Raw genomic sequence first — 238,047 nt, 5'->3', positions numbered from 1 at the left:
GGTGCACATCAACATGTGACAAGAGGAAGCTGGAATCAAAACAACAACCTTTTGATTGCAAGATGAGGCCCCTCCAATAATACCTAAACTGAATTATTTAGGTAAATATTCAGTCGACTGATGAGACAAAAGTGAAACATCAGGGAAGACGTGTGTCTGGTTGCATATAGATTTAGCTTTTAAAAACTACAATTACACCTATAGTGAGGCATGATGGTGGTAATGTAATGTTGTGAGGATGAATTGGATCTTCGTAACCTGGACGACTCACTGTAATGCAGTGTTTCTCAATTCCAGTCCTCAGGCCCCCCTGCCCTGCATGTTTTAGGTGTTTCCCTTCTGCTACACACCTGGATTGAATCTATGGGTGATCAACAGGTTTCTGCAGCACTTGATGGTCATGCAATCATTTGAATCAGCTGTTCTGGAATAGAGGCACATCTAAAACATGCAGAGCAAGGGGGCCTGATGACTGGAATTGAGAAGCACTGCTGTAATGGATGGATAACAAATTCAGCTCTCTAGCAGAAAACTCAGAAGAAGATAGTCTGGGCCTCAGTCTGTGACCTTAGATTTTGTATGAGAGCAAAACCAGTTATTAGGATTAGGGGTCAGTTACTTTGAGACCTTCTCCCCAATGACTAAAATCCAAATTTAGAAACTGCTTTTTGTATTAACTAAAGTTATCACCATCAGAAGAAATCTGTAAAGGTACAAAAATAATGTAAAATGTCTCAAAAGTTAAACATGTTCATGTATCACTTCTTTGTTATTTAATTGCTGTTGTACAGTATGCATGTTCTCAGTAAAATGACCTGTTAACTCAGGTTAACAGGTCATCTAACCAACCGGACCTGAACTGGTCCTAACATTGGCCAGCTTGCTGCACAAACATCAAGGGCAGTGTGTGTCGCAGAAGTGGCAACAGGTGTAAAATCAGTAAAATGACCTGTTAACTCAGGTCATTTTCCTGGAACAAGATGACAGTGCAAAGTAGCAAACAAAGCATTCCTCTGGCAGCATGTAGCTGACTGACCGAGGTCACAGCACAAAGACTAAAACAATTAATGGCACTGGGAGGACAAACACAAACACAGAGTGGCACAAAATATAAAACTGGATGTATTTAACAAAGGAGGGAGACTAAAACAGAGATTCGCACTGAAATAAAGTGAATTTGCCTTTCATTCATCTGCTCAGTTGCAGTTTTGAATCTTTAATTAGTAAACCTTTTACCCTAATGAATCACCAGGCAAGAATGTGGTTATTTTTAAAGTCACACTGGGAGGTGTTTTGTTTAATGGTTGAATTATCTTGTGGAATGACAATCCTCCACATACACAATATCCTCAAAACCGCAGCACACCCAAACCTCAGGGCTGCGTGTTGAGATGTGTCCCACAAACAAAGGAGACATGAGGCTGCATCCGACCATTTTCAGACACATTGATCCAGAGATTAGACACCAGACTGTTTTGGGAATCCAACTTTATGTGCATCCAAGTCCGGGATTGAAAATATAATGGGGGACTCGAACTGGTTATGTCAGTATTATGTCTGCCTTTCTGGTTGAAAGCAAAATTGTAGAGTGTAAAAGTTTGACTTGAAGGATTTTCCAAAAAAATCAGAAGCTGTTACTCAACCCATGTAAAAATAAATACATGGGTTTTTTCCAGTGCAAGGCTTCGTCTCTACCTCAGCAGAGAAGCTTACATTTAAGTGTCTTGTTCAAAAGTGATGATAGGCAGGAGCAGCAGATGGATAGGCGGGTTGGTGTGGTAATGTAGATCGATCTATCGGCTGAAAATGATAATCAGATCAGAATCAGTTGATTTGCCAATATTGTCCACACAAACAAGAAATTTGACTTTTCATTCTGACTTTTCTCTCAATAAAGATATTTATATATGTAGAATGTTTTCACAAAAGTGAACAACCAGGTTGAATTAGTGCAAATATATGTGGTATTGATCCGAGTGCTGTTAAAAGCCTAGATATGGATCTTGACTGAAAAAAAGAGATCTGCTCTACAAGCAGCTCAAATGAGCTCGACCTGCAGGGTGGCTGGACTCAACGGCCTTGGAGACGAGGTGAGGAGCTCAGAGTAGAGTCACCGCTCCTCTGAATAGAAAGATGTATCCTGTCACCTGCTTTAGTAAGACGACTTCCTGTCAGGTTTGGTATATTTGCTTGGCCTTTCAAAAGCTTAAATCTTTTTCTCCTATGAAGTCATTCTTTCATTGAAATGTGTGTAAGTTGGACTATTAATCTTCAAGTTTTCAGCTGTTACCTGAAGGTTTTGGGTCGTGTTTATAACTTCATTCACCTTGACAAAAACTTAATTTACAATTGAAGAAACATAATCCAAGTGCATAATGCTGCCACCACCATATTGAACTGTGGGTTTGGTGTTCTTTCCATGATGTGATTCTGTGCCAAATACAATTATGGCCAAACACCTTATCTGGAAAAATGTTCCCAGACTTATTTTCTTTTGAAGAAAAGGCAGCTATTGTCCAAAAACATGATGAATACAGTCATATTTAGTTTATTGAATGTGGCTAAAATAAATAATACGCATTCTCATTATGCCCATTTGTCAGATTAAACATGCTATTTGAAAACAACAGCATTTACGCCTTTAATAAAAATGTTTTCTTTTTTTTTGGTAAGATTCAAACCTTAAAAGCTGTGTTTTTATTAGATTGAGGTGGAAAATCCACGTAGTTAACAAAAGTAAAAGGCTTTAAGACATCAGTCTGTGTGTAACTAATCTAGAAAACATACTTCACAAAATGGGCCAATATAAATATACTGTATATACAGGAATGACCTGGATCAAAAAGTGTTTTAATAAAATATTAGTTTAAGGGTGTGCACTTTTATGCAACAGGCACCTTGTTATGTTTCACATTTTCCACTCCACTGCCGTTTGTTTGTGTTTAGTTCAGTTGTACAAGCTAGATGCCACACATTTGTGGGAAAGGTTTGAAGTCAAAATTCTTGACATCACAAAATTCTGTCTTTTTAACGATGGTGTGATGTGAGTGAATGTTTACGTCACATGTTAAACAGAGATTAAATACAGATCAGAGTTACAAAACTGTGGGTTGAAATGCCGAGGTGGATGCCTCACCTGGATTATGAAAGGTTAGAATCACTACTTCAGCAGCTAGAGAATTATGAGAATAAATACTTTAGATGTCAAATGGACGATGTGGGAGTGGTTCTAAACTACATGAGTTTCCATGAGTCGGGCCACAACAGTGATGAAATTTAAAAGAAAAAATAATTATGACAGATGCTTTAACTGATGTCATTTGTTCTTTGTCAGAAAGGTGAGTCTGGTGAAAAACAAAGTGTTTTCTCATCATTTTCACTCCTTTTTCATCACCAGGGCTGTGGCTACTTTTCAAATTTTGACCTCTGTATTTTTTCAGTGAACTCAGAAAATTTCTGTTTCTTCTATTATATAACAGGACTAAAGTAAGCCTGACTGCGACGGTTTGTTAATTTTTCCACCAAAACATTACTTCACCTTTTCTCTGTCTGTTTTCGTCACTACATGTTGTTCACAAGGATCGGTATTTATAGCACTGACGTGTTGGAATGATGACAGAGTTGCTCTCCACTCCTCAGCTATACGAGTTTCTCAAAGGGCAGGTGGCAACACGCCATTTTGTCCAGGCCTGAAAGACTTGTGTTTCTTTATGTGGAAGCCCTGGAGGCAGGTGGAAACACTTCACACTTAGATGACAAAGGCAGCCATTTGTAAGAGCAAACCCAGAACAGTTTCAAAACTGGACACACGCCCAGTTCTTGGCCAATAAGCTCTCAGGTACAACAGTTGTGTCTCGAAAGCTGCAATATGGAAACCCAGTCCTGCCCATGGAAAGTATGTACCAGTTTAGTCTATAGTCTTACAAAACAGGTCATGTACACAACATGTTGACGCTGTGCAGGTTTGGTCACTCCAGCGTAGTGAGAGCTGGATCTGGTCTCATAGTAAATACTGAAGGTGTGACTGTATGCCAATAAATTATTATTGAACAAAACCTTTGAAGGTCAACTCCTCCTAAGCAGGACCAAGGGTTTCCCTTGTGTCTCTTTTGAACATCAATCACACAATAAAACCACAGGTTATGAAAGTACACTAACTTTGTTCATTTTCAATGAGCAGATGCAGCGATAAACTGCACAAACAGTCCAAAACAGACTGTTCTGTGAACCAAGGTGCCAGACAGGATGTAAACACTTCTGTCACCCGAGTAGAAGCTGGAGCTGAAGCTTCAGGGTGCCGACTTTCATCGCTTTTCAAACAAATTCCTCACCTAATGAAAATGTTTTGTGTTTAAGAATAAGACTACAAACTTCAAAAAGATTTTTCTGATGTTACACAACATTTATTACAGAAAATCCGATCTGGTTTCACAAAAACATCTTACAGTTGCGAAAAAAAAAAAAATTCCTCTGAAGGTGTTTTCATGCTGACTCTGCACATTCCAGGCACGCTTTGGCCAACAGAGCAACATACGACCCATCTGTCATCTACTGTACCAACTTCTCTCTGTCACACAACCCCTCTAATATTTGGACTAAAAGTCTCTGAGCAAGTTGCCTCATGGAATCGGTAGCTTGTTTACGTTGTTTGGTATCAGACGCAGTGGCAGCTTAAGCATGGTCTACAAATATTTAATGGGGTTGAGATCAAATAAGTTTGTTTAATTCTGTTTTATCTACTTTTATGGGTATTTTGGGATCATTATCCTGGTAGAAGATGGAGTTTAACATTGACTTAGGAATAGCCCTAGAGCATGATGCTGCCACCACCATGTTTGACTGTTAATATTGTTTCACAGTCTGACCTTGACTGTATTAAAAATACTCTTAACTTTAGGCAAAAATAGCCACATTATTGTCTGTGAATTTATTTTCCAGATGTTTTCTTTCTTATCCATGGGAATAATGCCTAACATTTGCTGAAGGTAAATTATGTGGTTGCAAAGGAACAATTAATCTAAAACTGGAGGGGAAGTACATGTACATTTCAGCCTAAATGTTTTGAACCAGTTTGGATTGTAGAAAATCTCGCAACAAATTCAAACTTTCAGCCAGTTCTTTATGTCCTCACCAACATTTAGAACTCAGACAACAAAGAAAACTGAGGTTTTCAGGGAACTATTCACTGACATAGGTATGTAAGATCTGTCTTCCTGCCCTGCATGGTGAACAATACAAATTTTGCAACAATAGATAAGACAAAAAACAACAACAATGTGATATTTGTTGCTTCTGCAGCGATGCCAGTCTAGTCTGGATTTTACATCTCTCCGTGAAGCTACTATTTAGTTACAATTCAAATATTTTTTCCCCATTATCTTGTAGCTTCAGTAAACCTACTCCATCCAGTTGCTCAGAGGTATTTCTCAACTGCTTTTGGATAAAAAAAAAAATTGCGCCTTGCCGTTAGTGTCCGTAAAATACCCTCACAGCATTCAGTTGTGTTCTAGTCACCCAACATTCCTGGGAACTTCATAGTTTTCAGTTTATTGCCTGCTTTACCGGCAGTTTTGTTTGTGATGCCCTCAAGCAGGAATATTCCTTTCTCGTCAAGCGTCTCATATCTTCAGGTCACTTCTTTGTCTCCAGCTTTAGCTTGTATAACAGAGCAAGTTTTCCACATCACTGCTGTTTACGCTCTGCCAGTTTAAAAATGTTTGTTTTTCTCCAGTGGAAGAGTCATTCTTTTACTGTCTCACCTCATCAGGAAAAGAAGGTTGTATTGACAAAGACGTTGTTGTTGCCATGATGAAACCACAACAATTCAGTAGCTTTTAATGTCAAGACAGAAAAATAACCTAGAGAGGTCACACATCACAGATACAGTATATGTTTATTATATATGATAGGATGCCTGCGGAGACTTTCCTCCTTGCTATGATATCTTCTAGTCTTCATTCCTTCTGTTTTTACCCATTTAGTTATTGCAGACTTCATGCACATCTGCCTCAATTGGAGTGTATTTTCTCTTGTTTTTCCTCTTTAGAAGACTGGCTGTGAGAAAAGGGCCTCTGCCTCAAATCATATTTATATTCTATGGAAGTCATTAATAATAATAATAAAATGTGTTTATACCCTTAACCATCCTTGAAATTTGAAGTACTTATGACTACAGAAATGCATCAGTATTAAATGTATCAGGTTCGGCTTGAGAAAGTCCAGTTTCAATCTCACTTCCCTGAACAGTCTGAGGTTTAATAACAATTGTTTCTTTATTTTGTTCAGTAAATGATGGGACTAACTTCCAGTAAGCGGTATCATTTTAGGAGAACTGCTGCTGTTCTGAATAAAACTCAAACTGTGTCATTTGGATTTAAAACTTACATTTTTACTTTTTTTTAACAATTTGTATCTGCGTGAAGACATGGTGATCACATTATGATGTTCACATGGTAATTTCTGAATAAATATCCAATTTAAAACTGTTACTCTTCCATAAAAGGATAATCACTTCTATTAACTAAACATTAACTGTGGAAGATAACTGAACTCCCTCACTCCCTTAGGTATAGGTGCTGAACAAGAACAATACCCATCTTAAATATCTTATCAATATAGTCTTGTATTTATATTATCAATTTTGTTAATAATTATAATTTCTCTACTATTTGCTGTTGGATTCTGAAGGATGTTAGTTTATTGCTCATTGAGATTCATTTAATTGTGTGATTTTGAATCTTATTGACAAATGAATGCTCTTGTTTGCAGCCCTGGGTTTGTGTGCAACAGAATCATTTATGAACGTTGTGCTTAAAACAACAAAAAATGCTGTCAAAACACAAACATGATCTGTTTCATTATCTGTGTCCTCTAAAAAGAGAGCAGATCTCTTTCCAGTGTCGTCATGCTTCACTTCAATCCCCTAAAGGCTTAATGTTTCCTTTATGTTTTTATCATATCATAAGTTGCTGCAGTAGTTTTTGGCTTTTGCACAAAGCAATGTGACAAACTGAAGTAGTCCTGACAAGTCTTTCTGGAGGCTTTTGTTGACACTCCGGCTATAATCTCTTCCGCAGAAGTCATCCGTCTTCCTGAGAAGTTTGCTGAAACATGAAGCTAAACTTTCCAAAGGTCAATCGTATTGTAGCTGGCAGCGAGTTATTGTTTGAAAAAAAAAAAAAAAAAAAGAGAAAAGGTCTGAATGTTTGTGTGTGTGCTCTGAAACAAAAGAGAATGTGTTAATTTAACATAACATATTTATTGTAGCTAAACAGATAAAAGAAAACTAAAATATCTATTTTGTGAAGTACAGTAAGTGGAAAAATGTTTACAGCTAATTACAGTACAAACTAGAATTGTTTAATTCTTCTGCACAGAACAAATCATTCAGTACCGTTTTCCACATGAACCGAAAATGCAAATATAAACATTACATTTTATTTTATTTATGTAAAGCCAATCACTTAAAAGTGTAAACAAAATAATAATAATAATAATAAAAAAACCCATAAACATTGATTTATTTTTTTTTATAATTGAAAGGCATTGTAATAAATTGACAGTAAATACAAGTTTCACTGACTTAATACAAAGAAATGCATAGTAATTAGGCCATCTTTATAAATACCTGGCAGAAGAATGTTTTGGCCTTTATTTTCTATTGCAAGAGAAAAAAATACTTTAATTAGATTTCACTCCAATGAAAGTCGCTTCCAACAGCGTATCAACCTGCTGCACTTTGAGCTGCAAACCGTCTCAAGGGCAGCAAGCAAAGACGCACCAGGTGGGTTCAAACTAAACGACTGCAGGGCAATTCTTACACATTTACACGATTATACAACAGTACAATATAACACCAGGCAGTATTTTTGTTGCTCCACAAAATTCTGCTAGGGATTAGGTTATCAATATTTTGTGCAGATTAAAATAGAAATGTGGAGTAAATTCTTATTCCTAACTACTCTAAAATAACAGGCATTGTTCATTGCAAAGCATTTATACGAACAATATGTTACTTGTCTCAGTGAACAAAATGCAGCAGCTCATTCAAATGTGATTTTATAAATTTATTATATTTGATTAGGTTAATAGGAAAGAAGTGTACATAAACTCCTTTGCTGTCGCCTCGTGCGTCACAATCACAAGTATTACTGACGAATCCCTACAAAGTGACCGAATGATTATAGCTGTTTGAGTGGAAAGTCATTCAGCTCTTCGACTGGTACCACCTCGTTTATGATGCCGAGTGAACTACTATGAAGAAAAGCTGAGAAAACAAGACAGGCAAGGTGCAGTTACAGGTATCAGCAAACTCAGGTTTTAAAAAAATTACGACTTTAAAACGGCAACAATTCCCGATCATGTCGTTCCTATGGTGTAACAAAGAACCTATGTTTGGCTTTGTCAAAATATTTCTAAAGAGGAAGTGGAAACTGACGGACAGTCCACAGGCACACAGTTTTAAAGCTCCTTTACAAGTCACAAATGCCATGTCTGTAAAGCAGCTGACTGGCTGGCCAGATCATACAGGTGTGTTATACCCAGTCTTTCTTCTTAAAGAGCAGAACAGCGAAAAAAAAAAAAAAAAAAAAGATGTGATAAAAATTCCATAGACTCAAATTTCTGGTTTGTTTTTTTTTGGCCCAGAGCTTTATGACATTCTGGACATTTGAGAACAAATCATGAAACAAAAATCTTCATAGTGTGTTACAGGCCGACTTCACTGCCTTCTAAGGCATCTTAACTACAATAAATCCACTTGTAAAAAAAGGACTGAAGTACGCTACACTAAATGCAGATTATCCAAACGTGATGAAAGTGAGCTTTGGCCCCTTTATTCTGCTTGTATAAAAAAAATGTAGTCTATCGCTTTGTTTTAAGACCCAGTTTAAAAAGTATAAGTCCAGCTCAGTCTGATCCTAAAATGTTGGTTTTTATGGATCCTGAAGTCATTCAATCAGCAAATTAAACACTGAAAGACTCACAGACAAAACTGTAAACCCAAAATGTGATGTGAAAAATCAAATTTGAATCAATGAAAAATCTACTAACTCATTAGGTGTTTGACCTTCAGAAAATAGAAGAAGGATTTAAGTCTGGAAAACTAAGCATTTTCATACTCAAAAAACACATGAAAACTATTCATTTAATGGGTCTTTATTCCATACTCTTTGTTCAAGTTTTACCATCAAACTCAAAATAATAAACTAATAATCAACATTAGTAAGACACATTTGGTCCTTTTCTGCTTTATTATATTATATTGTTTTGTTCAAATAATCTGTTGTGGTTTTTCTTTAGGTGATCACAGCACAGGAATCTCATGACTTCATCATGGACAACAATCTCTGCAGCTGCTGAAAGCTTTTGCAAGCTGTTGTGAAGCTTCAGACGAACAATCTTTACAGTCTGACGGTCGGCCTCTTTTTCCAAATGTAAACTATGACAGCTTATGGTTGTTTGATCCACTGCTGCTGTGGTAACGTCTATATAATTTAGCCAGGTTTGACCTGATGACATCTGCACTGGAAACTGTTACAGAAAAACCTTTTAGTGGTAGTAAAGAAAGAAAAACAAAAAATAGCTGAGCTACTCAAAGTGAAGCAGCTCTGAAATGATCCGACACATTAAATTTGTTCCAAAAAGTGCAGCAAAGTCTGCTTCAGCAGTACTTTGTCGGGTCATGTATTGTGTGCATGAGACGGAGGGGGAAATTCCTTTAAATGGTGGGAATGTTTTGTTTCCTTACATTCATGCTGGTGTGGAAAAATTAGTCCCCATGTTCAGCTCTACAATGAGTCGTTAAGGTCCTTGCTGCCCGCCCTCATTGTCTGCTGTGTTTACCATTACCTTCTAGCTTTTCCTTCAGTCTACACAAGCCTCCCCTTTATTTATAGTTCTCAGCAGAACCTCTTGTTCTGTTCTAACCCAGAAGTTGATCCTTAGCAGGAGCTGGTCTGGAGGTTGCTCTCGGTGAGGAACGAGGTGATGGTGGACGGGTCGTACAGGCTGTCGTCGTCGTCTGAGCTGAGGGCGGACGAATCCAGAGCCGGCCTCATCGATGCTTGAGTTTTCCTCCTGTCAGACACAGACAGCAATGGCTGATTTTTAAATGTTCAGCTTAAAACATTATGAAGGGTTCTTTTACTTGGTCAAAGGCATTCTGGAGAGCAGAGCTCCCTCCACTGGCTGGTTAAAGTAACAACATGTCACTCTGTTTTTTCGCCAGCATGTTTGTGAAGTAACTTTGCCTGTAGTAAATGAGTAATGTACAACTTTAGCCTAATACAGAAAATATGGCATTCCAAGGAGGTTGTGTAAGCCTCCTCCTCAGTCTACACGTCACAGCTGAGCGATCTGCTTTCACTAATCATGGTGTCATCTTTACGAGCGGTTTTATTCGTCTCGTGACGTAAAGAGAAGGAGGAGACACTGTTCTTCTGTTAGTGACTCAGAAAAACGGTTATGATGATCTCAGCTGTACAAAGTGTGTAACAAACCCAAAAAGAAAAACTTACTTGAGTTCCGTTTCCAGAGCAGTGACTCTGGCCTGCAGAGCGTCCTTCAGCTCCGTTTGCTCCTCCATGTCTCTCTGGGCTTTCCTCCTCAGAGTCTCAATCCTCTCCAGCTCCGTCTCTCCCTCGTCCACCTGCCGCTTCAGGGCCTTCACCCTCAGGGTAAGCTGCAACACGCGTTAAGTCTTAAATCTGATGCAGTGTGCTCCAGTGTGTCAAACACCGATTTCATCACCGTGATTATACCTGATCTCTCTGTTCGGTGTGCATTTGTCTCTCCTCATCCAGCGTCATGTTGAGCTCTTTCAGCTTCCTCTCCAGGCGACGTTGTGACGACAACATGGTGTTCTTCTCTCTTTATGGTAGAGAAAAAAACCACTGTAAATAAAAACTAACCAACTTCTCACACTTGCCTTTCTCTTGGATTAGTGTCTGTTGCTTGTTTCTTAAACAAGAATAAGGCACATTTTTCTCTGCATGTTGTGCTTACCTCTCCTCAGCTCGCAGGCAGTCCTCCAGCTCCTGGATCTTGTTTTCCAGCTGAGAAACTCCCGCTGACGAGCGAGACTGACCCTCCATCTCGGCCACACGGTTCCTCAGCTCCTTCAGCTGCAGACACACAAAAATCACATGCATTTATTTCCTACTCTCTTTCTTGCTTATTTGAATGGGACAAGTATTATGTATAAACAAATACTGAACACTATAACTTTTATAACCTTAGCTAGTTTGCAATGCTTGCCCTGGTGGACTTTAACAATTACTGAGTTTGTTGCCAAGTCCAAACTAGACAAGTGTTGTCTTTCTTCTTGCTACTCTTCCATAAAAAACAGATTTTTGAAAGGATCTCTGCAGCTCCTCCAGAGTCATCTCTTGGCCTTCTATCTGATTAATGCCCAGTTTGTCATAGTAGGGTTACAACAATATCTTTGCAGGTTTGCAGTGGTACTATACTCTAATTTTAAATCAAGGATTGAACTGAGTTCTGTGTGACGTTCAAAGCTTGAGATATTATTTTATAATCTAGCCCTGCTTTAAGCTTCTCCACAGCTTTCTCCCTGGTCCTTGGTCTTCATGAAGATGTTTGCTCACTAAACAGTTAGATTCATACTTGATTAAAATCACACAGAGATGGATTGTGTTTACTAATTCCTTTGGTGACAAAGATTTTATTTAGGCGTCTCAGATTAAAGGTGGCTGAACACGAATGCACATCCACCATTTCAGACTTTTAATGCTTAAACTATGCATCATTTTTCTTCCGTTTGTGCTGGTATGTCTCATAACATACACTGAAGTTTGTAACAAATGTGAAAATGTTCAAGTGGCATGACTACTATCTCAATGTACTGTATTACTCTTCATTGCTAAAGCAGGTAGACATACGTGTCTCTCCATGGCGTTCTTGTCCAGCTCCAGGTCCTGTTTAGAGGATCTCTCCTGCATGAGCTCAGAGCGGAGCTGGTCGATCTGGTCTCTGCTCCTGGACACTCGGTCCGTCAGCATCTCCACTGAGCTTTTCTCCTCCTCCAGCTCCAACTCCACACGCTTCAGCTTGTCCTGGTGGACAGAAGAAGACATCAACAAGCTCTCTACAAAACATTGTCACCCAACAGTATCCAGTTTCTGTATTATTGTTCTAGAACAGACACTAAAAGTGAGCATCATACCTCGAGGATGCGAATCTCGCGCGTTTTCTCATTAAGGCTGTTTTTGCTGGTCTCTACCTCTCCCTCTAGGTGGCGCAGTCTGTTGGTGAGGAGCTCCTTGTCCAGCTGGTGGTTGTCCCTCTCTTCGCATGCAAGTTGAAGCTCCTTCTTCTGTCGCAACATCTAGTTAAACAGATAAAATACCCGTGTGTTATACTGTGTTTTCTTATGAATTAGTTACTGCATAAATTCACTTGTTTGAAAAATGCAGTTTAAAAAGTGCAACTCATAGATTCACAGCAAGTGCCACACTGCATTTCTCCTTCCACTCAACTGTCCAGTATACCAATGATGCGCTTGACCCCTGGAACAACACCACTCTGTGCAATGAATCTTTATGATGCATTTTATTTTTTTGAACAAAATTACTGAAATAACTTAATATTTAAATGATATTCTAAATTACACAAATGTTACTGTATGTAAGCCATTCATCCCCAACAAAGAAAACTTGATCATTAAAACGTTTATAAATGAAAATAATTTGAACAGCTTCATACTTCTTCCTCCAGTCTCCTTAAGCTTTGTTGGTTTCGATCCAGCTCGGATTTTGTATCGTTTCCATGACGCTGTGCGTCCTGCACCTCCTTCCGTGTTCGCTCTCTCTGCTCCTCCAGCTGAGCCTTCAGAGCCTGGATCCCTTCTTTTGAGGTCACATTCAGAGACTCGTACTGAGAGAGAGAGAGAAAGCGAAGTGTGAGAAATACATATAAATGGACTGAACTTATTGAACCATTTCCTTCTAAGAAGCGAGGATGAACTGTGAAATCAGCTTCTCTTACTTCTTTGTTGAGTTTCTCCATGGTTTTCTCCTGCTGCCGTTTGCTGTCCTCCAGCTGGGTGATTGTCTGCTTGAGCATCTCTCTGTCCCTCTCTGTGTCCTCCAGACGCAGGCTGAGTTCACGGTGTTCCTGGCTCAGTCTGGAAGCTTTTCTCTTCCCCTCATCCAGCTCAGATCGGAGGCTTCTGACCTCGGAGTGCAGGGCGAGCTCCACCTCAGAGCTCTCGCTGGCGTTGCTCTGCAGCTGAGCCTGAGTAAATCACAAAGCAGATCAGTTATTCTTTTATGTCTGATGGTTTTAGAGCGTCTCTGAATAGGATAATGTTTCAGCTTCACCTCTAATCGAGAGAGTTTCTCTTTGAGGCGAGTGTTAGCCGCCTCCTGATCCTTCTGAGCATCTCGGAGGGAGTTAACGTCCATCTCAGCTTTACTGAGACCTGTTCTAGCAGTTTCCAGTTCTTCCTCGGTTGTAGAGAGTTTCACTTTAAGCTGGCTGGCTTCTCTTTGAGCCTCACTGAGCTTCTGCTCCAGCTCCGAAATGGTTACTGGACTTGGGAGCTATTTGGAGGAGGGGAAAAAAAAAGAAAATGAGATGTTTTTCAAGTGCAAATCTTAATATCGTAGTATAATTTTATGATGAGAGTGAACTGGCCTGTTTATTTTTCTCTTGTGCCTTTACACAGTCATCTTTGGTCCTCTGTAACTGGTCCTTCAGCCTGTCGATCTCATACTTTAGCTCTGCCTCCTGGTTCTGGTGAGACTTTTTCAGGGAAATGGTTTCCATGACCTTCTTGTCATACTCAGTCCTCTGCTTCTCCAGCTCTAACCTGGTCTTGTGTAGATCAGCGCTGCACCGCTGGAGCTCCTGGAAACATTCAGTTTATACAGTCTGATGATTACACTTCCTGTACAGGTCATCATAAGACCGATGACTTACATATACCAAACATAGGCAGGAGTGTCAGTTTAATTTTGTGTTTTGATGATGCATTTGAACTGTTCTTTCTTTTTTAGGGTTGAATGATAATACAGCCAACAGCAATGATTGTTTAAGAAGAAAGAATGAAGAACTTTGAATTTTATGTGGAATTAGAGTTCTCTGTTTCGTTTAGGTCCATTTGAAAATTAAAACGTAAACATTCACTATGAATTTGCATGAAGCATTTCTAAACTTCTGATGCTTTAAATATGGAATCTGTAAAAACAGAGACTGCAGTGGTGAAAGGAAAAAAGGACATAAATAAAGTCAAGTACAAGGGAAAGTGGGACACAAGAACAGGAGGTAAGACTTTTATAGAAAGATCTGAAGGAGGGAAAAACAGAAGAACAAAGTGATGGAAGAAAGACCTGAGAAAAGAAGGACTAGGCAAGGAAGGAAGTGATGGGGGGAAGGATGAAAAGACAGAAAGAAGACCGTCAAGAAAGAAGCTACACAAATAAGGAGACAAAAAATGGAGAAAAGAAGGGAAGGAAGAAAATACATACTCAAATCAAACAACATAGTTTTCAAGTTTTCCAGACTTCATAAGGACCCTGTTTTAAAATTGGGCTTTGTTTGGACCCTGTCTTCTAAAATTGAAAATTTTAAACAGAAAAAGCTCTTTAAGAGCTCCCAGGAACCCTGGAGTAATGCCAGTAAATTTACTGCACCTGGGTGAGAGCTTCTGACTGGCTGGAGTCTGCTGCCTGCTGCTTCACTGTGCTCATTCTCTCCTTAAGCTCCTTCAGCTCATCCTCAGATTCCTCTTTCTCCAGACGGATTTGCAGAAGCCTGAAAAATGTTCAAAAGCAACCAATCACAAAACATCGCACCGTGTTCTGCTATTTTAAGAACCATTTAATCACCTCATCAGAAGCTGCTGGATTGAATGGGTGAAAATCATGAATTCGATTTGGTTTAGTTAATGAGCAAATAAATGCTGCAGCTTGAGTTATTGCATCACAGAGATATATTCACAGGAACACATTATGTTTTCACTAAACACAGACTATCCACACCACTCCTGTGTTTTAATGTTTCTGCTAACACAGCAAGTCACAGATTTTAATAAATAACTTTAGGAAATAATCATAACCCCACTTGTACTAGAATAATTATGATCCATAATTTGTATTTGGTCATCTTGGACCCTGTGGTTAAGGCAAAGCATCATGAATGAATGACCTGTGTGTGGATAGTCTTAACACAATGGTGAGAAAGCTGTTAGCACAGTTAGCCAAATCTAAACTTCCACATGTCAACACATAAACGCTGTGAAATATGTGACCCTCACTGTGTTTCAGGGTTGCTGGGCGGCTCTCTGACAAAGAGAGGAAGAAGCAGTGACCAGGAAGAATGAGAAAGGAAAAAAAAAACCAGAAACACATTAATAGAAACAGAAGCGAAAAGAAGCATGGAAAATCCATGTGCAGGTGAAGAGTCCCGTAGAGAAACCTTGCGAACCATCTGTACTCTTGGCATGACTCACTCTTGTTTGGTGCTTCGAAGCTCGTCCCTGGTGGAGTGAAACTGCTCCATCCAGTGGTTGCTCTCGTCTCTGCAATCCTCCAGCTGCTGCTGCAAGGTGCGGACGGACGAGTTCACGCGCAGCCGCTCGGCCTCGATCCCAGCGTGAGACTTTAGCAGAGGGCAGAAGAAGCAAGAACAGATTGAATGTGATGCTCAACATTTTTCTGTTTAAACTCAGATGAACAGCAGATTTACATAAAACCAAACTAACCACTTTTTGAACCATATCAAATAATGTCAGTATTGACATAGTTAAGTGAGTCCTTGGCCTTAACGATAGTGAAGCTCAGTCTAGTTTAATATGTTACATCACTCAGATGCAAAAAAACATAAATATAAATGTATGCCACGTCAATCACTTTTTCAGGCTCAAATTATTTGATGATTTAATGCATGTTCTAAAAAAACACTTAGACCATGGTCAGGCAGCTGTTATCTCCATCCTTCATTAACCTTAAAATCTAATAAAGTTGTTGTTAAATGGCTACTAGCTCTAGACTATCCGTAGATGTTCTAGCTAAAAATGACATTTGCTCAGAGGTTAAAGAACAGACACAGTGCCTTGTAAAAGATCACATACACCCAAAACTTCAGATTTTGTCATAAATAATAATGATAAACCAGGAAGTGAATGATTGTGAAGTGCACTGAAAATACAGCATGGTTTTAAAATTCTCTTACAAATATAAATAAATAGGAAGTGTATTCACATTTAACCCCAAGGAGTCAATACTTAGTAGGACAATCTTCCAGACGTGTCCATCTGTTCTTTGGTCTTCATCAAGCCGTTTGTTCAATAATGTTCTCTAACAAACCTCTGAGGTTTGAGAATACAAATTATATAACTTTTAGACACAACTTGTTACAGGGTACATTTATGTGCATGACAACAAAGAGGGGCACACTTTTCCAACTTTTACTGGCAAAACAAATTTCATGTAAAACTTTCCTTCCACTGAAAAACGATGTCCTACTTTCTGCCCCTAATAAAGTCCAAATAAAATCCACTGAAGTTTTGTATTTTAACAGGACAAAATGTAGGAAACTTCCAGGTGGTGAATCCTTTTGCAAAGCACTTGTGCATACACACTATTGTTGACCTCAAGACCCTTGTGGTCATTTAGCCAGTTTGTCGCTACTCAGGGTTACTCTCAACATTTTGACTTCATGTCTAAGTGGCTGCTATCTGCTCTGCACACCTGGGACACCTGCTCCATGCTGCTGCGCAGTTTCTCCATGTCAGCGCTGTACTGTTCTCGCAGCACCTCGATCTCTCTGTCGTGTGATGCCACCTCTTCCTTCAGAGCGCCTTTCAGAGCAGTGAGCTCCCTCTCTCGTTGTCTGAGTGTCTCCTCTAGCTTGTGCTTCAGCTGGGAGAGCTCCATCAGCTGTGCTTGACTAGACATCAAGTCCTATAAACAGTAAAAGTACAGTGAGTACAGACAGGGCTTTTAGTAAAAGAATCCCCCTGAAGGACAATGTTGTACCGTCTTGCTGCCGTTTTCTCTTCGTAGCTCATCTTGAAGCTCCGCCAGGTGGTCCTCCATCTCTCTCACCCGACTTTCTGCTTTCTCTCTTTCCATGCGCAGCTGAGTCAGCCTGCAACAAAAACGAAACCCGATTTATATCTGCGAATGATTCTTTTAATAGAAAGAACAAACTGTTTTGTATGTGGTGCAAATAAGCAACAATAACGCCTTGTTTCATTAAACTGTTTGAGTCATGACCCAACCAGTGGCATTAAGCCCTCATGTGAGTCTGTGTGTGGGCGTGGGAGTGTGTGTGTGTGTTTCTGTATCCTCACTCTGATTGTGTTTCATTCAGCTCCTTCGTCTTCCGGTCCAGAATCTCCTGGAGCTGCAGATTTTCATCCAGACACGACTCGAGCTCGGCTTTCAGAACGGGGTCAGAATTGCTGGCCGAGTCCTTCACACAAGCAGACGCGATAAATAAATAAGAGCGCTGAAACACGAGGCGTCAGGCGGTGCCGGCTGAATAAACAACTCGCTTTTAGGAAACGCTTCAGCAGGTTTGCTTTTACCCAATAATCAATATGCATAAGAGCTCAAGTTCTTAACAGCTATTTGAACTTAGGATTTGTAAGCTACTTTAAACCAATGTATAATGAGTCATTATAGAAGATGGATTTTTTTGTGAGTATTTGTGTACATCTCTGACAAAGCCTGAAGGCTTTAAGGATTAATCTAAGGATTAATCTGAAACACCCTCCCACAGAACCCCATTAGCCCTTCTGGTTAGATTAGTTAAACAGCTGAAGAAAACCGGAAACTCTTTCCTCTTCTCAGGCAAACTAAATATTAGGCGAACCCGCTTCTCATGACCAGGCAGCTTAAAACGAGTGTTAGACTGGAAGTGAGCCATATAATTACAGCCAAGTTGCTCTATGAATGCCAAACCCTTAATGAAAAACTCTTTATGTAATCCAAAATGCAAAAACTACTGTAAATCCTCACGAAGTCCAGCACGCCTTTACGGAACCATAAGAAAATTGGTCCAGATCTGATCAGACGTTTACATTCATCAAAAACTATTTTTCAAGGAAGGTGATACAAAGAGCTCAATCTCTCTCTTGTCTGACTGAAACTTTTCAACAGAGGACATGTAGCTTGTTCATGTGGACAGCTATAAAATTCAGTCATGACTTAAATGTGGCTCTTTTCTTGAATTCGGTTCATGTTGATGTTAAACTGACTTCAGCAGTGGCATTTCTTGACATTCATAACCAATTTCCACTTGTCTGATGGTGGCATTTTAGACAAACTATCAACAGATAGTTGAACGTTTGTCTGACCCTGAACTCAATTATATGTTGGACATGTGAACTTAAAAGCCAAGTTTTTGCAAAAATACCAAGCAGTTTAATAGAACTGAACCGCTCTGTCAAGAACTGTCATCAAACATTCCGCCTAAATAAAGCCAAAAAATGTGCAATTTCTCTGCAAGTATAAATATATACACTTATTTGTATGCTTTCCTGTCAGTACATATGAGTGGTGTAAAGTAAATCATCAATAAATCCTAAAAAATACCTATTGTTGTATGTTGTATCATAGATCCACCCTAAATGCAGAGTGTATCAAATACAGAATTAAATACATCAAATTAATGAACAACCTAACATGCCTGATGTATGCAAACATCAGACTGAAATTGTATTGCACTGAGAATATCCCAACTTGGGTTTTGTTGAAAGAAAACAGGAAGAACCAGGACAAGTCTTACCTTGTGCCTGAAGGTCACAAGAAACCTCCAAAACCTTTTCACATTTTTCTCTCTGTTCCACTTACCCTCCTTTCTTCGCGCAGGGCAGTCTGCAGTTGAGCCACCTTTGTCTCCAACTCCCTTTTTTCTCTTATCCACTCCTCCCGAGGGCTTTCCTTAGGCTGCCCAGAGAAAGAGTAAAGGAGACAGAACTGTAAGTGTTCTCTGCATTGAACACTAGGAGGGATAATTCCTAAAAAAATAGTGTTGCTTCAGGAAGAACAAACCATTATGCTCTGAAAATTCAGAAAAATACTCCTGACTTTGTGTCTGATGACATCATCATTCTCAGAAGAACTAAGGAACGTAAAAAGGGACAAGTTAACTTCAACACTCTGATCAGCTCAGTCTAATGTAATCTAAAGGTATGCGGAGGTCTGTACCCCTGTCTCAGGATGTTGTACACAGTCTTCATCACCTGGTCCTCCTCAAAACTTATCTCAGCACTCTGAACCTGGTCCAGCAAAAGGTCAGGGGTCACCTTAAGACATAGACCAGAAAACTACTCTTGCAATGTTTCATGCTTTGTTTTGTTTATAGCTCACAGAAGAGCCTGCTGTGATGCCCAACCAGAACACAGCTGGGTTCTTACCTGCAACTCGGTCCGATCCACATGTCGGGGCTCCTCTGAGGTCCATTGATTAGCTGAGAGTCCAGCGACTCTGGAGCCCGAAGCCTGGCCGTGTCCCAAGCTGCTGTGAGCTGAGGATGGAGTCGAGGTGTAAGGTTTGGGGTGGAGGAGAGGAGACGTAGCTCTGGGATGCTGTTGAGAAGGGGAAAGTCCTCTCTGTTGGTTTCCAGGTGCTGCACCATCATATCTGGTAACCAGTCTGTTGACAGGGGTCTGTCTCTGATAGGGGGGAGGCCCGTTAGCCTGTTGGCGAGAGTCAGGGTACGAATCATTGTTCCTAACTGATTCCAATGACCTGTTAGACCCTATCTGGTGAGAACGATCCGACAAAGTGCTTTCTGCAACCCTTCCTCTGCCACTGGTACCCCACACCTCCTCTCTGCCTCTCCTTACTCCAATCCCTCCATCCAAATTCCCATAACTCCCAGACTTCCCATCCCCAGGGGGTCTAGACAGCTGAAAATCCTCACTACTGCCACCTCCATCCTTGTCTAGCAGTGAGCCGTGAGACTGAACCCGGCGGAGCAGTCCCAGCTGGCCTCCCACTCCCCCAACATCACTCCTCTCTGCTTGAACCTCTGCCTTCTCTTTCCTCCGGGGAAGGCTGCCGTAGCTAGAGGAGTAGTCGGTCCTGAGCTGGACCCCGTACGAGTCTCCCCTCTGTCCATCCTTCAGGACCACATACGGCTGCCCGGCGATGCCCTGCACTCTGACCGCTACGCCATATTTGGAGGTGCTCTGAGGTTTGGGCCTCAGCTTGGGTAGCTCTTCTCCAGAGTCACCGAGGTTGTTGACGCGGACCTGGGCGTCGTAGTCCGCCGGGTGCCTTCTGCCAAAGGACCGTGTGGTCATACTACAACAAAGAAAAGGAAGAAAAATCAGATTCGTTTGCAAAAAAAAAAAATGTAAGAGGCTGGAAATGGATAAGAAATCCTCTACTGACAATAATTTAGCTTGATCTGCCCACAAACAGCTGCTCTGTTTCATCCATTCATATTTCCAACTTTGTTGTGGAAAATTTGATTCTGCATTTTAGAATATAAAAGGGAACAGAGGTCTTCATAATGCTATTTGCTAATACAGGATGCTAAGGACAATTTTAAAATTTGAATTCTAATCACTTTATCATTATTAATAGAAAAAAACATGTCACATCAACCCCTCTCAGATATCATCTCTAAATAATTCATAACTGTTTATTGAAGGAATAATATGAGAAAAGTATTCAGAATTATGTTGTGATATTTTATACAGTGATTGAAGAGAAAATCAGCCTTAGCAGGTCAAAGCTCTACAAAAGAAAGAGATATCAGAAATGTGTGACACATTTCTGATCAATGCTTCTTCACATAAAGCATATTTTTCAACTGCTGACTATAAAGCAGTAACATTCGCGTTGCTAAAATTATTTAAGGGCAATCTCCACCAGATGTCTTAACCTGAACTAATGATAACAAAGTGCATGTTTACTGGTAAACAATAGTGCTTTGTAAACACTGAGGCTGATGTCATACTGTAGTTAGGCCCAGAAAATACTGCAGATGACCTTCTACTGTAGGAAAGCACAAAAAGCGGAAACGCAAACCACGCAAACTAGACGAATGGAGGTTGTTGGGTAAAATTCAACAGAGACAAGTTTTTTATAAGGAACCATCAGCTACAGTCTATGGAAGACCATGTTTATTTTTTTATGTAATCCCAAGTTAAATAATCCTTGTAATTATGAAAAAGCATGTGAGGAAATAATTTTATAATTTCAGCCAATCATTTAAAATACATAGTTTAGATAATAAAAGGGAACCAGTTTTCTTCCACAGCTCAAACAGAAAGTCAGAAACAAAGCAACATAAACTTAAAGCACTTGATTTGACTTTTTTGTTTTCTTACATTAAAACAAAATTATACAAATTATGAAAAGAGCTTGTTTTTTGAAGACAATATTTAAACCCAATGAGAAAAGTGATGGGATATCAGATATGTTCAAACTGGCTTACAGCTTTTATTATTGTTATTTTAAAAAATATTCTAAACATGACCCCAACCAGAAATTCAACATCTGATGAGATGATGATGATGCACATATTTTTCTCCACAAAGGAAAAAAATGTGCACACACATCTTAAATAAGCAGGAGGAGCATTTAGCAGGATGAATGAGCAAAAATGTTCCAAAGAAACATAAAAGAACAGAGAAATGATACAAGGTTGTTGAAGGTCAAACTTTTTTAAACTAAAAGAAAAGAAAAAACAAATAAGACAATTAAAGTACTTTTTGTTTCGTAGTATATATTTTTTGTTTGTTTTATAGTAGAAAAACTGCAATTAAAAGCTGTATTGTTTGAAATTGTAATGACAGCATTTCTATGCACTCTAGAGCCTTGTAAAAGTATTAATACCCCATGAACATTTTGACAACTCGTCACATAAGTTTCAGTGCATTGAATTACAATTTTATATGACAGACCAACACAAAGTAGCACATAACCGTGAAGGAGAAGCAGAAAGATAGATGGTTTTCACATAAGGCTGAACATTTTAGTGAGTGTAGGAAGACCAATAATGCACAACAAAGTAAAGACAGTATCTTCACAGTGACACATGCAGGAGGCAGCATCATGCTCCAGAGTTGCTCGCCTTTGACAGGGATATGGAAGCTAATCAGAGTTGATGAATGGAGGTAAATATGGACCAATAATGACAACAAAAAAACTGTTAAAAGGCTTGAGAATATTTGAGCCTGGGGTGAAGGTTCACATTCCAGCAGGACAGCAACACTAAAACAGCCAAAGCTACAATAGAGTGGTATAAATCAAATGACATTTATGTGTTAGAATGGCACAGTCAAAGCTTAGACCTAAATTGAATTCAAATTCTGTGGTAAAACTAGAGAACACACTGCATCCAATCTGGCTGAGCTTGAGCTACATCTGATTGAGAAAAATCCCAAAATACCTCCAAATGAAACCGTTCAGGTTTAAGTATATAAGGAACTCTGAATCCTTATGTGTCTTAGTTTGATAAAGTCTGTCACATAAAAATATGATAGTTTGTGGCTGTAGAGTTCAAGGAGTTCTAATACTTTTTTAAGTTACTGTAACTGGTTTAGTAAAGTAACCAATTTGACAATGGGTAAGCTTTATCTTTCAGAAACATGTTTGTCTTTGAGAGGCAGAGACAGACTTCTAGCCAAGTAGACTGAGCTGAAGCCGTGACCCTCCTACAGACTCTCCACCTCAACATCTTAACACAAAATGGCATGATAAAGTTTTACTTTCATATCGCTGATTTCATTCTGAATACTTTCAGCTGCTTAAGAACTCCAGAAACAATTTAAAATCCCAGGACTCTTAACTACAAAATAAAACTTTTTATAAAATGAACACATATTTACTTCTCCTGGTATAAAGCAGGTACGAATGAGTGGGAGAGATTTACAGACAGTTTCTGATCCTTGACTGTCTGTGTGAACTTTGTTCCTGTTGCTCCCTATTAGTCATTAACCTGAAAGCACACACCCAGACATGACGCTCCCTTCGAGAGGAGCAACACAAAAACTTTAGGAAGTTTCTGTGGCTCATATCAGAGTGAATTCCTTTTCTAACCCTGAACAGCCAGAAGGCAGACAGGTGTCGTATTTGACTGGTTCAACTCAACACACTAATAATGCCTGGCAATGCTTTTCAGTTCTACTCACTAAAAGTAGTGAATTAAGCATTCCAAGTATTGTCTCATAATAATGCCCTGTGTTATGTAACAATACAAGATACAACATTACAAAGCTACGGTTAATAATTGTGACTACGAAACCAAAACACTCCCTCCTAACCTCGCTGCCATGCTCCTTCCATCGCACTTCATATCTCAGGGGCTGAGAAACAGAAAGTGGGCAGAGAAAAAGAGAGGGAGGGTGAGTTGAAAGACAGAAAACAGCCAACTTTTCTTCTCTTATCAGCGCTTCATGCAATAAAATCCAGCCAAGCTGATACAGTGAGTGAGCAACCCTCCCTTCTATTCACACAGAGGGACTGACTGTAAAAGCAAGCATCAAAAAAGCAACCCTGCTTCGCACTGAAACATCAATTCAACCACTAAACAAAGGATATTCTGTTTAGGAGACCCTTTGGTTTTTTTTTCCTTACAAAGAATGCTTTAATCCACTTCAAGAAAATGTAAAAGCTAGCCAATACGGAGACCTCCTGCTTTTTGCGCAATACCAACAAATAAAAGAGGAAGAACGTGAAGATAGCACTTGTGCTGTCATTAAAGATGACACAAACAGGTTAGAGATGCATGGGAATTATCTGTAGGTGGATACAATTGTCAGGATGGTGCAGTTTGTGCAGTTTTCCCAGCGTCCAAACCGGAGGAAGCGTTGTGTCAAAAGAAATATGTGAAGTCATGCATGAAGTCTGTGACCTAGTGAGACTTGCACATAACCCAGGCATACCTGTTTGACATCGTTTCACACACGAATTATGTAAAACGTAAAGAATAGCGTATGTTCACGGAAGTAGTATTGACTTACAGGAATGTGGAAAATGGTAAATGGCCTTTATTTGTGTAGCGCTTTATGAAGTCCATAGAAGTCCAAAGCGCTTCATGCGACATTCAGTCGTACGCTGATGGTGACAAGCCATCCGCAAGTGAGGAACGTGGAGTTGGAGCTGAAGTTGTTTTTACTGTCTAAATATTTGATTCATTGTGCCTTTTCCATGAGTTTCACTTTTTATGTGTCAGAGGAAAAATGAAATTCAGTTCATGGGGATGGGGATGATGCCAGGGCAACTCATGCCATTGTCTGTCTGATGTAGGGCGGAAAACAAGGACAGCGATTTTGAGAATGCAAAGAACTGCCCCCCTTCAGACCCTTCCCTCTCTGGTCTAATTTCAAAATGCTGCCTTCAATAAGTTCTCTATCCCCAAACTCCACTTTGAAAGTTTTATTTAGTTTTAAAAGAAATTTAGGAAACAATTGATCACTGCTTGCTGAATAATCATCAACCTTTTAATCCAGCCTCTTAGCTTTAAATATTACGACAAGATGACTTCTGGAGAAACACCATTAATTATTTCATAAAGCGTCTGAACCAAACATAATGGTTAGTTATGGACCAATCAACTGAGGGGTAACTGAAGTCAACTATACATTTCCTTGATCGGCTCTGACCACTGACCTGCAGGTCAAACACAAAGGTTTTTTTCCTTTGTGGGTATCATCATATCTTACAAAGGTTTTTTCACCTGCTCACTGAACAAAACAAAAAAAGTCCTTTAATTGTCGTATTTGTTTTTGTCCTGTTCAAAGTTTTAAAAAGTTTGACCTCATTAGACAACCTCGTATCATTTCTCTGTTCTTTTGTTTTTTTGGAACATTTTTGCTAATTCATCCTGCTAAATGCTCCTCCTGCTTATTCAAGATTTTAAGATATGTGCATCATCATATCATCAGAGGTGATATGATGGTATCATCATATCTTACAAAGGTTCTTACAAAGGTTTTTTCACCTGCTCACTGAACAAAACAAAAAAGTCCTTTAATTGTCGTATTTTTTTTCTTTAGTTTTAGAAAGTTTAACCTTCCTAGACAGCCTCGTATCATTTCTCTGTTCTTTTACGTTTCTTTGGAACATTTTTGCCAATTCGTCCTGCTAAATGCTCCTCCTGCTTATTTAAGATGTGTGCGCACATTTTTTTTCCTTTGTGGGAAAAATATGTGCATCATCATATCATCAGTGGTGATATGATGATATCATCATATCTTACAAAGGTTTTTTCGCCTGCTCACTGAATGCATCAAAACCAGGAAGTCAAGTCATGTTCTTTGATACACTTTGTTCTGAGAAAATAAGATTTAGATGAAGAATGTACATCTTGATGAATAAAGGAAGATAATCTTCGTTGTTTCTTACTACCCTTATTATAGAATCTGCAGCATTTTTCCTTCTATTGTCAATGTTTGTTACATTCATTTGTAGAAATTAATCATTTTTATGTGTGTTACAGACAGAATGAAGATTTAACATTTAAAATCTTCTTAAATGTTAAATGGGCCGTTCAGACTTGAAAGAAATAGAAATATACAGTACAGACCAAAAGTTTGGATACACCTTTCTAAGTCAATGGGTTTTCTTTATTTTCATGACTATTTATAAGGCAAGAAATCCCACTTATTAACCTGACAGGGCAACACCTATGAAGTGAAAACCATTTCAGGTGACGACCTCTTGAAGCTCATCAAGAAAATGCAGAGTATGTGCAAAGCAGTAATCATAGCAAAAGGTTGCTACTTTGAAGAAACTAGAATATAAGGGGTATTTTCAGTTGTTTTACACTTTTTTGTTTAGTGCATATTTCCACATGTGTTATTCATAGTTTTGATGCCTTCAGTGTGAATCTACAATGTCAATAGTCATGAAAATAAAGGAAACTCATTGAATTAAAAGGTGTGTCCAAACTTTTGGTCTGTACTGTATATTGGCCAATAAAAGGCTGGTTGATGCTTTAATATTTCCATTCATTTTATTTTTTTATAAGTTTAATGATGTACTTCTTTTTGGTAATTCACATTTTAAAGCAAGATCAGAACAAAAGTAAACATAGTACCATTTAGTAGAAATATAAATTTATGTCCATTCTTGCAGAGATTCCAGGTCTGTTTTGCTATTACTGAAAAACTTAACTTTAATGCAATAAGATATAAACATCAGTCTGTTTCTATTTCCATTTATCCTCCATCACTGACCAATAACACTAAAGATCCCATAAAACACAGGTATACGTTTTAGGTCAGCTTGCTCAGCTCTTACAAGTCATTATCCTGCAGTTATGCTGACATGATCTCTGCCTCTGATCGCTAATTTAATTCTCATACAGTAAATTGAATTGGAGCCACCCTGCTATTAGGAGGGAAAGGAAAATAGAATAAGGGGAAGACTGTCAACAAGAGGAGAGACCCAGAGTGTTGAATGATGCTGAAACATATAGTCAAAGCATCACATTTTTCTCTTATCAGTCTGTCATATTTTTGTACTTGTTAATTGTGCCAAAGTTTTATTATCAAGGTGATTTGTCGACATCCAACAATATTTGGAGCAGAAAAAAATCTATGAACTACCATATTGAAGTGTTAATTTGTACCATGTAAAAGGTCATAGAGGCAAACATATGCGACTGAACCCCCACCAATTTCATTGATTATTTTTTAATAATCAGAGCAGAGTGGGGATTACTCCTGTCTGATCAGGATATTTTTTGTCCCGATGCCAAGTTGAGTTATTACGGATTAGGTATTTCATCAACATGTAAGATCAGTCTGATTTATCAAAGATAACTAAATGAATGCCACGATAACGCTGGTCAACTGAGTAGCTTTAAAGTGCAGTAAATTAACACTCTTAATTCCAACAGCTTTAAACGTAAAAACACTTTTTATTGTGCTGCAGTCACTGGTTTTCTAACAGCAATATATTTAGTCTTGATCCAAAATTTTATCTGGAAATCTTAAACGGGTTGATCCACCACAAACTAGGAAAAAAACTACTACAATGTTCTGATTAAAACTAAAACAGATATTAATGAACACATGTTTTGTTCTGAATGCTTATGTTTTTATGTTGAGAAATGTCTCAATAACTTAAGATTGTGTTTGCTAAGGCTGAGAAACTGAGAAAATCCTGTGATCTCAATTATATTGGTAAATATTGCAATGGCAATATCATTTGCAATTCACCTTCTGCCTTCTTTCCTCACTTTCTGTGATTTCATCGCTCCATTACCAGGACTTCGAGAAATGTGTATGGGGAATGAGCAAAGCAGGTCACATACCATAAAAATAGAGGTGCAAGACAGACAATACAGTCTTTCACTGTAACCAGTGAAAAACTACCAAAATAAAAGATAAACTTTCTCTAAGTGATTTTCCTTTTTCTTCTGAGCGAAATATTAATGACTTGAAACGTCAATGACTGGTTAAAAGTAACAGAACTCCCTCTCTTACGGTTATCCACTTACTGTAGAGGAATATTCTTCTTCTCAATTACACCCTTGACATAAAACCAAACCCTTCTCCTCTCTCCAAACTAGTTACTACTCCTCTTTCACACACACACACACACACACACAAATGTCCATTTATTCCTCTTTTCACATCCAAAGTAGTTCATTGGCATGACAAAGCCTGACTTCAGTGTTGCCACACGGTACACAAATGACACCATATTAGAAGCTCATAAGTATGGCCCTCCCTTCCCTCACATTCCTGACACTTGTGCCTCTGTACCAAGAGGCTGATTTGTGGGATTTTTAGACGCATCTACTGCTTGTCATGTTAGACCAGTTTGATTTGTGCCAACATAGGTGTGGGTTAAAAGATGTGTCAGGATCTTGCCAGGATCAGAAGCTTTTTCAGTGAAATGTGTGACACCATTTTGTGAGCCCTTCCGTACTTCAAAAGTATAATCTGCTGAGATTTACTGCATCAGTTTCATCTGAGCTCTCTTTTCTATTACAGAGGAGCAGACAGTGACTGGTGTTTTAATTAATGACTGTAAAACCAGATAAACTGCAACTGCACACTAACAGCTCATATCGGTAAGCATTTCACCTTGTGGAAAACTCAGACTACCTAACTTTTAAAACTGTCAGTCCACAAAATACCAGAGAAATACTAGCTGGGAATATAAGCCTTCCTGCTAAATCAGTTTAACACCTGCACTCATGACTGGCTAAAACGTGACCGGGCTTCTTCACAGGTTCATACGCCCATGGGCGACATTTATCAGCACTATACTCAAGTATAACTTGTAGACAAGATTTATGTAAATTAAATTAAATGTAAAGCAATAAAGTCCAAATGCCATTAGTAAATGTCAATGTCTTTTTCACATCCTCCAAAACGTCTACTAAATTACACTACTTATATGACTTTTTATGCGATTTTAGTAATATTTTGGTTTCATTTAGGGATAAAATGACAATAAATCACCATTCCATTATACACTCGCCATTCATTCTTTCATTCAAGCTGTATTAAAGACACAGAAGCCAATTGAATGAAAATACAAAATATTGAAGTCATTTGTTTTCTGACCATCTAATTCAGTATCCTAAGGAAAATCTCTGACTGTTTTCAGGTGGTTTTACTATAGTATTTTTACTTTAATGTAATAAAATGGGATTAAAAGCAACTACTTTTAAAAATGAATTAAAAAAAAAACAATCATCAAAAAAAAAACCAATCTTTTAAAAATACTATAGAATAATAAAATCAAACATTTTGATTAGCCCAATTTGGATTTACCCATCTTGAATGTCCAAATTCAATTCAGATTTGCTTTTATAACCTAGCTTCATTTAATGATATAAAATATAAAATACAGCAGTCAGTACTGTTAAATAAAACCAATATAGAACCGTAAAGCCACTTGAACTTTGTCACAGATGTTCTTTAGGATAGAATAAAAATAAGTTGAAAACTTTTTTCTGACAGGATTTTGATTTTATTATTTTATAGTGTTGTAAAAGTTGGCCATTGTAAAACTGACTGTGTGAAACTGTCTTTTAATTTTTTTTAACTGTCCTTTAACCCATACACAACATTGTACGGGTTCCACTGAATGATATATTGACATATATAATGATATATTGTCACATAAATCATTGGCTGAATAAGTATGCAATGTAGTTTCCCAGTAACTATGATATTTTATTTTTTTTATTGCTTTTTCAGAACATAGGTAGTTTAGTGTAATTAAAGGCACCTTTAACTAATTGCAGTTTTTACCATGTCGACCATAAAATGGAGAGCAGAAACACAATCTATTGTTTAAATAGGTAGAAGTAGCTGTGTGAACATTTTATTAAACAGCAGTATAACAAACCTACATGCAGCATAAAGAGCCAATTCATTGTTTTTACTCATGTTGTTTATTTCACAATTTATTTTAGCATTTCTAGATTTACTTGCCACTTTCTGAAATTCTTAGGGCCCCACACTTGTTGAGTTGTGACCCCCCGGTGTGACCCCGACCCTAACTTTTAGAACCGCTCATCTAAAAGCACAGGTGTGCAGGTGTGTGTTTGTTTTTTCCACACTCCTCGTATGTGTACAAATACAGTGAATATTTACACTCCTTTCATTTTAAAAAACGGACTCTTTTACATTTATACGGTTATAATCACTCGTCCAGCTTCAACTTAACCGTTCGAGGTTGATTGTTTCCCTTCACAGAATTAATAGTTATCAAAAGGCTACTTCAGTTTACTTTTTTTTTCCAATAGCTAACAAGTTGAACTTGTAAATAAGTAAAAACGTAGCATCGTTGTAAATCTACTGTCTTCGTCTAAAGAAGGAACAAGCCAGATAAAATCCGTGCTAAAGCGCATAACTGTCGGGAAGTCACACTGACTGGTTGAGCCGTCTGGCGCTTCGAGAAGATCCAGTTCCAACCGAAACTTACCTTTTTTTTCTTTAAAGTATCTCCTCTGTTTCTCTTCTTATGCTTTGTTTCGGCTCGTCGCCGAAGATTCCTTAGATATCTTCCCAGACATCCATCAAAGGCCACACAAAAGGCGTGTGGAAAAGCAACTCCTTCGCAAACGACTGCAGAAACAAGTTCATTACGTTGCTGTTGGAACTGCAACCTGTTACCTTTTTTCTCGGGAAAAAGACGCACCGCCCACTCCCGTCGAATCCAGTTCTCTGATTGGCCCGATCCTCTGGAATAGGCGGGGCTTGGCATCTTAGCCATCTCTTCATTCGCAAACCTTTACGTCAGTCATCCAGCTCGTTCTAATCAATTTTTTTGGACATTTACTTTGAAAGCTTGAAAAATGACCACAAGTGAACTAAAATGGACAATATCTGTTGCAGGATGAACTGCAACATCGATGATTTTTAAGGTGGACAGGACACAATTTAACTTTAGAATGACTGCTTCTTCAATTTGTCCGCTAGGTGGCGCAAATATTCTCATATACGCTCCACTGTCCCAATACATCACACAGATTAGATTTACAATAAAGTGAACAGCAGTTAAAACAAATTTGAAGCCTAAAAGATTTTTTTTGGACAGCAAAAATACATAAACACAGAACCTGTCCCATCACACAATTATATATTTGAAAACACAACAGAGGGAATTTCAATAAATGGGCAGTGTATAAAATATTATTCCAACTACTACTACACATGTAATCTTCTTCTTAAGAGTTTCACATCTACAGGTTTTGTTGCCATGACCTAATGCTAAAGAACATGGGATAGACAAACTTTCAGGTGCCTCAAGATAAATTAATATACTATCATGTAAAAGGTAATGTATTTCATCAATTAATTCAAAACGTGAAGCTCATTCAGAATAAAGTCTCTTAGAATGATACATTTAACAAACATTGAGTGTCCACAGAAATGCTATTACTATACTTAGTGGAAGGAAATTATGCCGAAGAAGTTGCTTCCTGGGCAGCGAGTCATTTCTGAAGAAAGACAATTTCAGAAGAGTCTTCTCTGGGTGACAAGAGGCCGGGAAAGGATTGCTGCAGAATCCCATAGTAAATTCTCATAGGCCTTCAGCAGTCTGATTGGTTATTATTATCTTAATTGGTTATTATTGCACTTTTTTTTTTTTTTTTTTTTTTTTTTTTTTACAATATCAATATCAATACACAGCCTGACTGGATTCTATCCCACATCCTTTGAAGACTTTCACTCCCACACCGCCCCTTCCACATAGCTCCTCCCCACGACTCTAGCTTTCTCCGTTCACAGCAGCTTGTCTCTCCATCTCATCACTTCTTTTGACTGGCTGACTGAACGCACTCGCATCTCACGGTCTGGGAATGGGATCTTTACTGAGTTCAAAGAAAAACTTCCAGTTCTTTCGGGTGTTCGCTCTGCAAAAGCTGCTTTTCAAACTACAGGGATAGTTGTCGCTGCAGGTGCAGAGTGACCACAGAACAGCCTCTGACGAGAAAACCTGTCCAAGACGCACCAGAGCCTCAGGAAGTGTCCAGCGCAAGAAACCGTCACACTATCAAAAACCTCGCTTGGTACAGTTGGATTCGCTAGATATAACTGCATACCAAAGTCATCTCGACGTCAAAGTAGGCGAAATAAGTGTGCGTAAAAGTTGGAGCTGTTACGCACGGGCAAAGCTTAGCCTAATGCAAGAAAAAGTTGAAGAACACGGATCTATTGGCGTTTAAAACCTAGGAAAAGTGCAATCATGGCAAAATGGTTCCGAGATTTCCCCATCAACCTGAAAAATGGAACTGAGAGAGTCCGTTCTGCCTCTGAGTCTGGTTCACAAACTAGACACAAGCCTACATTTTCACGGGACAGTTTGAAGGGAAATCAACGCAAAGATGGAGGAGTTGGGAGTTTGTTAGCTGGGAGAAACAGGAAAAACTCTGCCACAGAGCTGGGTAGCAAAAACGCAGGTTATGGAGGAACTGTCTGGGACAGCCTGACCACTGGGAAAGGTCGAAAAAACTCCAAAACTGAGAATGGGGCACCAGATGAAAACCGTCCGGTGAGGAGCTCCAGTCTGGCACAGGCGTACATCAGCAGGATGATCAAAGTGGACAAGCAGGACAAGACCCCCAAACTCGATGGGATAAGTGAACAGAAGTTATCCGAGAACGAGAAGGGAAAGTCAGACATAAAAACTACGGTAAGTCACTTCAAACTGAACTAAAAGCTACTAGAATTGCAAGTGGAAATTAAAGATTTATTATTATAGGTTTGACTTTGAAATAAATCTGTAGCAGAGAAAAATGCACTATTTTTTCTCTTTCTTTAAAAAACTGAACCAAAACAGAAGGAAGTTGCATGAAATGTTGCTTTAAAAAAAACAACCTATAGACATTTTTAAAATTTCCTACGTTTTCTTTGCAAATAAAACGGAAACAATGAGAAGAAAGTGAACCAAATGTGATTTTAAATGTACCAAAAATAATTCCTATTGACTTTGCTTTGCAAATAGAACCAAAATGGATACACACGTCTTTTTTTATATAATTGTTTCTTCTTATCAGTATTTTTTTTTTAAATAATCAAAACAAACAAAAATCCAAGGTGTTTTTTTTCGTTTTACAATGTTCTTTATTTAAAGCAAAAAAAAAAAAAAAAAGAACATAAAGTTCTACCAAATACATTTCTTTTCATTTAAATTTTTGAAGTTAGTTAAGGGACATTTGTTCAAGTAAATTATTATTTGTCGTTGTTATTTTTAGATCTTAAAGTTAAAATAAAACGAAAGCAAACACAAAAAGAGATTGTTTTTTACAAATGGAAACAAAGGAGCATTAGATTGAAAGGCATCAGTTCATAAAGTTTTGAGTGTTTGTCTTTGTGTTTTCCCTCCTCACCTCAGTTCATATTCAATTTCCATCCCTTTCAAAAGAACACAATGTAGTCTCACTACATTGTGGCACATCAAACAGGCAAACACAATGCACTGACCTCTTTGCACAAACATTTCCGCTTGTCCCTCTATTACTTGTCACTCAGTTATGGACACCACACACAAATGCACACGCCTCTACACACACCTGCACACACACAATCACACACACTCATTGGGTCCTGGATTCCTAATGTCCTCTTCTGAAAAGCTTCATCAGAAAAATAGCAGGCCTTCATTTTGATTCTTCCTTTTCACAGTTGATAATACTGGAGGATTATGCAGATCCTTTTGATGCAGAGAAGACCAAAGAGCAGCGAGAGGCGGAAAGAGCAGGGGTGAATGATGGTTACATGGAGCCATATGACGCCCAGGTCATCATCACAGGTGAGTTCAAGTTAAGACATCTTTTAAAGCGATTATAACTTATCTCAGAGTATAAGGTAGCATCCTGACTAAATAAGTGTGCAACTCATTAATCATCATTAAATTTGTGAAAATGATTCAATACAATAAGTCAATACTCACATGAAAACAGTGCATTGTTTACATGTTCCTCTGTTCACCCTGTCTCACCGTCTTTTTAAATAATGACTTTAAAGGGACCTGGAGCCAAACTATACTCTCTGTCTGTGCAAAGACTTTCCTCCTGGCCGGCGGCTGCTATAGTAACACTGTTGTGCAGGGACAATGGGTGCAGCTTCCTCTTCCAGCTTCCTGTCTCCTGCCTCTGTTTCCTTTGCCCCATTCTCTTGATAGAGCATTGGCTCTAAATGTGCCCCTGCACTCCAACTACCCTGCACACATACAAACACACAGAAGCAGACACATCTAACACTTCACGGTCCCCTGTGTGTGTAACAACAATCCAAAGAGCCCCCCCACCCCCACTCCTCACATCCCACCACAACTTCTCTCCTGGTCCCGGTCCTAAACCCAATCACTTCCCAGCAGTCAGGAAGTGGTGCGGTCACCCAGCCAATCAGCAACGGCACTGACCTTTTCTTCCTGTAACTCCATTGTTTGGTCACACAATAGTGCAGACACACAGGCTACCTGTCAGGCTGCGAGGAAATATAAGTAAAATTCCCCCGAACAAGATGCATGCAAGCAATGCCCAATTAATACACTTTCGTAAAAGAAAGAAGATAATTGTCCTCAGATGAATATCAAAATAATCATATTGCTCTGCTTATGTAATTGAAAAAATGTAACAAGAAAGTCAGACATAAATTTATTCCTAATCAGGCACACTTTACCTTATTTTTTGTACCCCTTCAGGGGGTCTTTTGTGGGCTCTAGTGTCCCTTATATGAAAGTAGGCTGACAGGAAAGGGGGGGAAGACATGCGGCAAATATCGTCGGGTCCGGGAGTCGAACCCGCAACAGCCGCATCGAGGACTCAAGGCCTCCAAACATGGGTAGCACGATCCCCTACACCACCACAGCACACCACCACTTTACCTTATTTGATCTTATTTACAAATATATAGTGTTTTGGAAATTTTATAAGCACTTATCATGGACATGGATATATGGATTTTGGGTCTTTGATAATCTATTGGAACTGTTTCCTTATTTAACTGGAATGATCACAGTTAACAGGCAACACTGATACAGCTCCAAAACAAGAATTAAGTGATCAAATATGAATTTTGGAGGGTATTTTTTGGACTAATTCAGACATGACCTATGTTTTACATAAATGCTTAAAAATATACATGAATCTTCACTAATACTTGAACAGATATTCCTTAACTAACTTCAAAAACTTGAAACCTGCCTCTGACCGAAAACTACCATGACTGGAGCAGCAGTGCCATTCTCTGCTGAGATTTCTAAACCTTATTGCTTCTTAACACACTGCTGCAAAATGTACATTTGTAGGCCTAATTGAAATTTGCAACTCCCCACCTGGACAGTAAAGCTATTCTCTTTTGGAGAATAGCTTTACTGTCAAGCAAGACAATCATTGGTCTATTTGGCTATAATAACAAGAAGAATGTCTGGTGAAGTCAATGTGAGTTCAGTCATGATGTATCGTGCAAAAGCATTCCTGGTCAAATATTACTAGCGAATAGAGATGTTTATGATTGAGCACATACTTATAAGTTTGACTCACTTTGGAGAAGAGAAAATCTATCTTCCTATACCGATAACCATTTATCCTTGGAAGGTTTCAGGGATCTGCGACAGACTGGCGACCTGCTCAGGGTGAACCCCACCTCTCGCCTGAAACGTTCGCTGGAGATAGACACCAGCACCCCTACCGACCCAACTAGGGACAACAGTGTTAGAAAATGGATGGATGGATGGATGGATGGATGGATGGATGGAGATGCAACCTCTGGCCGTCAGCAGATGAATGGATGGATGGATGGAGGTTTCAGGGATGCTGGTGCCTATTTTCAGTCCGAAGATACCATGGACAAGTCACCAATCTTACTGAACAGGATTAGTGAAAATTAATGATTGTGATTGAAGTTATTTGTTGTACAAACATCCCACCACGCTGAAAGGACAGTTCAAACGCACCCTGATACTGAACAGAAACTTTAAGAATTAGTTTGCACATAACCCTATATTACAGCGTTGTTAAATACAAATTCTTGACTCTGTTCCATGACAGAGGTTCGTCGGCGGGGCTCCAAAGACCTCCTGAAAGTGTGCGTCCTGTTGGACCGAGGTCAGAAAGAGGAGAAGGGGGAGGACGGGACACCTTCGCCCCCTAACATCTACGACACGCCCTATGAAGGCGGACTGGAGGGCGACAGCGAGGGCGTGTGGATCCCTGTCACACGACCAGAGTCTGATGTCCGTCCGGCTGGGGAGTATGAACTGCCATGGGAGTGGAGAAAGGAGGACATTGTCAGAGCATTGTCAGGTAGAGAAAGGAGGCAGGGGATGATAGGAAGGGTGGAGGACCAGGGCGTGGGGGAAGAATGCCATTTATACAGCAGTTTTATACAACAGCTTTGTGTTTGCTTTAGAGAGGAAACAAAACTATGTTTCTGAATGGACTTCCAGGGAAATGTTTACTTAGTATTCCTGGCATGCTTTGATAGGACTTGTTATGAAATGTTGATATTATCTGTCCTGCTTCGTTTCAGCTCAGTTTGAGGGAGTGGAATGCTCTTCCAGTAAAGAGAATACTGCAACCTCTGGCCGTCAGCAGCAGCAGCAGCAGCAGACACTGAAGGCGAGGAATTGGAGCCACAAGACTCTTGTCTCAACTTCTGCATCAACTTCCTCCTCCACGTCTTTTCCATCTTCTCCAATTCTTAAACTCTCCCCTCTGACCTCACCATCTCCTTCTTACCCCACTCTCAAGTTGTCTCCCCTCTCACCCTCGTCCAGTCCAACTAAACTGTCCCCTCCATCACCTACTTTGCCCTGTTCCCCTCTGGATGGGGAGATGTCCAAAATGGACTGCAGTCTGCCCCTGGAGAAGCAGAGGTAAGACAATAACGTCCTCCATCTCCTTGCTAGACTTCTCTTGTCACAGCTTTGTCTCTCCAAATAAAAATATGAAAATCTTGCTTTAGAGCTGTCATTTTGCACCTGCAAGTAAATTTGACACGTTCTGCATAACAGGACTTCAGCATTCTCTGGTGCTCCTGAAACAAATGTAAAAAGCCCAAGAAGCCTAATTTTTATCAGTCTTTTTTGCCCAATATGGCAACATTCCTGGGTCGTCTTCTATGTTCTCATATCTTCAGCTTAGTCCAGGATTTTTTTTTTTTTGCAGTATTTGAGTCTGAGGTTTGAGATGGCCAAGGAGGAAGGCTAATTTTATATATTTTATAATTTTTGAGACTTTTCTCATTTTCATCATCCACATGAACACGTCATGTACTTTATGTAGGAAGCACATCGTGTCCATTACCAAAATGTTTCATCTTTCTCTTATCTGAACAAAACACATGGTTCCAGTTTAGGGCAAGATGTAAATCCTTATCACTAAAAAAGACTCAAAAACAATTTTTGTCTGGTAACGGGAGTTAATTTCTACATAAAGTCTTGCAGTGTTTCAGACTCTTTATGGTACTATTCCCTCTAACAAGGGCCTTCAGAAGAGAAGCAAACATCACAGATTCTTCACTTTTCTAAACAGTGGGCATGACATGTTTTTCCACATATTAATCTTTGGTTTTATACCAGAAACAGTTAAGGTGTTTGTGATATAAAATATTTTTTACCAAAGAACCCAGTTCCAGCAAAGGTTCAATTATTGGTACTTGTTTATGTTGTGATGGCTGGACAATGAAGGCTTTTTCCTGGCTTGTCTACCTGGTTGTTATAGATACTTAACAACCACAAGATGGCATTCTTTACTGCTGGTCTTCAACTGTGACTATATAACCATTAGTTTTACCTTTATTTACAGTCTGCTCACTGTGTGTTGTACTAACATAAACTTTGGTCACTTCCCAGGCCTGTTTGTAGTTATTTCTTTTTTAATTGTTATGGGCAAGTTTAAGGAAATGACTGTTTTCTTGTAGCCATGTCATAACTTATTAAGTAAACCTACATTTGCCATATGGATGTGGATACAGCAAATTTCCATTGTCATCTACCAAGGGAAGATGACAATGGAACTAACCCTATGTAGTTGAGGGAGAGTAAAAAGGCTAAATTCATGTTACCCTGCAAAAAGTTTGTGATTTTAGCTGTTTGTTACCAGAAGCAAAACTCTCTCTCATGGAATGGTGCTAAATGTAAATAAAGGATTCAGGGTGAAACCTTCAGGTGAACATTAATGAGGGCAGGCAGAAAAGTGTTATTTTACTTGTAAACCTGTCAAGCTGTCCTTATATGGTTAAGCGTGGCCTTTCTTTAAATGCTTTGAGCCTGTTTGAATTTATTTTTTTCATGCTATGTTTGAATATCTTTAGTGTTTATATAGGTCGCTTGCCTGCAGCTACTGTCAGCAACACTATGGATCTGAACACACTGCACAGCCATTTATGTTGTCACAGTCACTTTACCCTTTTATTACATCTACATTTATGATTATCACCTTTATCTGCCAAACTGTAAACAGTTAATCAAGCTGACAGTAAATTACAGCTGACTTTTGTCCTTCATTTCCCCCTGTTTCTGCCTTTTTTGTGTTTACATATACATTTGACAGATGACTGATGACTGCATGTCACTGTGCTATATGATAGTGATCTACTCTCTCTACTCTCGTCCCCTTCTCTTCCACCTCGTTCACCCACTTCTTCAAGCTGGTACCATGGCAGCGTGAGTCGACAGCAGGCTGAGGCTCAGCTGCAGCGCTGCAGGGAAGCCAGCTTCTTGGTCAGAGACAGCGAATCAGGGACTAGTAAATACTCCATCGCTCTAAAGTAAGTAAATGCATGTATGTAAGTGCAGTGCACGCAGAATGTTTAGTTTCTAAGTGATTATTTCCGATGATTTTAATCACTTTTAATCTTTTTGAAATATTTTAAAGAGATGAACTGATCAGAATTTTGTGGCCAACTTCCAATCTCCAGTTTTCCTAATCTGACCTTCTGATACAGATTTCAGCTGAGTTAGATGTTTCTTTATTACAAGATGAACAATATTCAAAATATGGTTTTCTTGTATATTTTCTGCTAGTGGGTATTATTTGTTTTAGAAAAAAGGGTAGCAGCAGTTGCAGTAGAACAGTTTTAATTGTTTTAAAATTATTTATCTTTTGCAGAGTTGACATTTTAAACTGTTTTCAGTATTTCTTTGATATGAAATTTCTTTTACATCCCAATTAGGAGTAATTAAAAAGCAGTCTTTGGGTGGATATCCTAGAAAAGAGCCAGTTTGTTGCTTTAACTTGAAGATACTAACATTTGCAAAAATATTGTGTTCAATGACAGACATTTTTTGTGACCTCAAAAGTATAAAATAGAGCAATGTTGCTGTATTGTATTCAGTTTTCCTGTTCACAGTTAATAGTTTGCAACATTTATGACACTGAAAACAGCAAACTTTGTATCCGTTTATTTCAGTAACTGTGTCTTCATTAAAGAGCGCAATAGTTAATAGATTTAGTTGTGCGCTCACTAATAGGAGAAAACATTGGATTGCTTTAGTTTTCCACCAGCTGGTCAATGATAAGGACTGATTAAACTGAAAATTGGCCGATTTAAGTAAAAAGTTGAGTTCTCAGTGTATATATAAAAAATATATTCAGAGTTTAACTTGGCTTTTTTAAAAACTCTTTTCTGGAGTTAAAAAGACCTGTGTCTGTTTTGACAATGTAGCGATGTGTTTTCATTGAGTGATAGCGTCCACTGCAAAAATGTCGTCGTTGATATGATCTTGTAATTCCTAGGTGTGATGCACTTACTGATCAGAAAACAAAAAGAGTCACAGATCAGGGCTGATCAAGCTGAAACATGACTGATTTCAGTCACCAGCAGATTTCTCTCATAAGTTGTTATCCTCAGATGAAATATAAGGGGAACAATTATTAATGTTTTTTTTTCCTTTTACCAGAGTTATACCAAGACTATATAGTGCAGTGACAATGAGAGGATGTGTGTGATTTGAGTAATAGTGTGTCTTCATGCGCGTCAGTGCCCATTTGTTGTACACTGCTCATGCACTTGGGAGTTCACATCATTAACCCCATTTAACCATTCACTGAACTCAGGAGATACACAGCCTCATTAGGGGAGTGATGGTGTTTCCAGTTTACAACATCAGTAGTTTCAGGACCCCTGCTTGTAAAATTGTCTTTTTTTTGAGAGTGTAGTCATACATATGTATTATTTATATGTTTCTCTTTTCTGTTTTTGTTTGGCTCCATCAGGACCAGTCAAAGTTGTGTTCACATCATTGTGGCCCAGACTAAGAGCAGCAAGGGATTGGGCTACACCTTGGATCAGAGCAGCTGTGTGTTTTCCAGCATCCCTGAGCTGGTCTATCACTACTGCTCTCACAGGCTGCCTTTCACAGGAGCAGAACATATGACCCTACAGCATCCAGTGCCGCGGCAGCACTAAAACATGAATAGACCAAGGAATACAAGGAAATGCATTAGCAGGCCACTGCACATGACTCTCCAATAAAACATTTTAATAAATCTGTGCACAGACTTCAGGATATTCTCCTTTATAAGTGATCTAGTTTACCTCCTGGGGTTGTATTGCCTCAATACACCACCTAGTGGTCAATGTTAGACACTTATATTCAGTGCATCCTACTGTGGTGCTGTCTTCTATAAAATTGCCAAGAAGTAAAACCGTGACCTGAACAAGAAGATAACCAATTTATTGTCACACTGTGTTGCATCTAACTCATTGTTTTGTCTATAAGTTCACAGAAAATTTTCACATCGCATTACCTGACCACGCTAATGATGCATACAAACCTCTTTGTCAAATTGAATCGTATATAAAGTAGTCACTATAAGATCTGTGTAATATCCTCAAGGAGTGTTCTAAAAAGAGTGACAACATAATTAATTAGCTTGATTATATCCAGTTAGGCCCCATCTGCAAGATTAATATGCCTGATTAGAGTATGCACAGGTATCCTGACTTGTGAATGAGCCTATTGATCTGCCCTGAAACTCCTTTACCAGCCTCTTTGTCTGACAGGAGAATGAGCATTATTGATTGGGTGATTAGAGTGAGTGTAACTGAGGAGTTCTCATTAAACTGCAGAACACAGTCAGAAGGGGTGTTTTGGCATGTGTAACTCTGCAAACACGTCTGGAGTAAAGTCTCTGCAGTTTAGGCTAAAAAGGAAGTTGATTATATGGGAACCCTGTGGTTGGAAATAACAGGCAAAACACTGGAAAACGGAGAAAAAGAAATATACAAGAAAAACCTGTTCTAAATGCAAAATAACAGCAAGCACAACTAAAAGAAAAAAAGGTAGGCTACAACCAAACCCTAAACATTAACACTTTATACTCGTGATGTTTTTGTATCTAAGATGCTGTTATTAAATTTCTATCATGTGTTGTTTTTATTTTCTCATTTCTTAACATTCTTTTCCCATTTTGTTGTTTGTCTTTGTGTTGATGTGTTTTGTCTAATAAAGTTTCTGTAACTCAGAGCCTCTGTACTTTATATTGCACTGTATGTTGTAACTTGACACCCCCCATACCCATGCATCATATAAGAATCTATTCCTCCTCCTCTGGACCTCTGGGAAGTCATGGATCCCTTCAGTGTTTCTAGCAAGTGCCACCTGAATCCCACTGAAAACTATGTGGGCAAACCTCTGCAGGGGCATGATGGAAACAGTGGAAAAGACCTTTTTGGGACTCATATTGGTTGCTCTTATTTATATATGAGGCCCATATACTGTATGTATGCTGGCTGACAACACTCTAGGTGAACAGTGAATAACTTTAGGTGCAAAAGTACCAAAGAGAAATTTTCTAATAACATGTTTCAGCAGACGTTTTACTGAGGTTCATGTCCAACCAACACCAACAAACTTGAGCGCACACAGACTGCATTGTCCACTCTCTAGTGGATGCTGTTTCAATCCTCACCAACACACACACAGATGAACAGTCAGCAAGAATACTCAACAATTATCGAAGTCATGGGCTTGTGGTAATATGTATTTAACCAGTAAACACCAGTGTGCTGGGTTGCATGACCATCTCTAACGGAGCGTGTGCATGACTGTGCAGGCGTGACTCTGTGCACCCATGTGTAAGTGAGTGTGTGTGAACATGTTGTTCCTTTTTCTCTGTGTTTCAAAAAAGAGAGTAAGGCAGTGAGAATATTTCTGTTCAGGGATTACCATGTTGCCATGGTGAGGAGTTGGAGTGACGTAGCACCATCTCTACAGGGAATGATGAGAGGGAGGAGAAAGTGGGAGGAGAGACAGGCTGCGGTATAAAAAGAGCTATGAATAATTGTAGTCATAGTAGCAATGTAGGTCCCACACAGTAAAACCTGGATGGTTTGTGAATGAAGCGCTGCAATATGAGATGTGAGTGTTAGAAATCGCCTAGAAAGACATGGCTCACTCCTGTCAATGTCAGCTCTTTGAGTCGCTTCATTGGTTGTGCAACACCTCCTTGGTGGGTCAGAGTGCAAGACTGCCTCCAGAACATTCACGTCTGAAACGGCTTGTTTTAGCTCCAGTTTAAGCCAAATCTTTTACAGTCAGGAAGAGACTAAATCTTTGGTATTCTGCTTGTCAGTTGGTCACAGATTGCAAGGTTACACAACACTGACTTGTTCTGAGTACATTCTCTTAATTAAATTATAAAGTAGGCCAAAACCAAAATGAAGCTTGGGGTGCTGGACACATAATTCTTACAGCACCTCCTTGTGGTGCCTGAAAGTGATAGCAACTTAAGAGCAAGCATACAAAACTTATCTAGGGAAAGTCAAGCCCCAGTTGTTGGTCCTATTTGTATGCAATGTAGCATTAGCACCGAAGCATATTGTGGAATATGCTATGCCACAATATTAGTGCAGGAAGCAGGACGTTTCAAGAGTTGTAGCCTTATTATTGTTTCTTTTTAAGTAATATTAAGTTGGATCCAAAAGGAAGTTAGAAAAGTAGCACTTTAAAGCTCCACTCATCCACTGCTCTAAAGGTTTTGCCAAACAAAACAGATTTTAGGCTGATATCTGCTGTTGCTAGTGTCTAAAACGGTTTTTAATAATGGCTTGCTTTAATTGCAACAAATTATAGCAAATACTCACAACAGTGAGTTTTTTTTTTGTACAATGGTAATATTGTAAAATAAAAATGGCATTCTCTCTCTAGTCTATCACTGTCTTAACTATTATTATTATCTTGAACATCATTCCCTAAGTGTAGTGTTGTTTCCCTGCAAAAATTTGGTAAGCATGTAACCTGGGGTCAGACTTCTAAACTTACACAATGGACCGTGTGCTATATTTTAGCGTTATCACACACCATTGCTGTTTTATTCTGGAGCAGTTCTGGGTCATTTCACCCAGCGCTTCTTCATTCCTAATGATACTTATGATACTTGACCCCCACAACCCAGGTCAGCAACTTCATGGAGGGAATGGGGCGTCGGATAGGTGGTTTGCCCATGGTGCCAAACAGGGTAGGACCGCCTCTGATTAAAGAAAATGGCTTAAGTCACTTTCCAATCCTGGTACAAAACCTGCAGCGAGTATGAATTGATGTCTGGTTCGTCTAATTATCTCTGTCTATTAAGTGTCAGATGCAAAACAACCAAAACTACCAAATGACCAAAATTAAGTAAGCAAACAAACAAATAAATAAATACTTTTTAAGATGATGCTTCAAATGTCAAACTGCGGCCCTGCCGCCAGGAAAACATTTTATTTAATTTCATTTTGCCAGTGTGAAGAACTACTACTGAGGAACATTCCAGATTTGGCAGCAACTGAGCTCAAGATTAAAATTAACCAAATATATATATATATATATATATATATATATATATATATATATATATAAATAAACATAAATGAGAAACAATAAACTGTACTGAAAATAGAAATCTTTCTATTCTTTTGCTTCATTTATCCCACTCCAATAATTAGTCTGTGACCTACGATGAAATTTGTGTGTTGTGTTTCCCAGCTGTGACAGAATCACAGGAAGTAATCGCAGCAACCCGAAGACAGAATGACAGCAGGGCAGGAAGGCACGGAGAAAAAAAAGCAAAGAGAGAAGGAGGCTGAGTGGATGTTAGGGGAAGACAAGCACTTGTGGGGGTCCCAGCTTCTAAATAATTCACGGGGAGACTAGCTGCACTCAGTGCAGGGGAGGAGCACTGTCAGGTCAGCTCATTCACTGCAGAGCGGAGGCGGGGAAAGGATGAGATTGTAAGAAGAGGGTTTGAAGATGAATCCATGGAAGAGTTTTCCTCTGTGCACATGTGTGTGAATATATTATGGGAATAATTGTGCATGGTGTGCTAGTTGTACATGCCTCTGCTCTGTGTGTGTGATGAAAATAGATATGATAAAGAAACAGGCTGCTTCTTGGTGGACCTTTTCTTAGTCACCACAGCAACTGCCTCCTCCCTCTATCTTGCTTTTTACTTTGTTTATTCATCCCTTAAGTCCTTCCCTTCGTTCCTCCAACACACTGTTGACTTCCTGTGTCTTCTCTGGCCGTTTTATGTCTGGCAAATTTGATGACATTTCACCCCCGGCCTCATTCTTTCAATATTACCTGACCATTAAGTCTCATTCTCAGCAGGAAGGCACAGAGAAAAAAAGCAAAGAGAGAAGAGTAGGTGTTAGGGGAAGACAAGCGCTTGTGGGGTCCTAGCATTTCTTCCTCCTGAATAATATTTAAAATTTTTCTACCTTTCTGTGTAAATTCTTTACATGTTACTTTGAATCAGAAGCCTTAGACAAGAGGAACAGGAAATGCGACAGTAATACTTGATCAAGCACAAAAAGGTGCATGTTGGTGAGATGGAAAAGGACACGTGGTTTTTCCAAAACCTTTTACAAAAAAATGAATAAATAAAAAATCAGAAAACAAAATTTATATTCACCCTCTTTAATTTAATACCCCTAAATAAAATCCAGTAAAATTTCTTCAGATATTCTATTTACCTAATCTGTAAATAGAGTCCCAACAGATTAAATAGAATAAATAATCTCAGTTCATGACAGAGGTTTGTTGAAGAACAGAAAACATTTTAAACTACTTTGACTGCTGAACTCACAGCGAGTCTCCAGCCAGTCTGACTGAGTTATTTTGTGAAGAATAATTGGAAAATGTTTTGTAGTTGTGCAAAACTAACGGAGAAATGCTGTGGTGGTTTCTAATAGGGGTGACATGGGCATCAGCATCTCATCAGAGGGCGACATGGGAGGTATAAAAGAAGTTTAAACTTAAACATAAAGCTTAAATATGTTATACAATATTTAGATTCATATAATATATATGGAAAACGCCTGTTTTCCATTCCAAGCCGATTAGAAAAAAGAAAGATCATTTATAGATGATAACATTTAAAAAGATATTTGGCCAAGGGCTGATATTAAAGTTGAAGCAGCCAGAAAAACAGGAAGGATGCCATCTAGTTTGACAAGGTCACTGGAAAGTCAATATTGGACATTCTGTTCGTGCCTGCGAGTGCTTAATATTATATGGAGATGAGTGAGCAAAGACGCTGGCATGGCTGGCTGATGTGGAGCTCTGAGGTGCATCCTCCCCTCCCTGCTGCTCCATGGTGCCCGGCGCCCCGCCCCCGCCTGTCCAGCGCGTCGCATCTCTAAGCGGCGTTCGGCGCGGTCAGCAGCAGCAGCACCCGCACCCCACAGCCCAGCGCACAGCTCACCTGGCTGCACCGAGAACACATTCCTGGTTTTTTAAATTCCCTCCCTGACAGGCGTGGAAGGAAAGGAGCAGATACCCCCGGAGAGACGTCACCATGTCAGGTAGAGAGTGAAGAGGAGGTTCGGAGCCGTGAGGAGGTGGGGGAACAACACTGCGGGGTGCGCTTGGAGTGGCCTCTCCATCCGGGTGAACACCTTTCCGGGCTCAAAGCGCGCACGATGATGCACCGCTGGCAGCTGCTGCCGCCGCGGCTGCTGCTGGCTTGCTTCGCCATTGTGGGAGGTGAGTACTTTCTCCATCCATTGCCTGCGTTCATCGATGCGCCTGTGCGACAATAATCACCTTGTCAAGCCATAAAAACCCTCGACGCTTTTGGCCATGATGGGGAATCCTGGAAGTAAAGATGGAGCGAGCCTAAAAATAAACAAACATGAGCGGTGTGATGTTGGAGAGGAGGCAGGTGGAGAAAACGACTCTTTCATTGCCGTGTCACCATCTTTCCTGTAACAGCAGCGAGCGCGATGATGTAGAGAAATAATCCTCACACTCCATATCTGAGCGCAATCCAGCAAATGCACACCATTGTGCCGTTTTGTTTGTTATATAATACGTTTTTACAGACTTATTATAATGAAAGTCGTGCTTTTTCATGTTTTTTTTTAAAGAAAGTAATTTTTTTTGTTTCTTTATATTTTGGAACAGCAGTTAAGCCTGTTGTGTTAAATACAATGTCTGTACTCTAAGTAGCAGATAATCTACATTTTTTCTATAAAAGATACTGGATCCAGCTGAAGCAGTGCACATGAATGTTAAAGGGAGTTTGAGTGAAAGAAATTGTGTCATCACTCACCTCTCTGTGTCTCTTTCCCTCTCACTCATTAACACTGAGGTCTTGATTTGAGTGGGTAGGTTAATGAGAGGCATGGAGCTAAAACAGCTTCCACACCCTGTCTGCCAAGGACAAATTACTTATCATTCATCCACTGGAAAATATGTCTTCCTCCTGGTTTTATGGAAGGCACGCTCTGGGTGCATACTCTCATCATGTACACCTGTTCAGGTGCTTGTTAGCACGTTGTGAATCCGTCAGTCACATGGGAGCAACTCAGACATGTGGATGTGGTTTGCTGAAACACCAGTTTGAGGAAGAAAGGGGATTGAGGCGACTTTCAATGTGGAGTCGGTGCCAGATTGGCTGAGTATTTCAGAATTTGCTCTGGGTTTTCACACTTAACATCCTCTATAGTTTATAGAGGACAGTATAAAGAGGAATAAAGGTCTAAAGAGGAAATATGTCGTTTAAATGACACCTACGTTCAGAGAAAATCAAGATAATGGAAACATATCGTTCCAGCTAAGCCATTCTCGTAGCACACGCGGTACCTTGAAGCAGCTGGGCTGTAGTGGCAGAAGACCACAGAATGGGACACAGAGATTGCAATTCACACAGACTGACTGCAAAAAATGTTGCCTGGTCTGTGTATCAGTTTCATCGTTGCATAATTTGGTGTAAACAGGATAAAATCATGGATCTATCCTGCCTTCCATCAACGGCTCAGACTGGTGGTGGAGTAATGGTGTGAAGAATATATTTTTGCACACTTTGAGCCTCTTGATAATAATTGAACATTGTTTAAACACTTCAGCTTACCTGAGTATGGCAGCTGATCATGTTCAGCCCGTTTTGACCACAGTGCATCCCTTTAACAAATGCACCACATAACAAAGCTCAAATCATTTCAGTTAAGTTTTGTGAGCATGACAGTGAGTTTACTGTACTCCCCAGATCTCAGCCCACTGGAGCATCTTTGGTAGATTCACATCACGGATGTGCAGGCTTTGCTTCCCAGGCATAAATTTTCTGCCTCTGTGTAACGTTGTCATGCCAATAGGGAACTGAAAGCTGCTAAAATAATTAAGGTTCTCTACAAGCAGAAGGGGGTCCAACCTGGTAAAAGCAAGGCGTACTGTAAAGGTGTAAAGTCAATACATTGGCTCATTACAAGACATCTTTTACACAATTGTCTGTAGTCTCAGTGTGTTTGTGGATGACATTTGCCCTTATTTCTCTCTGCTTACATCTGCTGTCTGCTCAAATGTTCCCCATCTGACATCAGCTGGCTGAATTACAATAGCCTCAGTAGAGACACAGCAGAGGACAGCTCAGATTGTCCATCCATCCATCCATCCATCCATCCATCCATCCATCCATCCATCCATCCATCCATCCATCCATCCATCCATCCATCCATCCATCCATCCACACAAACCTAAGTGTAATCTAGGATCTCCACGTCACCTAACAAGCATATTTTTGTAATGTGCAATAAGAGTAGCAGGAAGTGCATAACAAAAACCAATGAATGCTCAAGCATAACATTCAAACTTCACACAGACTGTGTGAAGACTCCCCATATGAGAGCCTTCACACAGAAAAGCTGCCATATGACACTCCTTCTTTCTCAGTGCATACACACAATGCCCAGGTTTATCCCAGTAAACTCAGATGTGATCACACATGTAACACAAGACCGTGTCTTTAAACAATGTGTTTACTGTCACACTTTTAATCGTTGGTGACTGATTTAAAAATACAACTATGCCAGTTAGGATGTAGACATTTTATTTCTATTCTAATGCAGCCCCTTCTGAACTTGTAAGTGAAGTAAGCATTAACTTAAGGCATGTCCTGGTTTTCATAATCAAATTTGGATAGTTTTGTTGTATTAACATAAAGATTTTAATAAAAATTCTGACAGTAAAATATTATTTATTAGATGTAGCTATTGTTGTCTTCATTTATATAAAAGAATAAAAAATGTAGGATAAACACCCACTACATTAGGTAACTGTTTTCAAATAAATGTGCTCATTGCACAGACTATAAGATTAGTCAGGCTGTCTGCTCACATGGTCAGACATGCTGCTCATAGCTTGCCAGCTATATTTTTAAAACAGTGTTATATGAATAACAATGTTTGCCAACACTCTTAGTTTCCAGTTTGTGGCTGTCCTTTCCTTAAGGCCAAGGAAGTGGTATTAGTTTTCTTTTAAACAGCTGACCGGCAGTGCACAGCAGTAGGTGCAGTAAGGGGAAAAAATTTGAAAGAGTGACTGGAAATAACTCCATCCACTCTGGCATCTCCATTAAAGGATTTCAATCCATACAAACATCTGACTGATTTTTTATTTATTTTTATTTTTACCATATTTGAAACTCGTGGTATGCTGTAATATACTGTAGATCCTCACACAAAGTTGATTTTTGGATGTTTAATTATTTAAATTATTAATTCATAGTAATAATTGTGATTCTTGTATGATAAACTTGAATAAATAATGGTGCTTACACAAACATTTAAAACAAAAATGTACAACATAATTTAATTGCTTTAATTAAATTTAATTGCAGAAAATCTGCTACCTAACTGATAGTGTGCAGCAACAGGTCAGAGTGGGCACAATTTAATATATCTGGTACTGTGGCTGTAGCATTGCAGATGCAATAATTTCATCAAAGATAAAACATAAAGACCTAAAACAAAACTGAGTCACAGTTTCTGACCAGCCCTGTTAAACACAGGGGCATTTGACCTGATGGAGAAAATGCAGCCATTGTGAAACTTCACTTGAAGGAGCCTGAGAAGCGCTGGGCTACTAATGAGTCATCTTGCCTTAAGGGAGAAAATCTGATTAGCAAAAGCCTCAGGGACCATTAACTTTGTCCACACACTAACGCTCAGACACATATTTGAATGATCATGCAATTAGACAGGCTCACAGTGTGAGCTTAGAATAACGCAGTTTATTTTTTCCCCACTACAAAGTGAGAAGATGCACATTCACTACAGATTTTTTTGGTTTCATCAATTAAGTGAAAAAGGTAGTCAAACCAATCTGGTCCTGTCTGAATAGTAATTTCCCACTAAATCTAAAACTAGTTGTACCAACCAGCAGTAATTCAATTACAAGCAGTGAAACTTTTACACCACAATGGGCGATTTGCGGCAGTCTCTTCTTTGAAAAAGTGTTTTAATTCAGCCACATTGAACTGAATGTGCTTCAGCTTTAGATCACAAGGCCAACTAAGCCAATTACAACTTAGGGTCAGGTTGATTTGGAACCTTTTTCCTTCCTAAATGAGTAAATGAAAAATGCAGTTTTTAACTTAAGTTTTCAAATTGTTCTTGTTTGACATTCAAATGTATTTGATCATCTGATAAATGCAAGTTTGACAAAAAAGGATCTTTTTCTCTGCCCTGTCGTTGTAAAACACAAACTCTGGGAGTGCAACTTAGATCAGTTGTTGTCTACGGAGGCCTTAGCGAAAGCAGTGACTGTGCGTGCAAGGATGCTCAAGGACATTTCAGCACCTGTCTCAGACACTGCAGAGACGATGCAGCCATCCGCTGGTGTGAGGAGGATGTCTCTTGTCATTTCCCCAGCAGGCCATGCATAATAAAAACAGTTGTGGTGCCGAGTTGACCTGATGCAGGAGTTACTGAGTGGGGAGCACAGTGTGAGGCTGTTTCTGTCGTCCTTATTTTCTGCTTTGTAACGCGGTAGGAAGTTTAGCTGCACATTCCTGCTTCATTGTTCAGGCTGTCTTGTCTGTGTCTCTTCTCCACTTGAACATGACACCCTTTGGTCCCTTTGTTCCCTAACAGCCTACCACTTTCTGCCGTTAGCTTGCTTATTTCGTCTGCCTTTATATTTCTGGAGGAAACAGCAGCTATAGGATCAGATTAGCCAGGAGGATTCACGATTAGAGAACGCTGTGAAAGTGCCCAAAAGGGGGTTGGATTTGTACCGGAGAATGTTAACGCTTGAATTCATGGCCCTGCAGATTATGAAAGCAAAGAAGGTTTACTAAAAAAAGAAGTAGGAAAGGCAGATTAGATATATTTGTAAGTTAGGAGCTTTACTTTTGACCTGGTCGGTGTATATTTAGGAAAATGAGGGCTCACACTGAGGCAAGATTTTTCCATCTTTTCTAGCTTCTTCTCGATGATTAATTGTAGCTACTGGCTCAGAGGATAAGATAAAAGAAACACAGAATAAAGCAGTTTCCAGAGAGCATGAGTTATTAAATAGGACTGACTGACTCCAAACTCTTAACTTGAATCATGTCCCGCACTTTGCCCCCTCTTGCTTTTCCTTTTCCCGCCTTCTTATGTACACACATCATCAGTCTCAGATTTATACGTATCCAAATGATAGCACATAATAATAGCTGCCAAGAGCGGCATAATAAGGGATGTATTTTATTGCAATCCTTGAAATAAGCCCTGCTGTTTGAAAGCTATAGGCCAATCATCAAACCGCTGAGCTTCTCTCACAAATAAAACACCGTACTAATGCACTCTGCACATGCAGCAAGATTTACAGGCCTTTTAGAGCAGACCTTTCAGCTTCAGATTCACCTTGTGTTGCTGCTGATGCAGTTTCAGGTGAAGCGGCGCACTTTGAATTTGTTCTGATTCATCCCAGTGATTCACAGCTGTAGCGTCGCTCAAACCGTGAACTTAATTACTTTCGTGAACAAACAGATCTGATGGCAAAGAAAGCCATTTTCTTGATGGAGTGTCTGGAGGAGGCCTTTTATTCTGTTAAAGTCTGATGAATGAAAGCGGCTCAGATGTGTGGTGGTATGCGTTGCTTACTAAATTGCAATAAAATGAGACTCCGTGTCTCTGTGAGTTTAATCCTATTGTATCACTAGAATATGGTGCAGGCTATAAGAAATGATGCTGTCTCATAGATCCAGGAGTATTTGTACCCCAAGCAGAAGAGCCAGTGGTTGATGACACATAACAGAAAAAGTACTTTATAATTGATAACTTTTTACTGGCATTGTAATCATTACTTGGCATTTGATGATTAACTGAATTTAAAGACGTTATTGGATTTTTCCTGACCTTAATGTAGCAAAGAGAAGCATAGGGTTGCCCCTCCCCTCCTTGTAGCTGCACACTACTGCTCAGCTGGCTGAAAGAAGGCTGTTTAATGTTTCGTTTGCTTTCAAATAAAACAGAATCACCGCCGATCACTCTTACTAAAGTAGTGCTTTTTAAAACTGCAGTCGGATAGTTGCGAGGGGTATGTCTGTTTAACAGCTGTGTGCAAGCTCTACCTGTGCAGATAGTCTGAAAGAGTAGAAAGAAAAAAGTGTAGTATTTAGTGAAAAAAAATGTCTGTTGCTTCTAAGTTTTAACTTAAATATTGGTGTCAAATTCAAAAATACCAAGAAATGAATATTTAATAATCATTAGTTTTGACTATTTTTGCACTTCATAAGGATAGGTGAACATAAAAAATAAAAGTTCTTATTTTAAACTCAGCTTGCAGAAGGCTGTCACACTGCTGAAACTTAGTACATTTGTAAATGCTTCTCAGGTTTGTTATTTTAAATTCTTAAAGTCTTAATAAAATGTAGCCCTTATACATTTGCATATTTACAGTTTTTATTCCCAAATTGTTTAAGGGTTCATGCTAAAATCTCCTCCCTATTCTGTTTTTATTTTCATGAAATCTTCATGAAAAGTTATTCACTACCAACTCATTGTAACAAGGGCTGGCTTAAGATGGCCTCATGAATGCAGCAATACAAGAGTTTGAACTGTTTATGCTTCTATAAAAAGGTAACTTCAGACTAAGTGGAAGGAAGTGCATTGAACCAACAGTCATCTATAGTAGTGTAGACGCAGTTATAGCTCAGGCTGTGCTCTTCCTGCCTGCGGAGTTTAGTAAGACCGTATAGCTTCTGCTTCCAGTTAGTCCAACATGGGATGACTTTGTTTCTGAGTGCTGTGATGTGGAAGCAAGATGGTGAATCAATATTAATATCTCTGTTCTCTGGCCACTACAGAGCCAAATTGGGTGTTGTCAGGCGATCAATCTCTTTTATTCATTTAAGAATAGTTCAGCTTCAAACATCTCAGCCAAAAAGCCTCTTTGGCAGTCCACAGAAAGGAACAAGAAACCGTTTTCCTCACTCAACCTTTTTTGTATGTACGAGTTGAATGTATAAATAGAGATTATCACTGTAAATAGTCTTTGATTCACTTTCTCAACACATTTCCCTTTGTTGTGTCTGTACAATCTGGTTTAGATCCAATCAAATGAATCCATCTCAACACAAAGATTAGTAAAACCCAGACTTACGTAGTCATGATGCAACCGTCTCGTCTGATTCACCGGATCTTTGAGGTAGGCGTCTGGGTTTGCACGCGCCCTCTGGTGTGTCACTTCCGTTGCTCCGCGCTCTGATGGGGAGCCCTGCTGAAAAATTCATCGTGCCACATTAAGTTTGCAATATTTGCACTTGAAAACAACCAGAATACAACTTGAGTGACGAGCAGCATTACAACCTCTCAGGGTCAGCGTTTTGCATGCAGACAGAGAGAGAGCAGAAGCTTTAATAAACACACGAGAAGAGCCGCATAGATAACATGATGGCGACCGGGTCAGAGCGTACAGACATTTTTTGCACCCTTGTTTCGTAGATAAAAGACTCTCTGTTTGGCTCTCGGTGCTGGAGCCATAAAATATTAGTCTAGACTCTCATCTTGAGCCCACGTGAAGCTTAAACCATGAAGTATCGAAGCTAAAAGTTAAATAACACTTCAAATGTAACCCAAGTAATTAAAATGGCACGATGTGAATGGAAAGTACGTCTTATCACCCCTTTAACAGTACATGGGCAAAATACATCAAAAAGCAGCATATCAGAAAAATGCTACAAAGCTATTTCTAAGGTTTCTAAGGTTCACTTTAGTGAACAACCGTGACATTAAGTATTTGGAAATATAAAAAAAACATGTAACAGTGGGAAACCTTCAGAGGAGTAGCCAGACTACCTAAATTACTCCAAGAGTGCAACGACCCACGCAGGCGTTCTTACACAGTCAGTGTTCATGATTGCCGAAAGAAAAGAGACTGACCAACAGGAATGACAACACAAGTCTCTTTCTTTTTGAAAGTGGAAAGAACAACATCAGTGGATATTGATGGAACTGTGAATTTTGCTCTATTGCTGAAAACCCTGAGAGATAATCCATAAACCATCGGTTTGTGACCTTGAGCTCAGTGTCATGCAGCAGGACATTGATTCACATCACACCAGCAAGTCCACATCCAAATGGCTCAAATAATTATAATAATAAAAAATAAACTTTGGAGTGGCCTGGTCAAAGTCTAGCCGTAAATCCGATTAGGATGTTGTGGCATGACCTTAAACAGACTATTCTTGTTCAAAAACACCTTTAATATAGCTGAATCAAAACAATTCTGCAAAGAAGAGGAGGCTAAAATTGAAAAATGCAAAAAATTACAAATGCTTCATGGCTGTTTTTGTTTAAGACATTTATTACATGTGGCCAGGTTGATGTGAATAGCTTTTCCCCCCTCCTGCAGTAAATAAACCTATTATTTAAAAACAAGATCTTATTCTCAAATTATCACATCTGATTGTAATTTGTTTGATGATCGGAACCATTAAAGTATCTCAAAAAAGTAAATCTATAAGGATGTAAATATTCATAACACTGTCCAAGCCATTTGGAGGAACAGTGAGAAAGCAGTTTTGTTTTGTACAGTAAGCCTTTTTATTTTAGAACAAAGTAAATTTATTCAGCACTTATTCTGGACTTTCAAGCAGGTTTTTCATCATTGGGTACATCTGCTTTTTTAAAAAAAAAAAAAAAACTCATCCTGCTGACTCTGGTGTTTCACCTCAACACTTTGAAACTGAACTGAGATTTAAACTTTGATCTTTATATTCTCCATCGCTAAAATCTATTTCAAACAAATTAAAGGTAGCATACAATAACAAACAGACATGTTTTTTTGTTCTTACTCCATGAAAATCTTTTTGCTGGCATTTTTCAAACTATTAGAATCACACACATCCTTCCATTATGTTCAACACAACACATGTTTTTCCCTGAAAAATATTAAATATGAATATAAATCTTACTGCTCCACATTGAGGACAACACTACCTTTAGCAAATATGAGCTTACTGAGATGTGAACCGCTCTGCTTCCATCTTTGTTTAAGTGAACTGCATTTGCTTCCTGTCTCTCATTCTTTTAAGTTATTGCCTTGAGCTTCTGGGAGTAATATACATAACTCATATAGTTCAGACACAGACAGTCATGCTTATTTCCCCCCTGATCATATGCAGACAAACAGGCTCATATAAAAGAGCCTAGCCGACATTCATGCACAATAAGCAACGTTAGTGCTACAAGCAGCTACTGACAGGAGCTGTATTGATGACAGTGGATCACTGAAGGAAGAGCTAATAAACGGACAGCGGCTGTCACTGACAGCAAGATGGAGATAGCATGAAGGGAAGGCAGGGAGGGAGACTATCAGCTCAGTGAGAGATCAAGAAGTGGGCTGACTCCAGTGATGGAAAGATTAGGGGTAAAAAAAAAACACTGTAGCGAGAGAAAGGAGAGAGGGAGGAGTTGCATGTTGGCGGAGAATGAAGAGAGTGGTCATTGATCTACAGACAGAGGCGATCATTCCTGCTTAGTGAACATAGGAGTACAGCAGGGGAGGGCAGGGTGACGATCTGGAGGTTTCAGTTTCTGTTTCTGTCTTTTAGTTCATTTAAGTTTATCTCAAGTTGTCCGTTTGCTCATTTGGTTTGCATGGTTAATTTGATCGCTGCTGTCTACTTTACATATTTTCATTTGTGTCTCTTATTTCCATGTGTTTTCTTCAGTTCTACGTCATGTAAAGTTTATTTATTTGATGTTTTGTTTTGGGGGTTTTTATCTGGTCAAAAGTCTTAATCTAACGTTTGTACATACACTCGTCATCCGAATGAGAAGTGTCTGATTTGACACAAATAATGTCTGATTTGATTTAAATTTGACTTGTGTGGCGAACAAAAAAGTAGTCAGTGTCTTACCTAAAGTCCACCGCAGTCAGACTAATTATTACCTCATTATTTTTGCATGAAAATGCTATTTACATACATTTACATGTCATTTTTTGATTAATAATTGATAGCCACTTGTAACAGCAGCAGATTCTAAATAAAACAAAGAGGATAAAGTAAGTTATACAACAATGAAAGCATTAAAATATGAAACATTGTGTGTTTTAATAACTATTTATGCAAAGGCCCTTCTAGGGATCATCATTGCAAATTTGCCAAGTCTGCTACATATAAAATGTATATACTTACCCCTACCAAATGAATGAAATGAGAAATAATAAAGCTAATAATAATAAACATCAAAAATAAAAGCATCCAACCCCAGAAGCCTTTGCAGATAGCATGTTGCCATCAGCACGATCCACTCTCAGTAATCTGGAAAAGAGCATGTGTGAATATGCTGAGTTCACAGCGAGCAGCCTGTGTTTATCTTTGATAGGAACGTGTGAGGTAATGTGCAGCGAGCAGATGCCAAACAGGCAGGGAATGAAAAAAGGACGGAATCACAGAGGAAGAAGGAAAGACACAACTGTTGTTTCTCCTATTCATTGTGTCCTGACTCAAAAAAACATAACAACCCTCATCATTTGTGAGCGTTTGTCTGACAGCTCTGTTTAAATTTGACCTCTCGCAGCTGCAGATGGAGGGATGGCAGACAGAAGGGAGGGATGGAGTGACAAAAATCCCAAAGCTAAACCAGAGTTGGCAGTTCGGGAGACGTTCACCACCGTACAGGAATAGATGGAGACAGAGTCGAGGCAACTAGGAGAGCGATAGAGACAGTCAGACCGGTTGACTCATTCTTATGATGTCAGATCTTGTAAGAAGTCTCCACCGAGCCGTGCCGACACGCTCGAGCTGGCAGCGATCCGTAACGCCATGCTAAAATCTTTGCTCTCTCAGTGAACATGTGCAGCCACGAAGCTCCGAATGCTGGCAGCGAGAGCATGGGCTAAACAGAGAAACTCGGCAGCACAGCTGATTTTCTGCTCCGCGTGCTTGTAACATATTCCAGCATGAGAAATATCTTGGAAAAGGAAAACGCTGAGAGACACACAGATGGGTGCAGCTTTCTTTGATGACGATGGCGTGCTCTCATTGCAGTTGGCCTCGGGGCAGACACAGAGGAGCGGCTGGTGGAGCATCTCCTAAACCCGGCACATTACAACAAGCTGATCCGACCCGCCACTAATGGCTCTGAGCTGGTTACCGTGCAGCTGATGGTGTCGTTGGCCCAACTCATCAGTGTGGTGAGTATCAGTGTGACTTTGTCTCAGTGTGTCCTACGTTTTGTAGAGTTACATGCACAGGTTGTGTTTCATTTCCTTGGGGAAATGAAACACAAGTAATCTACTTAATGTGGGAAGAAGAAGGGAAACACTGCTTTTGTCACTTTTTTCTGACAAAGATTGATAATCATGCACATATTGTCAGGACTGAAACCAAGCAGTGCTGATGATACATGACTAAATGAAAGCTTTTCCTTATACACAAAACCCTGAAAAGTGTGGTGTACATTTTTGTTTAACCTCAGGGCCTTCTAACAGATCAGATTGTGTCAGGTTTTCTTTAAAAATTTCTCTGTATTTAGCTTCATCCATCTTCCCATGAGCTCACCTGTCCCCACACCAGAATGCAGCCACCGCCATGTCTCAATGTGAGGAAGGTGAAGGCCTTTCTAATCCTTAACATACTGTACAGAGTTAGACCCAGATGTTTTTTGAGTAAAAACTGCACAGAGTTGTCTAAAAGCATAAACATGCGAGGATACAGGTGTGCAAAATCTTGAGTCATCTTAATTTCTTGACAGCTGAACTCTAACGCTTTTAAAATGGTCTTGATTAAGTTTTCTTGAGACTTTTTTTTTATCTCCAAACTTTTGGTGCTTCTAGCACTCAGACTTAAGAATTTTACTCAAGTGGCATAATGCATCTCTTAGGTCATCTGCTGGTTCTTTGCTTTTTTGTAGCGAGAGGTCTGCTAAATATGCTATAATGAATCTAACATAATTATTCAAGCTCCTCGTGTATTCTTTTCCCCTAAATTGAAAGCATATGATTCAGAAAGTTTGGGAAACTGTTAAACAAAAACAACTTAAAAGATTACAAAAATGTCTGGCTCACTGGAGGAAAACCTAAAAAAAAACACCTTTGCACACAATTTGAAAAGCTCCCTCAATCACAGAAGGATGACAATGGGTTCATTGTTTAAATGTGATTTTGTGTTGTCTTTCAGCATGAAAGAGAGCAGGTGATGACCACCAATGTCTGGCTGACACAGGTGAGACTTCACACGCCTCATCACATCCAGCCACCTCACCAAACATGGGACATGCAAATAAAGCCTCATCGTGAGATTAGCAGTAAAAACAACAAAGGCAAACAAGTTATTTGAGATTTTAAACTGTGAAGAACTTGATTGCTACTGAATATGGTGCAAAGTAACAATGATTAAACCTTTCTCTATAATGAGACTCAGTCATCTTACCCATACAGCATAGTGCAGTGGAGCCAGGTTGCTCTAGATATATAATGTTAGTTCTTTCAATAAATTAAGTCATCATTTGAGAAACAAAATACTTCTTAACTGTACGTTTACAAATGAAGTGATAGATGCTGTAGAACGCTACGTCATGTATTCGTCTGTGCAGTCCATCCTGATCCACTTTGTGTGTCGCAAAGTGGATCTGCTCTCCACCCAGCAGTCCACAGTGGAAGGTTTTGCGTGCCATCTGTGTTCGCTCTGCTGAGGATAAAGTAAATTTAACTTGGGTGCAGAGCTCTGTGAAAATTTGTTTGCAGTTACTTTCAGACAGACATGCTGGGGGGTTTGTTTATGTACACCGATCAGGAAAGTTCTGATTGTAGCACTATTTTTTTAAATACTGCTAGTAGGATGAATAAACTACGACTCTGTAGAACAGAGCAGATCAAACAATTTCAAAGTTTTTTTTTATTTTCATTTGAAATGTGTAAATTCGGTGTGTGTTCATATTATATGATTGCTAAAATCTGCATCAATATCAAAATAACATTAACAAAACATTATTTTTGCAGCAATCTGAAGAATTTTTGGCTTTTTTGTTTTAATAAACGAAACTAGATCAGGGATGCGTATGTCCAGTCATGGAGAGCGTCTACCCTACAACTTTTAGATGCATTACTCCTCGAACACATCTGAGTCAAATCACAGCAGCAGCTCTGCAGAGGCCTAGCAACAAGCCAGTCATTTGATTCAGGTGTGTTGGAGAAGGGATTCACCTAAAAGCTGCAGGACAGTTGTTTTCCTGGACTTGGTCACCTCCGAATTAGAGGAGGATGCTGAGGATAGATGATTCGTTGTGACTCAAATCAAGAAAGTATATTCTGTTGTGTTGAAAGCACTTTCATATCAAGGAGAAAAAAACATCCCGTGGTTCCTACATTTCAGTTTGTGCTCTCTGCCTCATAGTGAGAGACACACACACACACACAAACTCTTGCAACCTGAGCAGGCGCAGATTTATGACTGGTAGCCAAGCGTAGAATGACTATGAGGGCTTGATACATTTCTCACCATCAGAAAGTCGGAAAGCCGAGGACAGCCATACTGAGCCCAAACAAACTAATGATTATAGTGTTTCACGGCTGCTGCAGACAGTATAGCATGGACCAAAGCTCGGTGTCGTAGCGACTGCCTAGGTTTCAGTGTGGGGACATCAATAACTGCACAACAGAGAATAGTCTTTTACATAGTCTAACAAAGAGGATAGGTTTGCTGATATTCACTCAAACATCAATTTAAATATATTTTAACATGAAAATTGGTAAGGCGTGTACAAACCAGGGCGTATGCACATTTTTCCAACGACTTGTAAGAAATGAAAAGCAAATTCTCTGTTCCCTGCTGTCTTCTTGCTGCTGTGTGATTAGCAAATGAGTGACTAAGCATGTTGTTTCCGTTGGCCCTCAGGAGTGGCAGGACTATCGGCTGACTTGGGTCCCCGAGGAGTTCGATGGAATGTTGAAGGTCAGGCTGCCCTCAAAACACATCTGGCTTCCTGACGTGGTCCTCTACAACAAGTGAGTCACCCTCTCATGCTCTCGGCCTCACTTAGAAAAGATAAACTGACACATGAATGCCCTGCAAGATACCCAGTGAAGACATGTGGATTTCCTTTTCCTGACCATGTTCCAAGCCGGTTCTCTGGTCAGGGTCATGCAGCCGCTATCATGAGATTCTTAACGTAAAAGCGGCAATTAAATAGTAATTTTAAGCGGGTGATACATGGAAGCTCGCAACACATGACTGAATATGTCAACTAGAATCTGCTCTTGTTGCTCATGCTACCATACTGCTCCACCACCGCAGACATGTCTGAAAGATTTAATCATCTTCACTGCACACTGACTTCCTGTGGAGGAACAAACATGCAGCAGATGTCACATACAATCATGTGAAAGTATTCACACTCCTCAAAACGTTGCACATATTGTCAGGTTGTAATAAGTTTCAGAAAAGAAGGCTTAACATTCGGGCCCCTTTTCGGTGTTACCCCTAAATAAAGTTCAATGCACCCGATTGCCTTCAGAGTCCATCTCTGTGTAGTTCAGTCTCAGCCTACATACGGCTGTTCTGTGAAGTTTGATAGACAGCATAGTTGAACAAACAAGTGAGGATGACCCTGGAGAGGTCAACAAGGTATTTTTTTCTAAGGCTCTGTATCGTCTAATATTTACCTTAAGCTGCAGCTGTGCTGTAAAGGCTTTCATAAAGCCAGAACATATTAAAGTGTACAAAGACACTTGAAGAGTACATACATTCTCAGATCTTATGAGTGAACACTGTATTTTTGTGTTTTTATAATATATTGATTAAACATGTTCAATTGTGGCTATATCTCAGAGTAATCTACTTAATGTGGGAAGAAGAAGGGAAACACTGCTTTTGTCACTTTTTTTGGACAAAGATTGATAATCATGCATATTGATAATCATGCATATTGATGTGCAGTGCATCAGAGCTGCATTGCTGTGGATGAAACTAACCTCATCAGATTTCATTCATCATCAAAACCATGCGCCTGAAGAGGGTTTGCTTGCGTGTCTGAAGACATTTAGGATGTCGCAGACGGCTTGTCTCAGTGTAGTGGAAACTCCGTGTCAGCCTATGGTTTGCAAATCAGCTCATCAGAGAACAGTGATCTGTGTGACCTGCTCTTCTTTCGTTACTGTAGTGATGATTAAAAGATCACTGACCCACCTCACTCTGGATAAAGTGATCCTGATAATCCTGTGTACCCCAGGCCAGCATGCTAATCCCCAATTCTCAGCTGCTGTCGCTATCTTGAGCAAAGGGATTATTTCATTGTATAACAGCATCAGAGATATTGTTTGCAAATTCAGAATTATTTTTGAGTTAGCACTCTTGACAGAACAGGAAAATAACTACTGGTTACTTTTCTTGCGTCATATTTATCCCCAAATCTGAGTTTAAATGTTTTTAGGTCACTCCAAACTAAAGAGTTTGTCTTAAGCAGATCTTTTTAAATCCATCCATCAATGAACTTTGTTTCCTGTCTGAACCATCTATTCATTTAATACCTGTATCCTTTTCTTTAAGTACCCAGGCACTTGTGTGAAATGTATTCACACTAAAAAAAATATTTTCCATTTTCAGCTGAGAGTGTTTCTCTATATTTATTATGTATTTTGCTTTAAAATTAGAAATATGTTGCTCTTCATAAAGAACACGGCCCATCAGTTCACTTAAAAATGATGAAAATGTTATTCTTTTGAAGTGGAGGAGTCATGTGGAGCAATTATGAGTAGACAACAGCTGGTATAATGTTGTCTATAACATTTATTAACTTAAGATTTTTATGCATACAATATATGGAGTGAGAATAGTGTTGGCAGTTAAATCTGAGACAAGATAACCAGTGTAAATATAAAAGCTACCCAAACCCACTTGTAACTGAATTGTCTTCTCTCCCATAGTGCTGACGGGGTCTATGAGGTATCCTTCTACTCTAACGCGGTGGTGTCCTATGATGGCAGCATCTTCTGGTTGCCTCCAGCCATCTACAAATCAGCCTGCAAGATTGAGGTGAAGCACTTCCCTTTCGACCAGCAGAACTGCACGCTGAGGTTTCGTTCCTGGACCTACGACCGCACAGAAATAGATCTTGTGCTTCGCGCCGACGTGGCCAGCATGGATGACTTCACGCCCAGCGGAGAATGGGACATCATTGCCCTGCCGGGTCGACGAAACGAGAACCCGGCTGACCCCACCTACGTGGACATCACATACGACTTCATCATTCGCAGGAAGCCGCTATTTTACACCATCAACCTCATCATACCTTGTGTGCTCATCACTTCACTGGCCATCCTGGTCTTCTACTTGCCATCCGACTGCGGAGAGAAGATGACGCTGTGCATCTCCGTGCTGCTCGCGCTCACCGTCTTCCTGCTGCTGATCTCCAAGATCGTCCCACCAACTTCACTGGACGTTCCTCTGGTGGGGAAGTACTTGATGTTCACCATGGTTCTGGTCACTTTTTCCATAGTTACCAGTGTGTGTGTGCTCAACGTCCACCACCGCTCACCCACCACACACACCATGCCTCCCTGGGTTAAACTGGTGTTCCTCAACAAGCTTCCCGCCCTGCTCTTCATGCGACAGCCGAGGAACAGCAGCGAGCGCCAGCGGCTACGCCAGCGAAGGCGAGCACAGGAGCAGAAGGAGGGCGGGCGCAGCGGGGAGCCAGCGGCCCTGATGGTTGGCCTCGGGCTTGGTGGCGGTGGTGGAAGCGGAGGGGGGACCTCATCGTCTGTTTTTGGGAAGGACGACGGGGACCCTTGCACGTGCTACGTGAACCGGGCGTCCGTCAAACAGTTTGGAGGGGAACTGGTGGGTGCCGGAGGGGGATCAATGGATGGTCTGAACAGAGTGAGTCAGAGTCGGGAGGGCAGTTCTGGAAACCTGCCCCGGGGGAAGCAGGCAGCTGGAGGTCCGGCTTTGACTCAGGCCTTGCTGGCTCAAGCCTGTCCAGGATTTGATGAGGCAGTGGAAGGAGTTCGCTTCATCGCCAACCACATGAAGAGCGAAGATGACGATCAGAGTGTAAGTATTACATTGTCATACCTGTTTTCCACATCCTTTTGAATATAAATGGGCATGGGATTTTTCAGTTTCAAGTATTGTCTTTGTTTCTTTTACTTTTTCTTTTTATTTAAAACATCACTGTTTTAACCCCTCCTAAAAATTGCATCAGACCAGTATTGCACTTCAAATTCTTGTTTGTGAGAGGACTACACAGTAAAGTGTTGCTTTGCCCAATCCCGATCCGTAGCAGTCAGTCAGCTGTGTAAAATGGTTAAAAGCAATAGATAGACTATTCACAACCTTAATACCAGAGAAGCATCACCCGTCAAAATATTGCAGTTTCCGAACATTAAAAGACTGTGTTGGTAAGAAACGTTAAAACAATAGCCTGTGTGTCATTAACACACTGTGGGGAAAATGATACTCCCTGAGCTTTTTCACATTTTTTATGCTATAACCACAAAACATCAATTTCTGCTGTTATGATTTTGTAATATAGAACCAAACAGTGACTAGTTGTTGAGTGGTAAGACGTTTACAACCACAATGTGGTTATTTTTTTACACATAAAAATCAGAAATGTTTGAGACCTGGTTATGGTTTTCCTCCATAACCTCCAAGATGCAACCATCTTTCACTGCAGAGTCTTTCAATGTGTCTACCAGCATCTAGAGACTGAAATCTAAGTCAGATTGTCAAGGTTGTAGGCAGTAAAAATGGGATTGTCATGGAATTAATCATTTGAGGAAGGTAAGAAAAATACTTACAAAAGGTAAAACAGCAATCCTATGGGATAACATGGAGATAATAGAAGTGCAGTGGAAGGATTCTGTGGAGAATAAAGGAAACCAGGGTGCAGATATATACTGAGGAAGTGAAGTCAGTGGCAAAGAAGCAGAGGGATGAATCAGAGGCAAATGAAGGCAGCTGGAGAACTAAGAGATGTGAAGCTGCTGGACAGAGGAGCAAGATATCAGGGAGACGGAAAGACGAAATATGAACCAAGCAGAGAGAAAGACAAGGGGAGAAGAGACCTGAAACCAATATAGACAGTAAACAAAGAAGAAGACTAATCTAAAGTAACAACTCCAAAGCACAAATGCTGAAAAACAATGAAGGAGCATAAGGGATAAATTAAAACATATCAGCAACCTGCTGTGTTGGTGTCCAGGATCTCTCACATCGCTGGCATCCTAAAGTGGCCCATGCCTCATCAATACAGTTTTAGCATGATTATCATTTTCATCCCAACATAAACAGGAGGTTCCTAATCTGCTCAATAATTCATGAATATTTCATAAAACCTGTAGAAGAGACTACTGAAGTTAAATATTTCATTATATCATTTGTTCAAATGAATAAAATCTTTATTCTTTATGTTCAGCTTTAAGAACCTGTAGCTTTGCTGTCTCTCTTGCCTCCTGAGTAAGCTGATTTTCGGATAAGCTGCTTCTTGGTGCCATGCAAATTTCCTCCGGCTAATTGCTTTGCCAACACATGGCCTGTGATGACAGTTTTTGCCGTTGCTGTCAGCTCGCCTGAGTGTTACTCTGATTTAACTCCTCGTGGCTGTGTGTGGATCGGCTTAGCAGTGAGTCATTGTCTTTTATCCAAGTACATTACCAGCCATTATGGTTTCCCGAGCTGCTCAGATGAGTGCCATATCATGTTGTGTGGCTGCTCAGCTCCGTCATTTAACTCTGCCTTCTGAAAATGCATGGGTTGCTGGAACAGACCAGCAGCAGAGCAGACAGATCTGATGATGCAGCCGTAGCCCAGCGACTATCCAGCGCAGTATGTAATAATAGCAGCAGCATGACGTGTGCATAAAGAAGTGGGAAAAAGCTGAGGCACTGAGATGGAGGAGTGAGGGTGTAGTGTTTTTAAAAAAAAATTTTTTACTGCTTTTTACCTGGAAACATAGAAAAGAATACAGGAGTTTACAATTTGTTCTGATTCGGTCCATCACAAACATTGGTTTTTTTTCTGTAGCCATGAAAACTGAGTTCAAATCCTTCCTCTCTTGGCCCAGTGTGTAATTTTTCAGTTTCCCTTCCCCCACTTCGCTTTTCCTCTCTCCTTTGCTCCCCTCCTCAAGTTATCATCGCAGGGTTCAAATGTCAGCACCCTCTCTGTGTCCTCCATCTCCTGGGTCTCTTACCTTCCTCTCCTCCTCGACTCGAGTCGAACCTCATCAGAGCTGTGTGCCAGAAAGAGTCTCAACTCACATTAACCACTCACCTCCATTAACCCTGCGCCTGACTGCAGGAAGGGGAGCCGATAGACAGAGACGACAGAATGCTGGATTCTGTTTTTTTACTTAGTGTTAATAGACAATCTTTTGCAAATTAAACACAGCAACAAAGCAACATCCCACATCAGGAGCAGTAAATACATTCCCTAACAGATAAAGTGGCTCCATAAAGCCTTCTTGCCTCTCAAACCTTGTCTGATTTTTAACACGCACAAATGTAAATTTATTTAATAAATGACTAATGTTTTCATATACAAAATGAATCAGTATTGGGGTTTTCTTTTTTAGCTCAATTTCTAAATTTGTCAAAGTTGTACAAACAAAAAAACCCAGCATCTTCTGTAGAAAGGTGCTAGTTGAGTGAGTCCTTCCCATATTTATAGAACACAAAGAGAAAAAAATGATCACTCTTTACAATTGAAACTCATAATTTGCAGCTAAACTGATATGGCTTTTAAAAAGCCTTGTACAATTCATGTCATTTTGTCGGAGACATTATATTCTGACGTTGCATAAAAAACACAGACGAACTGCCACAGACTCCAAATCTAAACTAGCTGATCACTATAGAGAGCCACAGCTCAGGAGGGGAAATCTATGAGAATATTTACTAATCGTTTGTACCTGGATTTTATGAAAGAGCGCCAAGAACCAATAATAGGTAAGAATCCCCGCTTGCAGTTTCCCACAAGCCATCTAAGATACATGGCAAATGTGAAAAAAAATGAGAAACTAAACTGAAACTCACAAAAAAAAAAATGTGTGGAGAAAAATCTAACACCTCAAATCACCTTGAACACACCATTCCCATGGTGAATCACGGTGCAGGTAGTTTCATGCTATTGTGATGCATTTCTTTGGGAAGGATGTCAGAGGCTGCGGAAGACTGGGAGGGAGGTTCCACTTCCAGCAGGCATTAACCCCAAACACACAACTGGAGCGACGACGGAGAGGTTTAGATCAGAGCATGTTTAGATGATTAAATTCAATTGGGAATCCGTGGTCAGACTTGAAAACTGCTGTGCAGAGGCTCTCGCCAACCCATCTGTCTGAGCTTGCGCTGTTTTAGAAAGAATAATGTGCAAAGATTTTACTCTCCAGATGAGCAAAGCTGGTAGAGACAATAAAAAAACACTGGCTGCTGTAATTGTAGCAAGAGGTTCTACAAAATACTACTTCATAAAGGGTAATACAAAGCATGACCTGGTCTTTTCCTTTGTGCATCATTGTGGATTGCTCTGTCATATAAACTAATACATTCAAGTGTGTGTTATAATATGACAAAATGTAAAAAGTTGAAAGGTTATGAATACTTTTGCAATTAAAATTTCAGATTTGCATTTTAGAAAGGTCAAACATTTCCTCTGGCTTTTGCCAAAGGCTGTTGAGCTGGCTGTCACATTTATCATCCTGTTCTTAAAGCCAGCAGATAAACCCAGAGGGGATTTCAGTGTGAAGAAATGTAATAGAAGTGGGAAAAGCGAAAGGAAAAAGTCAAAAAAGAAATGAGTGAAGTCGCTTTCCGTACAGTGTAAAGGTCACAGAGTAAAATATGGAGCACTTATGTAATGGATCAAATTGCAATGTGGTAGGTGAGTATATAAAAGTTGAAGATGTGAAAGATATGTCAGGAAAAGAATCCCAGGCCTCTAGACAAGTTGTCATTTTGGAAGGTTCCTACACAATCTGTAGAAGTCAAAAAAGGGAAATATTTATATTTAGGGATTTCACTGTAAATGTTTTGTCCTCCTTCCTCTTTATTTATTTATTTATTCATTTATTTATTTATTTATTTTATCTTCCTTTCTTAGTTCTTTCTTTCTTGTTTTCTTTGCTTTTTCTATTTCTCTATGCTGCAAATTTAGATTGAACACTAATATTTTATTTTTTGATGTAAACAAAGTTACTGAAAACTGAAAATTATAGCACATGTTGCTCTATATATGCAACACATTTATCTTCTCACTCTACAATGCTGACATTAATCTTTCTGTTTGCCCCACTCCTCACACCTTCTCATGCTCCGTCCCCCTTCCCATCTGATCCACAGGTGAGCGAGGACTGGAAGTATGTTGCTATGGTGATCGATCGCCTCTTTCTCTGGATCTTTGTGTTTGTTTGCGTGTTCGGCACGATGGGCATGTTTATGCAGCCCCTTTTCCAGAATTACACAGTGAAAACCATCAACACGCCAGGCTGATTGTTTCCGCCAACAGACAGCGCCCCTGACCAATCAGAACAGCAGGACAAATGACAGAGGTGTGGTGGTGTGTGAATGCGCGTGGGGGTGCGTGTGCGTGTGTGGGGGTGTACTTTGGGGCAGTTGGGGATCTTAGTTTTATCGTGTCTATGGAACTGGAATCAAAAATGCTGCTGAAGAGCTATCCCGTCCATTAACTTTATAATAACATTTTTGCAACAAACAACCATTTTTCTTGTATGAGGATAAAGTAAAAGACAGTGACACACTTTTTCCTGCATTTTTTTGTTGTTGTTGGAGAATTAAAACAGACTGACCGCCCCTCTCCAGTGTAAAGATTCACCCTTGTTCCTGTCCTCAGCCTTTCAGGGAGTGAGGACGCTGATTTTCTCCTTGTTGCACCCAGCCAGACAACACCGACTGCTTCACAGCAACGCCGCCACAGATGAGACTCCATGGTAGTGTTGGCTGACACTGAGCATCAGAGAGGGAAGGAAGGTTCAAGTTGAGTGTCTTGCTTTTTTTTTTTTCTTTTTTCCCAAGAAATCCATTTTTTTTTTCTTTTTTCCCAAGAAATCCATAATGTCAGTGAACCGATTCAGTATTTTTCATCATAGCGTAGCGGCTTGCCACAAGCATATTGCATCGAGTAAATAATATTTCTATATATCAGTTCATGCAAAGGTTTGTTGATGATGGAGAGATTTCAGTGTGTTGTATGATTGTATAGCTATAAAAGGAATGTGATTTAAACTACTGCACAGCCTGCGTCCTGCATGCTAACACTAGACGTGTAAGACCTGCAGATTAAAGGGAAACATAAAGGAGATGCATATACTGAAAGGAAAACAAGGGGGCAATATTACTGAAAAGTCATGCATGGACATTTTTTGGGGTGTTTTTTTTTTTGGTTTTTTTTGCTTATAGTGTTGCAGATTGCCGTACCAGAGGGCGCAGCTGCAGACGAGTCCTGAGAAGTGGATTAAACTGAGCCAAAATGTTGCAACAGAACGGTAAACGTTCTGGACACTGGAATGTGATTTCTATTTTTAACCGAGGAGGCACTCGGTTGTGCAAACAGTTATGTGTAAATTGAATTATCGATAAACTGATGGAGGTATTTTCAAAGGCTTTGGGATAATTATGTCTGTTAACATGGTTTCACACCTGTTTACTTCATGTTGTTGCCCTAATCAGACTGAGGTAGTGTGTTTTAGCTCCTCCGTCCTCATTAGAAATGCACCAAGAAAACAAAAATTGGCTGGTGACCTGAATCAGTCAAACCAGCCTGAAACCAGACAGACACTTCAAAATCCAGATATTTTTCCAGTTCAGGACACACGCCACATCTGGAGGTACCCAAAGCTACATAAATATTGCATCATTAAGGCACTTAAAATTATAGTCAGAGGAAGCACAGATATGTGAGAAGGTATTTTGAATAAACAGGCTTGTCCCTGACATCTGGAGAAGGTTAATTCAGGCAGTCAGAGAGCAACAGTTTCACCAGAGAGCAGGAATGCTGAACGTATTTGGAAATCTCAGATTAAGGAGATAGATTCTCTAAGGAATACATGCTAATTTTGCTGGTTTTGTAATGCAAGCGTGCTAATTGTTACCATAGCATTCTTAAGATAGTTTAAAATCTGAATTCATTAATATTTCTGTTTTTAAAATGACAGTAAAACCTTGTTGGTGACACAATTAGTCATTTTGATCAGATTTGATCCTGCTGGATTCTTGGTGCAATAAACAAAAAAAAAAGATTTGCGTTTGATACGCCAGTTCATTTATTACCAGACAAGGTCATATTAATTTCAGGTTGTCTTTCATCTTACATTATTTCCTAAATACAAATCACTGCACCATAGCGTTATCTCATGAGGAAGATTAAATTGCAAAAGATTTCCAGTGCCATTTGGTCATCCTTTGATAGTGTTGTTCCTAAGGAGAAATCAGAGTCAACTTCAAGATTTCTAAAAGTGGAAAATCAGAATCGCCGCATGATTCTGACAGGTGCATCTCTAATCCTCTTGCTCAACGCCTGAACTTTAATGTGTAAATGTGAACACCCTTCTGTATTGTCACCTCTAAGGGTTGCAGCATAAAGAATATGTGTCTTCCAACCCCTTCTTCAATTAGTCTCTGCCAAATTCCAGCCCCTTATATTTGCTCTTCCAAACTCACAAATGTCTGGAAGTTAGTCTTAGTATTTCCAGAATCTTATCGGGATCTTCGACAGTCATGGTAGACGCAAAAGGACCTTTGCAATCACATGTGCAATTAAAATCTTAATAAATAAAGAAGGAGCTCAAGAGGTTCAACTGTCTTTGTAAGTGGAAAATGCCTAAACAATTGAGTGGAAACCGGAAAAGAGCAAGGACTTCCAATGTTTCACTTTAAAGGAAAAGGACTAAAACACACAAATAAATGCTATTTCATCCCTGTTATTGTCATTGTCTGTGAGTTTCTCCAGATTTCTACAGTCATGTGCCCAGGTCTGCAGCTTCACTCGCTGGGAGCCGTCTCCCTCTCTGCCTCTCGACGATGGGATCACCCGTGGGGATCCCTGGCAGATCTCATACAAGTGTGAAAAGCCTTTCAGAGACCCATGAATACTGTTGGCTGCATGGCTCTGCACAGAGAAAGTACCGCTGCCCACTCTCTGTTTGCTCCCCTCGACCTTTTCGCTCTCCTTCCTTTTTCCACTCACTTCCTCTCTGATGATTATGCTCCACCATCCTTCACCTTTCCCCCATTCCTGACTCTGAAATCTGCTCACCTTAACCGTTCCAATAAAGGTTGTAGGTTCAGATTAATCGTCTGTGGCTCTTGTCGTCGTCCTTCACTCTTACACATGTACACAAAGCTTTCGTGTGTTGCTAATCAGTTCATTTCAGTTTTTCATTGCTCTTACACCACTGGATTAGGAAAGAAGCATCTCCTGGCTTTCAAGTTTGGAAACTTGCAGCAACCTTTTTGCAAACAAACATGCTTTCTTTCAGGAAGCTTTAATCATATGTGGGAAGTGGTAGGCTGAATCTGGCACATTGACAGGATATATCTATATTCATTATTGCACACTCTCGCTTTAAACCAATAAATACACACACGAGCCTTTCTACTATTTTAATGAACCCTCAAACCACTGTAAGTGATAACACCATAATAATAACAGTAATAATTTACACTTTATTGGTACTGTATTAACATTTTCTAAATCTCAGTGCTAAAATGATTTCAAACACAATGATTAAAATAAAAATAAAAGTTGAAATATACTATTACAGGGTAAAATGCATCGATGATGATTACTGCAACTGGAGCTATACACATTCTTTTGTGATAACAGAAATATGTCTTAAGGCTGTGTATCAACCTGTTTGAGCTCTTCTGCTCCTATATTGCTTTTTTGATAAACCAGGGAGTAATGCTGCCCCCTGGTGTCTATTTGCTCTCCTTTTTATTTTATGCTGCAATAAGACAGAGCCGACAATGCACGGTTTAAATTAATGTTTATTCTTTCCAGGGGAAGAAACATTTAGCTTGAAGGTGTATCAAAAAGTAACTCAAGACAAAGAAATGCAGGAAATGAAATGAGAAATAATATTCACTTTTACAGTTACAATGAGGCAAGAAGAACAAAATAAACAAACAAGTAACTATTACAGCTCAGGTCAGTGTGTTTTTGTGTGTTTTTGCACTTCAGCTTTATGACAGGATGTCTGTTACCATTTCCTCGCTGGTGCGCAGGGGTTTTGTGTTTGCAAGAGTGGATTTCTATGAGCCGCTCACTTCTTCTCTGCCTTATCATTGAACTCCAGGAAGAAGTCGTTGCAGGCTACAGTTAGAGCTCCAACCAAGATGACAAACTCAGTGAAATCGACCTCTCCATCGTTGTTTGAATCGAGATCATTCATGACCTTATCCACAGCCTCTTTGTCCTGGGCATTCTGCATTTGTGAGAAAAAGGGAGTCAAATATGCATGAACTGTTTTTCAGCTGTAATATACAGTATGTATGTATGTATGCGTGTGTGTATGTGTGTGTGTGTGTGGCTTCATGTGCTTTCTTACCCCCAGGTAGGTGCCAAGCTCCGTGGTGAGCAGCTCTTTGAGTTCAGCCCTGCTCAGCGTGTATTTATCCCCCTCATTTCCAGAGTATTTGTGGAAGGTCTGGATCATCAGCTGCATGGCATTCTCCAGGGTGGAGGCATTCTCTGAGTTGGGCAAAGACATTCTGGAAAGGAACAAAGAGGAACGGGTTGGAGATGTAGCAAAGATGGTCTAAGTGGTGCTCTCTCAGGTAGAAAAAAAAAGTCAAAAGTGGCTAAAGCTTCTGCCTGCAGCGCGCAGTCTTTGCTTTCTCAATCTTACTCAGAGATTTTTTTTAAAAAGCCAAACTGATGAAGGAGTAAGAGTATTCTGTCACTGAATAAGCTAAACTGATACGAGTTGGAAACAATACCTAGAAGTTAGGCCTGTTTCATCTCTGACAGTTTTCCTGAGAAAAAAAAACTGTCCTCACTTAATGTGCTGCAGTGTATGGACCTCTAAGAGTTTGTGGCAGCCAGTTGATATGGGTGAAATCAAACTCTGGCCAAACAACAAGAGGAAGAGATGCACTCAGAGGCAACCTGATCCACCTTTTACTTTAGCTTAAAACAGCAGATACAAGTGTAAGGTCTTGCCTTTCTCCGACCTGCATCACCTCTAACCCGTAAGAGACTCATTCCGACTACTGCATCAGTTTTTTGCTTACCGATGCATTTTCTTTTTGTGGGAAGCGTGAGTCTGCTGCGTCAGAGATGAATAAAGAAGCATTTTTCAGCAGCTTTGGAGACATTGTTGTCCATGACATGAGGATTACAGGCTTTTCAGTAAATGGAAAAACTGTGAAAGTTAATTCTGTGCTTGTTTTTGCTTCGCATCGGAATAAAAAACTGCACTATATCCATAAAATGCATTTCTAAAAATGAACTTTACGTCATATGAAGCGAGACCTTCTTTGGTTCTTACCTGAATGAAGATGAAGCTCTGGCTTGATGGCGAGGTGCAGACAGAGGAGGCGATAGCGGCTGATAGGGAGGCTCTGGACGACGGCGCCTTAAATACAACCCATTTACTCCACCCAAACCACCTCTCTCCCTCCTTCCACCTGTTGCCCCATTGCATCTTCTCCACTCTGACTTCTCTGTTTACGCACCAGACACCTGTCATTGACACGCGTACTTCAAAGATCCACCTGCCGCTTGTTCCTGAGCTACTTGGACATGACATTTTCAGCGAAATACTGAAAACATACATTTCAGAAAATTAGAATATAATTTAAAAGGGTGCGTATTTCAGCTATTAAAAAAGTCAAATATTATATAGATTTCTTAGATCAAATGTTTTCTTTAGATGATTTTATAATTATGCCTTACAGATTATGAAAATCCAAAATGAAGTTTCTCATAAGATTCAAATATTAAATAAGACCAATGGGGGGAAAAACAACAACATTTCTTAGACTACCTTGGTGAAAAGTCCTGACAGCACAGTTGCCCTCAGCCAGCCACCCTCCACACTGAGGTCATTACTAAAGAACCTGGCTGTTCACAGAGTATTTTTAGAAACCATATTAATGGAAGGTAAAAGGAAAACGCGTGTTTAAGTTCTTCACAGAATAGTGACATAAAGCCAGTCAAGAGTTTTGGGGAGATTCACAAATTGTGGACTTTAGCTCCTGGAGCTTCAAGAGCTTCAGCAGTTAAACGATCACATTCTGTTACACTATTCCTGAATCAGGGACAACAGATGTGAAAAAGCACTGGAGTATTGCAAAGTGGTACAAAATCCTTTTTATTAAAAACAAAAAAAACAAAACACATAATCAAAGTTGATCAAGGTAAAGTGTGAAGTTTCCACAATCAGTGAGAGCTTGAAGTCCCATCTCATAAAGTAGTTTTTTTTTAAGTGCACAGTCAATTCAGTCATCTGGACCCTTCTAGTGTTTCATGCATCCCTCTGCTGAAAAAACCTGGACTTCCTGCAGATCACAACAGAGCCATAGGCTGAGCACCTCAATGGCACGTCGCATTTATGCAGCAAGTCATGCAAAGCAGTCGTGAGTTCCGGGGAGCAGATACTGCACATCATTGGGACACAGTGTTTTGGCAGGTTGATGCTTCTGTTAAAAATCTCCTTTTTGTTTGGTGTTAGGTAATATTCAAATTTTTTTAGACATTGTTTTTGTGTGGTTTTTATTAGCAGTATGTTAGAATCACCAAAATTAATAGACAACATGCAAATAACACTATCTCTTTAACATACGAGTTGCTTTTAGAGTTTAGTTACTGAAATAAATAAACTAATCCATCACATTTTAATCTATGATGCACCTGTTATATAAGTGAATTTGTATTTTGAGTTTAAACAGATATTAGTCCAAGCAGTGAATTTAATTGTTTGCAGGTGGCAACTTGGTTTCAATATGCAAGTCTGAAGCATATATTTGCAATATTTACACCTTGGTTTATGATAACCTGTTAGTCCAAGAGGATTTTCTGAACACAGTTGGCTTTTGTCTTCAGATGACATGTCAACCTTTCTCTGATGATTTATAATAAACACAGTGGTTTATCCTGTTGTGTTGTGCAACCCATTTGAATTTCATGCCAAAACAATGAAGGGAGTGCTAAGCTAAGCAGTGAGCCAAGATCAAGATAAATAACTTCATAACCTCTGTGTGTGGACGAGGTGTTCGCAGAGGAAAAGGGGGGCGAGGAGTACAATATCATGCCTGATATAGTATCCAGCTGGATTAGTGCAGCACTGGTGAACAGAGCCATTGCACCTGGCAGCCATACAGAGAAATCCCCATACAAAACCTTCACACAAAGAGAGGACATAACACACATGAATACTTTAACAAACACCTCCAAGGCGCTTTATGTTTGAGCAAACAGCATGAAAATAAAAGCTTAACCACAGTCACTTTTGAACAGGAACAGAAACATTCTCCAAATAGTCCATTGAAGGCACATTTCAGCAGGAACAGAAACATACTCTTAAACGGTTCAGATCCTCTTCACTTCATGTGTTTGTGTTAAAGATAGTCGACAGCATGCAATACATGCAAGGTCGAAACCTTTATGCGGAGGTGCTTTTGTTTTAAACAAGCCGTGAAATTTATCTTTGATTGTGCAGTTTTGGTAGGAGCGTCATCTTGCTTATGCGTCTTTGCCGAAGTATATTGTGTCAGTGAGTGGGGTGGCATGGTGTGAGCGCACGCTCCTACACGCCATATATGTGGATAGTGTTGCAAAGAGGCAGGATGGGGCACAATGGGAAGCATACTGTGTGTCAGGATCTGGTTGCAGCAGTACATGCATCTAACGGCCGGTGAGTCCGGCTTGTTAGGGAATTCACAGCTATATTTAGCAAGTGCGGCAGGTAAGGAGAGGGGAAGGAACGCAACGCTGCATTTTTATCTATCGGACAATGTGGCGAGAAACTACAGTGCATACAGCATCCTCAGTGTTTGCCTGCATCCCTGGTACTAATGTGTGAAAGGCCCTAAAATAAGTGAATCTTTTAGTGCAGCATAATGTCACTCTGAAACATTCAGAAAAAAAAAATACTACCTCCAATTTGAGAGTGAAAAGCTCTAGTGTTAGCTAATCACCAATTCTTGTTTTCTGATTAACAAATATGACTGAAAGTGAAGGAACCATTTCTCTTTAGCAGTCCTGAAGATGGGAAAGACAAGAAAACATGTTCCATTAAAGCACAGATGTGATGATCTAAATAAGTCAGGGAACGGGTACAAGAAAGGCAGAGTGAAACATTTTAAGCAACAGACAGGTTTATGTTCCCATCACCTACTGTGAGCAGGAAGGTGAGGGAAAAGAGGACTGTGGAAAAGAGTGACATCTTGGGCTTTACATTTCTCCGTAATAGCCAGAAAAGGTAATGTATGTTTGGGAAACATACAGAAAAAAAGACGTATATCCCATCATCACACCATAACGTGGATTTTCTAGAAGATGCTGGGATTTGACCCAGAAATGTGAGTTTTGGTCAGATGAGATACAGAGTGGTGAAGGATAAACCATCTAAATAATCTCTCAGAAGACAAGAGTACAGAGACTAGATAGATGTCTTGGTAAGAAATAAGTTTTTTTTCTTTTCTGTTCTTTTTTTTTCTAAGTAGCTACATATCAGCCTGTTCATTATAAGGCAGGGAGATGAAAATAATATAAACATAGGTATGGTTTATCATATGAAGGAACAAACACATTTTTTATTTCTTATATAATCCATAGCATGTCGATTATTTTGTTAAGATATTTATTCATTCATTAAGCAATTTACTTGTTGCTGTATTTTTGACCTCGAATTCATGGTAGAAAAAGATAAAGTGTAAAAAAAAATAATAATAAATACATTCCACTCCAGTTTTGATATAAAGTGTTTATTTTTTACTCATGTTTTCTTTACACGGTTATACAAAAGGACCAACTGAGAGAACTTTAATGTATAAAACTGTGAAGATGAATTTAAAAAAAAACATTGCAATTCAGTAAAATGACTGTTGACTTTTAATGAAGAAAAAAGTATACATAATGGCTGGAATGTTTCGACTTTAGAAAGAAGAGGATGCGCTTTTGTTTGACCATTTTGTGAAGACCTCTGCTCCTATGATGAGTTTGCTGTTGGTTCACTCTTGCTCTGACTCATACTGTTGGCAATGTAGCCAATCAGAGAGAGATATTCCTTGAAGTCGACTTTTCCGTCGCTGTCGCTGTCCAGGCCCTGCTGCATCTCCTTGATAGCAGAAGAACTGTTTGTGTCCTGCCATGTGGGACGCAAAGAAACAATCTGGGTTAAATGGCTTCATTTAACCCATTTGCATGCATAAGAGCAACCGATTGTACGTGCTCTCACCTCCATGACGCCACCGAGCTGGTTCTTGACCATTTTCTGGAAGGTTTTACTGTCGAGGCTCTCTTTCCCTCTGGCAGAACTAAGAAACGTTGTCACTATGGTCTTAATGGCTGACTCCATATCTCTAAAATTAGGAAAGACAAGGGCAGAGGAGGACAGCTGAGTGTGGAGAAGTGACAAAGGAAGATACGGTCATATCTTAGACTCCCAGACTCTCAAACATTATGCCTTTAAGTGGAGCTCTTGGGAATTTAATTAAAAGAGGCTATTTTTACAGTGTCTTTTTTTGCATATTGCCACATTGTAATGATAAACGTGTATTTTACTGGATTTTGTGAGACAAACCAACATCAAGAAGTGCAGAATAGTTAAGTGGAAAGATAATTTCACATAGTTATTAAACATTTTTGCAAGTAAAAAACCCCTTTCTGTGTTGCCTCCAAATAAAATCCACTGCAACCCGTTGTACTCAGCATGAATAATAAGCTACAGTTTATACACATAAATCCAGCTGTTCTTTGAAGGCCTAAGAGATTTTTTTAAGAGAACCTCAGTGAACAAACATCATCTTGAAGACCAAGAAAACACAGCAGGCAGATCAGAGACGCAACTGAGGAGAAGGGCAAAACAGGTCCACCAAGACTTAAAGACAAAACAATGAGAAGCAGTCAAGTGACCCATGGTAGCTCTGCGGGAGCTACAGAGATCCATAGCTGAGGCGGGACAATTTCTTAACAGACAACTATTACTTACAAGCTCCACTAAAGTATTTTTGAGGGAGGATTGGCAAAAAGAAAATCAGTGATTTGTACCTATAATAGGATTTGTACTTGGACAGACATGTAGAGGAGGAACCAATTTGCTAAAGAAGGTGCTCTGGTCTGATGGCATCCAAGCTGATTTTTTTGGCTTACATGCAAAACAATATGTGTGGCAGAAACACTACATGACGCCCTAAACACACCATTCTTACCATTAGACATGATGGTGGACATGTCATGCTGTGGGAATACTTTTCTTTAGCTCAAGATATTGATGCTGGCCAGAACTGATGGGGAGATAGATGGAGTAAAATACAGGGCAATTCAAGACAATCTTTTCAAGACTTTAAAACAGGAGTTTTCAACTGCAAACATGCAGCAATTTAAAAGCCCACAAGAATCAGGGCTACACATCCTCTGTTTAGATCACAGCATAATTATGTCAAATGGTCCAGATAAAGGCCCGACCTAGATCCAGTTGAGAATCTGCCACTGGATAACTTAATAATCATTTTTGTAAAGGCCTACTTTGAATGTGACTGACCTACATTACATAGAAATGGGAAACTAGACGTGCAAAACTGGTAGACAGAAAAGATATGCAGCTGTAATTGCAGTGAACAATGGTCCGACCAAAATTGACTTATTGGGACTTGATGAAAAAGCATGCCAGACACCTTTCGCATTTTTATGTAAAAAGAGAATTCAAAAGTCAGGCATTTTCTTTACACTTCAGATGATATCACCAAATACGTGATAACATTCAAAAACGTTTTTGTTGTACCGATTATGCTCTTCCTGTTAGAGCTGAAAATGTTTAATTTCTCACCTTCATTAAAGTAAGTTTTCAGTAGGTTTTCATTTAAAAAAACATCAGGTGAGAAGTGAAATAGAAAGAAAACTCAATATAGACTCAAACAGAATCAAATGACAAACAAACACGCTGGCAAAATGGCATGATGTCAAACAGCTGATTGAACTTTTTATTCTGTACAGTTACGCAACATTTTTTCATAATGCGTGCACATCCTTAAGCACTTATAACTAACAGAAAAAGTTAGAAGAATACAAAACAAAATAAGGTTGCACAACTGTGTCACAGCTAAGCTTTGCTTTACATAAGAAAGATGGGAAACACAAATTACGTCAGCACAAAGAAAACAGTGAGTGAAGTGGGAGTCAGTGAAGGTAAAGCCATGATCTCTGGCAGGAGAAATCTGATCCTAAAAAAAAAAAATAAAACACTCCAGGCTCTGAAAGTTCAGATTACTCCTCTATAATACCCATCTGCTGCAGCACACCTCCACATACTCTGCAGCAAGACGTGACTCACCCTGGTCATGTACGATCCATGAAACATCACTCAAGTGGTCAAGCAAGCGACCTGAACACAAACCCATTGCTCTATTTGAAGGAAACTAAACCAATCCTTGGATACCAAGCTTTCCATGAAGCTGCTGAGCTATAATAAATAAGATTTTGACCCAAATTTTAACCGTTTTGAACACAGAAATGTTGATTCCAGCATGCCACTGCACTAAAAGAATGGGTGTCTCCAATTAAGATAACTATGATGAAATCTCATCCATCTCCTACAAGATCAGGATCTTTATGTTGCTCATGCTGGTGCACTGCTGTGGTTTTCTGGGACACCTGAGCAGAGCAAATTATTACCAACACCTGTGCAACCCCCCCACCCTCACCACAGTGACTAATAGCAGCTGGAAACAGTAGCTCCTGTTTCACAACACTCTGCACAAATGAAGGCAGTAATGAGAATATTTCAGCAAGACTGCTGACAGCAAATAAAAAGGTACGTTGAACCTCTGCGAACTTTACCAGTGAAGTAAAAACGATATTCTACAGAAGCAAGCAGGGGCACAAATCTGTCTCGTATTACAGATGGCGCGTTGCTGGTGTTAATTTATGAAGGTGACCCAAAACATCATGTGGTTCACCCACAAGATGCAAATAAACCAAAAGAAACGCCAGTGAAACTAATGAGATGGAATTATAACTTTTTTTGCTCTTATTTGCAGAGCAGCCTTTCATGTCGCCATCAGGGAAATTGGTATTGTCTCTTGAAGGGAAAAGCATATAAACTCTTTCCGGATGTTGCATTATGACTCAAAAAATTCATTTTTCTATTAAGTTTTTCAATCAAAGCTTGAAAATGTATAGGATAAACGTCTTGCAGAGAAATCCAGGGTTTTTGTTTTTCCAACATTGTCATGCAGGCCAAACTTTAATCTCATGTGTCAATAAAAACTCCTTTATTTCAAAAATAATACACACATCACTGCTGAAGCTCACACAACTTTCTGGTAAACCTCCACAATTTTTTTTTAAAAACCCCAAAGTCTAAACATGATATTTTTGTCCCACTTGATTATTTAAGTTGTGACTCATCTAGTTTTCTTTTAGAAAATTTGTTGACGTTTTAGCGTATTTCTGTTAAAAAGAGGCTTGACTGTTAGGTTTAATGTGGATGTGGGAGTTTCCTTCACAAAAACTGAGCAACAGAAAAAGGAACTGCTCACAGCTGCAATCAATTAAAACTAACTGCTGTTGGTGAAGTCGACTCGAGTGACTTTAGAAAATAACAAACAAATCAAAGCCATAAACCTCTGATGTCTTGCATGGAGGATTATGGAATCTGACTGAAACAACATCATGATGATGATGTCGTATTTAGCATCGTATCATGCTAAATACAATTTGTGGCTTTTTCTTAGCAACGGCTTGTTAGAACGGCTTGTTTGACAGTAATCATCATTACACACAAAGCTTCATTTCCTGTTGCTTAAAAGCCGTTTCCCAAATAGAAACTGCAAAAATGGAAAGACAAAGAATGTTGAAATACTGCATGTTGTTTAGAATGGCACTGAAGCGTAAGTTTTTATGTAGGATAGTTGATTAGGAAGACTTCCTGCCTTATGAAAGCACCTTAAGAAGAACTTTATGCCAACTGCTCAGTTTCAAATGTGTTTTAATTATTGCATTCATGAATGATGACAATATTTCTGGTTAAAATTTCACTGAATAGCTTTTGCTTTTAACCCAACAAAGTCAAACTAAATGTCAAAGTGAGAGATAAGTTTTTTTTGTTTTTTTTTTTAGTAAATACAACCTGTTTCATAAGAGTAGCAATGTGTTTGTCTTCGTCTGTGTGTTTAGTGTCATTACTGAAACGTTAACCTCCACCTGTCTTAATATGTGACAGGCTTCCCAGGTTGTTTTTGTTTTGTTTTTTTGTTTTTTAAATGCAAGCCATTTCATTTCAGGGCAGTTAACTAAGTTCATGCTTTTCATGGTGAACTATGAACATTACTATAGTTTTAGTCCTTGTAAAATAAACCTCAAGCTAATTCTTGCACAACACAAGCCTGGAAAAATGCTGGAGACACTTGAGTCGAGTTGATCAGTATCAGCAGAGTGGAGTGAGGCTACTCTGCAGGATTTCCAGTGTGTATCGGAAACTACCCAGAGGCCGCAGCTTGAGTGATGGTGACGGATTCCTGGGGCGACGGCGTTGGGAGTAACTGTAGAAGCTGCTAGATCCTCTATCTGACACAGATGCCACACCTTAATACTTACTCTAGACCTACATTGATACACACATACACAAATAGACAATAACACACACACACACATACGCACATAATTAGAAGGTCAGCTTGGACTTCTGCTGCATTAACCTAATTAGCAGGTGAATGAGAGGCAGCAACCAAACCCTGGGTTTAGTTTCACCTCGACATACAACGAGCACACAGCTAACCAACCAGCAAGTAAACATCTATCATCAGCATGCTGCTCATTATTATTTAACAAGCTGCTATGAATGTCCCGACACCTTCTTTACATCCTTCACAACCCAAACAGCAAAGATGACTGCACACTGGAGTGTGCGCATCAGCGTCAGAGCAAATAAAACCGTCCAGCACACCGCCATCCGTCAGCGTCGCTTTTCAGCACGATGGGGAAAATTTAACAGCAAGACGTTTTGAGTCGAGGCAGCAGGATGACAGAAAAAAAAGAAAGAAAGAGAGGAAATGTTGGGAGAAAAAAGTGACCTGCAGTGGTCAGTGTTTGTTCTAAATGCATAAAGGGAAATTCTGAAGATTCCCCTCGGCACATATTCTCTCCGATTCAGAGTGTGTGAGGATCAGAATGACTCATGTGGAATAAATGCTGGTGTGAAGCTACACTCTTTGTTTTATTTGTACCAGTGATTCTGTTTAGGGGGAGTTTGACTCTTTTGTGTCGGCTTAGTGGACATTTCCAGCACATTAGTTCAGAGATTCACAGTCTACGCTGGTCCTTCTGTGACTTCAGGCTGCAAATATACATGTTTTCCTACACTCAATTTATTTCAGAGACATAGAGTTGAAGAACAGACAAAAATATACATTCTCAAAACCAAACTAATTTTAATATCTTAATATCTGCATTAATATAGCCTTTGGTACTTGCTGTAATTGATGGATCAAAGACTTTTGCTCCCTACCAAACAATCCTGAAGGAGCATTTTTGGCACAGAGTTTGTGTTCAATGTAAAAGGGCAATGATCTGAAGCACACCAGCAAGTTCACCTCTGAATGGCTCTAACAAAACAAAATAAACATTTAGGAGTAACCAAAGTTCAGACGTAATTTAAATGGGCAGATGTAGAACCTTAAGGAAACTAGAAAATCCTCCAAAATGGCCGAATTGGTACAAATCTGCAATAAGTAGGTGGCCAAAACTCCTTCACAGTGATGTGGCAGAATTGTTGCTAGTTATGCTTAACAGTTAACAACAGATGCTGTTGCCAAGGTAAAATGAAGTAATTAGGTGTGGCGGGAAATTATATTTTCACATAGGGACATGTTTGTATCAAACAATTCACAGTATTGACTATTGACTACCTATTTATAAGTCACATTAAAGGTTTGCAATTTTACAAAAATATATTGCTGAATTTTGAATTAACTCCAAATTTTCCTGTTTCCTTTCTTTCTCCTCTTTAATGACGTCTATTGGTTGTGAGCATGTTGGCCAAATATACAAGGCACAACTTGATGTGGCAATAAACACTGTGATTTGATATACTGTGCAACTCCAATTCACATCAATTGTGCCAACTTGTGTTTCCAAAGCTCTATTATATTATAATGAGTAGATAATTTCTTACATTTGCACTTAGATCGCATGCAAGGCAATAAAATTTTCACAAGTAACCTGTTATTCTGAAAAGCTCAGATTGCTATATTTATGTAAGCAGTCTGAGCTGATTTATTGTTTCTTGATTGATGTATTACAGTGTCACATTAGACACTCATAAAAAGACACTGGCATAAATGTGCAGCAGGTGATGACTTACTGTGTACATAAGAGGTGCCATGTTCAAACTGGTTCAGTGACTCATGTAGGTCCATCTTGTGCGTCTATTAGCAGCCACACTTAATGGGCTAAGGTAAGCTGAATGAAAAATGTAACTTTTTTCAGATATCTCTGAAAATCTTAAACCTCCACCGAACCTTCGCAACTTTTCTTGGGGGGGCGGTGGTCAGTCACTGGGATCAGTCACTGGGATCAGTCAATCCCAGTGACTGGCCACAGTCAATCCCAGTGACTGATCCGCTCCACCCAGTTCAGGTCTGTCTCATTAAGGTGTGACCGCCCCACCTCCTCCCTGTCAGCAGTCAGGTCACTGGCCTCCTCCGAGTCATTAACTACACCAGACCCGGCCTGTACGAGTTTCAGTACCGGGATCTTATCAAAAACTAAATAATTCAGGCTGATAAGAGACTACGCGGATCTAGACTGAAGACAATATGAGCGTTTTCAGGAACTGGGCGCACGTGTGCCAAAAAACCCCAAACAAACCAAAAAACACGGTTCTGATAAAGCTGCCGCGCTTAACGGTGACGGTGGAGGGTGTCTCTCGTTTAAATTTAGCCTCGAACTAATCTTGACAATTTGTCAAGCGATTGGAGGAAGAAGTGACACACGCAGGCAGCAAATGAATAAATAAAAAAAGGGTGAGTGGAGAGTCCGGTTTCTGTGGAAGTGTAAAGGGATTGGAGTTGAATTACTAACGAGGGGAAAACAACCCTAGCGGTCACCACAACAGACACTCCCAAAGAAGATGGTCTTGAGTTTTTAAGAGAGAGGGGAGAAAAAAGCAGCCTGGAATCTCCCGGAAAAGTTGCTTTAATTAGAGAAGGTTTTGCGCGGCATGAAAACCCCAAAAGAAAGCAGGACTCACCTAAAGCGCAGGAAACAAGAAGTGAACAGAAACTCTCAGGAACGGCTCTCTTTCCTTCTTCCAGATCCTCCTCACCAGATTAACCAACAGCGCATATCTTTTCCGTGATTTAACCTCCACTCCAGCCAACTTTTTTTTTTTTTTCTCGTTGTCACAGGGCGTGTGCCTGAGAGAGGAGGAATGTGGAAAGAGGCGAAGCTTGAACTCTTGTTTCAAGCAACACTTATGTAAAAAAAGAAGAAAGAAAAAAACTAGAATAATTCACGGAATATTCTCTGCCTTATAAATCCAAGGCAACCTATGTAGTTTTTATCATTGCATATCTATTTAAATGTAAAACCAAGTGCGCGCTCATGTTTGAGGTTCGCGCACAGATGTTCGAGCCACACCGACTTACATAAACAAGCGGTTTTTATTATTATTATTTATTTATTTGAATTGTTTCTTCGAGTTTCAAACAGGAAGACCTCATCTCATTCCGTCACCACCGCACCTCTCGGTCCCGGAGAGGCAGAGAGGGAGGTGATGTTTTCCAGGAATCGACCGAGCCAAGAGCGCTCACACAGAGCTTTTTCAGACAATGCTTTCCCACCCAGTTACTTTAATGACTGGCTTGTGAGCACATGTAGCTGGGAGTGAGTGCGTGTGTGTGTGTGTGTGTGTGTTGGTAAATGGCAAAGGCTGATTCTGGTACAACTGAAACTGTCTCAGCAGCGGCCCATGCCCTCCCTTCTGTCTACTAGTACACAGACAGAGAGTGAAGACTTGGCAGTTTCATGTTTCTCACTTGGGTCTCCATCTGTAGGCTGTTAGTGTTTTCACAAATGAAACACAGAAAGGTTCAAATTGAAATAAATTGTATCTGAGAGAGTCAATAATCCAGTTAAGTTTTAATACGTCTACATTTAAGAGTTTGAACCATATTTGGTCAATACAGTCCAGACTTCTACAAAGAAAACATCGAACTAAATCATATAACTCAAATAAGATCTCAAAATCATTTCAATCCCCATATAAACAGTGGTATCGAAACGTGTTACGCCTTCTGATTCATTTAGATTTTGCACAGTATATTGGAGGGAAATAATAAACATCAACCAATAAAACTATGGGGGTTTTTTTTGTTTTAAATCAGATACATTTGTGAATCTAATGCTGCTAAGAAGTAGCCTGTTTGTTTTTGCAACAAATCCCACCCAAACAATTTGATTTAAATTTAACAGAAGATGTTGCTTCACTTAAACATATTCTCTCTTGTCAAATCTCCTGCAGAGAAGAAAGACTCATATGTTCACATGGGATGTTTCATATATCAACTTCGTAATAGTTAAGAAGTCAAATTGTGGCCAACAAGGTTTTTGTACTGAAGCAAGAATTTTCAGTTTGTAGTTATCTAGCTTTAAAATTAAAAGTCAAACATACTAGCAAGTGAGTTTAACTTTGAGTCTTTAAAAGTTTGCATTCAGTTTTAGTTTGATGACACAATTTGAGTGACATATTCCTTGACCACTACATTTTTTTTTGTTTGTTTCTTTTAATGTGGGAGGACAAACCACACAAACACAAGTGTCTTAATCTTTAAAATTGTATTAACTTTTAAGCTTTTTAAAAATTTCAGTTTTAGCTGGCAGTTTTACATATGTTCAACATCAAGACATCATTAGAAATGTACCCTTAAAATGTTTTTACAAAATGTTAAAAATCAATTTAACTGAGTAAATTTAAACAGTTTCTTTTGTTAGTGCAGTCAGTAAACTCACTGGCCTCTTAAGCTGAGGAAACTGGCTGAGGTGATTTCCATTTTGGAGGATTTCCCTTTTCTTCCATGGCACACAGAAAGTTCAGTAGCACACATTAAACTTAAAAAAAAAAAGTATTTGAAGACGCTCTATTGGCTGAACCCCCCATGCTTGCTCACAAGATGCCCAATCGGCTGCCAGAACTTCAGGAAGCTTAACACTCCATCATTGTTCTGGTCCAATGAACTCATGAGCTGGTCAATGGCAGCAGGGTCGCCAGCATTCTTCAGGAAAAAACAGGAAAACACATGTGTGAGTCACTACAAAACACAACCTTGACAGCCAACAGATGACCTTGTAAAAAAAAATCTCACAAGTAGAAAAGTGTCAGAGGTAAGGCGATGCCACTGGCACAAGCAATCAGGATGAGAAAAGCCTTTAAACATGCTGCATCAGCAGAGTTGGTTTGGCACAGGATTCCCTGGCTCTGTCACCACCGTGTGGCTGCTGTGGATGATCTCAGCCTTGCACGGAGAGGAAACCCATGGAATTTTCCACACTTGGAAAAGGCAGCCCTGTATCCTCTGTTAGGCCTCACGAAGAGCTACTTTCTGTCAGTGGGCATTCTTGTTAGGAATGCAAAGCGAAAGGAACAGAAAGTCTTACAGCACGAGTGGCTGCAATGAGCGGAGCCAGTTCTCTCTGTATGAAATTCATTGTTTTGCTTGTTTTTATAGATGAGAATCATTTTTTCCTTTCATGGAAATTGTGCAGCATTGCATGAAATGTCATGGCTACGATTCACATAATTGATGACGTGCACAGCAGTCAGATGATGCCCATTAAGACTTAACTTCCCCACCATGAAATAACTGTTATACATACAATCTTCCTCTCATGTGTTTTATTTTATTAAACTGCAAAGTAGATGTTCAAAATACATGGACATGGACGCATGTTTTGAAGAATGAAGCCAATATACAATGTAATTTCTCAAATATTATTACGGTAAGTGTAGAGTTCAAAACACACAGACAAGATGCAGCTGCAGGGGAAGAAGAAGTCTTATGATCAACTTTATTAAAAGCTCACTGCCTTCAATGAAAAGCCAGACAACTCAAAACATAACAACAAACATTGTGTCAATACTTTATTTGTACATGAGTTGACATCTGAATATCTAGTCGGCTCAAAAACAAAAACACAAAGAATTGACTAGTTGAAAGAGAACACGCACATTTTTCACCAATATGATTTTTTTTTTTTTTTGACTAAGCATGAATAAGAAGGGAAGAAAAATCTCTAAAAGTATCAAGAAGCAATGCTGCGTGGAAAAGCTTTCCACCTTAATTTTTTAAGGTTGTTGTTTTGGACTATGGTGATAAAACTATTTGGACCTTCACGGATACATTCTGCCTTTGCTTTTAATCATGCCTACTTGTTTCAAAACATTTTTGCCTAGCCAAATCAACTTTGCCTTTTTGAAAAGTAATCGCTCCCTTCTTCAAATCCAAAAACCTTTCGTTCTGTCAAACACAGCCGTGCTTATTATCCAATCTGTAGAGTCAACAAATCACGTGTTTACTGTTGAAAAAAATGAAGTAGGCACAAAGATCTCAAAAACAAATCACACTGAGATCCATTTCCAACAAAAGGAGAAAATGTGAAACAATAGTGAACCTTCTCAGGATTAGCTGGCAAAAGTTACCACAACTCATTTCAAACATCATTAAATAACCCAAACAGCATCTAAAGCACTAAGACATCATATTCTTTATTTAAGGCCAGTGTTCATCAACAGTAATAAGAAAGAGACTCAACAATTCATGGAAAAGCTCCAAGGTAAAAGCCACCAATTACCCCCCCTGGCTTATCAAAAGCCTATCTCACAATTGCTGAAAACTATCTTGAGGATCCTCAACACTTTTGGGAAAATATTTTGTGGTCTGACACAGACAAAAGGGAAACTTTGTGGAGGCTGTGTTTTCCACTATGTCTGGCCTGAAACTAGTTGTTGCAATTCACAGAACAATACATTCTGCTCTCAAGTAAAAAAAAACTAAGAATATCCAGACATCAGTTTGCAAACAAGTTAACCTCTGAACAGCCCAGAAAACAAAATGTATGTTTTGGAGTCGTCTAGTCAAACTGAGCGTACATCTGACTGAGAGGCAGAGGCAGCATAAACATGCCCTTCATGCAGGAAAACCTTACAATGTGTTTGAATTAAAATAAATCTACAAAAAGAGATGGACAAAAAGTCATTCATAGAAATGTTTGATGGCCAAAGGTAGAACGACCATTTTTTCAGTTGGCTTAAATAAAAAAAAATTCCTAATAAATAAAATAATCATTTGAAAATTGAATTTGTATTAATACCAGATCAATATATGATTATATTCCAGCTTCAAGAAGAAATGAGCCATCTGACTTGACTTGATCCATTGATCTTAGCCTTTTAGGGAAAAATTTGAAGTTAAGCAGATCAAATCAGACTTTACAAAGCAGTGACACAAAAAATCCTTACATCTCAGCTGCTCCTCTCCTACCTTCACAAAGCTTGAAAGCTCTGACTTGACCAGTTTTTGAAACTCGTCCCTGCTCAGTGTTACGCCCCTTATGAGTAAGGACTCTGTAGGGCAGGGGTGTCAAACTCAATTTCACCAAGGGCCACTTCAGCATATTGGCCACCCTCAACGGGCCACATTGACCGTATAAATCAGGAATGCCCAAGTGCAGTCCACCAGACTGCAACTTTTAGATGCGTCCCTGCTAAAACATACCCCAGACAAAAAGTTGACTTCCCTCAATAGCAGCAACTCAGTTCTGTAGAGGCCTATGAATGAGTCAATGATCCAGGTGTGTTAGAGAAAGAACGCATCTAAAGTTGCAGAGTGATTGGTCTGGAAAACTAGACTTGGGCAACCCTAGCATAAATGTATGAAAATACAATGTTAAAAATAAATTAAACAACACCTTATATTGTTAAATAACTGATTTTATGTATTCAAGTTTTAAATATTACATTTGAGTTTACATGGATGTAAAATTACTGCTCAGTTTAAAAATTACAATATTTTTAAACTGCTCAGCTAAACTTCGCTCTTTAGCTTGTTAGCTTGTCGATGTTTCAGTTTTATTCGCTGGGAAAATTAATCTTTGTCTGCTTTAAAGATAAGCAGACAAAGAATAAAAACAAGTTTTGATATCAACTCTCAACTTCATTCACAAAACTTTTTCGTTATTTATTACACAACGAACATGTATTTCACATAAGAACCAAACAATGAGGTGATGTTGCCTGTCCTTGAACACAACGCTGATCCTCTTCACCCTGTCACCAACTCACACACATCCTCATTGTGATGTGTTGTGTAAATAAACAAAACACAAGCAAAATCAATAAACTATATGCATACTCCAGTATACTGAGTTTTGGTTTTACATTCATTCTATTTAAATTTAGTTTGTTCGTGCTTACTAATGTTTTCTGGCCGGATGTCTGGCACCGTTTCCCCCTGGTCAGTTCGTCCATGTCTGATTTTAGTTCTATTCTGTGGCGATCCGCAAAATGGCGTGTAGGTTTTCGTCAGTAATGCGCGATCTGTGCTTGGTCTTGTTTAAAGTCATTATTGAAAACATCCGTTCGCACAGATAGGTGCTTCCAAACATGGACAAAACACGAGCTGCATGGAGTCGCAGCTGTGGCATCAACTCAGGCGGCAGGAGACGGTAAAAGTCCTCGATTGAAACATCACGGGACTTGGCTCTTTAGCTTGTTGATGTTTCAGTTTTATTCGCTGGGAAAATTAATAATCAGCTTGAGGTGACTCTGCTGCACTCTAGTGGCGAGAAGCCGTAATGTTGGCTGGTAAGAATCAGACGGCATTATGGGATATGTAGTTTGTAGTCAATTCGTGCTCAAAACCTATTTTAAGTCAATCAATGGAGCTGTAAAACGGTGGTGGGGGGAGAGGGCCACATAAAATGACGTAGCGGGCCACATGTGGCCCGCGGGCCTTGAGTTTGACACGTGCTGTAGGGGAATAATGAAAACACGGACAAGATGTCACTGCTTTCGTCTCCAGTAGCTTGAAAGCTCTGACTTGACCAGTTTTTGAAACTCGTCCCTGCTCAGCATGTCAGAGGAACCATCTCTACCAGCATACGCCTTGAACTGGGACAGCAGTTCCCAGTAACGAGTCCTTCCTCAGTTTTATTGTGAGAGCAAAGGTGCCTCACTTGAAGTCCATGCCTCTTTTTTCTATCTATCCTTATTTTGATTGTGAATTTAAATGTTATTCTTTATTTATAGTCCTTTAAATTTCTGATATTGTCACAATTTAGCCATCTGCAGTCATTTTGGTGGCAGTCGAGTAAATTTACTGTCACAAAAATCAGAGTTTGAAAAGTGCGTAGGTGTAGTGAATAATGGGTCCTTATAATGGTTTTATTAATGACCTTAACGTCCTGAAGTCCCCATTAAATTCTGATCGCAACTTATAATTCTGATTCTTTCAGCCCATGTTCAGCACTGAAAAAGCTGGTTGGACAGAAAGTAGAATATCTTTAAGCAACAGGAGAACTCTAGTTTCCTTCTACTTAAACATTTAGGATTTTATGTCTAGGATGACTGGAAATCTACACCAATATTTATTCTACAAGCAGGCCGTAAATAAGCATTGAAATACAAAAGTTAAATGAGCAAAAATGTGTGCAAGCACATAGGGTAGTTTTTAAGAGAGCTCACACAGTTAAAGCAAAACAAGTTTCTTTTTATGTCCACAAAACTGTGAGCAGAATGCAGCAGAGCAAACCAGAAGCAGTTTATCACTGATGATCACATAGTCTGGGCTCCAGAAACTGTTGAGAATGAGGCACTTGGGTTTCACCTTAGAAAAGAGGATGTGCACAACTGGCATATTAGGGAAGCAACTTTGTCCTAACAAGCACATTGGCTTTGTCATCCACATATCCCCAAACATCGCTTTCAAAGCTCAGTGGAATGGCTGTTACACAGACATGCACATCTATATCACTTTTTACCTAAAATAGCAGCGTACGGCCCTCGTTACATTCCCATAGCTGCTGTAGAGGAAGAGGAAGGCAGTAGCTAACAAAACTAAATGGTTCATTAAGATATTTCCACTGGGCAAACATGAGAGCTGCTTTGTTATTAATATTTTCCAGCTGGGGCTGAATTTAGAGTTCTTTTAAAAAAAAAGTAACAGTACATTGCAAAGGTATTCATATCCCTTAAACATTTCCCGTATTTTTCATCTAAAAGCTAAAATGTATTTACTGTAAACGTAAGAGAACATTAGTGAATCAGCTGCATCATGAAAACCGAGGAACCGAGCAGGGAGAACGTTTTTGGAGAAGTTTGAAGCAGGGTAAAGATATAAAATATCTCAAACTTTAAACATCCCGAAGAGATGTGTTCAATCTATCACACAACTGCAAACCTACTGACTCACTGTTTCAACTTCCAGCAAGCCATGTCAGGGCCACAATAACCATGTGAAAGAAGCTGACTAACTCTAATATACTGTATATATATCAACCTGAACACACCTTGAATGGTGTCAGCAGTATCATGCTGTGAGTATGTTCTTTTTTACAAAGAGGAACAACTAAGCTGGTCAGTTGATGGGAAGATGGAAGGACTAAATACTCACAATCCTGGAAGACTTTTTGGAGGCTGCAAAAGACTTGAGTCTAAGTCTGAACCCTTTTGCAAAAATTAATGGTAAAAATCTGTCTCCATGTGCAAGGAGAAATATACTATTGCACGGTAATGTGCCTCTATACTGACTCAAAGGCAGTTTACAAATGTACACAAATCTGATCATATTTGTAGGTGGGAAAAATCATGTATCTTCTCCCCTTTACTATGCAATTACACACTATTTTGTGCTGCTCCTGAACATAAAATACCACTACTGGTATTTGGTTGGAATCTGACGAAATAGAAAAAGAACTACAAAGGGTGTGCTTGCTTTTGCAAATAAACTGTAGGTTTCTAAAAGTTCAACCAGGACAGAGATAGTCCGACTTCTTGGACCGATGGATATTCCATCACAGAGACAAAAGGCTGCTCATTCATACACAATGGGAAATTAATAATTAACCTGACACATGTGTTGTTAATATGTGAGTGGAAACCAAAGTAACTGGAGCAGAACACAAGAAGTTCACCGCTGACATTTGAACCACAGGCTAAAAAGCTGCAAGGCAACACAGTCAACTATCACAGGCAACTATCCCACTACTGGTTCTATTTCTTCAGAAATATTTAACCTCTTTGTGTTTCATAATGAAAGCTACATATTTACTACAGGCAACATTTTCCTCATCTCAAACAAATGCAATGATCAACAGGCTGGAAAGGTCCTGACTTAACATGCAGTCTGGTTTTTTTCACCTACTCAATCGGTTTCTTATTCCACCCGAGTATTTTCTCAGACATCTTAATATCCATTGCTTAAAATGAAGTAGGAACAAAATGAACATCCTTGACAGAAAGGTTAACCAAACATCAACAACATATGGACCAGATATGACTGAAACTTGTAAAACATTTTCTACAGTAATGTTAAATGTGGCAGCCAAGTTATAATTTTTCCACACACTCTACAAATCTGGACTTGATGGAAGAGCAGCAGGAAGCCATTTGAAGCTCAGCTTCCAGTTTTCGACAAACTAGAAGGTGCTCTGGTCAGGCAAGACAAATAGATAACACTCTAGCTAATGTGGTGGAAAAGTAACTGGTAAATGCAGGAAAAGCCTAAAAGCCTAAGAGGTAGAAACATCAGACTGGTTAGCAAGAACTCTCAATGTTTCCTCCATCTGACCTGAAAATCATTTTTAACCCATGTGTCTGTGGAGAAACGCCTCGGTTCTGAAACACAAAGGCCACCCCTTCTCCAAACTGCTATCCTCCAGTCCATTCGGACTGTCAGTCCAACTTTACTTATGAAGCGCTTTAAAACTATGGCAGCTGAATCAAAGTGCTGCACAAGGCAACAAACCGTAAAAACACAAAAATATCAGAAGACAAAGGAATAAGAAAGATTAAACAATGCAATCAGTTCAAATGAACAAGGTCAAACTACATCTCACCAACTAAAAAGCAGACGGTCAAGCAGTCTCTCTAGTGTTCAGATGTAGATTATTCCACAATTGAGCAGCAGCAGTAGAGAAAGCTCAGGCCCCTCTGAGTTTTAGATTAAGATCTCACCTTGGCCAAAGTTAATGTGAGGAGGATGACTGCAATCTTCTGTGTACAGCAAGAAAGTTGAGTCAGGAATTTTTGAAGGGTCAAAAAGATAAGAGAAGGTTTATTTACTAAAAGTCACAATTGATCAATTTAAATGAATATTTTGGGGGAAGTTCAAACCTTATGCTTATGGATCACATAGGGAGCTGACTTACATATCACTTTTATAGAGGAAAATTAAATGGCAAAGCTTATGAAAGCAAGGTTGATTTGAACAGATCTCAAAAGGCAGAAAATTCATCATCAAGATTTTTAGACTTCCCTCCACGATTATCAAAACTAATGAGCACAGTCTTCACTTATTGGGACCTAAAATTTCAAACACATTTTTGGTTGGTTGTATTTATTGTTCCGTAGAGAAAATATTTTAACTGATGAGTTAAAACCCAAAGATCACAAAAAAAAAAGTTTATTTTCTTTGAGGTTACAGAAGCAACAAGAAACATCTGAACTCAAACTCTCCACATGACAAAAGAACCACAATGAGAGAGTGTGCAAACATACAGAAATTAACAAAAATTTTAAAGTGACACAACCTATTTAAATTAAAGACATAAAAAACAAGCAAACTTGCTGAACATGCCCATACTTAAGTGCCCAACATTTGTTTTCCACACAATGCCTGTTGTAAGAATACAATTAAATGCGCTTCTAGGCAAAACATGTTGGATGCAACATTTACAAACAATACAAATTAATGCCAAATTCTCAAACATAAATTATCCAACTTTCTTAAATAACCCATGTTGAAGCCTGCTTTAATATTAATGGTTTAGTAACCCACAAAACAGTGATGAATAAATATGACAACCTGTATCTCCAATAAGTGGAGCTTTAGTAAACATTAACAGAGCACAGTGCCGTGTAAGCAGGAAGTGTTTAAATAATAATTTAAAAAAATATTAAATTCTAGAAACTAAGTTCAAAACATCCAAACTGCTCCAGCAGGTTTAAGTTTCAACATTACTAAACAGGATATTTGAACACCAGTGAATGTTTACATAATCTGAAGTATCTGGATACAAAAACCTGGACCCAGCTTTTGATTTTAAAGACGTTACTGAATGAAAAGAGCAATGTTTGAAAGTAAACATTAAGTTCAGTGTACACATTACAAAAAGCCATGTAGAGGACACAGCAAAGATGTGGGGCCCTGTTAAGATGAAACCAAAACATACCTTTTTGACCTACATGCAAAATTCTAAGTGAAAGACTGAAAACACCATGAACACAATTGGTGGTGGCAGTTTCATGGTGTGGGGCTGCCTGATTCAGCAGGGAAAGAAAACTGAGTTGATGGGGAAAGAGATGCACTGCAATTCTGGGGGGAAAAAAAATCTATTTAAAGGCAGCAGATGGAGGTTCACCTTCCAGCAGAATTACCCTAAAAATGTACAGCTGGATCTACAAGAATTGACTTAGAGCAGAGCATCTTAAAAAATGTTTATATCCAATTGAGAATCCAATTGTTTGGGAATTGGAAATTGATGTTAACAGATGTTCTCCATCCAAACAGGTGTGGCCTGAGCTATTTGGAAAGCAGAATAAGCAAAAAAATATCAGCCTGTAGATGTTAAAATCATTAGAACTTGTAAGCTTGGCTAGCCTGTGTGATACAGTGAATATATGAGCAAGAGTAAAATTTTAAAATTTACTGAAATGTATTAACAGATGGTAGTGGCACAAAGAAGGGTTGGTTGACTGCCTGATAAACACATTGAAGTAATTGTGGTCCTAAAGAAAGTGTGTCCTCCAGCCTATCAAATCATACTCAGCCACGTTCTTGTCTGTTCTCCTTCCTCCATTCACCTTTAATCCTCTTCTCCTTCTCCCTGCCTCCTGGAAGTGAAAACATTTTCAGGACTTCCTTTTCAAACCCTTCCATTTCATCCTCCAGGTCACTATCTTCCTCATCACCATCCTCCACCATGTCTTCCAAAATATCCGACAGATCATCCACAAAGTCCTGGAAGCTCCTCTGGTTGTGCACAAACATCCCATCCTTGAAAAACTCCAAGGCGATCTTTCTGAGCTCTGATGTTTTGGATCCATCTACTCCGGCCTCCTCTATCTTGGTTAGATAGGTTTGCAGTACAGAGTCGAACTCTGATAACGAGACGGGGAGGAGCCCCTCCGCCTCGGCGCAGGTTTCCAGCGTGTCGCACTGCTGCGGTGGTTTGAGGTCGTGTTGGAGGCGTTGTCTCTGTTGGAGCCAGTATTCTGGTTGTCCTACGACAGGTTTGGGGTGGGTGTGATGGGGCTTTCGCTCACCATACAAGTGCTCTTCTTTGTGGCCATGGTTACCTGGAAATTCATGTTCGTTGTTTCTCTTTTTCAGGGAGTGTGACTGGTCTTTTTCCCAGTCTACATTATGCTTTTTCTCTTTCAGTTTCATCTCTTTGATCTTAAACTGTTCCGAAGTCTCATCCTTCCTCCTGAATTTCTTCTCTTCTTTCCCATTTTTGCTCTTCCTCTCATACTCATTCCACTGTTTCCTCTCATCTGTCCCTGTCCTTCCTTTACCCTGACTTTTGCTATTGTCCCACTGCTTCCTCTCACCCTTTCCTTTCCCTTCCTTACCAATTTTATCTTTCCACTCAGGGTCTTTCTTATCTCCTTTCTCCTTCCAATCTTTTCTCTCCTGCTTTTCTTTGCCTCCATGTTTCCCTTTCTTCCACTCCATCTCTCCTTTCAGCTTCTGATTGCGATTCTTCCCTCCTCGCCACTCGTCTTTCTCTTTACCTTTCCATTCTTTCTGTTCATGTACTTTCTCAAAGTTTCCCTTTTTCCTTTCTCTGTCTTCCTTCAACTCTTTCCTACCTTCCTTGTCCTCCAACTGTCTACCATCATCTCCTCTTCCTCCCTTCTCTTTCTTTAACTCTTTCTGCTTCCAAGGACTTGCCTCATCACTTTGCCTCTTTTTCTTACCTGGCTTATCTTTGTCATTCTCAAGTTTCCCATGTTCATGTTTTCCCTTCTTCCACTCCATTTTGTCTCCCCTTTCTCCATCTCCTTCCTTCCTGACAGACTTATCTTTCCCCTTCTGCTGTTTTTTGTCATTTATTTCATATTTAACCTTATTTGGATCTTTCTTCTGCCTCTGATCTCCCCAAGTCTTCCATGGCTGTTTTCCAGGTGGTCCAGCTGAACCCTGCCTGCCATCTTCTGTTTGGTCACTAGGTGGTGATGTAGAATGCTTCATGCTGGCTTGATCAGCATCACTGGTTGCTGGAAGAGATACAAAAGTCAATAAAGCAACACAATGTCTGCAACAAAAGTAAAAGAAAGAATAAACTTGCTCTGCTTTCCCTTCCTGTTTTTAGTAACTAATCCCCTTCGCCTCCTAACTCTTGTACCTGGGGAGAGTTTTAAGTTTGTCACAGTGGATCTCAGGGTTTCTAGCTCTTTCTGTAGGGCCGGGACAGACTCCAGCTCTTTCTTCATCCTGTCGTTCTCTTTCTGAAGGACAGGGAGAGATGCAGTCTCTGTCTTCAACCTACTGTTTTCCTTCTCCACCTCCTCCCAGAGCAGCCGCTGCTCCTCTCCCTCTGCTGCCTGCTCCTTGGCTACTTTTAGCTCCTCTTTCTGTGCCTGGTTGGAAGGAAAAAAAAGAAAAGGTAAAGAAGCTCCCATGAGCATGTTATGCACTCGCTGACACATTTACGCAAAGACACACATTTGTTTTACACATATATAAATAAAATGAACTAAGGAGAAATGAAGCGCTGGACAGAATGGAGTCACACCTGAAGCTGAGCTTGTAGTGCAGAAATCTGCTGGTTCCCTTCAGCTAACTTATTCAGGAGCTGGGGGCTGTTGTGATCTAAACCTGGAGCTACTTCGGGACTAAGCCACTCCTGTCAACAAATTGCAAACAGAGAAAAACAGTCTGAATTCAAAATGCCTTGTCATACCGAAAACATTTCTAAGGAAGCAGAAGTTTGAGGTGAACTGCTGCTATACAAAGCTGCCCAACAAGCACAGCACAGAAAATGCTAGTGTTTTTAAAAGTCATTATTTATGACTTTCATGATGTTACAGAATGCATGTAGTATGTTGTTGATAATGGATAAAAGCGATTAAAAGTGACGCCAATAAAAACAGAGAAGGAGAACATCAGTCTGACCTGTTTCCCTGGTGCCTCTGTATCCTTCAGTTCCCTTGTTGTATAGTCACCCTCTGCAAATCATTATGGAAAGTATCAGGTCAGTGTGGATGATTGCTTTCAAATCAGCATCATATTTTTAGCAAACAAGCCAACTTGCACAAGTAATAACCCCTCAACCCCAAGTTACCAATCCAACATCAAGTTTTCTAAAATGGGGAAAAGAGGGCAGTCTGCAGATTTCTGGATACAAATGTGCAAATCTTGCTTTTCTGTATACCAAGTCTTCACATATACATCTTTTTCTATTTTACCTGAAAGTGTATACAATTTTTAAAGTCCTTTTGCCAGTGACAATAAGCATGATGTGAAGGGCCCGGGATCCTTTATGATTCAGTGTGGTTAATTTATGCATAATTTTAATATCAATGTCAGTATAAAACAAACATCCCTCTTCCAAAACCAAAAGAAAAGCAAAACGGACTTTTAAAGTGAATTTTAAAAAGCATCCCATGCAAAGTCCTTTAATTCTGCGTGCATGTTCACAAACATGTTGTGGCCAAGAAAAGCTGAATTATTTTACTTAGATGCAAACACAATAGGACTAAAACAACCTACCCTCATCGAAGTCCATGAAGACACCTGCAGGCATAATACACCTCAGTCTCAGAGCCTCCTTTAGTCTCGTTAGTCATTGCTTCTGACATAAACACAAGTCTAAAATACCATAGCAACAGGTTCACAGATGATGCTCACCAGAGAAAAAGACGGTGCCGAGCCCCAACAGAATGAGAGCAGCCAGGATGCATTTGTTAAGAGAGAACACGCCGTCATTCTCTCGCTGTGGCACCTGAAATTCTTCTTCCACTTCTTCTTCCTCCTCCTCTTCTTTTCTTCCAATCTGCTCCAGGAGAGACTTTCTCCTCCTCTCCACTGACTCTCCCTCCTCTGTCCTTTCACCAATTCCTAAACAGACAACAGAAAGGAATCTTTAAGGAGGCTAAATTTAGACACCTATTAAATGACGTTTCTGTGCTTTACTACAAACTACACAATCTTTAGATGTGTAGTTTGATATAAATGTCATACAAACAGCCACTTTAATATTAGGTACGCCTTGTCGAAAGGGTTGCTCCCGCTTTTACCATCAGAACTGCTTTCATTCCTTGTGACATGGACTCAACAAGATGTTGGAAACATTAGTCAGATATTTTGTTTCATACTGACATGATGGCATCACACAGCTGCAGTAGATTTGTCAGCTGAACATCTATGATGTGAATTTCCTGCTTTACCACATCCAAACTTTCTCCCTTAGACTGAGACGTTGTGACTGTAGAGGTCACTGGAGGACAATGAACTCATGGTCATTTTCAAGAAAGAAGTTTGGGATTCGTTCCTTAGGACATGGGAAATTATTCGGCTGGAAGTATGTACTTGGAAGTAGTAAAAGCAATTCTTGCTCACTGTTGAGTATGATCTAGGATCTGTAGTGCTGTGGGCCTGTTTTTCCCTTCAAAGACTCCAGGAACCTTGTAAGAGTTCCTGGCATTATGTATTATTTGAAAAATAAAAATTTGAATAAAAAATAAATGAATAAATAAAATGAAACAGCTAGTCAAAGGTACATTTGATTTGTCCAAGCGGTTGGAGCATTCTAGTAGAAATTTAAAATAAACAGGCAGTTGCAAATAACTGTGGTGGATAACTGTCGTTAGCAACACTTACCGGACTGCTGTCCCTCTTGGTGTGGCTCCTCCTTATTTTGCAGATGAAGCGTTTCTTCTTGTCGAAGTTCCTCTTCTGCGGGTGAAAACTCTGCACCTCCAAAAGTCTCTGTGCTGAGCAGTGAGTTTGGGGGCCCATCTAGGGAAGGCGTTAGGAGGGTGTAGGAGTCAGAGGACGAATCCGGGTCAGGGGAAGACCTCGTCAGTCCCTCAGTTTTGCTCTCAATGTTACCATGGTCCAAGGTGCCAGAGGCATCCACAGACGGAGGATTTGAGTTGGAATCTGCATTTTGATCTTCAGAAACCTAGAGAAAAGAATGATTGTTTTTAAAAAGTTCAAAACTCTTGAGTCAGTGGGTAGTGAACAAAATAAAAATAAGTGACCCTCTAAACAGGAATATTACTAAATAGCAAGAATCAGAAGATGATTACTGGCTAGTTAGAAATGCATAGAAATAAAGCCATGCGTTATTGCACACAGTACTGAAAGATAATACGGTGTTATGAGTTATGGTGTCTTACTAGGTAACCCTCCTCTGGGAGCCTTTCTTCTGCAGACTCGGCGCTATTTGGAGGCTGATTTTTCTCTCCAGATCCTGGTTCATCAAGAAAACAGAGGAGAGGAAGCATTTAAAGAAGCACTTCAACATTTTCTAACAGTCAGTTCTTGAAAGGGAACCATTCAGACTGTTGTAAAACTTTGGCACCTCAAGCACCTTTGGCCAAAATGATTGTGGATATGGGTTTAGTTTTATTAACAGAGGAAACTGATGCTCAAATAGTATAAAGTTTGACTGGTCTTTATCATCATTAAAGAGTGGGAAATGTATTTATGTAAACAGACTGAGGCGATAAAATAAAACAGAGCCCTCAACTAAACGATTGCAGAACAATGTTGTGTTTACAATGACCTGAAGCAGTCGTCTCTTTCTCCATCACCTCATCAATCTCATTATTGTTAGGAACATGATTTAGCTGATGCAGGTTTATGGGTGAACAAGTTTTGTACATCTCTCAATGGAGCTGAGATTAAGTAGTTTCATCAACTTTTTCTGTTGAAATTAAGTTACAAATTATTAAGTAATTTTATTTAACCGATTACACTAAAATGTAATTTCTTTGAAGCAAATTAATGGTTACGCAAGTTTTTTGAAGTGACAGTTTGTTATGTTAAAAATTCAAATCAGGTAACTAAGCAGGCTGTGTTTCATTGAGAAAAACAATGATGTTTGTGTCCAACACCTTATCCTGAGTTAGTCATATGCAAATTTTACCTCTTCATAAAAAAAAAGGATATTTGAACTGTTAAAGTGAGAGAGAATAACACGAGTGAAAGAGTTGCCTGAAGCCTTCGGAAGAAAAGCTCATTAAAGAAAAAAGAAAAAAGTCTATAAGTGGAGGACACCAGAAACTGCAGCCAACATCTCAAAGACAGAACACCCATAAAACTTTGCTCTGTAAAATGACTGAAACATGCTGAAAAAATGTCTTCCAAAACCTTAGAAGTTCTTCATGGACACCTAAGTGTATAGCTAATTAGACACTGAAACAAAAGACTTATTTGGACATGAACTAAAACTAACTAAAGAAAGAGAACCAGATACTATTTGAAGTATCGTTGTTTGGGAATGCTTTGCTGCACCAGAACTATGCCAGCTCATCATCACAGAATCCATTATAAATTATAATTATCGTCAGAGCTGCCTGAGGAAAATCTCAGCACATCTGTAAAAATAGGGTGACCATATTTTACTTTGGGCGCACTCTAAAAGCGGGAAAACTCCATACATTTGCGCTTTGTTGTTGGCGTACTGACAGCCACGCTATCTATCTTCTGATTAAGAACAGGGCTGCCCGCACTGACGCGGCTCAAGGATTACGTGACACGCAGTGTCGTGCGCAGTGCCCTAGTGCCTGTAAATTTAATGGTCCAATGAAGGAAATTTAAAAAAACAGGACATTTCCTCACTTTCTAAAAACAACCCGGGACGCCCGGGACAGGACGTGAAATACAGACATGTCCCGGGAAATACGGACGTTTGGTCACCCTAGTAAAAATATTAACCCTGAAGTAGAACTGGACCCTGCAGCATGACAATGACCCAACACATACCAATGAAATCACCACAAATCTACTGAAAATTAAAAAGTAAGAAAGTCTTGGGCACATTAAAAACCCAAATCCTGATCTCACAAGACGCTGCAGGGTTACTAAAAACAGGCTGCGCATTTGCAAGAAAATGCGCAGCCTGCTCCTCACTTTTTACCAAAAGTGAGGAGCAGGACACACTGTCCTCTGAGATTGGTAAATGGCTACTAGAAGTGTCTTAGTGAAGCGATTTTAGACAAAGGAAGAAACAAAGGATTTTATGGGGAGGGAGAGTTAGGGTTAAAAGGTTAAATGTTTTGGGGTGTTCAAACCTTTTCTTTAGTCACGTTTATAATTCTCTAGAAATGAGAAAAACACAGGGTTTATTTTTTTAAAGTTTATATGTATCTCCATCACTTCATCTTCTAGAGAGTAATGACAGAAAAACTATTCCAGGTTAATCAGATTCTCTAATAACTGGAATGAGCTCAAGCAGCCTGATAGAGGAAAATTTGACTGGACTTATTAGGGTCTACTTTTCAGATTGTATTCAGATTTCTATGAGAGGAAGGGAGGGGTCAGTTAATTTGTTGATCACAAAACCTGACATTTCACCAATATATTGTACACCTCAGAAACCTATTAATGTTTCTGTGGGACATTAAAAAAATGGTCACATAAATGAAGCATACTGTAAAAAGGACCTGTGGCAGATGTGTGGCTTTCTTCATGCTGCTTTGTTCCCTCTGCAAGGGGCCTCAGGGTTTCAGCAACTGTCTCCTATGATGACAGAGGCAGAGTCATTACCACTTGATTAAAGACCTATCAAAAAATTGCTATGTTAAAATGTGAATTTAATATTCAGAAACCATTTTTATTGATACTAAATAACCTTTTATTGACATAATTAATAACACAGAACGCCCCTCTTTTTTTTTTTTTTTTACAACTTTCACATTAGAAATGTTTTACAAACATTATGACACAAACCTAATTCATATTCAGGTGACCTGAAAGAGAAACAAACTGGGACAAAGCTCTCTTTTTTCAGAGACGTGTTTAATAAGGTCATGCATGGCTGCTTAACATTTCAAAGTGATCATACCTCAGATGTGAGGATGGTCCAACTGTTGTTGGCAGCACCGCCCCCAGACATGCCCCCCCCAGAGGCTTCGCCTGTCTCCTGCAACACAACACCAGCATTGAGAACAAATGTCGTGATTAGTAATAGTTCCACGAAATGTAGTGAGTGGAGAGTGAGGAAAGCCTGTGCTCTTCTGTTAATAGTGTCTGTGTCAGGAGTTCAGCCTTTCTCCCTCCACTTGTAGGTACAAGCAGAAGCTGGCACACTCTAGTTACGGACAAAACCATGGTGAGACATGATTTCCAACACATTCAAATTTTATACCTTTCCAGATCCGTTTTATTCGTCTCTGTCTAAAAACCTACAAATTCAAGCCAGTTGAAGGAAAATGAATAATAATGGATAGATGGATGGACAGTTGATTTGATGGACAGAAGAAATGATGGATAAGCAGACAAAATTATGACAAAAAATATGTAACAATAAATATTCAGATGTTTCAATGATATGAAAAGACAATAAAATATGGAAATACAAGTGTTTTTCATTTTATTCTTCCATCCTTATTTAGATCTGTAAAACAGTGAAATATTTTTTTCCAAGCCAGCACAGGAACCTTGATATATAAAAAAATAATAATAATGTCAAAAGTTTTATTAGCTCTCCTCTACAGAAAGAAAATCCTTTCAAAACAGCCTGATGGTAACCTTGAGATTGCATACCTCTGGTCAAGAGTTATATGGCAGCTGTGACATTAATAATAACCGGGTGATTTTTTTTTTTTCCGTTTCACTTTTACAGGAGTGACGAAGAAAAATAAGCTGGAAATAAGAGTTTGGCCAGTCTCGGCACAAATGTGTGTCCTTGGAAAACATAAAGGTTTTTACTAAAAAACTAAAAAAGTATGTAGTTCTGAGTCCACTTGAAGGCTGAGCAAATACATCTCCACAAAGGGAGCTTTTAAATAGCTCCCTTTGCTGAAATGCTAATAATGCAAAAGTTCATTTCTTCTGATACTTTAGGTAAATATGAATCCCATTCATTAAAATATGAGATCATTTTTCTCTACAGCAAGTCATCACGCTAAATTGTAATTCTCTGGAGTCAGAGTGGGTGTTTTTATCCCACTGGATCATTACACCTGCTGTGAAAATGATTGTAGCTTCTCATTTGACCTTTTCCCTCCACTTTGAACATGACGAGCAATTCTGTTCTCTCTACAAAAGAACATTTGATGAAGTGATTTCCAGCTCAAAAGGTGAGAGACGTTCAGGTGGTTTTTTTGTTAAGATAAACTCAACAGTTAAACACACAAAAACTCAACTCGACATTTGCTAAGGGAATATTTAATGCACAGCTCTCATTTGATAAGCTTTTTGGGCAACAATGAAATGATTAGATTTTCTCTGGGCATCAGTAACTCAGAATTTCCAAACTTTAAAAAGGGCAGTGCTGATGTTTGTTGAACTGTTTCCTAAACAGTTCAAACATATAACCTGGTATTTGGTAAAGCTGGGATCTCATTTTTGTTTAGATACAATATTTATTAATATGTGGATGTCAAGAAATTATCAAATTAGTAATTGAACTGAAACTGTATACACACATTACACATAGTGCAATATCTTTTTCAGCATTTATATAGTAAATTAATGAAGAAAATAAGTCATATTTCCATGTGTTCTCAGAAAATAGAACATAAGATCAATTAAAAAAAAGAAAAAAAACGGATAAAACATTAATGGTTCAACCGGCCCACAGTATTATTGGGAAAACTGCTGACGTGTCATCCTAACAACAAGTATGGCTGCATGATACCAAGAAAACAAATAACATACAATAGTATATGTAAATGTTGCAATGAATGTGATTAATAAATAAATACTTAAAGGTGTTAATGTCTGTCTGCTTAGGGATCTGTATAAAAATGGAACCAAAATAGAAAGTAGTTTATCCAGCTACTGAAAATTAAATGAGAAATTCTGTTTTTTTCCATAACACACGGTTTACCATCCATCTGACTTAGCTGTAGCATCTTAAAACACCCAAACATCCTTTTCTGTAGAAGAAAATGAAAAATTGATTGGAAGGAAAAGCAGGATAGTACAAGGTGCAAAAGAAACTTAGTTAGCTAGATATGAGATCAGAGAACCTCTGACGCATCGTCAACAGGAAGATGAGAGGAACCAGAACCCACAATGAAGATGACCTGAAGGGTGCCATCAAAGCAACTTGGGCTTCCTGAGCACCTCAGCTGAACCACAATGCCTCCATGCCATGCTGCACTGATGCAGAACTGAAAGAAGTAAATTAACTTTTCAATGTTATCCTAATACACAAACACATCTGTAAGAGTGGATGGATTAACAACAAAACGTTAAGCTGAGAAAACAGTGTGTGTGTGCAAGCAATCAAACCAATTAAAAGATTATTTATCAAACTCAAAAGGGCAAAAAGCCTGTCTGAAGAGGAATCACTTCAGAGTTTGTGTTTATTTATTATAGTCTACAGGAGATTTCTCTTTGTGTATTATTATTCATAAACAAACTGCTGAGCTACAAAATGAAAATAATCGACAAGTAGGACAATCCCTGTGTGGCCTGCAGCTTTAAGACATTTACATCTGTTTACACAAGCATAGGATTTGGATGCCAGCATTTGCTATTCAGCCTCACCCATTCTACTAACATAGAACCTACTGTAAACTGTTACAAACATTTAGTGAAACTGGGCCTGTCTGTCTGTGTGTGTGCAGGAAGTCTTATTGCTTTAGGAGAATTCAGTTCTTCATTAGTAGTTTGTGAGCACAGGAGGCCTTGTGGGCACCCTGGCTTTTGGCTAGCAGAGAAATGTTTTGGCACAGACTCGGGTAACTAAGGCCTGCAGTATTCTGAAGATAGAGGCTCAAGACGCCTTTCGTTTCAAAGTTATTAGATTGTTCAATAAATGTCCTCTAAGCAGCACAATTTAAATGTCTGCCGTATTTTTAAGAACACAGAGAGAATATAATTTCAACAGATAACGCTCAGAATACATTCTGGAAGAATATTGTTATGTTACGCAGTCATTTCTTTAACCCATGTCATCTGACTGTGATCTATAAATGAAGAGACACCTCACTTATGCCCACAATAGCAAGATAATGACACAAATTCAATTTTCTCCCAGCGCAATTTAGGTCTCCTAATCCAGTTCCTCCCGAGAGAAGTCTGCCGGATCTAGCCTCGGGCCCCACAAGGAGCATTGTGGAGCATATAGTGGAATGGTTTAAATAGATGGCAGCTAAATTTAGCCTCTATGAGATTGACTAGAGACAGAAAAGAAGAGGGAGCATGCAGAAGATTGCCACAGGGAATGCAAGAGAGGCAGCGGTCTAGTCTAAGGACAGGTTTAAAAGGATTACGTGCACCATAAAGCTTGATGCTTTTCAGAGAAAATGCATATTTAATCTAGAATTTCAAGAGTTAAAACTCAAATGTATTCCCTATGCACAGAAGGAGCCTTCCTTTTGCTTTTCAGTAAACTCCCAGCTCCGTCTGACGTCCCTTTACTTCTTCAAATAAACATAACTCAGTACTTTCCCTTGCGTGCATCATATGCAACGTGCACAGATGACAATATATTTATTTTTCCCTTTGACTAAAACATACAAACACGAAAACTGTCGCAGCACTGGATCTTATCTGATCTCTCCTGGGAAAATAAATGACCAAAAAAGGTCAAGAGATTAAACGACACAACAGGATGTGTCTTTAAGAGTAACAGTGAAGCAAACACTAAAGGAACTTGTGCTTAGAGGCTCCCATGCAAAGCAGCCACGATATGCATTCATAATACGCAAATATAATAGTCTGAATGTGCGGATGAGACAGGAAATGTCAACTGAGGATGGCTAAAGTTGAATAAAAGCTAAAAATAAAAAATAAAAATCGAGGATACTTTTGGGAATGTGACAAAGACTTGTATACCTTCAATATATTGGATGGATATCAAAAGTAACCATATTGTTCCTCTAATGCGGTGACATCAAAACATTACAAACAAGTTTTCCTTTTGAAGCGAGCGACCATGAAAACGTGAAACGACGTAGGCGGTGCCGTGTGAAGAGGAATAATGCACAACTGCTCTTTAGAGGTTAAAATAAACAGACAACAGAATATGAGTAAGAAACATTCAAATTCAGGTCGTTCTTACCGTGTTGGGGAACTTTACTCCAGACCCGGGAGAATGTGAGAGATACGGCAGGCTGTTCAGTCTCTTTCTAACCAACTTGGGAACTTTGAAGGTGAAGTCTGAACTCAATGAGTTACACGCCACTTGACCAATCACACTCTGAGGTCGTTTTAGTCCCGCCCCTTTGTCGTACCACGGAGCCAATGAAAGCCCAGTTTCAGTTTTCCTCGAAAAACACTCTCATAGGTTGTTTGACAAATTGGTGTGGACGCTGCGAAACTTATTTTAAATTGTTTTCACGTTACTACCGCAAACCCAAGGATGTGTGATTAAGATTTATTTGGTGTGCAAAGAAAAACCAGCACATAATTGTGAAATGAAATGAAAATTACACGTTTTTCAAAATGTTTTTAAAAAGTGTGTCAGCATTTAGTTGGGGATAAAACTGTTGGGTTAGGTTACAGAACAATATCCTAAGCTTTGGGCATAACATGGAGCACTGTTCAATTTATTGATCATCCAAATATGGAAAGAGTAGGACACAACCCAACACCTGCCAACACTCTCCACCTTAACACACAGGCCTGTCAAAAAGAGAATTAATTTACAAAGCAGCGAAGAGGACCCTTGGTATCTCTGGAGGAGGTGCAGAGATTCATGGCTAAGGTGGGACAATCTGTTGATATGAAGAAAGCCATTGGCAGAAGACAGCCATGACAATTTCAGATTGCGGTTGTCACAAGCCATGCGGAAAAAGTCTTGGTCTTGTCTGTTTAGAAAGGCAAGATTTTCTTTGCTGTGCTTGTCAGTCAATCTTAAATCAAAATCAAATAGGCTACATCAACTTGAACACACCATCTTTACACTGAAACAAGGTGGCAGCAGCATCACGCTGTGGCCTTTACTTCAATAGGGACAGGGAAGCTGATCAGAGTAGCAAAACTCTTGAGGATTGGGTGAGAGGGTTACTTACACTCCACAATGGAACAACTCAAAACATACAAACAAATCAACAATAGAACAGTTTAAATCAAATCATTTTCATGGGTAAGACTGACTTATCGAAAACTCCAGAGTTGAATAAATTTGAAACGTACAAACTGATATTCACAGACATTGTCCCGTCAATCTGAGCTTTGCTGTAAAGTAAATGTGTAACATCAGGCAAAGCAAAACTATAAAATGTTAGAGGTACTCTACAAGAAGTTCATAATAGTTTTATATTTTTTACAAGGCCCAGAAAAGCACTGTGCCTTCTGTTGAATCTATTAACATTATTTTATGTGTTACTTTTGGTTATATTTTTAAGTAGTCAGTATGAAGAAATTAGGTTGATTAATATTACTTTTACTTCTGGGTTGCAATGATTACCTGTCTCTTATTGAGCATTAGTTTCTCACAATATTTTCATTTTGAGTGTTAAATATTTGAATTCAATATTTAATCCTGACAAATACAGATAAATCTTAATTTGTATCTTACTTGTACAATGTTGTACTGATTTTTTTTTTTTTAAAATGAAATATTAAGACTTCTTACCACCACAATGTTTTTGACACACAAACCGGGACTTAGTTGTTCCACATGAAGTTCCAGACATTCGTCCAGCATCTTTTAACTATCAAATAATAAATAAACAAAAAGAAAAAAGGTAGAAATATTTTGTTTATTTATTGGCACATCAAGGAAGAGCAGGTTAGAACAGTCCAAAAACTCCAGGATCTTCAGAGCGATGCTCTAAAATGTTGACCCCAGTCAAATAGCATTGAAGAATGATTCCTCAAACCTCAAAATGGACATCCTGTGGACACTAAAACAAAAACGGAATATTGTCATCAGGAAAAAACGGTTTGCTTAGTGATCTAAATATAAAGAAAGTATATAATTTAGCTTGGTAAGAGCACAATTGTACAAGAGATCACTCACCACAGGTTTTCCAAGAACGTTCTTCATACGCTCCAAAGAAATGCAGACTAAAACTGCATTCTACAGAGCAAATGTTCAATACGTCAAATGTTTGCCGCTTGTACTTTCTTTCGGTCCTTCAGTCAAGGATCTCCTTTATACACCAGCAGCAGAGGAGGAAATAAAGACACTCCTTAATCGACTGGATGAAACCATAGGAAAAATTCCCTCCCAGGAAGTTCTTGCCCCGTCCGAGACCCATGGTCATGTCCCGCAGGTGCTGCCCTAAGGAGGACGAAGGCATGGCCTGGGGAAGAGGACGCTGGGGGTGCATGGCTTAGGAAGCAGAATCAATGCAGAGGCAAAGGTGACCCGTCAGTAACGGTGTATGCAGAAGGATGCCGGTCAGATCAGGCCAGTCTTTTGGTAGCCTCTACTGTCCAAATTGCAGCTGCCTCCATTCACATCCAGGATTTTCTCTTCTCCTTTCAATCATCTGCTGATTTTTTTAAAAGCTTTGTTTGTCACACTCGTCTGTGTTCAATCCCCACACAAAAACTGCTTAGGACACCCCACTGTCACAGCTTCTGCTAACAAATAGGAGAGTTCCAGAAGGTCCCCACCCACATCATACCTTTTGTTTAGGACAGTATATGTTGGACCTTCACACATTTCTAGCAGTGTATCGTAGTGCATAAACACCTCAGATTTGACCCTTCACCCACAAGAACAACTTTTCTCTCGGTTCTTCAAAACGTCCCTACTGGACCACGGGTGTCCCCAAAATACGGTAACCCTTTATTTCCGGCAGAGGGCTTCAAGTGATCTTCAAAATAAGAGAAGCATTTAACCTTGTGCTCAAAAGGTTTTCTTTGAAATAATGCGTTAGTAGTTGTAATTTCAAGTACTGTACTGATTTATTTAAACCTTGAATGTGAGCCCGAATTGTGAGATACACACTCTACAGAATCTTAATACATTTGCTGTCTCAGTGTGAAAGTGTGTAAAAGAAATGACAAAATCAGTTTTTATTGAAAATTGCTGCCTTACTCCAAGTCCATCTCTGATTGGGTGATTAGCTCTTGGTGAGGACCTACTCCTGTCCCAGGAGCACATGCTGCTGAGAGCTGAGCTTGGAAACCGACCAAACCTTGAACCTCATCAAGAAGGTTTTGCCTGACAGAATCAGAGATCTGGACTTTTTTATGTTACTGTCAAAATGCTACATTTGTCTAACTTTGTCTCATTCCAGTCTGAGGCTTATTATCAGTAAAGTAATCCAGATTAAGAAAGTCCAGATATCCAAAAGTCCGCCTTTTCAGAATGAACCATTGTAGCAGAAAAACAAACTAGAGCATCAGCAGAGATGAAAGTGGGCAAACCACTTAAGCAGAAATGCAAGCTACTTCCACAAGTGCCTCATATGACTAAAGTAAAGCATTTAAAGTAAAGCTTTTTTCCTTTTTAATTTGTGGTTGTTCTGGTACATTAAGTTCATACTTCATACCAAATCTCAATCAATAATTTTACTAGTGAATCCCCTCATCATAACACTTTATTTTCTTAGTAATAGGAAAGCAGAATTTGTGTAGCATCTTTGCTTCATTATTTTGCCTGCATAATTAACTAGGGAATAAACAACATTTTTGATTGGACTGATTACAATCCCGATAGTTCTCCCTTGATTGATCCTGAAAGACAAAAATCTCTGAGCTTTTGTATCTGTCAGATTACCAAGACGAGACTAAAAGAGTTGGACAAGGCTTTGGTAGATAGGACTGGTTAATACAGTCCTATCTACTGTAGGACTGTAGATATCTGAATGAATTTTAGCTGAAATTCATTCAGCTAAAATTTATTTTGTTAATTCATTTGAGCTGAATTAACAAAATCAGCTAAAATGCAACTAAAACCCACAAAAATGAGTGATATATATGCAATCTATATTTTCAGTTACAGGTGTAAACAGACATGTTTCCCTATAAAGGAAAACAGAATGAAAAGAAAATACAAAGTACAAATTAATATCTTTGCACACAATTCAAAAAGAACCTTTGGCTTAAAATCATAAACAGCATCAACGACACTATTACTACCGCGAACAACAAAACATCTTTTTAAAACATATTTCCATGCAACAAAGGCAACTGTGATGAACAACAGCACAGAACCAGTTCACTAATGATACAGAGGGTCAGCTGAATCTATTCCAGCACAACATGCACACACAAAGTAACGACGGAGCTCCTTTCTGGTTTTCCTATTTCTGACTCATCTGAACAGTTGCCACTCTGGTATGTGCGCATGTTTGATCACATGTGACTGAAAGGTCCCTTCTCACATTTCCACAGTTTTTGGTTTCAACCTCTCTTACATTCTAAAATGAACAACCTTAATGCTGTACAGTCTGCATTCCTCATTGAATAAGTCATTAAATACACAATAGAAACAATATTTAAGCGGATCACTCTAAAATTAATGTTATTTACAGGTGATCAAGAAATATATCCTCCCTCTCACCCCCCTCCCCAATGGTGACATCAAGTATCTGTGACTAGAAGCTGAATGCAGGAATGTGCATCAGAGGAGATTGCCATCACTGGAGCCGCATGTTGTCGTCATCAGGGTGTTACTTTTGCAGAGTTTTTGCTAAACTGAGAGATTCCCTGCAGTTGACTACATTTGAATTAAGTACATAAGGTGACTGCATTGAAAAAACATGACTGCATTGAGGAAACAAGGCACAATTGAAAAGATATAAAACGTGTCATGAACTGAGGGGAGAAGAAAACAACAGCATTAACTTCCCCCCTTTTTTAAATCCTTGTAAGTTTGAAAATAGCACACTGAAGATCGAAACCGCTTCAAAAAATGATATATAGTCATGTAGAGCCACTTTGTTTCATAAAAGGGTTTTGTTTTTTTGTTAAAAAGATGATTTCATCTTATTAAACAACACAATGACAGAATACACTGCATTAGTTTTTGCAAGCTGAACGCTCTTATTTAAAGACTGCTGAGCATTTCTCACCTTTGCTTTTACTCTGAAGCTATAACTCATAGATTGTCAATGCAAACACACACTACAGTGCTATTGAAAAGCAACCTTCATGCTTCTCAAAATGCACCATTTTTTCCCTCTGTGGCTGACATCAGTGTACTTTAAAAATCTCCTCTTTGACGCAGGATTCAGGCACAATCACCTCAAGTTATTTCTCCACTAAAAAACAAGCCCATTTAGAAATGAATATGATGCAACTAGGCATGGGCCAGTTACCAGTCCTCATGTGTACCAAGGTTTTAAACATGAGTGGAACAGAATGTTTTTACATGAGACGAGAGTAGAGTAGCAAAATGCCACTGACCGTTTACTTGTTGCTGCCCATTACAGGTCAGCTGGTGACTTAAAAAAAAAAAGGTGCAACACTTTACAAATTCGGTTGCATGTTTGGAAAGTATCTGACTGTGCCATCTACCTGACTAATTATGTAGCTTCAGTTTAAAATATCACAGTTTAGTAGTAAAATAAATATTTTCACATCATTTTAACTTTAACAACCAATATCGTGTAATTTTAGCAGCAGCAGCAATAACTGTTGGTATTCTGTGTCAAATAAAGGGAATTACATCACGTCACTAATTTGTTTAGTAGATTTTGACATCATGAGAATATAATACCAGCCCATGCCTAGAGACAACAGCTAATAGTCATGGCTTCTCTTTTTTTTTTCTGTCTTGCAAATAGCAACCAAGTTTATGATCTTTGGCATGACATGAGAGTGTGTATGGCATGTAAAGGTGTGTATATACATTTGCATGTGTGTTTAAAAGGTTTGGGGAGATACAGCTGTTTTGATCTTCCTGTACTCCACATGTCCAGTAAGTTATTTGACTCATGATAACAGAACAAAATATACAAAACACAATGAAGGATATGATGGTCTTTAGCGTAGCTTTTGCATACAGGCTTTCCTCCAAGGTCCAGTCCTCAAACCGGAGTGACTGAAGGTTGGGCAGCGCTCCTCATAAGATGGGCTGCGCACTTGTGTATGCATATTTGCCCGTCTTGTCACGTTTACTTCTCCGGTGAGACTTGAAGAGTGAACTGAACTCGGTCAAGTTCCTGAAACTGCCTGTTTTTTTTTTTTATTCAAACATAAATGCTCCAGCGATGCTCTGAGAAGGAAATATTTCCCCTCCTAAATAAAGACACTAACCATCTCAAACCAAGTCTGTTCACGTTCCTCCACAGTTCAACCATTTTAGAAAACAATTCCTTGTATTCATTAGCAGTTCTGTTTTTTTCCTCAAATGAATTAAAAAAAAAGAAAAAGAATTGCATCTGTTTTCTGCCCTTTTGTGATGTTGGTGAAGGGCTCCTCCCTGCTTCACAGTTGGTTCAGAAAATGCAGCGGTGCCTCTCTGTGGTGGGTGGGTGAGTCCAATGGGTTTCTAGGAGACTGCAGGTCACAGATTGGGAGAAGATGTGGCAACAGCAGTAAGAAAGTTTTTTTTTTTTTTGCTGAGAAACAGGTGATGTATTTTAATTATTTTGGCTTGTAGTCGTGTCGTTTCATGGGAGTGCTGTGTGTAGTGTTGTGTGTATTAAAGCATATGATTTTGGGAGTGTGCTGTGTGGATTTGGAGAGGGAGTGAGAGTCTATTTTTGGTGGAGTATTTCATTGGCGTGTGTGGCTTCAGGCCCTGCGCTCCACTGGCTGCTGCAGGAACACTTCGCTCCCGGCTGACACAATGGGCAGTCTGTTGTCCATGTGGTAGCTGATTAGGTGGCTGACGCTTCCAAACCGGTGGTCTTTTGTGCGTACCTAATGGGGGAAAAACATCATGTGTTACCATCAGCACCACTATGTCCAACTAAAATGTAATACTTCTTCAACTCCCCCAACTTACCACTCCCTCTGGGTCGACAAGAAGCAGGTGCTTGGGCTGACCCCCCTGCTGTCCCGTAAGGACGTACTGCCCGGGAGTGGTCCCAGATTCCCGCACAAGGAAGTCTCCGTCTCGGGTCAACAGTCTCTCCGCCTCTTTTCGACTCAGGCTACCGTGGAACCAGATTTCGTTCTGCAACTGTTGCACCAGCAACGGCGGTACCACCACTGATGTTGGGCCAGCGTGTCCAGACACTCCCAAGGCATCATCGAGCGGTTCTTGAAAATAACAAATGAAAACACGTTGTAACATTATAGCCTGGTTTAGAGGACATGATGCAAGATAAACACAATGGGAGGTAGAGAAATGGGTAGAAAGAATAAACAGATTGAGGGTTTGTTGGACAGACAAACTGATGGACAGCTTGAAGAATAGATGAACAACAAATGAATGGATGAACTGAGAAATTAACAGATGGATGAAAAACAAATGGATAAAAGTTTAAATGTATGTATAAATTGTACGTATAACTGGATGGAGGATCAACCTGATGGATAAACAGGAGAATGACCGAAAAATTGATTAATTAATGGTTGGACAGGCAGACAAATGTGTAACTATGAACAATATTGAAATTAAATGACTCCACTTAAATTTTGAACGATTCACCTGCTGTGGTCTGAACACACAACCTAATAACTTCCTTCTGGTTTCCATCTGGAGGAGAAATCTGCACTAGAGTTTACATCAGGCCTAAAGTACCCTACCTGACCTGGGCCGAGCTCATAGGCATTGTGTCAAAGCCAGATCCAACTTTAATTAACTTTAATTAGAGGCCTGAGGCTGAATTAAACCCAACATATTTTAATTAAGCTTTTGCTGCTTTTGTTTTTATTGCACCATTTGCTGCATTGTTACTTTTCCCATTTTTATTGACAGGAGCAGAGCAGGGCGGAGCTGCGTAACGCATTTAGTTGTACAGTGTGCTGCGACTGTTACAGTCTGCACTTTACCTTCTTTCCTCAACAAGGTAAACTGCTTCCTCCTCTATTCTATATCTATAGATCTATCTATATAAATAGATTAACACAACATGGTATTCTTGATTAGGGTTCTCTGTCCTGAATGTTCTGGCTCAATGGAGAATGGAATTAAGAGTACCAATTCAGTGGACAGACAGACTGACAAATGATCAAGTTTGAATACTGTTGGATGGATTGAAGGATCGACAAGTACAATCTTTAGCTGTGGAAATAATTTCTGGAAATAAAATTGATTATCTTTCATACTTGTTCATATTTTGTACAACAGAAAAATACTCAAAACACATGCAAATCATTAAAAATATACATTTCAATATCTTCCAAACTGCATCATAATTCTGCAGACAATGCAAATTTAATGTGGAAAACTCTGTGAAGCTCGGCAATAATGTTTTATAAAATGCAAATTTAGTCCTCATCTTTCCTCATGGCTTCTCTTTGCAGAAGCTTCTGTTTTTAGTTTGAATCTGCTGGAATGACAGCTTTTTTCCCACTGTTAATGTACAACCTTTATTTTCTGCACACAGTAATTACCAGTTATTTTTCTGTTTTGATTACAACCCACACATCCCATTTACAGCAATTCATATCCGTGTTTCATAATTTCACAGCAAACTGCTTTATTGTGGCACCTCTGTATTTCACACAACTGTGCATTTGAGCTCAGAAAGTTAAGAAATTACATTTTAAACTAAGCTATCGAGAGACACTCACTCATGTCAAAAACGTCTCTGTGAGCGTTTCCATTAGCTGCTACAGAAGGTCTGGGTTTTTCCACATTCACGTATGATGGGTCGTCAAACAGCTCCCGGGCTCCTTCTTTGGCACCCACTAAAAAACACAAAAAAATTATAAAAAGGTATACAAAGACATTTTCTTCTTTCAAGTAAAAGAACAGGAAGAAAATAAGACAGCAGTTTCCTATTATTAGGGCTAAACTATACGTCTTCAATTTAAACACAGTTTTAAAAAAACACTTTTTCTTTCTGAATTTCCAAAAAATAACAGGCACAAAGAGGCAAAGACGCAGCTCACCTGGTAGAGGAGGCACAGGCAATTTGTGAATGTCGCTCTGACCTGGCTGCCCGTAGGGCTGCAAACAAAAAACAATCAGAAGACCAAAATAACGTAGATATTCTAGGATTACTAAAAGGATTACAAAGGTCAAAAATTATATGAAGCAGATCTATTCCTTCTGGGTTACAGTAATATTTTCCACAGCTTCCAAGACTACAACTTGAAAATGCACTAAAATACAAGTAAATAACCAGAATATTGTAACCAGGCCAGTGGTGAATTTAGGAATAAGCAGATCTTCTTCCCTCTCTAATCCATTCATTCTCACCAGTGTTGCTCCTGGACGAGTCCTCATGTCAATCAGTCCACCAGGGGGAGGCTGCTTATCAGGAAAGTTATTATAGTAAGGAACCTCAGTAGAAGGAGGAGGAGGAGGAGGAGGGACAGCCTCGTCATCTTCTTCCTCCCATGCAGAGCCATCAAATGGAGCCATTCTGACAAAGACAAGATGTTTAGAAAATGAAATACAGAAAAAAGTGAAAGAAAGAAAGCAGTGGCTGAGAAATTACAAAAAAAGCTGCAGCTTATTTGTGAGCTGTACCTGTCATGAGGTGTGACCAGTTTGGGGGGGTTCTTCAGGTACTGTTTGAAACGCAGCTCAAAGGCCTGGCCGATGGTGCTGATGACTTCCTGTGCCAAGCCCTCGGAGCACTCCAGGATGTGACATGCTGCAGTCGAGGAGGTACACATAAAAGATAAGAAGTCTGCAGCAACATGTCCTTGAAATAAATGCAGCACTCAGACAGGCAACACCATTCAAACAGAGGCAGCGCAAGAAAGAGAGCAATAGAGAAGAGGGAAGGAGAAATAATAAGAAGAGAGAAGAAAGGGAGAAGAACAAATAAAAAAAGAGAACAGAAAAGCAAAGAGTCAGGAAAGAAAAAGCACAACAAAAAAGGAGGAAAAACAGACAAAAGCAAAAAAGGAAAAGAGCAAAGAGAGAAAAAAGAAGAAAAAGGAGAGAAGACAGAATGAGAATGCAAAAAAAGAAATGTATGCATTTACAAAGCACCTTTTCAGCAATATTTTCAAAGTACTTTACTGAGAGAAAATATAAAAAACGGCAATAAAGTTCAATCAACTTATACCAACAGCAAATAAAAATCTGAAATGTGTTAAATTCTTTAAATAAAGTAAAAGTAATTGGGTTGGAGACAAAACAAGTATAACAAAAAAAAAGCAGACCAAATGAAGATTTAAATACAATAAAGTAACTTGAACAGTGAAACAGTTCATTCTAAGATACTTTTTAAAAGTATTAAAATAGTCAACTACTCTCAAAGTGTTTGGGGGAAAAATAATCCCGTCCCTTGTCATAAGAGTCTTATGTATGAACAGTAGATTACTTTTAGTCTAGGTGGAACATACACTCAATTTCAATAAACCACAATGTGCATTCATATGAGGCTCGTCAGAGTGAAAGTACCCTTTAAAAAAACAAAAACCTTTTTTCAAGTCTCTCCTTTTCTGCAGAAAAGACAATTATGTCTCTGGTTGAATCTTTGCTAGTTAGGAATTAAAATAAACCTATCAACCTTTAAGCAGGTATTAAACATACTTTTAATTAAGCCTACATTTCGGTGTTAAAAATGTATTTTTATTGTTCTTTTAATCTAAAGTATTGTGTTTTAATTAATTTAAAGAAAAAAAAGACTTGAAAACCTTTGATAAATTTATATAATGTGTCCCACTAAGTGAACCAAGTTACTGAAATAAATAAACTTTTCAATAATATGCTAATTTAATTAATATGATTGCACATGGCAATCATATTTATAAGATAAGGGGGGCAGGGGTTTAATCAAGTAAAAGCCTAAAAAACAAATAAATCCTAAAGTCATTACTAAAAGCAACAAGAAGCCTGCAGAGGTATTTAGATCCATGAGTAATTTGCTCCTTCCTGACGCTGTTCTGAACTCCTCTGCATTCATTACTGATGTGGCAGAAGAACAGATTACTGTCAGAACCTACTCAAACGTTTCTAACCTCTTTTTATTCTTTAAGCAAAGAGAATTAAAAAAACAAAAACAAACATCTGTTATCTTTTTCTGCATCTTATTTTCAATAACAAGAATCTCAGTTTTGCTCTTTCAGTTCAACAACTTAAATTTATATTATCTAGTCCAATGGTTCTCAGTCTTTTCTAACCCTAGTAAGTATATATTTTTATAACCCAAATGTTATCAGTAGTAACTGAATCACAGGAACGTTGGGATCAATTCGACATAACAAATGCAGGAACAACTGGGGATAAAGAGAAATATAACTGCATATCATCTACTTACTGATAAAAGCTCATAAGTTACTTTATCACGTTGCCCAGGGAACACGGAGTAACAAGAAAAGGACAGGGCTATGTTTAGAGCTACGTAGGAGCCCACAAGTAATAGGTAATAAATGCAACAAAAGAACTACTGTTCAGTTAGCAATGAGCTAAATCATTTTAATATTGAAGCCCAAAAGGTCAAACTGGTTTTGAATCCTGTTCTGTAATATTTTATGGTGAACAGAAACAGAAGCAGGACTTCAGTCGTTAAGCATTTTCAGGACAGCTGTTTCAGTGCTGCCATGTAACTGAAGGATTACATGATGAGGATTGTCAGAGAAGATTGTTGGTTAAAGAACCTAAAATGTAAACTCAATCAGCTTGGGTCTGGATGGATGGCTATGTTTCTGACACAAAGCCAAATATTTAATATAAGCTAACATATGCAGCATTTATTGACGCCCTACATAGTATGCTTATTTGATATGTTGTGTATTATTTCTTCCTGTGCCGTGTGTATTTAATGTCTCAGCTGTGGTAGGCGGCATTTTAAATACAAACCCTAATGAAGCAGATAAGCTTTTTCATGCACCTAATGGGATTAATTTATATTTCAATGGAAATGTTAGGCAAAAATAATGGCTGTATAATCAGAGTGCGCAATTTCAGGCTCCATTTCCATGTGTTGTACAATTCAACACAGAAATCAGGTGACTCATGTAAAATTCCCCACAAAGGAGTCAAAGCTGTGGCTTCGGACAGAGGCAGCTGCTGTTTTTACTCACCTCTCTGGTTGACTGGATCTTTGGCCACATATGCTACGTACTCAGCTGTATCCTGTGGGAACGAGACAGGGGAAACACAGTTAAAGGAGGAAGGGAAAGGGAAAAATCAATAGCAGGAAAAAGTGAAGGGCAGATTTAAGATCGGAAGACTGAGATAAAGACAACCAGACGGGTAAAGCAGCAGCTGTAGTCTCTAAGTTGCAACAAGGGTTAAAATCGTAAAGCAAGCTGAAAAGGAGAAGACAGGAAGTGATGTGGTCAGAGACTCTGAGCTAATAAGGCAACAATGAGGTAAGTGGAATTCATAGGAATAGACAATGACTTAAGATAGGAAGGAAGCACATGCAGAGACATGGAAAAAAGCCAGAGTGAGGTTTGAGCTTAAAGAGATAGACAGAGAGCTGGGCGACTCACTGGGTCTCCTCCAGAAGCAAAGGAGATGGACTGCATGTGATGGTTGGCGATAATCTGTGGAGAAAAACAGGGGAAGAACACAGGACAAAGAAAAAAAAGGAGAACACATGGGTGAGATGAAGTATGCGCAGAGTGAAATGAAAGCGTCTGGATGGGACACAAAGGAGTCATTACTGAGAAAAGGCCTTTTTCCTCTACTGAACACCATCATCTGCAACAGACACTTCTAAGATGGGAAGGAGCACTTTTGTAAACAGTCTGCAACAATCATCCAAGATGAATCAATATCAACATTAAACCGTATTAATGCTCCTCAGCCTGTATCTGTTCCTATGCCTGGATGGATACATGTGCAGAACAACATGCATCGTTGTCCTGTATGCTGATATACATGACTGTACGCCATCTCCAAGCAGATTGACCACTTTGTATCTATTAACAAATTAGAGGTCTTAGAGGAGCATCACATCCTGTCCAGTGGCAAGAATAAAGCCAGGAGGAATCAGTCCAGTGAATGAGGCTCACAAAGTGGAGTAACTAATGTATCTGCATTAATGGCCCAGAAAATCCCACAGCTGATCAAAACAGTGAATTGAATTGTAAACCCTTAAGAATTGTGTTTATCATACAAGGAAGGTGGTGTGTGTATTGCAAGCAAGGATCTTATAAAAATTATTTCCATAAATAACTACAAGACCTCTGTCAGAGATGGCAAATACTGAATGGACACTTAAACAGGATTTGAATTTTTCTTGTTGTTCATTAGTCTTTTTAAAAAAGTATCCCTGTTTGAATGCTCAATTCTTTTTGCTTTCTTTCCCAGAGAAAGCACTCCGGGCTTATGAATCTGTGTTTTTTCCTGTCGTCTTCCTGTCCTTTCAACCACAGGTTAGCTGCGACAAAGGGATGCTAACACTTAAACTGAGTCTGCAGGAAGTTTCTTCTATTCATACTGGGGTTGTTCCCCTGAACTCCAACACATGCTTGCTCTGTAGAAACAATTGCTGCAAAATCAGAGACTTCACCCAACTGGCTGGGCTTACTACTTACATACCATTTATAAATGTTCAACAACAATTACTATTGTTTAATGTACTGAATTTTGATTTTACTGAAATGAACTGATTTAAAAGTCTGATCTGCCAATTCTAATTTTGGCCAATACCAATTTTTTTTTGTCTGAAATTTTGCTAAAAAATAGTAAGAAAGTCGTTGAGATGGCAACAGTGGAGTTACTGTTGGTAAATGCAAACATGAAGACTTGATCTGGTGAGCTGATCTATCAGTCAATAAAGTGGGTCATAAAACAGAAACTTAAAGATGAGGAGTAGAGGGGTCTCTCTGAACTAGCTGAAACCGGTTTCTCCAAGAACAGCATGGTCCACCTCACCTTGTTTCCAGCTTAGAGTAGAGAGACAAACTTATTCATGAGATAACTACAGTATTTGCAAAACTCTGACAAGCCACTTGCAGTACCCGTATTGCTGCAGTTCCTGTTAAACAATGCATCACTCTTGTGGCATTTATGAAGTGAAACTAAGAGATGAAGCCAGCTGAAACAACACAGAAAATGTGCCAAAACTAACACAAAAGGACCAACCTTTCTAAATATTTCTAAAAACACTTTCAGCCTAACCTGCTTGCAATCAGAGGCCAGTAGATTGAGGCTGCTGGTCGAGATAGTGAGGCTGATTAACATGCCTGCGAACTGCAAGTTACTTTTCCCCAGAATGGACGTCAGAGAGCGAGAAGAAGGCTGCAAAAGAGAGGCATACATGGTTATGAGTTGTAAACAAAACACTTCAAACACACCAGAAACAACTAGTGTTTATTTTTTTATTCTCCCACTTCTATAAGGCATAATAATATCTACAAGGTGCTTCTTTTGTAAAGTCCAGTACTTGGCTGAATGTGTGAACATGCATGCATGTGTGGGAGTGACAAAACAGCTGCAATTGTTAATCTGCTCTCCATGGCCAACTGTGACCAACAGAGGAGCCTCGGCCAAGACTGTCAGAGAAACCTCTACAGTAACAATGTGTCAGTCCAATCTTCTTGTTCCAATGTCTTTCATTCATGACTATCTCCAAGTGTATAGAATATGTGATAAGAAAAGCACCATCAGAACTGAATGAGCATGCCATACCACATTAACCTCAGTCCTGCCAAATAAGAGAGCCTAGACCAGTATAATCTATTCTAGTATAAGTACTACCACTGTATTTTGTCTGGGGTGCTTCCCTGCCAGACATTCCTTGGTCAAATCCTGCAATGGCAGCAGGCAGCTGGATTTAGCCACCTGTTTTATGGATGTTTTCAGTTTCATTTGTGCACAGACACTCAAAATCTTTAAACAGCAGACTGGTGGCTGTGTCTGCTAATCTAAAGTACTTTAAGAACATCATTGGCTCCACATAAGCGTCCCTCGTGGCAGGGGGGAAGCAGGAGAGAGACTAAACAGCAATATCGAGTTTACAGTCAGCTCAAATGAATATCTGTGCATTTCTGTCTCCTTCTACCAGCATACAGTTTAGACAATAGGATTCACATTTTTGGGCTAAAAGTACAGATAACCTTTGGACAAATGGGATTCTTTAATTGCATCACTGCCATGCCTGCACATGGCAATGATGGAATCATTGAGGAATTATTAATACACAAATTACTTTTTCAAATTTTGTCCATTGTGCAGCAATTTATGTGCTACAACAAAACATAATGGTTAACAATTGTGAACAGGAAGATAAATGATACACAAGTTCCAGCAGTTTTCTTTTTATATAAAATAAGTTTTGAACTGTGTTTTGATGCATTTGTATCTGAGTGCACTTAGAGGAACAACTTGACCAGATTTCTACAGCAGAGGCCAAATTTCTGCCCATGCAAAAAATAATTCAAGCTCAATCAGATTGGATGCAGAATGACTGTGTATATACATTTTTCAAGTCTTGCCAAAGATTCTAAGTTACATTAAGGTCTGGACAGTGAATAGACAATTCCATTATATTTCTGGTTCTCTGTTTAGAATCATGTTCCTGATGGAAGGTGATCGACTGTCCCAAATTAAAGTCTTTTGCAACCTCTAACAGGATTTCAATTCAGATCACTAAACTGATCCATGGCACCTTCTTCCACATGTCTGCTGTGTCCCTATGCAGATCAATGTGAGTCTGTGAGACAGAACCTGGCCGAACAGCCAACTGACCATAGGGTGGACAGTCTAGCTAAACAGAGATTTCATCCAGAAAACCCTTCCTCCGGCTGTCCACTTAAGCTGTATAAATAAATAATGTTCTGAGTAAGGGTGTGGTCGAGTGTAAGCTGTATGTACCTTTCTCCTGCGGGATCCTTTGGCTCCAGGTACCGCCTCACAAACCACAGCTATAGCCTCTCTGACAGGGTAATAAACACAAACACAAAGATATATATGTATATATACAGGTCAGGCAAGTTACTTTCTATTTTCTGGATTCACGTTTAGGCAAATTAAAACGAAATCTGGCAGAGGGAAGGAGAATTTATCTTCCCTGACAACTGTGCTGCTCTTTACCAGTGAGACAAATATCACTCCGGAAACCACAAGGAAACCAACAGTATTCCAGAGTGTTCTAATTTAAGGCTTCAGGGAACAGCAGGGGTGAATACACACACACACACACACACACACACACACACACACACACACACACACACACACACACACACACGACGGCGTGCACAGAAACAGACACTGACAGAGTAAAAAAAAACAAGTAAGCAAAACAGACCAAAAGCAGGACAGAAAGAGAAGTGGTAGAAAAAGACTTGAGAGGTAAGCGGAGCGTGGCAGCGTACAAACCCAATATGTCTTTAAGACTAACCACTGCCACTTTTCTTACATTCTCACCCTCTTACAATGCTCTATGTTGAAACATAGAGAAGGAAAAAACAGCTGACGCACATGAGCTGTGCACATGCTCACCTGGTGACCTGAGTTCTGGTGCTGAAGTCAAGAGCTCTCATTGACTGTAGCACCTCCACACAACCCATGTACTGTTTAGGAAACAGAAAGGCAACAAGTTAACAAGAAACATTTCCTTTGTTGCTGTAACATGAAACACACAGGAAGCAAACTAAAGAAAATCATGAACACATGCCAGCCTGGCCAGAGAAACCTTTACAATTGTGCTCATAAGTGAAAAGTCAAATGTTTGGGTCTTTTTAAAAACAAAATATGAATGATACAAAGACTCTCTTTCATCCACAGTTAGTTGTTGGATGAAGCCATTTAGTATGCAACAATTGTGTTTGCTCTTTTGAATTCCAGGGTTCCTACACTTTTCATGTAAATATTCTAGACTTTGCAGATCTCAGGGATTTTATGATCCTCTTAAAATGTAAATTACATAAATACACTGCAAATTTAGGACCAATATTTCTGCAACAGAAAGGCTTTAAATATTGAAGCTGCAAAATCCAGAAACTGAAAGAAAGGAGGGACACAAGGAAGGATGGAAGAATAGATACCAGAAGAGGAAGGACACAAATAAGGTAGGGTTGATGGAATCAAGAAAGGATACACAAGGAAGACAGGGCAAAAGGAAGGAAGGAATAAAGGAACAATGGAAACAAGGAAGGATATAAGTTAAGGAGGAAAGAATATTTACACAACAGGACAGGGAATGAAGTTCGGAAAATCAGTTGAAAATATTTTTATTATTCAGACCAGGAAAATAATATAATAAAAATAACATTTTTCAAAAAAAGTGTAGGACAACTGTATAATATATAGACAACAGAAACTACACAGGACACCCTGATCACAAATTCACAGAGCCTGGAAGTTTTGTTTTGATTACATACCTTACAAGCTGAAACACATCACTTAAATAGCTCCTGAAGGCAACAATCCTCACCTCTGGTATTGCTTGTGATTAGTGTGTGTGTAAAAAAAGGCAGTGAGTCTTTGGGCTCCTCTATGTTTCATGTAAATTTAGTTTCATCAATGTTCTCTGAAAAATGCTTTAACAAAACCAGAAATTTTAACATGGTATGTAAACATATGAGCAAAACTATATTGAGATCCCGTGGCATGAGATCTCACAACATTAAAAACTCACAACACTTCAAAGTGAAGACTATGCATTAAAGTACTATTTACTAACTGTGTCAGTATTAGACATTGTTCAGTTAACGTTAAGCTTTCAAAAGAACTAAGAATATCGTTGGCAGTGGTAACCAACCCATGCCTAATGAAAGCTGCAAGCTTGACACCCTGTCTTTGTGTTTATTTTTACGTTTTTTAATGTCCCTGTTATATAGCTCTTCAAAGTGTTTATGATTTGTGAACCTTTACATATATATAAAAAAATAAATAAATAATGGTTCTTATCCTTAAAATACTGTTAATATCTCAGATTGTTCTCTGACTGGCTGCATGTTTTCACACCTTATGTATCCAAAGAGAGTGATAATATAAGAGTGCTAGCTTACCCGTACTGTATAGCATACGCCACTGGTGCTGACCACATTGTCTGAATGCAGCCAGCCACGGATGGGCTTGTTGACAAAGGAGCCATGTCGTGTCCATTCATCTCCTCCCAGCTGACCTCCTTCCACCCGTGCCCTTCTGGAGGCCCCTGCAAGCCGGTTCATGTCCTGCAGAGGAGGTCGGGGAGGGGGACAAGGAGCAGTTAGGAGGGCAACGTGTTGATGAAGAGGAGGAGAGGAGCTGGAATTGCTCCTGTCATCTCCAGAGGACTCAACAGGCGCCTGAGCCAGCTGTGACCTGCTAGCAGCCCTGGGTCCTGGGAGAAGGGTAGCGGAGACACCCAGGCGAAGGGATCTCATACTGGGGAAGAAGGAGCAGAGAGTGGTAGGGCTGTTTTCAGCCTGTCTGGGAGATGTGGGGGGCAAGATGGGAGTGAGCGACGAGGAGGAGAGAGAAGACGGTAAACCAGGGGAGGGGGTAAGTGGGGTGACTGGGCTGGAAGGCGGAAACGACGATGGGTTGGAGTTTGTTTCATCGGTTGAGCTCAACGACTCACTCCGAATGTGGGTGTACTTGGCTTTCTGCACAAGCTCCATAATTATGCAGGGCGAGATTTTAAGTCCACACTGGCTGCAGCGATTTAAAGTCTTTTCGTCTCACAATTCAAAGTTTCCCTTTGAAAGGAGATACAACCATCTGTCCTTCTTGCTCACTGCAAGAGCTCTACATCCATCTGTCTGGTTGTCTGTCCTCCACTCGTTACCAAGCAGCCAAAAACAAACTGCAATAAAATTGGCTTTATCCACAATGAGTGCAAGATGGGAGACGGTGCGTTGGAGAAGCTGGGCCTCCACCATAAAGTTGGAATACAGATGAAAATAGTTTATTAGTGCACAAGTACAGCTCATGTTGTCCTCAGTTCTTTTGTAAAGTTTTTGTTTGTCCAGTTCCCCTGAATAGATGAAGACAAGCTTTCAGCTCTCCACAGAGGTTTCCTTTTGGTGTTTGCACTCAATGTAAAAAGACATCTGTGAGTGCCTCAACCCGACGTAATCGGCAAAGAGTAAGTGTTATTCAGCTGTCACCAGCACCATGAAGAATCAACACAAGTGATTGTCTCTCTAAGCACCCCTTCACCCCCTCCTGTTTGTCTTAGGGGTGCACACTTGTTAATGATCTGTCTACATGTGTGGGGCAGTACATATCTTCATGTGTGTGTTGGCGTGCACGTGTGAAGCAGTTCCCTTTGCCGAATCTACCTTGCTTGATGTAGGCCTATAAAAATTCTATTAGTGGCCAACATGGGGTTTCTAAAAGACGCTGCGCACACCAACTAAACAGCACCAACACATGCATAATATACAACTTCAACTGGTCGATAACACAGCAAACACCTGCAGAGTTGCTAAAGAAAAGAGAGAGGAGGCTTACTGATGTACGACTACTGCCAAACTCTTTGTACAGTCTTCTGAACACTTGTTTCAAAAGCAATGCGAATCAGTCACTAGCTGCCTTTTTCACTCCCTCTCCCTCTTCCTCCAAATGCTTTCATGTCCTCTCTGAATGGCATTTGCTCTATCCCTCCCTGCTTCCCCTTCTTCTTCTTCTTCTCTCCTCTTCCAGATCACTTCTGGTGAAGCCTCCTTCCCTTTCTCAGAGCCCTTTCCTCCCTTCTCTTGGTCTCCTTTTTTATCTTGAAAGTCCTCTCTCTTCCTCCACACAATATACTCTGCCAACCTCTGTCTCTCCAATGCCTCTGCCTTCTCGCGAGCCACCACGTCCTCTCGCCTCTTCCAGATGATCTCTCGCTCCCCCTCACCCCCTCCTGCGATTGCTCGCCCGTTCTCCAGACTGCCTAGTTTAACAGTTCGTTATTTGAATATATTAAAGTTGAACCATGCTTTTTTTCTTTCTACGCAAAGATTGTGGATAACTAGAGGCTAGACATGGTGGCTTTAGAAAAACTGACAGATGAAAAGTTTGCAATTAAGACTGGGCTGGCAGAATTGAGCCCATTCCTGAATTAGGTTACGGATATGGCTAAAACAACAGATCCGGCCTTGGTTCAAGTTTGTTCCCTATAACTGGCCACCTAGGTAAGGATGCATTTTTTTGTTTTCTGAAGCACCATTTGATAGCGGTACGTTGAGTCTGAGATCCTGCCAGTGTCTGGTACACTAACACACACTGCAGTAGCACGGCGGTGATGTAACACTGCAGAATGTAGGTCACAGGATGATGGTGCCTACCAGGGAGCTTGTAGTGATGATGAAGAGACCTGACAGGTCTGGTTTAGACTTCCTCACTTAGGGTTCCCTGAATGGAGGCTCACTGATGTTTAACATGAACCCAATGCACTTTGCACCAACTTGCTTTAGCACTTCCTAGTTCAAACAGCAAGCCCAGATTACCTGAGAGAAGAGTGTCGATGCAGACATTTTTAACATGCACAAACCCAGATTTATATTCACTCCCTATCTAAGGCAAATCTTCCAGTGCACAAACACCCTTAAACATCTCATGTTCTGCATAGTCCAACCTAGAAAAGACAGTCTGATTGCATTAACAGTCTCCTTAAACTCCAAATCAATCCAATAATTCAGTCTGAAAACAGTTCAACCTCAGAAGGAGGCAGTGCTACACCAACAGTCCCACCTCATGAGGCACTATTCATCCATGCCTATTTAAGGTGGCCTATTTATCCAAACAACATGCACCAAAGGTTTTAATTTGGCACCAAAGTTTCAATAATTGCAAGCAAGCAGCTTATTTTATGCTTTCCTTCCACACTAACATTTAAATGATCTACTAGGCCTGAAGTGACACCACTCAAGATTGTAGTGGGCGCTGGATTCATGGCAGAGGAACAGTCGCCTACACAAGTCTAGCACCTCAGAGGGATTGTCTAGCAACTCTAGCTAGCCATCCATCTGGTGTTGGACAAAAAGCACCATGGAGGATCCAGTCATACTAAAGCACTGCCAGTTGGAAAGGCTGGGATGAGCTCCAGAAAGCTGTAAAGAATTATGGCTGGACAAACATACCCAGGCAAATATTATCCAGAACAACTAAAACTCCAGAAAAAAGATTAGCACTTTAAAAAGGCAACAGATCCAGTATGCATGCTTGTAATAAGCAAGTATTACAGAGAAAACTACAAGTATTCTTTAACAAAGGCGTAGCAGACCTGGTATATTATTTTTAGTGCACTGAACACAGTGTAGGTCAGGTGACAAAGATGACAACCCTCAAAATGGACAGAAATCCTGAGTCACCAACACACCATGAAGCACAGCCTTGAGGCCAAGCAGCTGTACTCACCGATATGTACAAGAGAAATCAGAATGATAATTCATTTATCCAGTAATGCCTGATAGCAGCACATCAAGCTTGACAGATAAACTGGACAACCCTACAGAAAGGGTAAGAGGGTATAGATGACCTGAAACAACCCTGAATCAAAGACTAGAGAATAAAGTAAAATCTAGTTAAAAAGAAACAAGATGCAACTATAACTAGTTATCTATAAAATGCGTACAAATACAAAATGGAACAGCACCAGTTTTAAAAAGACAAGGACAAAAAGAAAAGAGTTTACATCATGTTCTGTCTGCAGCTGCCGCCCGTTGCGATGGCAACAGACATTAGGAGAAATGCCTGCAGAGGATTTATGCCAAGAAGTCCCAACAGCAGCAGAAATCTTCAAAGAGATAACTGCTTTGGCAAGCAATTATCTACTAGCTGTTGCATCAAAGACTCTACATTAGAGCTTTTTTTTTAAATCCAATGGCAGGAAAAAAAGAACTACAGACTCTTAGATCAATACAGTTCAGGAAATGATCAAAGTTTGACCAACATCACACCAGCCATAAAACCCAATCAATGTTGACATCTCCACTGGCTGAATGCACCGACTCCAGTTGGAGTGATAAACTTAACAAAATTGCAAGAACAGAAACAAAATTCAGATTAACAGTATGCTGTAAAGAACAACATCGTTATGCTTGACTTTAGAAGACAACTAATGCTAAGAAAAGTTGCATAAAAAACACCTGAATATTCTCTACAGCAGTTAAAGATGATTGTAAAACATAACTCCTGCTGCTGAGTAGATCTTATTCTGATAGAAAAATCTGAAAAGTAATAAAATTTCTCTGTATAAATTAAGTCTAACAAATCTGCCTTTTTTAAAAGAAATGGCAAAACATTAGTAGTTCATTTTTTGGTTTATAAAGCATGCAGTTGATAAGTAACAGCCATTTATCTAAAGCCAAGTTCCATATTAATCTGAAAGCCACATTAATGTTTAAACATCCCCGGACTGTCCGAACATCCGTCCTCTCCCTCTGTCTGGCTCTCCTTCCCTCCACTCCCTGACATAGAAAAAAAAAAACGTGCTTCTCCTCTGATCCACTCTTCTGCTTGATCAATTCACAAAGTCATTGCCGGTAGCTTTTCTCCATCTATCCTCTCCTCCTCCGTGTTCTCTTCTTTTTCTTGTCCCCTCCTCCGTCTCTTTCTGTCTTTCAGCAGATGGTGAAACAGCAATGCTGCCAGGATGGACAATGGCACTCCTTCATTGTGCTCCCCTTCTGTCTCTCATGCCCACTTCCCTTCCACCTCTGTCTGTTGGAGGGACGAGCATGCTGTCTGCCCTCCCCTCCTCTCTTCCCGGTCTGGGTGGGTGATGCTGCCTCCCATTTTCTCTCTTACCGTCTCTCTCCTCTTCCTCTCTTTCTCCCTCTCAGACACACATGCATGCGCCGCTGTATGTGCCCTCCCCACCTTCTTTTCTCCCATGCTACCTCCTTCCTGTTTCCTCCCCCATCTCCTCTCTGCAGCCAGTCATTTAACAGAGTACATGTGCATGCACTGTGAGATGCTGCACTCCTGCACGTTAATGCACACACTCCAGGGAGAGATGGGGATGTGGAAGAAGGAAGGAATAGAAGAGAGGGTGGATGTGTGTGTGTGGGGGGGAGGGTGTGAAGGGGTGTGGGGTTTACGCGTGTGTGTGTGTTAGACTGGGCTTTATGATGTTTGTTGGTCACAACTCCTCCCTTATTCATGTTTGGTAACCTGAGAAACAGTTAAAGTGCGAAAAGAAGTGCAGCCCCTCCATTCACATGGTGGACAGTGTGACAGAAGGTCACACTACTTAACCTTGATGAAAGCAGACAGAAGGGAAAAAACTTACATCTACAGTAGATGTGAGACTAATCATTTCAGAACTCTATCTGCCTTTAAGGTGACCTAACACCTTTTCCACTCAATTCAGAGAGAAACTGAAATCTTTCAGGTGGAGGATAAAATTAAATAAAATATAAAAAGACTAAAACCATGTAGCTGCAAGAGTGTGCACTTCCCCTTGCATTTGTGGATGTGCTCAAAATTAACAACCACATTCAAACTGATGTTTAATAAGAGACAGTCCTCGACTGCTATCAGTTGCTCTGAAAACCCGACATAAATTTCAGCTGATCTAGTATAAGCCAGGTTCCACTGAGAGCATCCAACATCCTTTTCTGAAAGGTATCAGTCAGGAGTAAGGCACAAATGAATTTCTAAAGCATTAAAGCCCTTACGTACTTCATCCTAAGCACTAAAATCAGCTCTCATTTATGTAGATATATTCCGTCAGTGCTCTGTGAAAAAGTGTCTGATTGGTCAGAAGTTACTTGCCATGTTTTATGCGGAAATGCACTCAGACAGCAATGCTAATATTTCTCTTCAACTAGTCTGCTTCCACTATCCGGTTTTTGTACCTGCAGGAGACATGAATACTTTTGGGTAACGCTGAACTAATGCAGTGAGGAGTTATGTACATTTGTATGGTTCTTCACTAAATAACTACTATGTCACCAAGACTGGAAGATGGTTAATAACTCCTGAAAGGAACAGGAACATGTAATGTCGTTGTTCAAGGAGGAGGCTGTCTGCAGGAAAGTGTGGTGTGTAGATCTGTGACAATTTGTAACCAAAACAGAGGATGCAGGGAGGAAAAGAGGGATGTGGGAACTCCCGGGGGTACAGGAATGACGTATAAAAAAGTGGGAGAGATGTCCCTTAGGTGGTCTGTGCCATTGTATGAAAGGTTTGTGCAAATACGAATGGTCAGTCACCACTTGACTATACGTTGACTATTTGGCTTGGAGTGAAGTATGTTGGGGTCCTTAGATGTACAACTGAACAAAGTGAGAGCAGTCATCATGAAGTGGAGAAAACATGGAGCAACGGTGATATTACCAAGAAGTGAATGTCACTCCACAACAGATTAAGAGGAAACTGGTTAGGGAGGCTGCAATGAGGTCTACAGGAACATTTCAAAAAGCTGCAGCAATTTCAAGCAACTACTATGGCTATGTTGTAAACTCATCAGCAATCCTTATTTTTTTAAATTTCACTGCTATGGTGTAAGGTGGCAAGAAAGAAGCAGTCTTAAAAGCAAACATATAACCACATGTGGAATAAATGTGTTTTAAGGTTTGAAAAGAAAAAAAAAGTTATTATTCCCACAAGTATATTTGGCACCAAATCAGCCATGAACATCACTAAAAGAACATGTTGTTCAAAGTGAAGCATGGTGCTGGCTGCAACACTAAAATTGTGCATCCTCTAACAAACAATGGCTAAATTAGGTGCTGTACAACTAAGGGACACTAAAGCTAAATCTGACGTAACACTTTGGATTGAAACATAAAATTTGGACAGTAGAACTGAAAATTGATCTGTCGGCAAGATAAACTTTGGTGCTGCTTTTCTTCACCTGGAACTGGAGCCTTAGTTTGATAGAATGACTGGTACTTTCTGAGAAAGTACAAGTCAATGCTAGCACAAAATCTTGAGACTCCAATGCTTCAAATCTAGAGCAGGTTTAGGGTTGGTTAGGACAGCCTATTATGACTGGCACTGCTGCAATACAATGAAATGCTACTCAACAAAGAATTAGTGTATGGGTGTGCACACCAATGCAAGCACTTTTCTGTGTCCTGTTTATTACTTTTTCTTGGAAAACATTTGTTTTTTGATGAGTTCTACAGGCTACAGATCATTAAAGGGGAAAAAAGCTCTGAAATGGTCTTGGCATAATTTTTACATCACAAGAAGCTGGCAATTAAAAAAAAAAGACTGCTGATTTTTTTTTCATATCCGCTACACATAATACATAACATGACTACAGCTACAGGGGAAAGTACAAAAAGACAAGATATCCAAGAGATTGGCCCCAATATTCAAGCATATCTGATAAGACGTCAGTGCTGCAGAAAAGCAGAAAGCTGCCGCAGATGCTCAGCAGAGTGGATAGTACAGAAAGACTTCCTGCAACACACAAGAATCAAGCAACTACACATGTTCAGAATTACGTCCATTATGACACACAGTGATACGACTGGTAGAGGTGAATGGTGAGATAGTTAGCCTGCACCCTACCCACAACCAGTGAAACACAAGAAACCGTGGCAGACAAAAGAACCCTCTTCAGTTCCTCAGAAATGCTGCATTTTAAAAAAAGATATCCTGACGGGGTTTTGAATTTCTTAAACAGTTTTGATTCTCAGCTGTAGCTTATAAAGAGTAGACACCTTGTTTTAAGACTTAGCACAAAAGCAAAAGAGGAACTAGTTTAGCCCTTTGCCTACATGTTGATAAAACAGTTCCCTTCCATGTAAAAATACAGGAAAACCTCAAAGTTGGTTAAATACACCACAGTGTCTCAGAAAAGTGTCAATAAAACCTAAGACTTTAATGCACAAGACATTGTAAAGTGTATGAATACTGATGTGTTTCACTTTTCTTAAGTCAAATCTGAAAAATGTGATGTGAATTTGCATTTTACTGTTATATCCTTGAATAAGATTTCAGTGTAACCAGTCTCTTTCAGAAATCACTGAAGTAAACCAAGTTCGCTTGTGTGGAATTTAATGTTAATATAAATCCAGCTGATCTGTTAAGGACTCAAGGTCTCAGAGGTTTGTTAGAGAACATCAGTGAACAGAAAACATAGTGAAGACTAAGCCTAAAACTGGAATGAGTGTGACAACTGCAAACTAGAGATGTTCCATAAATGAACATTAAATCAAGGATGCGCACATATGAAAATGTGTGCTATTATTAATGTCCGATATTAATAGAGCAGTTATGGCCAATCACATATATTCATATGATATTGCAGCCAAATAAATCCCTACATTTCATTCACACAGCCTCAGTCACTGATTTATCTCCTCCACTGTACGTGCCTCTGATAGATGTCTTTTGTAAAATGTGGCTCAATTCTAATTCTTAACTTGAGGGTGCTCTTTGTGCCTTTTAGCTGTTTACTTAAATGTACACTACACTGATGGCCTGCGTTCTTTTCCTCTAAGTCACCAACAAAATATTGCTGGAAAAAAACAGACTTTATGAAGGTAGGATTTATGGCTTGGCTACTATAGACTGCATCAGTTTGACGTAGCTGAGACTAATAAACTGACCAGTGAGTACAATTTGTGCAATCCCATGATAATTTTTTTTATAAGCCGGGCTCCATGAGTTTATGCTGGCTTTAGTTTTATGCTTCAGGCAGAAATAAAGGACAACTCATACTGAAACACCCTTTAAGACTGTGTAACTAGTACATTTCTAAATACATTTAAAAGATGTGCAGTAAATATGCCCTCCAGGTTTACCAATATTTAGCCGTTTTTAAGTAAGCTACTGAATTTTGCTGTTTCATGCTAAAAAGCTATTCATCATATTTTAAAGCCAGAAAACCTACAAATCTTCAAAACATCTCTCATTTGGCTTTCTTTTGGTTTTACAAAGCATAAATTCAATGCTAAAATCCACTTATTTGACACTTTTTGAATAATGCTGACTAAAATCATTGACTAGTTCATTAACTGCAGGGTTGGGTATAGTGATGTAATAGCAATTTTGTTGATAGTACTGAGGTGCACCCAACAGGTAATTTTGTGAATAATCAGCAAATAATCAACCACTGTGGTATATTCTGTTTACCATTAGTTGGTTGTATAATTTGAATATCTTATCACATATGCAATCTGCCAACAAAGGCTGATTGTGAGACTGCAACACTAAAAACACATCAGCAGATGAAGACACAGACAAACCCCAGCTGCAGCATGCTCCGATGATGCCCTTGCAGCTACTCAACCCCCAGCATGCTTTGCTCCCAGGATCAACAGTAGAGAAAATCATGAGACTGCCTTGATACCACTGGCGCAGACACAAACAGAGCAATAACTGAGGGGGGAGAAAGTAATGGAAGTCAGGACAACCAAGGAGAAACAGTGACAAAAAAAGGCAAAAATCCACACAACATGTTAAAACACACCTTGTGGAATGAAAGGAATTACCTGCAAAGAAGCCAGGAGTAAAATATTTCTGTTTCAGCTTGCCCGGTGCAAGAGAACAATGGCTTGATTTGATTTGTAGATAGACCGAATGACTCTTTAAACACAGCATTAAATCAGTATTTATTGAGTCAAACAATAAAAATAAACTAAGCAAAGCGGTCTGCATTTCATACACACTTTGCATCAACTGCCTTTAATACACCAGGGCAAAAAATAAATGCAGATGAGCTGATAAGTTTTGACAGTAGCTTGGCCGTTCTCATAGACTTTTATCCTCTGAGGCACAGTTAGCTTCTAGAACTCATTAAAAACAAAACGACGTCGTCCAGAGAAGAGAAAGAACAGAGAATTGGTGTAGCTGAGAAAAGACATGACTGCATGCAAAAGCAGCTGAAAAAAGGCAATTACATTAGCACAAATCAGGCTGAGACATTAGATTAGCAAGACATTCAACAGGACGTCTCTCTCTGCTTGTTTCACAGCTCACTACACACACAGCAAACATGTGAGATGGCTATTTCTGGTTTACCCACCCCCTCCCACTATCACCCCACTAGCCACAATCCCTCATCTCTATCTCCTTGCATCCTTCCCGTCCTGCTACACTAAACCTCACTTCATTTACTTTACAACTTCCAGTTACAATTTCCCAGTTGCGGCAATAGTTTGTTTGACCACTTAATTTAAATTGACTAGATATCAAGTACGTTCGTATTTAATCAAGAGGAAGTCAAAACTTATGATATTCTGTCCGCATCATCTTGTTTTATTTAAACACGCTTCGATTAAATAGTTGTATGTCGAACATAACATTTAAGAACTTTAAACTATTTTCCAACCTAAAAAGTAAAAACAAAAATGCATCAGGTTTTTAGCTTCTTTTTCATCAGGAAATGAGGTTTAAATAGATAATATAAATGCTGTTACTGAAACTAGTTAAAATACCAGCCCACAAATAAATGCCACTTATCAACTGAATAAGAATATGTGTATTAAATTCCAGACATTGTGCCATTTGTTGATCTTCATCTATTCAGTTATTTTTGATATGTTCAGTGGTATTTTTTCCAACCTTGTGTGATCTCATTGCAAAATCTATACTGAGGCACAATATTTTTTTAATTTAAAATTTGTAAATTACAAAGAACAAAATCAAGAAGTGAAAGCAGTGTTTCTACAAGATTATCATGACTCTCTTCTTTCTTCTTTAAAAATACAGTTTAAAACTTTTAATACACAGTTTAAAATTATCTGTGAATAACCACAGAATGCTATTTAATATTTACCCAAATAATTCTAACAGTCATTTTGAACACACTTGTGAAGTCTCAGTTTTCTCATCCATTCTCTACCCTTGCAGGGTCATGGGGTGAGTTGGTGCCCATGTCTAACTGTCATTGGGAAGAGACAGACCCTGGACAGCTTGCCAGTCCATCACAGGGCAAAATACAGACACACAGGACATAGAAACATGCACACACTCACACCTATAGACAATTTTAGAGACCAGTTAATCTAACAGTCATGTATTTGGACTGCGTGAGGAAGCTAGAGCACCCAGAGAGAATCTGCAAACTCTATACAGAAAGACCTCAGGTCTGGATTTGTACCCAGTACCTTCTTGATGTAAGGTGTAGAATGTAGTGCTACTAACTCCTCCACTGTGCAGCCCAGTTATAGGCGATAAACAAGTGTGTACGATAAACAATGATATGGAACCAAGGACTGATCCCTGCTGAACACCACAAGATCAATAAGTGAGTTAAATTATTCAGAGTGGTGATACATTGCTAGAAAGCCAATGCTATTGTTAAATATTTTGACAACAGCATTAGTTAAGAGAAATTAACATTTTCCTCACATCTCTCTTGCTGCTACGTTACCTGGAATACCTCTCTTTGATCTTTAGCATCTTGAGTACTATTGTCTGTAACGAGTGAGTGAAGCTACCAAATTACTACTGTACATTTAAAAAGGTCAAATATTTGCATGAAGGATTTTCAATACAAGAAATCTAAATTTTATAAACATATTTCACCATCCAAATAGATGTTTGTTATATTTATATTGAGCTTATATTGGAATGCAAACATATTTTCAGTGTATTGCTAAACCCCAACAGGGATGTTGTGACATCCCAACTGATAACTGATATTACAGGGATCGGTTGTCATTTGATTCCACATCTACTAACATTGTGCTTTCTCCTTCACAATGATTCAGTAGGTCAACATTTTATTATTTAATCATGTGTTCTACTGAGTGACAGACTACAAACTAAGTGAAATCCAACATCTTGGTTGACCAGTATATTTAATATTTTGATAGCTAAAAGCCAAACTGAATTAGGCTACCAGATATAAGGAGTAGCCCATTATGATGATATACAGTAGTTACATTAAGCAAAATCTACAGATAAGTCAGCTAAAATTAAAATGTAAGCTTGTATAAAGTTTGAATAAACGGCAATGCAGCTATACTTACTTCTGGAGTTCATCACCTTCCACGTCAAGCTTTGGTCAAACCTGTAGCTCACACTGTGCACTCAACCATGAGCTTGCATCACTGAGCCATTACCCACAGGAGGAAACATGGCTGAGCTTCAAGCCCATTGTGTATGGCAGAGACGGACAACCACATGCTATGAGCTCAAAAACAAACTCCCACGTTTCTTTCCCACAACACACACACACACATAAGAGTATGTGTGTGTAACAACACCAGTATAAAAAGACAGAAGAATTTATCTTCACAGCGTCACACACTAACAATACTGAATGTCCCGTCAGGAAACAGTAAACTTTCTATTATTGAAAGACTCAATTATTCTGAATAATATGCACATCATCACACAAGAATATCTAAGATTATTGGTGGGACAGCGTTGTGTTGCAGAGTTTGTAGACGTCTGCACAACCTATGTTAGTGAAGTAATAATAATAACCAAATGTCACTCTCTCCTGTCAATCAGCTCTAAAGTTCTTACTTGTGACTGATGGGATTCAAGCAGAACTGGACAGATCCCACTTTAATCAAATGGATTTTAGACTGAGGGGGTGTTGTGACAGTGTGACCATGACGCTCCTCTCTGACTGACAGTTCACGTCTCGGACTGTCCTTCTCTCTGTGCCACGTTTGCCCTTGTATGTTTATGTGTGTGTGTGTTATTTGTTGGGCTCCTGTCATGTGTCTGAATCAGAGTTTTTTTAGGGGGGATCTCTGGCTGATTGCACCTTCTCTTTGCCTGCATTTCATCAGTGATGATAACTTCCACCATTTAATATCATGTCACAGGCTGCTGGCCTGAGCCTTGTGGCTGACCCTGATAAGAGTGCCAAGCATGCTGGTTTCAGTCACCTCAATCATCCTGCATTGCCTTCAGTCTGTTTCCATAATAGTGTGTCTACCCTTCATTCGTTCACTCTGAACTTCAACTCTGTCATAGTGACCCTGTTTCAGCACATCTGAGGTGTGTTTATGCTGGCTGGTCTCCACAGATAATAATTATAAGACATAGTGGAGCATAGCTCTAACTTTTTTTGTCTGAATGTGTGCAGATTTGTGCCCATGTGTGCACTGACCGACTCTATGCCTTATCTCTCTGACAATTTAGCAGAGCCTGGAGCATCATAGCTTGACTCTGACAATACATAGGAGGTTTGCCCTAGACGCTAGTGTAGAGAAGGTTGCTTTTGAAATGTGAGACGTTATAAATATGAGTCAATAAAAAGGGGCACACAGAAAGTTATCAGCAAAAGTCCAAAGCCAGGGTATGTGTTCCTACAGGGTTGTATCATTGTCCTTTGCAAATCTAATTTAAACTTATGCAATGACAGCATGTGTGTGAAAAACAGAACCTTTAAAGCAATAGAAGCATTTCTTAAACAGGACAATGCAAATGATCTTTCTGCACACATCATTGCTCAAGGTGAAGTGTTGCTGCAAAGTCAAAGACTCCATGAATTTAGCTAGGCTTTCTTAGATTCCCATTTACCAACTGGCTCAATGATGAGTATCTGAGTGCAACTGGTATATATTAATTAAAATCTGTTTACATGGTTGGACTGATTGGATGATGCATTTGTGGATGTGAATTTACATGAATAAGGTAAAATGAATTTCAGAAGGATGGCTACCGCATTTTAAGGGGAAATGCACCATTGCCTTGACGTGTCCTTTAAAGAGTAAATGTCTTCAGAGAACTCACCAATCTTACACAACCTAAAATTTCATTGCAGAAAGACAAATGATATCTCAATTATGTTGGCAATGTGCAATGGTGCTTCCGCAACAAATAAAATGTATACTTCAACCATGGTTCCAAGCAATTATATAACAAAAATGTGTATTCAATCATTTTGTCAAAATATTCAGTTTTGCAAGTTAACTTAGTTTTTTTTTTTTACACCATGTGCAATGTGTTTCCAAATGCAATGAGTAATTGTGTTAAGCAATATTTCTTTGGAACTGTAGCAACTATCAGCCTTTGTAAGTGACTTTAAATTTATAACTTTACCCACTAATTGGCTATACATAAAAAAACTATAATCAGTCATAGCAGATCGATGAAATTTATGTTATGTGAAGATGAATTCTCAACTTATCTACAGAGTTTTAAGCAACCACACTCTAAAAATGAGGAACAATAGTGTGCTTTTTATAATATACTCTCTAGCCATCAGAAAACACAAAAAAACACAAAGTATCTGCCTCATCTCTTTACTTTCTTAGCCTTAATGCAGCTACTTGATGGACTCAGACTTCCATGTTTAACATTTTAGTTAAAGCCTGCTGTAAGGATGACACTTTGACAGCTACACGGGTTCTGGATCATGTCCTAAAGCTGAGGTAGACAATTTAAACCCAAGGGTCACATCCGCATCTTAACACGTCTTAAACTGGATCATTGTGAAGATCTTGATTTAAACACCCAGAAAGTGTCATTTCCAGACAATCTGAATGCATTATTTTTAATCTACGCACCTTCCAAGGCGCACTGTCAGCATGTGCAAAACTGGGGATGGATACAAAATGTTGTTAAATTAGTTTTTAATAATACATTGATTATCAAAAACTGTACAATATATTATAATTGCATCAATCTGTGCATGAAAAAGTACCGCAAGAACTTGTTGGTTGGATTGCAGTTGTCCTGCATGCACACCTTGCACGCCATTAAGTTATTTAGCATTAGAATGGAGTCCCACAACAGCAGATGCAGATCATGTTGCCCAAAATAGTAAAGGTCATGGGGATTGCTGGAATCATGATTATTACACAAAAATATTAAAATATCTTGCAACCCAAAAGCATTTAGTGAAGCGAGAGGTTTTATTTGATCTTTCCAAATAAAAATATTTTTGACCAGCCTCTTTGTCTCTGTTGAATCGTGAACATTGACATAAACTGGAGTGAGTAGATTTTGGTTCACTGACTACTTATTCGAAGGTTCACCGCTGTTCCATAGTTTCTCTATTTGTGTAAAGCAGCTCTTAGTACTGTTCATATAAGTACCGGTACCAAAACCTTAAAACGGCTTTTTAAATCTTTCTAAATTGATGTGGTTCAGTAACTTGAATATTACATCAGGGCATTGTGTTTTGCTTTTTGAGAACTTTTAGTCCACTTCATGTTGTCGGGCAGGTTCTATTTACATTATTCATTGATTCTATAGTTCTGGCAGTAATAAGCACCAGCTGTTGCGGGCGAAACCAAACTCATCTCATATCATTAGTTGGCATTAGTGTATGGCTTAACATGGAAACAGCTACAGCAATCTGCTTTTTGTATTTACACATGTTAGCTTTGTTTCATATTAAACTGAATGCATAATACTTCTTCTGCTTTTCCTTTCAGGGGTCACCAGGGCAAGCCATTTGTCTCCATTTTGTCCTATCCTCTGCATCTAAACTCACCAACTAACTTCATGTGCTCTTTCACTGCATCCATAAATCTCCTCTAGGGAAATGTTACAACATAATTAGATGTGGGGGCAAGGGGAACTAAGATGGGAGAAATCTGTAAATCAGGTGAAAGCAAGTGAAAATTCCAGTCAAAGTTTTTACACCATCAGATTTTGTACAATAATATTCGCTAAACAGTTTGATAACTAAATGAAAGTGGGTGAGATTAAAAAACAATTTGATTTTTTTTTCACAAATTCTATATACTGTACTCTGTATTGTTTACATGTTAAATAAAGTTTTGCAGATTGCTGTTCTCAGGGATTACGTCTAACAACATTCAATATACAATGTGCAAATTATTCTTTTCCGATTATTTCTCATTAAAAGAGTTTTTACAGTAAGATAACAAAAGGCTTCAGCTGTCTTAATGGCATAGCACTTTTTTGCAGTAACTACAAGCAGTAGGTTGAAGATCGTTTACTGAGTCCTGCTCTCATGTATCCATTTAGGAATAAAATAGCTGCCCACTTTCTTCTATACAGCGTTGTCAAACACCTGAAGTTAAACATTTTGGTCCGATGTGTGAACATACTACACTGTTCGAAAAGCACCAATACAAAAGCATTTCTCAGCGCACATTACAGACTCTAAAGTGTCCCAGAAACTTTTCGCATGCATGAAAAATGCGAGAGCTTGACTCACAGCGTCCGAGCCGTGACCCAAAAAGAGTGCGGTCAGTTAAACTTTTAACGAGAAACTTACCAGCTCTCTTCCTCCCCTTTCCGCAGCTGCTCCTCCTGCCTCACAGCCTGCTGTTGCTGCACAAACTTGAGCTTAAAGTCATGTAAACAGCGCGCAGCGTCGAGAGGGTTTTATGTCGACACACTACTTCTAAGTTACTTTAACTTCAGAAAAGGTTATCCTAAACTTCTTTTTCTTCTTTGTCAGCTTCTTCTTCTCCTTCTTCTTTCCCCTGCCTTTCCTTTTTCCTCCCCCCTTCAGCAACGCCCCCCCCCCTCAACAGTCACGACAGAAGCCACTTCCGCGAACAAATGGCAACGTCATCTGGCCGCGGTTCCTGTGTGTATGTGTGTGTGCGTGTGTGTGTGTGTGTGTGTGTGTGTGTGTGTGTGTGTGTGTGTCTGTGTGTGTTTGGCTGCTTCGTTGCACCTGGTCCTGGACCAGTCTGCAGGTTGCGTAAAATAGAAATAGAAGCCAAACGTTGTTTTACTTGAACAGTTGGACGATTTCTGTTCCCTACTTTACGTTTTTCCTTCCGTTTTCGTTCAGTTTCGTGAACTAAAAACAAGTTAAAAGTTTAATATAGCAGCATCAATGCATCTGCTAAGGAAACCCTTTACAGTTCCTTTAAAAATGAGCATTGGCGGTTTTAGTATAAATGCTTGTCATCCATCCATTATTTGTCTATACCCACTTTTCCTGGCACTCATTTGGCAAGATGCAGGGTGCACCATGGACAGGTCACCAGGTCATCACAGTGCATTATAGAGATACACAGGACAATTTGGAGAGACCAGTTAACCATCCAGATTGAAACAGTGCCTCAACGTATTTTCCTCAAGCATTTTATTCATTTTAAATAAATTATTTTGCTTATGTGTTTCACTTGATTTTCAATGTGTTTTTATATCAATTGTTTTATATAAAAAAATATGTTTTATTCATGTGATATTGATGCCTGTTTAGCTACTGACAAAAAAAAAAAAAAAACATATAGTAACACTAGTAAATTTCCCTTAACTGTCCTAATATTCATTAATGCCCCAGTATAACCAGTACATGATTTATGTAACAAATAATGTACTTATGGTTTTATGAAGTTATTTTGGAACTTCTTGCTCTTTTTAAATATTTTTATATGATAAAATGTATGTACCACCATCGTGTACTTATGATTTTATGATTTTCATTTTATTATTTATAAAATTAAGGTTTACGACTGCAGGTCCAAATATTAAGACTTTAGGGCGAGAAAGGTTTGATAAGATGGTTCAGTCCTGACTTTTTTCGCCACTGGGGGCGCACATGGTGAAGAACTCATTTAGAACTCAAGAGAAGAAGCGGGTGCAGCATTTAGCATCTGTAGCATTTTATAGCATTCTCTCGTATCCGTTATGACGGAGAAAGTAGGCGCTCGACGTGCCTGGATACCGGTAATTTAGATGTTTATTGAGTTTAATAGCATTCTATTTATAGGATGTATTAGTTGAAGCAAAACAACGGTTTCCGCGTACAGGAAATTGCTAACTGCTAAAGCACGCCTCCATAATAATGATAGCTTGTCAAGTGACGCTTTCCTGATTGTGATTGGTCGCTTTCACTTGAACGACATGTCGTCACAACTGTAAGGATACGTACGTAAGAAGGACATGTCATGTTCAGGGGTAAGTTCCCTAGATTTTAAATGTTAATTTCAGCGTTGTAACTGTTAAATCCTAACAAAACTGCAGCGAGCGTGCCTCTGGAATTAACTAATGGATGTAAGTAGAGTTCATTGTTGAAAGGCAGTTAAATACATGTGTTAAAACAGCATGTTAGCGTACTTATTGCTTGCTGTTTGTTCTACTTACAGGAGGTGAATTAGTCATCTAACAGTGAGGCTTATCTCAGGTAACTCAGATTTGTGATTAAACTACGAAACTGTTGATTTTAAGACTGTGGTAGTTTATAGCTAAACTAAACTGTATGCGTTAGTTCAAGTGCATTCTTGATTTCAAAGATACTGCAAGAACAAGTTTTTTAATTGTTTGTTAATTGTTGATCTAAATCATGAAATTATTGTTGGTTAAGTCATTGCGAAAATAACTGAAGTATATGCGATAAAGATGCAGGCTAATATCCAGTGAAGCATCCATTCACTGGATATTAGCATCAGTTTCTTTACAACAGTTTTACATGAAAAATTAAAAATAACACATAATGTTTTACAACAAGATTCAGGAAATATGCTTTGACACAGACAGAAGATAAATATTTGATTAAGTGAAAATCTATTCTTTGACTGTAGATCTGTGATGCTTTGCAGCATTTCTTCTGTGCAGCTGAAATGCCTCCCTTAATCACAATATGTCTTGCTTTTTTCTTCCTTGTGTTTTTTCTCTCTTTGCTATTCTCTATTAAAATCTTTCCACCAAGATACTCCTTAGCAGGTGACAATTTATGAAGAACAAGAGGGCCTGAGCTTCATTGGAATAATTTTAGATGCTCCATGTGGATCCATGTTGATGTAAGCATAATTTTCTTACATCAATGGGGTCACCGTGTGATTATTATAAAGTATTAGTACTTATGGACAGCTTGGTAAAGTGTACATTGAGATGACATGCAGTGCCTTGCAAAAGTATTCATAATCCCTTTTTACATTTTAACTCCCATCAGGAATTTCTTACAGCTTTCTTGCTACTCTTCCGTGAAGGACAAATTTGTGGAATGTATACCAGTGGACGGATAATCACAGCTGAGCTGTAGTCCTCTGCAGCTCCTCCAGAGTTACCACAGGCCTCTTTATAATAAATTGAGCAGCACTCTGTTATATTTTCAAAGCTTGGGATATTGTTTTATAATGTATTTCTGCTTCTCAAGTGTTTTGTCACTGACCTTTCCTTTTTGCTGCTTGGTCTTCATGATGCTATTTGTTCGGTAATGTTCTGCAACAAATTTCTGAGTCCTTCACAGAACCACTGGAAATTAATACACAGGTAGACTCTGTTTACTAAGAAGGTGACTTCTAAAAGTAGTTTTCTGCACTAGATTTTATTTAGATGCATTAGAGTAAAGGGGTCTGAATACCCATATCTCACTTTGTCGTATATTATAGTATCAGAAATACAAAATTAATGTATGATTTTCTTTCAACTATTATTGCTGTTCCATCCCATAAAATCCCGGTAAAATAAACGTAAATTTTGTGACAACGTTTTGAGATGTTGAAGAGGTCTGAATATCTTTGGATGGCACTGTACATCATATATTTTTCCTCATTAATTTTAGTTGACCCGACAAGTTTTTTAGCTTTATTTAATGTCGATATTCCCATACCTTCTTCTGTATTTTTGCTCTGTCCTTCTTAGCTTTTCACTACCTGGTCTGAACAGAGCAGTGGTGCGTGTGAGGAGACTGGCAGCACAGCTCAGCAAAGCAACCATGTCCACTAACAGCCAGGGCGCCAGTTCATCCTCTGCAGTCAGCGCTGACGCTCCTACAGCCGCCATTCTTATCATAGGAGATGAGATACTCAAGGTAGTTTTTTTTTTTTTTTTTTTTTTTAGGGTTTACACAATTGAGAGTAACATTTTTGACATGTTTTGGATGTTTTCCCTGAATAAATCTATAGGCTTTGATGTACTTGATATTCTAAACATAAACTCTGTCAACCTCTGCACTGTTGGCTTGTCATAACTCTGAGAAAACCTTGTAAAACTTGTTTGATGAGCCAGTGATGCTTTGTCTTAAAACGACGAGCCTGCCACGACTTGAAACAATAATGATTTAAACATGAAGTCTTTGATTCAGTCAATGTCAGGGCTGACCCTCCAGACAGTCCTACTGGGGTTCCTTGAATTTCATCAGACGGGACTTCCTTTTTTTTTTTTTTTTTTTTTTTGAAAAGTCCTTGAATTTGTTGTCGAAGTTGGGTTGGGAACTAACTTATGCGTCTCTTTCAGGGTCACACAGTGGACACCAACAGCACCTTCCTAACTCGAGCTCTCAGAAGACTCGGAGTGTCAGTGCAGCGCATAACGGTCATACCGGATATGCATGAGGTCATAGCTAAGGAGGTTGTCGTCCTCTCCTCTCAGTACACCCACCTTATAACATCAGGAGGTGTGGGCCCCACTCATGATGATATCACCTTTGAAAGCATTGCTGCAGCATTCCAGGAGGAGGTGTATCCCCATCCTGATCTCACCCAGCTGGTTGAAGAATACTTTGGAGTGACGGACACAGACAGCCCGGCCATGAAGCTAGCTATGGTGCCTCGGTCAGCTAAACTTAACTATGGGATCGACCCTCAGACTGGAAAACGGCAGCGCTACCCAGTGGTAAGTGAGCTCAGAATAAAAAAATAACATCATAACAATCAAATGAAGAAAACACAGCTCTAAATGATTAGTATCAGTAGAATATCACCTGGTCTTCTCCTGTAAGATTTTACGAAATTGGAGCATGTAGAGAGAGATCTTTGTCTTTCCCTCTTTGCTCAGCGTTTATAGATTATCCAGAGTCCTGGGGACTCGTTCCTGCTCTCTTTTCTTATTCTTCTCTCACAGATATTTGGTCTTGTAGGTCCAGGGTTGAGATCACCACAACCCCAGATGTGTCTTGTGAACAATTTCTGTGCTGATCATATGTTTTGAAAACATTTTCCTGCTGAAAGACCTAGTGTGGAGTTCGTCATGGTCTGCACTCTTACAATGTTCCTTGGATTGTTGAAAGAGTAGCACACAGCACTCCACATCCTCCACTGTACTTTACAGTGGGTATTCGGGTATCTTTCCCCACATTCATCCTCTGTTTTACACTACATCCTCCTGGAGTATGTTAGTGAAGTGATTTGTGCTATCAAACATAAAGCTCCACCAAAATTGGCTGCATTAGTTAGGCACTGAAGCCATTGATTTAAAAAGCATTTAGGTTACATATAGAAATAAAGCCTTAGTATAATATTAATGTTTCCATAACCCATTTTCTAAAATATATATTTTAAGTACAAACTTTAAATGCTTCATAAATAGATGACACTAAGATATAGGTTGGTTAAAAAATGTTCTTAAAAAAAGTGAGTGAATTTTTAAAAAACTTAAGTCTGGAAAAAGTCTTGAATTTGAAATGATAAACTCTGCATCTAAACTGTGTGCAGTCAGAGATTTTTTGCATAATCCTGTTTCCAGGGAGACAGCCTGCCAGCTCTGTCAGCACTAAAATATCTTTTAAGGAAATATCTTTAACAGAAGAAAGTAAGGCAACAGGTTGTTGCTGGAGAGGCAGAAGTTATTTTGCATTATAACTCTCCAGAAATTGCTTTTAAAATTGGACTGAGAATAATCATAATTATAAATATGTATATTTGGTTTTAAATGTACCTTTTGACTCTAAATTAGTTGCAGCCATTGCCGCAAGTATTTTTCCTTATAACATTTTGCTCGTCTTTTTACAGGTCAGTGTGCGTAATGTGTACGTGTTTCCAGGGACCCCGTCTTTCATGGAGTTGGCCTTCACAGGGCTGGAGCACCTCTTTGCTAGTTCAGGAACCACATTCCACTCTCGCGAGGTAACATCACCTCACAGCTGTTAATTACAAAAAAAAAAGGAAACCTGGTGTTTCCCTGCGACTGAACTGACTAAATGTGCCCATTTCAGGTGTTTGTAGATGCAGATGAAACAGAGATTGCGCCCGTGCTCACCAAACTGCAGGCCAGTTGGGGCCGAAGGGTGGCTCTTGGTTCTTACCCCGAATGGTTGAGTAATTATTGCAAAGTCAGACTGGTCCTGGACTCGGGCAGCCAGGAGGAGGTGGACAAAGCTCGAGCTCAACTGGTTGACCAGCTGCCCAAAGGAAGTGTTGTGTCCTTAATCAAAGACCCAGTGACTATTGCTCCTGCAGAGGTCTACAGACTGGCCAACAGTGGTGAGGCCTGCAAAGCTAAAGTCCAGAGAAGGACAATAGCTTTAGCACTTTAAATGTTTAACACCTGTATCACTATTTTACTTTTTTGCATTTATGTCTATTATTAGTATATATAATTCATGCTTAGCCCTGCGACAGACTGGCGACCTGTCCAGGGTGACCCCGCCTCTCGCCTGAAACATTCACTGGAGATAGGCACCAGCACCTCCCGACCCCACTAGGGACAAGGGTGTACAGAAAATGGATGGATGGATTCATGCTTATTATCATTTTTTAAATGTGCAGATGTGCACAGGTGAAAAATACCTTAAAATACATACAACGTTTATAGTACTAACAAAATCTCATTGAAAGATTGGGGGAAAAATCTAATGTTAAATACATTTACTTTCCAAATGGTAATCTTTAGTTCTGGCCCAGACTTACCTGGAGAATTTAAAAGTTAATAGAAATTATGGTAAATAAAGTAAGCTACGAATACAAATACTTCCATTACTTTCATTTTATATACATTTTTAGCTGTACCAATAAATGTGCCACAATTATTTGAAATGATCTGTGATTACTTTTTTTCCCCTTCCTAATAAATGTTCTCAAATTAAAGGTTGGATTTTTCAGATTTATTTTTACCAGAGGCAACATATTTGTGCACATCTGCATAGCAACAGGCTAGATGTTTAGAGACCAGTAAATGAAGAAAAAAATATTAAGAATGTAATAGTGGATTATTACAAAAATTATATTCTATGAAACCAAATGATAAAGTAAGTTAAACAACCTGCAGTTAGCTTTAGGAATTATGAATGACTTATGCCTATTTACTTTTGATTATGAACCATAATCTCACCGTGGAGTTCTTTCCTCAGGCACAGCGTTGGGCGAGAAAGTGAAGTGTGCACTGAAAACAATAGAGACGGCACTGGATCAGTATGCAACTGAGCAGGTCTGCGTTGGCTTCAATGGAGGCAAAGACTGCACAGCTCTGCTCCATCTATACTACTCTACACTGAAACGGTAACTGAAAAGGAAAGGAGCAAAAGGAGGAGGTTTTTTTTAAAATACACATCACCTGAGAGAGGAAAGACAGAGGGGAGAATTAAAATGAACAACATAATAGCACCACTGATCTAAAAAGACTCAGATAAGCTTCGAGACAGAAAATCTTTTTACGGGGTTATTTTTTTTTACATTCTTGACTGTATTTGACAGATTGTCTTATCTAATCTTTCGTTGTCGTCCTGATGTTTATCTTTAATGTCCGATTTCTCTCTTCCTTCCACTCTCAGGCGGTATCCAGACGGGAAAGACAAGGTTAAAGCTCTGTACATCCGTAACGTTTCCCCATTCCCAGAGATGGAGCGATTCCTCCAAGGCACAACAAAAAAGTGAGTCGGCAGATTAGTCCATTCTCTCTGGGGCAATTTCCATTTTTACCCTTTTGCAGATTTTAAAGTGCTTTGCTGCACAATTCATGTCCGCTGAACTTTTTCACGTGTTGTGATGTTAAAATGGCAGCTTTTATTTTATGTTGTTTGGATTTGTTTTTCATATTCATCCCCTTTTACTCTAATACACATGAACAAAATACAGTCTCCTAATTAGTAACCGGAGTCCACCAGAGTGCAGTTTAATTTAAGTATGAATACTAAAGAGTGGTGGATGGGCTGAAAATTCACCTTAACACTGAACACCAAACTTACAGCCAGAACCTAAAAGGATTTACAGCACATATTGGAGTCCCTCCACTTCATAATGCTCTACTGAAAATCCCTAATAAAATACATTAAAGATTTTGGTAGTAATGTGACAGAATGTGAAGGCGCAGTGTATTTGGACAAGCAGTGCTTCTGGTCCAAATATTTATATCAGTCTATTACAGATATGACCTAGAGTTGATCTCGGTGGAGGGAAGTATCCGGCAGGCTCTTAACGAGCTGCATGACAAAAGGCCGGAGCTGAAAGCCGTCCTGATGGGAACCAGGAGAAGTGACCCCTATTCCCACACCCTCACACCGATGTGCCCCACTGATCCTGGCTGGCCGGAATACATGAGAGTCAACCCGCTACTGGTAAGCCATGTTCATGTCAATTCCAGCTGTTTAATTTCTATTCATTGTACATTTGTATTTTTATTTACTTATTTTTTTGTACAGTCATAACACAGCCTGTTGCACAAAAGTGTCCTTGTGTTTTTAAAAGTAATTATTTTATTTTCCATGAGCAAAAGAAAGAAACAAAGAAAGAATTCTCTTCCCTCAAGGAGGTTAGTTTTATTACTTCAGTCATAAAAAAGGCACTTAGTGGTGAACCATTATTTAGCATCCAAGTTTTCAGTTTTGTTCCAGCTCATGCAGAGTAGTTGTAGCTTTTCTTCTGTCTTTACAGGAATAACCTAAATATTTAAAGACAAATTAAATAGTTTGATAGAAACTATTATGTTTCTTTATACAAATATGTTCCAATAGTGTTTAAACGTTGAGTCCCACAATATTAATGCAGAAGTTTATCTTGTTAAGGTTTGCAATTCCCAGTGCTCGTTACCACAGGTCCTACGTTTGGAAAGCATGAAATTAGATTTCACTTTCCAAGTCAGAATAAGAGTCTAGAATGAATACGTCGCCAGTCTGTCGCAGGGCAACACAGAGACAGACAGAACAAACAACCATGCACACACACACACACACACACACCTAGGGAGGATTTAGAGAGACAAATCAACCTAACAGTCATGTTTTTGGACTGTGGGAGGAAGCCAGAGTACCCGGAGAGAACCCACATGTGCACAAGGAGAACAAGCAAACTCCATGCAGAAAAACCCCAGGCCGGAAATCAAACCCAGGATCTTCTTGCTGCAAGGCAACACTGTGCAGCTGAAGAAAAATAAAAATAATTAACACAATCAACATTTGTGTGTCCTGTGTGAGCTTAGAATATGAGTTTGAAGTTTTCTCCGTATATTTTCTAGAAAAGTCTGAAACCAGATTTTCCAGGTCTGGTTAAGTGTGGAACAAAAAAATAAGAGTATGAAAAATGTTTCCATTGCCAAAATGAGTTTCCGATCCCAAGTATTACTGAAATAATTAAAACCAATTTAGAAGATGGTTTCCCATAGACTAAAGCAGCATAATCAAGTTGGATGTTTAATCAAATGTCTCCTTCACTCTACAGGACTGGACATATCATGACATCTGGTCATTCTTGAGGACGTTACACGTGCCCTACTGTATCCTGTATGATAAAGGGTAGCGATATCTCTTATTTCTTCTTGGTTTTTCAGGTTTGAGCAACATTTCCGAGTTATTTTTTGTCTTCCCCCATAACTTTTTTTGTCCATCTGCAGGTATACATCACTCGGCAGTATGGACAACTCCTACCGAAACAAGGCCCTCCAGGTGGTGGACGAGAGGGGGGTGACGCGCTACAAGCCAGCCTACCTCCTGGAGAATGAAGAAGAGGAACGAAACTCCCGTGCCTGAAATCGTCCCTGTTCTTAGTTGTTTTATTACTGTAATTATTCAGATGTCTGATTAACATTCACAATATTCTCATATACAGCATTTTGGATTTTATGACTATTAGAAAACATTAGAAATGTTTATGTGACTGAACAGAAAGTGTGTAATACAGTAATGTCTTTTTGAAGCTGCTGAATAAAACATCAGTTCATGTGTCTTTTTGGCCTTTGTCATATTTCACACAGATCTGCAGGATATCCAGAGCACCCCAGCAGGGTGTTTTATTCATTGATCCATTTGTCTTGTTTCTAAATCAAATAATCTGCTCAGACAGACAGCTGTTATCGGAGTGCATTTGTGAATAATGTGAAAAGGTGAGGAAAATCAGGTTTTAAGACACTGTGTGTGCAGCAGCATGGACACAGAGCTGAAGGTCACCCAGCAGGCTCATAATAATCTGTGTTTTATATCCAGAGACGGGCCAGCTGCTGCGTGTTTAACCGAGCGTCCCTCCAGGATGCCCCCGCTCCCTCCTCACATGTTGTAGTTCTTCAGGCGGACCTCACGGGCGCGTTGTTCTCACGTTTTCCAATTTAGCCAGCCGTGATTACAATAAATTACCTTCTCTGTTTCCAGACATGATTGAATCCAGGCTCATCGATCCACTCTCTCTCTCTGCTCCGCCTGGAGATTAGTCAACGCGGCGCAGCGACGATCGATACCGGCCGATCTAATAAAGCGGGTCGCTTACGAGGCCACCGCGGGGCTGCACACACTGTTACACCGGCAATTACCACTTTTAGGTCGGTCCTTCTCTCTCTTTCCCCCTATAACCCTTCTGACTTTCTGTCCTGACTTCACGGACCTGCTTGATTTATTAATAATAACAGTAATATAAGAGGCAATAAACAGGGGCTTCATAATCACAGCACAAATGTCATGGGGTGGCTTGTGGTGGTGCGACAAACACGCCGGGACATTGCCTGAAATGATTCGTGTGGCTGAAAAATGATGTAGTATTAGACTTCCATTGTGTTTGTTACAACCAAACTTGGTTACAGTGTAGAAATTAACAATGTGAGTACATTTACTGGAATTAAATTGGTTGTGCCTCTACCAGCTGGCACATCTAGTTACTGTTTTTACCCATTCTTCTTAAAATAGCTCAAGTTCATTCAGGTAGGATGGAAAACCTCTGTGAGCATCAATGGTTCTTGACTGGATTTTGGTCTCTACTTTGACTAGGTCATTTCAGTTGAACACATAAATGCCTTGGTCTAAATCACAATTCAGCAACCTTTACAAAGAGCAAATTTTTTGTGCCCACTTTAGCTTTTTTAAAACATTCCAAGTAAGAAACCACTGAACTTGTTCATAAAGTGTGTTAAATTTTATTTGATGGAGTGTACAATATAAAGTCGAGGTCAGAGGTCAGAGTTAAAGCTGTGGAGTATCTATATAAATAGATACTATTGATATTGTGAAAATGCTATGCAAATATAGAAAAATAGTTTATTACCTCTAGATTAAGAAAAAACCTGGACTCATTTATAGATTAATATATTTCTATTTGTATTCTTATTTTTTATACTTCATATTTAGTCATATTTAAATTACTTAAAATTTCACCCTTATGTGTGTATATATTTTTTTATAAATTTGATGTTGCTTTTGGCTATATTTGTATTTACTAATACTTAAGTAGTAGCTTGTCAGCAAACATGCCATTTCCACCTTGGGGACTAATAAAGTCTATTATATGTTATTCTAAGAAAAAATCTTACCCCCAGCATGATGCTGCTTCCACTCTATGTGGGAATGAAACAGGATGATAAACTGGACAAGGCCACATACAATCGTTTTGTCAATATATTTTCTTACCTGAGCTGTGGATCTGTGCACCTCCTCTGGCATTATGAATGACATTTGCAATTTGTACTTAACCCCTTCCATTTTCACTCGACTTAATAGTTCTCTGTGAGATGTTCAGAGTTTGGTATCTGGTTGTATCACCTAACCCTGCTTGAAATCTCTCCACAGCTTTAACTCTGACCTCTGACCTCGACCGTGTCCATTAGGGTGCATTCACACCAGCCTAGAATTAGTCTTGAATCAGAGACTCAAGACTGTAAGTCAGATTTGCTTGAGAGGTGACAATACAAATTTGAATTTCAAAACAGACTAAAAATGTGAACTCTGATCCGTCTAATAACCTAAGTCTCGATCCGGTGGAATTGAACTCTTGCACAGTTGAAAACATTTCTGAATGCAACCTGACTAGAGACTGTTCCAAAAGCAGGAAATGGACTACAGCGCAGGGCATTCTGGGTCAATGCAAACATAATAAATGCGCGTTTCCACCATTAGCGAAAAACAAATGGCTCGTGGTCTGACGTGGAGGGAAGAGGAGGTAAAGGCCCCTCATACAAATATGGTCAGAAGAAAATATATCGCAGCTACTTGTAACCACTCACAAAAACAACAAGGTTTTTAAACTAATTAGTGTGAAAATGGAGGCATTGGGATTCCCTCGTACAGTTGCACAGTGTCAGTTGTACAGTTGCACAGAAGTCTTTTTACCAAGGTAAAAAGACTTCGCCATCAATACATCAAAATACGTGACATGCTAAAGACAAGTGGAAATTCAGGAGATGTGAAGCTTCTTTGGTATGATGCTGCTAGATGTTATTCTTGGCACTTGACCCAAGAGCAGTCCGCAACATGTTGTGGAGTCCTACCAAAGCCTCCACCGCCATCCACCCCGGCTCCACAGAGAATCAAAACTCTGACAGAAGTGGTGAGTGGGTGACTATGTAATAATGCTTGCTCCATTTTTGTTTACATTTACAGAACAAGTACTTGCGCTTTATGTCTTCTTCAGAGGTTTTTGTGTCAATTCCTTCAGCAGTTTTTGGTGCAGTGCCACCACAGGTGCTGCACCAAACCTGTTCCCCTGCAGTAGGGGAACAGGTTTTTCAGTTAGCCTGTGTTGTTTGACACAGTGTATTGTGAATGCGAACTACAGTTCTGAAAATGTGACGAATGTTGCAATCTTGGCCCCCAACTGAACAGAGTGTGCCAGACTATCAGGTGTGAAAATACTCATAGCCTCCATGATGTTGACTTCTTTTCCTTTCACTCCATAATTCTGTATGTTTTAGATCATGATTTCTACATAAAAGATGATGTCAGCTATTTTACAGTATGAAAGTATATATGGAAGACTTCCTTCATTGAAAAGATTCATTTGAACATGTTTCCATTAGCTTGTATTCTTTAATTAGCCTCTCTAGTTTTAGGACCATGTTTCCATCAGGGGCTGCTCACTTCTTCCCCTTTTCCATTATTACACTTTTCTGACCTCTTTTGTGAGCTTGTTGCTGCTGCATGAGACTCTAAAACAGTGGACTCTGCAGTGTGGCCCAGCTCCATTTAAATAAAGAGGTGATTTCTGCTTCATTACTGCCACCTGGCACGTAATTGGCTGATTTAGCAGATGGCATAAAATTTCCACAGAAAGACATTTCTGGAATATGAGAGCATGCCTGGTGGGTTCTGATACCTGAATGGATTGCTTTACCTGTGAAAGCTCAAACAAGTGAAGTGATGTTTGATAATTATGGAAACTGAAAATTCATCTGGTCATTACTATCAGAAAACTGTGCTTATTCTTTTACTTAAAATCAGATGCAGTTTGCATGACTGAGTACTAGAATAACATACAAGGAGAACAACATATTTGTTTAGTTTTTGTCAGAATTGATTAATCTGAAATATGCTCTTTCTCTGTTGTGCTTGCACGACCTTCCACTCTGCAGCCTCTCTTCTCTTCCTCCCAGCAGTCCACTGCGGTCATTTTCCATCCATCACCAGTTTGTCATCAGACATCCTCCTTCATTAGAGAAAATCAAAATTCACCTGAGAACAAATCACTGGAGTAGGACATAAACAAGCGAATAGGGAGTGTGCTTAAGCGATAATGAGAACTGGTTCGACCAATTTGCATGTAATGACATTGTGCAGCAGAGTAATGCAGAGATGTTTTGTAGGGTAAATATCAGAGAGAACCAGCGCTACGTTGTCAAATCGAAAAGTCCATAAAAAGCATAAGTTTGAATGTAATCATGAGCAAAAATGTTTTGAATAATCCAAAAAATATATTCAAAAGAACATTAAATTGATTTCATGATGTGTAGAAGATCAGATTGGCACAACTTATTTAAAGCATTTCAGGTCTAATCTTAAGTACAGCAAACTAATGATGGGAGAATTTGAGTTTTTAAGCAAAATCTCATGTTAAACTCATGGAATTTGACATGCTTCCCTGCACAAATCAGTAAAGAAACGGTATTAATGCACTAAGCACCTTCATGCAGGACCTTGGATACAAAATTAATTTTGATAACATGAGATTTCACCTAAAATTAAGTCATTGCAAAAAAATATTTTTCATGACAATAAGCTGCAGATTATATCTTATGTTTAGTCAGTGATGTATCTGTCAGATAAAGCAGCAGTACAGTCTTCTTGCTTGAGATATTCAGCTGTGCAAATCATTAACAACCCGTCAAGGGCCACAAATGTTTCTGTTTAACATTTTAACAAGCATAAGCAATGATGGAACAACTATTATCTAGACCTCAATTTGGACCCAACAGATAGTGACATCTTTGCCTTTAAAAGGCAACTGGGTGATTCAAGATTCAGGCAAAGATTCCATCACATACAGGTGCATTTTTGATGAACATTTGTCTGTGGAAAATCACTGAACGCAGTTAGTAGCAAACTGCTTTTTTCAAATAAGAAACATCCCCCCACTCGGATAAGTGACATCAACAAGTAAACTTGAGATGACAGCTAATGCTTTTTAGTAATCTGTTCACATGTGACAACTACAAGTTTTCTGTAGGATTTGTCCATTGGCTGCAAAATTCCTGAAACACAGGAACAGTGGTTAATATTGGTTTTCCCATCAGCTCTGAGCAGCGTCCCTGTCCTGCTGCATAAAAGAACTCCCACAGCATGATTCTGCCGTCACCATGTCATGTCAGCCACACATATTGTTTTGGAAGTAGGTTAAAAAGTTCAAATTTGACCAGAGCACATTTTTCCACATCTCTGCACCTCTACATTAGTGATTCTCAACTCTGTTCATTCATACTTAGATGTGTCTTTACTCCAGCACACCTGAATCAAATGATTGCATTACCTCCTTATCAAGTGGTACAGAAACCGAACTATCACCCATTTATTTAGGTCAGGTGGTTGTTTCCTGTCTACTTTTTTTTTTCTTTTACTCTTTCTGCAGATCTAGAGGCAGTCGTCTTGGCTGTTGACTTGTGTTTTCTTTATGCTTCTTCCCATCTCCTTCTTCCCCTCTAACAATTCCCCCCTCTTTTCTCCCTTTCTTTTCTCCTTTCTTATTTCTCTCTATGTCCAGTACATTTGAAATAAACCCAAAGCAATTTCTAATAGTTTCAATATATCAAGTGAAGCATCATGGCTTATGCCATGATGCTCTGCTTGTGAAAGTAAATCTGCTGGGCCTCACCTTGACACTCAGACAGCAGTTCTGAGTACCACACTGTCTGACAGGACACTTAAAAAAATGTCAGGTGGGTCACAGAAGGAAAACACCAAAAACAAGCAGGACAGTGGGCCTTAAGGATCAGGGCTGAAAATACCTTCTTTACGTGACTTCTAACGATATTATTTTAGCTACTCTTTCACAAAGGTCATATGGAATATGCAACTATTAGTTCTCCCACCTGTGCTTTGGATCTCTGCAGCTCCTCCAAAGGGTCTCCATGGAAGTCTTTTGAAAAAGAAAAAGTACAGATATTGTACACTACAGATAAGTACCTCTATCCACAGTAAAGGGAACAACAAAAACAAAACAAAAAACATGATTCTTTATTTTTGTACTTATAAAAAATTAAAAACAGTTTAATATCCCCTTTTTATATATGTATAAAAAAGAAGAGCAAATAAATATTTTTCTAAAATTCTGATGGTCTAGAAGGAAAAGCTGGAACACATTGGAATAAAAATATCATTTTTTGATCTAATTGGTTCTCCGAAGATGGGCTTTAGGTCGGTAGGTGGACGTGTGGTAAAAGCAGCCACTTAAGGTGCTGTGAGGACAAAGAGCTAATCTTGCTGCAGTCTCTGTAAACCTCAGACTTTCTCTCTATATTCCTCCCAGGCGGGACTGACTTTTATAAAAGACTCCACAGAGCTAACAGCTCCTGTGATATGGACACAGCATGACTTAAAATTGCACTTGGCATGACTTTGTGCCAAAAACATGCGACGAGCTTTGATATCAGAGCGAACTATCCATCAGATGCCGCTGACTGTGAAGCTTTTCTCTGAAGGAATGTGTCCTTAATCCAATTCCTCGGGAGCTTCTGCGGTGTAAAACGAGACTTGAAGCACCATGAGACAGCAATTCAGGCGATGTCCCAGGAGTGATGCTTAACACCGAGGATGAAAAGACGCCGCGTTGTCAGAAAGCATCAGGAGAAAAGGGAGACCTTTGAGTCTATGCAAATTAGCAACCCATCTGCATGTAAAGCCAACAGACCAGAACACAGGAAATAGGATGTTCACTATCAAAGTTTTGCACATTAAAAGTGGATAAAAGTGAGAGAGAGAGAAAGAAAAGGGGAAGGATTGGGAGGAAGGGATGTAAGGAACAGAGGCAGCTTTGCTTTCTGCAATGTGAAGTGTGACTGACTTGGCTCATTTGTGCCAGGTTTTGGTGCGTTCAAATAAAAGCCTCGGCTCATAATCCTGAGTTTGTCACAGCTCTCGGGCCAGTACACAAACGCAGGACCCCCTGCTCATATCCACACCCCCTCACCCCCACACACGCCCACACCCCTACGGGATGCATTCAGAAATGCCTTTCATTCTGCAGACGAACTTCGGTGCAAAGGGCCAGGGTCTGTGAAGCTTCAGCCTGCGTGCTGCAAACCTGATGAGAAAAATATCTGCTCTGCTCAAGTCAGCTGGAGCACATTTGCACTCAACAAGCATAACTTAAACATGGGGTGGAGTGTCAGAAGGATCAAAGATGCCTTACACCACAAAGTCTTGCCACTGTCTGCTGAATCCTGATTTTTATTTTTTATTTTGTTAGATTAAAACTGGATTTTTAACACTCTGTAAAACCTTCCATTCATTTATACACCAATTTAGAACACCATTAAAATTATTCCATGTCTGGAAAGAAAATAATACTTCTATCTATTTACCTGGAGATGATAGGCCTATCTTGTTCTTCTATTAGTAGAAAAATGACTGTGACCAGGCAGCTCGCTGCACATATTGAGAAAATAATGGATGTGAACAAGAAAATACTTGATTGTCTTTGAAACAACGTCAAGATATCAATCCGAAAAACTCAAACAGAAGCAATTATACAACTTATAATTTCAGTACATTTAGTGTGTAAATTAGACCCCACGTTAAGAAATGATTGTAAAAAATCGCATTAACTGAATGTAACTGAAACATTTCAGTCATCTCTACTTTAATTTTCTAAGCTGATTATTCTCTAGAGACATTTTCCTAGTACTGTGAAAAAGTTCTTGCCCCCTTGCAGATGCAGTTGCTAACAACAGCAGTCAAGTGTTTGCAATAACTGCCTATGAGCCTTTTATATTGCAGTAGAAACATTTTATACCAATTTTCTTTGCAGAATTGTTTTAATTCTGCGACATTTGAGAACTTTTGAGCATAAATAGCTCCTATAAAGTCATGCTGTAGCATCGCAACCTCATTTAAGTGCAGAGTTTGACAAGACCCATTCCTTAACCTTAATTTTGTTTTTTGATTTTTTTTCTTCCTTTTTTAACCCTTCAGGTGGGAACCAGATGATGTGCTTTGGGATCATTTTCCTGCTATATATCTGTGTGCTGGCATTTAAGGTCATAACCTAATTGACAGATATTCTCCTGCATGACCTTCTGCTATAAAGCAGGATTCACAGTTCCATTAACTATAGCAAGCTATCCAAGTTCTGCAATGGTAAAACAGTAACACACACTACCAATATACAAATATAAAAATAATTTCTTATAAATGTATTTTAAGCAAAACACTCCTGCTTCACATCAGTTAAAAGATTGCTAAAAAAAAAAAGCTATATTAAGAAACTGGAAGTTGTTTAAAACCTTTGTGCAATAAAAACTTCCAAATAGTTTCTTATTTGTGATAATTTGTTTACTACAGTAAAAAATATATATCATAAAAAATCAACTGCAGCTTTCTACAAGTTTATTAAAATTGTAAGTTTTGAAAATCTGATTTTTTAAACAAAACATTCATTTGTAAACACCTATCTCTCCATTTATTTGCACAGCAGAACAGAAATACTAAAGATATTGCAACTTGACATTCTGTGAAGTCTAGGCAGCAGCAGTTTGTGCATTTATGGCACCCAGGGCATGCCCCTCTTTCTCCTGCCACCAAGCCATTCAAAATACAGGAAGCAAAATGAGATTCTGGGGCAAAATAAAAATGCAGTGCAGTTCTGCGCAAAGCATCTAACCTACAGTCTCTTAATTTTGAGCATCAAGCAGGGGGGCTCCAATTCTCCCTTGGTCATCATAAAAATAACAGAAAACAGATGAGGTACATTTTTTTTTATCTGTTGCTTTTGCATCCCTTCTTTCTAATGCTGCCCTGCGGAACTTACCTTTTGATCCATAGCAAAAATCTCCACAGCTTATATTCAAGCTGAAAGTGGCCTAAACACAGAGAGAAAAGTGAGATAATTGTTACAATAACAATCAGGGCTCCCTGGTAATTGTGTGCTTTTCTCAAGATGAGTGTCAGTCTGATCTTACTAATAAGGACAGGGGTCAAACCCAGTGTGATTAAGGTCAAGTTCCCTTTATTATACTTCAACAACAATTTTCTGTCTCACTGGGCATGATGTAATCCATTTAATGGATATAAGTGTCAGATTCCTCTGTGAATAGATTACACAAATCTAAATTTAATGCTTTCCTGCTGACATTTTGAATCTTTGATTACAAAAGCGAAATAATTGGTTTCAATAGTGTTTTTAATTAGCTGGTGCCTTCGGCATAACGATTTAATAGTCACATCCCTGCAACTTTGTTCTGTGTTTTTATATATGTAAACTGATATAACAAGTTGACGTTGTAAAAGTTGTCATACCCCTTGAACTTTATTCACATCTTGTCCCATTTTAGAGCAAACTTTTACAGGAACTACAGGTCCAAATATTTTTGTGTATGTTTCTTTTGTTCTTTTTTGCATTTTCACAGATTCAATATAGACCTGGGCGTTGACTAGGTCATTCTAACACGAGTTTTTGGTCTAAATTATTCCATTGCACCTTTGGCTGTTCGGCTTCAGCCTCTTGTCTTTCACAGTCTCTCTTTCAGAATTGTCCTGTTTAGCATCATCCATTCTCTGTCCCTGCTGAGAGAAAAATATCTCCAAAACATGATGCTACCACCACCATATTTCACAGTCACAATGCTGTGCTCAGAGTGTTAGGCTTCCATCACACATAGTGTTTAGTAAAATTTTGAACCAGAGAGCATATGCTTAAAAATTTTGATTTTATGACTGCTGCCATTTTAGCTTTATGTACTCAGGTATGAGAAAACAACTCCCAAAAACCTTTCTGTTATTTATAGATGCGTTTTTATACCCCCGTCTATGCATTTCACTTCAGGTTTGGAGTCTTTTTATGAGAGCTAAGCAGTGGTTAGCACATTTTTAAAAAGTATGGTTTCCGATGCAAAAATATATTCATGTCTTCTAAATATTTTCATGGTTTCTTCTACATAGATTTTACCAAAAAGTTTAGAGTTTCACTCTGACCTCCACATTCCTCTTTCAAACCTTTTCTCATGAAGACATGTCAGGCAGTGGGAAACGTTAGTCAGAAGCACCGTGATACCTATTTTTAGCAGCCCTTCCTTCACTTTGTAGACATGAATTAGTTTAATTTTCACATCCCCTGTCATTTTCTCAACCATTTTTTCCCCGACCTGCCTCACAAGCTTTAATGAGTTACTTAGGGATACCTATAGGCTGCATGAGAGTTTGAAGTCTGGCAGGTTTGAAGATGCCAAAAGATTTTAACATGAACAGACCCACTGGAGCACAAAATAGGGTGCCAACTCTGACTTAGAAATAGCAAAAGTTTATTATAAAAGAGGTCATCTAATAAAAATAAAATCCAAAAGAGATGGAATATGATAAATATGGTGTGTGACAAGCCATCTATAAACCAAAAGCAAATATCTGCAGCTGAAATAAACTCAAGTTAGTTGGTCAAAATTAGCCAAAGTCTAACATCAATGGATGACACAAATATCCACCCAAGAAAAAGGTAGTGAAAAGTCTCCAGCTCAAAATTGAGTTCATGATGCAAAAATGTATTTGTAAATTTGCTCAGAGAAATGGTGAATGTCAGGAGAAAGGGGGTTATAGAGCAGAAGGCTAGAAATCTAAAAGATTAGCACCCTCTTTAGCTAAATGTGCTCAAAGATGAGCCCAGTCTGACTGCAACTCATCACAAAGGTAAATGACTGCTTGTGACAAAAATTCAAATTCTGTTGATGTTGAGGCAGAAGTAATTTGTTCTCCAATTCAAAGTGCTGTTGTGCTGATGCAGATGAACTTAATAAGGCCTGCTGTGTTTACATAAAACATATTGACAGTGAATGGAAGCAGCTGAAAGTCTAATTTTTAAAATTACAGTGGCTTCATTCCTGACATGAATTCATTTTCAAGTTTGCAGCAATCTTTGATCAGAATTTTTCATATGAACAAAATGAAACAAAATAAACAAAAGGGGAAAAAAACGTATTTGCAGCATAGTGATGTTGTCATCCATTCATGTAACTATGTATAAGAAGTAGCATGGTGTAATTATTAGTCAGCGCTGATGGTCATAATGATACTTTCATTCTATAGCTAATAGAATAAAAATGGAGAATATTTGAAAAAACATCACAGCTGAACTTTTTTTTGTTTTGCCTCAGAATTTGCATCGTCACACTTTTACTCTCTTCTGCATGATATTACAAAGTACTGAGACCATACACTCAGAAATTGCACAAGATGTGACATTTCTGTGATTTCGGAGATTTGTAATCTCTGAACCTAGCATTGAAAATTTGCATGATAATAAGGAATTCACAGCTAAGTCTATACATCTCAATGCTCCATGCAGACTCTTGCAGTAATAAATCTCTTCCTCCGGACAGTTTCTACATTTTCAACCTTAAGAAATAAGCTCTACGTCCCGAGAGATGAACTACAGAGCAGTAACACCAAGAACGGGACATTTTAAACTGTGATCCGTCTCCACTTCCTGATGCAAAATGTGATTTCGTTTGGAAACCTGCAGATGAAAGCAGGGATGACGACTGAAGACGCTCACGGACTGGTGAACTGGAGAGACTGGTGGAGCTTAAGTTTTAACATCTTCTCTAACTGGTTCCACCCATAAGTAATTTTTCTGACCACATCATGCTGAAACCTTTGAAAAGACTACAGTATTTGTTAAAAAATGGGGGAATAGTAACTTTAGAAAGTTCTCTAAAATTAGAACATCAGTCTGGCAGAAGCATATGGTTCAACTACTAAACTTCCTCCATGACTGTAAAGTTATATAATTTATTTGCTTACAACACTTCATTCTTTTGTTTAATCCTGGATGCACTACACAGATTTTTGTGACAAATAAACTGGTACATATTACCCACAACAAACACAAGTTGCTGAACTTCATTAGTTTCAAAAAGCTGGAAATTGTTTAATGCCATTTCCTAAGCAGATGGGAAAATATTTAACCTCAAATGATTTTGTAGTAGGTCATCCAAACTGGATTTTGTCACTGCTCTCACATTTGCTGTATGCATCTGCATAAACGTTTATGAATAGTGGGTTGACGTATTTGAGACTTTGTTGATCAGTGATCCATTACGATTAATGTTTCATGTAAAACACGGTTTGCAAAACCTCATAAACTGCCAGAGAAGCTGTCTTTTGCAAAGTGGAAAAATTAAAAATATGAGAAACCACCTTTCCATCAGGAGTTTACTCTGTCTGAATATGTGTAATAGGTTTATTTGTGCTGTATGTGTTCCCAAAGAAACTGATGCAAATATAAAGCAGATCAAGTAAACCGCCATAAACCTGTATGCAAATCATCAAACTGAATTCGAAGGCTTTTAAAATAATGTTTGCAAGAACCACTGACTTTTTTTGAGATTGGAGCTGATCCAAGACGATAAAACAGTCCCACTCTAATAAGCTGTTAGCTTAAGCCTCTGGGTAAATACTGTTTTTTTAAATAAAAATTAAAGCTCTTCATGCCACTTAGAATTTTAAATGTAGGAATAAATCAAGTAAATATACCTGATTAAATAAAGATTGTTTTCAACTGTGAAGTTTTGTATGTAGTTGGAAAATAAACACTGAAATGAAATAACTGCAAAGAAAACCAGCCAATTTCTATTGATAGTTGTTTTTTGCATGTAATTGACACCAAAAAAGCTAGGAAAAAAAAACAGCCCAAGTATCAAAACATAATCTGCTGGTTTGGCTCCAGACAGAGTAATTACAAGGTAGTTTGTGGACATCTATAGATGGAATGTGGAAGAAGTTTTTATTTTACTCAGATGCACAGCAAAAACCTAAATTTGTCATTGCAGAAAAACCTTTACGATTCCTGTAATCCCAGTAAAACCTCAGAGGAAACTTTGACCCAGGATTTTTATGATACTCTAAGTTTATCTAATATGGCAGCCTGTGTGTGTAATTATGAAGCGTATGCTTGAGACTTCCAACTCTGGTATATTACACATAGCAAACTTTACATACCCAGAGAAAAATGGCAAATCCAAAACTTGTGACACAACCGATCCCGCAATTCCTGTCTGTGGCAAAGGATAAAAACAAAATCCTGCATCAAATGACTCGCGTAAAAAGATCTGCATGCTTCAGCTCAAAAAGAAGCACACTCAAAGTTGAACAGGGACATAAAGGAAAGTGGAGTACTGCTGCTGCCTTAAAAGTCCCCCGTCGTTATATAGCAATTTTAAAAGGACCCATCTATTCCTGCATGTTCACAATAGAAGAAGAATGAAAACATGGGCTTTAGACATTTATATGCGGAGGTCAGAACGAAAGCAGCTCTGCGACGGCACGCATCAACAGTGACAAACATGTCATCAGAAGAGATCATAAACCATGAAATAGGAGCATTAGCCCCATTATCCAGGAAATTGCCTCTGTGGCTTCACAAGACGTTCTACATTACAGCCTATATAAATGGAAATACACTTACAGCTTATTTGGATATACACTTCTATATTTAAGACACAAAGATCTTCTTTTGGAGGGTTATTATTGAACTTCAGTCCAGCGTTGTCAGAAAAATAACTTTAAGGTCGTCTTATTGGGAATAATGTTCTAGAGTCTATTAAAAGCAGGAGTCCACTGGGTATCCGGGTCTTATCAGTCTTTAGCCACCCATAGATAAAAATGCAGCTCAATATTCCACTGGGTTACTCACATTACAATGGCCTCCCACACCACAAGGTCATTTTAAGTCCCTGTAGTCCCCTTATCTTCATGCTGCTGTGTATAACATTTAATGTGTGTGTTCCGCAAATAAACTCATGTGTGTTTGTGTGCAAACTGTCACCGAGACCTGCAGCTGCGTCCAATAAATCGATGCATTTTAGACCCAAAGTAATAAAAATAAATAAATAACTGACCGAGCTTTTTGGAATGCAACCGTATTTATTTGTTGTCCTGCCACAGAAAACGGCTCAGATTGCAGTTGGCTCTTCACAGAAGACGCTACGTCCTTCACTAAAATGTGAAAGCAGAAACGCAATAAAAAAAAAAAAATCCATAAATCCTACCATTACATGACTGTAAAACTCACACTGTACAGAAGAGAAACCAAATCTTAAGAGAACCATTTTTTTGGGAAGTAAGCCTGACAAAAAAAGGAAAAGCTAATAACATTTTGACACCCAACTGTTTGAAAGAATAAAACACCTAAAAAAATGTAAATGATGAGATTATTTCACCATAAAAAAAGAGAATAGTAAGTGCTAACAATTATATTTTTAAAGCAAGAAAACAATGTATGAAAAATTTTTACATTTTCTGACAGTAAGCCAATCCAATAATGTAGCAAGATGATTATGTAACGTTAAATTATATACTTAGCTCCTAAGGAAAAATAAAGAGCTCTGTTCTCACCAATTTCAATGTAAAAATATATTGGGGAGGCTAAGTTTATTTATTCATTCTTGCCAAACTTTTCAGCTGTGAATATAAATTCAATAATCAACTTAATAACTTGGTAAATTCAGTTTAGCACAGCATATAAAATAATATACAAGTAATTTGTAAGTATGAAAATCTGTTATTTTCTTCACATAAAAATCAAGTTTGTGTTATTTTTACGATTAACTTATACAGACTGATTGTTACTGTAGTAAACAACTGATTTAAATAGACCCAACACATTTTTATGTAATTTTACAAACTATCCACATGAAACCAAAAATCATGTGACGATAAAAATAAAATCATAAAGCTCAGATGTGCACACCGTTTATCTTTCTAACTCCGATCCGTTCACCCATAAATCCGTCGTTTTCTCAGGCGGTTCTGAAGCAGAAAGCAGGTTGTAACCCTAACGTAGAGCTGGTTGCCCAAATAGGAACAACTCCCATGTCCTGTAAAAACCAAAGTCCGGCATCCAGTCTCCTCTTGTATGTCCAGTCCAGTTCAACCAGTAAAAACCAGTTTGATCCCAGCAGGGGGCGCAGGAGCCCAGTCTCACTTTTCTACCAGAGTTGCCCTTTCCAGATTTAAAATGCCTTTCCTTTGAGATGGAAGTAGAGCAGATTTGTTTTTGCTGTGATTATAATGAGGCATTAATGTGCGAGGTTGAGTCCATGTCCAGAAAATTAGAGGAGAAACAGAAAACCTCCAACCTGAGCCAGTCCTTACACTAGTATGTTTATGTGGCCACTTTTTAAACTGGAGGCTTCCAACTCAAAAGGAAGTAAACAACAGAAGAAGTAAAAAAAAAACCCAACAAGACACAAAAATAAAAATAAACTTCACAGGAGGACCTGATTCTTTCATTGTTCTTCTGGCTTCGAAGTGAGATAGGAGTCTTAAGATGGCTCCCGTATGGAGAACATTTTGTCTGAGTAGTTGCACAACAGGCAACAGGTAGAGCAAGAAAACAGGAAGAAATGCTTTGCTGCACTTCGGCGTCATTTCCCTGAGTCACAGTGGTCCGGAGAAACCATCGTCCTGCCTGGATTTTTAACCAGTCATTAATGTCGCTGGCTTAGTCTGGCAGAGATTGCACTTTGCCATTTGTTGTCAGCACAGTTTTATTCTTCCTTTAGATGTCAGAGACTGCACCCATGGAGCGCAGGCAGACACTGAGGACAGATGAGTCAGGTGATCAGCAGTAAGAGGATGGAGATGAGGAGCGGAAGAGAAGTGGTCCTCAGTGAGACAACACTGCTGCGAGGTTTTGTTCCTGGAACAGAGAAGAACATTTTGTATGAATATTTGTTTCTATAAGAAGTACAACCAAAAATGCTTGAATACGAGTTTCCTTCTTCTGAATCCATCTGGGGATTTAGAATCATGTATAGACTTTTTTGTTTTTTTGCCACAGGACATTATTATTCTTCATAAGTTTAAACTTGACACGAATTTAAAGCACAACATTGTTTTTGTGTTTTGGCTGGAAAATGTGATTGATTTAAACAGTCTGTTAACTATCTCACACTGGAGCTCCAGTCTGAGCTCCCATGTGACTGCACTCATTTGGGGCTCAGCAAGTAGATGACTAACAGTGACTTTCAAAGTGATTTGTACACCTTTATCTATACCACATTTGTCATGTTACAACCATAAACCTCAGCATGCTTATTGAAACTTGCCAACATTGATATAGCGGATAATTGTAAAATGGAGAGCATCCAGTCTTCCTAATGAATTCCCATTTGGATCTGGATATGCTGCTGGCAGGTGAATATCTGCAGCAGTCTCAAAACTTTTGCAGCCCCTTAAACGAGTTTTCTTCCAGGATTGTTCTGCATTTAGTTCTATCCATATTCCCATCACCGTTGACCACCTCCATTATCCCAGCTGAAGTGAAGCACCCCCACAGCACGATGACTGCACCATCTGAACAACATGTTTGTAACAGACCTGTGTCTGACTTGTGGTTCTACAAACAACTTATGAATTTCTTTCAACAACAGACTTATTCTTGCTGCTGCTCCTTGAAAGACAAAATTTTAAAAGTGTGAAATAAATTGTTGATCTATAAACATATTCTGGGACTTAAATTGTAGATCTATGTGGATTTGGGTTACCGTGGACCTCTCAATGGCTTTGGATGTCCCAAAAATCAAAATAAAATACACTGAAGTTTTTGATGCTAAAGTGATAAAATATTTTAAAGGCAGTGCAAATAACTCTGCAGAGAAGGGGTACAATTCAAGGACACTACGAAGGACACTAATGTTCAAAATAAACATTCAGTGATTAGAAAATCATGCACAAATTTGACATGCATGTTTTACCTCGATACAGAAGAATATAGACATTCAGATATGTTACACTGATCCACAAGCTACAAAAAAACGTATCACAAGAATTTGCATCTCACCTTGTATTTGTTTTGAGCCCTCTGATGCTGTAATAAGCAAGAAGAGAAGAAAGATAGAGTTTAGATAAGTTGAGGCATGAAAACAAGATGCTGATTAGTCATTTTTGCATGTGTAACCTTCTCAATAAACGTGCTGCTTTGTGCAACAAAAAGAGCAAGAAACAGACAAATGACCAGGGGAAGGTATTTACCATTACTCAAAGACCAATGCCATGAAAAATGGGTACTGACTGGCTGTGCAACCCTAAATATGTCCCCTATGCAAATTTTCTTAAAGGTCGTACAGAAAAAAAAGAGCTTGGAAAGCATGGCAACAGGAAAAAGATAGTGTTATGTAAATTAGAATGACTAAGAATGATGGAGATTATACCGAGAGGGATACAGGAAATGGAAAAGGATGGAAAAATGCAAGAAAATTCAAAATGACAGCCGAAACCAAGAAGTGGACAGAAGATGAAAGGTAGAGCGGTGAAGACTCGAGTGAGAAAGTAAGGTGAAATAAGAAAAGAAGATTCGAAAGACTGAAACAAGGTCAGATGAGGAATAGGGAGGGAAAGAATAAGACGGGATAAGGGGGCATTTGTGTCTGGGCGTCACTTTCTCAGCAGGTGGGTAGAGGGTACTGAAAGGAAATAATGGAGGGAGACGTGGAGGACTGCTATAATGGAGGAATAGGGAGCTGTTAAGAATGAAAATGGAAAAAAAAGACCAAAAAAATACTGGTAGCAAGGAAAAAAAAATATGAAGCAGAAAACTGCCTAATATTCCAAAGAGCAACGATGGACGGGTCAGAAGACACGGATAAGACGGTACGACTGATTCTTAAATCAATCTGTGGCCTTGAACTCATCTCTGACAACCCATAAGTCAAACCCAAACACATAACCGTGTACACACAAACACACTAAAAAAAACATAGCCTGGAAAATAAGGTGTGTATCAATGACCTCGGAGAACCAACCGCTGATCCATAAACCGATAAGCCTTCCTCAGCGCGTCTGAACAACACGTGGCTCCGCCCGACATGAAACCAAATTACTCTCAAGTAGATATAACTAACAGCCATCAAGGGGTTAACGAAGCATTAAATTGAATGCTATGTCACAGCTTACTACTGAGCTTCTGCAAGTGTGCATTGAGGTGAGCAAGAGTATTTGTAAGGTGAAGCAAACTGTGCCAGAAAACAGTTACAATATAATTGTTAAAATAAACAAAACAAGCACACATCCGTCTATACGCAATTAACAAAATGCTAAACACAGAAAAATTGTGAATATTTTAGATAATCAACGTTGCACAATTTATCAATACAATTAGCAACATAGAAAAAAATATTACATTAATAAAAAATATCTGCATTATTTGTATTCACCATGTACCACATGAAATTACGGGAAAAATATTTAATTCTAAATTTTTCAGCTGATGATGATGCGTCTTAAAAAAAAACAAAAAAGAAAAAAATTGCACAGTTTACAAATAGAATATAAGTGAGACACTCATACACTGAAAGTCTGCATTTATACTGACACCAATACAATAACTGTGTAACACTTTCAATCAAGAAAAAAAAATCTTTGGAGAAATACGTCTTCTGTCGACAATTTATCGGTGCCACTGATTAAATAAGACAATATAAAAATAAGTAAGAAAAAAGCCAAGTAATTGCTACATTTAATACAAAACTAAACAGACATACTCACAGTATCCCACAAACAATCGCTAGTAAAAACATTATAGCCATATCCAATAAGTTACATTTTACAGAAAGTACGTCTTAATCAATGTGATGTTTCAAGAACGAAGTAAAGAAAAACAAGGCAAACTAAACAGTTCCTAAATTAAAATACTGCAAAAAAGGTAAAAAAAAGAGGTAAAAAATAATATGTTGAAAATGTTTAACTTATTAATTTTTTCTCTTTTTTTCTACTCAAAACATATCTCAAGCTCACAAATTCTAAACAATATTTGTAGAATTTTTAGAGAATTTATTTGGACTTTGATAATAATAATTAAAAAAAAACACTTAAAAAACAAAATTGAAGGTCGTATGTCTGGAAAATAGTGATACAAATAAAACCGGAACAGTTTTAGAATTTGCTGTGATTTAAAATTAAACAAATAATTTAAAACTTCTGAGTAACTTTTCGTTTTTAATTAAATCGCTGTGAAATTAACGAGCGTTTCATTCGCCGTCGAGTCAAAAACATAAAAATTTGCCGTTTTCAGATGCCTTGTGTTTACTCGGCTGTGGGTGATATGCGTGTTTTGATCCGGCTTTAATCACATCATTTGCGCAAATAGCTGAACATCGACGGCTCTCGTTTCTGTGTTAACATCATCATCTTAGTCATGGCAAACTCTCACACAAAATGGAGTCCACGGGGGCGTGACTGCAGAATTAAAAAAAAAGCATGCTCTCCGCAGTGCAGTCTGAGGCATGCTGCATGCGTAACCGCACATGGACAGCCATGGCAAAGTGCGCATGTGCCTCAGCGAGTGTGTGTGTGGCGGCGTTTATGTGGGTGTATGCAGAATGCCCCACTGCAGAGACAATGTTCCACCATTCCACCTCTCCTCGTGCCGCCATTTTACACACATAGGTACTAGTGCTAACTAACGTAAATAAAATCGTTTTGCAAAAATCGTGGAAAAAAAGCAACAAAAACAGCAGGGAATTTCAGATGCAAATCGCTAAAAACGGTAAAAAAGTTAAAATTTGGGTCTTGAGGTTCAGTTTGAGTTTTGTCCACTGGGTTTCAGACGTACAAAGAGTGACTTGGATGAGAGCAGAGGGCGGTGAGGAGGGCAAGGATTCAAGAAATTAAAGAGAACCAACCGCCACCCCCCCACACACCTCCCAAAAAAGGAAAAAAGAAAATCCCCGAAAAAGAATGCAAGGAAAATGGTGACGCTCTGCAAGCTGAAATAAATATAATGGACTGCTCACAGCGGGACAATGACTAGAAAAAAAAAGGAAGTGAGACGAAGTGGGAAGGGGAATCAATTAAGGAGAGATGGAAGTTGGTCTGTAATGGTTTCTCACAGTGGGACGGCAGGGAAAGAGGAAGCAGGAGAGAGGCAGAGCAACTCGAGGAGCGAGAGAGATAAACACACCGAGAGGGGGTTTTAAGGAGAAGATGCAGAGTAAAAAGGTAAGTATGGAGTAGGAGGTGAAGCGAGTTTGAGGAAGATGCAATAGAAGGCTGTGGGGTATCCGAAATTTCACGACAACAATTCAGGGCTTCATTTTTATGACGCAACAAGAGCTTGAGAACCTATCAGACATTGTTTTTTGTTATCCAAGCGCGATTTGTGATAGTGTTCCATTACAAAAAACAAACTCACTCCCATGTAAACATCAAGCAGTCGTGTTTCACGATATTTCAGAAAAAAAATAAATTAAAAACCGATCCGTCATCTGTATTACTGCTAAATTAAATACCAGAGAAATCGAGAAACAGTTTAGAACCCACTGACCTTGGAGCAATGACAACACACCTGATGGACTCTCTCATCGTCACCTCTGTCCTTTACACTAACTGCTAATTAATTTAAACCCCTCACGACAGGGTTATTCCCACGTGGAAATGCACACAAGCTGGTTTTTTGAAGAAGATGGAGAAAAAAAAAAGTGAGGAAGGGAGGAGCACGGTTTGAAGTCTAGATAAGAGGCGTTTGCTGAAGGACAGGAGCTGCCATCACCGACGGCCACACAGGCGTCTAATGGCATGCCCTGCTGCCACGCTACCTGTCAGATAAAAGGGAACCAAGTCAGGAAGGAAGCTGGGAATAAGCGGGAGCTTTTACCACAGGGGAACAACACAACAACAGCAAGTGGACAGACTGCAATACATCGCCTCCAACTCTCCTTCATCCCCGCTCTCATCCATCTACTTCACTTTCTTCTCGCCGGCCTCGTACACGTTTATCCCAACGAGGCTCGCCGCACAGCCGGCGCGCGACAGAGATGGAGCGAAGCGGGGGAAAGGGAAAAAGGGAGTTGGTGGAAAGCGGTACGGCGGATGCAGAGGTTCGACAAAGGGAAGGTGTAACGAGGAAGGTGGCAAGGCGGAGTCTGAGGGCACGGAGGAGGATGTCTGAAAGACTGCTACGGATGGGGCCTAGATTAGTTTTGCTCCAGTAGCGAAAGATCATAAAAAAACGAGGAAGGGAGGAGAGAGCCGAAGAGACAGAGAGAAGGGGGGGATTAGTGCCACTTCAAGAATGACAGAAGAGTGAAGAAAGAATGAAACCGAGGAGGTTGGAGATGAAGAGGAGGTGGGTGGAAGGGAGGTGGGGAGTTAAAAGACAAGGAGACGCAGATCCTGAAATTTAGTCGGGATTAGTTTTGGTTAAGGAATAGGATGAGAAGCAGAAAGAAGAAAAAAGATGAGGCAAGGAAACAGAACACAGATGTGTGCATGTCTTTGTAGGTAGAACTGTTTCTACTCTGAAGTCAAAGTGATTTTAGAACTGAAAATGCAATGCATGTGTGCATCCTGTGCCAAGAATGCAGAACTCGAGTGATTTCTATAATTTCTTTATTATTTTTGCCACAGATGAGCTGATTGGGGAATACAGTCAGAAGGTCAGGAATACATTAGCCTTTCCTCTCAGAAGTGAGCTATCTGATGTAGTTGTAATTAATGGGAGCCAGATAATTAACAAACTTTAAAAAAAAAAAATCCATCAGATTTTACTCTGGTAATAAAGTAGCAAATTACCTCCCAACTGACGTCGCGCATTATGATGACATTTAGGAGTTTATCCGAGATTAAGGACATGGCGTGATCTCGTTTCTTGTCAAAGTGTGTTTCGCGAAGTGTCACGCAGTTGCTGTCTGTCTGTGTCTCTAGTGAAATAAGTTTAAGCCAAGACTCATAATTTGAAGAATTAAACAAAGCAGTTCTTGAGTTGCTGCCCTGTTGTGTTGATGAAGTCAGTCAGGAACAAAAGTTGTCAGGCTGCCCGATAATACACTTTTAAATCATTATCTGGCAGTATTCTGCTTCTTTTGTGAATAAAACAATTGGTGACAAAGTGACAGAAATGATACGACACAGTAAGCTCAATGAGACTAACTAGCTGCCAAGAACACAAAAGTTGCCATCTGGCACCCTGACAACACTCGGATACAACGGCACTGAAAAAATGTTCACTACTTCTCTTTTCTTTGTCAAGATTGCGTGCCACTAGTTGTCGTTATCCACATTATCCTGGCAAGAAAATGGCAGAGATGGAAAGTGGGAGGACATGCAGCGAAGGTCCCGGAGGTTTTGGACTGAACCTGGGGTAGCTGTGTCGAGAACTAATTGCCACTGAATATGGGGCGCCTGCTGCACCACACCTTCACTACCTTTAAGAAATATATAGGAGCATTTTTGGTAAATGGTAGAAGAAGAAACTGTGCCAGACAAAATAAAAATCCCATATTAACAATTACAACACTGCAACAGACAAACCATGAGCTCCTACTGATGCTAAAATGACCGTCTGCTAGAAAGCTTTATATCCTTGCTAAACTAAATAGCCATTCCATGAGAAAAATCAAAATCTAAAATACTTCTATAGTCATGGACATTTGTAGCCATGCTTTAAGCTTGGTAACTAATTTATAAAGCTGATTTTGAATTGCAAAGAAAGAAAGAAAATACATGTTCTTGTCCTGTCTGCTAATAAAGATGGGTAACACTTTATTTGACAGGTTGTGAATAAGACTGTCATGACACCGTCATAAACATGACATAACACCTGTCATGAACATGAGTAAGTCTTCATGAATATTTATTACTGTTGTCATAAAGTGTTATTCGGTAAATCATGACACTTTTAATACAAAGTTGACATTATTCAAAATGACTTTGTTATGACAACTTGACATTAACCAAGAAATCACGACTAGCTAATAGTTCGTCACTAATGAAGGTAAAGTTGGCGTCAGGCTGCCTGACAACAATCGGTTACAAAAGCAATGAAGAAGCCTCCAAAACTTGAGTCTGTCAGAAGTTGGGCTAAAAGAAAATGACAGAGAGAAGTAGATGAGACAAAGAAAGCACTGTGAGAGTACTGCGAGAGATTATCCAATAATTATGCTAAAGCTGCCGCACAGTGATCAAACTTCTACCAGATAATTCTATGCTGGCCAGAGATTTTAGGAGATTTGTGAAAACAAAATTGCTACACTTTCTAAGCTGTGTTGGGCTTTAGGGCCACATTAGAATTAGACAAGCAAAAATACAAAATTTGGACTAATCAAATCCGAGCGAGATACTGATTACTTTCTTTGAAACGCAGGTTGAGATTAGCAAAACTTTTACTATAAAAATTAAATTGTTTATCCAAAATTATTGCTAAAATCTTTTCTGGTTCATCACATTCAATGTAAGATAAATTAATCATTTTTTCCAGTTTGTATCCAACTATATCTGAAAATAAGAAAGTTGGGATTTTACATTCTCACTAAAATTTAGGTAAAATTTCCTATTGTTCTCATAACCAGGATGTATTCTACATCCCTATTGGCATTAGCCAGAGCTTAATTATTGCAACTATCAATGGTAAAGTTGGCATTTGCTATTATTTGCTATTCCTATCAGGATTACCTACCGACATTGTTTAGCTACACATTAATCCTGTAAATTCAAAAAATTCAATAAAAAAAATGTTGGTGAACTTTGAATAAAGACAAGAGTAAATACCGCAACATACAATTAGTATATTGTATACTAATTAAAATATTTACTGCAAAGTGACACTGTTAATCTTTATTTTACCTGTAAAAATAAATATTATTTTTATTTCCTGAAAAATATTGCTAAATTGTCAGCTTGTTCCGATCAGATCAATTTTGTGTTTGGTCTCATGAAGGGAGGTTTATTTTTTGTTCACAGTTTGCATTTTTTTTCCCATTTATTTAAACTGTATCAGTGTTTGCTAAACAACTTTCCAGCCAGTTTCACTGAAGAGAGAGAGAGAAAAAAGTGCGTTAGTTCAGTCTGGGACAGCACAACAAGCCCCCCTGCAGATAGCGCAGGGATGGGAACTGGGACAGACGTCTCAGACACGCATGTGATGCTACGTACACACTCGGATACGAGTCCAACTGCCAAAGATCGCACGCAAAGGCCCATAGACTCGCACACAAAGTGCAACAACAGCAACAGAAAGAAAAATGGTCCACACACACACACACACCGAGCACCGTACAGGGATTCCCACAGTGACTGGGCAACATTCCCAACCGGAATGGGCAGCTCACTGGACTGGAAGACTAACATTACTCCAGGCGGGCTCTGGATTAGATCAACTCTGGGAATTTCACACTGAGAAAGGGCGATGGGGAGTGGGTGGATGAGGATGACAAGCAGGTAGGGAAAAAAAAGAAAGACCACTGGTTGGATAAGATTTAAACGAATGTGATGCTCAAAAAATCCATAACAAAATATTCATTGAATTAGTTCTAAATACAGAATAGGCATGATGAAAATGCTACATGGGCTTATGTTCATAATGTTTTGAACAAATTTGCTTTAAGACAAACACCACGTTACAGCTGTTGTAAAACTAACAAGTACATTCAGTTATAATATTATATGTGACGCTTATTTACTGGATTTTTGATTTTGATACACAGGCCTAGGCAATATTATTACAATAAAAAACTGAAGCTTTACGGAGTTAAAATTTACAACTCACATTTCTTTGCCGTTCTGCTGCTTATCGATCCTGCTATTTATCTGACTTATTTATAGCTGATATTGGCTAGTAAATTAGTCAGGCTATCTGCTGAGGTAGCCAACCTGCAGTCATGTTCTTAACAGGCTGCTGTACTAAAATTGTACATTCAAAACTGAGTTATTAAGATAACAGTTTAGTTCCCACACCATGACTGTTTGCTTTCTTCAGCTGCAAGTACTTCCAAATTGACAAATTTGACTTTGTTGTAAGGAAAAAAGGTTTTGCAGCTGCATAAACTCCAGTTACCAGTTTTTGCTCATCAAGTTAAAAGAACTTAAATCATAAAGATGGTATAGTGGAAAAGTTTAGGCATTTCAAAAATAGATTTTTTTTGGTTACAAGCTGTAACTTGGTGTGGATTGATACAGGAAAGTAGCTAATGCTCAGCAAAGAGTTAACTTCATAGTAGTTTTCATTTAGAAAAAAAAGAATACTACAAGGTTAAAGATAGAAAGCAGCAAAAAGCTCAGTAGTGAGTGGCAGTCTGAACATCATTCTATACTCCAAGACGTGATAGTAAAGATGTGAGAGGCAGAAAGAAGAGTCTGTTGGTGTACAAAGAGGAAAGCATAAAAGAACAGATGAAAGGATGAGTGTACTCACTGGGCTCACAGCATATTGTGACACGCATCTTCATGCATGGCAGAGGAGGGCCTTCATCTGTCGGCAGAGCTGCAGAGAACAATAGTAAAAATAAAGTGTAAATAAGGTACTTACTCATCAAACCCAACAAACAGTTTTGAATTCAGGATGCCAACATGTGGAATATTAAAAGAAAAATTCTTGCACAGAGCAAAAATGATTCCAGAAAGTCTATTTAAAGGATTTCTTGCTATAATACATTTCGTGCAGAAAAGCTTAAGAGCAGACAACAAGTTTTCCCACTTCAACATTATCCGAGTAAGGATTTACATCATCTTTCTGTTGCAGACCAAATATCGCACTTATCCTCACAGCTAAGTAAAAACAACAAAATGAACTACAGAGATGTGCCACCATTAGAGAGGAGCTGCTCCCATATTGATGCTGATCATGGCTCACTCGGGAATAAAAGGATCCTAATGGCTGTTTTATCTGTCACCGCGTTGTTGATTTTGGTAAGCAGATTTGCATGAAACCCCCAGTTAATGTGCTTTATCTTAAAACTATTCTCAAACAGCTGCTAACTCAGAGACACGTAATAAGAAACAGTCCAGATAATTTGTTTCCCTGTTGCATTCATGTCAACTATTAGGATGACTCCAGAATATGGTAATATGTAAAGTAGTTCAAAATATATAATCAACACTATTAGAGCACAATATTCAAGGGAGAAATTTGCATGATACCATGTTTGGTGTTTAATGATTAGACAAGGTGTCTTAATACCTTAAGACACTTTGCGTCTTAAGACCAGAGTTTTGCAATTCTCTGGTTTTTAAAAAGATTTTGTGATACTGATGTCTGCATTCACAGTATTCAAACAGGAAACAGGCAGACAAAGAGAAGAGGGGATGACATGCAACAAAACGTTCCAAGGTCAGGAATCAAATCCAGACGGTTGCATTGAGGTCGAATAGCCTCCTTATACGAAGCGTTCGATCTACGACTAGAACACGCACCGCTCCACACAATGTGCTTTTCTGACAAACATGTTAGTGAAGTAAGCCGAAATAACCATTGAAATGTATAAATTCAAAAGGAGCTGCAATATATTTGGAACATATGATATTGTGCAGTATAGTCAAAGATCAAAAAGGGTTTGTTCCTTTACTTTTGTATCTCCCCACCATTTTTTAAAAGCTTTTAAATCCTGACAACTAAAGCTACTACCACAGCATCACTTCCTATGCAGTTTGGTGAATAAAATATTTTTTTTTTTTGTGGATCCAAATGTGAAGAAATTAAGCTTTTCATGAATACAAAATGGGTGTATCATTCAACATCTATATATCACTTGTTTATTTGGATGAAGGACATCTAACTGACAAATAGGGAGGAGCGATGTGGAATTAAAATCTAATTACATTACTTTGGGGTATTTATGGCAGTACCAAGAGAAGTGAGGATAAAATGTAATTAAAGAATTCATCACCATCTTTTGTTTGTGAATCTATCAATCAGAGCCATACACAAAGAAAACAAATGTGTAAATATATAAACACCTTAAATAAGCCATTTCTCTACAAATGTTGCATTACAACTATGTATTAAAAATACAACATCCTCAAAGTTTTTGTTGCCACAATCATTCTGACATTTTTGATACCCGAGTGTGAATAACTTACATCATCTAGCCAGCAATCCATTTTCTACTTATCAAAAGGAACCCAAGATATCACTCTCCCCATTAACATTCTTCAGCGGTTCTGCAGATCTCAAGGTGTTTTCAAATCCAGATGAGATCGATAGTCCCTTCAGTGTGTTCTGGGCCTGCCCCGGAGGTGTCCCCCCAGTGGGATGTGACTAGAAAATCTCACATGTGTAGGCAGGGTAACTGGGAGGCATCCTCTTCAAATACCTGATGAGGATGCCTCCCAGTTACCCAGCTCCTTTGAGGAGCAGCAACTTTACTCTGAGCGCCCTCAAGATGTCGGCGCTTCAAGTCAAAGCACGGTCAATCCACAAAAAAAAAACAACTAATTTTAACCATCTGTATCCAGGATCTCACTCTTTTAGTTGTGATCCATATCTCATAACTATAGCTGAGGGTGAAAATAGTAGACAAACTGGTGAATGATGAGCTTGAGTTATACCTGCATTACTGTAAACCTTTCTGGATCCACTTCCTGTTCTTCCTACCTTCACTCACGCCTCAGGAACCAAGGCTCAACAGAGTTTGCAGGTAAATTCTCCCGGCTTCATTCCCATCTACCTTTTCAAGGTGGGGTTTGATAACAAATGTGGTCTATTTTCATTGAGGCATTTGATTTACTCTTATTTTGACTCCTGAGATCAAATTGCCTTTCGAGACACTACCAGAGCCCGAAACCCCGAATAACGTACACATGAAACCAACTTTTAGTTTTATACCTCACTAACCGAGAAACTCCTGTTAGATTATGCATTTTGGAGTACTAAGCATCCCAGAACAAGAATCAAACACGGAGAACCAACATTTAGCTTTTTTGTGTCTACCCTTACCTCTTTGTCTCTTTTGGCTTTATTGTTTTGTTTGTATTTTCTTCTAATTCATGTAAAGAACTTTGAACTGCCTTGCTACTGAAAACTTGCTATATAAATAAAATTACCCTTACATGTTGAAAAATAAGAGCCTAACAAGTATTGTAGCTAAGCAGTACTATTTAATTGAGGCAATGCACAAATAAATTTTCAGATGGTGTGATTCATTATATTGTGCAATTCTAAAACAAGTTCATACAAAGAACTTAAACTAGCTTGCAAAATATTTTTGCGGCCAATCCAGTACCACTAATTGAACCCAAATAGTATGAATATCAGCCTCAGGGGATCCACATGAAAATGGTTCAATTTTTTTTAAAGCCTCAAAGAAGCTCAGGAGAAAGGTGGAATGTAAGTGGAGTTTGAGCAACAAAAAGCTATACATGGAAGGTATAGGGTTGCCAACATCCTTCTATCTCTCAAGTAGTTATATTTAATAACAGAGAAAATTTTTGCAAGCTATTAGACTCATAGATGACAATGGACTCACACAGAGATGACTGATGATATGGGTCTTTCTCTGACACACACCACTTAAACGAGTTCATTTAATCAAAAAGTGAAGATCTGATCAATTTAATTTGCAAAGTCATGTCATGCCCCTTCTTTATGGCTTAAATGAAACTTCTGCCTGAAGTCAAACGGCAGCCTTTCCTGCTGTGACCTGAAGGATCCACCCCAAGTAACCTCTTCAAAAACTGGCTCTTACTCAGTTACATCAGTCACCAGGAATGACGCACTGAAAGCTATAGACACTTCTGACAGCACATTGGGAACCACTTTTATGCAAGGCTGTAAATATTAGACATTTCTCCACATTATTTACAGCCACACTCATGAATTTATGCATGACACCAGAACATGTGGCGTTCCTGTTGTCTGTACCCATCTATCTTTTCCATCTCAGCCTTTTCCCTTACAAGATGCTGCACATTGAAATATAAGAGCGTTAATTGAAAACCTTCCGCAACTTTACAATCACTTCAGTTTAAATAGCCCAGAAAGCCACAGCGAGACCCCTGCTGTCAGCCTCAACAACACTACATCACTGAAACCAAGCACTTACAGCAAAGACACTTCAACTATAATAAAAACTCATTACATCAATGTGCTTTTTACCTAGTGTAGTCACTAGATTGTTTAATTTTCCGTCATAATCAAATAATCTCACACATACTCAGGAAAAAAAACCTTCCCTTTTTTTTTTTAAATCACAAATCTTGGTCTAAGAAAAGAAGTAGCCTGAAAAGCTAATGTGTGTTGTTATTAATGTGCTAATGTGTGTTGTTATTAATTGGGGAAAACACTTTTAAACGTTGAAAATGACATGTCTTAGCCTGTTTTTATGTATATATATATATTCTATACTGTTGCTGCTGCAAGTTTCTTCATGTTAAAAAATAGCTGTTTTTCATCGCTGGCACCTACTGCTTGTTTAGGACTAAGGATTATATTAAGGAAAGATTCAATGCAACCAGCTGATCTTCTTTTGAAAGCATTTTACTAATTTATCAATCAATTTATCTTCTTTTTTTTAAAATCAAAGTCCTGGTGTCTAGAGGAAACGTGCAGGGGTGCCTAGTGTGAAGTTTTCACAGTCAGTGATGATTTGTGGAACAGTTTTATAGCTGCTGTTGTCGGTTCATGAAGTCCAAAGTCAGCACTTTATGTTTCCATCTGCTGATAAACTTTATGAAGATGGTGATTGAATTTTTCAGCAGTATTCTCAATAGCAAGATTAGACAATCCAGAGCCAACAACACAGAAGAGCTAAAGGTTGGTGTTAAATGCTTCAATGATGCAATGAATCATGCAAAAGGAGCCCCAACCAAGTAGGAAATAAATTACTTTTCCATAGCGTTTTGTTTTATCCAGATGCATCTCTAGATATTAGACTCGTTTGTCTTGAATGACATTCCATGGTGGTTAATTGGCGCCATATATATGTACAAACCGATTTGACCATTCAATGAATCGAGCTCCCTTGCTGTTCTTACTGTTCTCTGAAGTTGATCTATGCAGCGAACAGCTGACCAGTAGAGGACCTCAAGCTGTTTCCTGTTTTTGGTGACCCAGACATGGAGAACTTGTGGGTTTCTGTCAACTCATTGGAGACTGTGACATTGGGCTGTAAAAGTGTCATAGTCTTTTGGCACAGAAGGGCTGAGCTCAGCTCAGACTGAACAAACTAATGCCATTAGTGTCTCTAATATCATTGTACTGTCCTCCCAGGCTAACCCCATTATGCAGCTTCAGGACTGCAGAGCCATTATGAGCAAAAACCCCAGAGCCAGACATTTGGACCAACTTTACGCCTTATCTTTGATGTGGACAAAACACACACAATCGCCCTGAGCCTGCTGCAGCCTGACCAGGGGGGGGGGACCTATTGTTGCTTTTCTATGAACTGGCATGAACACCGACAATGGCCCAGTGTGCATGTATGCATGCGTGTGTGTGTGAAGACACTCTCTCATGCCTTCACAATACACCATTGTCCTGTGAACCTCAACAGTAATTTATGTAAAGATTCTCTCTCTTCCTTCATCCCTCTTCTCCAATGCTTTTGTTGTACTTCTGTTTCTTTCTCTCCAAGGTGGATTCTTCTCGTCCCTTTTCCACTCCTCCATTACAGTAACGTCACAGCTCTGAGTTTCCCTCTCGTCTTCTAGTTTTCCAGCTACCGATCTTATAAAAATCACACCAATCACACCATGCTGGGTTGATGTCAAAAAATGCAAACTGAACAATGATGGCATTAAACCATCTACAGTGTTATGGGTGTAGGGAAGCTGATCAGAGCTGAATGGAGTTATACGTCACCTTTCCTGCTCAGAATAATTTTGAAAGTGATCTCCACAAAAATAGAGTAAAAAAACAAACATGAAATACAAGAAAAAATAGGAATCATGACATAAAAGCAGAAAAAGAAAAATTAGAAAGAAAGACCTAAGATATGAAGAGTAATTTTGAGGAACATAAACCTGTTAGACACAGAGAAAGGTGGTGGTTTTGATGAAAGCATATTAATTTGTTACAGAGGCCTAGTCAAATTCCTAAACCACAAAAGATTAGCAGTTGTAAATACAGTGAAAGTGGGTTTGCAAACAAATGAATAGCACACGTTTCGGTACTTTTATCTCTAAAACAATTAAAAAGTAATAAATTATTTTACTTATTATTAAAGGTTGTGGGACAAAATGTAAAACAGTTTAGAGGGAACACATACTGTATTTTCAAGCACAATTCTCTTTCAGAAATATCAACCATTTAAGTTAACTTGATAACATGAGACCCTCTTCCTGCCACCAACCCCTCTACTTACAGCTGTAGTAGTAGTGTCTCCCTGGCAGGAATTCAAAGCCAAGCGAGAATGGGGTGAACCTTTGGATCTTTTCAGAGAAGCGGACTGGTCCAAACGGAGCAAACGGGGTGTTGCATTCCCACCTCTTGACGGCCTTTTTGGTTTCCACGCAGCCTTTGAAAGCCTCCTCCTCCACCAGGTAAAGGACCAGAGTCTCCGGCTGCTCTGGAACCAAACTCCCTGATTCAGGATAGCTGGGGCAGTAGATGTCCAGGTAATCATTGAGATTCAACTGGACAGACAGATCTCCCGCTGTCAACCTGAAAGAAAGAACGATAGGGACATTAATATTTCACAGAAGTATTACTGAGTGATTGAAGACAGCGGTGGTGATTAGACATGAACGGTACCTGGAGGAACATGTGCAGTTTCAGAAAACCGATTGTTCGTCAATAACGTAATAAATGCAGATGATAAAGGAAAAGTTTGGCAAGCATAAAAAACATTTTTATATAAAATTTTGGGGGAATTTTACGTATTCACAACTCCATTTTTATTCCCAAACCACCGAGGGAGAGCTGCTCTGGTAGAGATACGAGAAAAAACAATTTTCCGTATGCTAATTACACCACTGAGGGGAGACGAGTGTGAAATAAACTCCACTCGCTCCCTTTTCACCTTCTACAATGCGATGCAAGCACACACTACAGTGCACGGGCCTAAACAAATGTGCATGTGCATACACAGTCGAGTCAGTCAAGGCTGACTAGCTTTTGGCACAACAACAACTTTGGACAAGACAGCATCATTAGAACAGAGGAGCTGCATAATGTATGCTCCTTCAGACTGAGGGTTCTGACTTCCTGTCAGCTTGAGTATAAAGAGCTACCCATGTACAAAGTAATATAAGAAACAGGAAGGGAGGGGTAGGAATACATGTAAATGTTATTAAATACTGTGAACAGCTGAGGAGAAAAAAAACAGGGTTTCTACATGTTTTCATGGAAAATATCCAGACTTTTCCAGACTGTAATTTCCAGAACTGTTTGCCAATTTCACTCATTTCACTACAAACAGTGTATTGTGTCAACACAATGGTGATGGCGACGCGTGCACATGTAGCCATCTTGCTCTAGCAGTTGTTTGGTTGTATGCTTGTGTTTAATCCACACGAGAAAAATGTTTTCATGGTATGTAAAATGTATGATGACGGTGTAAGTTAATTGATCTTTAATATTATAATTTCATATAAAGAGCGACCCAAGGCAGAAAAAAATTTAACTGCAAAAACCACAGACAGGAAGGACATAAATGACAAAAGGATGGAGGAAGGCAGAAAAGATATAAGGCAGGAAAAATTTGATGAAAAGGAAGGGGGTAAGGAATGATAAAAGAAAGAGAAATGCCAGGACAGCGACAGTGAAAGGGTGCATGGAAGGTCATAAAGAAGGATTGGAGGAAGGACAAAGAAATTTTGTAGGACAGAAAAACTGTAGGAACACATGGTAGCACAAAAGAAAGAAAGGAGTTGGAATAAAAAAATAAGCGAAAAAGTAAAGCACTGGAAAGGACAGCAAGGACAAGGAGTGAATGATGGAAGGAAAGACTCATGGAAAAAATGAAAAAGTGACACGGAAAGAATGAAAAAGTAAAATGAAAAAAGAAAAAGTGAAGGAAAAATAGAAATTCAAAGAAGGGCAGAAGGAAGGAATTGAGAAAAGGACAAGGAAGAAGCTTGGGAGTAAGGACACAAGGGAAGAAGTGGGGGAAGAGGGAGGGCAAAGGACAAAGGCAAAACGGACCAAAGAAGGCCAGTGGAAAGCATATTAGGAAGTATGCAAGCAAGGAAGAACACCAGGAATGAATCAGTGAAGTAGAGAGACTAGAAAGAAAGTGGGTAAGGACAGTAGGAGGTACAGGAAGGCAGAAGGAGGTAAGAAAGAAGGCGAAAAGAGAAGGACATGGGGACAAAAGGGTGAAAATACACTAGGAAGTAAATAAAGAAAACCACAAGAAAAGACAGGGGGAAAGAATTAAAGGCAAGAAATAAAGTTATAAAAAGACAGAGGAACACAAGGACGCAATAGTTAAAGGATACAAGAATGGAAGAGTTGCAGGGTACAAGTAAAGAAAGGTGGGTACAAAGAATGCACTTGTGGAAGGACACAAGTAAAAAAACGATGAAAGATACTACATACTGGAATAAGAGATACAGACTTTTTTTTTTCCTTTTTCTGTAAATATGTTGATTCGGAAAATTTCTAAGTACAATTCCAAAATTTCCGACAGGAATTAAAAATTCGATACTTGTGACAGGAGACAGATGAAGAGCTGTAAAGAGAAAAACTACGGCAAAGGAAAAAGTTGGATGAATAGGTGAATAAAGTGGAGTAAAGAGAAAAGAAAGTGTTTTAATTAGTGACCCCAGAGAGTCTGAGTGCAGACACTCAGCGCGCAGAACAACGGCATGGAGGAGGAGAGAAGACAGACTTTAATTGGCCTCCTCTTCTCATGGAGCAGCAAGAGAGAAGAATGAGGGGCAGAATGTGGCTCGAGCAGAAGGTTCAGGTCCGTCAGTGGGAGTCTTTATAGAGGGGTGACAGACCGGAGGAGAGAGGAAGAGGAGTGCTGGGGCTCACTGAAGAGGAATATGGGAGGGAAGACGAGCGTAGAGTTGGGGGAAAGGGAGGTGGAGGTGGTGGTGCACAGCAGATCGCTCTTAAGTTAAGTAGGCGAACAAAAAAGAGAGCAAAAGAATGAGTGCGGAAAAATGAGTGCAGAGCAGCAGTAGGAAGAGGTACTCGGAGAAACTGATGAAAGCAGAAGTGGAGCGGATAGATATGAAAGGAAGCAGGAGTCTGAGATGGTACAGTACATTTACAGTGTATCAAAGATGGATGGAGCAATGAGAGGAGAAATGACATGAGACTCTCTGGGACCATGACTAAAAAAGCTGAAAGAGATGAAGGTGTTCCCCTCCTGAAACTTGTGTGAATCTCTCAGTAGAATCATGGAGCAGAAGGGTCATCATGTAAGCTTGCTTTAGAGTCAGACATGTTCACGAGTCATTTTTCTCAAGCTCCCTGAGAGAACTGGTCTCTGAAATGAAATCAGCATTGTTTCATTAAAGGCATACCGCCTTACACTACATTGCTGCACCTTATGGAAACAAACATTATGCTGTGACCCAATTAACTTATTAATATCTCATAGCTTTACCTTTTGTACAACATTATGTCAAACATTTTTAACTATTAACATTCAATAAAACCTAGAAATAGCACCAGTAATTTATTTTAATAAATCAAACAGCCAGTTCTTTTATTTTGAAGAATCAGATACATCTGATTGTAATAATACTAGCATTCCATAACGAGATTAAAATGTTTGATATGAGAGAAACGGATTATTTAAAAGACTACAGTCCCACACTCTTGAGCTGCAGTCAGGTCTCATGGCTAGTTGAAAAATTTGCATTTTGCTACTTTATGTTTGTACTTTAGTCTGTCAGAGATACGAGTACCCCATCTCTCGTCTGTAGTTCGATTATGACTGGTAAAAATAACACATCATCTTCTGCAAACATAATTTTCTGCATCTCCTGAAAACATTTCCAAAGCGATTAGATTGCATGTGTTGGTCAGATAACTGATGTAAAGGGGAATCTGTATGAGTTCTGTTGGATAAGTTTAATGTTTTTTTGAGATACTTATTTGCAGTAAGATTAAGTTTCTTATACAAAGCAATATCTTTCCCACTTTGAATACCCTGACATATACACCATCACCCTTCAGCTCTAATGTGTGTTAAAGTGTGTGTGTTTGGGATGAGTGAGATCCCAGAGACAAGCCTTACAGAGGCTACTTCCTGCCACCATGTGGAAATTGATGATCCATCAAAAAAGACAGGACCCAATCGATCAGGATTCCTCGCTCAGGACCCACAAAAGCGACTTTGCCTGGTCAATACCCCTTCTGACACGGTGTGTGTGTGGGAGTGTGTGTCCGCATGTAGATGTTGACGCCTGTCCAATAACTCTATTACCTGTCTGCACTAATTACAGGACAAAAGGTGCTTGATTTTTGTGGCAAGAGGAAAAGAAAAACATGTAAACCAAGGTAGATACACACTCTGGTGCATAAATACAAAGACAATCTTTTTCTCTTCTTACCACTTGTGGAGCTTTTAAGACACCTCAGGCAGAGAAAGGTTTCTTGTTGAACCGTGAGTGGGTGTGTGTGTGTATGCGTGTGTGTGTGTGTGTGTGTGTGCATTCAATAATAGGCCTGTGCTGTGTCAATAAGCTGCACTCTCTGCTATACATGTCACTCACTTCAAGATTTCCTCTTCAGGTTCTCCTCTCTCCCACCCCTCACCTAAAAACCCCTCTCTGAATCTCCCTTTCACTCTCTTCTTCCTCCCTACTCCATCTACTCCCTCATCCCCCCCCACACACACACTTTGGGTGACATGCACTCATTCTCCATCTGTTGCTTTCAGAGACTGCACATTCTTATATTACCTGACCCCCTACCTCCCACAAGCCTCCACCCTCAGCCCGCGCCATATGCACGCCAGCAATTACAGAGTCGGTGTGTGCTGTACTCATGTCAACCTGTCATCCCTCTCTTTCCTCTCTCTTCTCTTTCCTTCCTTCCTTCTTTCCTTTTCCTCCTTTCTGGACCTGGTAGGCCTGGGAACGCCCTAATTACACTCGGCATCCTCCTCCTCCTGGCAGACTCCAAGCGACACAGCGGTGACAGCAGAGGGGAATCATGGGAGAAGCTTTGAGAGGCTACTGGTGTCGGGGAGGGGTGTGCTGGTGCAGCCTGGCAGAGGGAGAATCCTCTGGATGTGGCAAAGAGGACTGGTTACGTGCAGTTTGCCAGAGCAAAGGCAGAGGGGTAAAATAGAAACTCACACAAACGCCGCAGGACACACTTCATCCCTTCTGCCACTGCACTGAAGCTCACGGTTGATAAGGAGCTGAAACCAAAATAACAAGCTTGGGTCTTCAGTAAAATGCCAACATTTATCCCTTAATAATCACTGAACACTGCAATACAAATCCAGGAACTCCGCAAAGCCAATATCCTGCAGATGTGTCCATGTTGCTGTGCGGCACACACACGGCCATGAGTGTGTGTGTGCAGTTTTAATGAAATGCAGGGGGATGACTGTGGCAGAGACCTTTGATCCTTTAATATGAGAGAATAATTAAAGGAGCAACAATCTTGCAACACAGCCTCAGGAATACAGAACAGACTCTCAACTATGCACAGCAGCTGCATATGCCCCAATACACAGCACATAAATATCTGGGAGAAAAAAAAAAAATCATACTACAATAAAAATGCTGAAAAACACAATTACACTTCCTGCCATTATGACTGAAAGCATGCGATCGTTTTAATACACTTGCTATTAGCTATGTGACTGGTTTCTGGTTCCTTTCAGCGATAGTAGGAGGCCAGAATGCTTGGTTGAGTCGCAGTTCTTCTGTGGTCAGTCGCAGCAGGGCGACCGCTAACTCTGCTTACTACGCTGACTGGGCACAGCGCTCTGTGGTCGTACTGCCTTGGCTGGATGAACTACCAACTCTGTGGTGGGCCCTAAAACAACACTTGTAGTCACATGGGTGGATCTATGTGCTCTCTTTAATATTTGGAGTTGGGTTTTATTTCTACACTCCTTTTACTGGAAACAAATGAAGATCACCGTGTAAAAGAAGAATTAACAAAAGGTGTGGCATTAATCTCAGAGAACAAAACAAGGCTATTGTTAGCGGCATCAGTATTTTTGACGTGGCGTCGATTAATCCCACATGTCATCATAGAAAACATGTCAAACCTGCATTAACAATAACATCTCAACTCATTCAAAAGAGTTTGTTTGGTGAGTTCATGGCTAGCTAATCTGTGGAAACCAGTCAAAAGAAGATTCTCACGTTATGCTTAATTGTAGTAAAAAAGAAACCAAAAGTATGACTAACTATACTTTTTCTGTTCTACTCCTAATAGTTTAAAATAAGTATGGTTATATACTTTATATATATACCTTACATAAAGGTGTGGGTGCCATGCGTGCAGTAGATTATCTGATTTACTAAAAGAAGCTGAAATGAAGCAGATACACACAAAGAATACCTTTTAAAAGAAATTATTGGTGTTGAAATATATGCTTCTTTGTCAAAAATCCATAGTTTACTTTGTTTACTGTAATGTGGTTTGTTTAATGTGGTTGTGTGACTAGAATAACTGTTTTTAATAATGGAGGCCACTTTTGAACATTTTTGTTTGATTAGGGGTCTTACTCACTAATAGTTAAAAAAGAGCCAGCTAATCCCAACAGGGGATCAAATTTACATTCAATAAAAGTAAATTCTAGAATAAAATCTCCAGAGAGAAAAATTTACAATTACGTTTCATATTTACAAATTTTAGGATTTTTTTTTTTACAGTTATCTTCACAAATTATGTAAATACATTACCAAATAAAAAAACTGAGGAAAAAAATAACAATTCATGGGTATAAAATGAGGGTCGAAATTAATGAAGAAGCAAATTGACGCCAACCTGCTTAATTGTTAGTAGTGTTTGTTAACTTTAATCAGCTGAGCGAGTGTAGTTAGGGTCACTAGTTTGTGCAGCAAAGGAGTTTGTGGCTTGAAGGCTGAAAAGTTTGGAGACTATTACTGAATTCTGCCAGAGCATAAGCAGTCCTATTAGCCAAATCGTTAGCAGTCAAGTGTGGAGATGAGCTGATGGTAAAAGCAGCCATACAAAAAAAAAAGAAACGTTTTACTTTTTGTTAGCTACTCATTTGGGATGGCAGGGTAGCTTTTGCAGGTTGAGCTATCAACATATTCTCCCATGACTCATGGCTTTCCAATTAGTGCTGCTCATTATTTTTATCCCCATCATCATGATAGTTCCAGAGTAGAGTCAGCACACGCTCACATTTCACAAAGTTTGAGTGCTGAACGCTATACAGCAACTCGGTGTGGTAGTTTGGCCTGAATTTTACAGAGATGTCTTGAAGAAGAAAAAAAAAAAAAAAATCGGTAGCAGATTTTTGAGGCTACCACCATCAGTTACCCAATTTCTTCTAAAGAAGGGGAGACTTATTCAATAGATTCATAACACCCAGGGGGATATGCTTCAAGTGTTTGTTTGTGGTGACTTCTATGGTTATGGTTTACAACAAATTACAGCCCAAACTTTTAGATAATATATAAAAATTAAACTTGTGTTATGGTCTTATAGTGGCTAACACAATCATGAGGAAGACTGCTCACATGATTGTTTTCCACCAGACAGTCACTGACATCCTTCACAAGGAGGTTCAACCATGAAAAGAAATGCACCCATTCCAGTCTCACCAGTTCTTCCTTTGATGATATCTACACACCAAATCTCAGAGGTTTGACCGGTCAAAATGACTGCACCACAACACCTTTTTGTGACCGAAGAGAAAAACAACACATTGCAACATTGAGCAGCTGTTACTTCCACTTGGGAAGCCTTTTGTGGGGACAGCAGCATTTTCACAATCAGAAATAACCGAGGGGAGGTGTGAGCGAGCTCCTGATAAAATGAGCCTAAAGATAAACAAAGGAGGAGAAAGTCGGCAGTTCATCAAAGAGAGAAGAGTGCTTCCTTCAGGTCGGCAAAACTTCCTCTTACTCCACAGGCTTACCCGAGTTCAGAGCCAGAAAAAGACACATGGAATTGAACAAGTTAGAAAAAGTGGAAAACAGGCTTCATTTGCTTTATACTCCAGGAGATTACAGCACTGAAACATTTCCCTCACCGTCTTGTTCTTCCTACATGTACACACACTGCTTCTCCACATGGGTGAAGAACACAACAAAATGAGGACAAGCCCACCCTCCTAACCAAATCACATAGCTGTGTCCCCCTTCCTTCAACACGACGCTATGCTATGTCCAAAGCCTAGAACCTAGTGTTGTGTCTATCATGATCCTTACTCCCCTCTACGAAGACAAACAAGGATGTCGCCTCCCAATCCACAGCCATCTGTCCCCCCCTCCACTATCTCGCCTTTCCAGCTGGCTCACAAAAAAAAAAAATTCTTTTGTTAAGCCCCTCTTTCCACCTAATATCCAATGTACAGACTCCGCCTCTTTGGACCCAAATCGGGGACAAACACATGATCAACACCTCATCATAGAAAGGAATGAGGAAAAGTGCTTATCTACACTTTCCTGTTTTGAATGTGACTGCAGGAGAGTGTGTGTGCATGTGTGTGTGTGCGCTTCGTTGGTTCCTTCAGGGCCAGCAGGATGCATTTCTATGCTTTACACCACAGACCCTTTGCTTTTATTTCCTGGACTCGAGTGACTCGAATGACTTGAATGGTTGGTATGTGAACTTTGGAACATGTCCCACTGTCTCCCGTCTCCATCTGTATGTCGTTTCCTTTCTGCGTCTAAGCACTCGCATTATCCTGCATTCACATGTGCAAAGCCTATACATCCTCTCTACCATCAAACAAAATTCTTTTGTCATGAAAACAATATCGGCACATTTCAATCAGTTCTGCAATACATGTTGAGTGAAATGGGTTTGGGTTTACAATGCCCTGGATAAGGCTTTTGCTGGTGGACTGCATATACACAAACACAAAACACTGTGAATAATAGGGAAATTGATACGTAGTACTTTCATAAATAAAAATCTGAAAAGTGTGGTGCATATTTGGATCTGCATCCCCAAATTCATTCTTGGTAGAACCATTAGTTAAATTAATTTCTGTAATGTGTCTACCAACATCTAGAGAGGACCTAGTGACAAATGTATTTTTTTAATATAAATACATATCTATATTATATATCTATATATTTATTTGTACTTCAGATAAAGAGGTACATAAAGTCTTGAAGCATTTTTTTAGCACTAGTGTCACACTAAAAACAAACATATTTTGAATCAGTTGTTTATAAATTAGCCCTGCGACAGACTGGCGACCTGTCCGAAGTGAACCCCGCCTCTCGCCCGAAACGTTCGCTGGAGATAGACACCAGCACCCCTTCCGACCTCACTAGGCACAAAGGTGTACAGAAAATGGATGGATGAATGTTTATAAATGACTCAACAGCAACACTGACACCCCCTACAACATAAATGTATCTTAAGAATTTCTTGATGTGACGGAGTCGCTGTTCAAAACGCGAGGGACAGGACAGCAAGTCGTTCAAGTAAAGCGTTCATAAGCTCTGGAACGGCTGTAAGAAATTACCCATTCGTGTAAAGTTGATTACATCTCCAGTTTGAGCAACAATTATAAAATTCAAAACAACTGACGATATTGTTGAAAGCTGAGTAGTGACTGTTTCAGTTCATCTCTCCAACAAGCAGAGTGAAAAAATAGTGAAGAAGGTAGAGAAAAAAATCTCTGGTAGAAAAATGCTGAAAATTTTCAACTGCTTTTACATTGCTGCAAAAAATAAGAAACATATTTACTTCAAGTCTTTTCATTCATAGTTACCAGGTATGCCAATAAATGCAGAGGACAGCATACATATATCAACTCAATAAAATGACTGGTTGCACTTTCCTATCCCTACAGGCTCAATTAAATGACCAGAAGACATCAGCCAGTCACACCACTCCTTATTCAAACTGTGTGGATCAGCAGGCTGTCTCGGCCCACATTCCCCACCAATTTACAGAAACAGATGGGGATGAAAGCATGCAGATATATAGATGCACCTGCTGTTTGAGGCCTAAAGGAATCCCAGTCTCAAGTAAAGACAGACCCTATTTTCTGCCTGTTACGGCGAAGGTCCGCTCAGCCGGAATGTGTGCGGATTCTGCGGGACTCAGCAGCACCACAGGACGGGTAGTTACAGCCGACAGAGCTGAGGAGAATTGGTCGATTTAGGCCCAGAGGACCGACGTGTATGGAAACCAATTCATCTGAGTCATTTTGTTGCAGCTTTAGGTCGGCAGAAGCCATCATCTCATCCTGTGGCAGAGCTCCCTCATGCATAGGCACCGCTCTCCCCGTCTGGCCTAGTCTAATCCTAAAAAAAAAAAAAGATAAAAAAAATAAAAGCCTTCCTGTAACTTTTCTAGGAGGTATGAAATTACTGCCCCCAACATACAGTGAATGGACCACAGTGCAAGAGGATTTTGCACTTCTCTGACGAAAAGCGGTGCATGGCAAAATGTTGCCTCACCATGCCCGTCAGCACTGCGGCAGCATGGAGCTTACGTTCGAGTGGAGATGGCCCCACTTTAAAAAGGGAGAGAAGAGTGATGGGGAAGTCGTGAGCGGCACAAGAATTGTACAAGGGCGAAAGCAAAGTGCTCGTTCAGCAAGGAGTGTACAAGGGGCTAAATAAGGTCAGAGTTGGGTTGCCAGGACAACGGCCAATCCGTAGCTGGGACTGGTGCCAAGCCAATGCCCCACCCATCCATCCATCGTTTGCTCCTTCCGTCTTTTTCCCCTGCATCACGTCTGTTGGACAGCCTAAACCTCAGAGTAATGAGTGCTCTTCATGTTTTCAGCGATCTAAATGGAGCTGCTGTGTAAATACACTGCTGATTTGTGTAGGTGCCTGGCTCGTATACCTAAACTTGAACACAGCAGCGGTAGCTCACTGCTCAGACTTTGACAGGGCCAACCTATAAGACGGGAAAGGGATCTTACTGTGACAGCTATGATAGGTGGCTTCAAAGCAGGGATTCAAACTATTTATAAAATCCATCAAACAGCTTTTTCTGCAAAGTGACAGGCAACCTGATCCACTGCGTCAACATCATTTGTCTTAGGCATATGTACTACCATAGTTTATGATGATGTATGTAGATCTCAGAGCCTGCAGACAAATTACTGTTAACTTTAAGGAGGAGAGCACGGATTTTGAGAAGGCTCTTCATTTAGGTTTCCACCGCAATGAATGGCACAAATGAAAAAAAAAAAAACAGAGTGGAAATTTTAATCACACATTACAGAGAACTGACTTTATTTCAAATTCAACAAAACTGAATTTTCAGAAATACTTAAACTGTTCCAGGGGAGCAGAAACATGAAATAAACATTTGGATAGTTAGTTTGTGTTCTTGTAAACACATTTTATTTATTAAAAGGAATAAAGCTATCTCTATCAACCAGGCTCCATGGTAGAAAGTAATTGCTTCCTAAATCTTAACTTGAAGTATTTCTGACAACTGGCAATGAATCGGAAGAACTTTGGCCCACTGTTCTTTACAGAATTACAGCAACGTTGGAGCATTTCAAGCAATCTGATAATAGTCCACTCAAAAACATTGGGGACATTTTTTTATGAGTCATTGTCTGACTGCATAACCAAAGCGTTCTTAATCTTAAGGTCAGAACTGATGCCTAAAGATCATCCTCCAGGAGTTTTTGCAAAAGCACAGAATTCATGAATCCATCAAACACAGAAAGTCAACCAGTTCCTAAAGCAGCAAACTGCCCCAGACCATCACACATCCCCCTCCATACTTAGTTACTGGAATTATGTTTTCCTAAAAAAAAGTTTCACCACTCTTACACATTTTCTCATAAAAGTGGAAACCAACTATTTAAACTTGTACTTTGCAAGGAAGATAAGAAAAACAACTTTTTTACCGGTGTTTGGTGCAATTTATGCAGATAGCAACACAGCAGTTTCTTTGTTTTTTCCTAGAGATGAGTAAAACATTGCCTTTAATTAAAAAAAGGAGCAGTCTGGCTGCATTCCATTTGGCCTTCCTGTTATCTATTGAAAATCTGTTGCTCTCTCTCTGTCTCTCTCTCACAGCCTGAACAAAACACATTTAAGTCTCAACATGTTGTAGAGAGAACAGGTACATTTTAAATATATTATTATAAACCTGCGTTTCTTCTGACACCTTACCAACACAGAACATGTACATTTTAAGCATTTTTTGCTTAGTAAGTGTCGACACCAAGAGGGTTGTTTTTCCCAGGGTCTAGTAGCAGCTAGGCAAGATCTGTTCATCTTGATCATAAAAAAAAAAAAGAAAGAAATATTTTTAATTTTTTTAAACTTTCCTCATCAGTTTGGGCTGATTAAGTTACACTTTTTTTTAAAGAGGCAAATTATTTCTGTGAGAATTTCTCTGTTTATCTCTTATAAATAATCCTTTTAACATCGTACAATTTGTACTTTTTGGCACCATTAATTTTTCATCTCCTCCCTCTGGAGCTCACTTTAAGACATATATTCTACACTTTTAACTGCATTAACCTGGACTGATCAGTGGCCCAAGTCTGTCAGCCCACCTGTTTAAGTAGGCTAAGAGGAACACAGAAACATAAAACCTTTAAAACACACACACACGTACCCAGATAGTCACTACTTTGAAAAGGGCACTTGCAAAGCATATACACTCAGCCAATAAATCAGACATGGCTTTGAAAATCCATCATTTTCAAACTAGGTCAGCCTCCTGACGGTGAAACCTCTATCCAATTTGTGTATACCATTTTTTTGTCTTGTTACCCCCGATGTTAGGGTCGATGCTGGATAGGCAGCGTACACTTGTCTTTGTAATCTCAGGTGAGCATTCCCCCTCGCTTTTCCCGACTCTGATTTTGTGGTGGTTGTTCACCCAGGACTGGGTGGTTGGTGGGCTAGGGCTGTCCTGCCGTTTGTCAGTCAAACACGCACGTACAAAACATGTCTAGGAGACATGCTCAAATACATCCAACTGGCCTGAATAATTTAAAGTGTGGGAGGGAGAGGAAAAGAGAAGAGAAGCAAAGGCCACTGTAGAAGAGTTGAGGAGTAAATAGGGTAAGCTTGCCACTTTCAGTGCTTTAGTCTTGGTCAACTTACTTAAAAACTTCTATTCTTCGTTTTACTCCCCATCTACCTCAAGTCTCATTTCCTTCTCCAGTTTGTGTGCCTGCACCATACCACCCTCTCTTTCCACCTCCCTCCCCTCAGTCTCTCTGTTTATCTAAGCACTTTCACGGTCACTGCCTTAGAATCCCAGGAGCCTAAACTGCCTGCTTCCCCTCTCCCACCCTCTTCGCAGCGGATCCATGGTCTCCATCTTTTTCCATCACATCGGTTGAGAGTCATATCGCTCTGTGTGTCGGGTGTATGGAAGGTCCACTTAATTCCCCCTCAAGGCATCCAACTTTCGCCTGTTCTAGTCACGCAGAGCTGTACCAACCCACACCTCGTGAATATGAACAGAAATCAAAAGGGGAAAGACAAAAACTAAAAGTTGTTCACTTAATCATTTTCTATTGTTTGGTTCTAGGAAAGTTAATGATTTTATACAAAAAAAAAAAAAAAAACCCAAACAGCTATAACTTTAGTTTGAGGTTGTGCTTTAAAATACATTTCTGTTCCTTCTGGTTGGCCCGGCAGCTGCTGGTTTTCTTGGAAAGGCCAGTTGAGGCCAAAGTTCCACAACACGGATGAAAGGTTCAGACACAATAAGACGGGAAGGAGGAGGGGGCGACTGCTGGATGGATTTAGGAGTAGAAAGGAAGGAAGTGGTGAGGGTCATGAGGAGAGGTGCAGACAGGATTAACTGATTAATTTGGGATTAGAGATGACTGCTCGGCGTTTTAGGTAATGAACCACAATGACCCAAAAAATTAAAAGATTACCACATAGGAGGTAAGGTATGTAAGACTGTTTTTTGCTCCAATTAAAAGGTCTGTTGTAAATCTGAGGCAAGAACTTTTAAAAAAAATCTTTCTATAACTTTCTGTTTTCCTAACAAGTCCATCTGGAAATATGTTTTAAAACATTAATGAGCGGAGATTTCATGACGAGGCTTTTGTCACTGAGGGTTTTAGATGAACTCTCCATATTCATAAACATCAAGCGACCGCTCTGGTGTTTGGAGAAGACCGCTGCAAACAATGACTCCATTTGCAACTGAATGCAGGAGCAATGAGATTCATGAGTTCTCCTGCTACAAGGTCATATCTGTGCAGATTGGCAACAGGATATTTTTCTCCATTTCCATTCAGCAAGAATAAAAAAAAATAATACAAATCAACTTCTGCTCTGGATCCTGTCAGACTATAAATGACAGTTATCTGATTTGTTCTGATTAGTCTAAAATAGTTTCATGTTGTCAAAGGAATCGCCTGATGCTTGTTAATTGATGAGATGCACAGCAGCACTCCCACTGTGTGTTTCCTTCTTAAAGGTTTCACTCGTAATTTTATTTTTGAGCTTGTGAATCTCAATTAAAAACAAACCTACATTAAAACTTCTTATAAATGTAAAAAAAAAAAAAAACTTTCACTTTTAGACTAAATATATGTTAATTTAAGTCTAGATGCCTATGGAATATCTAAGCACTGTTTAGATGGAATAATAATAATTTTGTAAAACAAATAATCATCCAATCATCATGTTATCATGTCAAAATATCTTGTTACACACTTAATTTAACAATATCAAAAATCATGGCACCAATAAGAAAATTAAAATGGTGGTAAATAATTATTAAAATTATTCCCTTGTAAAACTGTTGTCTATGGTTGTTTGTATGACATCAGAGAAAGTAGTGGGTGAAAACAACACAGAAAGATCAAACAATGTCAGCTCAGAAATTGAGTAAAACAACTCAATTTGCTGCATAATAGCCTAAAAATATTTAAATAGAAAAACATAAAACAGGAATAAAAAAAGATCATCAAGAGGCTTGGATCAAATTGTGCATTTTTTTTTTTTTAGTGAAAAGAAATATTTCATATCTTGATCTACCAAGGCACCAACTTGAATCTGATTTCTTGCCAGCTTAAATGGGCTTCTGATACAGTCAGTCTCTTGTTCTTTTTTTAGTCATGTGAGTTTTTTAGTCACTTTGCAAGCCAGGAGAGCTCCGTCAGCTCTAAATGAAGTGTGGTTCCTCCTTGGGCTCTCCCCAGAGTCTGAGCAGCCACGTGTGTTCACAGGCAGGCCGATGGTACTATTGGTATCACGTGCGCCTCTCCGTACGACACCTGTACGCAAGCCTGCGTCATGAACTAGGAGGTGGAGGAAGGGTTCACCCTCACTCCTTTACTCTGACGGTTACTGTAATGCTTTCCAACACCCCCTCTTCTCTCCTCTCCCATCCTTTCATCCCTGGGGGCCTTCCTTTGCCGTTTGGGGAGTTGAAATCTGTTGACTCTTTCTCCACCATCCTCTCCTTAACACATTCTTCATCTCTCACTTCCTCCACTGTGGGTCTAATGTTTTTACTTCCTCTGGGGGCTTAAAAATATGAGGCAGTGAGGCAGCATGCATGTTCATTTGTGTGCTGTGTGTGGTACGGGTGTCTCGGTGCAAAACCAAAATGAGGCAAAAATTTGTGTGCCGCGCATCACTGTGGGCTGAAAGTAAGCTGTGTTGCATTATACTTCTGGGAGGCAAAGCCAAAATATTAGTTTTTGTTCTACCACAAGAAAAAAAAAATTTTCTAACATTTCCAGAAGTTTACTTTATGCTCTTGCAAAAACAGTAGACAATACATAAATTTACAATTGTTTTGACCATATTCAGGGTTCTCACATATTTTACACTGTGAATTTATGGGAGATATTTCTATGTTGGTGCAAGATTTAAAAACAGAAACTGGTACAGTTCCTCGACAGATGGAATTTTTTTTTTTACAGATGACTAATAAAAGTACGACTAGAAGGAAAAATGGACAACTTGGATAGATGGACAAATGACCTATGGACAAAAAGCTGGCTGCATGGTTGAGAGATTTGACAAGGTTAATGGGTGGGTAATAGAAACAGACAGATGGAGAAAATAATATATATAGAAAGAATAACACTTAGTGTTTAACTCACTGTTTTCCAAATTCTTGAGTATTTGTCAAGACCTGGATAAAAGCTGACATTCCTACTATTCCAGTTCACATATAAACCACTTTCTTGCAGGTTTAGTAGTGTGCAAAGATTTTTTTCTGCAAAGTTTACTGCCACTAATGCATTTCCCGCAAACTCACTAAAGACACTGTAGTGCAAAGTGTACAAAGCATGACGTGTGGTCAGACACAACCAGATTTATGGCCAACGGAGGATGTAATGAGATCTAAATCAATAAGTGAAGTAGAAAGTGATGAGCTCTGCAGGTCAAAGAAAAACACTTCATGCAGATTTGCTTTTTTTATTTTTGAAGCATTTTTTGCTTTTTCTTCCTTAAGGAGTGCAACCTAAATATAATTTTATTTTAAATTATCTATGTTTATCTTTTACTGTAATATCCCAGGGCAGAATACATTATCATATTTTGTCATTGCTCTCTGATACAGCAGGGACCAATTACCATTGTTAAAAACTTTGTTTCAAACCTGCAACAACTTAACATTATTCTGTCATGCCTCTACATTTCCCAGGACTTTTAATGTGATGCCAGAGAAAGTTATTGAGTTCTCCTGGTTTTATGAAGTACACATAAAGTATAAGAGTGCTTCCTACCACACCTGTTCTGCAACTGATGGTCAGCTGACTGCAAAAAAAATGGGCTCTTAAAACTTTATCTTCACTCACAAGAAAACACAAATTTGACTGTATGGAAACATTTTCAGCTGTTAAAAGCATAGCTAGCCATAATATAAAAATCGAAGGAGTGGCACCCATTTCTCTTACCAAAGTAATACAATTTTAAATCTTCAGTTTGTGGTATAAAAGCTTCATGTTTGTGAGAAAGCAAGGTTTTAGCTTAAGTTATGAAAACCAGATAATGTTGCAACATAATTATTATATTTTTGTGAATCCCATGATATAGTGAAACTAATGTTTGTATTTAACAGTACCATACCGTAAAAATCTAATACTTCATTCCTACATTTGCCACTTTGAATGTTAAGTTGAAATTTAAGTTAATGAAGGGCACTTGAAACCTCCTTTTTGTCATTTCAAGAAACTTTCTGGCTCATAAGATCAAGAGCAGTAAAGGCCTATAATCTATCTTTAAAATGTTGTTTCTATTCTTCACGCAGGAGGCAATACCATGATCATTATCACAACAGACTTAGATAAACAAAATGCCTAATCGGAGAAAAAAAGGATTTATCACAAAAATGAAACACAAGTTTCTGCCCCTTAGCACCTAACATCAGTGGAGGTATGATGTCTCTGTGTCCTTCTGGCAGTCAGAACCTTGTCTTGTACAATAATCCAAGCTCCTGCTACAGCCTTTATCTCTGCCTGGCTCAATACTAATTCAATTTCTGTCTCTGGGAATTCCCAGGCTGCCTTTTTGGTAGGATTTCTGAGCTGAGTGCAAGAGGATTGTGCGAGCACACGTGTGAGAGAAATTCTACAACCTTCGTGTTGGCTAAACAAGCGTCACATTGTTGTGTTTTATTCTGGATTAGATTGACAGTGTTTCCCACATTTCTTGTCTAAGCATTCTTTACCTCCCCCCAGTTTAATTGCTGTTTTGTACCAAATATCTTTGTATCAAATGAGTACACAGCTCGTTTGACACCAGTAACAGTGACAGCTCATTGTAAGCCATGAATGAATACGTTCACACTCTGCATTCACCAGCAGCTCTTAAGCCACCATAACCTCCTTCTTCACACGCACGCGGCACAGCATGCCGTCAGCAGCCATTTTGTGCCAAACAGGCTGCACTGTGCCAACAGTGCACCTCATTTCATTTCGCAGCTGTTCCGGCTCACTTGGAGACATTCGCACGATGCAACTTATTACACGTTAATGCGCCCTAATATTGATGCATGTGTGTACACAGAGAAACAGGCGGACGTGGAGAGAGAAATTGGGAATGCGATGGGTCCATATGCAGTCTGGCGATAATGCGAGAAGGCGATGATAATATCTTCCTGGTAAATTGGTATCGATTGACTAAATATCCTGACCAGGAGGAGAGAGGCGGCCATCCTTTTATGCCTCTACACCATGTCTGCTCGGAGCTGCACTGTGACTATCTGATCCATTTTAATACAGACGTCCTCACTGCTGCCAGGCCTCTGCCTCAAACCTCATTTTTAATACAGTATGCCCCGACTCTTCCTGTGCACAGGCATCTCAGTGTTACCTTCAGCCGGAAAGATAATTTTTATTGTGCAACCATTATATTCGTGTTGCATGCATTCTGGGGTGTAATATATCACTTACCAGCAGAATGGAGGAATACAGGTTACATACTGATGCGCACCACAGAGAGAAACAAACATAATCATAGGCTGATATCAAGTTATATCAAAGTTTTATGAGGTTTCTAAACTGCAAAAATCTTCAAACAAAATATTCCTAAGGTGTAAGCTCTAAAAAGATGCCAGAAAATGTGAAATAGAGCCCTGAGTTCTTTCCAGCTATATGAAACAAGCAATCAAATGCTGCCACTCCCCCACTTGTTGCTGTGCACCACAGGTCAGCTGGCTAAAAGAAGTCACCTACATAATCACTGACTTACAAGAAAGAAATGCATCTTCAAATCTTTCATTTGAGGAAAAAAGTCGTATGAGCTCCTCCCATAAGTCTTATGAGGGTAATATTATTTTAAACCTGTTGACAAGCTACAAGCAGTTGACTGTTAAGCAGCTGACTGAAAGCTGGCCACCTAAACAGACAGCTACACATCTAGTTGAAAACTACTGTAAAGTTTTAGAGGGTGTTTGTAAAGGTGCAACCTGTTCAATCACATTTTCATTTCACATAGACATATTCCAAGTATTTATTTATTTAATATGACTTGTGGCCATATTTCAGTTGTCCAGCAAAAAGTCGTTGATACTCCCTGCTAAGGAGGATGAGGCACAAGTTCAGTTCACAAAAAGCTGTATGCTTGCTCATTGGAAGTTAAGGAGAAGGAAAAAATATGGGACAGCAACAGAGAAAAGTGCAGCATAGAGGTTTGTGAAGCAAAGACCATTTAGTTTGGGGAACATTCACAACTGGAACACTGCTTATAGTCATTCTGTGTTTAACAGATCTATACAAGTATCACTTTTTGAATTCATTTAGTGAAAGAAGTCTTTTTTTTTTTTTAGAAAATATTCTAATGTATTGAGACAAGCTGCACGAGAAATATGCAAATCTATTTATCCAAATCAAAACGTTTAAAAACAGTGCTGTGTTAAAAGCAAGAAACTTGATACTAGCAACCGTTTCGATATTCTTGCTTAAAATATAGCAACAAGTTATACATTTTTATTTTAAGATTTTGTGTAAACAAAATAAACAGGAATATTTTCACTCAAGGGTCTCGTACTGTGAGTATCTTATACCAGTACATACCTTACCAGTATTAAGCAACAACATTGAATGCACAATGCCCTTTCTATATGCCCCACATATACAAGTAGAGGCATCCAAAGGCAACAATTCACCTTTTCCTTGAACACTTAAGTCGCACCTAAAATCAACTAACAAGTGGAAACAAAACAATAACTCATTTAGTTGAGAGGCCAGCGCAGTGGTTGGTAAATGTTCTCACAGCCGTACACTGTTGGCTAGAAGAGGATTTTTCTCAGTAAAAGCCACTTTCACAGCTTGTTCTGAGGAGGAGAGAAGTTTGAAAACTTGAGAAAGAAGAATGATGAAAAAGATTGCAGCAGAATTTGAATGTTTTTGATGCATGGCAGGTACATTTCGAGACTGTAAAATTAATCACAGCTTCAACTATTTATCAAGAAAACAAAGACTTTCCCTTTTACCCAAACGAGCAAGTGGTCCATAAGCACACACACACACACACCCCTTCTCTCCTACAAACACACCTCTGACGGAGCCATTGTTCCTCTTGAAACAAACTTCAGCCGACAACAATGCTACCAAATGTCAATTCTCAAGCTTTTACAAGTCGCTAAAAATCACTGCCCCGCATTGTTTCCTGACAGAGATGAAGCAGCTCAAGAGTGCACACAAAGAGATAATACACTCAAATCCACAAACAAACAGACAACACATGCTTACAAAAGACAGACAAGGTACGCAAATGCATCTCTGAATCTACACAGGTCGTAGCCCAGCAGTTACTGAGACAATGGAGAGAAACAAGGTAAAAGGGAAGAGAGAGACACTGATACAGCTACATGACAGATGAGGAGAGGAGGGGCGGAGCGGAGGAGGGAAGAGAAATTGCTTTGTTAGCAGGACAGGGAATAAAGTGTAATTACCTCACTGTGGGTTTGTTGATTATAGTTCTGCCAGGTTCTCCATGTTAATCATTTACCAGGGGAAGACAGAGATTAGTAGAGACAGACACAGAGAAGGGAGATAGCAGACAGTATGAAAAATACTTTCACTTAAGCCCACCCGTGCAACGGAGAAGCGATGGGTGCTCAATGACTGCTACATGATTAAGCAAAAATATAAAAATAAAAGAATCTCCTCCTGCCGAGACATGATTACAAACACTGTCTGCTTTCACTTCAGCGTGTGGCATGTTTGTCTGCTGCTCGTGACACTGACCAGATCGGGATGTGGGTGCGCATGTGTGTGATGAAGGTGTGGCATGCAAGACGTGATTTACTTTGGTATTTAAAGCAGATCATTCATGAGCGCACACAGAAAGAAACAACGCCTAAACACAGCCAAGATTACACGGGAGACTTACGAGGGCCTCTTTCAATACAGATACAGAAAAACCAATACAACTATTCACCTCCTCACGCACTGTTTAAATATGCTCCACTGGCTCATAGCTCCAGCTTGGAGTTTGTCTAAGGGATGAAGGATAGAGTCAGAAAGAAAGAGGGGGCTCACAGAGAGCATCTGTTTTATGTTATTATTTTTTTTGTTTGTTTTTACACTTTAAGCACTATGTCCAAACTTGAAAAGTGGGTTCAAGTGGGGAAACTGCTGGTAAAAGCATGTTAAATTTTTCTTGCTACGCCAGTACATGCTAAATAATCTGTTTCATCCCATTTCCCCAAGTACGTGTTTCTTCATCCAGTGTTTGGCAGATTAAGCCCAGGGAATGCCGGTTTCCCAACACGTTTAGTAATGTAATGGGTGAGCAGACAATGTTCAAGCTGAGATTTTTCTGGCGAATACTTTAAATGAAGTCTCTCCTAAATGTGAGTAATTTCTAAATCAAAAAGAACCATTACTGCTGAGCATCACTATAAATGCAAGTTTTCATTCACTGGAAACCTCCCATTTAGAAACTGTCCACAAGTTCTCAATTGGGTTCAGGTTAGGTGGGGAAGGGCGCCATGTCAGAAGTTTTTCATCCCTTACTGGCTAGCCTCTGGAAGGAGTAGTTGGATGCATCTGATGGAGCATTGTCCTACAAAAAAATCTTTGCCATTTTGAAAGATCTAAAAACTGAAAGAAGCTTCAAGAGTTGATTTTAAGATAATCTTTCACCTGAAAATGTCCAACCAGCTTATCTTAAGTAATACCAACCTATAACAGTATCCCAGCTCCATCTTCCTGACGTCAAACTTGAAGTGGAGCTCTGTGCCCATCACTCATTTAGTCAAGGACAAATCTATCTGGTTCGTCAAGAGTCACTCTCATTTCATCATACAGCTTTTGAAAAATAGGTCTTCAGATATTTCTTTGCTCAGTCTAGATACTTCAGCTTGATTTGTCTTGTTGAGTGGTGGTTGGGTTTCAGCCTTCCTCACCTTGGGCACATCTCTGAGATCTGAACATCTTGTACTTCTAGGTGCTGCAGGTAGTTCACACTGATGAAATATGACAGAACTGGAAGATAATTCCTGGTAGTTTCATGATTGATTCTCTTCAAATCGGCATCTTCAGTTCGTAATACATTTTTTGGGACCCTGTTAACTATTTGTAACAAAATGTGCAATGGTTCTGTGATCACGCCCCTACATCTTTGCAATTTAAACAGAGCTGCATCCCCAAACGACTCTCTTTTTTTGGTGCATTTCACTTAAAGAATAGAAGCTACCTAATAATTATGTAGACCTTGACATAAGGCATTGACCTCCTTAGGCCAAATCCTAAACAGATGTACATCTCCTGCTATGATTAAATCCATTTAGCATTCAAGTTTATCTGCTGGGAGTTAGTAAAAAGATCATATGGACAAAATACTCACTTGCCTATTAATTGTGCACTCTGATGTTGAGTCAGCCAGTAAAAGAAAATATACTGATGTTTTGGAAGTTTAATATTAAAACCATGACTCTTTGTGACTTCAGTTATGAGGATCTTGGGGATAGTAATAAAGTCACATTTCAAGAAAAGCAGCAAACATTCAAAGAAGAAATGCAAAGAATAAATCAAAAAATGAAGTGAAAAAAAATTGTTTAAGCGGCTGCTGGAACAAGCTCACCTCTTTTGAGGAATCTTGGAATGAAAAGAACAGGAAAAAGGATAAGCCAAAGAATGAGGAATTGAAGTAGCTTATTTTTGGTTCAGATGAGGGTAGCATTTGTTCTCATTACAGATGTATGGGACGCTCATATACAACATCTCCAAAATCATATCTCGCTAGTGTAATTCAATAGGTGAAGTTTTGGTCCTTTGAGAAAACATCCCGACAGATTCCTGAGTGGATTTTATTAGGATGAATGTAGGTCCAAAGATAAAATAAAAAAAGACACGGCTGCATCAGCAAAATGGCTGGTCAAAGTGTTTGACTCAACAGGTTTTAAAGGACACCGAGGTGCTACAAGAAAAGTATGAATACTATTATAAAAGTGTTAGAGTTTCTTGCTCAGGAGAGAGGTAACAAATATTGCTCGCACTCACAAATACTCTGAGAAGTGTGGTTATATAATTTTACCGACCTTTAACTGCTCCAGGAAGTATATAATAATTTCCCATCTAATAAGAGACTATTGCTCTAAAGGAGGCACAGCTGTAAAACCAAGCGCGATCGTAAACTCTCTTCTTAAAAAGAAAAAAGAAATCATAAAAGAGGGGGAATACTTGAGCACCACAAAGATAGAGGCCATGGTATCTGATCCCACAGCATTGGCCGCTGACCCCCATCACTTCCATTTCAGAGCTCCAGTTTTCAATCAGGAGGGTGCTAAATGTGCGCCCGTTAAAAGTGTTTTACTGAGCCTTTGTTACAGGCATATTAGCAAGCAAAGGGCAGAGCGTCGAGGCTCCTCTGTCTCCACTCCACTGCCCCCGCTTCATTAAAACCATAAATCTAGATGTCGAAGGAATGGTGGCAGCGAGAGACCGTCTCCTGTCAACCACACTAAAGAGAGCATGTCCTCCAACAATCTACGGTAACCTAACATGATATTATTTGGAAGCCTTTGTGTGTTCGGTCAGTGTTGTTTTTTTTTGTGCAAAGATGTTTTAAAGATTAGTCGGTGTGAACAAGTTACGCATTTCTCAAACTAAAGTCTGTTCTGTAAAGCACTGTCTAATAGCTACAGTATACCAATCTAAGCTGCCATTATGTACCACAGATCAATGTTTTACCCTTGACATATTGTAGCTTTGTATTAAAGAATTATCAGGTAATAAAGACTGATTATGTCACCGTTGAAAAAGCCCACCTCCATCATTGTTAAACTATTGATCTGGCAGCATTTTGGGTAATCATTTGAAAGAAAAACAAAAAACATTGCCAGGAGACTGATAAGATACAAAAAAATTGTAAGCACTGTGGGAAAACAATGAATGGCTGTTAGCTGCTGCAGTTAGCTTGTTGTTGACAAAAAACAGAAGGGTCTGTTCCTTAAGATGTAAACAGATGTGGCACAACATCTTGCAATATTAAAATGCCACACTATTTCTGACAACAAAAAAACATCATCTAGTTTTTGTATGCTCAGGTAATAAACATGAAGATGTCTATGTTTTTAGGAACATAGAAATTTCATGTCTTACCGTTATTAGCCGCTAATAACGCCTCAGTTGGCTTCTGCTTGTTCTCATTGCAAAGCTAGTAAGCAATTTTACAGTTTTTTTATAATAATCTCTCATTTAAAAAAAAACATCTGCCATCAATGTTGAAATTGTACTGTGTCACAAAGTTATATCTAGTTTTGAAATCAATAATATTGCTAAATCAAATCAAACTATAATTATGAGCCAATAATGTGAGAGAGGAAAGGCTTAAGTCCAGATACACTGTTTCTATTTTTTAAGACTCAGTTATGCTTGAGTTGCCCTGTTTCATTGCCAGATTCATCTAACAGTTAAAGAAGCAATAAATAGGTAAATGTGACAGTCTAGATAAAGTTCTTACAAAGAAATCTTTTGCACTCTTAAGAATACTTTAAGTGGCTAACTGCTAATGCTGCTAATGTTAGCATTTGAATTGTGACTTAATTTTGGCACTAAAATATAGGATTGTGCTTTGTGGTGATAATAGCTCTCAAGAGATGAAGATGACACATTTTTACATTAAACAGAAGTCTTTCTAGCATTTCAAGCCCAGATTTCTGACATGTGCATACGAGGATAATGGCTACATGGTTAACACCCTGCATTGGTGTTTGAAAAAATATTTTTGATGCAACTATGAGTTTTTTTAGATGCCCTTTTATGTCGATGAGTCAAGGAGTAATTAGTCAAGTGCTAATTACTCCATGAAGGGCAGGCTGACAAACACGTTCACGTGTTTTAACGAAGCACTTCCTGCTTTACTATTTTTTTGAGGTTACATTTTAGGTACTCATGAGAAACATTGGCATGAGCTATACTGAAGGTGTAAAAAAGCCTGACAGAACAGTGAGAATACCTCAACTGGCTAACTGTTCACTACACACAATGCTACAGTTAGCATGCGCTTCATAACTTATTGTCAGTACTAAAATAAGCAGCGATTTTCATGGGTGGGATGAGATCTTGGAAGAAAAAAATTAAAATGCTACAATGTTTTTTAGTATTTCCTGCTACACTAAAGTCTGCGCTTTGATTGCTGTGATATTGCATGCACTGATACTGCAATAATTGTGATTCAATATTTTGATGAGTTCTACTTTCCACTTGGACACCAAGCAGGTGGGATAGAATTTATGCATTTATTTCAAGAAATGTTTGACAGAAAGATGAATGCAAATCCAAAACTATTCTGTCCTAAATCAATATTTGGCTTGCTGTTTCCTCCACCATCTCCTGAGGGAAGTAAGACTGCAAAGCAACTACTGTACATGCTCTGCCATAGACACCGTGGAGCCTTGTGGTGATCAGATAATTAATTAGCTGAACTGAATAATAAGGGATCAATCTGTTTAAACATATTAGTTGAACAATGCTAAAAAAAAGTGTAATGAATGGCACACAAAAATAGATAATATTATTATTACTACAAATATCACAATACAAATCATTTAAACAACATTCTACTACTTTAGCTAAAGTCCAAAAAGTGAATATGTCGGAGCTTTGAATCCTACAGAGGCACAAAAGGCATGGCACCCGTGTTCCTGTGCTCCTCTCCCCTCTGCCTCACTGCATTTACAGGCCTCAAGACAACCTGGCTGGCTGGTAGGCAGCTAATAGAAAATATGGGATGGGAAAATGACTGAAGCTCAACTAATCACACTGCCAATAACCATCACAGGACAGGAGGGAGTCACGAGACATAAAGGAGGGGGAGCACAGACAAAAAAAATTAAATGGAGAGCAGGATGTAACAAGGGAACTAATGAAGAAGATGGGGAGGGAGAAGAGGAGAGGAGAGTGAGTCTAGGGGGTTCTGGACATCACTGCTCCACTGATAGCTTTGTGATTGGGTGGTGTTGCTGATGAGAGTGATTCTCTGCCACAGTGGGTCACCCTCCACCTGATGGCATTGTGATTGTGTGCTGTGCAGCAGAGTGTGCGTGGCACCTTCGCCGACTGTGACCATTCATCCCCAAATCTCTGGGGGACATGAAGGGGTTTCCTAATCCTTGCAGAGTTCCTCCTAAAACACGTTTCTGTTTGATCCCAATTTGCGGTTCTGGGTTTTACTTGCCTGGATAGAAACGCTGGCTGGCTCTAATACACAAGATAAGAACTGCAGCAACGACAACAAGCCTCAGGAAAGACATTATTGGCCTCGAGAATCAAGTTTAGATCCTCTGTATGTACATGGGCAAAAAAAAAGATGTACATGAAAATTAGACATGTAATAAAAATCTTAGTGTTTGGCAGAATTTGTACAAATAAAAAAATATGGCAGTATTTTTAGTCTATAAATAAATCAACCAACAAAATGCACATTGACTGAAATTTAGGTAAATAAAAATAAGGTGAGTTACAAATATATGCATTGAGCCACAAAAAGGGATAATTTTTTTTAATGCCTGAATTTTCTGTTTTACTAAAAGTACTTCCCTTATAATGCCTACTTTATTCATATAGGACTTTATAACAAGTTGCGCTAAAATACTGCACAGCAAGAACTATCAAGATTTTGAAGAACATGTAATGAATATTTTATGCAACATGAATTTGTATTTAACCTCTTTTCCCCAGGATAAATTAATATCAAAAAGCAATTTTGTGAGGAAAGAGTACTTATATCTATAAATAAAAATTGGCACTCCTAATTTAAAAAGAAAGACAGAAATCTGTTAGCCAGAAAAATGCCGTTCAGTGCAGCCCTAACATTAATATTATAGTCATAGTCTTGTACAGTAAAACATTTGAGAAATTCTGATTTATTGCAGCCACAGAAAACATTGTCATTTATATTCCTTTCTTGTGCATTTAATGAACATTTGACTACAAATATGAAAAGGAAATATGCATACATAGCTCTGCTGCTCTCTGCAAGTATCTCTCAAATTACAGGGGCAAATTGTTCTGCAATCTTTACTCCCTGAAACTAACCAGTTTCACCAATCTAAAAAGAGACTGTCATACCTTTCCTGGTTTAAAGTCCTTTTCATCAGAGGTCAGAAAAAATTTAGGAGTAGCACGTTTTTTATTGAGCTGCTAAGAACAACATAGCGTAGCCCCAACTCTTACATGGTGCTCCACATTGCCAGTCAGCTGACTAAAGATAGATAGATAGCATTTATTGTCATTGAACAGAATTCAACGAAATTTCCATTGCAGCTCCCGTGCAAAAGGTCAAATATATACAGTATAAATAAGCAAACACACAATAATAATAATAACAATATATACAACTAAATTAACTAAAGGCACTCAACCACACCAAAGAAGTAGCAGCAGGTCCAATTATGGCAAAGTACAGATAATGTGACAGTGCAAAGTGCAGAACAATATGGCTGTGTGGGGGTGGGGGATAAAAGACATTCCCTTTATTCTACAAGTAATTTATATTCATCAGTTTGGAAATATGGAGACTAGACTGATCTCTGCAGTCTGGACTGACTCCAGCTACTGCTCACACCTTGTGAATCTCCCCCAAACTCTTTTATGAGCTTTGCTCCATAATACTCTCAAGGCTGCTTGACGCGCCTTTTCACACCACCGTTTTTCCTTTCACTAAACTTTTGGATACTATGCTTCTATGCATTTCTCTGAAAAGCAATATTCTTTAACATTGGCCATATTTAGCTTAGTCTTCTTGTGGAAAATCAACAACTGCCTGTTTGACAACTGTAAACCAGTTTATCTTACAATTATGTTAGCCTTAAAAGTTTATTTACGTGTTGACTGTTTTTTGTTTTAATTGTAGCCATAATCCATATGCTTCCTGTAGCTCAAATCTTAGACACACATAAGAAGCCAAACCTATTGCTTGGGCACCTTTTGTGCTCCATATACTTGTATATGGCCCTCTGAACAGACATCTTTTTTTGCTGGACATTTTCTCTCTTGTAGAAAGTGTACGAGACCTTCTGCAAAAGCTGTGTTCATCCAAATGAAATAAATGTATGGGATATATTACTTTGTGTACAATTTATCTGTGTAAAACATTACTTTCATTTTCATTGTAAAGAGCCTCCTTGTAGAGTGAGTCTCTGAACAAGCCTGTAAGACAATAGTTGACGTGTTTTTGAGTCTCTGCAAGTTTCACACCTCAAACTCCCAATTAGACCACCCTGGAACACCTCTGACATACCTAATGGCCCCAATCAACTCATTACATGCATATCTTCTCATCACCAAACCAATGCACAAAAGCACATAAGACTATAATGAACACCTAAGCCATGAGAACGTCATAAGTGTCATTAATGACAACAAACATTTCAACAGAAACCTATATTTCAGACTTTGTTTAAACAGAATAATAAGTAACTGCAGAATGGTTATTATGAGGAAGATAAGAGGCTGGCTGGAGAAGGTGTGAGCAGATAACTGGGTCTTAGGTGAACCCAGTTTTCCACTGTATCAACTTTAGTTGTTTTTCTTATTACTTTTACTCCAGCAGCCTTATAGCCTGAAGACTTCGAACAATGATACCTGCTCTACGCCCCTCTTTAATTAAGCACACAAACACGGGATCTGCTGCATAGCTGACATTCTTGAAAACAAACTAAGCTCTGAGTCATGCTCAAGGAGCTCAGATTGTTGTGCAACAGCGTGGCAGGACGAGCTCAGGCCGGCTCTCTTTGTTTTACACACAGGCCCGGAGACTGAATCAGCCTGACAAGTCTCAGCTCTAACCCTTTCTGCTACTACTCCGTGTCTGTCCTGAGGGGAAGCATCCCTGGCTGTCCAGTAAGGTTTCTCACCTTGTGTTCGTAGAGTTCCAGTAAACCACGTGTCTCTTCGCCACCACAGCGGAGATAATGTTGAGGAGGAAAACTGTTGCTTTAAGGGCGCCCGCAGCTCCCGGTGCGCGCAGGCAGACCATCCTGGGGAGGCTGTTCTGCAGCCTGTTGAGAGGGTGGAAGTCAGGCTGGGAGACCTGACAGAAGAGGCGCGGTGATCAGCTGTTCTTGTTGCACATTAAAGTTTCACCAACTCATGCACACGGTGCCGCACTTTCGCTAGACCGGTTCCTGCTCCGAAATGCATGATGTACCACGAAGAACTCATTCAAATCGCGCAGGAAAAAAAATAAATATCTCTATGTATATATATATATATATATAAGTGTATCAAAACAAAAATCACACCAGAGGTTGAAGAAGGTGCGCCGCCCCCAAAACAGTGCTCCTGAGAATTTACTCAAATCCAGAATTCTTGTTTAAAGCAGAAGTCTCTCTAAACGATGATTGTCACCTGAGTTCAAAAAGGCTTTCTAATCAATTAAATCAGATAGCCTGCTAACTGGTTTGGCAGCAACAGGCTGCACAGAGTAGAGAGGGCGGATGCACCGAGCTCAGGGCGGTGCCGGGCAAACTTCGAGCCAATCGGTCCATAAGGGTGTGGTTATATGTGACACCAGAGTGCAACAGTTAAATCCTTGAGAGGTGCGCCCACTGGTGTGGGGTTCCGCCTGCGACAGTTTCGCTATGCAGGAAAACCCAGAAAGACTATCTGATTTTTCTTTTTTTTTTTTAACCTGAAGTCACCAGAGACGGAGCGTGAGAAACCGGGTCCTGGGCAGAAGCAGGAGAAATTGTCCCCTAAGAAACCTCAGGGGCTTAACATACCTTAGTCTGTCTGCCTTTCAGGTAGACTGTATTTTACTGCATTTTATGGCACTTATTTTTGACATTTCATACATAGAAAGCAATATATTTTACTTTTACTTAATTTTTTTCCCAGTATTTTTTTTTATACTTAAATGTACACAATTTTACTCAACATTAGTTTCTTTAATGTGCGCTGTATAGGTACGTTGAATATCAGCTTTGTGGTCTGCTTGTCTAACATTTGTGATGCATACTTCTTGCATTATATTATGTGTGTATATGTTTTATTTTGGCATTTTTCCTTGTATGATTTAGATTTTTTTTTCTTTTTCATTTCTTTTTACACATTTAATGTGGGAGAGGTTTGTGCAGAAGCTGCGTGGTTTCTACAGAAGAGCTGTACAAATGAAAGCAGAATTTTACCTCTATTTTACTAACCTTGAAATCTGAAAAAAATCAGAGCGAGCGTCGTAATTGCTTCCATTCTTCTCTGTCAGAAATTTACATACAATGGCTGTATCCATGGTTTAAAAAAGTACTCAGGTTAATTCACGACATTTAGGTTAAGTGGAGGACACTTCTTCCTTCACGATGTGAAGTAAAAAAAACAAAAATAATCAGCAAAGATATCAAGAAGAGAACGGAACATGTCTGGTTCATCATTGGGTGCAATTTCCAGATACCAGAAGATACCCAGTTCATCTATACCATTATATGTAAAAACAGTATGAGAATGCCCAGCCATCATGACATTCAAGAAGAAGATGGTTGTGTATTGCAGGTGATGTATTTCGAAGCATTATATGTGAATTGACCTCCGAACAGAACCAAAGAGCTTGTGAAAATGCTGGCTGAAGCTTTTAGACCGTGCCATTATCCACAATAAAACATGTCCTTTTGGGCACAGCTGAAAGGTGTGCCACAATCATGGCTCAGTTACACTTGTTCTGTGGGAATGGGAGCGAATTCAAGCAAACTATTGTGAGGAGCTTTTAGAAAGATACCCAAAATGGTTAATCAACGTCATGCAGTTTAAAAGATAAATCTGCTGATCCATTAAACGTTTACATACAACTTTGTCTGAATATATTTCAGACAATGACAAAAATGTGTTATTTGTTTTCTTAAGTTGTCCATTTAAATATCTTTTGTCTACGCTACAAAGTGAATTGTATACACTTCAACTAATGACATTTATGGCATACGCACTTCCAGAAGTACCAAATATGACAGACCTGAAAGGTTTGTTGAAAAATACAGTTTGGACCTCAGAACCTGTAGACTGTCCATGAGCAGCTCCTTTGAGTTAAAGAAGGTATACGTGGGGTATTGAGTGATACAGTAGAAAGAGCAGGAGTGACATTGAAGCAGATGATTCGGCTTGTGTGTGTTCTGTTTTTTTTAATAATTCTGTTAGCCACCCCAAGGGAGGATGTAGCCACTGTAATCACTATACCTCCATGGGTGAAAGCCACTGGTGGTCTTCTGTAATTATCTGATTTCATAACATATGTGCATCTGTGAGATCACTAACCCCGCCATTTCTCTGCCACTATCACCCATCAAAGACTTTGAGTTATTAGCAGCTGCGGCTGCGTATTAGGCGTCTTCCTCGCCACAGGACCTCCTCCTTATCTCGGTTTCTCTGTCTTTCATTACGTGAGTGTGTGGCTCGCCGTGTTTGTGCGCACAGGACAAGGACTCATTAGCTTACTTCCTGGAGGTCCTGATCATTAATTTCCCATGATGCCTCAGTGCTCCCGTGTGGCTAATTTGTCCCTGGTGAGTTGATGCTCCCTCTGCAAACATGAAATGGACTGTGGTGGACTTTCTCCCTCTGCGGGGTTCTCTTTTTCAATCATTTTGATAGATCTATAAGACTAGACCTTTCCTTACAAAGTTGTATGACAAAAAAAACAATCTTTTTTGTTTAACTCATTTTTATTCTCCCTCTCAGAAAAAAACCCCTTTTAAACCTCAATTTGGGACTGTCTTGAGAGAATAGCAGTTAAACTATTCAGTAACCCTGCAGCTAACTCCTTATAAATTGACCCGATTTTCCTCTCGACTCAGATTAAATTGCAGAGAAAAGGCTTTCATTTACCTCAAGGGAATGGCAATTGATATGTAGTCATGATGCACAAAAGTGGGAGCAAAGCTGATAAATTTTGCACATTGAAATGTTGTTTTAGCTGAACAAAGAAAGGAGAATGTCTTAGCAGTAATTTGAAATCATTAATTTCTCTCTCTGAAATCGTTGTTGCCTCTCCTTTCTCTTTAATATGTGCTCCATCTTCTGTATGTCTATTCATCATTATCAGCAGTCTGTCCAAAACATCTTTTCTCAGTCTTGATCCATCATCCGTCCCAATCTTTACTTTCATTGATCTTCTCACTGCTGGTCAGATGTGTTTTTTCCACCCTGTGCTCCCTTGAAAGAGTTTATTTCAGCAACGCTCGCTAGCATTCCACAGTTCTGGTCAGATATTTATACACACCCATCATCATACGCATGAATCTGGTATTCATTTTGATCAGGCTATGATGTGTTTCAACATTTTTCAACAGTGAAGTTATTATAAAATGTACAATTTCAACGAGTTTTGAAAACAAGAATTTGGTTTGCAAATTTGAATTCATTGTGAATTATCAATAGATCACCAAGTACAAGGCCTACCATTATGTTAGCAAGATTTTTTTTCCCCTTTCTTTCACAACACTTTAATGAGGCCAGACACTGATGCTGGAAAGAAGGCCTGGTCTTTGCTATATTTCTGTGTGGTTGAGATGGGAAAACTGATCAGACTCTAACTTGTCTCTCATGTGCAGTTTTATTGGAATTTAAAGGGACATTCTCCAAAAAATCTTGGTATACACATTAACAGTTCGTTTTACTGGAGGTACAGAGCTGAGTTCAGCTCTTGCAAAACTGCAAACAGCACCAGAATAAATGGTTATGGAGAATTGGAAGATTACTATCAATATATTACCACTATTCTTCTCTGAATAGTGGTAAGATTAATAGTGCAAACCCATATTAATAGTGGTAATATGGGTTTGCATCCACCCTTGTTTATCACAGCTCCATTTGTTTGTAAATGTTTAAACATTCAAATCAAATATAGTCCAATTCAATTTAAATTGCAATGCTATACAGTTACGTTCAATCCATCATATAATGTCAACTGTTGCATTCATCTCCTTTGCAGCAATCTCTTTTCCTGAGCGAACATGTGGTGACAATAAGGAGGAACTGCTACATGTGTAAGGATTTTAGTTTTTCTGTGTGTTTACTTTAGGTTCACTTCCTTGTCCTGTCTTCTCCTTGATTGTTCCCAGGTGTGTCTCGTTCCCTGATTACCCTCTGTGTATTTAATGTCACCTGTGTTTCTGTTTCTGTGTCTTTGTCGGGTCCTTGTCAAAACTGTCTGGTCTTACGTCTAGTCGGATGGTCTTGTTTGTTTTGTCCATTGTGTTTTCCAGTTGAGGAGCTTTAGCCTTCTGCTCTCTCTCTCTATGCTGCCTGGATTATTGGACTTTATATTTCTGGAATTCATCATTAAAATCTTCATTTCTTCATTTCAACCTGGGTCCTCAGCGTCTGCCTTACCACCTCATCCAACCGCACTTCATGACAACATGTGGTGGTGACTACCAGGTCTGTTCCAAGAGACCAACTGATTTGTATGAATGATGCCAATTACATCAGCAAAAGTGCTCAAATATCCTGTCAGATATTTTTCCCGTCAAATAGGAGAGACAAACTCAATGACAATCAGCTTGGAGTTAAAAGTTAAGGAGGAGCTTCAGAAAAGTAAAAATGTTCTTTTGACTTTAAAAAAAAATCAGGGAGCACATGTTTCCCATATAAAATATACTGTATGCATTACAATTGGGTTCAAGCATGAAGTTATATAGTACAAAGTATATAAATGTTATATTTACAGATAAACTGTTAGATGAAAAACAACAGTTTTAAGTCATGAGGCACTTTTCAGCCATGTTGCTTTTTAAAATCAGCGTTGGTAAGAAACTGTGAAGTATTGTAGTCAAATGGTCAAAATAGATGAACAAAAAAAAAGCATCAGCCACCAGTTCCAGGTTCTTCTTCTGGTGAATTTTGTTGTTTTGGGTTTTTTACACTTTGACACCCATCTCAACCGTTTCAAACATTACTGGTCTTACACCAAATTGGCAGCATGTCAGTAAATGGTAAACACAAATTAAACCACTTTGTCACAGAAACTTTTGATTTTTCAAGCCAGACTTTCAAATTAGAGGGGGGATTCCTGTGGATTTTTACAGAAGGAAACTACAAAGATTCAACTTTGGATTTTAAATACAATGCCGATTCCTTGGTGCAGCTCTTAACACGGTGCACATTAAGAGACTCCCAAAAAACCTCTAGGCTGCAACCAAGTACATCTTCTCTTGATTTCTCACACTTTCTATTTCCAACTTATCAAGCATGAACATGTGCCTACCCCCACTGGTTAACAACAGAGATTATATGCATATGTATGTGTATTTAGAGCAGAAAACAAATTTTTTTTAATCACTAGAGGCAACTTGCGATGTATATCTAGACTCTTTCTAATGTCAAGTGTTCAGTTCAGCAGTTTATCACTTAACCCGTGAAATGCATGGTTAGATGTGAGCACAGCTAATATAACAACACTGTAAAAGACTCCATGATAAATGCTATTTTTGATTTTGCTCTATCTGAAGCTTTGTCCTTGTTAGGAATCTTTGTTGTGTCCTGAATTGAATAATCTGCATTATACTATAGCTTTTGTTTGCACTCTTGTGTAAAGAGAAATCTATTTCTCAACGTCAAACTGCTGTTTTAAAGAACATTTCATATTTGAATGAGTTCTTTCTAAAATATGCTGGACTCACAAAGTGAAGATCCATCTGAAAGGCATTACCCTGACATTGTTTTAGGGTTGCAGAAAAGACATCTGTTGCCAGCATATTACTCTCATTTTCTGTTCAGTCAGACTTGTTCTACTTACTGTCACTCTTCCTCCCATTGCTGCATCTCTAATCAGAAGCTCAGTAGTGCCCTATTCTTATTGAAACCTTGATAGACATTAAGGGATGCATAGGAGTTGGCTTCGTTCTCCATTTCTGCATCATTAGATTCAATAGATTCAATCTAGAATAAACATATGTCTGCATATTTCATCAAACGTCAAGATGGCACTGGCTGCCTGCAGATGCAGCTCCCGTCGTGTGTGTTTGTCTGTGTATATTTGCTGTAACCGATTAAGGATCCGTGCTTGAAGAACCCATGGATCATTAGTTGGGCTTTCCACAATGGCTGGATGTGGTTCTGTCAATATTCTCCGCGTTCTTCTGCTACTTTTTCTACTCTTGGTTGTGGAGAACCTCGCTGAGCGGAGTAGCGGCATTGTTTGCTCTCGTGAACGGCTGATTGCGCTGTGTAAGCCTCTGCTGCGGCCCGGAGACGGGCCTGTGGTCCCGGAGGAGTTACGGAGGAGACGACGGGGCTGCGGGTCTGGAGTTAAATGGAGGTAGAAGAGGAGACGGCGCAGGCCAGTGGTACCGGCGATTATTGTGGGGAACGTGAGGTCTTTGGGAAATAGAACAGACAAACTCACGGCGCTGGTTAGGACCCAGAAGGAGTACTGGGAGTGCAGTATCTTCTGCTTCACGGAAACCTGGCTGCACTCGCTTATTCCGGAATACAGCGTGGAGGTTCCTGGATTTTCCTTGGTGCGCGGGGACAGGGACTATTCCAAGAGTCGGAAGAAGAGGGGCGGCGGGATTGCACTTTATGTGAGTGAGAGGTGGTGTAATCCCAGTCATGTTAACGTGAAGGAACAGATTTGTAGTCCGGACATTGAACTTCTGGCTGTGGGAATGCGGCCGTGTTATTTACCGAGGGAGTTTACGTCCGCCATTTTGATCGCTGTTTACATTCCCCCATCAGCTGATGCAGCGGTGGCCTGTGATGTCATCAGCTCTACCGCAGCCAAACTCCAGACTCAACACCCGGACGTTGTTATTGTGTCTTGTCTTGTCTTGTCTTGTCTCTATGCTGTAACTGCGAAGTAATTTCCCTGCTGGGATGAATAAAGTACTTCTATTCTATTCATCCACATCTTGGTCTTGTGTCAGCCTTGTCTACAGTTTTGATCAGTCTTGCCCCTGGACCAATCAGGAATACAGTAGCATCATCCTACTTTTTGGTGAAACTTTTGGCTGCATTCAACTACAACAAAGTTTCCTACTCTGAAAATTTAGATTTTCTTTGAACATTGTAAAGCAATCTAAACTTGTTTTTCTTTTTGGTCTCAATTGTACAACAGCTGCTATTCTCAGGTCTTTAGTTAAACTTGAAGATTACAGTCAGCGTTTGTCTTTATGAACTTTTAGCTTCACATCTACCTCTTAAATACTTTACAATAGATCATTGTCCCGTCCTTTATTTATTTTTTTCTTTTTGGTTTAGCAATCAGTCTATACTTTTAACTTTTCTTTCTCTGAACACAGATTTAGTCAGACATACATTTATAAAAGAAGTCCTCTTTGTCTTTATCTTTTCTATTTTCTATTTTCTATTTTTCTATTTCTCTCCTGAACTGTATTTTTTTCCCCTTGCCTTTATTCTGCACACCCACTCCACTTACTTGCACTGGGGCCAATTTTATGGGGTCGCCACTTTGCCTGTGTGTGTTTTTTCCCTTCTCACCTTTTTTTTCCTTTTGTTAATTGCACATTGTGTGTTGCTCTTATATTTTTGCTGTGTGTACCTCCGCTCTTTTCCTCCCCTTTTTGCCGCTGCTTCTCAGTTCCATAATTACAGCTCTGGACTCAAGCCGTGATGGTAAATGCTTTTCTATTCCCCTCTCTCCATCACTCACACTCAATCTCTGTCGTTCTCTTTTTCCCACCAAGCAAATTACATCTAGGTTACCATAGAGACGTGTTTATTAAATGGTTTTTACCACACTTTCTTAGTTCCTCTAGGCCCCATCGCCCACTCCCCCCAGCCTCTCTTCTTTGTGTTCATTCCAACCTGCTTTTCTCCGTGTTTACTTTTTTCTTGCACTCTCATGTATTGATGGCCATTTCTTCTTTTTGTTGTCTGGAGAGCATCTTTGGCATCTTCTTTGGTGACTAATAGTTGCTATTTGTAAAGAAAAGATGAGAAGTGAGTGCGCTGGATAGATTTTCAATGCAGCCATTGCGCCCATTGTTACTGCCGGTACAACATGTAAGCAGATAAAGAGGCAAGGTCTCGTATTGTACTGATTCGGGATGTGCTATCCATTACTATTGACTTCATAAGTGGCCCCCACTGAATACAGCACTCTGAGATGTGAGCAATTGTTGCTCTCTTGTCTTCTCATCAGTACTGTTCAATCTGTGTCTTTGTGTTTCTATTTATTCCAACTCTGATTGTGCACCTACAGAGCCGTACTCCAACCCTGTTTTACACAGACAACAAATCCATTTCAAAACTAAGAATCTTACTTTTATGGGCATTTCATGTGGACCAAAGTGAGTTCAGGGTTCCTGTGCTTCCAGGGTTTTGTCCGTAACTTTCTGTCCACAAGATCCATCGATTTAAAATGGACAAAAAGTACTAAGGACTCCGTAAATTTGAGTCAGGAATAAATGCGGTTCTAACATGCAATGTGTGCAGGAACGCTCCATGTAGAAAAATGTGGATTTTTTTAAATCTGTACATTCTGTCTAACTTTAGAGTTAACAGACAGTTCCCCAACCCTTAAGTTTTCAGCAACAATCAGACATCGACAGACACCTCTTTGTCTTCCTGGCGACTTTAGCCTTCTGACTCTTTAAACACATTTCCATGCAGATGTGACAAAAGTCTGAAAGTATTTCAAAAGGGCATTATCTTCAAGCAGGGCAGAGAAACAGTCAAGGAAAAAACTCTTTTTCTCCATCTGAAGCTCGTATTACAAAGGTACAAACATGTGATTTACAAGTTTCCAATGCATGTTAAAAACATTTGGAGGAATTTTGACCCGCTCTTTTCTGCAGGAGAGGTTGAGCAGCCAAGGTGGAAGGTTATGCCATGAATTTAAGTCTGACTAGACCACTTCAAAACCTTAGTGTTTTTATTACTTTGAGCCATTCGTGTAGGGCTTTATTATGTTGTGATACTTGAGGCCAGTCAAGGTTCATTTTATTCTCTTTTATAAACTGTGTGCTGTTTGCTTCCTGTTTTAAATTGATTATTGTCCTCCCCCAACCAGTGAATGTGATAGATGTGATTGTGATAGACAGCATACCGGTATTTTTTCATTATCATACATACAAATATGTTAAATGTAATTTAACAAATGTTAAATCTGATCTGACAATGGTCTGACATTGTCTTATAAAATGTATTTTTAACTTCAGACACTGTTAACTTTAGAACTCTTGTAATTTTGGGTAGGAATATAGGTAACAAAGAAAAAATAAAACAAGTGAAGCAATGTATTACCGCTGTTAAATCTCCATGGTACTGTGGCAAACGTTGTGTGCTGTTTGTACAATATGCCACGACATAACATTTGACATGGTTAAAAGGAATTTGGGTACATGCCATTTAAAAAGAAAACCATGATGAGACACATTAATCGAACAAATGTTTTAAATCATTTACATGTTTTCAAAAATAATGTATTTGTCTACTTAGCTTTTTTTGTGTTTTTTTATGAAAGTGCAGGTACATTTTTAATAATATGTACCCATATCTAATATTTCATGTATGTTTCCATAGCTGACAGCATTTCTGTAAGTCATCACTGAAAATTTTGCCTGCAAATTTGAGTTTTGTATGATATCTTTGCACGTATTTTTACTGCTGAAAATGTCAAAGTCCCTTCTGTCAAAAGGTCGTACTTGCAGAGCATTTTTACACTTTATTACCAACCATTTCCCTTTTCATCCTGTTCTTATTCTCAGTGTCTTCACTTCACATCTGTCACCTGCCTCCTTACCCTCATGTCTTACCCTCCTTTTTGTCCTGGATTCATGAACTGTTAATAGAGTCAACTGGAAGCAAGACACAAAGCCTGTTCTGCACAGCCATCTGTTCTTCTGTTGATGCTATTAGCCCGTTCACTAAATGCACCTCTCCTATTCATCTCCATGCAAGCATCATTTTCACCTTACCCCTCCACGGTCCATCGTGTGCCGTCCTTCCTTGTCCCAAACGATGCAGCATCTCTCCAAGCTCCTGCTCTCCACCCTCTGCAGAGAAATTAACTTTGAGATGAACGACGCGGTGGCAGTTTGTGTGCACTCCGTTTGATACTTTGCCAAATAAGAAGAAAAAAAAAAAAAAAAACTGTGAAGGTTATGTCTTGTTCTGTTTGCTGCTAACACACAGTTTCTGCTCTGGTATCTGAAAACAAATACACTTCCTCTTTGCCAAAAAGATGGTTCATTTATTTCTAGTGAAACAAATAGTTTTACTGACTGTTTTAATGCTAATTTTGAACATAATTTAGGTGCAATAAAATTCACTCCATAATGTATCATGATTTTATTAGTTTTAAAATTGTGAACTAAAATAACTGCAATTGGCTTTAATGCCATTTTTTAAAAATAAAATCTACTTTTATAATCTATGTTACCCCACAGATGCCCACTTATTTCATACTACTTCTTTGTGGTTTGTTGTTCCTCCTTTATTAAGGCAACGAAAGAGATGTTTTCCAGTCTGTGTTCTAATGAGTGTGTTCTTGTGGGCACTGACCTGATGGGGGATTTGGCAGATGTGCTTTTGTGGTAGGAACTAAAAGCAAGATAATTGTTCCCTGGGGAAACATTAAAACAGGGAGAACCACTTAAAGTTAGAGACTAAAGATTAAAAATGCTTTTTAATGCAATATCAGTGATTTATTGCTGATTAAAGTTTTGTTTTTTTGTGCATTATAGATCTGAATCATGGACTGAGATCATCCATCCATCCTCCTCTACAGTATAGCACAATCTTCTGCTGCTGCAGGTGATCTTTTGTGCTTCTTTCTGTGGTTCACATTCAGGTTTATGATTGGTAATACATTATAAGTCAATGACAACCCAATCTTTCCATCCTATCTATTCTCCACCAACAAAAAAAAATAGCCTCTTAAAAATAGTCAAGCACATAACAATCTAAAAGCACAAAAAACATCAGATGAATATAGAATAAGACTACTTTAGTTCTATGTTCATGGGAAGAGTTGATGGAGCAGCTGAATATGCTGGTGTACATGATCGGAGGCCATGTTTTAATTATCCTCTCAATCTTTGTAGCCATGATGATATTATCCTGTTCAAAGTGTACAAGACTATATCTCTACATGTTTTAATCCATATATTTATGTAAGAGACAGTTTATATGCTGTTATGGAAATCACATATACAATTTGTACCAAGCATCATCGCTTACAGGTATTAGTTGGATAAAGTGCAGCAGGCAGAACAGAGATGTTGCACAACAAGTTGGCAAATGAAAAAAATGACTTGCTGTAGTTTTCTTTGTGACAGTGGAAGCTGGGTAAGTCAGACTATAGACATGAAATAATCATTTTGATGCTCATCGTGGAAACATCAGACTAGTAAATATCAATATGGTTAAATATTTGCAGCTGTAGATTACATAGGCTCATTTAGATTAGCCCATAAAACACCACGACCAAGCTAAATGTTTAAGTAAACACCTTCTGGATCAGAAAATGTTGCCATGGGGAAATATTGCAATTAAAAATAAACTGTACATGAGTGGATTTTCATGTTGTTATTATGCCTGTGCTCTTTTAGCTGTTTATAACAAGAAAAGCTGCATAATTTCTCTGATCAGGAATTAATGAAACAGACTAAACTAAATAGAAAAAAAAATGGAAAAGAAAAGCTGTTTTTTTAATCTCTAACTCCTATTATACTGGCTGGTGGCTTGTGATTTGAATTATTAATCGCTAGTTATTGTCTTATTGCTCTAAGACGTGGATTCTGGGGACTGTGGCGGTCTGCTGTGCTGCTTATCCCCTCTCATCAGAACAAGGGTGAAAATGATATCGTCTAATGATTAGCCTCTTATGCTCCCCTCACCTCCACTCCCTTGCTGTCTTTCAGTAAATGAGAGAAAGTGATACGGTTCTCTAATGACCAGTGTGAATAATTACCATCTAAATAAAGGTCCTGTTTGCTGCTAGAAATCTTCGACTTTGTCTCTCGCCAGCTTTAATTCTCCGTTGGACTATTTTCCCATTCTTCAAAGTTCATTTTTCCCATATTCTTTTGTTTTGTCCATTCAATTGATGATCAATTTTTATTCAGTTGTCAGTTTTTTCATCCTCTTTTCTGTACAGTAAGCCTTATTTCCTTCCACAGATTAGAGATTTGCACCCAATCCAGCTGCTTATTTAGCTTTTATATCCTGAATGGAAGCCAACCGAGCGAGAACCTGGAGAACTGGAAAAAGGTATGTGAGAGCCAAGAAGATGCAAAGGAAAAGGAAAGTGGAGAAAAAAAACTTGCTGTCTGTCCCCACGTTTATTTTGTGCTTACTAAAGTTCTTCTTCCTCCATGTTCTCCCCCTCTTTGTTGGGGTGAGGAGGAGCTGAGTTATTAAAACGCCAACCTTTCCAACAAGAGGCAATAAATCAAACTAAATATCCAAGGGAGGGAGCAAAAAGGAGTGAGACAGAGAGAGAATTGAGGGAAATGAAAAATTGGTAATGTACAAGTCCAGAAGGAAGGATTTTGAAGAGCAGAAGGTTTGGGGAAGACGGAGAGGAGAAGCTATGAGTGAAAGCAGACGAGTAAATAAGAGTATTTCAACCAGCTGGCCTTGCCTGCTGGTTGAAATACCAGCAGGCAAGGTAAACCCAACCAGGGTTTACACAGCATCAATATAAATCAGACATCTTGTGAACAAGTCTTTTTAAGACAGTTTGTAGGGAATGTGTTAAGTTCAGGCTAATGCCACAAATTGCTTTTTATATCAATCCTGATACCTTCAGGTGTGAAACTCCAAAACCGAATCCACACAAATGCAACAATTATTATGTGTAAATTACAGTGCAGTGAAACATCTCAAGCACACTGATCTGAAGCATATAAAAAGTTCACCTCTGACAAGTTTGCTAAATTTGGGAATGGCTTAGTCAAAGTCTGGACTTAAATCTGATTGATATGCTGTGGATTGACTTTAAACATTCATGCTTAAAAAAAACCCTCCAATAGAAAAATGCGTGGGCTAAAACTCCTCCAGAACAGAGCTGGCATCAGTTGTTAGCTTTACAGGACAGTTACCTTTTCACAATCAGTCAGGGTGGATTAGATAACCTTTTACCTTAAATAAATGGAATCATAATTTTATTTGGCAGTTTCAAAATCTTCGTTTCTTTTGTATTTACTCAGGTTATTGTAATATTAAGAGATATAGAAATTATTATAAAAATACCCAAGCTGTGGGACATTGAGTGTGCATGGTATGAGATTTGCATGAATAATGTAAAGACCACCCTTATTATGTAATGTCTTCTTATTAAATTAATTACGTGTTATTTACAGAATTATTAGGAGTAATATGTCGTATTATGCATTTAAATAACTTCAATTACTTTTTAAAATATATTATTTTGTAGTTTAACCATGAAACATCCAATAATAGAATTATTTAATGGCTAGTTTATTTATTTCATTGTGGTGATTTTGATGGAGTTATTTACTATAAAAGCAGGATTTTAGTCATTCTTATTTATTTGTTTGCTTGTTTTTATCAAACTGGAAAACTTTTACTGTCCAGTTCATCACAAATGTTATGTAGTTTTCCTTCTTTCTTTATTACAAAGGTTCACCGAATTAGAAAATATTTTTTACATCTCTAGATATCGTGTCTCACAGATTAAAGAATGAGATGTAGAATACATTAAAAAAAATCTCCTGGGTGGGATAAAGACAAAAGATGCAATTTTCAATAAGTGAATGGAAGAAAAGGGAATTTTACAGCAGGCTTTAGCCTGTAGGAACAATAAAGGTTTCCAACCAATTTCTGCTTACACACAAAATCTTCTGCTTCATGTTTTCCTAAACTCCTCTTTCTATTACCTTTATTATCATTATTATCATTTCTATGAAGACAATTACATGACAGAGAGATAAAAAAAAAACACCGGGCCGCACATTAACACTTAAATTAACTGAACGTCTGGGATTTTATATCTGTGCTGCATAATGTATTAAAAATCTTCACTCCAACCTCTCAAGTCTCACTGAGCGACACAGTTCACACTTTCTCCACACACTCGCACGCTACAAATCAATTTCCCCATGAAGTGAAAAACAAATTCACAGCAAATGACAGGACTGAGCATCAAGAGTGCAGTGGTTTATAGACCAATTGGGGTGAAAGTGAGAAATACCCACTGGAGGCTGCCAGGGGATCTCATTTGATTTTCCTTTAATTGGTATGGGTGCAGCAGAAGGAAGTTCTCATTCAGGGTCCCATTCATGCAAGAACTGCCATTTCGTCTGACTTAAAGCAAGAGACATTAACTTGCAGTCTCTAAGCATATAAACCAGTGTTTTCCCAACCTTTTTGCGTGGGTCAACATTGTCCTTTAGTGACTCAAATGTTACTAAAGTTACATTTCTTTTATTCAAAGCCCCAAAACAATTTTGTACTTGCATAACAAAAATTAAACAAGAAATATTTGAATAAAATGAACAACGTTGTTAGATACTTTGTTGACAAGAGATTTGTAAATTATTGCTGATCCAAAACGTTAAAAGAGTCTCACATGATTTATATCAACATTGTCCTTTAGTGACCCAAAAAAGGTTTTCTTAAAAAAAACAGACAAGTTTATTAAATGAGTAAATGGGTGTGCAAAAGTCTGCTATTGAGTTAAAGTAGATAGTTGTTTCAATAGTTTACAAAAATAATACACAATAGCTTATTTTTGTTTTAAATTTGTGGAAGGTATTGAGATGTTTGCATCTTGAAGTAGCATCACAGTAGATATTTAAAAATTGTACATTAATTGTGGATGAGCTTCCTCATTGAAATGAAAACACACAGAATTATTACGAGGGCCCCAAATGGCTCATTAAACCACGGACATCCAACTAGGAAGTGACACATTTCTTCCTGTTTTTAATAAGATACCAACCATTGAGTGTCATAGAAAATATACTGCATAATGCACATCTTTTCACAGATTAAAATATTATAATTTTACACCATCAGCAAATAATGCAGGATTTAGCATCCAGTTGAAATGAGTCTCATTTTTTTTGTTTTTAATTTTTTTAAACTTGTTTTAATTTCCAATATGACTTACATCATATATCTTTTAAATCGTGCTTTTATATTTTTAATTAACTCATGTAATGAATGAATTAGCCTGTATCACATTTTGTTATATTAATTTATAACTCTAAAAAAATAATGTACAATATATTCATAGATGTGTGTTTCTTTTTTATTTAATGCATCAGCTGAACTCATAAGTCAACAGATAGTTGCTTTAATATTTGAAGATTTTAGTTTCTTAAATGCAAATCAAAGCTTTTCTCTGTGCAGAATTAGCTTTAGGCCAATTCTATAAAAGTTTGAAGTCTATTTTAAAGTAGCTTTTGTCATTCCAATCTGAATCACCACTGAAAACATTCTTGGACAATGCTCCATAATGACCAACTAAATTAGAATTCGATTTTGAGAAGCTCAGTGATGGCAACAGAGGAGGGAGTATGAGCACAATATTGGGAGGTTAAATTGTTAAATGGTTCAAGTCCTCCTAAGTGCCTGATGTTTTCTTTGTTTTTTTTTAATAAACCTCTCAGGGTTTTTTCCTTCACCATCCTGATTTTGAAAGGCCTACAGTGAGGAGAGACATCAGTAATTACTCTGCCAAAAACACACTGAGACATACAGTACACTAATTATTCACGTCCATGTGTTGTTCAGATTTTGTTACTGTGTTCGGGGTAATAATGATACTCAAAGAGAAATGTCTCAATAAAAAACATGCTTGTTCTGCCTCTTGCATCTCTTATCTACTGAACCAAAATATTCATTTAATGAAGTGACAAATATGTTTTTTGGATCTCAGAATGCTATTCCATCTTTTTAACAAGCTTTCCCTGCATAGGATAAGATGCAATTATTTGCATCTTGATCCTATTTCTATGTTGAAAGTCTGATTGTGTTTTTTTTTAATGTCAAGTTTAATAAATGAGTGTGGAAAGGTCACACCCATTTAATAATTGTGAAGAGAAATGGGAAAAAGCACAAATGGTTTTCATTATTTTCTACAAATAAAAGCCTCAAAGTTGTGGTTTTATATTTGTTTGTATTTAGTCCACCTGTGTCATTACTTTGTAGAACTATCATTTGCTGAAGCAAGTTATTTTGTGGAATGTCAGCTTTGTAGATAGAAAGTTACACTTTTACACACTCCTCTATGCAGAGGACTGACACTTCGCCATATGAGATGAGGAACATCTGTGAGCATCAGTTTTAAAGGCTCTCTCCTTGTTGCTGTCATTCCTGTGTTTTATTATGGAAATGATGTGTCCAGAAATTTTTTCCCCTCACATTTCTTGCATGTAAACTAAAATGTTTGTTCACATTTTATGTCTTGTCGCAAACCGACACGTCAACTTCTTCTGGCTTTCTTTTAACAATGCCTGTCTTGTCAGTCTTCCATATGTGTCTTTTTATGGAGTGCATGACTACTATTACCTTACTGTTAATCGTTCTTGACATCTCCCCCAAAGTTACCATGGGTACTAGGATTAAAAGAGGTCTTTACCTGGCCTGTCAGTTCAAGTGCAAGCCATGGTTAGTAGGTTTTCGGTTGTGCTTTGCTCTTTCAATTTCATATGTAATTTTATATATATAAATATGGAACTGTAGTTGTAAAAAAAATTTAAAAGAGTGGAACACATCTACACTATTTACTTTTAAATGTGATTTAAAAAAAAAGATTTAAAGAGGAAAAAAATCCTGGCCAATTGTGATGCTGTTTGCGTTAACAAAGTCATGCAAAAATAACATTAATAAAAGATTTTCTGTGACTTTTATAGCCGATTGTTTATCTTGGATTTTATAAAGGTGTATCAAATCTTTATAACATTTTTTAAACCCATCTTTCAATTTTGATCAATTTTACAGTTTTCCTGTAATTTGTGTTGATTTATCACAGTAAAACTCCATAAAATACATTGAAATTTGTGGCTGTAACAGATATGTTTTGACTATTTTACTCTGCTTTTCTCCAAACTGCTTCTCTTTTAAAGCTTACTTTATGACTGTGTTCAATGTTGATGAAATGTTAATGCTTGTTTCACCTGCAGTCAACAGGGCTTTTCAAAGACAGAGCAATTAAAATCTTAAGGTCAGAGCTGTATACGCCAGTTGCCTTTGGTTTGTTTGTTTGTTGAGACTGCGGGTTGGGGGGAAGGGGTCAACTTCTGACCCTTACAAACAGACCTGAAGCACACTGACAGCGTCACATTGCTGGAAGAGCTCGTGGTCGACAACAGTTAGCGCATGAAAACAAGACGATGAATAATAGAAAAGCAAAGAGGGATTGTTTGGAGAGAACATTAGCCTGCTGTCACGTTTGCATCGTTGTTTGTTTCTGCAGCTTCTGAAGATGAATTCTCTTTGCTATGAACACAAAATGAGAAAATTTCCTCTGGTATTAAATTTACTAAACAGCCTGTTAGTTTGCACTTTTATTGTTACTGTGTGTCAGTTATTTCTTCTCAGTATGCGAGTCTGCAGGCCTCAGGCTGTGAACGAGATGTGGGGTGGCACCTAACATTAATAACTGGTTTTACTTTGACAAATGGACTTAATTCAGCTCTGTATTTAGAATGCCCACACACATGCACAAACATGGAGCCACGCACACACATATCAGCGTTTCATAAACACAGGGTATAGCTGGCATTGTGTGCTGCTACTTATTGAGTCACGCATTATATTGTCCGGTGGGTTAGTTTAGTATGAAACACAGATGGCTCTGAGATGGTTAGTGTTTGGGCTCCAGTATATTTTACTGGGACAGAGAACCCGCGTATCAATTATTCATCCTGTGTGCTGCTCAGTCAGATACTCAGGAATCCGTCTCTCTCCGTCTTTCTCACCTGCAGGGATTATAGGAGGAGCAGTGATGGGACACACTATGCTGGTTTCACAGTGAATTAGCATGCTGCTGTTGTGTTGGCCAGCACAATGTAGGTTACTGAGAGGAAGAGCAGGCAGGTGATGCTCTCAGTGCTGGCATTAGTGGACTCTGGTGCACGAGCAGCCCAGCTGATGGCTCAGAGAGCTTCAACCTCGAAGACCTGTGAGGCAGACATAAATTATAAAAGCATTTCCCGGAAGTGTATAAAGAACTTTCATCTATTGCTTGCTTGGTAAAGAAATAAAGCTTGAGGATTTAGGAGGAACCTTTGACAAGACTTTAGTTTCAGAAACTTCCTGAATGTGTGGAAAAGGGATGAAGAAGGTATCACTACTGTTCAGCCAAATTCAACCACATTTATATGTTGAGGTTCTCCTAAAAGGGATACACCCCTGCTTAAATTGTAGGTTTTCATGATGTAAAAATTAGAGCAGGATGAATGATTTTAAAACATTTTCAACAAATGTATCCTCTAAAATTCATCTGAAAACAGCTAATCTGTTTGAGGGAAAGAATAAATAAAAAATAAGAAATAATCTGGCTGTATTCTTTCTTTAAACCACCTTCTGATTGAAATTCAACAGTCAGCCTTCTTTCAAAGGAGTCTGGCGGCATCTTGCATATTGACTTGGCAATATTTGTCCACTGTGTCCAACCACGTTTTCAGCCCATATAAAATAAACAGACTTCTCAGTAGGCTGATTTCAATATTAAAAATCTTTTTCTTGGTCTCATGTAATCTATTTGTAATTTCTAGAAACACTTGATTGAATTTTCATCAAATTTAAATTGTAACCGTCTCAATTATTGGGAATAAATATTTGAAATCTATTAAAATAGATATGTGTATTAAATTTGACTTTCTGAATAAATTACCAAAATAAACATTTGACTATAAAATTTATTTAGATGCACCTGTTTTATCTTACAACCTCAGAGCTGGATACTAAATACTAAAAAAATCCAAAATCCACAAAAGATTGAAAGAAATCAGTAAACAGAAGCAGACCTTGTGTGGCTGCTTTCATGCCGAGAAAAAGTTGACCCTCATGATTGTGTCTGCATAATTTGCATCTTGCCATAAGTGGACAGCTTGCTTTTATGTCCACATTTAAATCTTCTCCTGTTTTGTGTGGCAAAATGCAGTCACCACATTTCCAGGCCGTATTTGTTCTGGGTTCATCATGATTAGACGGGTGGGTGGACAGTAGCTTGTTAGCAGCCTCCAGCAGTGAGTGCGCTGCGACCTCTGACCCAAGTTTGGAGCTTCAAACGGTCGGGGAGGGGCGTTGCTCTGCAGGTGACCCCGCAGCAACAGACCGAGGTTTGGTTCACAGGTCGGGAGAATAGGAGTCAGTAAATATTCTCACAGGGAAGCCTCAAATGAGAGCGTGGAAAAACATTTTACAATATTAATGTTTGGCTCTGCTGTGTTGGCTGTCATTAGAGCACATCTGCAAACGATAAAGGCATTCTTCTCACTTCGTCGTTCACCATAACCGATTCATAATTCATCTATGTTTAGGTAGCATGTGTCCATCTTCTGTATGACTCAGAGTGCATGTAAAGCATATTAATATGCACTTGTTTAATCCGACACATCTTACTGTTTCTAGAGTTTTGAGGTACAGAGGCGTTTTATTTCCTTCCTTTAAAGTCTAAGCTAAAACCCCTCCTCCATTGAGGGCCTTTCTTCTGAAATGGTACTCGTAAACATCTAATAACTACTGAAAGTTTGATGATTTTTAAATCTATACCTTATCTTCATAGTTTGATCCTATTTTATCAATTGATCTATCTATATTTATAGATTGCAATGTGGTCTTTTTACCTGCATTATTTACTATATGTTGCACACAAACAAAGCCTGTGTTTTTCCAACATATTTACACATGTGGATAATTAGATATAGAATTAGATACATGATAAATTCAAGTAATATAAAAAAAGCTGAAGAAAATACCTTTAAATATGTTATGCTAAAATAATGGGATAAAATAACTACAGGGGAGGAACAAACCAGGACACCATTTATTTATTTCTAAAATCACATACTTTAAATGAACAAATACATTTGTAATATTTTTAGGATTCAAAACAGTTGTACTGCAAGCAGGTCAGATAATGAAACCAATAAGACGAGGCTTTATGTATAAAGGAGAGACCCTGTCGTCTCTGAATTGCAGACTCTCTGCAACTTGGCAGTACTCAGAAACGTTCCCAAATATATATATATCATATTATATATTACCAGAATAAGTGATGAAAGGCAGCATTAAAGAACAGTAAGCACCCATTGGGAGTGTGTTAGCGATGCTAAACTCTCTCTTGCTCAGGTTATTCAGAGGCTAGAATGACCATAACAGCAGCTGCGGAGCATTTAGTGCCCATAGGATTCTCTGAACGAAGCTGTTGTGCTTTTTCAAAACACATAAAACAAACAAAGAGTGACTGGACAAACTCCAGTTCAATCATAAAGTCTAATATGAAAATAAAAGTTACATTTTGCCTCATTTGGTTCACTGAAAGTCCAATGGTCAATGATGGATTCACTTAAAAATCCACTTAAAAATTGGATCAAGAAAAATTTTAATACCAAGAGTGAAAAATGAGTTGACCAGCTGCTCACTTTAAAGGATGAATGTTCATTTAATTCGATAACTTTTGAGCTTACTGAAACAATGAACAGTTACAGATTAACTTACTAAATAATCCAGTTACAGATTTAACAACACTCACCCGTAACGGTAAAATAGCAATTTATAAAATATTTCAAACATACCTAACATCCGCTTTTCAGATACTGAATAGGGACCACATTTTATACTGGCAATTTTGCAGCATTCACTGTGAATGTGCACAAATGCCTGAAGCAAAGACCAGCTTGAACCCCTCCACTCTCATCCCACATCATTTAATCGCTCTTTTTGATCTCAGGAGAACAGAACGAAGCAGTCAACAGCAATGAAGCTGACCTCCTCCTTAGTGAGTGGGATTTTATGTTAGACCGAAGCAAGCTAAATGGCAAATGGACGGAATTTACTCTGCACTTTTTTGATACATAGCAAACATTCAAAGCACTTTACACTGGAACATTCCCAATATACTCAGATCAATAGGCAACTTGAGGTGAAGTGCCTTGCCTATTGGCACATTGACACATGACCAGAGGACGCTGTGGAGCGAAAGGAGAAGGATACATGAATGAAAGATTATAGAAATGCATTAAAACCTGAGACACTTTCAGCCATCACTGCAGGTGAATTTGGTTCTACCAAGTATTTACTCAAGAGAGTGGGAAACAAATGCTTGCCGTACTTTTCAGACTTTCATTCGCTAAAAACTTGGCAAAAAAAAGTCTTTCACTTCACAATAATGCACTTCTGTGTGTTTATCTATGGCTTGAAATCCTAGTAAAATACAAAAGCGCTGTAAATAAGATGACTGAAAGAGAGAGAGAGTCGAAACAAGACACGGATATGATACTAAAAGAGGAAAGCATTTTTCATTTATGTATATAATTTATGTCATAGGAGTGCAGCAAACTGTAGGAACCACTGAACTGGTTTCTGAGACAATAAAAATAGAGCTGATTATAGTGTTTATTATTGTGTGTAACAGGAATACATTTTCTAGGAAAATCTTATTACAGAAATTTAGAAAACAGAACAAAAAATATATATATCAAACTGAACTGTATAACTGGCTCACAGGTTGCTTCAATTATGATTCCAGATGTTAAACTGCACCTGTTTAGTCAACTACTCAAGGGATCAATAAAAAGACAAGGGAGTTGAGAAGGGGCGGGGAAAATAGATGGAGGTAAACAAAGTGACGGAGAGCAGCACAGGATGATTTTAGAGGGTGGGGGCAGTGAAGATGTGGATGGCGGCAGGAAATGTGGTTGCAAAGCAAAAACAGAAGCGGCATAAAGCAAGCGGAAAAAAGGAAGGGATGGAGAGTTGAGATGATGGATGTGCTGCTCTCGTTTTGTGCCCCCTAACGAAGACTCTAATTAGTGTTTGTGTAATTCCACACTGTCTCCTCCGCCTGCTCATCTTAATTAACTACATTCATCTTCCCCTCCCTCCATCCATCCCTTTCTCTCATCCTCCCTCCCTCTGCCCTCCTAAAATAACATACTGACTGTCTGAACCCCACCTGGACCAGACCTGCTTTTACCTGCTCTCCCTCTCTTTCTCTACACGTACACACACACTCACCTTTATTTTCTCCATCCTCTACCTCCTTTTCTTGTACCGCATCCAACTTGTCCCGTCTGATATCTTATTTTCTTACTAGCTCTTCTTGGAAAAAAACTCAGCTCCTTCCTTTCTCTCAGTCTCTCTCTCGTGGCTGTCGCTTCCTGGTTGGTGTAAACACTCCTGAGAGCCTCTGGAGCCATATATTGTGACACCTTATTTAGTCACCCTGGTCATTAATTTCATCAATAGACTCAAGAAGTAGCAACAGCAGCACAAGAAATATATGGCTGGTCAGACTGAGTCATAAGTTACAGTCGAGTGACATCTTCTACCAGCACAGCAAATCAAGCTCAGCAGTTACTCTAAAACAATCTAAAAGCATGGTTTGGTTTTAAAAAATTGGGGTTATCTGCATTTATTTATTCATATGGTCAAGTACATAGTTATGGGAGAAATTAGGACACTTTATGACATCCTCTGTCTGAAATAATGGGTCAGGTGAATAATGAGACTTAAAAGTTCACTAAAAATATCTAAAAAAAAAAAAGAAAAGAAAACTGGAGAATAGAAAATAACATTTGAAATGCTCTGTAAACGTATTTAAAAAAAAAAGAGAAAAGATTTAGGTGTTATTTTATCTTTGTTTATCTTCTGTTTAATGAATCACATATAATCATCTCCAATCTGAATGTGAGTCTCCATTACATTGAATTCAACATCTCTGTCTATTGTAAAATACTGAGATTGTAGCTGCTGTCAAGACAACTGCATTTGGTTTATTGTTTTTTGATGTTTGGTTTAAGGTGGCAGTAGTTAAAGTTTATTTAATATTGAACATTAAGTTTAATATGTGTGGTAGTTTTAGTAAATTTGTGTTGATGCTCATTAAGTTCGATTAAGTGTACATTCAAATGTGGGGGGAACTTTTATTTTGTTCCACGGACCATGTGTTACCCGGGGAAGCATTAGCTGGCGCACTTAGAGTCACATGGGGCATTCAAGCTCAAGAAATTAAACTTTATTCCTCTGGAGTCAATGCGGCTAATGAGGTATGGTTTTGTTTATTTGTATCTTTTATTTATGTAAATACTCCATTTATTGTGAACTGATTTGGGTTTGTGTTACCTTTTGTTTTTAGTTCTGACCGCATTTTTGGGGACTTTGTAAGACGTGTCCACAATAAATGGCTGTTGAAACCAAGAACTGCGTTTAGCCTTGATTAAACTCGAGAGGAGTATCAGAGATAATTATAATGCATTGAAAAAGATGCTACATTTAGGGCATTTTCTTTTTAATTTATGAGGATTTATTTGATGAGATCACAATCCTTACGTCAATAATCTGGATGTTAAATGTCTGGCTGACTGGTTGTCTAAACTTACAGATATGTAAGTTTATCCATCCATCCATCCATCCATTTTCCGTTCACCCTTGTCCCTAATGGGGTCGGGAGGGTTGCTGGTGCCTATCTCCAGCTACGTTCCGGGCGAGAGGCGGGGTACACCCTGGACAGGTCGCCAGTCTGTCGCAGGGCAACACAGAGACATACAGGACAAACAACCATTCACACACACACTCACACCTAGGGAGAATTTAGAGAAAATATGTAAGTTTATCTGTTTAATAAGAGGATTTGTTGTTAAAATTGTAAAAAATTTTATCCAAAGAACATAAAAGATAATACAGATAACCCAAGTGCTGCATCTGAATTTTGAGCCATTTGCTAACCTTCTGCATGAATTGTACATTTTCACTCTTGTGTGGCCTGTAATTTGAAGAACTGTATTATTAGCTCTCATATAAAAACAGATTATTCACACTGGAATTGTTTTGATTGCTCTTTACTTGATCACTTCTGGCTTAAATTAAAGGAAACTCCAAACAGATTTATATTTCCTCTGCATGTGACACTTTTTTTTCTCCTGTATGAAGACCAAATGGGTTTATGAGACAGCAATACAGGTTTGACTGGCAGTCAAAGGAGAAGGAGAGACTGAGGGGGCTTTGTGAAGTGCATTTACAGATGGAGATGACAGGGCTGCTGATGACTGGTCTGTATGGTGTTATTGTGGCGAGTGGAGGAGAGGTGAGTACCTGCCATCATTTAGTTCCACAGTCTGAAATGGTTTTCCTGCTTTCAGCCTTTCAGCAGTCAGTCAGTGTGACAAAGGACTGCTGGGAGTCAGAGTCTTTGCTTCACACACAAGTGAAAATAGAACTCACACAAAGACATGGACATTTTTCAATTGGAAACCTGATTAAAAAGGCAACACACATTTGCCCCAATGAGGTACAATTTACAGATATTTACAATGTTTTACATATTTATTTATTTTTTGCTAATTAAACCTTTTCACATTTTGTTATGCTGGAGACACAAACTTGGATGCATTTTGTTTCGATTCTATGTGATAGACCAATACTAAGTAGTACAAATTGTAACGTGGGAGAGGAAGAAAAAGTTTTACTACAAAAAGGTGAGAAGTTTGATATGTGTGTTTATTCCTCTTGAGTCAACACAGAATCATCGTTCACTACATTTACAGCTGCAGATCTTTTACAGTATGTCTCCAACAGCTTTTCACATCAAGGATCTGAAATGCATTTCCATTCTCCTTCATAAACTAGCTCCACCTCAGACAGGTCAAATGGAGAGTGTCTGTGAACATCAGATCCTGAATTAGCATTAGATATAGACTTTAATTAGGCCATTCTAGTGAGTTTCAGGTTGTTGTTGTTGTTCAGATGAGAGGTAAATCTCCCAAGTCTTTTACAACCTCTAAAAGATGTTGTCCTGTATTTACCTCAGTATAGCTTCTCATCAACTCTGGTCAGCTTTATTGTTCTTTCTGAAGTAATCCCACAGCATGATTCCTCCTACACCACGCTTCAACATAGGCATAGTGAGTTACAATGTTTTGCACTTAGGCAAAAAAAAAGTTACATTTTGGTCTCGACTTGTCAGAGAACCTTTTTTCAGATATTTGCATTGTCCCCCACATGACTTCCAACACATGTAGGAAATCCTTTTGCTTTCTCACAACGAATGTGTTATTATTTAATCTTTTCTTTGTGGTTGAGCTTGATTGGTTTGTGCAAATAAAAATCAACTATCCACCACTGGTTGCCATCTTGACCAGTTAAACCTGACTCCATCTCCAGATTCCACCACATCTTTTTTTAAAGGTTGTTTGTGGGTGTGTTTGTATTCTTAACAGGACAAGGGGCCCCAAATCAGATTCTGCTTAAGGCCCCAAACAGCATTAAACCAGCCTTGGAAAAGTATTTTGGCTGCTTCTTTGATTAATACTGTATTCTTTGAGATGTTCAAATTTTAGGATATTGATTTAAACATCTTCTCAATTTTTTGTCTGACTTGTTTGCTGTCTTTCTTAGCTGTTTGTTCACTGATGTTATTTAGCAAAACTCAGAGGCCTTCACAGAACAGTTTGATTTACAGTGAGATTAAATCACACACCAGTTTACTGCACTTAGTTATGTAGTTGGTTGGATTGGGTTTTATTTAGAGGGATCAGAGTTAATGTGAGTAAAAGCATATTTCACCACAAGTTACATATTTTTCCTCTTTGTAGATAATTTAAAAGTCATGTATTCCATTGTACAATTGCAAGAAGTCGTATTAATCTATTACTTGAAATCCCCAAAACTGCTCAGAAGTTAGTTTAGCATGACAAAAAAAAAAAACGTAAAGGAGAGTGAATTTTTTTGCAAAGGCCTGTATGATCCCAGTTCTTTCTTTCTCTCCGTGTGAGTGCGTGCGTGCGTCGGGGTGTGCGGGCGCGCGCGTGTATGTGTGTGTGAACATTTTGGAGAATTTTGTGAATATGGAGTAAGTAAGCTCCAGTTTGCTTACAGAAGCAGAAATATTTATTTTTCATCTGTTGTGGTTCTGACTGCACATATGTAATCCACCATCACAACCCAAAATGTGGTGAAATGATTACATTTTCTGTCAGTCCAAACTCAGCCAGATATTCATCACATTTCCCAAATGGGGGACAAAAAAACATGCTCACCACACACACATGCTGCATTGATAGCAATTACAAGCCAATTGGTGCCACCTCCTGCTGAGGGTCAGAGGTTAATGTATCATGACTCTCACACCGGCCGAGCGAAAGGAAAGGGAACGACAGCATCAGGGAAACAGAGATAACCCAAATGAGGGTGACAGCAGCAGCAGAGGATGAAGGAAAAAAGGCAACAGAGATGGAATGACAACGAGGAAGCTACAGGCAATGAGAAAGAAAGGCAGAAAAAGAGGGAAAAAAAGAAAAGACAGCGATATAGGAGCAGAGGACACCGACTGGGTACCGATAACGCTGATCCAAATGGGCTGAAATCTTCCCTCCGTCCTTTTAACTCACTTCACACATGATGTCGCCATCAAATGCTCGAGTAAGCTGTCCTTGAGGGTGGAAGGTCCCTTTTGGCATTTATCAGATGAGCTTAGCCTCTGGAAAACCTAACCTTTAACAATAAAAGGAAAATGCAAATCTGACCTGAGATGACAGTCTATGTTAAACCTCCTCCCAGTCTCTTAATCTCGGTGCCCACTGGGCTCGGTGTCACCTGTGCTGCTGCTGCCCGCTGCCACCACCGCCTCCGCCATGCCTGATGAAATGTAGATGTTTCAAAGAAGGGCTGGCAGCTGGCTTTTTCAACATGCACCTGTTCCTTTCTTTGTGTTTGCATGTGTGTCTGTCCATGGGAGGGGGGTTTCTTCTTGTGTATGTGGCTGTCTGTCTGGGCGCGTGTGCATGTGTGTAAACCGGCTGTCTTTATTGTTTCTGCACTGTCTGCAGAAGTGCACTCATGGGATAATACAGTACTGAGACTTATGATATATGAGGTATCAGGAACATTTGTCTAAGCTGTGCACAAGCAACCATGCTGCAGAAAGTTGCACATGAACCGCAGATACACAAACACACATTACATTAATCATTTGTTAAAGTGGCTTGAACGCTTCATGATTCCTTACTGAAAATTTGGATTCAGATATTCAAGGAAACACAATTTGGATACACAACATGTAACAAAACCTTATAGACCCCTCAAATGTTTTGACATTTGTGACTTTACAACCACAAACTCCAAAGTATTTCATTGGGATTTTATGTTATGGACATACACAAAGTACAGCAGAATTGTGAAGTGGAAGGAAAACAAATACAAATAAAAATCTGAAAAGTGTGGGGATACATATCATTGATCAGTTCCACATGATTTGTGTTGAAGGTGGAGCATTTTTAATTATGAAAAAATCAAGGTGCAAAACAAAAAAAACAATCCAGATAAAAAGCCTGATAGTGAATTTGTATTTAGCCAGATCAAAGTCAACACTGTAGTTTTCTGTAGTTGCAGCTGAAACTGCATGTCTCTTGGAGGATGTCAATAAGTTTGACATTTCTTACCGCAGAGATTCACGTCCATTCCTCAGGGCAAACCCCATCCATCAAAAGTGGGATTGGTTCTGCTGGCTTACAATACCTATCAGTCAAATGAACGTATCGGCTTGGTCAAGCCTTTCAAAAAGGTAAAATATGCACATTTAAACATCAGTGCCATCAATTTTGGTGTCTGCTCTAAACTGGTGGGCATCATTGTCATTTCACTGTGTAACAATAGTTGTAAAGGCACCTTAAAGGATGTATTTACTATTTCTTTATTATTATTTTCCTACTCTATATCTTAACTTGACACTATAAAAATTGTTAATCAAACATTGGGGAAAAAATGGGCATCTTACAAAAAGACAGGCTATCAAAACATATTAGGTTTTGTTTAATGTTTTTTTTTCATTATCCTTTTTTATTGCTGATTTAATATTTGGTTTGGTATTGGAGTAAAGAAAATAATTACGACATGAATTAAATTGAGTCAAAAATGTCTTATGAAAAGTCTGTTTTTAAGCAAAAAAATGTATTAAACATAAAGAACTTTTTTGTCCCTTTTTATTTATGATAATTTCAATGCAGAACTAAACTAAAAAAAAGAACATTAATTTTAATACAAATGTTTCTTGCTTAGTAATTCCGTTTTGCAGATAAAATGCATGATCTTTAAGATTTCCTAATAATGGAAAGTGCAAATTAATAATGTTTAGTTGTATTGATTTCAATAATAATCATAAATATAATAATTAAATGTTTTTCTTCCAAAAATGTTAGCTTGTAGAAAAAAATAAATCATGTTCAACCATTTTATCCACTCCATAGACAATTTATTCTGGATAAAAAAAATCTGTTTTTCTTTGAAAGATTCAATACTTGCGGTATAGAAAAAAACAATCATATTACATTGAACATGTATTTATGGTTAATATGTATAAAATAACAAAATCAACACATTTACTCATTATTTCATTTATCACAATTCTATTGTTTATAATAAGCAAAGCAATATTTTTAACAATATAAATGAATACAATTGAAAATAATTTGAAACAAACAAAGCAAGTATGTTTCGAGAGAATTTATTTTTGTCGGTAGTAAGAACCAATTTCTCTTTAAATTTTCTTTTGTTTGAAACCTTATGTAGGACAGAAACAATCTGTGGCCTGAAAAAAAATACAATAAGGACATAAACAGACTGCATTAGCTTTCTTTTTTACATAGTTAGAAATATACTGTGTATAAATAGTGTAAAATTAAAACTGCTGAATCAATTATTTGAAATATTTCAAAAACATTTCTGAACAAATGTTAGATTTTCATGCCAAGTTGATCAATTATGAAATACTTTGACCAACACTTTTGAGATATGTTAAATAAAACAAGTAAAACTGACAATGTGATTCATTCAGTGTATCATTCTGATAATATAAAATTTTGTTTTGTGATTCTTTTGAAGGATACATATTCCCCTTATTAGCTTCCAATCTAGAAATAATTCATGGTCAGAGATATGTCGTACATTCCCTGCTACATGCTCCTTCTTTGTGAATTCCTCCCTCTCTTCACTCAAACGCCCATTTGATTCATGATGTATGGTAAGAAAAATGCAGAGTAAGTGAATGCAGATCTCTGAGTTTCTAAAAAGCACAGATAGTGATAGAGCACTGCCACTCTGTATGAGGTTTAGCTTTGTGATTTGTGCTGCTAAAGCCATGTTTGAAGAGGAAAAAGTTTCCTAATTTGATGCAAAGTCTGCAATAAAATTTCTATTTGCCCCCAGAAATTCTGTGCTGACTCATTATTTTGCGTGTGTTTGACAGTCAGGAGTTTCTCCTTAACCACAAAAGTTCTCCCTGCTTGACTAAAACACCTGGTGTGAATTTAAGAAACGTTTCAACAAAGATCTGCTTTATTGTTACATGTGAAACATTACACTGAGCATTATGTTTGTTTTGTTTTTTCTTTTTTTAACTGGTTCAACTCCTATCTATTTGGAGCTACAGCCGTCGACTTTTGATGATGTGGAAGTTAAATAAATAAAATCATTTCTCCATGGTAATTTTTGTCAAACCTGCCAAACACAGCCTAAATATTTGACATGGAAGGAGAGAAGATCAGTGAGAAGTGAGATCAAAGGGTGGAGGAGGAGGAGGGTTCGGTGGTGGTGATGGGGCATGCATATGTGCAAAAACGTGAGGGCGTGCGTGTGTGTGTGTGTGCGTGTGTTGGTTGGTGCAAGTAGTGATGAAACACATTCTGCAGTGTGATATTTTCAACACTGACGAATTCTGCACAGCTCCGCCACACATGGGAGCAATCTAAACTCAAAGCCCCGTCAGAGTGCCTCTGTATATATATATATGTGTGTGTGTATGGGTGTGTGTGGGCGTGTGCGTACATGTGTGAATTGCTCTCCAGCCACGGGCTGCTATTCTTCATATTTCTGTCACCCACTTTTCTTCTTCTTCCTCTGTTCTCCCAAAACAACACACACACAAAACGATTGTATTTGTCTTTATCAGTCCCTCCATTTTCTGCGCTCCTCCTTGTGTTCGCTCTCCTTCGTTCAATATTTCATGCTGCTGAGAGCATATCTATTCTGAGCTCTCTCTCTTTCTTTCTTTCTTTCTCCACTCTTTATTCTCACTCTTTTCCTCTTCAGGAAGAAAAGAAAGCCTTTCTACCCATCACTCTTGCTGTCCTCCTTCTCCTTTTGCACCTTCATAAATCTCCCCCCTCTCTCTATATCTCATTGCACCCCTAATGTTCTGTGCCCCCATCGAAGTTTTTCTCCCAGCCCTCCACTCACAATCTCCTCCATCCTGTCAATCCCTTCATCTCTCCAACCACTCTGTTGAATAAGTTTGCGTGACTGTTCAGAAGTATCGGCTCCTTTTCTCCTTCCTGTAACCCCCAGCCTCCCAGACCCAACTCCTTCTTTCTCCCTCTTGGATTCCTCTGCAACCAAAAACACAGAGAAAGCCCT

General features: G+C 39.0%; 10 protein-coding genes, 1 long non-coding RNA gene and 1 pseudogene across 22 annotated transcripts; 4 read left to right on the top strand and 8 right to left on the bottom strand.

Moving 5' to 3' along the window:
• Nucleotides 1-9,941: 9,941 nt before the first annotated feature.
• Nucleotides 9,942-20,278, bottom strand: cgna (cingulin a). Its single transcript, XM_028012172.1, has 19 exons — nt 19,388-20,278; nt 19,179-19,276; nt 19,023-19,092; nt 18,822-18,917; nt 17,318-17,439; nt 17,001-17,112; nt 16,713-16,925; nt 15,473-15,621; nt 14,655-14,775; nt 13,657-13,869; nt 13,341-13,562; nt 13,006-13,254; nt 12,724-12,894; nt 12,185-12,346; nt 11,901-12,074; nt 11,005-11,123; nt 10,761-10,869; nt 10,518-10,681; nt 9,942-10,077 (listed from the first exon to the last, which is right to left on the bottom strand). The coding sequence occupies exons 1-19, from the start codon at nt 20,276-20,278 to the stop codon at nt 9,942-9,944; spliced, it is 3,591 nt and encodes a 1,196-aa protein (XP_027867973.1).
• Nucleotides 20,279-31,199: 10,921 nt separating this feature from the next.
• Nucleotides 31,200-40,880, top strand: she (Src homology 2 domain containing E). The gene is made up of 6 exons (XM_028012173.1): nt 31,200-32,096; nt 33,089-33,215; nt 35,458-35,712; nt 35,939-36,284; nt 38,060-38,179; nt 39,628-40,880. The coding sequence occupies exons 1-6, from the start codon at nt 31,650-31,652 to the stop codon at nt 39,818-39,820; spliced, it is 1,488 nt and encodes a 495-aa protein (XP_027867974.1). The 5' UTR covers nt 31,200-31,649; the 3' UTR covers nt 39,821-40,880.
• A 3,438-nt stretch (nt 40,881-44,318) lies between these two features.
• chrnb2 (cholinergic receptor, nicotinic, beta 2) lies at nt 44,319-69,416 on the top strand. The gene is made up of 6 exons (XM_028012387.1): nt 44,319-45,380; nt 56,158-56,303; nt 57,289-57,333; nt 59,005-59,114; nt 61,032-62,160; nt 66,447-69,416. The coding sequence occupies exons 1-6, from the start codon at nt 45,317-45,319 to the stop codon at nt 66,594-66,596; spliced, it is 1,644 nt and encodes a 547-aa protein (XP_027868188.1). The 5' UTR covers nt 44,319-45,316; the 3' UTR covers nt 66,597-69,416.
• A 678-nt stretch (nt 69,417-70,094) lies between these two features.
• Nucleotides 70,095-71,974, bottom strand: s100t (S100 calcium binding protein T). 2 transcript variants are annotated; one of them, XM_028012388.1, is made up of 3 exons: nt 71,615-71,974; nt 70,673-70,835; nt 70,095-70,549 (listed from the first exon to the last, which is right to left on the bottom strand). In XM_028012388.1, the coding sequence occupies exons 2-3, from the start codon at nt 70,832-70,834 to the stop codon at nt 70,388-70,390; spliced, it is 324 nt and encodes a 107-aa protein (XP_027868189.1). In that variant the 5' UTR covers nt 70,835; nt 71,615-71,974; the 3' UTR covers nt 70,095-70,387. The 2 variants fall into 2 exon arrangements, with proteins under 2 accessions (XP_027868189.1, XP_027868190.1); XM_028012389.1 differs by lacking the exon at nt 71,615-71,974 and having other exon boundaries at nt 70,673-71,595.
• A 3,063-nt stretch (nt 71,975-75,037) lies between these two features.
• Nucleotides 75,038-82,692, bottom strand: LOC114141688 (protein S100-A16). The gene is made up of 3 exons (XM_028012390.1): nt 82,538-82,692; nt 75,527-75,650; nt 75,038-75,433 (listed from the first exon to the last, which is right to left on the bottom strand). The coding sequence occupies exons 2-3, from the start codon at nt 75,644-75,646 to the stop codon at nt 75,278-75,280; spliced, it is 276 nt and encodes a 91-aa protein (XP_027868191.1). The 5' UTR covers nt 75,647-75,650; nt 82,538-82,692; the 3' UTR covers nt 75,038-75,277.
• A 1,416-nt stretch (nt 82,693-84,108) lies between these two features.
• On the bottom strand, nt 84,109-89,776 carry LOC114142234 (protein S100-A11 pseudogene; annotated as a pseudogene).
• A 1,822-nt stretch (nt 89,777-91,598) lies between these two features.
• Nucleotides 91,599-104,885, bottom strand: pbxip1b (pre-B-cell leukemia homeobox interacting protein 1b). Of its 4 annotated transcripts, XM_028012697.1 has the most exons (12): nt 104,755-104,885; nt 100,582-100,659; nt 100,181-100,256; nt 97,910-97,983; nt 97,620-97,692; nt 97,389-97,526; nt 96,417-96,626; nt 96,279-96,302; nt 95,682-95,734; nt 95,302-95,412; nt 94,912-95,146; nt 91,599-94,783 (listed from the first exon to the last, which is right to left on the bottom strand). In XM_028012697.1, the coding sequence occupies exons 2-12, from the start codon at nt 100,630-100,632 to the stop codon at nt 93,327-93,329; spliced, it is 2,502 nt and encodes an 833-aa protein (XP_027868498.1). In that variant the 5' UTR covers nt 100,633-100,659; nt 104,755-104,885; the 3' UTR covers nt 91,599-93,326. The 4 variants fall into 4 exon arrangements, with proteins under 4 accessions (XP_027868498.1, XP_027868499.1, XP_027868496.1 ...); XM_028012698.1 differs by having other exon boundaries at nt 95,056-95,146; nt 97,389-97,692; XM_028012695.1 differs by having other exon boundaries at nt 97,389-97,692; nt 104,755-104,880.
• A 1,496-nt stretch (nt 104,886-106,381) lies between these two features.
• lenep (lens epithelial protein) lies at nt 106,382-108,397 on the bottom strand. The gene is made up of 2 exons (XM_028011371.1): nt 106,660-108,397; nt 106,382-106,543 (listed from the first exon to the last, which is right to left on the bottom strand). Exon 1 carries the CDS (start codon nt 106,970-106,972, stop codon nt 106,778-106,780), a length of 195 nt encoding a protein of 64 aa, XP_027867172.1. The 5' UTR covers nt 106,973-108,397; the 3' UTR covers nt 106,382-106,543; nt 106,660-106,777.
• A 163-nt stretch (nt 108,398-108,560) lies between these two features.
• On the bottom strand, nt 108,561-138,866 carry shc1 (SHC (Src homology 2 domain containing) transforming protein 1). 4 transcript variants are annotated; one of them, XM_028011338.1, is made up of 13 exons: nt 138,611-138,866; nt 122,586-122,750; nt 121,075-121,145; nt 120,445-120,505; nt 118,750-118,869; nt 117,114-117,167; nt 116,700-116,751; nt 114,190-114,316; nt 113,917-114,082; nt 113,607-113,664; nt 113,286-113,402; nt 111,550-111,806; nt 109,668-111,464 (listed from the first exon to the last, which is right to left on the bottom strand). In XM_028011338.1, exons 2-13 carry the CDS (start codon nt 122,745-122,747, stop codon nt 111,336-111,338), a joined length of 1,374 nt encoding a protein of 457 aa, XP_027867139.1. In that variant the 5' UTR covers nt 122,748-122,750; nt 138,611-138,866; the 3' UTR covers nt 109,668-111,335. The 4 variants fall into 4 exon arrangements, with proteins under 4 accessions (XP_027867131.1, XP_027867139.1, XP_027867148.1 ...); XM_028011347.1 differs by lacking the exon at nt 138,611-138,866 and adding an exon at nt 122,881-122,982; XM_028011330.1 differs by lacking the exon at nt 138,611-138,866 and having other exon boundaries at nt 108,561-111,464; nt 122,586-127,301.
• Nucleotides 138,867-139,914: 1,048 nt separating this feature from the next.
• flad1 (flavin adenine dinucleotide synthetase 1) lies at nt 139,915-148,169 on the top strand. 4 transcript variants are annotated; one of them, XM_028012688.1, is made up of 12 exons: nt 139,915-140,253; nt 140,442-140,479; nt 141,005-141,095; nt 141,940-142,108; nt 142,534-142,911; nt 144,027-144,140; nt 144,230-144,497; nt 145,364-145,511; nt 145,784-145,882; nt 146,377-146,566; nt 147,666-147,739; nt 147,838-148,169. In XM_028012688.1, the coding sequence occupies exons 3-12, from the start codon at nt 141,088-141,090 to the stop codon at nt 147,971-147,973; spliced, it is 1,584 nt and encodes a 527-aa protein (XP_027868489.1). In that variant the 5' UTR covers nt 139,915-140,253; nt 140,442-140,479; nt 141,005-141,087; the 3' UTR covers nt 147,974-148,169. The 4 variants fall into 4 exon arrangements, with proteins under 4 accessions (XP_027868489.1, XP_027868488.1, XP_027868490.1 ...); XM_028012687.1 differs by having other exon boundaries at nt 139,915-140,349; XM_028012689.1 differs by lacking the exon at nt 140,442-140,479.
• A 13,569-nt stretch (nt 148,170-161,738) lies between these two features.
• efna4 (ephrin A4) lies at nt 161,739-207,971 on the bottom strand. 2 transcript variants are annotated; one of them, XM_028012694.1, is made up of 6 exons: nt 207,798-207,971; nt 207,411-207,586; nt 178,906-179,204; nt 173,022-173,090; nt 164,679-164,705; nt 161,739-163,535 (listed from the first exon to the last, which is right to left on the bottom strand). In XM_028012694.1, exons 2-6 carry the CDS (start codon nt 207,530-207,532, stop codon nt 163,450-163,452), a joined length of 603 nt encoding a protein of 200 aa, XP_027868495.1. In that variant the 5' UTR covers nt 207,533-207,586; nt 207,798-207,971; the 3' UTR covers nt 161,739-163,449. The 2 variants fall into 2 exon arrangements, with proteins under 2 accessions (XP_027868495.1, XP_027868494.1); XM_028012693.1 differs by having other exon boundaries at nt 207,411-207,970.
• Nucleotides 207,972-211,671: 3,700 nt separating this feature from the next.
• Nucleotides 211,672-223,275, top strand: LOC114142296 (uncharacterized). The gene is made up of 4 exons (XR_003594988.1): nt 211,672-211,917; nt 218,187-218,256; nt 219,624-219,714; nt 223,083-223,275. It is a non-coding gene; the product is annotated as an uncharacterized LOC114142296 (long non-coding RNA).
• Nucleotides 223,276-238,047: the final 14,772 nt, after the last annotated feature.

The sequence above is a fragment of the Xiphophorus couchianus genome, chromosome 3, assembly GCF_001444195.1.
Source record: "Xiphophorus couchianus chromosome 3, X_couchianus-1.0, whole genome shotgun sequence".
Taxonomy (NCBI): domain Eukaryota; kingdom Metazoa; phylum Chordata; class Actinopteri; order Cyprinodontiformes; family Poeciliidae; genus Xiphophorus; species Xiphophorus couchianus.
Note: the sequence above shows the minus strand (reverse complement) of the source record. Positions and strands in the feature narration are given on the sequence as shown.

Bases quoted from the DNA above. Each gene is read 5' to 3' on its own strand.
- cgna (XM_028012172.1), bottom strand. From the start codon at position 20,278: ATGACCACACGGTCCTTTGGCAGAAGGCACCCGGCGGACTACGACGCC. The intron at 17,113-17,317 runs GTGAGGATACAG...TTTTTGTTGCAG, and splicing joins CTGAATGAAACACAATCAGA to GCTGACTCAGCTGCGCATGG. The intron at 14,776-15,472 runs GTGAGTCATGCC...AACATTTTTCAG, and splicing joins CTTCGAAGCACCAAACAAGA to GCTTCTGCAAATCCGTCTGG.
- she (XM_028012173.1), top strand. From the start codon at position 31,650: ATGGCAAAATGGTTCCGAGATTTCCCCATCAACCTGAAAAATGGAACT. The intron at 33,216-35,457 runs GTGAGTTCAAGT...GTTCCATGACAG, and splicing joins CGCCCAGGTCATCATCACAG to AGGTTCGTCGGCGGGGCTCC. The intron at 35,713-35,938 runs GTAGAGAAAGGA...GCTTCGTTTCAG, and splicing joins CATTGTCAGAGCATTGTCAG to CTCAGTTTGAGGGAGTGGAA.
- chrnb2 (XM_028012387.1), top strand. From the start codon at position 45,317: ATGATGCACCGCTGGCAGCTGCTGCCGCCGCGGCTGCTGCTGGCTTGC. The intron at 45,381-56,157 runs GTGAGTACTTTC...CTCTCATTGCAG, and splicing joins TTGCTTCGCCATTGTGGGAG to TTGGCCTCGGGGCAGACACA. The intron at 57,334-59,004 runs GTGAGACTTCAC...GTTGGCCCTCAG, and splicing joins CCAATGTCTGGCTGACACAG to GAGTGGCAGGACTATCGGCT.
- s100t (XM_028012388.1), bottom strand. From the start codon at position 70,834: ATGTCTTTGCCCAACTCAGAGAATGCCTCCACCCTGGAGAATGCCATG. The intron at 70,550-70,672 runs GTAAGAAAGCAC...TCACAAATGCAG, and splicing joins AGCTTGGCACCTACCTGGGG to AATGCCCAGGACAAAGAGGC.
- LOC114141688 (XM_028012390.1), bottom strand. From the start codon at position 75,646: ATGGAGTCAGCCATTAAGACCATAGTGACAACGTTTCTTAGTTCTGCC. The intron at 75,434-75,526 runs GTGAGAGCACGT...CCCACATGGCAG, and splicing joins AGCTCGGTGGCGTCATGGAG to GACACAAACAGTTCTTCTGC.
- pbxip1b (XM_028012695.1), bottom strand. From the start codon at position 100,632: ATGTCTGGGGGCGGTGCTGCCAACAACAGTTGGACCATCCTCACATCT. The intron at 97,984-100,180 runs GTCCTTTTTACA...TTGATGAACCAG, and splicing joins AAGCCACACATCTGCCACAG to GATCTGGAGAGAAAAATCAG. The intron at 96,627-97,388 runs GTAAGTGTTGCT...TTGTCTGTTTAG, and splicing joins CCAAGAGGGACAGCAGTCCG to GAATTGGTGAAAGGACAGAG.
- lenep (XM_028011371.1), bottom strand. From the start codon at position 106,972: ATGCACCCCCAGCGTCCTCTTCCCCAGGCCATGCCTTCGTCCTCCTTA.
- shc1 (XM_028011330.1), bottom strand. From the start codon at position 123,179: ATGGAGCTTGTGCAGAAAGCCAAGTACACCCACATTCGGAGTGAGTCG. The intron at 116,752-117,113 runs GTGAGTCGCCCA...TCGTTCCCACAG, and splicing joins TTGCTTCTGGAGGAGACCCA to GATACAGCTGAGTACGTAGC. The intron at 113,403-113,606 runs GTGAGCTGCGTC...TGTGTTTTTTAG, and splicing joins GCCTGTGCCTCCTCTACCAG to TGGGTGCCAAAGAAGGAGCC.
- flad1 (XM_028012689.1), top strand. The intron at 145,883-146,376 runs GTGAGTCGGCAG...AGTCTATTACAG, and splicing joins CTCCAAGGCACAACAAAAAA to ATATGACCTAGAGTTGATCT. The intron at 147,740-147,837 runs GTAGCGATATCT...GTCCATCTGCAG, and splicing joins TGTATCCTGTATGATAAAGG to GTATACATCACTCGGCAGTA.
- efna4 (XM_028012694.1), bottom strand. From the start codon at position 207,532: ATGGTCTGCCTGCGCGCACCGGGAGCTGCGGGCGCCCTTAAAGCAACA. The intron at 179,205-207,410 runs GTGAGAAACCTT...TCTTTCTTTCAG, and splicing joins TGGAACTCTACGAACACAAG to GTTGACAGCGGGAGATCTGT. The intron at 164,706-173,021 runs GTGAGTACACTC...TGCTTATTACAG, and splicing joins CACAATATGCTGTGAGCCCA to CATCAGAGGGCTCAAAACAA.